The sequence below is a fragment of the Primulina tabacum genome, chromosome 2 (assembly GCF_025594145.1).
Source record: "Primulina tabacum isolate GXHZ01 chromosome 2, ASM2559414v2, whole genome shotgun sequence".
In the NCBI taxonomy this organism is placed as follows: Eukaryota; Viridiplantae; Streptophyta; class Magnoliopsida; order Lamiales; family Gesneriaceae; genus Primulina; species Primulina tabacum.
The window spans coordinates 51,111,134-51,355,203 of record NC_134551.1 but is presented as its reverse complement, the minus strand read 5'-3'; the positions used below and the strand labels follow the sequence as shown (position 1 = coordinate 51,355,203).

General features: G+C 35.0%; 28 protein-coding genes, 1 long non-coding RNA gene and 1 pseudogene across 57 annotated transcripts in view; 16 read left to right on the top strand and 14 right to left on the bottom strand.

The window, feature by feature from the left end:
- The first annotated feature begins 5,275 nt into the window (after window positions 1–5,275).
- On the top strand, window positions 5,276–8,785 carry LOC142536746 (BTB/POZ domain-containing protein At3g22104). 2 transcript variants are annotated; one of them, XM_075642053.1, is made up of 3 exons: window positions 5,276–5,752; window positions 6,741–7,850; window positions 8,081–8,785. In XM_075642053.1, exons 1-3 carry the CDS (start codon window positions 5,690–5,692, stop codon window positions 8,546–8,548), a joined length of 1,641 nt encoding a protein of 546 aa, XP_075498168.1. In that variant the 5' UTR covers window positions 5,276–5,689; the 3' UTR covers window positions 8,549–8,785. The 2 variants fall into 2 exon arrangements, with proteins under 2 accessions (XP_075498168.1, XP_075498169.1); XM_075642054.1 differs by having other exon boundaries at window positions 5,277–5,646.
- Window positions 8,786–14,044: 5,259 nt separating this feature from the next.
- LOC142536745 (xyloglucan endotransglucosylase protein 6-like) lies at window positions 14,045–16,012 on the top strand. The gene is made up of 4 exons (XM_075642052.1): window positions 14,045–14,295; window positions 14,490–14,590; window positions 15,048–15,241; window positions 15,452–16,012. The coding sequence occupies exons 1-4, from the start codon at window positions 14,139–14,141 to the stop codon at window positions 15,870–15,872; spliced, it is 873 nt and encodes a 290-aa protein (XP_075498167.1). The 5' UTR covers window positions 14,045–14,138; the 3' UTR covers window positions 15,873–16,012.
- A 7,043-nt stretch (window positions 16,013–23,055) lies between these two features.
- Window positions 23,056–27,147, bottom strand: LOC142536744 (protein SAWADEE HOMEODOMAIN HOMOLOG 2). Of its 2 annotated transcripts, none has more exons than XM_075642048.1 (10): window positions 26,947–27,147; window positions 26,037–26,122; window positions 25,916–25,961; window positions 25,685–25,841; window positions 25,525–25,575; window positions 24,944–25,022; window positions 24,756–24,807; window positions 24,049–24,192; window positions 23,811–23,930; window positions 23,056–23,587 (listed from the first exon to the last, which is right to left on the bottom strand). In XM_075642048.1, the coding sequence occupies exons 1-10, from the start codon at window positions 26,998–27,000 to the stop codon at window positions 23,228–23,230; spliced, it is 1,149 nt and encodes a 382-aa protein (XP_075498163.1). In that variant the 5' UTR covers window positions 27,001–27,147; the 3' UTR covers window positions 23,056–23,227. The 2 variants fall into 2 exon arrangements, with proteins under 2 accessions (XP_075498163.1, XP_075498164.1); XM_075642049.1 differs by having other exon boundaries at window positions 24,944–25,019.
- A 204-nt stretch (window positions 27,148–27,351) lies between these two features.
- LOC142536743 (transcription elongation factor 1 homolog) lies at window positions 27,352–29,392 on the bottom strand. 4 transcript variants are annotated; one of them, XM_075642044.1, is made up of 5 exons: window positions 29,255–29,392; window positions 28,487–28,632; window positions 28,028–28,098; window positions 27,731–27,752; window positions 27,352–27,645 (listed from the first exon to the last, which is right to left on the bottom strand). In XM_075642044.1, the coding sequence occupies exons 2-5, from the start codon at window positions 28,597–28,599 to the stop codon at window positions 27,555–27,557; spliced, it is 297 nt and encodes a 98-aa protein (XP_075498159.1). In that variant the 5' UTR covers window positions 28,600–28,632; window positions 29,255–29,392; the 3' UTR covers window positions 27,352–27,554. The 4 variants fall into 4 exon arrangements, with proteins under 4 accessions (XP_075498159.1, XP_075498161.1, XP_075498160.1 ...); XM_075642046.1 differs by having other exon boundaries at window positions 28,487–28,626; window positions 29,255–29,379; XM_075642045.1 differs by lacking the exon at window positions 29,255–29,392 and adding an exon at window positions 29,017–29,245.
- Window positions 29,393–36,538: 7,146 nt separating this feature from the next.
- On the bottom strand, window positions 36,539–38,304 carry LOC142537847 (uncharacterized). Its single transcript, XM_075643333.1, has 2 exons — window positions 36,904–38,304; window positions 36,539–36,574 (listed from the first exon to the last, which is right to left on the bottom strand). Exons 1-2 carry the CDS (start codon window positions 38,302–38,304, stop codon window positions 36,539–36,541), a joined length of 1,437 nt encoding a protein of 478 aa, XP_075499448.1.
- Window positions 38,305–42,684: 4,380 nt separating this feature from the next.
- On the top strand, window positions 42,685–48,120 carry LOC142536741 (putative E3 ubiquitin-protein ligase ZFP1). Of its 7 annotated transcripts, none has more exons than XM_075642037.1 (8): window positions 42,685–42,940; window positions 43,069–43,101; window positions 44,944–45,126; window positions 45,287–46,150; window positions 46,256–46,650; window positions 46,851–46,955; window positions 47,039–47,206; window positions 47,747–48,120. In XM_075642037.1, exons 4-8 carry the CDS (start codon window positions 45,301–45,303, stop codon window positions 47,891–47,893), a joined length of 1,665 nt encoding a protein of 554 aa, XP_075498152.1. In that variant the 5' UTR covers window positions 42,685–42,940; window positions 43,069–43,101; window positions 44,944–45,126; window positions 45,287–45,300; the 3' UTR covers window positions 47,894–48,120. The 7 variants fall into 7 exon arrangements, with proteins under 7 accessions (XP_075498152.1, XP_075498151.1, XP_075498150.1 ...); XM_075642036.1 differs by having other exon boundaries at window positions 44,939–45,126; XM_075642041.1 differs by having other exon boundaries at window positions 42,697–42,788.
- A 261-nt stretch (window positions 48,121–48,381) lies between these two features.
- LOC142536742 (ras-related protein Rab11B-like) lies at window positions 48,382–50,367 on the bottom strand. The gene is made up of 2 exons (XM_075642043.1): window positions 50,009–50,367; window positions 48,382–49,123 (listed from the first exon to the last, which is right to left on the bottom strand). The coding sequence occupies exons 1-2, from the start codon at window positions 50,230–50,232 to the stop codon at window positions 48,691–48,693; spliced, it is 657 nt and encodes a 218-aa protein (XP_075498158.1). The 5' UTR covers window positions 50,233–50,367; the 3' UTR covers window positions 48,382–48,690.
- Window positions 50,368–60,320: 9,953 nt separating this feature from the next.
- Window positions 60,321–64,522, top strand: LOC142536739 (sodium/calcium exchanger NCL2-like). The gene is made up of 9 exons (XM_075642033.1): window positions 60,321–60,744; window positions 61,752–61,964; window positions 62,060–62,244; window positions 62,420–62,565; window positions 62,726–62,990; window positions 63,074–63,219; window positions 63,315–63,570; window positions 63,651–63,938; window positions 64,069–64,522. The coding sequence occupies exons 1-9, from the start codon at window positions 60,339–60,341 to the stop codon at window positions 64,315–64,317; spliced, it is 2,154 nt and encodes a 717-aa protein (XP_075498148.1). The 5' UTR covers window positions 60,321–60,338; the 3' UTR covers window positions 64,318–64,522.
- Window positions 64,523–65,664: 1,142 nt separating this feature from the next.
- On the bottom strand, window positions 65,665–68,189 carry LOC142536740 (transcription factor TCP4-like). Its single transcript, XM_075642034.1, has 2 exons — window positions 66,089–68,189; window positions 65,665–65,987 (listed from the first exon to the last, which is right to left on the bottom strand). The coding sequence occupies exon 1, from the start codon at window positions 67,442–67,444 to the stop codon at window positions 66,134–66,136; it is 1,311 nt and encodes a 436-aa protein (XP_075498149.1). The 5' UTR covers window positions 67,445–68,189; the 3' UTR covers window positions 65,665–65,987; window positions 66,089–66,133.
- Window positions 68,190–80,424: 12,235 nt separating this feature from the next.
- On the top strand, window positions 80,425–83,110 carry LOC142536738 (putative late blight resistance protein homolog R1A-3). The gene has a single exon (XM_075642032.1). The coding sequence runs from the start codon at window positions 80,447–80,449 to the stop codon at window positions 83,039–83,041; it is 2,595 nt and encodes an 864-aa protein (XP_075498147.1). The 5' UTR covers window positions 80,425–80,446; the 3' UTR covers window positions 83,042–83,110.
- Window positions 83,111–88,534: 5,424 nt separating this feature from the next.
- LOC142536735 (uncharacterized) lies at window positions 88,535–94,376 on the top strand. Of its 3 annotated transcripts, none has more exons than XM_075642025.1 (5): window positions 88,535–91,246; window positions 91,363–91,408; window positions 91,520–91,627; window positions 93,306–93,382; window positions 93,859–94,376. In XM_075642025.1, exons 1-4 carry the CDS (start codon window positions 89,012–89,014, stop codon window positions 93,365–93,367), a joined length of 2,451 nt encoding a protein of 816 aa, XP_075498140.1. In that variant the 5' UTR covers window positions 88,535–89,011; the 3' UTR covers window positions 93,368–93,382; window positions 93,859–94,376. The 3 variants fall into 3 exon arrangements, with proteins under 3 accessions (XP_075498140.1, XP_075498139.1, XP_075498138.1); XM_075642024.1 differs by having other exon boundaries at window positions 88,536–91,246; window positions 91,514–91,627; window positions 93,877–94,376; XM_075642023.1 differs by having other exon boundaries at window positions 88,536–91,246; window positions 91,514–91,627.
- A 1,499-nt stretch (window positions 94,377–95,875) lies between these two features.
- LOC142536736 (UBP1-associated protein 2C) lies at window positions 95,876–120,426 on the bottom strand. 9 transcript variants are annotated; one of them, XR_012818442.1, is made up of 4 exons: window positions 118,834–120,426; window positions 96,458–96,596; window positions 96,232–96,378; window positions 95,876–96,101 (listed from the first exon to the last, which is right to left on the bottom strand). XR_012818442.1 is itself a non-coding variant. In XM_075642030.1 (2 exons), exon 1 carries the CDS (start codon window positions 120,278–120,280, stop codon window positions 118,835–118,837), a length of 1,446 nt encoding a protein of 481 aa, XP_075498145.1. In that variant the 5' UTR covers window positions 120,281–120,426; the 3' UTR covers window positions 106,163–106,186; window position 118,834. The 9 variants fall into 9 exon arrangements, 5 of the variants coding, with proteins under 5 accessions (XP_075498145.1, XP_075498144.1, XP_075498142.1 ...); XR_012818443.1 differs by having other exon boundaries at window positions 95,876–96,085; XR_012818444.1 differs by having other exon boundaries at window positions 95,876–96,013.
- A 584-nt stretch (window positions 120,427–121,010) lies between these two features.
- On the bottom strand, window positions 121,011–122,906 carry LOC142536734 (uncharacterized). Its single transcript, XM_075642022.1, has 2 exons — window positions 122,645–122,906; window positions 121,011–121,955 (listed from the first exon to the last, which is right to left on the bottom strand). Exon 2 carries the CDS (start codon window positions 121,951–121,953, stop codon window positions 121,120–121,122), a length of 834 nt encoding a protein of 277 aa, XP_075498137.1. The 5' UTR covers window positions 121,954–121,955; window positions 122,645–122,906; the 3' UTR covers window positions 121,011–121,119.
- A 4,323-nt stretch (window positions 122,907–127,229) lies between these two features.
- On the top strand, window positions 127,230–130,139 carry LOC142536718 (ABC transporter G family member 10-like). Its single transcript, XM_075642002.1, has one exon. The coding sequence runs from the start codon at window positions 127,382–127,384 to the stop codon at window positions 129,212–129,214; it is 1,833 nt and encodes a 610-aa protein (XP_075498117.1). The 5' UTR covers window positions 127,230–127,381; the 3' UTR covers window positions 129,215–130,139.
- A 315-nt stretch (window positions 130,140–130,454) lies between these two features.
- On the top strand, window positions 130,455–140,248 carry LOC142536725 (putative beta-1,3-galactosyltransferase 14). Of its 2 annotated transcripts, XM_075642015.1 has the most exons (8): window positions 130,455–130,673; window positions 130,840–131,205; window positions 138,044–138,196; window positions 138,274–138,356; window positions 138,471–138,570; window positions 138,770–138,883; window positions 139,424–139,566; window positions 139,897–140,248. In XM_075642015.1, exons 2-8 carry the CDS (start codon window positions 130,856–130,858, stop codon window positions 139,995–139,997), a joined length of 1,044 nt encoding a protein of 347 aa, XP_075498130.1. In that variant the 5' UTR covers window positions 130,455–130,673; window positions 130,840–130,855; the 3' UTR covers window positions 139,998–140,248. The 2 variants fall into 2 exon arrangements, with proteins under 2 accessions (XP_075498130.1, XP_075498129.1); XM_075642014.1 differs by having other exon boundaries at window positions 130,455–131,205.
- A 136-nt stretch (window positions 140,249–140,384) lies between these two features.
- Window positions 140,385–145,693, bottom strand: LOC142536732 (phosphoenolpyruvate carboxylase-like; annotated as a pseudogene).
- A 10,674-nt stretch (window positions 145,694–156,367) lies between these two features.
- On the top strand, window positions 156,368–157,540 carry LOC142536730 (protein LIGHT-DEPENDENT SHORT HYPOCOTYLS 10-like). Its single transcript, XM_075642019.1, has 2 exons — window positions 156,368–157,174; window positions 157,488–157,540. Exon 1 carries the CDS (start codon window positions 156,579–156,581, stop codon window positions 157,131–157,133), a length of 555 nt encoding a protein of 184 aa, XP_075498134.1. The 5' UTR covers window positions 156,368–156,578; the 3' UTR covers window positions 157,134–157,174; window positions 157,488–157,540.
- Window positions 157,541–160,995: 3,455 nt separating this feature from the next.
- Window positions 160,996–164,624, bottom strand: LOC142536723 (uroporphyrinogen decarboxylase 1, chloroplastic). Its single transcript, XM_075642012.1, has 6 exons — window positions 164,489–164,624; window positions 164,227–164,393; window positions 163,064–163,446; window positions 162,631–162,915; window positions 161,905–162,140; window positions 160,996–161,433 (listed from the first exon to the last, which is right to left on the bottom strand). The coding sequence occupies exons 1-6, from the start codon at window positions 164,509–164,511 to the stop codon at window positions 161,265–161,267; spliced, it is 1,263 nt and encodes a 420-aa protein (XP_075498127.1). The 5' UTR covers window positions 164,512–164,624; the 3' UTR covers window positions 160,996–161,264.
- A 498-nt stretch (window positions 164,625–165,122) lies between these two features.
- On the top strand, window positions 165,123–167,997 carry LOC142536719 (uncharacterized). Its single transcript, XM_075642003.1, is given in 3 exon segments — window positions 165,123–166,401; window positions 166,403–167,072; window positions 167,701–167,997. Coding segments are annotated over 2 exon segments (1,815 nt in total). The 5' UTR covers window positions 165,123–165,163; the 3' UTR covers window positions 166,980–167,072; window positions 167,701–167,997.
- Window positions 167,998–169,823: 1,826 nt separating this feature from the next.
- LOC142536729 (protein DOG1-like 3) lies at window positions 169,824–171,028 on the bottom strand. The gene is given in 4 exon segments (XM_075642018.1): window positions 169,824–170,188; window positions 170,454–170,480; window positions 170,482–170,592; window positions 170,594–171,028. Coding segments are annotated over 4 exon segments (684 nt in total). The 5' UTR covers window positions 170,909–171,028; the 3' UTR covers window positions 169,824–169,957.
- Window positions 171,029–177,921: 6,893 nt separating this feature from the next.
- Window positions 177,922–179,889, bottom strand: LOC142536726 (uncharacterized). Its single transcript, XM_075642016.1, has 2 exons — window positions 178,948–179,889; window positions 177,922–178,775 (listed from the first exon to the last, which is right to left on the bottom strand). Exons 1-2 carry the CDS (start codon window positions 179,162–179,164, stop codon window positions 177,994–177,996), a joined length of 999 nt encoding a protein of 332 aa, XP_075498131.1. The 5' UTR covers window positions 179,165–179,889; the 3' UTR covers window positions 177,922–177,993.
- A 3,949-nt stretch (window positions 179,890–183,838) lies between these two features.
- On the top strand, window positions 183,839–187,538 carry LOC142536724 (uncharacterized). The gene is made up of 8 exons (XM_075642013.1): window positions 183,839–184,006; window positions 185,018–185,134; window positions 185,268–185,461; window positions 185,547–185,652; window positions 185,743–185,890; window positions 186,109–186,248; window positions 186,764–186,930; window positions 187,009–187,538. Exons 1-8 carry the CDS (start codon window positions 183,946–183,948, stop codon window positions 187,300–187,302), a joined length of 1,227 nt encoding a protein of 408 aa, XP_075498128.1. The 5' UTR covers window positions 183,839–183,945; the 3' UTR covers window positions 187,303–187,538.
- A 1,739-nt stretch (window positions 187,539–189,277) lies between these two features.
- On the top strand, window positions 189,278–192,529 carry LOC142536727 (pathogen-related protein). The gene is made up of 4 exons (XM_075642017.1): window positions 189,278–189,612; window positions 189,791–189,923; window positions 191,723–192,021; window positions 192,162–192,529. The coding sequence occupies exons 1-4, from the start codon at window positions 189,460–189,462 to the stop codon at window positions 192,315–192,317; spliced, it is 741 nt and encodes a 246-aa protein (XP_075498132.1). The 5' UTR covers window positions 189,278–189,459; the 3' UTR covers window positions 192,318–192,529.
- A 325-nt stretch (window positions 192,530–192,854) lies between these two features.
- Window positions 192,855–201,891, bottom strand: LOC142536720 (protein GRAVITROPIC IN THE LIGHT 1-like). Of its 7 annotated transcripts, none has more exons than XM_075642005.1 (3): window positions 201,466–201,891; window positions 200,186–201,097; window positions 192,855–194,259 (listed from the first exon to the last, which is right to left on the bottom strand). In XM_075642005.1, exons 2-3 carry the CDS (start codon window positions 200,219–200,221, stop codon window positions 192,907–192,909), a joined length of 1,389 nt encoding a protein of 462 aa, XP_075498120.1. In that variant the 5' UTR covers window positions 200,222–201,097; window positions 201,466–201,891; the 3' UTR covers window positions 192,855–192,906. The 7 variants fall into 7 exon arrangements, with proteins under 7 accessions (XP_075498120.1, XP_075498121.1, XP_075498122.1 ...); XM_075642006.1 differs by having other exon boundaries at window positions 200,186–200,977; XM_075642007.1 differs by having other exon boundaries at window positions 200,916–201,017; window positions 201,466–201,889.
- A 2,456-nt stretch (window positions 201,892–204,347) lies between these two features.
- Window positions 204,348–205,625, top strand: LOC142537846 (uncharacterized). Its single transcript, XM_075643331.1, has one exon. The coding sequence runs from the start codon at window positions 204,348–204,350 to the stop codon at window positions 205,623–205,625; it is 1,278 nt and encodes a 425-aa protein (XP_075499446.1).
- A 1,409-nt stretch (window positions 205,626–207,034) lies between these two features.
- LOC142536733 (uncharacterized) lies at window positions 207,035–208,385 on the bottom strand. Its single transcript, XR_012818440.1, has 3 exons — window positions 208,267–208,385; window positions 207,298–208,190; window positions 207,035–207,213 (listed from the first exon to the last, which is right to left on the bottom strand). It is a non-coding gene; the product is annotated as an uncharacterized LOC142536733 (long non-coding RNA).
- A 4,276-nt stretch (window positions 208,386–212,661) lies between these two features.
- On the top strand, window positions 212,662–213,165 carry LOC142537845 (protein FAR-RED ELONGATED HYPOCOTYL 3-like). The gene has a single exon (XM_075643330.1). It carries the CDS (start codon window positions 212,662–212,664, stop codon window positions 213,163–213,165), a length of 504 nt encoding a protein of 167 aa, XP_075499445.1.
- A 6,097-nt stretch (window positions 213,166–219,262) lies between these two features.
- LOC142536731 (uncharacterized) lies at window positions 219,263–221,840 on the top strand. The gene is made up of 4 exons (XM_075642020.1): window positions 219,263–219,976; window positions 220,557–220,674; window positions 220,762–221,001; window positions 221,649–221,840. Exons 1-3 carry the CDS (start codon window positions 219,813–219,815, stop codon window positions 220,999–221,001), a joined length of 522 nt encoding a protein of 173 aa, XP_075498135.1. The 5' UTR covers window positions 219,263–219,812; the 3' UTR covers window positions 221,649–221,840.
- On the bottom strand, window positions 221,042–230,752 carry LOC142536717 (putative LRR receptor-like serine/threonine-protein kinase At1g53440). Its single transcript, XM_075642001.1, is given in 25 exon segments — window positions 221,042–221,931; window positions 222,337–222,487; window positions 222,750–222,987; window positions 223,077–223,287; window positions 223,471–223,589; window positions 223,718–223,852; window positions 223,936–224,131; window positions 224,654–225,018; window positions 225,098–225,147; window positions 225,237–225,275; window positions 225,930–225,989; window positions 226,247–226,312; window positions 226,448–226,519; window positions 226,688–226,759; window positions 226,872–226,943; window positions 227,051–227,122; window positions 227,231–227,302; window positions 227,565–227,636; window positions 227,784–227,855; window positions 227,949–228,020; window positions 228,625–228,693; window positions 228,788–228,831; window positions 228,833–228,860; window positions 229,193–229,370; window positions 230,341–230,752. Coding segments are annotated over 25 exon segments (3,057 nt in total). The 5' UTR covers window positions 230,462–230,752; the 3' UTR covers window positions 221,042–221,520.
- A 6,467-nt stretch (window positions 230,753–237,219) lies between these two features.
- LOC142536714 (putative leucine-rich repeat receptor-like serine/threonine-protein kinase At3g14840) overlaps window positions 237,220–244,070 on the top strand; it is an 8,039-nt gene continuing 1,188 nt past the window's right edge. Inside the window, exons 1-22 of the mRNA XM_075641995.1 lie at window positions 237,220–237,686; window positions 237,902–238,076; window positions 238,439–238,510; window positions 238,599–238,667; window positions 238,780–238,851; window positions 238,941–239,012; window positions 239,165–239,236; window positions 239,320–239,391; window positions 239,469–239,540; window positions 239,633–239,704; window positions 239,785–239,856; window positions 239,979–240,050; window positions 240,435–240,500; window positions 240,970–241,035; window positions 241,115–241,147; window positions 241,654–241,694; window positions 241,776–242,152; window positions 242,238–242,433; window positions 242,844–242,981; window positions 243,255–243,373; window positions 243,463–243,673; window positions 243,765–244,002. Of these exons, the coding sequence (XP_075498110.1) occupies window positions 237,608–237,686; window positions 237,902–238,076; window positions 238,439–238,510; window positions 238,599–238,667; window positions 238,780–238,851; window positions 238,941–239,012; window positions 239,165–239,236; window positions 239,320–239,391; window positions 239,469–239,540; window positions 239,633–239,704; window positions 239,785–239,856; window positions 239,979–240,050; window positions 240,435–240,500; window positions 240,970–241,035; window positions 241,115–241,147; window positions 241,654–241,694; window positions 241,776–242,152; window positions 242,238–242,433; window positions 242,844–242,981; window positions 243,255–243,373; window positions 243,463–243,673; window positions 243,765–244,002 (2,456 nt within the window). The 5' untranslated portion in view covers window positions 237,220–237,607. The remainder of the gene's footprint in view (window positions 237,687–237,901; window positions 238,077–238,438; window positions 238,511–238,598; window positions 238,668–238,779; window positions 238,852–238,940; window positions 239,013–239,164; window positions 239,237–239,319; window positions 239,392–239,468; window positions 239,541–239,632; window positions 239,705–239,784; window positions 239,857–239,978; window positions 240,051–240,434; window positions 240,501–240,969; window positions 241,036–241,114; window positions 241,148–241,653; window positions 241,695–241,775; window positions 242,153–242,237; window positions 242,434–242,843; window positions 242,982–243,254; window positions 243,374–243,462; window positions 243,674–243,764; window positions 244,003–244,070) is intronic.

The window sequence follows — 244,070 nt, the reverse complement described above, 5'->3', positions numbered from 1 at the left end:
CAATAGTTAAAACTCTCAAAATCATCAAACAAAACGATGACAATAACTATAAATGTAACTGTTTATCCTAAGAACAATTAATACTTGTAGATGAGAAATACACGAGACAAACCTCGGATCTCCAGCTACAAATACACGGGACATACCCGGTATTCTAGCCAACACACTGAAAAATCCACACTCAAGTGTCAATGCCGAATAAGAACAAATGCATCAACATATAACTAAGAATATAAAGCTAGGTAAAAATCTTAATTTTCTTAACAATGTCTTCAATATTGGCGTTTCATCCTCAAAATAGAGTATCCTAACCCTTGTAAAAAAAATCGCCTCCTTCGCACAGTGAACAGAATCCCCATCGAAGTCCCGAGGCTTTCCCATCCAATTTTGTTCCAAAATGTCAAACACATCTACTTTGTGAGTAGCCATAAAAGCAGAAGCACTCTTTTGTTTTAGAAGCATTTGAAAGCCTCTAATATTCCAACATGCAAGTCTCGTTGAGCAACCGAGGTACTTTTGGGATGTTGTCTACTATTATGCTCCACCCGTAAAATAATCACTTTGTTCTTGATTTTTTTCCATGAACATTATTATTATTCTTCTGCTTCTTTTTCGAGACAACCGTAAACTTATCATCATCAACCACCTCCTCAGTCATATATCGGCACTATCGGAATTTCAGCTTCAACAACTTCAGCTACCATGATACTTTTCCCCTTATCAACCGTTTTTCCGGAAGAAGCCTCATCCCCAAAACCCTTCTTCCCCGCTACTCTATTTTGTTCCTATTAGTCAATCCATTGTCTAGCGTACATTTAGAGAGCTAGATGGTGCATGATGATTAACATTATGCATGCTTGAGCGTTTTCTTGATCTCGTTGACCTACATACTTCAATCTATTTATCAGTGATTTAAATTCTCAAGAAAATCTTGAAAAGACCAACTCATACAAATCACCTGAATATTAATTTAAATGGTTTAAATTCAATGAAATGTCCAACTTTAAATTCATAAATTTTAATATTCAATTAAAATGCATAAAATTAATCATTTCTACTTTCATTTCTCGCAAAATATTTTTTTAACTTTAAATGGTGATAAACTAATATTCAAATGACTAACTTTCTTAATTTTTTAAACTTTGCATTTTATCTAAAAAATTCACAGTATTCGAATTACATTATTTTATTAACTCGAATTATTGCAATAAATTCTAATAATCATCAAACTATCATAATTTTATTAAATTATCGCATTATTAGTTCAATGATAAATTATAGTTTTGCTGGATTATACCTCAAACTCGCACAATTCTGGAACATATAACAATAACCTAATAATTTATCAAAATTAATACAATATTTGGACAAAAATCGAATTAATTCTAAAAGAGTAAATTCTACCCTCAGGCAACTTTCAAATTTGCCAAAACATGGCTGGAAATCAAACCTAAATACTAAGCTCGTCAATAACAGACGGTGAACTCGCCGGACAAGATGACCAAAATCACACAAAAAACAGACCGACTGAGTCGCAAGTTTTCTGCAAAATTTTGATATCAAAACAAAGCTTACGACACAGAGAACAAAACCCTTCAATCAATTTTGAGTTTTGAGCGGTGGAAGGCGGCGAAGTTGCGGCGACTTTGACAGGGTCGCGATAAAAGTAGGAAAAATTATTACCATTGTGATATGTCTAAACTCCGTAACATACACTCGGGTTTCATTCTCTCGGCTTTAACATGTTGGCATGTCAAACATCTCGCTACAAATTCATAAATATCTCTATTCATCGCATCCTACAAGAAATATAGCTTCAGTATGTGATACATTCTACGACTATCAAGATGAATACTATGATGGCTGCAACGTGTCTCTTGAACTTCTTAAAGGAATGCTTCTCTCAATCATGTGACATTTGTACCACTAACCTATTATTCATTTGCAAACAACCATATGATGAGATTTTATATTTATCTGGGTTACCAGACAAGACCAAGTCTTTTGATTTTTGAACTTTTGGATCGGTTTTTTGAGTTATCTTGATCTTCGAAATAATCTTCGGCTCAAATTACAAGGCAAAAACAATAAAATGATCGTCTTTCGACTGAAAAGTCCATCCAGAAGTACATAATTCATCATAATTCTGTCAGACATGGATAAATGCTATCATGAGATCCTGATAGTTCCGGATTAATGCATCTGTAACCTGATTCATATTTCCTAGTTGATATTGTATTTCATAGTCAAAATCCTTCAGTAAATATAATAATCGCCTCTGCATCATATTTAGTTCTAATTGGGTAAGCAAATATTTCAAACTTTTATTATCTGAGTAAACAATAAACTGTTCACCATATAAATAACGTCACCAAATTTTTAAAGAAAAAACAATGGATGTTAGTTTAAGATCATGAACATGATATTCGGATTCATGTATTTTTAATTGCATTGAAGCATAGACTATAACTTTTTCATGCTGCATTAAAAAACATCCCAAACCTCTTGATGAAGCATCAGTACAAACCGCAAATCCACCTGATCCAGATGGCAATGTCAACACTGTAGTTGTTGTCAACTTCTCTTTCAATCTAAGAAAACTCTTTTTCGCATTCATCTGACCAAATGGTTCTAGCATTTTTCTTGGTCAGTTGGGTAATAGGTCGGGCAATCTCCGAAATCTTTCAATGAATCGTCTATAATACTCAGTCAATCCACATATTGGCATTATGAATTTCTATAAATTACGTTTGGTTTGACAAATACACCAGCAGTGTTATGGATTTGATGAATAGAATATTCAAAAAAAATTTGAATAAGTTTGTGATTGTCTTTATTGATGATATAATGGTGTATTTGATATCAAAGCGAGAACATAAGAAGAATTTATGATTGGTTCTTCAAACACTTCGAGATTCTCAATTGTATATTAAATTGTCGAAGTGTGAATTACGGATGGATAATGTGATATTTTTGGGTCACGTGTTATAAACCCAAAGAGTATTTGTAGGTACAAGTAAAGTTGAAGCAATCATGAATTGAGCTAGACCAACCAATGTAACAGAGATTCAAATTCTTCTTCTTTAACTAGAAGTTTATGGTACCCTGATCAAATATCATTCTTTGAATAAACAGAATTTTCTTGAAGCTGATCAAACAAGTCATCAATTCTAGGAAAAATATATTTATTTTAACAGTGACTCGATTAAACTACCTATAATCAATGCACATTCTCATGAAACCATCTTTTTTCTTTACGAACAGTACAAGTGCTCCTCATGGTGACATACTATGACACATATAACCATTTTCGAGTAAGTCATGTAACTGCTCTTTCAATTCTTTTATTAGTGCATGAGCCGTTTTGTACGGTACTCTAAAGATCGGCACAGTACCCGACATCAATTCGATGTTGAAATCAATTTCTCTTTGTGGTGAAAAGTCAGGTATCTCATCAGGAAAGACATCGGAGATTTCTTTCACTACTAGATATTAGACAATTTAGGTTTTTTCTTTGTAGCATCCACAACATAAATCATATATATCTCATTTATTAAGGATAATAACCTAAACATTTCCATCACCGAGGCTATCTTGGCCTGCGATCCTCGACTATAAAAATGTCATTTGCTACCTAAATCATACTATACCATGAAAACAATCTATAATGGCTTGGTAACTTGACATTGTGTCCATGCCAATTATACAAAATCATGCATCAGCAATATAATAAAATCCGTGGTCATAATGTTATCATCAAAATGCAACATACAATCTAACATTATGTACCCAGATGGAATAAATCGACTAGCTCGCATAGATACATATACAGTTTCATGAAATTGTGTAGTAAAAAATTCATATTCATCAACATAATTGAACGCAACGAATGATTGAAATGCTCCGGTATCAAATAAAACTCATGCAGTATGTTTGTAAATAAGACAAATACTTGAGATAACCCCGCTTATAGCCTCTTTAGCCTGATCTTTAGTCAAAACATACACTCTGATTTGATGGTAACCCTAAAAAGACTGTGGCACATTACTCCTTACATGTGGGTAACTAGGCTGCTGCTATGATGATGCATGCACAAAATGGTCACTGATATTAGCAAACTGGAAAACTATATCTGGCATAAGGAAAATGTTATGGCTGCATCTGTCACTGTACACGGTTCGGACAAGCTCTGACATAATGCCTTGGTTGACCACAACCGTGACATGATCCATGTGCTCAACCATACTGTGCAGTAGGATGTCTGCCCCACATCGATACAGAAAATCACGGGGTATTATCCACAAATCACACTCTGTGAACTGCTAGAACTAGAAGAGCTAGACTAATATTTCTTTTCCAATTAATTTCCATTCGGTTTAAACTGTTTATGTTTCTGATGTTAGTCTGACTACTGAGGTGGAAATGACGGCGTACTTGCTAAAAAATATGAACCACCACAAGGTATCAGTGGAGCCTGTGGTTGTCTACCTCGTCTCAATACTGCTTTAATTCCTATCGCGATTTCTGCAATAGTGGTCGGCGATCCAACCATTTCCATAACATGTATATGATAGTCCGATCCTTCCCAAAATGTTTCATTTTTCACTTACAGCCACATTCGGTACATAAGTGAGGATTAAACTAGTAGATGTAGAGCCGTCAATACGGGTTGGACCTGTTAGATTGACTCTAATCCATCAACCAAATTAAGTGGGTTGGGTTGAGAAAATATTAACTCATTTAAAGGTGGGCCAGCCCACACGGGTCGCAGGTCAAGTTGAGCACATAAATGTAGATATATCAAGTTATTGTTTTAGAATTTTATTAAAAAAATTTGATCAAATTTTTTATGAAATGATTAAATTCAATTAATTATATGTATTTTTTAATTTTATTTATGGGTGATCCACGGGACTGACCCTTCTAACTCGCAACCTATATTAGATTGGGTTGGATTAAAGAATTCTCATGTCAAGCTTGACCTTTTTGACAGTTTACAAGGAGAAGTCGTTAAAGGGGATTAAAATACGCCAAAGTTTACTCCTAATTATTCATTGGTTTATGGCCCAACAAAAGATTTGTCCAAACAAAAGAAATAAGAATCCAAGCTTGCTCCAGGCTACTGGTAAAGTTTTGGATAACGCGGATTGATATTCACCGCATGATCCATTCAGTATTTGTTGTCTTTTCTATAAGATTTATGTCAAATTATCTTTTAGTTGGAGTTTGTCATGGAAAACCTTAAAAAAAATAAAAAAATAAAAAAAAAATCCACACTAAAACAGTACAGTTTGCAAGAATGTCAGAAATATGTTGTTGGATTTGGTTCTGCTAAGTCTTACTCTTTTTGTCATACCTCTGATCTCCATTTATTTTATCGTCGTAAACTCGATAATGTCAATTTCTGGGCGTTCCCACATTTTTGTTGCTTCGCATACACTCCTGTCGTCTCAGTCTAGAAACCGCCGCTTCTGCACTAACTGACCCACCATTTTGCAAAACCGAGGACGAGCCTTTTCTGTTTGTCTTTATTCACCTACTCGGAATATTGCGTTCGCCATTGCTATATTATTCCAACTGGGCTCTTTGAAAGTCTGTGCTTTTGCTATTTCTTTGATGAGTACCAAAACAGTTTCTTGATCTGAGGTGGGTCTCCCTTTTCTCTTTGTAGTTCTTTGGGGATGTGGGTATGGATAAATATTTTGAACTCCAAGTGGATGTTAATGGAGAAGAGATTTTCATTGTGGATGCGGTACAAAAATTCTTTTCTTTTACTGCTCATCTTTGTCTTTCTTGCATAGTTTCCCTTCTTTTTTTCTTAAGACTTTGGAAGGTATTTAATTTTGTGTAGCGGGAGATATATCTGGAATCATTGTCAGTTTATCTTCTATAAATTAAGGCAGAATGATTGGGATACATAGTTAATGCGATGTATCAATTCACAGTTATTGTTTGCCATTAACGTTGTTCTGTATTTATTGCACCATCTTGAAATGCGCTGCTAAAAGTTCTGGTTTGTAGCCCTGAGTTCCATTGAGTTATCGAGTAAAATTTAAGCCAATTATTGTATTCGTTTTATCACCTATTTTATACGGGCACTTAATGTCTCCACCTTCACTTTTGCGTCATTCACATATTTCAAAGGACTACAGAACTGATGTCATTTTAGATTGAAACTGTTCTTTCCCTTTTCCGCAAGGCTGTAGCCTCTTCGCCTTATTTCTTTCTCGCATTTATTGCTTCATAACGACTTCACATGTGCCCTATCAGCAAATTGTGTCGACTGCCCTATCAGCAAATTGTGTCGACTGCCCTTTGGTTGATACAATAATTTAGTCTGAGACGTGGGACTTAAGTAAATTTTTGGTTACAAAGCTCACGTTTTTACAGAATCATATATTAGACATGGTCTTTTTTAAAAGCTTTGCTCGAGTCCTGCTAGATCTCTGTGTTTGGCTTTTAGTTTCATTGATAGATTTGATTTGTTTCGTCATTACTCCATGATCATTTGGGAACTGACTTCCTTTATCTCCATTTGATGTGGATTATGTGCTCTTTTTAAGAGATATTGGAGTGGTTTTGAACTTCGTTATTTCTTACTTTTGTGGTGTTCCTTCTTAATGTCGGTTCATGTGTCGATGTTTTTTGCTAGCCCTTAATCCTTTCATCTTGTATTAGTTTCACCAACAATGCATGATTTTGCATCTGATGTTGTTTTTGTTGTGCAAAAAATCTTGTAGCGAGTTGTATCTTCGTATTCAGGAAGAATAAAAAAGCTTTTTGGCAAATCCAAAGGCTTGAGCTACCAACGGAAGGTGATATTCCACGACTTTCCCGGAGGAGCAGCTAATTTCGAGCTCATCACTCGGTTCTGCTACAACAATGGAAAAGTGAACATAAATCCTTTCAATCTTTCTAAACTCACATGTGCTGCATACTTCATGGAAATGAACAAATCTGTCACCGGAGCCGAAAATCTTTGCGAGCAAGTTGAGAACTCACTTGAAGAGATCAAGTACTGGACTTGGTCGGAGCTTCTCGTGTCTTTAAAACAGTGTCAGGGACTACTTCCTGAAATTTGTTCGTTCGGTACACTTGCTAAGTGCTTGGATTGTCTAGTTAAAAGGGTTACATCATCTTGCGAAACGAGCTCTTGTCCATCCACTTCTTCACCAGATAGTTTTGGGTTCAGATTTTCCTGTGATACAAGAAGCACTGATGGCCTAAAGAACAATTTGTCCCGGGATTCATGGTGGTTTGAAGATCTTGTGGCATTAGACACCCATTTGATTGAAATGATCGTAAAGTCGTTGGTCTCCAGGAATTTCGACAATGGAAACATTTGTAGGTTTCTCTTGTTCTATCAAAAATCAAGATTTCCTTCTGCTTCGGTGGATGACAAAATCATAATCATCGAGATGGTGGTTGAGATGCTTTATTCTTTAGGTACACAGTCCGTGTCATACAAGAGTTTATTTGGGATTCTTCGAGTTTCTCTGAAAATGAACGTAAGCCAATGCTGCAGGAATAAATTAGAGAGCATGATCGGCTCACGATTGGATGAGGCTACATTAGATAATTTGCTTCTTCGATCTCCAATCCAGAGAAACCACTTGTATGATGTGAATCTTGTTCTCAAGTTTTTGAAATATTTTCTTGGAAAAGGAGTGTGTTGCTTGCCATTGAGTAGACTGAAAAAAGTTGCAAGTTTGATGGATCTATATCTACTCGAAGTTGCCCCAGATCCATACTTGAAGCCTTTGAAGTTCTTGGCCCTAATCAATGCCCTACCAGACTATGCTCGAGATTCTTGCGATGAAATTTACCATGCTTTGAATTTGTATTTTGAGGTACACTCTAAATACTTTTAGATTGTGAAGACGTTGTATGGATTTTCCATACCATCCCACGTCAAATTGTCAAAATTTATTTAACAAAGGTTCCTAGAAGTAATGAGAAAGGGATTTTTCTAATGATTGGATTAATCTTTTTGTAAAATAAGAATACAAAGCAGTTGCTAGCAAAGTCCATCCAATTGTTTGTTGTTATGTCGAATGCCTAAAAGCTCTCGCTGATGCAGGTTCACTCTGGTTTGTCCGAAGAACAGAAGATGGAAGTCTGTTTTGGGCTAAACTACGAGAAGCTCTCATCAGAAGCATTCAACCACCTCTCTCAAAACACCAAATTTCCATCAAAATCTGCTATCCACGCCCTGTTTTCACAGCAGTGCAAGCTAAAGGGATTGCTTCAAGATCCGAGCCCTGCCACCTTCACAGATTCCCCTTGTACTTCTTTCGAAACATCACGAAAGGGAGTGAAAGATGAGTGCGCTGATCAGCAGATTGTGCTCTCTGCTAAGAAACTCGATAGTTCAGATGAAAACAAGAAGATAAAAGCACATTTACAAGGTATGCACTGGAGGGTGATGGAACTCGAAAAAGACTGCAGAAATATGCAAATTCAGATGGAACAGATGGTGAAATCGAGATTTCCAAGCCACGCTAAAGCTAAAGCTAAATGTGCACCTAAACTTTGTCCATATTATTGAAATTTACTATGTTCTACATAAGTGTGTACATATTTTGAAAACCATGTATTTTTGTTATCATAGTAAATATCAGACCCTATACCGGGAATGTGCATACGATGATACGAATCAAATCGAAATCAAGTGATTCTGAATCCAAACTCACTCAGTTAGCAATTATATCATAACAATTGTAGTCCAAGGATCCTTTGTGATATATCCAATAATTCATATTTATTCTAGGATATGATGAAACAATCCTGTCCTACTTGCATTTCCAATTCCAGCAACTACACTTCTTGCCATTTAAAGGCAACACTTTTAAATTAAAAAAGAAAAAAAAAAGAAAGTAAACATTGGGCAGTGGACAAAAGTGACGAGAAAAGGCCGTAGATTTCTTTAAAAAATGTTGATAAGTTTATATAAGTAATTAGCAGTGGGTTCAGGTCCCTCGTCACGTTACTGTCAGGTTCGGACAAAGTATGATGAAGGGTCTGCATCAGTTCGGTGGCTCGACATTCTGCACCAGGAACGTAAATAAGGGGGAGTCCTTGGTTAAATATCACTCTTTTTTCTTTTATTTTTTTAATCAAGCTTTAATTTTTTCTATTTCATTTGATTTGGATTTTATACTTGAGGGTCCATTCTTAAATCAAATTGATCACACAAAGTAATTTCATCATAGTGAATTTCTTGTGTTACGATATCACGAATCTATGTTTGTTACGGGTTGACCTGATTAATAAATAGAATAAAAAGTAATATTTTTATGAATTAAGTTTGATAAGAAATCTATCTCACAAATTGAATCAGTCGGAAGATTGTATAATAAGTTTTATATTTTCATCTATTAAAGTTTCGAGGACCCCAAATAATTGGGGCGAAATAAATTCACTTCAATGGGCTCACTTTCGGGCCCAACTCAATTGTGGATCTTATTATTTATTACGACATACTCATGGTTTACGAGTACTTCTACCATGAATTATATTTCAAACCCAAAAATAAAATTTATCTCAGAACGAACTACCCAAGAACCTCACATCAATTTAGTTGATGTGGTAATTTTCACAAATATATTTTACATTGATATTTACAATGATTATCTCACGAGATTTTATATGAAATTTATCATGAGATTATGATAATTGGAATGTTTGCATTGAATTTTTTGTGTTATGCGAATTCGTTGTACTTGTTGCATGACTCGATTCTAAACTCATCAACTCTCAATTAAAAGTTTTAATTAACAATATTAAATGTCTCACATCGACTAAATTAAATTATTAAAATATATATATATATATATATTTGAATAATTCTTTGTTTTAAACTAATTCTTGAAGTTTTTTTGAGTCAAGTCTCCATCTTAATAAATAATTACAATCGATTTTAAATAAGTAGGTTTCTTGTGAGACGATCTCACGAATATTTATCTATGAGACGGGTCAACCTTACCGATATTCACAATAAAAAATAAAACTTTTAGCATAAAAAGTAATATTTTTTCATGGATAATCCAAATAAGATATATGTCTCACAAAATACGATCCGTGAGATCGTCTCACAGCAAATTTTTATATACTATCTGACATTAGAGATTAGACATTTGATATGGCAGATTCAGGACATGTACATATAAAATTAAGCAAGGGACTAGAGGGAGGACCCTTATCTGACTTTGGGGAAGCTGGTGGCCAATGATTGCTGTGAAGCTGAGAAAAATTCATATAAATAAAATATAAATTAAATTTTCCAATTACAAAGTTCGCATCATGCACACCAATCGAAGTAGCAACTTAAGAGTAACTGTGGACAAAGACGTGAATTGATGTACGCAGATTTGAAAGATATCAATACCATAATCGTGTTGTCATGTGATTATTACTTTAGATAATGATTGGGTAAATCTTTACTTATTATGATCGGTTAGATATCTATCGCACATACGGTACAAATTTTAATTTATAAAATGCTGTTGTTCAAGAAACATAAATCAGTATGGTGTAAATTTCTATGAAATGGTTTTACGAATTTTTACATGTGAGATTAGTCGATTATATCGATATTCACAATAAAAAATAATACGCTTAGCATAAAAAATAATATTTTTTCATAGATGATCCAAATAAGATATCATTCTCACAAAACACGACTCATAAAACCGTCTCACATAAGTTTTTGCATTCAATAATTACATATAAAAACACTTAATTAAAAACAGTTAAAAATTTATATTTTTGTTAAAGAATGAAAGAAATAACTAGCCAAAATTTTAATCTCGTATATATCAAGTTTGATTTATTCCTTTTGTTTATTTTTTTTAAACAAATACACCCACATAAATAATTTAAAAGAAAATTATTGGACGAATTGATTTGATTTAGTAACTTTGTAAATACTTATTTTAGGAGTAAATTGTAATTTTGGTCTTGTGCATGTCATTAAAATTGAGTCTCATCTATTTCTCTGGCAAAAGTGATATTATGAAACTAAACATGGAACGTGCACTCTACTGTCACAACCATCACCAATCACGGTTCATTCCATCCTACATGTAGAGACACTACTCCCATGCTAGAATCAAGGGTCCAAATTTAGCCACACATACATGGGGTCCACTAATTTTTTAAAAATCACATATATGTGTGAATCTTGTCCATCCAAATCATGTGGGGACACTGCCTCCACATGTAGCATCGACCTAACCACCAAATCACTATACCATTTTGGGAAAGTAATCACAGCTATCCCTTCTAATTTTGAATTTTGATGTGCAGTATTTCAAACCATTTCTGACGTTTCATCCATTTTGTTTTCTTGAAAAATATTATCAAACGTAAAATAAAAATAATTTTTTTATAAAATAATTTTTTTAAAAAAAATTTTGCGAAAACTTTATGAGCTACTAAATATAATATATCTGTAAAAAAATGATAAAAAATTTTAAAATTTGACATAAGGCACTACATAGAAAATTCGCGCAAAGATGGAAAAGAAAAAAGTTTGTTAATGGACGAGAAAAAACTCTTGTGTAAATTAAGAGAAAATTGTAATTTTATTCATGTAAATCGACATATTTTATTTTTATTTATTTAACTCATTGTTTGGCTTATATCCAATGATTTGATTTTTTTAGTTTTGGTCTTTTTTTCGTTCAAAATAATTAAACAAAGACAAATTGATTATTTGATATAAATGTTCTCTTAAATGACTCAATGTAATGATAACAAAATCTATATTTTACAAATTTAAACAAAAAATTATCATTTTTAAATATATGATATTGTTTTGTTGATATAAAGAAGAAACTTAAATGAAATCGACGAGTCAAAAAAAACCAAGAATGTGGAAAAATGGATTCAGAGAAGGGAAGTTAAAGTGTTTAAGATTGAATTTTATCTATCCAAATGATATGGAGGTGTAATCGACATAAAATTTTGATATAATTTATCACATCAAAACGTCTTACATGCTCTATTTTTATAATATAAGAAATACATAAAAAAGCAAAAAAAAAAGATATATGCACTTGTGCATGTGAGCGTGGGATAAGAGTCTCATTCTTTCTTTGCCATATGGAGAAGGCAATAATAATTTAAAAAGTACCAAACGGAACAATCCATTTTTTTTTATTTGAAATTTTGGAACTTTTTTTAAAGTAAAATTTGAAAATTTAAATTTAATTAATGATGGATGGGCCCTTCTTTAATATCTAGTGGAGGGATCACTGTACAAAGTATCGTCCAGCTGGGTGTTCCACGTGTGAAGTTCCTATTGGCCGCGATCTGCCCTCCATTTTACCCTACAGCGACTGGTCCTTAGAAAGTGTGCCCCAAATCCCCACAAAAAAAAAAAAAAAAAAAGCACCACACTTCCAACAAATACTCGACGGGGCTGTTTGCATTTTCAATTCGGACGTTTCGTTTTGAACATACATACAAGCTCGACACATTCATGTTCATCCACATGAAAATATTTAATGTTTGTTTCTGTTTTTTAGACGCAAAATTAATATGAGATTGTTTCATAAGTTAATTTTGTGAAATGAATATTCGTCTCAATTCGATTCGTTTATTTTTATTTTGAAAATACTACTTTTCATTTTAAAATAAACTGAGTTGAATTTTTTCATTGAAATAAATCTGTGAGACCGTCTTACAAAAGACATACTCTTTTATTAATATATATAAAATGATGAATTCCAAATCCACTATTTCAATCTCTCTCGATTTATTAGGGCATCCACAACGGTGAATATTATGCAAGACATATCATCCAAATATCTTCTCCGTTCAAATATTCACCATTGCACACCATTGATTTGTGTGCCACAACAATACCCGGTTACAAATTTGTAACCGGATATTGTAATTTTTTTTTAATTTCTTAAAACAAGCATGATTAAGACGCGCTTGTGGGTCGAGTTTTTTTTTTTTAATCGAGATGGGTCGAGCTTTTTTTTTTTTTGGTCGAACTTTTTTTTTTTGGTCAGGCTGGGTTTCACCTCAACCCAAGCTCTTCACCCAAGCTCTTCGCGAGCTCTCGTGAAGATCTCGTGAAGAGCTTGCCGTTGTGAAGGCCGAGACCCAAGCTCTTCACAATTGTGAGGAGCTTGGGTGGGTCGAGATATTTATTTTATTACAAATTAGTTATTCAAAAATAATCATTATAAACTTTTTAGTTTTATATTTCAATAAAAATATAATACTAAATAATAGATAAAAGTAATTAAAGTGGTTAAAAGATTTTATTTAAATGAAAAAAATATTAATTAAAGCGACAGTAGGACCCATAAATATTTGGTTGGTGTGATATTTGTTTGTGAAATATGAGATATTTGAGTAGAGAAATATTTGATTGATGGTGTGGATTATGAGATCCACATATATTTGAAGAAAATATTTTTGTTATTGTGGATGGCCTTAGAATGGACTGAATCCAAATATACTTTAAATCTACGGCATATCAAGTTAAATATTTCAACAATAAAGACGATGAATTTTACTCAAAGTAGTTTTTATTTGAAATTATTATTCAAATCATTTCGAGATAATCAAATATTTTTGTTCAAATACAATGTCTATAATTCTTACAAAGAATATTATTATGTCATTTTTGTTTCTCATAAATATTACATTTTTTGAGAAGATGAGCACTTGAACAACGATTAGAAGTTCGATATTTTTCTTATTAATATTTTATCGAGTGATCTTGTCATACATAACTTGATATGATTATAAGTTTCTTCATTCTTGTGTATTTCTCACAATGTCTATACAAAATGTCATATGTTAAAATTCAATGAAAATATAGATAACATCTCCTCGACATAGAACGAAACACGGGGCAAAGAGCAATGGCTTCACCAGCCTTTGATTTGCAAATGGCGCATCGAAAAACGAGACTCTGAGATGAAGTGTGACATGTACGGCGAATGCGGCTGACGTGGCCGAGTGGCTTTCGAGTTAAGCCAAATGCCCAATAATCAATAATTCCTTCCCCTATATAAACGACCAGCCCCACCATCCCAAATCGTCCACTGCACTTGCCAAGCATTTCATTCGCAGAGGTGAAAAGATAGAGATTATCAAATTCACCGTCTGGCAAAATGTGGAAAGACTTCTTGGGTGTTTTTCTTGCGTTTGCGTTGGTGGGTTCTGTTGTTGGGTCGTCAAGATTTGATGATCTTTTTCAGCCAAGTTGGGCTCTGGATCATTTCAGCTATGAAGGGGAGCTTCTTAAAATGAAACTCGATAACCACTCTGGTACTACGTACATTCATTGATTTTTGTTATTTTAAGTTTTGGGATGTTGCTAAGTTTCATTTACATGTCATTTTGTTTTGTCTGAGTTAAATAAGAGGCCATTAACAGTATTTCGAGATCTTGCGTTTATTTCAGAATTTATTCTTGAGCTGTATATTGTTTTCTGGGTTTTACTGAATCTTGGAATGATATAGGCGCTGGATTTTCATCAAAGAGCAAGTATTTGTACGGGAAAGTTACAGTTCAGATTAAGCTCGTGGAGGGAGAATCCGCTGGGACTGTTACTGCCTTCTATGTATGTTTATGAAATTTTTGCTTTACTTTCTTGTTTACGGTCTCAGTTTATTTGTTAAATCATGCATCAATATTTCAAATAAGCAAAGAAAAAAAAATATGCGTGGTTCATAATTGATCGGGGCCTGGGGGTTCATTTACTGCTACTTTCATTTCACTCTGTCAGTGGTTGATAAAAATTTAATATTGACATGATATACGTACATGAATTCTGTATAAATCACAGCTGGCTTCCTCTTTAAGTAATAAGGAAGTGTATGATTTGCCATGTCCCCCTTCATGTACGAGTGCCTTTTTTATGCAAGAACTCGCAACTAGTGCTAGCAAGGATCCTCGTTCTCAATTTTGACTTGTGTCAGCTTATTTATCAGGAAAAACAAAATAGATCAATTATCTTTCTTTTATTTTTTAGCCATATAGAATCATTAAATAACGTTCTGTGTGCGTGTGTGGGGCAGATGTCATCAGATGGAGCTTATCACAATGAATTCGATTTTGAGTTCTTAGGCAACACTAGTGGTGAACCTTACCTGGTTCAAACCAATGTTTATGTGAATGGAGTTGGCAACAGAGAACAGAGACTCCAACTTTGGTTTGATCCCTCTGAGGATTTTCACTCCTACTCTATTTCATGGACCCAGCGCCAAGTTTTGTGAGACCTCTCTCTCTCTCTCTCTCTCTCTCTTTCGTGACACACACACACAAACACACACGTGTGCGTGTAATGCGCCAATATATGCCTGATGATCATATTGCAGTAGGAATCTTGTGTTCTGATAAGTGTTGGGCTTGATAATAAGAAATCTTTATCTTTTGTGCAGATATATGCATGGTTTGCTCACAAAATTTAAAATATTTGCAGATTCTCAGTGGATGAAACTCCAGTGCGTGTACACTCTAACTTAGAGCACAAAGGCATACCGTTTCCCAAAGACCAACCAGTGGGGGTATACAGTTCAATATGGAACGCTGATGATTGGGCTACACAAGGTGGAAGAGTCAAAACAGATTGGGCACACGCACCCTTTATAGCCTCCTACAAAGGATTTGAAATCAATGGATGCCAATGTCTCGAGGGTGAGTCGGTGACCGAGAACATAAAAAAGTGCAGCAGTGGTGGCGATAAACAGTATTGGTGGGACGAGCCAACCATGTCTGAGCTGAATCTACATCAATCCCACCAGCTCATATGGGTGAGGGCTAACCATATGGTCTACGACTATTGCTCGGACAAAGCTCGGTTCCCGTCTACCCCAGTGGAGTGCGAACACCACCACCATTAGTATTAGCATGAAGGATGTCCGTTAGACTTGTAAAGTGGGAAGTAATTTGACATAAACTCCATGTTCACTGATCATTATTATGTAAACCTCTTGGCTATGTAGATATTGCGTTAATAACCATTTCCTATGATTTGACAATTTCATACGTTAATCCAATGTGCCTAGCTAAAAATTGATGTGGACTCCGATGCATATTTCCAGAAAGATTTGATTATAAGCTCGAACATCCAGTCTAGTACAATTTACTCGTCTATATCACAATGAGTCGATTATCTTCTAAGATGAGACAATGAGGCATCGAGCTGATATGTTCTTCCATATTTTATATTTCACATCAAGATCTCATGGACTCAATGCCATGAAAACGACTTCAAACTAATCGAGATTTTTGTGTGGTTTAAATCTCTTGTTATAATAATTTGTGCCACAACTTTATACAAGCGGTTCGATTCCGGTTTCACTTTTCATTGGACCGGTCGGAATTATCGCTTTGGAACCTTGGTCAAACCCAAGTGAAGGTGGGTAATTTCATGCAATCCATTAAATTAGAAAAACAATATAAAATAAATATCTTAGTCTTCTTAATTGTGACTCTGGGTTCTCATTTTGGAATATGACTCTATTTTTTAGGTTCTAGACCTGATAAATCGTGACTGCATAGACCAAGCAGCGCATCTTACGTTCATACAGTCATCCGCGGTTTGTAGAGTATGGGCTTTTGTTTTGACTCTGTTATGTTTTACATTAATGCCGTCCACTTTTAAAGCTTAGTGGAATCTGATTCATCATGTGTTTTTCCTTATAATGTCGTCAAAATTTGCAAAAGTCCGAAGGAAAGTGATTCTGATGTAAATATCAACGATCCGATTTTGTTTTTTTATATCATACTAAATGTTATAACTTTATACAAGTTCGAATTTTACCCAAGTCTCTTGTGAGACGGTTTCACATTTATAACAACGAAATATGTTGATCTGATTCATAATTATCATAAATAGTAATATTTTTATCATATAAAATAATATTTTTTCATGGGTTATGTCGATCGATATCTTTATCACAAAACTGACCTTCTCACGAGAGTTTTTTTGTCGATTGTTTTATATTTAAAATTTTATATAATTAAATAGGCTCCTCTATGATTAGTTTAATTAACCCTTTTTCCCCTTCACTTTGTAAGGCCAGTACTAAATAAAATCATATTTATAGGTCACTCACTTTTGAAATTATTTTTTTGATTAATATATACATGTTTGTATGAAAGGACCAAATTTTTTTCCAGTTGAATCCATCAAAATATTCACACCTTACCCAATTTTATTTATTTCATCGTATTATTTAATAAAGAGCTCTCTCCATAAATTAATGTTGAAATTCCATGCTAATTAATTAATATTTTATTGATAATATAATACAATTATACATTCAATAAATATAACAAAATTTTTGAGTATTTATTTTCAGTCAATAACTCAGCAATATATTTGAATCTTTCAAACTAAACTCAAAAATTTAAGCTCTAATTCGAGCAAAAATTAAACCATTTGAGATAATTAGAATCCAATTCTAATATATATAATTCAAGTTGAGTAGAAGAGTTAACAATTTTTTTTTTAAATTGATTTGATTTGATTTGGATCTTTCAGTATCAAGTGCAGACAAGGGGGTGGGTCTTCCATTTAAGTATGCATAGATTTGGATCATCTGTTATATTTAAAGTACAACATTTGATGTTATGTATTTTTTACACGAAATGATCATATGATCATATTGTGGACATCAGTACACGATATGAAATAAATTTAAAAAATTATCAAAATAAATGAGATAATTATGTGATTATCTCGTATAAAAATTGCACAACATTTTGTGATATATCTTCAACACAGTATATTATCTAAATTCGTATGCACGTATGTATTTACAATCACAATTTATTATGGGGCGTGTGCACTATATTAAAAAAATCCACGTACTACTTAATTAATAGTCTAAATCATTGGCATCAAATCATGTGAAGATTTGGTCACGATGAAAAAAAAAAAGATATCCATTTCTAAGGGCACTCACATTGGTGCATTAATGAGTGATTATTAACACCCATTAATATTCATGTATCAATGTGGGTGCATGAATTATTAATCTTGGCTGTCATATCAGCCAAAAAATTCATCAGAATGAACGGCATTATTTCGCAAATAACGATGGTTTTTTGTAAACCGTCGCAAATTGAAAAACGTCGCTACTTGCGACGGTTTCTCAAAACCCGTCACTACTTGCGACGGTTTTTCACAAACCGTCGCTATGTGCAACATTTTTTTTACTTAATGTCATAATGCCAAACTATAATATAATGTCAAACTAACCGTTTAAATAAAAGAGTCCAACATTTTTTTCATTTTTTAATAATATTTTAATGAATATTGAAATTAAGTTATTTTTAAAATAATAATACTATTTATTTTTAATAATATTTGTTATAAAATTTTAACAAAATTAGAAAGATATTGAATTAATTAAAATTAAAAAAAATGAGTAAGTGGACATTGAGACCCATAAATAATGAAAGTTGATATTAAATGAATGTGAGTGTGTGTTAATAATGGGAAAATGTTAATGTAATGAATATGTGGCTCGTGGACCCCATAATTTTTGAGAAGATGGAAAGTTAATAACATAGATTAATGTGGACGGATGCGAATGCCCTAAGTAGTTGAGCAGAACTACTCACTCACGAGACGAAGAAAAATCAATATTTATTCTTTAAGTTCATCAAAAATAAATTTTAAAAAAATCAAAAAATTGATAATAGTTTACATTTATTTTTTTTAAAAGAGTAAACATAGCTTGATAATTTAGAAAAATGTTAGCATCACACATATAAATTTCAATATTATAAATTAGATCACATTTAAAATTAGAAAATTCACCCACCATATATATATTTTTGATAGATTAGCACGCATTTATTATGATTGATATATAATATATATGACTAAATGGTTACAGGCCGATATGATTAAGATCAGATGCTGGCCAGCCATGCATGCATGCAGTTGGAAATTGATGAAAGTAACATTCGTCCTACCACTTTGCATTCGTCGTTTTATCCTTTAGATAATATATATTATATTATTTTCAATATATTTGATATTTATCTCTCTCACAAATAATAAATATAATAAATATTATTTATCGTTTTACTAAAAATAAAAATAATAGCATGTAATAGAAGTAAATATTCAATATTTAGGAAGCAATGGGTCAAGTTCCCGCATTAAACCTGCTCCGGTCAATAGATTCAAACGCGGGTTTAATCGAGTCATTGTTTTTAATAAACATGTTCTGATACGGCGACGACATGTATATTAACAATATATTTATATTTAATATTAATATCAAGTTAATTTTCTTCTATGCATGATATAAATTGATAGTTTGCGACATGTAATAAATTTTTTTTTTTGTTAATTTATTGTTATTATGGATGAGGTGTAACTTTGATAAATGTATTAATTTTTGAACTTTGTCGTGGTTGTGTAGTTATTATGGTTGTAATATTATTTTCTCACGTCCAAAACGCGGTGGAAGTTTTAAAATTTTTATTTTGAAGTTCAAAATATTTTTGGTACTAGATTTTGAGTGGGTATATTCTTTCTTGTATTTTCATATTAATAATCAACTGGATCAAACACATTCTTCAATTCTCCGAATTATGTCCACGATTGAGTACGGTTTTTTCACTAATCCATTTTCAACCGATGTCAGTTTTGTGAATTCTTTCACTAAAACAGACAGTTTAACTATCCTCATTTAATTAACAGTTAAGCTAACTTCACAACTTCTAATAATGAAATCTACTTATAAAATATTTTATAAGCAATTTGTTTGATTTCCATCAAACTACATAAAATCCAATATTTGTGTGACAATGGTTCAGACATATAACTAGCTGTAGGTTCATAACCTTTTGTGGTTGGGAACAACATTTGTTCTTCTTCGGGCTTAACCTAATTACCCTCATTATTTTCATTAACCCCTTAATCAAAAACGTCAGAACTCAAGTCTGATTGCACCTATCAGGAAATTATGGTTACTGTACATTATGATCAATTCAACTCATATATTCCGATCGAATATGCAACTATTGATACATCAATCATTGCAAATGAATTCGATAACGACGTGATGTATCTTTAAGTAATAATAGTAACACCGTATGTGCAATCTCTGAAACACATGTCTTGTTCTGGCCAGAGACTATTTGCACATTAACTAATCAGATCACACATGAAATCTTCACCCGTAAGCGATCAGTGAATCCCTGACTATAATGCATTGACTTTTACATATTTTGAAACTACACTGAACCTCGTCTTATGACTCTCAATGAAATCGGCAAACGGATGAAAGCGAATGCTAGTACGTAAAACCCTCGTACTGTCTCGGGTTTGCGGGTCTTAACCAAATTGCACCTTGTGATTTTGGAGTGGGACGAATCGAGTCTAGGTCCAATTTCTTTTTGGACGGACGGTCATCCTATGCTCCACATACAAAACCCTGTATAATTTCACCATCTCCAAACTATTTTCGTTCTCTCTCTGCATGTATACAAAGCTAATAAATTTGATACATTGAATATATGTTATAACTGACTCAAACGCAATTAATTAGATGGGGTCACAACCTACGCAAGATGACAGCTGCAACGTTCGACTACTCACAAGCGACTCTCTTGTCCATTAATCACTTCTCTGTCATTCATTTATTTTTGTTTCTCCTTTTGTTTTTATTTTGACAACAGAGGATTGCTGGTCGGAATATAATAAGCTGTATAATTAAATTTAATTGAGTGAAATATATAAACGTACAGTTCTTTAGAGATACATGTATAAAATTGATAACTCCATTTATTCTTGACGTTCAACATTACAATAATATATTTCCAATGAAATCAGTAATCATGTAATAGAGAAAAATCAAAAATAAATGCATGTTATTAACAATTGAGTAGGTCTCTTGTGAGACGGTCTCACGAATCTTTATCTGTGAGACGAGTTAACCCTATCGATATTCACAATAAAAAGTAACACTCTTAGCATAAAAAATAATATTTTTTCATGGATGACCAGAGATCCGTCTAACAAAATACGACATGTGAGACCGTCTCACACAAATTTTTGCCTTAACGATTAAGCTCGATTAGACCGGGTCGATTAGCATGAAACTAGGGGCGGCTCATGAAAAAAACCAAGTCCCAACCGAGACGGTTTATTAACAAAAAACCTGTCCGATTAACCATCAATCTTATGGAGTGTCGGGGAGAAATTTTCCGATGGATATATGACACTCTTTTTTGTCCCAGCAAACAGATTCTCCCCAACTGCATTATATTTAAGATTTAATGGAGCACCGACTCCTTTCTAAGTAAATATTGGCAAAGATAGGGCCGTCTTAAATAATGTGCAATGTACAAACTCGATCCATTCTATATATAATTTCTACACCGACGCATGCGTTGCGTGCTTGTATAATAATTTTTTTAATAATTTATTTGGTTTTTATCTAAATGATGATCAGAATGTAATTATAAGAAATAGTAAGAGACTACATTATAATTTTGATATATAAATTTTAAAAAAAACTAACTAGAAAAAAGAAAGATAAAAAAAGACCAAAGTAGGAATTGAACCGACAATGAGTAGGTCTCTTGTGGGACGGTCTCACGAATCTTTATCTGTGACCCTACCGATTTTCACAATAAAAAGTAATACTCTTAGCATAAATATAATATTTTTTCACGGATGACCCAAATAAGATATCCGTCTCACAAAATACGATCCGTGAGACCGTCTCACACAAGTTTTTGTCACCAACAATTTACTACTTAAAAAACAAAAACTCTATCCGCTAAGTTATATGTGACTTACATTAAAGTTTTAATATTTTATTAATATATATAACTATTAAAAAAATACCAAAAATTAGTTATTCGAAACATCTCGAACGTAATAATATAATATAATATAAATATAGATTTTTTATTAATATAAATATAAATATAGATTTTTACCCTATCATTTCTAATAATAACATTATATAATAAATTTTAATATTAAAAAAATACAAAGCTAACTGTCGCAATCGCATAGAACTGATAGAAGCCATAAATTAACTACGCGTTTTGTCGAAAAATACACAGTACACAGGTAAAGGCTGACCACTGGTCATAGCAATATGTTAGGAAGGTACCTTGTTTTCATTGAACCAGCTAGCACATTCTTTAGACCACTCCACGCAATTTCTCTATAAATACACTAACAGGCCTCAGATTTCCACAGCACAGTTCTTTGCTGACAGATTTTTCACACCACCCGCCTGCCCGTTACTATAAACTAGAGCCAACCAAACACCTTTCGTCCAAAATAAAAGGGCCTGTTTTTGTTTCTATATGTGATCGGCAATTCATCAAACAAGTAATGGCCAAATTCTTACTCGTTCTGATCACCTTTTCAGTAGTATTTGTGATGCTGTATCAACCGGCAGACTCATCTCCAGTAAATTCGAAGCCCAACCAATCACTCCGAGGTGCCCGAAATCTGCTCCAAAACCCGGTTACCAAGGACAGTATAGCGGATCCACCAACGCAAGAAAAGAGACTGCCTTTATCGGAGGACGACGCGGATGATCACGAGACGGAAACGAGTGCGACAGCGGAAGCTCCAGAGAGCAGGAAAATCGGGCGGCATCACTCTTCGGATAGATCTGTGGCGGGTGGGGGTGTCATTATCGGGGGGCTAGTCACCGCCATTTTCGCTGCTGTTTACTGCTATATTAGAGTCACCAGAAGAAAGCATAATATTCAAACTTTGACTTAGTTAATTAGTGAAGGTGGTGTTTTTGGTGTATTATCTTTATTTTTTTACCATTCTGTGTATAGAGCAGTGGTTTAAGGATACGTAGGCATACAGAGCACAGTGGGGGAAGTAGTGGTCATGTTCACAAACTTGTTGGGATTAATGTTTCAATATATGTGTATAGTAGAGTGCATATATGTATGCATACAATCGAGTAGTTATATTTTTTGAGAAGTTCCTTTAATTTATAATCATGTTTACAAATTTGTTGGGACTAATGTTTCAGCATATGTATGGTAGAATATGCCCATATAAGCATACGTGCAAATTGCAATCAAGAAGTTATATTTCATAATCGTATTCTATTTGATAGCTTAGACAAATGCACTAAGTTATGCTTATACGAACACGTCCCTTCGTTGGTCATATAGAAATAAATCATTCCATAACCTAGAAGATAAACAAAGTGAAGTTAAGATTCAAACGGCAAGGGGCAATCTAGCCCTGCTCTAGGCTTAAATTGGAGCCACTAGGGACAGTAGCAGCATCTGAAGGATTTGAGTTCACAACAGCAGTTTCAGTTCTAGTCTCTGTAGTACTTGAAGGAACCAATGTCGAATCAACTGTTGCAGGAGCATGAGGAGGAGTAACAGGAGAAGCAACGACTCTTCCTCCATCTACGTGCTCAGTTTTTGGCTGCTTCTGGGTTCCATCTGGGACGCTGATTTTTGTAGGATTCGCAACATGAAGATCCAAACCGATTTTCTGTGGATTCACATTTGCAGAACCGGCATGAAGTTGCTGCAACCTGTAATCTGTCTCAGGTCGACGACAAACCTTTCTGAGAGGGACTATTTCCTACAAAGGGGCGGGAGAAGAAGTACCCACTCAGTACGGATTCTTGCCTTCCGATATTTTTTCTAGGGAAAATAAAAATCACTCATCCACTCGATACGATTCAGGATCCAAGAGCTAAACACCAACAGATTTATCACTGTCCTATTCTGATTGGTAGCAGTAAAAATATGACATCGTAATGGATTGCACGACTTATATATAATAGTTGGATACGATTAGACACCTCAGCTTGGTCGTGATCGTATCGGACTAGAAATCTACAACGACAGCCTCGTACATCATGCCTTCGTCTTTGAGCATCAAGAACATGTGCGTCGAAGTACAGGGCCTGCTCTTTCCCTTCCTAGAAAAAAGAAAGATCTTAAAAGACAATATCGAATATCTTGACAAGAACAACTTTTCATTAAAGTATTGTCTGCAAGATGTTTTCTCATCAGTTTGCACTACTGCTAAAGGTGCACCTGGAAGCATAGAGTCAGATCTCCCGGCAGGACAGCTACGCACTCTGAAGATTCACACGGGAGAGATCGTTGTCTCACATGCCTGTTGATATTGACCCATTCATCCTCTTCTGGACCGAATCCCGCAAAACGAACAAGAGCTTCCTGAGGTTGTCAACTAGATTCCATCATTATGAATTAATGCTGAAAGTACAATTACTCTGTTTAGGAACTACAAGGAGAAGCGGCACAATGAATCTTAACATATTTCATCGAGAAAAAGAAAAAACAGAACTCAGATTCTCTAAGGATAAAAGAATCGTGACAAGTAATCACCTATAAAGTGACAGACTGCTTAATGGAGAAAAGAAGACCAGCTAATGCTTACAAACAAGAACCTGCTGACACGCACAGAAATGAGAAAGCGACAAGGTTCACGTACAAAGAATTGACTACAGCCATGAAGATTCACGGTAGTACAATAGCCAAAAACTTTCCTCATAGTAAAAGGATAGATAACTTTTCTAAATTCTAGATAATTTCCCTATATGATAATACTCTTTTTATCTTGTATTTATCAGGTTGTTATTTCTTTAATTTTGTATTTATCAGGTTGTTACATATTCGCATTACATAAACTCTGTAATACATCTTTTATGTTCAATAGAAATAAATTATTTTTACACTCGTTAAAAGTAAAAAAAAAAGGTATAAGCTTCAAACATTACCGGATCTGCAGTCTCCAAGGATCTGTGCGATAAAAATGAGGCAACATCATACCTGACAAGAGGAATACGTTCACTCAGCATTGACATATTTCACAAATAGGAATGATAGTTACCTTGGATCATCCAATGAAATATCTCAAACAATTTTATTTTATTTTTTAAAAAAAGATAAGTCGAAACAAACTAACCATGCTCCATCTCTCGCAGATTTAGCTTCAAACTCCATCTGAGAATTATCCGAAGCATTCCTGTTTGCATTTTGTGCTGCTAAAAGATAATATTTAATCAATCCAATAGAATGTAAACATCAATCTCGAAGAAATAACAAAAGGAAAGGTTTAACTAAGATGAAATTAAACGAGATCAAACATATTATATGAGGAAAAAGGAAGATGAGATATATCATCACAACTCCTGTATCTTCAAAGAAAGAAAAACAATTGAAATGAAACAGAATATGGATGCCAGGTCTCAACCGAAAATCTTAGTTGGGAAAAACGAAAAGTGCTTTGAAGGCCAAACTTATATGCTTAGAAAATATATTTGAATTTTGCGACTTGTTCCTGCCCCTTTCGCAGCTGAATTCGCCCCTAATGGAAACTCGCCATTGAAAACTCAAATGCAAGACTAGCATAAAAAAATGTACAAATACATGGGAAGAGAAAGATGAGAAGTTAGATCAAAGGCAATGAGAACAATTCCATGTTAAAACATTGAGACCGAGAAGAACAAGAAAGAGAAAATAATACCATCATTTGAACGTCACTACCTGATGGAGCAGGCACAGAATGAGTGACTTGAGGCACACTTTTCACAGTAGCTGAATGAATTACAATACAAGTAATCGTCAACCAATTATATATTTAAGGACGCTGATTCAAGACAGAAAATGACAAAAATTCTGGAACATGAGAGGGACGTGGCAATACTTGAGTGGACAGGCTGGGGTTGAGGAGTCGGGGGCAAATTTCTGGCGACAGCTTGATCATCTTTAGGAATAGAAGGTACATATACCTGCTCAGGAACTGGAGCTTTAGTTGCTTTAGCTCGAAGGGCATATCGCCTGTTCTGAAACCAGTTCCAGACCTGTCCCATTTGATTAATATCATTGAGAAGTTTACAGATATTAGAAAAACTTAAACAAGGTACAGGTCAATTACTTGTTTAGCTGAAACTTCCACCTTCCCAGATCTCTCAGCTGTATTACTATATCAACACAAAGAACACAACTATTACACTTCAAAAATTTAAAAATTTAAGCAAGAAGCACTGAATTCCCACCTGAACCTTTGAGCAATAGCTTCGAGTATTTCACGTGAAGGCACGGTATAACCATGTGCTTGCAAAATTGAATCCATCTCCACAACCTTTGAATTTAAAAAAAATGAGTTGCAACAAAAAATTGTAATTCAGAAAAATCTTACCAATTCAGATACCGGAATATATGTTGAATTTTATCTTCAGGCATGGTATACAAATGGTGACAAATACAGAGATGTCGCATCGAAAATACAGAATTCAATTTAACGTGCAATGAATTTCATGCCATTCAGTGAGATAACCAAAATGTGATACACACAATCACATACTCACATACACTGTTCTTCATAGCATATGAAACAGAAGGTACGGATTCACAATCTTACAGAGGGTAAAATCTTCTTGATGCAGACATGTTAAAAATGTAACAATTGTGTAGCCTGAATTGGATTCCAAAATTCATTCAATTTGTGGATCAATGCGTGGTTGGGCCCAAATTTGAAATTTAGCAAAATAAAAATTTTCAAATTTTTATAATTGAGATAGGCGTCCTGGCATGTCCGCCCCTAATTGAAGATTATAAAGTCTGGATGGATTCTGAAACAAAGGAAATAGCATCGCGTACACCGAAAAGTAAATAAGCAATAAGTTTCATAAACCCACAAACAAAAAATCATTCGCAAACCCCATAGAAAAAAATTGCGAAAAATAGAGCTAGATTCCACAAATTCAATCAACCATGCCAAGTAATACTTCAAAAACGAGAATAAAATCAAGGAACTCACAACACAGCATGAGAAAAATTATAGTTTGGCAAAAGCCCTTCCCATCATAAAGGGAAAAAAAAAAACTAGCTCAAAATCAACAAGATGTTGCTCCATTAGTGCGTGAACCAGAGATGAGATGAGCAGACTAGGGTTTCGTGAATCACCTCGGCACCATTGAACCGGAAGGAGGGGCCTCCGTTGCTGGGCGGCCGACCCATAGGCGTCCACCGTCGAGTCTCCTCAAAGGAATTCAAATAAATACCGGCGGAACCAGTAAATCGGGTTTTGTTTAAACCCACCCTGTCTTCCCAAATTAATTTATTCGCATAGAATTGATTTTGAATTTATATTGTCATTTCTTAAAAAAATTGATATTGTTATATTTTTAATATAAAATGAAAGATATTAAAGGGGACAATTTTTTATTTTATTTATACTTTGTCTTACCCTTTTTTCCAATAAATTTATATCATGATCTATTTATTTGTGATTTTTTAAAGTAATTTTTTATGTAAAAAAAATAACCCTTTGAGTCAAATTATTATTTCATTTTTATTTGATAAAAAACATCGTAAAATTATATTTTATAAATGTCCAAATTTAAAATCCGTATAAATAGAAGATTCTTTAAAATTACTCAAACAGTAGCATGTTTAGTATCAACTCTGGAACAATTGATTCACACCGTAACACTTGAACACAACATATACAGGATTATGTATGTCTCGAGACACAGAATCATTGGGTTCTTGGGCTGAACCGAAACGCCATTTTACGGTGGAAGAACTTCTGAGTCCGTCTGCGAGCCCTCTACATCCTCTAGGTTATTGACGCGTTCACACTCGTCGATCCATTCGCTATATCTGTTGCGAGATAATTCTATTGCTTTAGTATGAAAACTAACGACTTGTAAAACTTCAAGAAGATGTTTTTTTCTATTTTACTTACATGTCAATTGGCTCTGTCAATGCTGCAAACAATTTAAAACAAACTGTTAGTTCACATCCCGAATACACTTGCTAAAGCAATAACTAAAAGTAATAAAATGGAGAATGGGAGGAGCAGGGATTGGAAATAGTGTGAGTGGATTTAACCAAATGTGTCACCATACATATAGCATCTTTTAGAATGCAAATATAAACGAATGTGTATTTTTATAACATAGTTCCACAAGTGGTTTAACACTAACAGTGTCAGAGTAAAATAATTTAATTTTTCAGTTACGAGGTGCGTAACGGCACAGACCTGTTACGGTGGTGCTAAAGCTCTCTTCGCAAATCCGGCATGAAGCTTCTCCGATCAAGTTCTTCATATCACTGGATAGAAAACAATGATGTTTCATCACACAGGTAAAAGGTAAAAAATTGCATGAAATACAAGCAAGAACAAACTAGTGCAAGGGACCAATTAATAACTTCCACCAGTCAGGCATACATATTCCATAAATGCAATAAACTTTTCAACCCATTTTCAACCTTTTTGAAGAAATCTACCACCTTGAATAACCGGATCAAATAAAAGAGTGGATTGAATTTGCAAACTAATGCATGGTTTGTGTTCCAAAAGGCATGATATAGCAATCAAACTATATGCCGACTAGCGCCGCGGTTCTTTGTTTAACCATAAATGAACCAAAAATCCATTCTTTGCAACTAGACTTTATAACCATCAAATGCAGCTGGAAATAGCTAGTAAACCACTTACATGCGGCACTCAACACTGGTGCCATGGCTGCAGAACGGACAGCTGAAAACAGTGTCAAGTTTGTCCATTCTCTTTTTTGGTGGTGGCTTCGCCCTCGACTTCCTCTTACCCATACTTAAGTTAAAATTCCGTATAGTCCTCTGGAACTAATGACATAGCCAAAATTCGATATTTAGCATCAAACAAGATACACCAACTATACAACTAATTCCTGGAAATATAGACTAAAAAAGTTAGCACCCAAAGGGTGTGTTAGCCGCAGAAGTTACCCATATGCATAATTAGCCGCGGAAATTGAATCTCACTAGATCTAATCTCTACAATTTCAAATTGATCGAGATAATTCATTAGATTAAATTAAAACAATAAAAAAAAATACCAGCATAAGGTTCCACGCAAGAAGTTCATAATTTTTGTATCCAAAAAAAAAAATCCAACTTTCATCCTATAATTATAATCCAGAAACCAATAGAAAACCATATAATCGTCCAATCCACGAAACTGTTTTTTTAAAAAGTAAGTTTGATAACCTAAAATCATTATCCAAATCCACGGCAAAAAGTGAGTCGCTGATCCTCAATACGCTCGATTATCAGAATTTCCAAGTAAAAGAAGTCATACAAACAAAACTTAATTCAGAACGACGAATCGGAACTAAATATTTCCCATATAAAAAAAAATCCAACGAGCACCATGATAAATCAAGATATTAAGAAGAAACAGAAGGAAAAATGCTAAAAACTTCATGTAAATTATATTGAACAGTACAAGGAAGAGAAATATCTTCGAATTTCTCGATCGCAGCTCGAGTCAGGATTTTCGCGAGCTGATAAACTCAGCGTGCGGTGACTTAAAACACAATTTTGCTATATAATTTCGTTGAATTTAAAATATAACACTCCGTACTTATACATAAATAAATAAACAGGAAGATGATCAATGAATCCTCGCTGTCGTGAAAAGTAAAAAATTTATGTTAAAAAGTAAAAATTTCAAACTCTCAAAATTTACCAAACTACACACTTTATAATTTTTTTCTCAGTACTCAATTGTGAATTTCTTCACAAATGAGATATCTATTTATAGGAAATCTTTACAAATAATCCAAAAATAAAATACATCATTACCTACATCATCACACACAAATTTCTAATTTTACAACTCTTATTTTCAATATTCAAATATTCAACTATTACTTTTTCAACATTCAAATATTATTTTCAACACTCTCCCTTGTGATGATGATCATGATACGATGATGTCTTCATTACGTGTTTTTGTACTGCCTCGTTAAAAACCTTACTAGGAAAAACCCATTGGGATAAAAACCATAGTAAGGGAAAAAGAGTGCAGTCACGTAAGCTCCCCCTCATGTTGACACGAACAATTCTTCACAAATTTCGTAGATTGCGCATCCCAATATTATATATGTGATTTCTGAATATTGACGTGGAAGTGCCTTTGTGAAGAGATCTGATGAGTTTTCACTTGATTGAATGTGACGAACATCAATACATTTATTCTTCTCTAGCTCTTTGGTGAATGCGAAGAACTTAGGAGGAATATGGTTAGTTCTGTCGCTTTTTATGTATCCCTCTTTCATTTGAGCAACACATGCAGCATTATCTTCATATAGTATCACAGGCTTCTCGTCGAATGATAATCCGCATGAGATTTGGATATGTTGGGTCATTGATTTTAACCACACACATTCACGGCTTGCTTCATGTAGTGCAATAATCTCGGCATGATTTGATGAAGTTGTTACGAGCGTTTGTTTCTGTGAACGCCAAGAAATTGCAGTGCCTCCACGAGTAAATACATAGTCCAGTTTGGGAACGTGCCTTGTGTGGATCAGATAAGTATCCAGCATCGGCATAACCAATTATACTTGGATTAGCATCTTTTGAATACAAAAGCCCCAAGTCTGTCATTTCTCGTAGATAACGGAATATATGTTTAATTCCGTTCCAGTGTCTCTTTGTTGGATGTGTGCTAAATTTTGCCAACAAATTTACGGCAAAAGATATATCAGGCCTTGTACAATTTGTAAGATACATAAGGGCACCGATAGCACTTAGATATGGTACTTCTGGACCAAGAATATCTTCATCATCTTCACATGGACGGAATGGATCCTTTTCTATGTTTAATGATCTAACAACCATTGGAGTACTTAAAGGATTTGATTTATCCATATTAAAACGTTTAAGGATCTTTTCTGTATAATTTGTCTGGTGAGCAAACATTCCACATTCTTTTTGTTCAATTTGTAAACCCAGACAATACTTGGTTTTTCCAAGATCCTTCATTTCAAATTCTTCCTTCAAGTATGACACAACTTCTTGAATTTTCTTATTTGTTCCAATGATGTTTAAATCATCAACATATACATCAATAATTACGCATCCGGATGTTGTTTTCTTAATGAAAACACAAGGGCATATTGAATTATTTACAATCCCTTTTTCGTCAAGTGATCACTTAGCCGATTATACCACATTCGGCCGGATTGCTTTAACCCATATAACGATCTTTGTAATTTCACAGAATAACATTCTCTGGGTTTTGAACTTTGCGCTTCAGGCATCTTAAATCCTTCAGGGATTTTCATATATATATTACTATCAAGTGATCCATATAAGTAAGCTGTAACAACATCCATAAGACGCATTTCTAAATTTTCAGATACCGCCAAGCTAATCAAATACCGAAACGTAATTGCATCCATCACGGGAGAATACGTTTCTTCATAATCAATTCCAGGCCTTTGAGAAAAACCTTGTGCAACAAGTCGAGCTTTATATCTTACTATTTCCATTTTCTCATTTCGCTTTCGAATAAAAACTCATTTGTATCCAACAGGTTTTACACCTTCAGGTGTAAGGACTATAGGTCCAAAAACATTACGTTTATTTAACGAATCCAATTCAACCTGGATGGTTTCTTTCCATTTTATCCAATCATGCCGATTTTTACATTCACCAAAAGATTTTGGTTCATAATCTTCATTATCATTTATGATGTCGATTGCCACATTATAAGAAAATATATCATCAATTTCTTCTATATCTTTTCGGTTCCATATTTTTCCAGTATTAATATAATTGATAGAGATTTCATGATTCTCGTCAGTTTGTGGTTCTGACAGAACATTTTCATCATCATGTGTTTCTTCAGGAACACCATTCTCTATTTTGTGATCATCAAGTGTTTCTTCAGGAACATCATTCTTTATTTTGTGATCATCGTGTTTCTCTATGAATTTCGAGGATTTTTATCCTTGGAACCGACTGGCCTTCCACGCTTCAGGCGTTTAATGACATCATGAGTACTTTCAATTTGTTTCTTCGGAATTTCAATTCGAGCAGGGGCATTTGCAAGCATGTATATATGATTTAGTTACCCCTTTTGTGTCAGCAAATGCATCTGGTATTTGATTTGCTATTCTTTGCAAGTGCAAAATTTGCTGTACATCTTTTTCACATTGTTTTGATCTTGGATCCAGATGTAACAATGATGATACATACCATGTAACTTTCTTTTCGGTATGTTTTTGTTCTCCCCCTAACATTGGGAAGATTTCCTCATTAAAATGACAATCAGCAAAACGTGCTGTGAACACGTCGCCTGTCTGAGGTTCAAGATGTCGAATGATTGATGGACTATCATAACCGATATAAATTCCAACCTTTCTTTGAGGTCCCATTTTCTTTCATTGCGGTGGTGCAATAGGCACATACACCATACATCCAAAAATTCTCAGATGAGAAATGTCTGGTTCTTTACCAAATGCAAGCTGCAATGGGGAGTATTTATGATATGTACTTGGTCTGATGCGAATTAATGAAGCAGCATGTAAAATTCCATGTCCCCATATAGAAATAGGGAGCTTTGTTTTCATAATCATTGGTCTAGCAATCATTTGCAGACGTTTAATCAATGATTCAGCCAATCCATTCTGTGAATGTACATGAGCAACATGATGCTCAACAATGATTCCCATAGACATACAATAATCATTGAAAGTCTGGGAAGTAAATTCACCAGCATTATCAAGTCTAATTTTCTTGATTGTATAATCGGGAAATTGATTCCTCAATTTTATTATTTGAGCAAGTAATCTTGCAAATGCAACATTTCGAGTTGACAATAAACATACATGTGACCATCTGCTGGAGGCATCAATCAATACCATAAAGTATCTGAATGGTCCACATGGTGGATGGATTGGTCCACAAATATCACCCTGAATACGTTCAAGAAACATTGGTGATTCAGTTTGGATTTTGGCTGGCGATGGTCTTATAATAAGTTTTCCAAGAGAACATACTTTACATTGAAACTTATTATTCTGAAAGATCTTCTGGTCTTTCAGTGGATGACCATGTGTATTTTCTATAATTCTTCGCATCATTATTGAACCAGGATGTCCTAATCGATCATGCCAATTGGTTAATATTGAAGAATTATCTACTACCATGTTTGATTCAATGAGACTTATATGTGTATAATGCAATCCAGTAGGGAGCATTGGTAGTTTTTCAATCACATATTTCTTTCGTGATTTATATGTGATAAGACACATATATTTCTCATTCCCTTCATTCATTGTTTGAGTATCATACTCATGGGAATATATATCATTAAAACTCAACAAATTTCTTTTCGATTGTGGTGAATATAAAGCATCATTGATCAAAAATTTTGTACCATTAGGTAACAAAAATTGTGCTTTACCACATCCTTCAATCAAGTCTACAGGACCTGATATTGTATTCACCGTTGTTTTTGTTGGTTTTAGTTCCAAGAAATATCTTTTATCTCGGAGGATAGTGTGCGTTGTACCACTATCGGGTATGCAAACTTCAGCTTTGCTCATAGCATTTTTCATATTTGAACTTCAAAAAAATATGCAATGAAATAAGATTACTGACAATACATATGTAAATATAACACATATCATAATTGTACAATAAAACATTATTATATGAATACATGAAAAATAAATTATTGTACATTTATATTCTACCATTATATTGTTCATTCGTAGAGAAATCATTGAGAAAATCAGTAGCATCAATATTGTTCATTTCTATCCCACCCACATATTGATCATTTTCAGAGAAATCATTCATAAAATTAGGAGCATCAAAATGAGTTGAATCACTCAAACGGTCACTGCGTTCAGTGAAGTTGGTCTCTTTTTCTTTCCCCTTTATCGATTCTTTATAGAGCTTGCAAAGGTGCTCAGGGGCTCGACAAATACGAGACCAATGTCCTGGAGTGCCGCATCTGAAACAAGAACTTTCAAATCTTTTCGAGTGATTTTCATTAACACTCATGTTCTCATGATGCCTTTTCTGTGGGTGGTTCGTGACGCCCTTTAGAGATGAGTTATAAAAATAACTATCTCTATTGTTTTCAAAACCACGGCCTCGACCACGACCACGGCCAATTCCACGTCCACGACCACGACCACGTCCTCGACCTCGACCTCGACCAAAACCTTGTCTTTGAATTTGATTTTGGTTTCCAGGTTTAAATTCATTTTTACTCACAGCATTTACTTCTGGAAATGCTGTTGATCCAGTGGGGTCGGGACTGATGATTTCTCATTAGTAGCTCATTGTTCTTTTCCGCCACAAGAAGACAGGCGATGAGTTCAGAATATCTCGCAAATCCACGCACTCTATATTGTTGCTGTAAAGTTATATTTGATGCGTCAAACGTGGAAAATGTTTTTTCAAGCATTTCCGATTCTGTAACCTCATGTCCACAAAATTTTAGCTGCGAGATTATTCGATACATTGCTGAATTATAATCACTGACTTTCTTAAAATCTTGGAATCTTAACATATTCCATTCATCACGGGCGGTCGGAAGTATAACTTCCCTTATATGTTCAAATCTTTCTTTCAATCCTTTCCACAGAGCCATGAGATCTTTTTCGATGAGATATTCACATTTTAAACCTTCATCGAGATGTCGACGCAAAAATATTATAGCTTTTGCTTTTTCTTGTGATGAAGATATACCATTTTCTTTAATGGTCTCGCTTAGACCCAATGACTCAAGATGCATTTCTACATCGATAGTCCATGGCATATAATTTTTTCCCGTGATGTCGAGCGCAACAAATTCGAGCTTTGTCAAATTTGACATGGTGGTACTAAAAAATTACGATGCATTTTATTAGTTAATGAATATTGCAATACAAAATAATGGATAAACAACAATTACAAGCATTTGTAAAAATAAAGAAAACACACGAGCAGGATATTCTCCGATAAATAAAAGACCCGTGAGTATGATAACCAAAATAATTAAAAATAACCTTGAGAAAGTCATCTTCTTTTTTCTTCGAAAAATTTTATGAAGAATAATTTTTAGAGAATAGAAGAAAGTTGGAGTGATTGAAAGAGTTTGTGGGATCATATTTATAGGGCAAAAACTAGCCGTTTTGTTACCGTTTATGACAGTTGGTGTACAAAAAAATAAATGTATGTATTTGTATAATTTTATGGTAATAATATGTTGTATATAATATTAGTCATGTTTAAATAATTATGTATATCATATCACATTATTATAATGATGTCTCATAAGTTATTTTGTTTAAAAATCTTATAGGCTTTTATACTTGTCGTATCCCTTACCGGGAGTGTGGGATGTCGTCTTAACATTCTCCCAAGATTTATAACAAGTTTTTGAAAAATTTATTTTTATTATTTCTAATAATAACATTATATTATATATTAAATATATACACAATAAATAAATAACAATAAAATAAATATTATTACTTTTGTTACCTTTTTCTTCTGTTTGGAGCTTGGAAAAGTATGGAGGACTTTTAGAGCTTCGTGCTGATAACGTGTTGTGAAAAGTAAAAGTTTATGGTAAAAAGTAAAAATCTTAAACTCTCAAAATTTACCAAACTACACACTTTATAATATTTTTCTCTCTACTCAATTGTGAATTTCTTCACAAATGAGAGATCTATTTATAGGAAATCTTTACAAATAATCCAAAAATAAAATACATCATTACCTACATCATCACACACAAATTTCTAATTTTACAACTCTTATTTTCAACATTCAAATATTCAACTATTACTTTTTCAACATTCAAATATTATTTTCAACACTCAGCATATTTTTATTTGCTGTCATTTATAGGAAGAAAAGTAAGTGTTTATATTCTCTGATTTACCAAAAAGATGTTTATGCAATTCTTACCTCACTTTATTTCTCGGATCAAAATTAATATAAAACATCATAAATATGATATTAATAAATAATATTTGAATACAATATAATATATATTTTCTAATATCCAAACATGTATACCAAATAATGCTACTATCAATTACTCATTTTTTCTCGGATGAAAATCGGTACAAAACATTGAAAATATGATATTAATATATGATATTTGAGTACCGGAGATTTCAAATTTGATGCTATGTATTATTTTGAGTACTCAAACATGTATAACAAATATTAGTATTAATGACTCGTCTTTTATCTAATGTAAATCGATACAAAAAATTGAAAATACAATAATAATATATGATATTTAAGCATCAACTCTTTCAGATCAGGTACTGATCCGTGATATTTGAGTACTCAAACAAGTGTAGTAAACGTTGATATTAATATAGTTGTTCCAATTTTATTACAAAATTTTATATTAGATCTAAAACTGTTGAAATATCATATATTAGTACTATATTTTCAAAATTTTGTCATGTCCTATTGCAGTGGATGGAAGGCTACTATCATTTCGTTCATCTAAGATCATTGCTCTCGTGCTTCGAACTGGGAGGTTTTATTTTATGTCCAAGATTGGCCAATCAAGTGGCTCATTCTCTTGTTGCTAATAGTTATTTCTATTGTGCTCCTCAAGTGTTTAGCACTTCAGCACATTATTTATCAACACTTTTGTAAACTATGACTTGGAAAACTTCTATTTGTTGATGAATGATAATTATGTGTACTCTGAAAAAAATTTGAATAATTTTTTTTCAAAATTTAACATAAAATATTAATATATATCAACGATCCTGATATCCGTAACCGCCTGTGCATATAAAAATAATGGTGAGATAGTTCATGGGTAATAACTTAAAAGCAAAAACTTGTGTGAGACGATCTCACGAGTAGTAGTTTTGTGAGACGATCTTTTATTCAGGTCATCAATGAAAAAGTAGTACTTTTTATGCTAAGATTATTACTTTTTATTGTGAATATCGGTAGGATCCAGGGACGGATCGAGGAATAAAAGTTGGGGGGGCTTGAAGTCAATATGATAAGTTATATATTATTAAAAAAAAATTTACATTATATCGTTCAACGAAGTTGTGCCCTACGAGATTTTAAAACATAAAATTCATCAATAATAGAATTTACATCAATATGTTTAGCTAAATCTCGTTCAATATAGAGTGTCAAACAATCGGCAAGAAAGTCATTCTCCATTTTATTGCGAAGTGCCGTCTTCACATGCTTCATTGCTGAAAAAGCCCGCTCAGCAGTGACAGTAGACACAGGTAATGTCAAAACAAGATGAATCAATCTAGTCAACATAACATAAACACTTGACCGTCCACTCTCGGTCAATTGCTGACACAACTCAACAAGTGTAGAAACCTTTAAATTCTGCATCACATCAAGTTTATAATGTATCAATTCATACTCCAAAGCAACAATTTCTTGATCTGTGAAATCTCCAGGATAAAACTTCTTCGCAAGCTTGCAAATATCATCACTGTTAAATGAGTCAAATGAATTTTTAGGATCTAAAGCTGTACTAAGAGAAAGAAGTTCCACCGATGACTCATTGAACCGAGTATTTAACTTCATCAAAATGAAATCTATTGCTGCATTAAAAACATCAAAGTGGTAATGATGTTCTATTGCAGTTTGCCGACAGGAACGTCCAATCTTATATAGACAATCAAGGTCAGGTACATCAATTTCATTTCTTGAGCAAAAAACTTTAACTTCCTGAAGAAATTCATTCCACCCACATTCTCTAAATTCTTGAAGGCAAGTTTTGGTAGTAGTGACAAATGTGATAGCAGTCAAAATGTCTTGAGATTTTCTTTGAAGAATTTGACAAAGAGTATCTGTTGTTCTCATAATTTTATGCATTAAGTGCAAAATAAACACAAATTCAAAGCTTGCCATGTTTCTATAAATCCCCCGAACTTCAGCCTTAACTCTTCCATTTGGAGAATAATCACTGAGAACTTCAAAAACTTTGCAAGTTGCAGTGTACATACCTATCAAGCTTTTTACCGAATCATAGTGAGAACTCCAACGAGTAGCTCCTGCTCGTTGCAAATTACCAATCTGGTTTGCACCACTTCCAGAATCACGTTCTCCAATTGACAACATATACTCAATTTCATTTCTCTGTGCAGTATGTAATTCAGCAATGCGCTTAGTAGAAGAAGTGACAATATTAACAATATTGTCCAAATGAGAAAAGAATTCCCAAATAACACTAACATCCTTAGCTGCAGAAACCAATGTCAGTTGTAAACGATGTGCAAAACAGTAGACATAGTATGCATAGGGACAATCTTTGAGAAATAATGCTTGAAGTCCATTCCACGCTCCACGCATATTGCTAGCACCATCATATCCTTGGCCTCTGATTTTCTTAACATGGAGATCATGATGAACAAGAACATTTGATATCTCATTTTTCAAATTCATTGAGGTAGTGTCACTAACACTTTTGATGGCAAAAAATCTTTCTGTCAAAATCCCATGATTGTTCACAAACCTCAATATAATGGCCATTTGCTCTCGTTTAGATATATCTCGGGACTTCATCAACAAGAATACAGAAGTATTTATCTCCAACTTCTTCACGAACCATCTGTCGTACTCTATTGGCCATAATATGTAAAATCTCTTTCTGAATTTCTGGAGCGATATATTGGGCATTTTTTGGAGCATTCTCAAGCACAACTTCATCAATTTCTATATTCATTTTTGCAAAAACCTTCACCAATTCAAGAAAATTTCCACGATTAGATGAAGATAGAGATTCATCGTTACCTCTAAAAGCACAACCTTGAAGTGCTAGCCAACGAACAGCTACAATTGAGGTGCTCAAACGCAGACGATTTTTCTCTTTTTCCTCTTTAGATTGTGCATGCATCACTTTATCAATATGTTGTGAGGGCCTCATCAAATTTTCAGCCCTTCTCTCACACATAGTATGAGGTGAAGAAGCTGCAGAACCAATATGGGCAAGAAAAGCACATGTTTTTCCTTGGTTTACCCTTTTCCAATTGTCAAATCCTTCATTGACCAATGCCGAGATATTAGATGAATTAACATCATTCAGGAAAAGAAAACAATAGAAACAATATGTCTTATTTGTTGAAGGCGAATACTCCAACCAATAAAATTTCTGAAACCATTTTTTCTGAAAACGACGATTCTGGCTTCCAAATTTTGTACCTGGATACTCCAACATATCTGGTTGATAAGGCCCCATATTTAGATATGAACGTCTTATCTCATCTCGTACATTAACATGATATTCACATATCTGTTTTCTTTTTCCTGGATCTCGTTCAATAAAAGTAGACGAAGACTGATGATCGTCTCTAGGAGAGGAACATGAAGGAATTTGGATTTTGGGAAATAGAAGACTTTCACTGGATTGATGTTGCATTGTAAGGACCGTAGGAATTGAAGTATCTTCACTAGCTTGACGATCTCTCTTCTTAAAGAAAGAGGATATCAATGTTTTTCCTTTCTTTGCAGCAGATTGATATTCCATTTTGAAATAGTTCAATTTATAATCCTAAACAAGAATAAAATTATTATTAACCAAATAAACAAGTAATAGTCACTCAACAACTCAACAACAAACAATCAAGAAACCACAAATCACACACAGAGAAGCTATAAAAAACAAAATAAAAAATGTAAAAGCCGATTCTTACCTGGATTGTTGCCTTGCCGATGAGCAATTCGATTTCTTCGGGAGTCCGCAATTCTATTATGTCGCTAAAGGGCTTGGGACTTGGGAGAGAAATTTTGTAGAATTGAGGTGGGGTGGATCAGAGGATAGATTTGGTCTCATCCTTGTAAATGGACGGGACTTGATTGGACTAAGACATTGATGTACGACGGTTTTGAAACAACCGTCGCTATTAGCGACGGTTTTTCAAAACACAATCGCTAATAGCGACTGTTTGAATAAACCGTCACTAGTAGCGACGGTGCAATTAAAACCGTTGCCGATCCAGATCGGCGGCGGTTTTACTAAAACCGTCGCTAAATTATTAAAAAAGTGGGCTGTGCTACAGCCCAGTACAACCCTAGAATACATCCGTCTCTGGTAGGATCGACCCGTCTCACGAAAAATCTACTCATGATTTAATATTAAAATCAAGCACTGTAGTATCATGATGACGTTTCATTTTTAAAAATTATTGCATTGGTAATAAAATGAATCTAAGTAGGATGAAATAATATTTATATGTTGAGTACATTTTCGTGAGATAATCTCATAAATTTTTATTTATGAGACAAGTTAATTATGAAAATAATATTTTTGACGTAAAAAACAATATTTTTTTATGAGGGACTCTAATAAAATATTTGTATTATAAAATTGGCCGTGTTATCGTTTTACACGAATTTTCGTGATGTTTATAGACACGTATCAAGAATTTTATGATAAAAGATAATTGTATATGCAACTAAAAAATATTCAACCCAAAACACAATATTCCTTATTATCATTTCAATATTTCAATACATGAACAAAGACCATCATCCTATCCGATGGAGAAAAAACACTGTTCTAGATGCATTGCTTGTAGTATACATGTATATCTTATGTCGTAAAAATCGAAAATACCATTTTAAATGAAAAAATATATATATATTTTTTAAAAAATAGTGTATTCTCGTCTCACGACATTGAAAGAGTTTCAAATATTTTTTCATATAAAATTTGTATTTGATTCAAGCAAGTAAAGGAAAATAATCACATGCCTAAATTGACCGATAACTTCGATTTCTGATCAATCCAAATGAATATCAGCATCATATGATATTATTTCAGCCATAAATTAAATATAAGTATATTAAATCCACATTATTTTAAAATACAATTGATTTGTTGTTTTTGAATAAAAAAACAATTTAATTTTAGTCCATCTATAACAAGTGAATATATGTGGTTGGTCTGCTCAAAATTTAGATTATTAGAATTATGAATCATGGCACATGCATAACGAAATTTGTAAAATAATTATTGCAACAAAATAAATTCAATACAAAAATTCAATTTATCAAAATCTCATTAAAAATTCAATACAAAATCTTATGGAGTAATAAAAACAAAACTTATTATATAATCGTTGTAAATATTGATATACAATATATATGTCGTATTTTAAGCATTATTTTAGAATTATATATATATCCATTATTTTTTATTTTTATTTTTTAATAATTAAATATTTCAAAATCACGGTTCAATTTCTAATTATTTTATATTATTATGAATTATTTTTATATAAATATAAATTAAATTAATTATTAAAAAGTTATAATTCAGTGGTATAAAAGAATGAGCTAGTGTATGGCAAACTTCATCGGGAGAATATTCTCCTCAGCTTAGCAAATGGGAACTGAGTAGCCATCGGCCATCAGGGAACGGGCCGGGCCCACTTGATTGATTCCTTTGGCATCTATTTAAATCCCTCGGTATCTATTATATTTATTTCAAAACATAATTATACTACAATTAATTAAAGTTTGCGCCACCTTTTATTGTAATTATCCGAGCCTTTGAGTCAAAGCAAACTTAACAAAGTTGTAAAAAGATAGGTATTATGTTATATAATCATCTTGCTATTATTTTTCTCAGTACAATTTAAATAATTTATATCTAATATGGATCTAAAATTATATATATAATTTTGATATATTATTTATCTGTTGTTCATCTACGTGCTCACCATTGAGGTAACAATTAACTATTAGATATATAATTTTGGTTTGCTTCATCGCTTACGATAAAATGAATGTCACTTCAATAATGAATTGACATGGTAGATGAACATCATGTTAAAACTATTGTCGATTTCAACGTGCCGAGATTACAATAATTTTTTAAACTCAGAATAGATTTAGGTTCAATGTCCATGTCACACGGCTACGACCTCAATTAGAACAATTCATTTCCTATGAGATGATAGTTGTGTCTTCATAGCAATTAGTTATTACATATTCAACTGTCCAATAAAAAAATATAAAATATTTGTTTATTTTGATCGAATATGAAGAGTAAATAATTTTAAAAAAAAAATAAAAAAAATTGTCATCCAAAACAAACCATTCTAAACACTAATTTTTTTAATGAACAATCATAAAACCAAACGTGAACGTGGATAATGGATGAAATGATCTTGATTGCATGCAACATACATACAAAATTTTATGAACAATCATAAAACCGAATCAAAGCAAACGATGAACACCCCTACTTGTTAGTAAATTGAATTTATATCAATACTTGGTTTAAAACCAAATGGTTTTACATCCTCTCCTTCATGTGCTTCTATATCTATATGTATTATCCATGCTCTATTATAAAACAACAAAGGTGGATATAAACTAATTTGTAAACTTTTATGTTCAACATTTGCCAAAATAAATGATATTTAAATTAAATGATTGGTTGATAATCTAAATTAATCTCCAAATTCTCCTAACCTCTATGTTATATTTTACAATAGTAACATTAACATCCATGCAAAATATCAATTTTATTTGTTTTTATATTTTATGTAACAAGTAGTATGCGAGAAATCGTAACCACTATCTTTCATCACAAAAATATCTGAGAGACGACCTGGTGAGTCAGTTTTATGAGACACATCTTCAATTATTTATTATTATAAATATGAAAATGATTGATTAATCTTGCAAAAAAAAGATATGTGATACCAGTCTCACAAAAATTTACTCATCTTTGATAATTTTTATTCTTTGCAGAGAAGATTTTTGTATTATTATCCAAGGAGGAGCCTCCAAGGCTCACACACGAAAAGACCCCTCGAATAAAATAGCCACGTAGTGAAAATTGTGCCTAATAATACTAAGTAAGAAATATTAGAGTGCCTGAAAGAATATCAACAGGTGATTTCCCATTGGAACTCCTCTGTCGCTCTCCAAATTGCAAGCAACTTATCTCTCTTCTTTTTATTCAGATCTCTCAATTTTTCTCTTTTTGATTATCCTTATACCTGGTTAGCGCTTGGATGATATAATAAATTGTCAGATTTTTTAAAAATCTAAAATCATCTTTTTCCCCTGAATTTTCAATTTTCTGACTCTATTGTTTGCCCAGAATTTCCTTTACCTGCAATGCATACATTTGTCTTTTTAGGGGAATTTGTTGGTGGGTTTTTCTTTGATTTGATCTTTAATGGTAATTGATGTCTTTTTCAGCGTATCTCAAATTTAGGGTTTTTTCACCAATTTTTTTGGTAATTTTATATCTGTTCATCCAGTTATTTTTTTTTGCAGGAGTTCCAAGTTAGATTGTGGAATCTATTAAAGGTGGGTGGAAACATGCGAAAGCTTGGAACTTTTTGATGATTCAAAGATTTTTTTTTAAAAAAAATTTGTTTTTAATGTTCTGCCTCATAAGTTTTCAATGACATGATTGACTGGGACTTCTTGATCACTTTTCGGTAGTCAATAATGCAACCGTTTTTTTGAAGGTAGGGAGAGGGGGGATGCTGGTTGTGATTCATATGTTTGCTTGATTGTTGGGTTATCAAAAAAAGAGAGAAACTTTGATGAAATTAAATGAAGAAATTTTTTCCATAAATGACTGTATTTAGCATAATCAAAGTTGAAAATATATATGATGTAACTTTTATGTCTGGAATCTTTGGAGATGCATTTATGTTCTTCTTACCAAAGTACGGGGTCTTTGATTATGAGGTATTTGTTTGATGCGTGTAAAGCTTTGTTATGCTGTTATCACTTAGCGCAAATTTATAATATTTTGTTTTCATGGGATTCGCTGTAACGGTATAGTTAAATGATACAACTGTTGGTGGAAATAGTTAATCACGAACACGTAAGCTTAGTCGTTTCCATTAATCATGGGCAATGGACTTTCCACCTGTTCCCAATTCCATGTTCTATTTTTAGTCATATGAAGAATGGATTTGGTCATCTATTCAATGCAATTCTACTGTTATTAGATTATTGTTACTTATTAAATACGAGGAGCATTTGGATATTGACCAAATTCCTGTTATGTTTTTCTCTCTCTCGCTGTTATAATATTTTTTTTAGACTTTTATAGTTCTTTTCCTTCCCAGTATACCAATTTGTTATGTTTCCATTTTCATAGAGAAGTTAAATGTTCAGAGTTGACATTCTGTCGGATATTCACTTGTCACACACATTTGATGAAAAGTCGCAAATTTTATATTCTTCATCTGCAACTGATATTTTTGGAAATTTTGACTTGATTTTCAAGTCTGCTGCCCTTCCATACTGTCACGTGTCTGTCCGTCTGTGAATAGCATAGCTCTGCGTTTGAAGTCTCAAGTTTGTTGAGGATTTTATTGTAGTGGTTTGTCAATTATAACTCCATAAACTGAATTTGCCACTGCTATTTATGTGGTAAGTATTTTTCTGTCTTCAATGGAACATATCTTATTTGATGTATGAATGCAGCTTAATTACTTAATGCTTTCATTTGACGAAATTACTAGTTTTTTTAAATTTGCTCTAGGCTTGTGCATTAATCTGTTTCCTGCTCAAATGTGAATTGCCATTATCATCATGAAGCTATTTAGGGTCAAGATTCAAATAAAAACTTAGGAGAACAACCATGTAATATGTTGTGCCGAAATTATTAAGGGCAGTTCCTAATTTTGTGACTTAAACTATCTTGTGGGGACAATGAATATTTTCCACTATCGACCATTTTCATCTGCTAATAAGACGTGTTTTAAACTCAATAGTCGGCATTTACAACTGCGCTTAACCATGTGCGTGGTTGATTGAATTAATTATGATTGCAATATAACAAAACAAATAATTTTGATGTCAAATTGCTAGAATAAGAGGGATTTCATAAAAGGGGGAAGAGAGAGGATTAGAACTTGTCTTAGGAGCATTTGAAGAATGTTTGTATTGGACAACGGAGAAATGATATTTTTTGTTGTGACTTCTACTATACAAAAACTCTTTTTATATCATATTCGTGTTTTTTTTATCTTTCATCCTAAGAGATCTTTTAGATCTTATGGTGCCCCCATTATGAACTTGCATTTTTATGTTTATTTGACTACCACAAGATGCAGCGTCTCATTTCCATAACTGTCATGCTCTCTATTTTCCCGCTGTTAATTGGAATTGTGTTCCTTTGCAGTGTAGATTGACTTTATTCCTCTGTCCCCTAATCCGAACATCATTTTCGGGCGCACCATTGTCTTGAGTGTGGGGGTGTAGGAGTGCGTGATTATTAGTGTGAATCAGTGGGAAAGCAAGTTGTTTTCGTAAATGGATTTATTGTACCAACATCGATGTTGAACTCGTGGGCCGTGACATCTTCTTAAGGTAGAGTTTGTGAATTTACTGTGCTTTGCTATATGCCCACTATTTGTTGATCCATGATGAATTGAGCCACTTTTTTGTTTGCCGAGTTTAATATTTACAATGAAATGAGTATTCTGATTCAATTACTGATTTCTAATTTAAGAGTGTGCGAGTGATGCAGGAAACTCATTCGATATGGGGCACTGGAACACTCAATTCAATGGTCATGTTAATGATTCGGTGTCAGATCCTCAAGGCTATAGTCATTTACATTCTGAACCTTGCATCTTTTATGGGAGTGTAGCAAACTATCCTCAAACCAGTATCCACTCAGTGGCTTCTACTCTGGAAAATCGTCGTAATTTAAATTTTCATCTCATCCCTGAACATCATGACAATGCTTTATTTTATGGGATGCCTCACTACAATAGTGTTCAGCCTCAGCATTCAACTTCTAATCTTGATTTAGCCGTTACTGCACCATCCAGCCACTTCAATCCTTACTTGGCACCTCCCTCTGGTGTTAGGGAGTTCCCTGTTCCAGTGAATCATGGGGCATATGATCAATTGTCCCTTTCAAGCTCTCAGAGAGACGGTGGTGTTCCTGCAGACGGCTATTTTAGAAACATACCATATGTGGATGGTGTCAGAGCATCATTTAAGAGAAACATTGTGGATCCGACAAATCACCAATATCACAACGCTTCAGCGGGCCCCAGTTCTTCTATTGCCGCTCCATCTGCTCAACCAGCTGAATCTGATGTTACTTCAATGGATGCTGCTTCTTTTCTGCCACCAGAATATGGTGGGAGTGAGCCGGCATCCATGGTCGAAAATAGATCTCATCGAATTGTGAGGAACAGACCTGGTTTGATTCGACCTGACTCTGCCCTTGCACATAATACTGGTCATTTGCTAAGAAATTATGTTGCGTCACCTTTCCAGATTCATGGCAATCCTTGGCTGGACATGCAGTTTGGTGCAAACAATAGTGATATTGGCACCTTTCCATGGACACAAGCTCCTGATTCACCTTATGTGCGTGGTAAAAATCTATCTTTGGATTTATAATTCGTTTCTCTGGCTATTTTGAATCGAATATGTCATCTATCTAATGAGGATCATTTGTTTCCATTTTTTGGCATGTCAGCTGGTGTAAATGGGGCTTGTGTTGATACGGGGAATATAGGCATACAAGGTTATCAAGTGGCGGGCAGTAACATAATTTCAAATGGTTTTTTAAATCCTCCCATTCCTCAAGGCCATCCAAATCCCTATCACCCAGCCCCTCCTTTGCAAGCTGTGAGAGGTTACAATGTTAACTTCCCATCACCAGTGGCTACCTCTTCTCGTAGAATCTCGACAATTAGGGCTTCAAATTCTTCCATCAATCCTTATCAAGGTGTCATAGATGCCGGGCCTGCATTTCTAGTTCCTGGTCTACCAACAGGTTTTCAGCTATACCAGCCTCATCAGAGGGATATCACGCTCGACTCCAACGCAAGACACCACAACCTTCCACACTTGAGAGTTCTGCCAGAAGATGTAAGTTTTTGACACCTGAGGGAGGTGGTGGAGGTGGATTAGTGGTTTCTACCAGCAACATTTTTTATTTTGTTGCTTGCGCCTCCCACCCCTCCATCCCCAAACCACAAGACACGCACACTAATAAAGTCCTAAGGTTCACCTTTATCTTTCTTCCTCCATATTTGACAACATTATTGCCGTGGACTGCCAATTTTCAGGAAGTTGCAGTACTCGACATTCCCGGATACCATGAAGATGAAGCAGGAGGCTTCGTTGATCAGCATATAGATATGCGCTTGGATATAGATCACATGTCTTATGAGGTAATCAGGAAGCAGTTCTTGGATGTTTGTTTTCTTGCTTAGGCAAACATGTGATGAAATGACACCGTTTTCTAATATAATAGGAGCTCCTTGCACTTGGAGAACAAATAGGGAGTGTTGGGACCGGATTGCCCAAAGAATTTATTCGAAACAATTTGAAAACGAGAACTTTTACCTGCTTAGCATCTTGTATCAACCTTGAAGAGGCAGCTTCCCTGGACGAGCAAATCAATTTCTGTGTTGTATGCCAGGTATTTTTATGAAACTATTTGCCGGGTGTTAGATCAAACTATCCAACAAGTGACAAGAACTTATTATCATTTTTTCTGTCAATAAACCAAGGTTGCGATTAATATCTACCCTATGAAAAACTACAAGTTATGTGTCAGGTTATTTACTAGTTATTATCACTCCATGTTTGGCATGCATGCGTCCCCAAATAAGGACATTTCTTCACCACAAAATATGGACAAATAGAAAGCAGGATCGGATGATACAGAACTCGGAGATTTCCTGTTTCTTTCCCTCTCTGCGATACAAAAATTTGTGCGTTTTGTTAGAACAAATTATTATCATGTACAAGCTGACTTAACTTGGAAAGAAGAGGATTTGCGCCATATTATTCTAAACAAGATATGTTTTTCGAGCTTGGATTACATTTTCGGTGAAAAAATTTGAAGTCTTTTACCAGCTCCGTGCTCCTTTCCTTGTTTTTTCGATAATGCTTTATAGTCCTGTTGCCAATGAAATCTGTTACTTATTATAGTGAAGTAACTGAGTAATTTTTGCAGACCGATTTCAAGAACGGAGAAACCATTGGAACTCTCGACTGTGGACATGAATACCACAGTGGATGCATAGAGAAGTGGTTGCCCGTGAAGAACACTTGTCCCGTATGCAAATCTACAGCCTTAAGCTGCAAGCCAAAAGGTTCATAGTAGAGGACCACCGTCTTTGAATTCGGGACTACTTGTGTTTGAATTGGGACTACATTTGTTGTATTTATGTATATACTTTCGGAGACACGACTGGGCCTTCAAACATTTTTGGCCTCGTGTCTCCGCCTTTAAACTGTACAAGCTCTCATTGTTTGTTGAATTGCATGAATGCTGCATCAACGTTAAGTTAAATTACAGACTACATATGAGATACACTATGATTTTTTAGCACGAGTACTGAACTTTGAACGTGGAGATTCTATAAGGTATTAAGTCTTCTTTACTTTGGTGATTCCCGTCCAGATAAATACGGTTTTTACAAGAATACAAGCTTTCCAAGTATTGAATTTGGCATCCAACATAATACCATGTATACATAGTTATCTAAATTAATAATTAATAACGAATTAAATATGATTTTTAAAATTAATCAATTCATGTCCATGTGCAAAACCTAGATTACATTCAAATCATCGACGGGATTTAAATTAATTTTAGTCTGAATGGTGTATAGACAAGCATGGTGACGAAAAGTAACAAAGCTAAAATATCAGAAGGATGAGACTAAATGGAAAATAATACAACACAAGCTCTCAAGAGTCGATGAGCAATACGATACAGATGGGTAAAGCTAAGTAATACACTAACGATGTCTGCATTTCTAGCTCCAAAATTGAAAGAAACCAGCCTCTCAAGAACCTGAGTGTTGAGAGAGTAGCGAGCACAAATGAAACCCTTGACGTCTCATTCCTGGATTATAAGGACAATCCAACGCCAAGTTATCGACAAGTTGGTGATCATACGGAACAGCATCCCATCCTTTTCACAGCTGACACATCATCCTTGTTGCCGACATTTATAGTTTGCCCTTTGGGCAAGGCTGCGGGATCATCTCCAATATCAAGTGCTTTACGACTAACCACATGGTATATTTGGGTGAGTACTTCAGTGAAAGCATTCTCAACATTCATCGACTCAAGCGCAGATGTCTCCATAAAATAGGTTTTCTCCCTCTCAGCAAAAGCTTTGCCATCCTCAGTGGAAACAGCACGTAGGTGACGTAAATCTGCCTTGTTGCCCACAAGCATGATTACAATGTTCTGGTCCGTGTGGTCTCGAAGTTCTTTTAACCATCTCTCAACATTCTCAAATGTGACATGTCTGGTGACATCAAAAACAAGTAATGCGCCAACAGCTCCTCTGTAGTAGGCACTTGTAATTGCACGGTATCTGATGGCAGAAAATAATCATAAGCCTTGTGTGCATATATGCAACAAATAAGCAGCAAAACTGAGAGAATAAATGTTAGTTCAACCAACACCATACAAGTTCCCACTGTTTGACGGTGACAAGGAAAATTTCAGTAGCATGGCCAAACTTGCACTAGAATCAATAGCCCAGTTCTGAGCACAAATTCCTGAGATCCTAGAAAATAACAAGAAGGCACAAAAAAGGGAATTTTCTATGATATGCGAGGTACATGTCTACACATTGGAATGGAAAGCTATTTCATACTTGACCAGCGAATTAATACTAAGTTGCTGACTTGATCTTATAACGACAAGGTAAAAATTGTTCGCCTTTCAGATGCAACAAAATGTACAGAGAACAATCAGCATTTTTTCCAAGTCACAGATATACAGTTCGTGTCAATAGAGCTCCGCATTCTATCGCACGAAAGCTCGGCCATTTTGTCAACTAGATCTCGGTTACCGCAAATAGAAACCATCTCCTTATTTCAACCCAAAATACACGTTCCATTTGATTTAAAACTGTATGTACATGTAAATGCGGCAGATTTAACTGCATTTTGAAATTCAATTTTCTATTCAGTCTCCATCCTCAAAAATCCAATCACATTTTGCTTCGACCCCCCACCAAACACAGATACAACTCCATTTTTTGGAAGTGCTAGAGCTAGTTTAACACCCAAAATATGAATAAAAAATAAATAGAACACAACATTTTCCAAACACTTCTAACTAAACCCCTCACTAAGTTCAATATAGAAACATCAATTACTTCCGAAACCAAAAAAAAAATTGAAGATGGCAGGAACAATAAATAAAACAATAATTACCGACAGTTAAAAAAAATCGAGGAGCACCGATGTACCTTTCTTGGCCAGCAGTGTCCCAAATCTGGGCCTTGACCACCTTATCGTCAACACGAATGCTGCGCGTGGCGAATTCCACTCCAATAGTTGATTTTGACTCCAAACTGAATTCATTCCTGGTAAACCTCGACAACAAATTCGATTTTCCGACACCGGAATCGCCGATCAAGACCAGCTTGAAGAGGTAATCGTAGTCATCTTCGGCCCTATATCCCCCCGCCATCTTAAACCAATCGATCGAACTCCGCAAGCACGTAAATCTTGGCGCAGAATAGAGAACTTTTACGTTAAGATATCATAATATATGCGGGGTTGGGGGGTTGGGTGACGCTAGCTGGAATGAAATGATTGTCACGATGAGAAATTAATTGCTCATTTTATCAAAAACATAAAATAAAAATTAATATGTCAAAACACCGCTTTTTCACCAAACATGCCTTCTTCTTTTTTTCTACTTTCAAAAATATATATTCTAAAACTTTTTTGATTAATTAATATTTATTTACCCCTTCGACTTTTTTTTAAATCAAGTATCATAGTAGATGTCTATACATATTTGGAGTTACCTTATATTTAGTTTTTAGAAAAAAATTGTGTGAAACAATCTCACCGGTCGTATTTTGTGAGACAGATATCTTATTTGGATCATTCATGAAAAAAATATTATTTTTTATGCTAAGATTATTATTTTTTATTGTGAATATCGGTAGGATTGACTCGTCTCACACATAAAGATTCGTAAGACCGTCTCACAAGAGACCTACCCTTACTTTTTATCAACGATAAGGATTTGAACTTGTGATGCTCATGTTATTCTTCACATGTTTTATCGTGGTCACCTTCATGGCCTCTTTGATCTATTTTATGTATAAAAATATAATTTCATATTGTCATTTTTGAAGTATATACAAAAAAATAAATTATTTTAATAAAATAATTACTTAAAAATCTGTAATAATAAATTGCCTAAACCTTTTTTATTTTTATTTTTTACAAAACACCAATATTTTAGTTCTAAATTGTTTATTTACCTTCCAATTGAATATTGTTAATAACTTTTTAGATTATCTCACCGTTATCTTTGTAATTATTTTAAGTTAATGGTATTATTAAATAAAGATTCTCTGCTAACAAAATATTTAGAGAATATAATAACCATATAAATGTTAGCCATCATCAAAGATTTTTAGAAAGAGAAAATTTTGTAAAAGAAATATTAGTAGATCTCTTATGGTACAGTTTCATAAATATTTATCCGTGAAACGTGTCAATTATGATTGTATTTACAATAATAAGTAATATATCTCTTATGTGATTGTCTCATAAATCTTTATCCGTGAAACGTGTCAATTATGATCGTATTTACAATAATAAGTAATATTTACAAAATTAACTTAATATTCTGAAGACGTGTTTGTTTGAATGTTTAGACATCGATTTGTCTTTTTTTAAAGTATTTTATAGAAATATGTCTGTAATTGTTATAATTAGAAGCATGAATTTTAAAAACGGTGTAACGGGTAATTTTACGATATATGAGACTTATCATAAAAATATACCTTGGAACAGTTGTTTTGTTTGCATGGCATCGACAAGCACAGAGCTATCATCATCTGATAATACATTTTTCATAGAATAAATAAAGAAAAATAAATTGTATGGTAGACATATATTATAGTATATAAAAACAACAATAGTAAAAAATGAAGAGATTTAAATGTTTCCCGACCCATGACAAACTTGCACATCCAAAATGGAACTTAATAGAAATGTTAATATAATTGTAATAATTTTTTTCCCTAAAGTGATTTTGGGAAACTAAAGTACGAAATTATAATAAGAAAATAAAGATAAGTGGCTATCATATTTTTTTAAAACATAACAATTTATCACCGAAGTTGTTAAATGCAAACATTTTTTATGATTTCATTGAAGTTGTTCAGCCCATGGCCAACTTTTCAGTTGACGAGAAAATTGGAAGTAATTGGTCAGGAAATTGGAGTTGCCAAAGAAATTCAAACAAATCAGTTACATTTTTAGAATAAAATAAAATATTAAGAGTATGTCTCTTGTGAGACATTTTACGAATCTTTATCTGTGAGATGAGTCAATCCTATGGATATTCACGATAAAAAGTAATATTTTTAGTATAAAAAATAATATTCACAAAATACGAGCCGTGAGACCATCTCACACAAGTTTTTACAAAATATTAATAGAAAAATATCGAAAATCGCACAGTTGTTTAAAACCTCTCAAATGGATGATTCATATTTATTAGCCAATTAAAACAAGCAATATCGCAAGGAGAAATAGAAAAATAAAAACATTCAACCAAATCATGAGAAAAAACAACAGAAACATTATATATTTGATTTCAAAATAGGAGCGGAGAAATGAAATCGCGTAGGCTTTCCAGAAGATTTAAGCAATAACGCAACAGAGAAATAGAAAAAATAAAAACATTCAACTAAATCAGGAGAAAAATCTACCTTCGCTTGATGCGCCGCAACATAAACACTATATATTTGATTTCAAAATATGAGCGGAGAATTAGCGTCGGCTTTCCAGAATTTTTTGCACGAGACGACCGAGTGATTTTGCACAAGATCTTTGATTTAAACAGAAGCTACGTGCACAGAAACAGAAGTTGGGAGATTGATTGAAGAGGCGTAAGAACAGAAGCAGCGTGAAGAGAAACAGAAGTTGGCGGAGCGATTGAAAAGGCGTAAGCGATGTGGTGTTTCAATTTGTGGTGACTAAGGGTGAAACTGTGAATTAACGATTGTTGTATAAATATTAATTCACAATTAAATAGAAAAAATAGCTAATTATTTAATAAAAGTATATCTGAAATACAATATGGTAATTTGTATTTAATTATTTTGATTGATGTGAAATATATAATTAATTATTTGATTAATCCATGGATGAAATTGGATTACCTTGGATTGGATTATTAAACCAACCTCATCTAAGAAACCAAACTTTACTTCAAGAAAAATAATATTAAATCGCAAGTAGCTTTTGGAGTTGGATTGCTTCGAGAAACATAAGCATTTTCTTGGTAAAAAAATATCACAACTTCGCATATGTTTCCAAGCCCGATAAAAATACCCTAAATTGGGGGGAAAATAGTATTTTAGACTGAGACGACTACATTGCTTGCCATGGATTCGAAATGGCAAATGGAACACGATGCCTTTGGTTTAAGGCAAAAACTTGTTAGACGTTCTCACGGGTCGTATTTTGTGAGACAGATTTTTATTTGGATCATCAATGAAAAAATATTATTTTTTATGCTAAGAGTATTATTTTTTATTGTGATTGGTAGGATTGACCCGTCTCACAGTTAAAAATTCGTGAGACCGTCTCACAAAAGATCTACTCTTGATTTAAACTGGTTATTTAGCATACTAAAATCAGGTTTGATGTTTAATTAATAATTTATTTGAATCTCTTACAAGGGCCATGATCAGAGCCGTACCTTTTATGAGGCCAACCAAGCGGTTGACTCAGGGTCCAGCCCAATAAGGGGCCCTTTATATACATAAATATATATATATGGTATATGTTATTTGTTCTTTAAATCATTCAAAATCTCAACCCTAATTTTTGTTCTCATTCAACAGAAAAGTTTATGGTCTCCTACTTCTATTAAGCTTGAAGGTAAGTAATTTTCTTCATGAATTATGCTTTATTTCCATCAAATCTTCTTTATAAATACAAATTTATATTTATATTTGTAGATTAATCTATCAAAGGATACTCATTGAAAATGAAATTTACTTGCGATATGGGCAGTGCAGTGTGCTTATAGATCATATTAATTAAATATATAACTGAAGCACAAATCGCATTATTTAAATTCTTTAATGATTTATAATTGAATTATGAGTTTTATATAAATTTAATGTGCGACTTATGTAATTAATAAGTGGATAGTCTAAAAAAATAAAATAAATTGTGAATAAGCTTGAATGTGTGGACCGTTGAAAGATGAAATTCATTGTTTTTTGGGATTTTTTTGTCTTTTCATTTTATGGTTTGTTATTTCGACTCAAAGAATTATTTGATTTTGTAATTTCTACATCATAGAGACTAAAAATATAGTTTCTACAAGAATTATCTTCAATCAACGATATCGTAAGATAGACTAAATGGGCCAACTATGTTGTCGATTGAGAAAGAAATAGTATGACAATTGGATTACACAGATTTGATAAATATTTTCGCATCTAGAAAACTACACGAGTAGTATTTATGTAGTTATTTTAAATATTTATTAAGTTTTTATTGATGTAATATATTGGTTTTGATATATTTATGTATTTATTAATATATTTGTTATATGCAAATTGAATTTTATATTTATTACTGCAACAAGATGGCTCATTTTTCAATTTTCATTTCAGACCCCATTCAACACAGGTACGACTCTGGCCATAATTAGGCTCATATAAAGTAAGTCGGTTTTATTACCAGTCAAGTGCTTTAGTTTTTTGAAACTTTTAGTGTGAGGACCCGGACGCTAATCAAGTTCTTAATCATCATTGAGACTAATTAATCAATTATAAAACATGGTCTAAAATTTTTTTCTTTTTAAAATGCGAACGTAGTGAAATCAACTAATATACAACTCAGTATAAAATAAAGTACATGTCCTGTACTGTCTACAAATCAGTAAAACTAAGGTTCAACATCTAAATATCAAGTGTCAAAACCCTATATACATCCAAGTCCGAAGTCTCCACTCTATCACGATCTCTCCTCATCTCCTGGACCCTGATCCTGTCCCACCTGTTGTCATGTACACATACAGACAAGACAACAGCCGGATAATTCCGGTGAGAATAAATCCCAGTATAAATCAACGAAACATGCAATCATATAAACAAATATAAAGCATGTAATCAGGTAACAGATATAGGTATCAAAATCTGAAACATAAACAATCGTAGACTGTCAAACATATACGTGACTCCACGTTTCAGACTAGACTCCATCCTAGTCTAGGGATCCCGGTTTCCAAATGTGGTATTCCTATATCGAATTCCGTAATAGAAGGAACTCTGTTCCTATTACTCGATATAACCAAATATGGTGTTCCTATATCGAATTCCGTAATAGAAGAATTCCAATCCTATTACTCGATATAACTAACATCCGGTGTCCTGACCTATCCGTCATGGACTGTAGCTCTATCGCTAATATCCCATCTTGAGACATCGTGCAATGTGTCCGTGGCGATCCCGCCACTGTCAGGCACTTCCGTCCCAAGATGTCTACACTATCCTGTAACATCGTGCAATGTGCCCGTGGCGATCCCACCACTATCAGGCACTTCTGTCACAAGATTCTCGTCTAATACCTGCTATCTATCAATCAAGAGAACAAGTATATCAATCAAATCAATACAATAAGGTAAAGTATGTGATTTAGGGAAACTCGAGCCAAACCTCACTCGAGTTGTGCAATCCCAACTCAACATTAATTTATACCTTTATCTTCTCGCTCTGACGAAGACGAAGTCCTGAATTCAACTGTGTCCATTCTCAATCTGGTAATAACAATACGGAACAGACACAATATCAATATGTAACTCAATTCAGAACCTATTTCTGATCAATACTCAAATCAACATACTATCTGATCAATGTCAATCGACATACAGTACAACAATACAATCTCAGTCAATCGTAAATCTGATCAATATCAATCTACTGCAGGTTTCGACGACATAACAATACAGTCTCGATAACCCCGTCAATTCCAACATCTCAGAAATAATACCAGAACTCATAATCAATACCGGTATAACTCATAATTTCAATGATAATACAAATCTGATATCGAATCTCAGTCAAATCGATTCCGAAAATCATAACAATTACAGAAGTAGTCTGTTCTTTAATCTGACTTCAATTATACGATGTCTACTGTATCAGAAACACCATATATGATTCATATTCAATTATGACAATATCATAATTTTAAATCATATATAAATGTAACAAAACTTACGTCCTGTAGAAGCCTGCGTCGATAGGAACACAGTACTGAAGTCGGATTCAAAATCAGACGGACGGATCGAAATATAAAGGCGTAAGGATTTCCGTAGCTTTCTCGTTTCCTTTCTTTTCTTATCTCTGAAGCATAGTATATATATATACATATACGTTGCATGTGAAGAAACGTGTCCCATTTCCATGAACTTCAGTTGGCGCTCGGGCGGTCACAATATACCGCTCGGGCGCCGAACATACTGTCTGGTCCTTATCTTGCTAACCACTGGCGCTCAAGCGGTTATAAACTACCGCTCGGGCGCCACATGTTCTGTTACTGAACACTGGCGCTCGGGCGGTCATTTTCTACCGCTCGGGCGCCAGACGTTCTGTCCAAAATCTTGGCTCACAATGCAACGACGCCCGGCTTCTTCATTCAAGTTCGTATAATCTCAATCATGTCAATTAATCACTTCTGATTTCAGTAATTAAATCTCGGGCCTTACATTTAGCAAGCAACTAGGAAATTGAACATCGGAGCATTTAAGTCAGACAATCTACTTAGAAGTTAACGACACATTTTGATGAATAATTAACACATGCTTTGAGTTAATAAAAAATAATTGTTAGTGATTATGTAAGTAATGTTGTTTTTTTTTATTCTTCCTTAAACTTCACATATAAATATTTATGCATTTTTCATTTCAAAATCACACAAAAGCCACAAAATCCTCTCATATACAATCACAAATGTAGAAGTGAAAAAACTGATATAGTATGAGATTTCTTAGAGTGTGTTTATTCTTGGAACAACTATAATTAGTGGAGAGAAAGTAAATGTTAAAATCAGAGTGAAAAACTCTGTATTCTCAATTTTTTTATCTATTTTGTTATTAATAAAAAATTCTTTGAAAAATTTAGAGTAGATGTAATGCAATTTTGGGACGAAACATTATAAATATTAATGTTCATTTTATTTAATTATTGATATTACTTGTAATATTCAATGTTACCTCAATTATTATATCATCTCCCACATAATCCTCGTTGTTTTCCCGTTTATTGTTTAGACATATAGATAAATTTCAGCTAGACTCGGAGTCGGAGATTTAAGAGTGTTAAAGATTTTGTACAACATGGTGAACACGTATCATTCCACATCCTTTTCTTTGAGTTATCTGGTCACGAATGGAAAGCAACCTTATCCTAATCCCTAATGCTCCCCTCGTACTAAGCTATAATATCTATATTATTATTTTATTAAATTTGACATACTCAGAGTAACTAACTTTGATGTCATGGTCTGTTTTAGTAATTATATATATTAATAAAATGTTAAACTTTTAATACAAGTTATATGTAGTTCAGCGGATATAATCATTATTTCTTGAGGTTTAGGTTATAGGCTCAATTCTCACCTGATGTCATTTTTTTATTTTTTATTTTTTGATTTATTTTTTAATTTATATATCAAAATTACAGTGTAGTCCCTCACTATTTCTTGTAATTATATTTTGATATTCATTTATATATAAATCAAATGCATTATAAAAAATATTATACAAACACGCAACGCGTGCATCAGTGCACTAGTATATATTATGAGCGCCGACCGACCAACGTGGCAAACAGTTGGCATTTTAAAATTTTATTTTTTATTTATTTTCCTCCTCAATAAATCAAATCCCAATTTTGTTTCAAATTGAAATTGGGTTTTTCCCGACAAGCCAAGGACGCCGCCGCTTGCCGCCGCTGCCGGAAAATGAGTTCTCATTTCATCACATATTTTGTCAATGACGTGACAAAAGTTGAAATTGATTTTCATCACAGGAATTCACTTAACTTCCAAGTCATGAACGACGAGTCCGAAGCTGGAAAACTCATTTTTCTTGTAACCAAAAAACCTGGATAGAATATTATTAATTCTGTGATTTATTGTAACGATTAGTTGTTAACCTGCAAAATAAGTTGGATTCATTAGACAAATTGGCATTAAGAAAAAGAAATGCACAACGTCTTGGTGGAGTAAGTAAGCATTTAGTCAACGATTATGAGTTCAATTCATCGTAACAACATTTTCTAGATGAGTTTGTCATAAATGATTTGCTTAGTATAGTTTACTTGACTAACATACTTTGTATGTTAAAGCGTCAACTCAAAATTTATTAAGTGCGTACCAAACAGTAACAACTACATTTTCCAATGTCACAAAAAACAATGCACAAGTTGCGAATCTAATAAAAAATGTAATTTGAGAATAGGACCTGACCTTATTAATGCAAGAACTAAGATATAATTGCTTCCATAATGAAACGAGAAATGGGAGTTGTTTATTACATAATAAAAAATTATTAATTATACAATGGTCATCCATCGAAACAATAAATAATATTCATGAAATATTTGTATACATATGAAATCCTTGCAGTGTCCTGTAAGATATCGATAAGAATATTATTATTCTTATTCAAAGTAAAAATAAATAAACTTTGACTCAGATTCGAAAATTCTTACTTACCTCCTAACTCCAGATTAACAAAAAAAAAATGTCAAAAAATTCTTTTTCACGGATGACTTAAATTGAATTTTCATCCCACAAAATTGACCATGAAACCGTCTCACAAGAGTTTTTTGAATGATTAATTAGGTCTGATTGTCAAGTCATTTTTTGTATATGAAAGTAAGTTAAAAAATACCACAAATTTTAGAATATTTTTTAAAACAATTGTTTTTATGGATTCGAAATTCTTTCTCTAATGTGAAAACTCTTGGTCTCCATTTTTAAATATATCTATTTTATATTTTAGTTCTTATAACGTCAAATCTGTTTACCAACTTGAAAATATTCAAATCTCATTTAATATATGATTTGTGAGATTTTGAGAGTATACATATATTTTAATGGCCATGGAATATGAAATCCACCATATGGTTAATTATTCAATTATGGCTATCTAAACTACCTCTTGCAAGACTGTGTCTTTTTTAAGGAAAAAATAAAAACATCACATTATCAAGGGCGAAGTCAACTTAGTGCACACCCGAGTTAAATTTTGAGTAGGATCTTGGTTACGATTTCATGCGATTCTGGATTCTTATTTTAGGTCTCTTGTAAGACGGTCTCATAGATTTTTATTCGTGAGACGAGTCAACCCTATCTATATTTACAATAAAAATTAATATTCAAGTTCTTGTCATCGTTTTTTTTTTAAAACCGTCACTACAAGAATAAATGCTTATGGTGACATTTATAAATGTCATCATATTCAATATTTAGTGATATTTAAGTTTTAGTGACACCTCCAACAAATGCCCTCTATTCCAATGTCGTCTTAAACTTCCTGACATTTTTTAATGTCATTATAAGATGTTAATGACAACTTCATACGTGTTACTAATTATTCATATAATGACAATTTTAAATGTCAGGAAAACTCATGTTTTAAATACATTTATACATGCTTTTTGTTATTATAGTAATAATGACAAATTTATATGTCAGTTAAAATCATTTATAATGACAATTAAAAGTGTCGTGTATGTTATTTATAATGACAATAACAAATGTGAGAATATTTGAGTTGGATAAATATAAGAGAAGGGGAAAATAGATAAAATAAATGTGGGAATAAAAAACATATTAGATTAGTTATCCTTAAATTTTTAATTGATATCATTTTTTATATGGAGGGAAACAATTATTTTCTCTCCTCTAATATTTATCCAACCCAAATATTCTCACATTTCTTTATAATGACAATTTTTAGTTTTTTAATGATTTTTTACGATGTGGAAAAAATAATTGTTTCCCTACATATAAAAAATGACATCAATTAAAAATGTCAGAATAACTAATCTAATATATTTTTTTATTTTACACATTATTAATTTTTTACAAGTGTCATTATTAAGTATTTGTAACAACATTTAATTAAAAGTGTATACAAAAAGTGTCACAATAGCCATGTATTGTTATAGTGCGTCCATTAATCATATCGAAAAATGGATTATTGTACCGATTTTATTCGCTCAAAATTGTCTTAAACCGGATGATTTGGCGCCGGGTTTCTGTACTATTTGACGAAACCAAGAACATGAATTTAGGCATGTGTGTAAAATAAAATTTGAAACGTTGATTGTTATCCTAGCTACCTCGCTAGTTGCCGCAAGGAACATGCATGAAAGTTCCATGGGCTGCTAAGCCCAACGACTCCAAATAAATATATTATAAGTCAACCAAAGTTTGCATGTATAAATAACAAATCCCATTTCAAATATAATCACAACTAAGCACAACTGTCCCCTTCCAAAGCTCAAATTCGCCATGAAAACACAGACTCTTTCACGTTTCATTCCTTTATTCATCGCGCTATTGACACTATTCTGCACCCGCGGGATCTCGAGACCGATTCCATCAGAGTTTCTTATCTCAGATGGGGTAGATGATGAATTTAAGAGAAATCCTTGTCATGTGATACAGATGAAAGGGTCAATACCGATAATGCATGCAAATGATGAAAAGTGCGAGCAGATGTATGGGTTTCTGCCATGTTCGACCACTGTTTGGGGGCATTTGTTCTTGATTCTGGTGTTCGAATACTTGCTGTTTGCGGCTGAATCTTACGTGGGATCGGGTGGGGAGAGGATTTTCAAGATTCTAGGACCTGGTGTGTTTGGTGCTTGTGTCTTTCAGATCATTGGATCACTCCCCGAAGCATTGATTCTTCTCGGTAACCCCATTATATATTACACACACTATATTTTCATTGTCCGTACGATCGGAGAACTAAAATGCATGATATATAAAGACTTTCATATATGTAGTAGAAGAAGTAAATTTATAATAAAATATTCAAAGATTATTATGGTCAATTTGTGAAATACACAAATTTTTATCATTAATATTATGAGTAGGTATTTTGAGAGACGGTCTCACAAATCTTTATCTGTGAGATGAGTCAACCCTACCGATATTCACAATAAAAAATAATATTTTTATCATAAAAAGTAATATTTTTTAACCAAATAAGAGATCCGTCTCACAAAATACGACACGTGATACCGTCTCATACAAATTTTTGCCTAATATTATATATAGTCAAACCAAACAACTTATATTTTATCACATAATATTAATAATCTACATTTCAATTATTTATCAATCTTTTAATTATTTTATCATATACGTAATGCCGAAAACAACTCATCAATTGTCTTTTTTCAATAGTTTTTTAAACACGTTTTTCATTTTCTCATTTCCGTACAACGATTTTATCTATTCTTTTCAGATAAAATCATTCTTAGAAAATGTGACATTACTAAAAAATTATTGAAATATAATTCGAAAGACAGAGCTTGAATTCACCGACCTCTTGAGAGAAAATCGCCTTATCCAACGATTAATTTTGTTATAAATGTGTAGGCGAGTTATCCTTTATCTAACATCAAAAGAGTAGGTCCCTTGTAAGACGGTCTCACGAATCTTTATCTGTGAGACGATAACGATATTCTCAATAAAAAGTAATACTCTTGACATAAAAAATAATATTTTTTAATGGATGACTCAAATAAAAGATCTATCTCACAAATACGCTCCGTGAGACTGTCGCATGCACATTTTTACCGTATCAAAATCTCAAATTTCGAAAGTATAGTATTATTTTATAAAATAAGTTAAATATAAAATAATATTACAATTAAATTAAGTCGTTTTTTTTTGTTTGTTTTATATTTTCAGCCTCTGGGTTGTCCAGCAGCGAAGAACTTGCTGGGGAGTTCGTGTTAACTGGAGTGGGATTACTGGCCGGATCCACCATCTTGCTCCTCACTGTCATCTGGGGAACCTGCATTCTACTCAGCAGTCAATATTTTCGCAAGCACTTGCAATCTCATCCTAATGATAGTAAATCTTACAACCCTTTTGAGAGATTGTTGATTTCCCAATGGCCAGGTTGATTTCAATTTCTTTATTTGATGTTTAATTAGTCACAACATTGAGCCAATAGCTTGTTTTTTGATCGTTGAAGTTCTCTCGTTGTATTCTAGGTTATGGCGTGATTACAGATTTGGGCACGAGTTTCACTGCCAGGATCATGCTTCTCTCTGTGATACCATTAGCGATCATTCTGATTCCAACAGCTTTTCATCTGCCTTTCTATGGGAAACAAGTGTTTGTGATTATTACTCTTGTTGTTTCCATCATGTTCCTGATTTCCTACTTCTTTTATCAGGTTGGTCTTCTGATCTTGACATTTTTAATTCCATGCTCAATTTTTTTGTCTGTTGGGATGTTCTAAAAATGCTTGAACATAAGAAAATTGGAATGTGAGGCATCTGGAGTTTGATTGACGGATAGAATTGTTCCAAGATCATCTAACTATACTGTTTGTTTCACAATTTGAGCAGTTCTTTCAACCTTGGATTCAAAGGAGGCGCTTACTATATATAAAACACGAGCATTTAGTGGTAGACATCCTAAAATATATGCAGAACCAGACGACGGGAAAACTCCTGACTGACGATGGTTCACCAAATGTGTCGACCATAAGAAGGTACCTTCGACAAAATAAATCAATAGATTTGAGTGCTTCTTTTTTCATTTAATTATTAGATACAGTAATCGTCTTAGCAACATCGGACCAGTGTTTGTGGTATTTTTGGTTGAGGTCGACTCGTGGATGCTACCTCTCCATTACACTCCGATTTTTGCAGGCTATTTGAGGAAAGAGATCAAGATGGAGACAAGGTTATCTCTTTCTCCGAGCTAAACGAATTTCTGCAAGAAATCAAGTTCCGAAGACTTGAGTCAAGCAAGGATGATACAACTGCAGAGATAATGCAGGAATTCGATATTGACAATGATCAGCAAATAACTATGGATGAATTTGTCAAGGGGATGACGAAATGGCTTGATGATACGAAGGATACAATGAATAAAAGATATCACTCTGTCAAATCACTGAAGGACTTGTACGAGGTAAATAGTTCTCTATGTTATTTGAATCTTTATTTTGTGTTAAGTGGAGTCATACCTTATTTGTTTGATTATATGGCTTTCAGGTTCTTAAGCCTTGGGTTCAAAAGAAAAGGGAAGAGCGTGAAATGATGAAACATTTGGTTCCAGATATATTGGAGCATCTCCAAAGCTCTGTGTATGGAAGCCTTTTAGAAGAAGATGGGTCACCAGACATCCCTGCTATAAAACAGTATATTTCAAAAAGAGTACAATTATTTATTCTAGTATTAGTGCATTCTGAATTAAATTCCAGTTTTCATTTATGTAGTCTTTCATAAATTTCAGGTTGTTCAAGGATGTCGATCTTGACCAAAGCAACAGCATATCTTACTCGGAATTGAAGAAGCTAGTGACCAATATCCAGGTCGAAATGTTTCCTGGCAATGCTGATATTGCCGCAGCCAAAATGATGGAAGAACTTGATATAAATGGAGATCAGTTAATTACCGAGGAAGAATTTGTTATAGGATTATCCAAATGGCTGAATCTAACTTATAACCAAAATCCCAACTCAGAAAAGAGTGAAGAGGAGAATTCTCAAGTACGTCTCAATAAGTCTTCTAATTTATGACTGTTATTCCATATCATTGTCGGATTTTGTCTTACAAAACAATTGTGCAGAAAACATGGGAACAGACAGATAAACTCATTGATGACAAGTTCGTTGACAAATCGCCAATAGCATGGATGAAAGCAATATTTCTTTTGGCACTGGGGATTGTGATGCTTGGGGTTCTAGCCGAGCCTCTTATACATAGCGTTCGGGATATCTCTAAAGCTACCAATTTGCCTTCATTTTATGTTGCATTTGTGCTCGTGCCAATTGCCACCAATGCTAGATTAGCTGTATCTGCTATCAGTGAAGCCCGAAGGAAGAAACTGCACACTATATCTTTGACACTGTCCGAGGTTCCTTTTCTTCCCTTCAACAACTAAAAATAGAACTAATCAAATAGAACTAATCAAAGACTCAGGTTTACTTTCTATAAGATAAAAGGTGTCATTTCTTGAAATTAATCCACTTATCTAAATAACGCAGATATATGGTACGGTGTTCATGAACAACATTCTGGGATTAGCAGTTCTTCTCGCCCTGATCTATTTTCGAGGCTTGGCATGGAATTTTTCTGCTGAATCTTCGATGGTTCTATTTGTATCTGTCATAGTTGGAGGCCTAGCCAGTTTCAGCACTATTTTCCCGGTGTGGACGTCACTCTTGGCTTATCTGCTTTACCCGCTGTCGTTGGTCATCGTCTATAGTCTGGGTGATTTTGATTTGTTTTCGTAGATCTATTAAACTATTCACAAAAAAATCTCCAGAAACCGTGTACTCAATTCTGGCGCATGAAAAATCATGCATCCATTGTTCCTGGTTGATTGACTAATCTCAGATCCTGCTTGTCAACTTTGGGCAATATTTTCCGCTCCCATTTGTTCGAATTATTCATTTATTCTTGTGAATATAAGCGGGAAATTTTAGTTAAAGATTTTTAGTTTCTCTGAATATTTACAAGACTTCATTCACCATTACTACCAGGCTATTTGTCTCGAGTACATGCCAATAATTCCCAAAATAAAAATATTTCAATTTAAGTGCAAAATAGGTTGTGGAATTGGAGTGATTCAAGAAACCAACGCAACTGCTTGCCACAATCTGAGAAACATGTAAGGTAACATAATTCTTAAGAACATATTTTCTTTATATATTATGCAAGAAATTACATAGGAAAATCTTGGGATTCGATTGCACGGCAAATTTTTTCATCCAAGCCGTAGAAATCAAATCAAAGTATTCTAAAATCCCAAAAATGTATTCTGCCTCGATCTTCGCATGGTACTCATCAATCATAAGGAAGTACCAACAACCATCAAACAATTGTCACCATCTCAATATAAGCCAATTGTTCCTCCGTTTCTTCTTTTGATATCGATATAAATTTCAACTAGACTTGGGGATTTCCAAGTGACAGAGACTTGCAGGGTAGGGGACCGTGAATTAATAATGCCCAAGAATAATTTTTTTGGTTGTATCCAAGATTATATGTTTTCTTTACCTTGGTTTTTCATTCATATATTAAAATTTTCTTTTCTAGACATCAAGTAAACCATATATTGACCTGCAGATTTCCCCAGAATCACAAGCACATTAAAGGTTGAACTATAAATACCCCTCGAGATAACGAAGGCAAGCTTACACAAAGAGCTATCAGTTCGAGGTTGTGCATTTTACTGTGTGTTTGATGCCAAACAGGGTCGAGTGATTTTTTAAAACTAATCTTCATGCATCCACTGTCTAAAACTCGAGCTCCATATATCATAAAAAACTAACAATTCTAAAAAAGGCCCCATTGAAACCAAGATTCACCTCCCAGTAACAGTAACTTACTAGCATTATACATCATGGTGAACCCTTCAAAGGTACCGTTCCATGTCCTTATCTTTGAGTCATCTCATTACGACTGGAAAACGACCCCTCTCCTTATGTTCCCCCGAAACCAGGCAGCGATGGAGATATACAGGACGAGTCAATTCAAGCGGGGCCGAGGAGATATGAATCAGAAGGCAGTAAAGCGAACAATCAAGAAACCACGATGAGGTATCTTTTTCATCGAAGATTTTTCTAAACGAAGTGACAAAAGTTGAAACTAATTATTTTATTAAAGCCAGGAAATTTATGAGATAGAAGCAGCAGAGGAATTCAATTAACTTGAAACCAAGTTGTGTCCACTTGCCATTCATTCAAAAACCACAAAACCAAAGCCGGAAACATGAGCAAACTAACATAAAATGACAAATCGTAACCACAAAAACAGAAACTAAACTTTTGATTCTTCACCTCACGGCAGCTTATATCGAGTAAAACCTACTCGATCTTCATATGTTCTTTCCGCATCACCACAAGCTGAAACATGGAAACTGTAACACATTCTTGATTTCTTGTAACAATAAGTAGCAAACCTGCAAAGCAAGTTCAATTGAATAGACAAATTGGCATCAAGGAAAAAAGCAATGCATAACTTGTGAATTTAATAAAACACAAATGGATTTGAGAATATGACCTGTTAATGGAAGAACGAAGACATTATCGCTTCCATGATTAGTACCTAGCGGTGAGAATCAGAATGAGCAGAGGATGGCTTGTCCGAACAGCCATCATGCTCCTCTAAGTCACCCCGAATTCGTGCGGGTATACCAAACCCAGAGAAGCCACCTACTCCGGAGGTAAATCCAATGCCCGGTATAGATGATGGATACATAGGCACAACTGCTGGATATTGGTGATGCTGCTGAATGTGTTCAGCAGGTGCCATTGAAATAGCTGATGGGTCCATCCATGCACGAATCGAAGGTGTGTTACTGGACTGAAGGGGTCCCCTCGGTGAAAAATTTTGACTTTGGCCTAGCAGCTGTTGCAGCAACGGCTGAGGCGCTGGTGGCGAGTTGAAGAAAGATCGAGTAGCAACGGCCGCTCCACCACTTGTACTCCTGGGATCTCCACAGGTGTTCCAAGCCGAAAGCCTCTGGAGGCGAATGAGTTCTGCCAGCTGTTGCTGGTGTTCTGGCCAATCGGTGGTTCCATCAAATCCCAATGGAATTCCACTCAGTAAAACTTGTGCTTGTTCTGCGTGGTTGTTGGGATCCTGATGCCGCTGCTGGTTATGGTGGTGGAGCAAAACTGGATCTTGAAACGACTGCAAAGAAAGCCTCAAATCTTGGTTCTGGCTACTGTTTCTAGGCAGAAAATTAGGAATTGGGAAGCTCTGAAACTCCACAGATAACGAACTAGATGGAGCAGAAGCACCCATGGGAAAGGAAGTGATGGAATCAGCAAAGGAACCGGTGTCCAAAGATGTCGACAAAAAGGTCAGATTTTGTTCATTCTGATTATTCATGTTGCCTCTCTGATGCAAGTCCTGCTGCTCATCTTCACTTCCCAGCACCGTCATCACCCTTTTACTCGAAGGACCAGAAACATTACTAATAACCAAATTAGCCTGATGGAGCTCATGGTGTTGCTCTTCTCCAAGCTTTACGCGCACTTCTCCAATCTTTTCCTGGGCTGCTTCTTGCTCAAAACTAGCATTAGGCTCAGAATAGGTGGCGGGATTCCAGGCAGGAAGCTCCTCGAGTTCATCAATGGCGCTTTGAGCCTTCTTGATGAGCCAATCCACAGCCTTGCTTGGACGGTCGTACCCAAGGCGGTCCTGCACATCATAAAATTGGATGGCCGTATGCGCCGCCAGCCGCACACGGCGATCTCTGGGACCTTTCGCGGTACACACTTTACTGTGGCGGTCTTTTCTGCCAATAGACTTCAGAATGCGGCCTACATGTACATCTACAATCTCGCCTCCATTGTTTCGCAAGCCTAATCTCGATGATGATGATTGGTGGTAATGGCTTCTCTCTCCCATTTTCTCCTGCAATCTTGCATGTTCGGCGGAGAGCTCCACCGGTAAAGAGCGTTTCTTTGGCGGGTGAGACGGCGCTGGTAACTTATCCAGACTCAGTCCCTTGACAGCAGTATTATGCTTTTCCTGTTCCAGTTTTTTTTTCCTGATCGAAACACTTAATTCTCACCGCTCTTCACTCCATTTCTCGACAATCTGCCTCTTCTTGTTCTTCAAAAAGTATATGTAAATCCCCCTTCGCATTTTCATCACATTACACCCACCATTTTTTCTGCTGGCTAACCCATCTTCTCTCCTCACTGCTTTTGAAGACGGGAATATAGTGTAATCTACACTATAACATAAAGAGAGAAAGAACTTGCTAGCTTACACCACTTCAGCAGCAGGGTTAATCAAGAACCTCGCACTAAATCTCCTGATTGAAAATGGAAATAAAGAAATAAAGGAATCATTTGGTTAACAGCTCAACCCCCTTTGTTTGGGTTTGCCTCTCTCTATGGTATAAGTGGAATTCATCACAGTGATGAGGGTGGCAGTGTTTGGGGAAGAATGGAGATAAAATATTACTGAGGAATCATCAATGGGACCTGCTAAGTGCTACTGCTGTTTTCCTTTCCATTCATTAACCACTGGACCTTCAGTCCTTGTTTTTTCTTTTTAGCAAGGTTGAGTTGAGATCTCATCTCAAGTTTATATTGGTGTAGGTTGAGCTATAATCGGACCTGCCAAGTGCAAATGTTGATTTCCTTCCCATTCATTTACCGTTGGACTTTCGGTCCATTCTTTTTCTTTTTATAATTATATACCTTGAGATGTTTGCAAGCATCCAATCTAAAATATCGTCATAAATTTAAGACGTCAAATGAGTTATAAATCATCGGATCTTTTTACCTCTTTCTGTATTTTTGGCTATGTTCAACGTGAAATTCTCCAATCTAGTGATTGATTTAATCTTTTGATCATTTCTAAATTTTTGTACAACTATAACTTCAATATCTTAATATGAATATCACGTGTTATTAATTATCATAATTTCATGAAGAATAATACGATAGGTTAAGGTTTAAACTAAGATAATTTGAAAAAATTAAATGTAGTTCAAAAAATATTCTCATCAAAAAATGAAAATAGATAGAAGTGATGGAATACAGCAAGTGAAAACCCAAGAGGGAGGAATATGTATTAATAATATTGGGAATAAAACATTCCCATGATAGAGCATCCCTACCTAAAGTATATCAATCAAACCTTTTGGAAGGGAATGTTCGTTTATCCTCCTCATCTCTATTTAGGTCTGATAAATATGGTTTTGCCTTGAAGGGACTATCAAATCAAAATATGAATTTAGGCCTAACGATAAATACACAAAAACTCTTACGAGACTGTCTCACAGATCAATTTTGTGAAACATATTTCCGACGACAACCGATCCATGAAAAAATATTAATTTTTTTATGTCAAAAGTATTATTTTTCACTTTAAATATGGATCGTGACGACCAGTCTTACGGATACCATCTCACAAAAGACCTAATCAAATAAATATTGCATAACTCGAAGGGATAAACCAAATGAATCGAAATAATTCAACACGTGTTTTTCCAAAAGATTTTTTTTTTTTTTGTTTGATCTTTTCGCTTAATAAGAACCCTAGCTGGGTTAACAAGTGTGTGTGGGAGGGGTAACTCATTCCTCCAGGATGCCACCAAATTCATCAATTCTTGAAAGTGATTTCTTCCGGCCCTTTTGGTTTCTACATTATATTTTTGACTAGGCGGCTTTTTAAATTTCCTTATCTGTCTTAATGCTTCACCCAAAATGCACTCTCTCCCACTTCTTCAAAATAACCTCTAACGAGTTATTCTTTAATTTTTACATGTTTCATTACTAATTTTGATGGTCCTCCCATCATTTCTCTCGTGTACAAAATCAACGCGACCAAAATTTTGAATTAGTATTCCAATTGTCATGATGCTGAATAGTGCAGGCTTACGAGTTCAACAAATTTAATCATACAATAATTTTAATATCTCACTTTTTTTTATTATTAATTCTTATGTTGATAAATAAAAAAAATTGAAATATGGCTGAATTTATACAAGGAATTATGATTTCTACGGGGGATTTACCTTATCATCAAATAGGATCTAATCATAATTTTTTTAAAAGTGATTTGGCTGTACCAATTAGCCTTCGATGACGACAATATCTTTCAGAGGTTCCCTGCCGGAAAATCGATCAAATTCGGGACTTTTCCTTTTGTCCAAAATCATTTTCATTCCTTGACGGATAACTGAGTTGATTGAATATGTAAAGCTTGAGGTCAAAGTCTCAAGTTTGAATTTTAAAAAATCAATTTCATTGCATTTTATTGTTTTTGTTTTGAAAATAAACAATGAAATGCACTTGAAATTGGGTAAATGCAATAAATATGGGGGAGTTGATTCCAGTATTAAAGCCACGACAGACTATCTATCCCGGTGCGATAGTTGGGGTGGCAGTGATAAATAAAGACCGATCCAACTATTTATGGTAATACGGGCCGAAATTACCTTTATATTGAAAATTATTAATTATGGTACTTAATTTTATTTTCATTTTGGCTATGTTTTTTATCGCCATTGTTCGTCCACTTGAGACATGACACGAGACGAGTAAAAATATTTGTCGTACTTCCATATAATTTCAAAAACCCCGAATGGGATTTCTCCGAAACAACTAAAGTTATCGGATTTTTTTAGGTTGTACTTAGTTGGAATGATATGATTTAGATGAATGAATTTGATCTGATAATAAATTTGAATAATGAATTTGAAATGAAACTACGGTCACAAATCCTTCCATCCAAGTTGTAATCTTGTATAATTTTTGGATCCTTTTTTCCCCAAAGTTTGTCGATGAATTTGGGCTCGATATGGTGTAAATGCATTCATAGTTGGTCAGATATTGGTAAATGTGACCAACTTAAATTAGCAAAAAGTTGAATTCTACAAACATTTCCCAATAAGCACGTGTCCACCGTTTTGTATTCGTCTATAATATAGCAAGGTTACATTAAATTTCGAAATTGGGAAACGGTCGTACACAAAATATTAATTCTAATTAGTCCATTTAGCCCATCTAGACAAATTAATTGAACACTACGTGTTGATATGCAAACCCTTGGTTGTGTAGATACCAAAATCAAATGAGCGCTATTATATGATGATACTCACTGAAAATTTAGGGTTCGATTTCAGCAGATGAAGCTAGTCCCAGCATAGGCTTCGAATGAGCTCTAAGCCTGAAATCACGAAGAAGACCGTCAGAAGGGGGCTGAGAGGATGTCCTGACGTAGTCCCTCCGATGCTCAAGTTAGAGACTGATGATATAAGAGGAGAGCAGCTAAGGATGCTGCTGAAAAACAATATATTGAATCCATAAATTAGACACCCTAAACCTGCATACTTGGGTTCGTGATGAGCCTCCCACCTTGGTTGGGGATGGGTTAGGTGTCCCAAATCTGGTTTGGACCTAATCCTAACGGGCCCATCCATGGAGTATCATATCATTTAAAATATTTGAGTCATAACGCTACCACAAATTATAAAATTTGGTTTGTGGCTCGGTCGAACGTACATATAAACAACTCATGGTCTGATATTAATTTTGAATATATAACCAATACACGATGCTTCAAATTCTATGAAATGACTGTATACAGATTAAATTATAAGGTGGTCGATGTTTTAAAGTAGAGAGAAAAAAATGATTATAAAACAACTGCTTTTAAAATATTTTTGAAATATAACATATTTTTTTAAAAAAATCAATAAATTAAAAATTCATAAATCTTGAATGAAGCAAAAATATTATAGTACTTATTTTGTGGCTTGTATCTCTATCGATGTTCGATGAATAGAAGAGAAAGGAACTGTCATACGAAAGCGATAGGTCTCATACATTGGGTTACAGTATAGACATCAAATTTTAATTCTTATAATCCAACTTTAATAATATTTATATTGTATGCATTGACAAAATAATTTTAAGACTCGACGCTTGTCGCTTTATCACAATCTATAGTTGATGGTAATTGTGCAATTCAAACCATTTAAACTGCACAATAACTTCAAGCGTCACGTTTCAATTGCACTACTCAACAAAAAAATTATTGCATCTAACATTATATCTCATGATAATTGCACTCTTTGAAATCAATATAAATCGAACTTGTGACTTTGACTCTGATATCAATTGTATGACTGAACTTATAGCTTTTGGTAATGCTGCAAATCAAATCATTTAAATCGTACAACAACTAAAGCTCTGCCGAAAAAATTATTGCAATCAACAACAATTTAGATATATACATCATAAAAATATATATTTTGTATTGACCCAATTATCCTGACATATGTTTGGTAGATGAGAATCATTCAATATTCTTCTACCCAACAATTTTCATTATTGGTAGCTACAATATTAATTTATTTTTATTTTTTTTGGAAAAAAAAAATAGAAATTCAAGAGACAATTGCTGTGCTTCTTGTTTACTAATTAGATGTATGGCTTTGCAAGTGGGGTTGGCTATAAGGTAAATGTGGATGTTGGTGGTGAGAATGAGTAGTCGTCCTAAAGCATGCATGCAATAAGTGTAGCTTTATGTGATGCGATGAGTGCTTGCATTAAAATGGGCATTTGAGTTGTCTTTTTCGACGCTACCTTTAATTGCATGCCCTAAGTTCCATGCAATTTCTTCTTACAAATTTGATTCAACCTCGTGCCACTCCAATTTATGTAATTCGACCAAGTTTCACACATTTTCTATAGGTAATTAGTTAGGGTTTTTTGTGTCATTTTCGTATGATAAACAATTTGAATATTTCGAAATATATAGTTGGATATATTTTTGTCATGTATCTTTCGATTTTGACAATTTTATTTCGTTTGCCTCACTAATGATAATGTGACGTTGTATACATCAATGCAATATCAATGTCCTATAAACATCACATCAAAAAATATTAAAATTGCAATAAGATTGCCTTAATTCAACTGAAACTTCATAGATTACTAAAATCATAAATGAATATGCAAGAAAAAAATGACACATATCAGAAGAAGAATAAACGTTTAGCAAATGACGACGACCATTGCCTAAAAGTTTTGACAAAACATGCATACGCAGTCTCAACTTTAGAAAATTGAGATGCATACACGTTTCTTCTTTTGACTCTCGGTTCCCGATACACTCATCGATGGTATGAAAAACGCCTGTAAATAGCGGCGATTGAGGTCCCTAGGCACACACCACATAAGAAAATTATACACCATCTATATAGTGTGTGAAATGCTTCGAAGACTTCAATCGGAGGAAAAGCAGAGAACATACAAATTTTCAATGGTCGGAGGTAACGCTCGATTTGCTTCCGCATATTATTTATCATGTTTATGTATACGTAAAAACATGATTTTTGAGAAAAATTCTGACTGAATAAGCATACAAAACTAAAATTATAATTTTTTTTTACTTCCATATTATATTTGTATGAAAATAATGTAAGCATCGAAACATTTCTACAGACATCGTGTCCCTTTTTTCCCTTCATCATCGGGTTAAATATTTCTACTTATGGTCTATGGAAAAATTAAATTAAATTATGTGTAAGTTGTTTGAAACTTAAAAATTCCGTTTCTATTAAAATTATTGGTTTATCCTCCTCAAATGAAAATTTTGTTGCTATCTGATTATTTACTACCCTTATTTTTTGAACTCCGGAGCATTTATTATAGGAGCAATTTTTTGACAGGAAATAATTTAACAGCTTACACTGGTTCACGTGGCTCCAGTTATTTGTAATAGCGACACTTAATGTCACCTGCGTCGTATGTTTATTTTGTTTGGAAAAACAAATCGAGCTCCTAACATAGAGTGGAGGTGTTACTCAATTCAAGGACCGTGCCTAGATAATTTACAAATCTACATATACATACATATATACGGTTTTGATATGTTACATATCTGTTGATGAACACTCTATTGGCACGACAAAATGTTCATGAGAACACCTTGTGGAACGTCACATTAGTTGTCCTTTTATTCAGTGTTTAATTACAGACAAATATAAGTTTCACTTACTTGAACCTAACGAAAACAATCTCCAATCAACTATTTTGTGAGAAAGATGAAATGGATTGGATATATTATAAATTGCGAATAATATTAATAATAATGGAAAGATATTATTTTAATCATGTATGTATGCTTTTTTAGATTTTAGTATGTTATCATATCTTAGTTTTAGTCGTCTAATTTTTCTTTTTAAATTTTAGTAAATTTTTCACATTATTCTAATATGATTCTGACATGACGTTGACATATATAATACCAATTAAGTTAGCATTGAAATTACAAAAAAATAAAATACACATGACTAAATCTAAAATTTTTCAATATAGTGAACCAAAATCGTAAAATGACAAACATATATGATCAAAATAATAATAATAATATAATTGAACAACTTAAATATGCGAGTATAGTTAATATTGTTATTGCCAAAACAAAATAAAGAGTATTGTAATCTAAGTGATTATTTAAAAGATTTGAGTCATGTCATATATTTGTACCGGTATATAACAATTAATTTATAAATTATAGTTTTAGTTTTAGTCTTTTTTAAGAAAAAACTTACATTCTATTCTAACTCATAAATGAACTTGACTTGAATTGTTCAACTATATGCTAAAATTTAAATTGATTGAACAATATACATACATAAATATACATACACATATATATATACACATATACACACACACACATATATATATATATATATGTATATATATATATATATATATATATATATATATATATATATATTAATTCATTTGGACTCACATAAGCTAGATGCATTATGAGAATCGAGGATCGAGAAAAGATGCCCAATATGCATTGGATGCGATCACTAGCCTCAACAAAGCCCAATATTATTGGTTAGAAATTCAGATTCTCTAGAGCAAAAAAAAAAAAAAATCGATATAATAATCCGGTAGTAAATATGAAAATGAATTTTTCTCAAATATAGTCTTAAAAATTACGTACTAGGGAAACAAAGAAGAAGCTTATCCTATTGTATTAATAATAAAAATCACGATTTTCATCTCATTTAATTTCTACTACTCTACTTAATTTTTTGTCTAAAAATAATTAATGGTATATAATAAAAATAAATTGAGATGAAATTTATAAAAACAAGTGGGGCCCACTGAAAAATCAAGGAGTCTCATATGTATTGATAATCGTTCACTTCACATTTAGATGAACATTTGGGGTAGTACCCCAAGGTATGTTGAAACTCTTGGACATTCTAAAAAAATGAGCATTCTTTTTAATAAGTTCAACATGAAAAAAAAAGGTAGAAAATATATTAGAATTATATTGTTATCACCAAGTATAGTTTTTAGTAAAACGCAAAACATTTGATCCTCCATCGAATTAGATAAATTGACGAAACGCCAAGCTATTGTTTTTTATAGAACGGAAGACGCTTGATATTATATCGAATTACATAAATCGAGGATGCCCGAGATTTCCCTATGAAACAAATATTTGATAAATTACTATCGACTTTGCGCAATGAATTCGTTGGATCGCAAAATTATTTGGATGAATTCTTTTCGCAAAATAATAGCCTCTGGTGTGTGTATTATATGTCAAAAACTTGTGTGAGACGGTCTCACGGGTCGTATTTTGTGAGACGGATTTCTTATTTGGGTCATCCATGAAAAAATATTACTTTTTATTGTGAATATCGGTAAGATTGACCCGTTTTACAGATAAAGATTCGTGAGACCGTCTCACAAGAGACCTTACTAGTAGAATTTTTGGTTTTTTACTTCGCCACTGCTTACTCGTATTATATTATATTTTTTGGAAAAAAAATTCAGTAAGGTAGGTTTTTGTTTATCTAATTTGTTCTTTTCTTGGAATACAACATAAGATTTGCATAGTGCTCGCTAAGCATTGGTTTTTTTTTTTTCAAGTATCCGTAAAATTTAATTGTACAATTAAGAACTAATTCTTTGTGCTAATTAATTAATTAATTACAAGAGCTGAAATTGGAGGGTCTTGGCCAATAGCATATAAATAATATGAAAGCATTAGAATATCTACAAGAAGTGGCCTTTGGATAATGTTAATTAATTACTCAAAAACCTAATTTTAACAAACTTAGTCTAGGTTAGGTTCTTCTCCGAAAGAGCAAAAATAAGTATATAATTCACTAAAGAAAGAGAGAAGTACGTGAATGATTCACTTTTTACATATATTTGATATCCAATCTCTATCCTTTAATTGAAGGTTTGTTTATTTTTATGCAAAAATTGATTGAAATTGCAATTTTGATAGTTTATCTCATTGTGGTTTTAGTTTTTATGTTGTCAATTTCTATTTTTAGTTTTATATTTTTTAATTTTTGACAATTTAAATTAATTTTTATAGGATAGTGCTAAAATGGAGATCTTACATGACATTATGTCAGCTGATTAGATAATGATGCGATAGTATGGAAAAACAATTTTAAAACAATATATTCAAAATGGCGTAGGTCGTGATTTGAAGTCTAACATATGGAAAAACATTTTTCAACTAGACTGCAAATATGATTAATCAAATCAAACATGTCGCACATGACTTGCCTAGTATGATTTATCAAGCCAACGTGGCATGCAAGAGTTAAGCCCAAAGGTTATCTAATGTATACCCAATAATAGCTGTCGTGGGAAATGCAGGTTTCCTAAAAAAATGAAATAAAATTTCCTCTTTTGTTTAGATAAGGGTTTGAGTGGAATTGTTCCATAATAATATATTATTTGACCTCTTGAAATAAAATAATTAAGCTTTTGTTTTGCCACCATTAAAACTCTATATATGCACACAGTTCCCACTGTACCAATTCTAGCTAGCTTTAACCTCTTCCCAGACTTCACTTGTAATTGTATGAGTTAATGTACGTATATCAGCATATGGCTAGCTTGAATGTGTGGATCTGCTTAATCTTGATCGCATTTTCTCTCCCGTTTTCTGAATCACGTTCCATTCATCGATCGATATTATATCCTACGAGGCAGGCAAGGCATTGCTTAAGACGGCAAACGAAATTATCGACGAAAGGCTAACGAGGAGACGGCATACATCGGAAAATTGGTTCAAGGCAGATAGGGTTACTCCCGGGGTACCTGATCCGAAACATCATTAGCAACGTCGTCCTTGGAGCAAGACAGGTTTCGAAAGGATTTGGAGAGATAAAAGTGATCCTTCTGGGAAGTTTTCTATAGTTTTTCATTTTTTTTAAAAAAAATTTGTTGAATATATTAAACGTATGAAAATTTTCCTTTTATTTGCACTCTTTCTGGTAAAATTAAGAACTTATTGCGATGTATTGGTGACACAAGAATGTTTAAAAATGGCTAGAGTGGGAATATTTTAGAATTGACAAAAACTTGTGTGAGACGGTCTCACGGGTCGTATTTTGTGAGACAGATATCTTATTTAGGTTATCCATGAAAAATATTACTTTTTATGCTAAGAGTGTTACTTTTTATTGTGAATATCGATATGATTGACCCGTCTCACAGATAAAAATTCGTGAGATCATCTTACAAAAGACCTGACTTTGCATTTAGAGCATGTTCAATGGTTAAAAGGAGGTTGGTGAGATGAAGTTCATGACGAAGTCAATGTCGATAAATTCATCTCGTGATTTTCCGAGAGTTAGATAATGTTAAAATATTAATTTTTACTTTGAAATATTAATTTTTTATTCTATTAAAAAATTAATTAAGAACAAATAAAAATCGACGTAATTAAAAAAAAAGTAATAGTGCACATAATTATAATTAAAATGTAAAAGCGGGTAGAAAGAATACATGAAATAAAATATTTTTTTTTAAAAAAAAATTACGGATCATCCCAAACACTCCTTTCCTTTTTTATTTTTTATAATTAGTTTTAATTTTTATTAAATATTTGAATTATTTAAATATTTTAAAAAAATAAAATAAAGGTGCAAGACACTTCTCCGCATGGAGAGAATCTGCGAGAGGCCACCTGCACCATCGTGCGAGGATTGCTTCCTCGCATGATTATCTCGCCCCTTGAATTGAAATGGGGCTTTGGTTATCCTAAAGACATATCATGGGGAACTCTGTCGACACTTCCTTCGTCATATACTTAGTAAAAACATCTCTTTTTAAAATGAGATCTCTTTGGAGAGAGAATTTCAATTTTATTGGATATCTTTTCTTTTTCCCAAGAACGTCATTCCCTTCCTTATGTTGTGTCCTAGGAGTAGCATGACCTCTAAAGTTGATAATTTTTTTGAAAATAGAGTCTAATCTTATCATGTCATATGGTTCAAATTTCTCTTATCTCTATATACTAGATATCAAGTACATGTGCGGAACAATCTATTTTGTCATCTCACTCTTGTTTTCCTATGATTCAACTTCTCTTTGTGAGCTAGCTCGGTGCTCCACAAAACAGTTCTTCTCAGAACCCGGGGTCAGTGAGAGGACTAACTATAAACAAAGGGCTCCTTTAAAAAAAAGGAATTATGAATATCGAATATAAAAAATGTTCCTTTCTCCTAGCACGGGACAAAAGAATAAACCACTTAGAAGGCATGTCCAAAACTATCAAATTCCCTGCAACTCAAAACTTAATATTTCAAGACAAACGGCAACATTACAAAAATTGGTCGCATTTCGTTCAATATATTTTTATTCACTTAGATACGTTAAGTATTGACTCTTTAACACTTATCGCCTTTTTTCTTAAAAAAAATTATTAGTATTATTATTATTATTATTATTGAGCATTAAGCATTTAATCTATACTAAACCAATTTGAATGTTACGGTATACCATTTTATTACTATCAGATATACTCTTATTTTATTTAACGTAATATTAAAAAAACGCGACAAAAAGTTATCTCAAACTTTTTTTAATTAACTTATATGTAAGTTTCCCTAAAACTTTGTTTAGCAAATATTTTTTTAGAGGTTATAAATTATCAGACATTTTATAAAATTATGTTAAAAAGTTTAGAAGTTCAGTCAAAGATTCTCTTTATATATCTTCAAATCTCACGAATCTCTAAGGATTTTTGTATTTCTAGTTGTCTCAAGTGTAACTCGGTTCAACTTGGAGAGAAATACATTTTTGGTACAGTCATTTTATATTTTTCATTTTAAGTCTTTACACAATAACTTGCAAGTTTTTTCGATTTAAGACTTTTTATGGCCGAAACCCTACTCGACCACCAAAAAATGTCCGGCTGTTGACTGGATGTGCTGAACTGCACATAAATATTAAAATTGAACCTACAAAAATCCACATCATTAAAGTTATAGCTCTAATAAAATTCAACAAAAATTATTTCCCCTAACAACCCCACAAAAAATTTTGGATCCCCTTTCATCTCAAGTCCCACAAATCCTAGTCAAACTGATTTCCTTCATTCAAGGAAATCAGTGAAGGAAATCGATGCAACATACTCCCCCAAAATTGAATGGTAGCAACTATGCTTTGTTTGAGTGATTATTGGAAGTCAGATCTTTATAATTTTGTGACTTATTGTATTGGATACTGTTTTTGCACTTTTTTTTGTTCGATTATGGTGCATGAAACGTTTGACTTTTCTACCTTGACAATATTTTTCAATGATTACACTATGCTATTTTATTTGTACGTAATCAATAAAAATTAAACGCGTGACTTTAGTTTTGATGTCATTTACAGGACCGACGGCAGAAAAATAATACAATCAATAAAAAACATTGAATCATTCGTCAGTCATCAGTGGAATCCTGAAAATATCTTAAACAAAATATAGCTGTCAAATAAAATTTCGAATTTGTGGCCGCTGTCAGAAGACAGTGACAATGTCATGCGCAACTTAAAATGGAAGAGACTCAGAAAGTATCAGAGTCAAAAAAGCAAATACTTGATTTTTATGGGGTCTTTGAGCAATATTGCAGTGCCAGTGCGTTCATTATCGTAGCAAGCTGCCGCGTGTCTAATATTAGTTGGCACTACATTGGCACAATTGTATTAGACTAACAAGTCCTTCGCATTCTAATAAACATTTTAATATTTTATAATATTAAAATAAAATTTTTGTGGCCAAAATATAACAAAAAATGATGACATAATTAAAGCATAATATTTTTATAAAAATTAACATATATATCGATGATCAAATGACTAATATTTTTATTATACTATAAAAAATATATTTCAGATGTAGATAAAATAATCTCTTATAAGTGATCATAATTGTTTTTCATTTAATAAAGTATTGAGATTCAATAATTAACTCTGCTAGGAAACAGTCTATATGTGATACTTGAATTGTTGTATGATTTAAATTATAGGAGTTGCACCACTTAATCCTACATATTTTGTAACAAAAAAAATAACACATTTTTTAAAATCTGTATCTTACATTTTAATATAATTTGAATTCTACCCCAAGATTTAATAAAAAACTTTGGTAAATCAAAATTTTTGCACATGCAAATATTTTTATGTAATTTGTGAAAAAAAGAGAACCGATATTCTGTGTATCGATGCTAAAAATCGGGAGGAAATGTGAATAGTATTAAAAGTTGAGATTTAAAAATTTATTTTTATTATTTCTATTTTAGCAGGAGCTGAGAGTTCGCATAAATTTTATTTTTGTCATAATGGCTTTATTTTTATTTTCGTAAAATATATAAATAAATAATAATATGTTAATTAAAAAATTAATAATAATATATGAATAAATAATACTAAAAAATTGATATTTATACTGTATTTGATTTTATATATAAAATCACGGATGGAGACAAATAATCAGAAATGGATAACATTGATATTAGCTTGACAGCTGTGATAGTTGACTAACTTTGATTAGTTAAATAAAGCGTTGGTAAACTATTACATAGATTCATGCAATCCATCTTTGTCTCCCATGGCCGCTGTTTATGCCGCGCTTCTTTCCCTTGCTCGATCGTTGCGACAGATTTTGGATCTTGAACAGTATATCGATCCTCTTCACAAAGAAAGAATTGTTTCCCTCCATGAAAATGTTAATTTTATCATCAACTTCCTCGAAGATTATTCAGACAAGTGCTGTGACGGAACACTTGATCTTGTGGGAAATGGAATCAGAAAAGCTTCATTTGAAGCGCAAGATTTCATGGATTCGTATATGTGTTCGATACCAAGAAACAACAGTCATTCGAGTTCATCAGAGGCTAATTGCGACAAAGTCGTGAACTTGGATCGAGACCTAAACATGGCGCTTGAAAGAATCAATTTTATCTTGGAAGAGTCGATAAAGATGAACAACGGCACGGCAGAAGATGTCCGGTCCAGAACTTATTCTTCTCGTGTTGACCATCCATCTACACTCAAAACAACTACCAGAAACATTATTGTAGGACTCGGGGATGATTTGAACAAAATCAAAGAACGGTTGTACGAATCTTCAGCTACGCTCCGAATTATCCCAATTGTTGGGATGGGAGGAATCGGGAAGACGACTCTAGCTAGAAGAGCTTATGAGGATTTGCTTCGTACTCAACACTTCGACTTTTGTTCATGGATTACAGTGTCTGCAGAGTATGAAAGAAGAGAGATGCTTTCAGTGTTACTTCAGAAATCCGAAAAGGAACTATCTGGTCAAAGTGATGAGAAATTGAAAACCCTAGTGTACCAACATCTTATGGGTAGGCGATATCTCGTTGTGATTGATGATATATGGAGTACCAAGGTTTGGGATGATTTGAGGGTGATATTTCCAGACGATGGTAGTGGAAGTCGAATCTTGTTAACTACTAGGCTATCAGATGTTGCTATTCATGCAGGATGTTCTAGTGATCTACTCCACCAAATGGATTTTTTGAACAAAGATCAAAGTTGGAAACTACTTCAAGAAATGATTTTTGGACAAGAATCTTGTCCTCTCCATCTGGAGGAAATCGGAAAGAAGATTGCAATAAATTGTGGGGGACTTCCGCTTACGATTGTAGTGGTTGCAGGGCTCATTTCTATAGGCAACATGAGAGAAAAAGTGTGGGAAAATATTTCGAAAAATATAAGTTCAATGGAACCGACAATTGAGTTGCAATGCTCAAAGGTAATATGTTTGAGTTATGATCGTTTACCTCTTTGGCTAAAGCCATGTTTTCTCTATATCACAGCTTTCCCAGAAGACTCGAAAGTCAATGTTTCCGAGCTTATCAATTTGTGGGTTGCAGAGGGATTTCTTAAACCAAGTGATCGCTTTAGCTACTTGGAAGACGTGGGAGAACGATACTTGGAGGATCTTGTGAATAAAAATCTGATCTTAGTCAAAAAAGGGAGGGATGGGAAACCTGAATCTGTTGGAATGCATGATCTGTTGAGGGAGATTTGTATAACAAAAGCTGAAGAAGAGGGTTTTTTTCACCACATCTCATCCAAAAAGAATGCCTGGAAAGATGTTGCAGAGAATCCAAATCGTCGGATAAGTATTCATTGCACACAGGATTTTCATGAATGGCAAATACAAGATTCAAGCATACGTTCAGTTCTACTTTTCTCCAAGAAAAACTCAGAATCAAGATTATATCTAAGTTGCAGGCAACTAAGTATCTTGAATGCATCCGACATAACTTGGCCGAATTTCTCAGATGTGATCTCAACATTTATCAATTTAAGGTACATTGCTTTTGCTCTAAATGATATATCTTGCCCCCATGGATTTCCGGCCTCAATATCCAAACTCCCCTATCTCGAGACTATAATTGCTTTTGTATCTTCCTTGGGACGATTGCAAGTACCCTACGAAATTTGGGAGATGCCAAAGTTAAGGCATTTGTTCATGAACGATCGATTTCACTTATCATACCCCTCTGACATAGGAATAGTTCACAAGACTGGTATACAATCACTTGGCACAGTGATCAATTTTAGATTTACTGAAGAAGTTATTGAAAAACTTGTGAATTTAAAAAGTTTGACAGTTTTTTTTGCTGTCTATGATGGTCGTTGGGATTATTTGAATCTTAACAATCTTTTCCGTCTACAAAACCTTGAAGTACTAAGAGTCACAGTGCAGAGCGTGCCTTACTTAAGGATTTGGAGTTATGCTTTTCCGATCAGCCTAAAGAAGTTAAGTCTAAGGTTGGTTAACTTTCCTTGGGAAAATATGGCCATAATTGGATCACTCCCTAATCTTCAAATGCTTGAGATGGTGGGTATTTTAGTCACCGACGATTCCGAGTGGACGCCAATGGAAGGCCAATTTCTTCGCCTCAAGCATTTTCAATCTACATTTGATTACTTGGTGAAGTGGGAAGTTGAAAAAGAGCACTTCCCATGCCTAGAAAGCTTGATTTTCTGTCATGCACGGTCGATTGATGAGATTCCTAGTGGCATAGGAGAAATAGATTCACTTCAGCTCATTGAGTTACGGTATTGTCAAGAATCCTTAGTGAATTCGGCAAAGAAAATCCAGGAGCAGCAACATGAAAATGGAAATGATTCTTTTGAAGTTCTTGTTATTCGTTCGAATAATTAAACATATTTGTTTGAACAATTGTGGTTGCACTTGAAAAAAGAAATTGAAAGAATGATGGTTTGGTACTAACTATGAGATTCAACGTTTTTCTAAAAAAAAATTAGGATTCACCGTCGTTATTTTTTTTATGCGCTCTGGGTAAACTCAAAGAAACTGAGCACTCTTTGAGATGCATTGCATTTGCTACCATGGCATACCAGGTATGGAGATTAAAAAACCGATTACTCTTTGAGAATGAGATTTCAGATCATGATACATATTTTTCATTGCTTTCTAGTGATGCACTTTATTGTAAGGATTTATGATTTTAATTACTACATTACGCTTGTTGTTCAATTTCTGTGGATGTCCAGTGTAGTTGTACTGTAAATATTTTTTTTACCTATTTAATGGAATATCATTTTCGTTAAGAAAAAAAAAAAAGAACCAAGCAATATCCTACAAACCATGTTTATTTTCTTATTTTTAACACTCAAAATATTGTAAAAATATCATTTTTTTAAGAAAAAATATTGTATAAATCAAATTTCGTACCATCTCACAACTATAAAAAGCCAATGATAGCATATAAAAAATATTAAAAAAAAGTGAAATTATTAACAATTCCACTCATAAACGGAAAATGAATTATTGTTCTGCATAGACCTGAATGTTAATGAACCAAACTGAAAATTTTGTTCTTTACATGCAATTGCTTTTCTTTAACTCAGATGTTTAAAATTTTAGATAATGTATTTTAAGAGAACAATTTTCACATATTTAAAAAGTTAAAATCATTTTGATACACAAACTATTGAAAAATAGCTAAATGATACATGAAATATTGTAATGACTTTATTAATATATGATCCGGCTAAAAAATCAATTTTACCATTAATTTAAATTACTTTTAAATCCAATTAGATACCTTTTTTTATTTCGATGTTATTTTGTCATAATATTTTTTTTAAAAAAATATTATGACAAATAAGTATCATACTCTTTGAACTAACCCATAATTATTAATTAATACAAATATAGCTTAATAGATACATTATATACTCAAATATTATAGATTTTAAATATATATTAAAAAATTGTTTCTCTCCATCTATATTATTATAATTATATATTAATAAAAATAAAACTCGAAAAATAAATCAAATATAAAACTAAAAATTATTTTAATATATTGATAAAAAATATAAGAAAATAAATATATATATCATCGGGCTTAGATCATGAAATGTTTTTGACGGTCCAAGCAAGCCTAATCAATAATCATCATTCTAGTTTTTAGATATCTTGTACTGATCATTTGAGTATTCAGAAAAATATTTGGCATTAAAGTTGTAGATCATGAAAATATAAATTTCTTCAAGAAAACCAACAAAGCGTGGCAGTCGGAACACAAATATGATGGCACATGAAAAATCGCACTTGTTTTATTGAAAGTTTCTGCGTTTAATTTTGTGGGGTCCCTTAGCTCCTAATCGTTATTACATTCACTTTGATTAGGGTTAACTAATTACAGCGAAAAACGAGTTTAAAATTTCTTTACAAGGAACCCAGAAATATCTCTTTTATAATTTGAATACTGAAAATAGTATTTAATCTCAAATCATAAAACACGCCCACACGTAATCAAAGCCAATCACATACAAACAACTCATATCCTCGGGACATGCCCCGGTATATAGATACATATATATATACTGGGAACAAAATATAAATCTCAACTCAAACTGTGACTCCCTCCAGAAGTACCCTCTCCGGTCTCCTGATATCCTGGAGTACCTGCCATTGTCCACACACAAAGATAACAACAGCCCCCCTTGGGGGGGGGGTGAGCAAAGCTCCGTATGGAACAACAAATCATATATACCACAAGTATCTAAACAATGATATATGGTATGCAATGCATGTATGTCGTGGAGGTATCAAGTCAAATGCTCATCCACTGAGCACATGTCAGAATCAATCGAATCGCTATCAAATCAATGTTTGAGCTGGCACACCGGCCAATATGGGATACTCGTATGATAGCGTCGGCAAAGCGCCATCAAATCCCAAATCTCATATCCAATCATACGGGGCTACAATTGTCTATGCTTTACGGATCATATAATACCGGCATAGCGATTGTGTTCACAAACCCCGTAATCCAATCCAATCATATCAAGGTATCCAAGGATCATAGCTCAACGTGCATGTCATGTATCGATGTATGCATAAAATGATGTGTGTTAACAAAACATTTACTTTATCTACATCAATAACATACTCATTTCAATCAATAACATACTCATTTCAATCAATAACATACTCCAAAATCATTAATATGAGTTTCAAATATCATTTGAAACTTCAAAAATCCATATCAAATCAAATTCATATCATAATTCAATTCCGACTTCGAATATAAGTTACTTGTCGGTTACTCTACTACATATAGGAAATTCAACTTCAAATACATGCTATTCCAGCACTTTGATATTTAGAGCTGCTGGAACTAGAAGAAAATTACCTCAGTCCGAAGCCCTCGACGCGAACATCACAAATATATTATTTGTTTCGCGTTTAGATAGCGTTTCGAAGTCGATTCGGACGAAAGAAATTTGATTTCTCTCGTTTTTTCGAAGTTGCTAAAAGATAGAATGAAGAAATCGAATAGCAAAATCGTTCTTATCCTTCCACCATTTCGGCGCTCGGGCGGTAGACTTCTCGTGCCCGAGCGCGAGAGGTTCTGCCCCCGAGTTTCAAATGCATCGCGCATCAAATACATAATCACATATCAAATTCATGAATTATCGATAATCACATAGGATTTACGATAATATGATACACGGTCCTTACAAATTTAGACATTTCTGATGTGTTTCGTGGTTTTCAACTTGTACTATAATTTTTAGACTATATTAAAATGCAAGAGAACTTATAGCAAAATCTTAAGTTTAACAACCAGAGAAAAAACCATATCACATGGCGGGTAATTACATCACATAAATAAACAGTTTTATTTCTTTGTTTTTATTAATTTCCAAATGATCTCATTCCCTTAAAAGCACAAACTAAATTTATCTATATCCCGCAACAATATAAAGTTCACGACCTTAACGTTCAGAGGAGTAGTTGTAACGGTGCATAAGATTTTATCCAATGTTTTGTGAGACGAGTCAATCCGATTTATTTTAGAGTGAAATGTAATATATTCATCATAAAATTAATATTTTTCATGAATCGAGTTTGATTGGATAACCGTCTTACAAAATTTACTCATAAGACGGTATCATAGGATTTTTTGTGAACTTAGATTATGATGCTTAAAATTTTAATTTATTTAGCGTTATACTAATTAGTTATCTATAAATTATTATATAGTTAAACATATGGCGATTAATAATATCTAAAATGATATTTTTCCAATCACAATTTGGACCAATTTTCTATATTAATTCATTCTCTTAATGCCAAAATTTAACAAGAAAAAAATTTCGATTTTTTTAATATAAATACGTGGTCCTATCAATATATTAAATTAATTATTCTCTAAAATTACTAACATAACTCGAATACTTTAGCAAAAATATGGCTGTATTGTTTTTTATTATTATTTCTTGAAGCTTAAATGTCATTGAATTTCATCCCTAACTTTTATCCTGGCATACAAAAGTATCAGGATTGCTTCCTTTCTTATAATTGGATTAGATATACTTGTAATCATATTATATAAAGAATTTTATTTGATTAATCAATTCAATGAATATTATGAAATATGATCAATATTATCAAAACACAATATTTTTTGCGCCTAAAAAAAGAACACGATGATTTTTATGTAATTAAATTTTTGTTTAAAGAATCGAAAAGTACTTTTAAATAAAATATATTAATATATTATTTATTAATATCTCTATGAATTATAAAATTTCATATCCCACTGTTAATGCATAAATCGCATACTTTAGTGCTAATAACTAAGATCAAAACATGCATGGCACATGATTTTTTAAGAATTTTTGTTAGGATCGAAACAGAGAGTTTAGAGAGGATAAATAAACTATTTTAAAATCTTTTGTTAAATTTGAGCTGATTTTAACAGTTTTTAGCTGTTAAAACTCTTTCTTGAACTGCTAGATTTAATTTGACCTAAAAAAAATTTTGTGCGCGGAAACGGTCTGACTAAACTAGTGATATATTATATGTATTACATGCAAACAATTGATTAGCACAACGGCTGGATAAAATACACAGAGAGACTGAAGTAAATGAGTAAGTAAAAGAGATAAGATTTTATAAATTTTCATATATAACAATTCCTATCTCACTCAATTTTTTACTTAAGTAGTAATTCACTAAAAGATTTTGATTTGTATAATTCTTGTACGAATCCAATTTGAATTAACTTATCACTGTCTAAATCGAAACTCTTAGTGATAACTCATCACAACAAACTCTGGTTATCAAATAAGCATATGTTCACCATAAGCAACAAACTTTCCAATATGTAGCTTTGAACTGCTATAATTGGTAAAGTAACACAAGATGATATTCTATGATCTGATATAAATAATTAAGTGGGTGCTAGGTGAACAATTTGATATTTGAACGAATAAGTGTGCTTGAGATCTTATATATTGCAAATTGTAAATACTTGAATCTTGTTATATTTGAAGTTTTGAATCTGTATATTTATAACTATAGTCTTTCAACGATCATAAAATTTTTCAACGATCATTTGTAATATCTCTCGACAGAATGATATGTCAACTTCCCTTCATCGTACATTGCATTAAATTCTCATTTTAATACTTCTTTACTTTTTACGACTTTGACTCTTTTAGTTTTTGAAAATCGACTCTTAACATTTTAAAAAATATTCATGTAAATCGAGAATTGACAAGATATTGTGCATGACATTTTATCTGATAATATCAAATAACTTGAGATTATAATATCCATCTTGATATGTTAACGTCTGATCGATTGAATTGCAGTTAAAGTTTGAACGATTCGACTCTGAACTCTTTCTTAAATGAAGTAGTACTACTAGAAACAAACAAAAGTGATGATTTAATGATAATGTACGTAGCTTGAAGTTCTGATAAACCAATGAGCGACTTTGAGTTATCCAATTACTAGAAACTTATAAATAAACAAGAGCGACAATTGAACCTAAAACAACTCATTTATTTTAGTCATTACCAAAACTTATTTCAACAATATTTTTTAACATGAAATTGTTTATTTATTTAATTGCTAAATATACGCCAATAAACAGTGTTTTGCTGTAAAGAAATATTCTGTACCCAAAAATGAAAATGAACCCACACGTGGTACCAGATCCCACTACGCGGCATAGCGCGTGAGTTTGCACGCGAACCAAACAGATTCCCGTTGGGCTCGTCAGCAAATCTGTCACTTGTTGATGACGTGGCAGCCCCTCGCCGCCTTTGGTTCAATTAGTCAACAAGCGCGTGAGATTAAAAGCACCAAGTATAAAAATACCTGGCATTTAGAGAGAGAAGCTAATGTTTTTTTTAGAGAGAGAAAGTTCGTAGTGTTTTCGGATCGAAGAACAGAAAACGCCCCCCGTCTCCTCTTCTTCTTTCGTATCCTCAAACCCTAATTTCTCGATTCATATATTCCTCTGTGTTTCTTTGCAATTTTACCTTAATTATTTACTAGTATCAATATACCCTCTTCGGATCTCATGTTCTTCTTTTTTCCTGGATTGGATTTTCGTTTTGTATTGTGAAAATCGGATTTGTGTTCGTCTGTTCAAATTCGTGTATTGAGGTGGGTGTTTTTTGTCTTTCTGAATTATATGTGTTGATACGCCTTCGTTTGGGTGCTTTACGTCTGTTTCTAGGGTTTTTAAACCGTAGGTTCTTCCAAATCGGGTTTTCCAGTTCTTAAGGTTGATTATAGTTAAATTAGGGTTTTTCAGTTCTTGAGGTTGATTATAGTTAAATTAGTTAAATTATATGTATGGCTTCGGGGAGTATTGGGGATGATTCTATTGATGATTTGAATTCGAGAGGGAGGATTCGATGGACGCCACACAGTAAAGTCTATACTCGAAGAATCCGCAAGAAAGTCCAGGAAACTGTTGACAATAGTGGTTCTGCCGCAACAACCTCTGTGCCCGCTGCCACAGGGAACGAGGCTTCCCCGGACCCATCTGCGGATCTCACTAACCCCGTCCCTGCCTCCCCTTGCCAAACCGAACCTGGCATTCCAGATTCATCAACTGTTCCCATTGAGAATCCGTCCTGTGATGATGTGCCAGTGCCAGTTGAAGCCCTAGTGACAGCTGAGGATGTGAATCCATCACAGCAAAGAGTGCAAGAAGGTGGTGCACGTCAAGATACTGAGCTTCAGAAGCTTGAAGATTCCCCACTTCCTTCAAGCGACGCGACCCAGAATTCTAAAAAACCATCTCCCATCCACATTACAGATGAGCTGCTCAAGAGAAATGGGAATGGAACTCTGAACTTGAGGGTAGCTTCACCATTGTCAAGTGAGAATGGTTTATCGAATGCCAGAGAAGTTGAGACATCCGAACTTCCTGTCAGGAATGATCTGCAGGGCGATGGAGGGTTAGTGCCAGTCCCAATTCAAGTTCCGAGTGGCAATTGGACTGCGGATGGCAATGGAAATGTTAAATCATTGGTGATATCCACTGTTGAGGATAGGATTAGATTTAATTTATCTAAAGTAACTCCAAAGAATGAAATTGAGGAGCTTAGGAAGAGGCTTGAGTGTGAGCTTGATCAGGTTAGGAGACTAATTAAAGAGCTTGAAACCAAGGAGATTCAGATTTCTTCTTTTAATACTCCGATCAGTGATAGTAATATTAGAAATATTAATAATTATGATAGTTCTGAGGTTGGTAGTGTTGGTGGGTTTGGTAATTTCCAATCTCAGCATGCCCGGAACAATTTGGTCGACAGGAGGGTGTTGTTGAGAGTCAATTCAAATTTAGGTTCAAACTTAAATTTGGAAACTAGACCTGCAGGATTAGCACGAATGAATTCTGAAGTGGGTGTAGCACGGAATTTAGAAGTGAGGCCTTATAGTAGGCAGCTCAGTGTTGCAGTGATGGAAAACAATCAGAGGCCTGGTGAATTTGTTGAGAAGGAGAAAAGAACTCCAAAGGCTAATCAGTTCTACAGAAAATCAGAGTTTCTTTTGGCAAAGGACAGACTGCCTCCTGAAAGTAATAGAAGGTTGAAGACAAATAAAGGGAGAAAACACAGAGGAGAATCAGAATATGCATTTGGCTTTGGATTTGGCTTCGATAAGAGAGCGATCAAGAGCTGTAGCAGCCTACTTCAGCGATTGATGAAGCACAATCATGGTTGGGTTTTTAATGTACCTGTGGATGCCAAGGCGCTGGGTTTGCATGATTACCATGATGTCATTAAGCATCCAATGGATTTGGGCACAATCAAAACTAGACTGTCACAAAAATGGTACAAGTCTCCTAGGGAGTTCGCAGAGGATGTGAGACTTGTTTTTCGCAATGCCATGACATATAATCCCAAGGGGCAGGATGTCCACTTTATGGCTGAGCAATTGTCTCAGATTTTTGAAGAGCGGTGGCAGATTTTAGAAACCGAGTATAATCCTTATTGGAAATATCAGATGTATCTGGATGCAGGGTTGCCCACTCCCACGTTTCGAAAGGTCGCCCCGCAGTCTCACTTTGCCCCAGCTTCAGCTCTGGGCTCTGCTGCTGCTCCTTTTCCTGCACTGGTTCCTTCCTACGCCCCAGCACCTGTTGCTACTCCTACTCCATATGCTCCTGATGGACACGTGAGAAGTTTGGATGGACCAGATTTGATCGCAACACCTATGGCTGTTGATCCCATAATTCAGAGACCGTTTATTGGCAGAACCCCTGCTCCAAAGAAACCTAAAGCTAAAGATCCCGATAAAAGGGACATGACTCATGATGAGAAGCAAAAACTAAGTACAAATCTTCAAAGCTTGCCTGCTGAAAAGCTTGATGCCATTGTTCAGATCATTAAGAGGAGGAGCACTGCTCTTTCTCAAAAAGATGATGAGATTGAGGTCGACATTGACCGAGTTGATACCGAAACACTATGGGAACTTGATAGGTTTGTGACTAATTACAAAAAGAGCTTGAGCAAATACAAAAGAAAAGCTGAACTAGCGCGGCAAGCTAGAATGGTGGCTAATCAAAGACTTGCACTGACGGTAGGAGCTGGGACTGTCTTGTACTTTTTTAGCTTATCAGGTCTTTGGAATTCAGTGCCATTTCTGTAATACTTTTCAAGATCCATAATGTAATGAATTTTTTCACCATGTTACAGAACACTGCACCAGCATCAGCAGATGTTCAAATTGGAAATGGAGCAGGTATGAATTGTATTCTTGGATTCTATGTTCCGTGTTGCTTTTTTTTAATGCGAACTGGGTTGTACTCAGCACTGTGATCTGACTTATGGATTCTGTTCTTTAAAGTTTTAAATAAGAGTTCAGCACCTCTGGCTGCTGAAGGTGAAACCAAGGAAAATAGTGCTAGTAGGTCCAGCAGTTCGAGTAGTTCCAGCAGTGATTCTGGATCATCTTCAAGCGGTAATTATTACACTATACATTGCTTCAGACCATTTAATCTTTCTCCAAGGTGCCAACTATAGCTCCTGTACTGGCGTGCAGAGTTTAAAAATTTGGCTGAGGTTTCGAGTATATCTAGTATGTGGTTGTGCAGTGAATAAAAATTTGTTCGACTGTCTTTTAGATGTTGAATGTATTTAAAGGCATCTTTGTTGTCGTATGCAGTTCTTTAGCAAATTCATGTTACTGAGTTTGTACCCATCCGGAAAAAAATATGGGTTGATGTTATCCGGGTAAATCGGGTGAGCGAAAGTCGGGGTAATCCACCGGATGATGATATAATATGATGTTTTAGGGAAACAAGCAAGGAAGATATATCTGTGAGGAAATTATATCTCGGGCTTCCACCGTAACCTGCAGACAATGAAATGAACTCGTGAATGGGCGCCGGCGGGGTGTGTGGCGTGCGTATCCACTCCGATGCTTAAGTCAGCAGGTGAAGGAGAAAAGTGAAATGACTGGTATATGTGGTGATATACGTGAATGCTTGAGAATTTAAAGTTTTAGAATCTGTAAATGAGAAATGTACCTGCTATTTATAGGAAGAAATCCCATGATTACCTTGTTTTCAGTGCCCACCTGCTAAGTATGGTAAGGCGGCTGCCCATACCCTACTTCTGATGACTTCTGTGACACGCCAAACCCATGTCGTTCTGACAGTAATGTTTGCTAAGCATGAGGTAGCACATATTGATGTACTTGAGTGTGGTACACTTCTCGAGGTAGCCCAGGTAGAAAGTTTCCGGGAGCTTGTATGAGAGCCCGGGTGATACCATCATAGGAGCCCGGGTCATAGATGACCCGAAAAACTAAATGGATAGCCCAAAACAAAATCAAATATCCAGATCACTTTCTTCATCAGCCGGGCATGAGATAATCCGGGATATTTTCTACCTGAGCGGTCGAGAGTCCGGGCTCTCATACAAGCTCCCGGGAACTTTCTACTCGGGATATCTCGAGAAGTGTGCCACACTCGAGCCCATCAATATGGGCTACCTCATGCTTGACAATCATTACTGTCAGAACGACATGGGTTTGGCGTGTCAGAGAAGTCACCAGAAGTAGGGTATGGGCAGCCGTCTTATCATACTTAGCAGGTGGACACTGAAAACAAGGTAATAATGGGATTTTCTCCTATAAATAGCAGGTACACTTCTCATTTACAGATTCTGAAACTTTGAATTCTCAAGCATTCACGTATATCACCACATATACCAGTCATTTCACTTTTCTCCTTCACCTGCTGACTTAAGCATCGGAGTGGATACGTCGGACACTCCTACGGCGCCCATTCACGAGTTCATTTCATTGTCTGCAGGTTGCGGTGGAAGCTCGAGATATAATTTCCTCACAGATATATCTTCCTTGTTCGTTTCCCTAAACATCATATTATATCATCATCCGGTGGATCGCCCCGACTTTCGCTAACTCGATTTACCTGGATAACATCATGGGTTCCACGAGTCAAAAGTGCACTTTATCTTGATATATATATTATTGAATTGACTTTACCACCTCAAAGCTATTGAAAAATTCTCACGCCTATTTTGAAGATTGCGCAGCCCTGTGTTGCAAGTTTAACTGTGTTTTATCCTAATAGTTCTGGTTTTGTCTTACCTTACCTTTGAATTTAACACAGATTCTGATAGCGATAGCTCCTCTTCAGATGGATCTGATGAAGGCAATTCACCTAAGACATGAATGGATTGGATAAAGGTATTGGATAGATCTTTCCACTGTTGATTGAACTTTCACATGCCACCTTTTTTGTTTTTGAAATAATCTTGTATGGTATCAGTTTTGGCTGATCCATTTTGCTACGTTTTCTCTTTTATTTGAATATTTATGACCAATTTTGTGGTTGTAGCTGCTGTGTTAATTCTGCATTTAGCTGAACAGCAATGAGTATTATTCACAATGTTTCCATGTTCGCAGTTGGTCTTGTTTCTGTCACTTAATTATATGAGAATTTGTTTTCTTGTTTAGGAGGAATTATCGCCCTGCCTTTTAGTTTCTATTTAAGGTATTCACTTATTTGTTAAGAAAATCTGAAACACGTCATTGCATCACTTCGAAAGATGTGCTGTGCTCCAGTTTCAAAACTTTTAGTTGGTAGCTTTTAATGGTTTTTGTTTAAATCTTGTATTGGCTTGGTCTCGCTAATATGATCAACACAATTCATTGTTTCACAGAACGTCATATTATCGCAGTGCATCAGCAGCGCATCTGTGTGCAATCAGTGGCTTCAGGACAGTGCAAGATGCTGCCTGGCTTAGACGCAAGTGTATACCTTTAAATTTGATGCTTTAGGCAGACGACTTGGATCTCTTTCTTACCAGTCACAGGTCCATTACGAAGGAGCTTTCTTTTTATCTTGTGTGTGATTTTGATCGGTGACAATGGTTGGTACACGGAGAAGGTCGTGGATGTGAGTTCTGCTGTAATCGACACCAATTCTAGATTATCAAAATCTCGTGGTAGGATATTTATCATCGTTTGCAGAAGGCTTTCATGTCGTTGGAGCCAGGACCTAATTGTTGAACGTGCCAATTAACTGGGTAGGTGTTAGAAAGTTGTATCCTTTGTTGAAGTAGGCATTGTATCATACTCTACCTGATGTCAGGATTGTAGCGTGTACAGAGCTTCTAATCCGTGCCATGTCACTAATATTTATTTGCGGTTGAATTTGGAATCGAGGAATTGGAAATTATGGCTGGACAGAAGAGTCAACTAGGAGAGCACGTATACCTAATTTGATCTTGTCAAAATACACACGGGTTGAACTTGAATATACGGTTGGCTACTCAACCCAACTGAGTTTAAGTGGTTAGGTAGCGTAGCTAATCAATCATACTTCAAGAACTAGCATTGCCCTCAGTTTGGATTGGTATGTAAGCTAGAAGTAGGCTCTGAATAACATAGGAGGCCGTTGAAGTGATGTCGAGTTTGCCACCACCTCTCAATTAGATTTTCAGCCTGCTCCTAGGCGTTAACAAACATTTTCACAAGTCAAGACTCATATTTAAATTTAAAATAAGAAACGTATTTTCTGGTATTCAACCAGATTTTACACCTGGCATTATTCAATGCCAAGCATATTGAGCTTAAACCAATTGAAGGCCTTAACCTCTTCTGAAGCAAAAGGGGATGGATAAGAGTTCGCCCATCGGCTCCAGCTTCAAGAGCTTTGGTCATAACTGACACCTTCACAATTGAGCTACTAAACTTGACACCCTTATCAAGCAAACATTTTAACACCAATTTTGGAGATTACAGTACTTGTTGCTCAAGTATATACCATGGACCTTCTCCCCGACCTGAATTCCCAGTTTCACTTGTGGATGCAAAATCATGAAATTAATAACCATGTATTCTGAACCAGTTCTCAATAGCACGCAAACTATCCGTCGTGCATGTGTGTGGAACGGTTTCGTTCCATTATGAGATTTGTTACGGCATACTAACTAAAAACATTCTCGTTAACAGAGGGGTAAAATTGCTTTTTTGCCCAACTCATGTTGGGTACAAAGAAAGGTAGCTCAACCATGGTCGATTGTACAAATGAAAATTCCACATCCAGTACTCCGCTAGCCACCTCTTCAAGCATCAGCCAGTGTGACCTCTGGATGGATTCTTTGCTACACCTAGTGAAAATCACCTAGACATATTTGTGTGTGGGTCCCCACACCCATGAATGCCCTAAATTCACCTGGTGTTGCATATTCTCTCTGTAGCTATTCGCAAATGATAGTATTGTCAGTAAACACCTTCCTCCAATCAATTTATCGTCTTCAAAAGACCATAGATGGCACTATTTAGCAATATAAAACAATTCCCACCAAAATATTTTCTGAAGATCAATAGGGCAGAGTAGACATCTCAAAATGAAGCAATTGAATTGCACCAAGTAATAAGAGCTCAAAGGGAACAATTATTTGTAAAATAAGAGGCAGAGATTCCTATATTCGACTGCTTCTTGTTGGTTTCAGATTATAAATGAGATTTTGAAGCTCAAGCCAACATAATGTCAATTAAAGACTTCAATATCATGCATCAAGATAGCAAAGGTCAAAAGTCTAACCACAATTGTAAAAGAAAAACTCACACCATTGAAGTGTGGCTGAACCCTTTCCAGCCTTGGCTTCAACAACTTGTGTCACACCATCTTGTGTTCGTTTTGTTTGAGCTTTCATGCTTCCATATGATGAATTTCTCTTGGACTTGCACCATATAAAGTGTAGATGAACCATTTCCAGCCTTGGTTTCAACAACTACTGTCCCACCATCTTGCTTTCCTTTCGTTAGAGCTTTGATGTCTTTATCTGATAAATTTGCTCTCGGTGTTTTCTATTGTCAAAACACATGTAATTTCTACCTTCATCAGATCTGCACTAATAGATTCCCATATCTGGATGTGTTCTGAAATGGGAAAAATCTAGTGGAAAGTATGATCACCAACTACAGGTACATTCACATCTTCCAGAAAGAAAACAAGCGCAGGGAAAAAACAAATCTGAAAAACGCATAATCACAATCAAATGAGAGCACAAACAGTTCTTCCACACTTGCCACACTGACTTTAGCTTGCCCCGACAACACATCAAGCCCTGACCATGTCTAGAGTGGTCACACCGACCAGTTTCTTCTCATCATATATTCCTTTGCTCTTGAACACCTCAACAGCAAGTGGGACTGTAAAGTTCACAGGGTTCCTGATTATGTTGACGCACTCGTTATTTTATGAACTTTCGGAAGTAAAGAAAATCCAAAGCAAAAAATGTCAGGAATTACTTTGGGGCAATGTCAATTCCAGCGTTAACCTAAGAGGCTAGCACCAGTCATGCTACGCTTTTGGGGTACACCAGCCGGAATTATGAATCTGCGTGAATCATCCGGAGCCTGCCTAGCTGCTCTTATGAAGCATGAGCAGCTACCAATATGTAAAACACACACCCACAACTCAAATGAATAAGTCTTATGTGAAAAGGTTTTATAGGAGTATTTGTGAAATCAAATATACATACAAAAAAACTAAAAACAATACCTAACATAGTTCAATTGCATGATGTTGGTCCCACGTGCGGAATTTGAGATAATAAACCCGAAAATAAAGATAAATTGGACACCGAGATTTACGTGAAAAACCCCTAAAAATTATTAGGGTAAAAACCACGGACAAGTTGAAAAAAAATTCCACTATAATATTTTGTGGTGTACAACCCACTCACTGTGTTTCCAAAGAGAACACACACTCTCTTAATACAGGAGAACAAAACACCTCACAAATATGATAGAACTAAGCACTCAAATGCTTATAAGATGAGAGAAAACTCGAAGAAGGGATAATTTCAGAATGAAGGGGGGAGCTCTATTTATAGAGCCTCTTGACCGTGTGAAAACGCGTTTTATACGCGCTTCCGTCTTCTGAATTATTCAATCAAATAGCCCACGTTTCTTTTGCCAATTCAATTCAATAGAGTCTGTCACTTTGGCCCTACCACCTATTGCCGACATTTCTCCCACTTGAAGATTTGATTGAGAATCAAACACATCTCCACACATCCTTTCAATCTTGCCATTCCCTGCTGCTTACGTTTTCGCTAGGCCATTTGAAGATCTACACCACTCAAACTTATCAGTGTTCACTGGTTTGGTTAAAAAATCAGCTATGTTTTCTTTCGTATGGTTCTTCTGCATATCCACACTTCCTTCCTCTACTACTTCTCGCACAAAATGAAATTGTACTCCAATGTGTTTCGTCCTGAAATGTAAAGCTGGATTCCTTGCGATACGCAAGGCACTCTGACTGTCACAAAACAAAGATACTTTCTCTTGTTTGTGCCCGATCTCCTCCAATAACCTTTTAATCCATATTGCCTCCTTGCAAGCTTGAGTAGCTGCCATGTATTCTGCCTCCGTTGTAGATAAGGCCACAACTGTCTGCAGTTTTGAAACCCAGCTTACAGCTCCTCCTGCAAGTGTAAACACATAACCAGTAGTAGATTTTCTTTTATCAGGATCACCTGCATAATCTGAATCGGCATAGCCCCTGAGTGTAAAATCTGATCCTCCATAACATAATGCAGCATTCGAGGTACCCTTAATGTATCTAAGGATCCTCTTAACAGTGTTCCAATGCTCTCGTCCAGGATTCGCCATATACCGACTAACTACTCCCACTCCTTGAGCAATGTCCGGTCTTGTACAGATCATAGTGAACATCAAACTTCCCACTGCTGATGCATATGGTACTCGAGACATCTCCATCTTCTCTGCTTCACTGCTAGGACACATCTCGGAGGATAACTTGAAGCTAACAGGAAGAGGGGTCGATATTGGTTTACTATCTTGCATGTTGAAGCGTTGCAAGACTTTCTTCAAATAATTTTTCTGGGAAAGCCAAATCTTTCTGTTACTTCTGTCTCAGTGAACTTGCATCCCTAGAATCTTGTTTGCTGGTCCCAAGTCCTTCATATCAAATTCCCTAGCCAACTGTGCCTTCAATCCTTGGACCTGATCTTTGTTGGGGCCTGTTACCAACATGTCGTCCACATACAACAGCAAAATGATATAATCATCACCGGACCTCTTGAAATATGTACAAGGGTCTGCACTAAGTCTGTTGTATCCAAGGCTCATGATATAGGAATCAAATCTCTTGTACCAACACCTCGGCGCTTGTTTGAGACCGTACAGAGATTTGTTCAACCTGTAAACCAAGTTCTCTTTGCCTATTTCCGCAAAACCTTCTGGCTGGAGCATATAGATTTCTTTTTCAAGATCTCCATGAAGAAATGCCGTTTTCACATCTAACTGTTCTAGATGTAGGTCAAACACCGCACAAAATGCCAACACTACTCTGACTGTTGTAAGCCGAACCACATGAGAAAATATCTCATTGAAGTCAATGCCTTCTTTCTGAGCATACCATTTTACCACCAATCTAGCACGATACCGCTCCACTTGGTTATTGCCATCAAGCTTGATCTCATAGATCCATATGTTTCCAATGGCTTTCCTCCCTCGTGGTAGTGTAACAAGATCTCAAGTTTTATTTCTGTCTAATGCCTCAAACTCTTCTTACATTGCTATCATCCACAAAGATACGTCCGAGCTTTGAGTAGCCTCGTGGAAACTCGATGGCTCACCATCCTCTGATACTAGACAATATGCAATGTTGCTTTCAGTGACATAATCTGAAAGCCAACCTGGTGGTCTTCTGTCTCGAGTTGACTGCCTCACATTGGAAACATCAGACTCAACATGTTCTTGTTCTTCGTGCTCTGGTAATGCTTCACAAGAAACTTGACATTCGTCTGTCTTATTTTCTACCTGAAAAATAGTAGTTTCTGAATTCGGTGTGCCTTTGTCTCCCTTTACTTTATCTTCCTCGAAGATAACATTCCTGCTGATGACAAGCTTGTGAACAGTAGGATCCCACAAGCGAAACCCCTTTACTCCATCAGCATAACCCAAGAAGATATATTTTCTGGATTTCGAATCCAACTTCGATCTTTCTTGCTCATTGTACAGAACGTACACCGGACTTCCAAATGTATGCAAATGAGAATAATCTGTCGGCTTTCCGGTCCACATCTCCATCGGAGTCTTCAGATCAATCGCCACTGAAGGAGAACGATTGATAATATAACAAGCCGTTTTGACTGCTTCCGCCCAAAATGACTTTTCTAGACCTGCAGTCCTCAACATAGCTCTTGTTCTGTCCAACAAAGTTCTGTTCATCCGCTCCGCTACTCCATTCTGTTGAGATGTGTAAGCCGTCGTAAACTGTCTTTTGATGCCCTCATGTTGACAATATGCATCAAATTCGTCACTGGTATATTCTCCTCCATTGTTAGTCCTCAGACACTTGATTTTCTTTTCAGAATCAAGTTCAACTCGCGCTTTGAAATCTTTGAAGATCTGGAAAACATCTGATTTCTTCTTGATTGGATACACCCAACATCTCCTAGAGAAATCATCAATGAACGAGACAAAGTATCTCGCTTCTCCTAGGGATACAACCGGTGCTTGCCAAACATCCGAATGAATCAGCTCCAATATGCTTTTGCTTTTGGCAGTAGAAGTGCCAAACTTTAATCTGTGTTGTTTACTGGTAACACAGTGCTCACAAAAGGGTAGTGACACTTTTGTAAGTCCCGGCAGCAGCTTCCGTTCTGAGAGAATTTTCAACCCCCGTTCTGACATATGCCCGAGCTTTCTATGCCATAACACTGTTAATTCTTCTCCTGAACCAATTGATGCAACAGCTAGTTCTGCCTCTTTGTGTGTTTCTCCCAAAAGTACATACAGATTTGCAGCAATCTTTTCCGCCTTCATAACAACAAGCGCGCCTTTCACAATTTTCATGATCCCTTTCTCGATACGAGTTTTGCACCCGATGTCATCCAATTGCCCTAAGGACAAAAGATTTTTCGTCAGTCCTTTCACATGTCGTACCTCCTGTATGGTGCGAATTGTGCCATCAAACATTTTAATTTTGACAGTACCAACCCCAGCGATTTCTAAGGCATGATCATTTCCCATGAATACAGATCCTCCTGAGACTGGTTCATAATGATCAAACCATTCTCTCCGAGACGTCATGTGCCACGTCGCTCCTGAATCCATAATCTATGTGTCACAAAATTTGTATCTGCCTTCTGCAACTGTTGCCGCTTCGCTGAATAATATTTCACCACTACCTGAAGTACTGGCCACATTTTCTTGAGAACTTTTATCGATACTCGTACACTCTTTCTTGAAGTGCCCTTTACCGCCACATTTAAGGCAGTAAATATTTTTCTTCTTACTTCTCGACTTTGATCTACCTCGCCTTTGGCTCCCACTGGAGTCACGCTCCATGAATCTTCCTCTTATCATCGGCAAAGCCTCTGCTTGCTTCGAAGTTACCAACCTGTCTTCCTTATTCTTGCGCCGGCTTTCTTCTCCGAGAACCGCAGTTAAGACATCGTCGAATCTTACAAAGCCCATAAGAATATTGTTGGTAATGTTGATGATAAGTTGATCATATGAATCTGGTAGACTTTGAAATAGAAGCTCCGCACGTTCATTTCCCCCTATTTTATGCCCTATGGAAGTGAATTAGGCAAATAAAGTATTGAGTGTGTTGATATGGTCGATCATCGACGAGGATTCCGCCATCCGAAGAGTATAAAGCCTTCATTTTTGGAAAATCATGTTGTGTAGCGACTTGACCTCGTACATCTTTGTCAGAGTATCCCAGATAACTTTTGCTGTTTTTATCTCAGAGATACTTGACGAAACTTCGTCAGCTATAGCTAAGTGTAAATTAGCAACAACATTATCATTCATCTCATTCCACTTTCCATCATCCGCAATCTCCACCGGTCTATCTCCAATAGCCGCCAAGCAATTTTTCTTTCTTAAAACTGCTTGTATCTTTATTTTCCACAGCATAAAATTGCTTCCGTTGAACTTTGTTATCTCATACCTTCCCGCCATTATGTATACAACAATTTAGTAGATTGGACAAAATAATCCCGCCTTAAATTAAAAATCTCAAAAAATCTTTTCTGATGTGGAAGATCAGTCTAGGCTGCAACCACAGAGCATACTCAGAATTTTAAGAAATTTTAAACCAAGGCTCTGATACCACTTGTTGGTCCCACGTGCGGAATTTGAGATAATAAACCCGAAAATAAAGAATAAACTGGAAACCGAGATTTACGTGGAAAACCTCTAAATATTATTAGGGCAAAAACCACGGACAAGATGAAAAAAAAATTTCACTATAATATTTTGTGGTGTACAACCCACTCACTGTGTTTTCAAAGAGAACACACACTCTCTTAATACAGAAGAACAAAACACCTCACAAATATATAGAACTAAGCACTCAAATGCTTATAAGATGAGAGAAAACTCGAAGAAGGGATAATTTCAGAATGAAGGGGGAGCTCTATTTATAGAGCCTCTTGACCGTGTGAAAACACGTTTTATACGCGCTTCCGTTTTCTGAATTATTCAATCAAACAGCCCATGTTTCTTTTGCCAATTCAATTCAGTAGAGTCTGCCACTTTGGCCCTACCACCTATTGCCGACACATGAAACACGTAATTACCAATTGACTAATAACTCGAGAAGCAAGAAAGACTAAACTATATGAAAGATACAACTGATATTGAAAATCTAGAAGATGCTGAATTTTCTCTCACAGTTTCCAGAAACAACATTGATCAGAGGTAACATGCACGGAATTTGAATTAAAAATAATGGGAGAGGCTTCAGGCTTCCTCAAAACATCTTTTGGCCTTAGTTTTGAAACCCAGCTTACAGCTCCTCATGCAAGTGTAAACACATAACCAGTAGTAGATTTCATCTTATCAGAATTACCTGCATAATCTGAATCGACATAGCCCCTGAGTGTAAAATCTGATCCTTCATAAAATAATGCAGCATTCGAGGTACCCTTAATGTATCTAATGATCCTCTTAACAGTGTTCCAATGCTCTCGTCCAGGATTCGCCATATACCGACTAACTGCTCCCACTCCTTGAGCAATGTCCGGTCTTGTACAGATCATAGTGAACATCAAACTTCCCACTGCTGATGCATATGATACTCGAGACATCTCTATCTTCTCTGCTTCACTGCTAGGACACATCTCGGAGGATAACTTGAAGCTAATAGGAAGAGGGGTCGATATTGGTTTACTATCTTGCATGTTGAAGCGTTGCAAGACTTTCTTCAAATAATTTTTCTGGGAAAGCCAAATCTTTCTGTTACTTCTGTCTCAGTGAACTTGCATCCCTAGAATCTTGTTTGCTGGTCCCAAGTCCTTCATATCAAATTCCCTAGCCAACATTGCCTTCAATCCTTGGACCTGATCTTTGTTGGGGCCTGTTACCAACATGTCGTCCACATACAACAGCAAAATGATATAATCATCACCGGACCTCTTGAAATATGTACAAGGGTCTGCACTAAGTCTGTTGTATCCAAGGCTCATGATATAGGAATCAAATCTCTTGTACCAACACCTCGGCGCCTGTTTGAGACCGTACAGAGATTTGTTCAACCTGTAAACCAAGTTCTCTTTGGCTATTTCCGCAAAACCTTCTGGCTGGAGCATATAGATTTCTTCTTCAAGATCTCCATGAAGAAATGCCGTTTTCACATCTAACTGTTCTAGATGTAGGTCAAACACCGCACAAAATGCCAACACTACTCTGACTGTTGTAAGCCGAACCACATGAGAAAATATCTCATTGAAGTCAATGCCTTCTTTCTGAGCATACTATTTTACCACCAATCTAGCACGATACCGCTCCACTTGGTTATTGCCATCACGCTTGATCTTATAGACCCATATGTTTCCAATGGCTTTCCTCCCTCGTGGTAGTGTAACAAGATCCCAAGTTTTATTCCTGTCTAATGCTTCCAACTCTTCTTGCATTGCTATCATCCACAAGGATACATCCGAGCTTTGAGTAGCCTCGTGAAAACTCGATGGCTTACCATCCTCTGATAATAGACAATATACAATTTTGCTTTCAGTGACATAATCTGAAAGCCAAACTGGTGGTCTTCTGTCTCGAGTTGACTGCCTCACATTGGAAATCTCAGATTCAACATGTTCTTGTTCTTCGTGCTCTGGTACTGCTTCACAAGAAACTTGACCTTCGTCCGTCTTATTTTCCACCTGAAATATAGTAGTTTCTGAATTAAAAGTGCCTTTGTCTCCCTTTACTTTATCTTCCTCGAAGATAACATCCCTGCTGATGACAAGCTTGTGAACAGTAGGATCCCATAAGTGAAACCCATTTACTCCATCAGCATAACCTAAGAAGATACATTTTCTGAATTTCGAATCCAACTTCAATCTTTCTTGCTCATTATACAGAACATACACTAGACTTTCAAATGTATACAAATGAGAATAATCTGTCGGCTTTCCAGTCCACATCTCCATCGGAGTCTTCAAATCAATCGCCACTGAAGGAGAACGATTGATAATATAACAAGCCGTTTTGACTGCTTCTGACCAAAATGACTTCTCTAGACCCGCAGTCCTCAACATAGCTCTTGTTCTGTCCAACAAGATTCTATTCATCCGCTCCGCCACTCCATTCTGTTGAGGTGTGTAAGCCGTCGTGAATTATCTTTTGATGCCTTCATGTTGACAATATGCATCAAATTCGTTACTGGTATATTCTCCTCCATTGTCAGTCCTCAGACACTTGATTTTCTTTTCTGAATCAAGTTCAACCCGCGCTTTGAAATCTTTGAAGACTTGGAAAACATTTGATTTCTTCTTGATTGGATACACCCAACATCTCCTAGAGAAATCATCAATGAACGAGACAAAGTATCTCGCTCCTCCTAGGGATACAACTGGTGCTTGCCAAACATCCGAATGAATCAGCTCCAATATGCTTTTGCTTTTGGCAGTAGAAGTGCCAAACTTTAATCTGTGTTGTTTACTGGTAACACAGTGCTCACAAAAGGGTAGTGACACTTTTGTAAGTCCCGACAGCAGCTTCTGTTCTGAGAGAATTTTTAACCATCGTTCTGACATATGCCCGAGCTTTCTATGCCATAACAATGTTAATTCTTCTCCTGAATCAATTGATGCAACAGCTAGTTCTGCCTCTTTGTGTGTTTTTTTCAAAAGTACATACAGATTTGCAGCAACTTTTTCCGCCTTCATAACAACAAGCGCACCCTTCATAATTTTCATGATCCCGTTCTCGATACGAGTTTTGCACCAGATGTCATCCAATTGCCCCAAGGACAAAAGATTCTTCGTCAGTCCTTTCACGTGTCGTACCTCCTGAATGGTGTGAATGGTGCCATCAAACATCTTTATTTTGATAGTACCGACCCCAGCGATTTCCAAGGCATGATCATTTCTCATGAATACAGATCCTCCTGAGACTGGTTCATAATCATCAAATCATTCTCTCCGAGATGTCATATGCCACGTCGCTCCTGAATCCATAATCCATGTGTCACAAAATTTGTGCCTGCCTTCTGCAACAGTTGCTGCTTCGCTGAATAATATTTCACCACTGCTTGAAGTACTGGCCACATTTCCTTGAGAACTTTTATCGATACTCGTACTCTCTCTCTTTAAGTGCCTTTTACCGCCACATTTAAAGCATTAAATATTTTTCTTCTTACTTCTTGACTTTGATCTACCTCGCCTTTGGCTCCCACTGGAGTCACGGTCCATGAATCTTCCTCTTATCATCGGTAAAGCCTCTGCCTGCTTCGAGGTTACCAACCTATCTTCCTTATTCTTGCGCCGGCTTTCTTCTCCGAGAACCTGCATTTAAGACATCGTCGAATCTTAGAAAGCCCATAAGAATATTGTCGGTTATGTTGATGATAAGTTGATCATATGAATCTGATAGACTTTGAAGTAAAGTTCTGCACATTCATTTTCCCCTATTTTATGCCCCATGGAAGTGAGTTGGGCAAATAGAGTATTTAATGTGTTGATATGGTCGGTCATTGATGAGGATTCCGCCATCCGAAGAGTATAAAGCCTTCTCTTTTTAGGAAAATCATGTTGTGTAGTGACTTGACCTCGTACATCTTCGTCAGAGTATCCCAGATAACTTTGGCTGTTTTTATCTCAGAGATACTTGACAAAACTTCGTCAGCTATAGCTAAGTGTAAATTAGCAATAACATTATCACTCATCTCGTTCCACTTTCCATCGTCCGTAATTTCCACCGGTCTATCTCCAATAACCGCCAAGCAATTCTCCTTTCTTAAAACTGCTTGTATCTTTATTTTCCACAGCATAAAATTGCTTCCATTGAACTTTGCTATCTCGTACCTTCCCGCCATTATGTCTACAACAATTTTAGTAGACCAAACAAAATAATCTCGCCTTAAATAAAAAATTTCAAAAAATCTTTTCTGATGTGGAAGATCAGTCTAGGCTGTAACCACAGAGCATACTTAGAATTTTAAGAAATTTTAAATCAAGGCTCTGATACCACTTGTTGGTCCCACGTGCGGAATTTGAGATAATAAAACCCGAAAATAAAGAATAAACTGGACACCGAGATTTACGTGGAAAACCTCTAAAAATTATTAGGGTAAAAACCACGGGCAAGATGAAAAGAATTCCACTATAATATTTTGTGGTGTACAACTCACTCACTGTGTTTCCGAAGAGAACACACACTCTCTTAATACAGGAGAACAAAACACCTCACAAATATTATAGAACTAAGCACTCAAATGCTTATAAGATGAGAGAAAACTCGAAGAAGCGATGATTTCAAAATGAAGGAGGGAGCTCTATTTATAGAGCCTCTGTCAGTGTGAATACGCGTTTTAACGCGTATTCTTATTCAACACGTTGTCCCTGCCAACCCATTTTGAAAACAGCATTTCTTGACTTAAATGATCACAGCATAAATGCATTTCCTGTTTGCCAACAAAAAGTTGTGTTAGTCGGTTGCATGGTTAGTCGCAAGCTCCATGAATTCAACTTTACCACCGCATACAGATTGGCGCTGGAAAAATGGGCAAATTGGATCGAAACCAATATTAATCCTGTAACTCAGAAGATCTTCTTTATGACAATGTCTCTGACACATTTGTGGTAAGTTTTTCGCCATCGTACAATAGGGATCATAACAAAGAATGTAGATTATAATTTTTGGCGATTAAGTACAGTAACATAACGGGAGCATGGCAATTATAAATAATTTAATTACATCAAACAAAAAAATGTTACAAATTAAATTCATGCTAAGGAGTTGGGAATGGAAGCCTGGAACAGACGGAAACTGCTTCAACGAGACACATCCCACAGAAAGATCATACCGGGGAACCGGATCAAGTCTCGACATTATGTGAACATTACAAGATTTTATAAGTCAGCTAAATGTTAAAGTAAGAGTGTTAAACAATACACAGTTGTCAGAATTTAGAAAGGTGGACATACTTCCGTTTTTTGCGAAAGGAAAGGGAAACTCTTGACCAGAGAACAGAGATCTGATCCAAAGAACTTTGCTGATTGCATTCACTGGTGCTTACCTGGGGTTCTTGATACATGGAATGAAATTTTGTATGCAATCCTTTTACAGGACTATTGTGCACAAAGATAGAGCACTGTTTCAAAGATTCAAAGTCGAGGCATCTGTTTCTTCTCTCTAACCCCAATTTTTATTTTTTATTTTTCAAATGCTGCCTTTTAGCATTTAAGAGCTGTAAAACAGAATCTACTCTCACAATGAATGTCATCACATTATCAAATGCAAATAAGACCTCTAGTTTTGACTTCTTGTAAGTACTTGAAGAGACAATCAGTAAATTCAAACTCAACTTGGCTTAGATTACTATATGAAAAGGTCAAAATAGCGATTCAAGGATCTTCTATTTCAGGGATTAACGATTTATGCCCTCCACAAAAAAAATAACCATCATCTATCTTATGCAACCGAAACCCTTCATGGTCAAGTAGGCGTTGCTGCCCAAAATTCACATATTCTTTTACTATTACTTTCACATTACTCAAGCAGAAGCTCAATGCCTTGAGAGAAAAAGAAAATGAAGGCAACTCCTTGTGCATCAATCTCCGGGCTAATGGATTCAAACTGGTGGCATATGTACCCAACCCGGGATTTACCTTTTATTCTTCAAATCCATAGGAAAAGACATGCTAAAAATAATTACAACAATTCCAACAAGAAGGCAGAACATGAACAACAACCGGAGCAACCATCTGAACAGAAAGCAGGAAACTTTTAGTTTCGCTCCTATCATCATACTCCCCAAATATAACGTCCAATAAATGATAATTAATTAAATCTAAGATCTTTTTTATTTATGAATTCTATATATTGATGGATATCCGCAAAACAATCATCAATGCGACGTTGACACATGAGTCAAGCCATCAAAAGTTCGAAAAATTCATAAGAATCAGATGATGTTATCTTTGCGGTAGACGTCTTGATAGAAATGACTGTCCCAAGTCAAAATGATGCAAGGTACTAAAAAACCCACATGAAAAATATCGTAAGAAAGCTAGCACACCACACCACAGGCGCCTCTTTGAATCAATTTGACAAGGAAAAATGAACTCTCCGATTATTATTATTCCATATATGAATTTTCACTAGCCCGGTGTGCATGCATGTTCGAACGATTTTTTTAAATAAGTACATTTGTTTAAAAACATTTGAAATTAAAATTCAAATATTAAAATTTTATGATTTTTATCAAGTTTTTTAGATTTTCAAAATAAAATAAACAAAGTCTCCAAAAAAATTAGAGATATTTTGGAGATTCTAAAGACAATAAAGACAATATTTGATCTAACTCGAATATTATATTATGTACATAAAATATAGAAATGACTATATCAATAAACAAAAATCCTCTCTCTTACGCATACTCATTCACATTGTTATCTTCTCAATTTTCAAATTACTAAAATACAAAACAAACGTATTTTATTTCATCAAGTTAACGATTAATAAAGTTTTAAATTTAATATATAATAAAATATTATTTTCGCAATTCAAAGAAAATAGAAGGCATATGTGACATTCAGATTCTTCCATATTATTGTAACTGAATGTGCAATAAAATCACCCTTTTGACATTCTTTCAAAAGTTTCGAAAAATATATATTATAGAATGTACCTCTTAGGAAAAAATATGATGTAAAAATCATTGTAGCTTAATGGTAGTACTTCACATATTAATTTGAAAAGAAAAGAAAAAGCAGATTTATTCCGATATTTTCATTACTATTCAATTTATTTACTATGTTTTTTTATTATCTGATTCACATATTTAATGCAAAATAATAGCTGCCATCGGAAATTATTACCATTTCACATTAATCCACTACGCACGTGTATAATAACATAGAGTAGATCTTTTATGAGACAGTCTCACAAATTTTTATCTGTGAGAACGATTCACAACAAAAATTAATACTCTTAGCATAAAAAATAATATTTTCTCATAAATGACCCAAATAAAAGATCCGTCTCACACATGTTTTTGCCAATAACGTATGCGTTGCTCGACTTGAACTTTGGTTCGAAAAATTTCTTTACTCGAAACCCATATGATCATTTTCATTTTCAAAATCAAATAATCAAAATCTTGGAAGGAGATTTTCCATCTTAAATGAAAAGTATGAGATATTTAATCATTGTTAAGTTGTAAGAGCACTGCACGAGATTAAATTTTCATGTCAACCAAATCACTACGTCACGTTTCAAAAAGCTGAAAGCAAGTACCAGGGAGAATTATCACTATAATTTCTTGTTCCAAAATCAAATACATTTTTGGTAATGTGGAGTATGTCTATATAAAACAATAATAAAAAAGCCTACAATCAATTGAACCTTCAAGATTTTACAAGGGAAGGTCTTTTTTCTCAACCTAACGAATAATAAACAATAGGCCAAAGGTTAGACATGACAATTTTCCAGCCTATGATAAAAACCAATAATACCAGTCACCATGATACTTAACTATCAAATTCAAATATTTTAAACTTGGCTAAATTCACTGATGCTAAAATTCAAATCTAATCTTTTAAGTCAAGAGTCTACATGAAATCAAAGAGCACAATTACACTATCCATGCTGTATTTATTGCCCATCACAAGCACTGATGGAACGCCATCAACTCCAAAAGTTGTAACCAATCATATCAAATCTTAGAACTCGAGTGACATGTTTACATTGTAACTATGACCTTTCATCAGTCAGTTCTTTAACCCCAAAAAAAAGTGTGACAAGAAACTTTCAAGGTTTGGCAAAGGAATCCTTACAGAACACAACACCTCAAGCTATAACTAAATATCTAAAACCGTTCCAAGGAATTCCAGACGTGCTTTAAACTGAGTGTTGCTCCAACTATGACCACCAGCCATTACACCACACAAATGCTACATCTCGAGAACGGTGGTTCATCGCTCAGTAAACAACCTAACAAAACCACGAGGTAACTTTCAGGGGTGACATAGCAACACAACCGTTCTACCCAGTAATCAAACTCAATCCTATCTGATAACCGGCTAGGCATGTTGGACTCTTCCCTCAAAATAAACCTTCCACAAATTTTGATTAACTCTCTCTTAAACGATAATCAGAAAGCCAAAACCTAGTAAATAGAACTTGGTGGTATCATCATGAAACTAGCAACATATTCGATGAGTCACCGAACCACTTCTGGGTTTGAGATTCGGAAAAAAAATAGACCAGAATTATAATCCGAGTTTTATAATCAATTACAACATTCTCCCACGTTCCAAATTTACCATAACATGAAATATCCACACTCAGCAGCAAGTAATTGGACAAGCTATCTGAATACAACCAAGTACTAAGATTATCCACTCTTTCGAACCTTCAGTTGGACCTAAAAATCAAGAATATGGACAAAATTTCACTCCACATAATTCAAGGACCTATAAGAGAGACGATTGGAATATGTGCCAAGCCAAATTTTATACGTAAAACATCTTTTTCCATTACCTTCAAGACTTTTGAGAACCCCCCTTTATACGTCAAACATCTTTCCCCATTACCTTCAAGACTTTTGAGAACCCCTCCCAATGTAAATAACAAAATTCCATTTTTTCCTTCTTGAACAGCAAAAGATGGGCGATAAAACATTATAACCAGTAGCCAATATACTGGAAATTAAAGTAAACAGTCAATTGTCACTTAAAATGGATGCAAAAAAATAAAACAAATTAGACATCATATTGTATATTATCAATCCTACAGTCTCAAATGACGAATGCCCTTTAAAATAGAGAGGCTATGGTCTCAGAAGCTACATGAATCTAATTGAACAAGTATCTATACATGAGAATCCTCATCATTTATTTCAACGGTGAAAGTTACAGGTACGAAAATATTAATTTAACTTCATCGCAGCTTTTTTAGAAACACCGTCTGTGTTACCACCAATTACCACTCGACATCATTACTTATTATTGTTAAATTAAGAACTTGTGCTTCTTGATAAAAACAAAATTCTTGTTATTATATATCTTCGCAATTATTTTAACAGTAAGTATGATGTCTAGCTGTTATTTAGAATAGCGAAGGCAAAGGCTTTTTCTAATGATTAATGGTTGTTGCAAGAGCATGAGACCATGTTAATTGAAAGCTCGTGCCTGTTTCACCATCGCGGTGCATGTGCCTTGGTCTTCCTGAGAAGCTCAAGACATTCTTCAGGCACATTCATGGTGAACGTGAATCTTAAGATCAAATAGTAGTTTGTTTTGGCTTACAAACTAATTAACATTTGTTTGTTGTTTAATAGTTCGTATATCACATACTACATAATTATAACATCTAACAAAATTTCCTTCAAATATCAAACTTCTAGCTTATCATGTCTAAAACCTTAATATGCCTATATTTTACTGGTGTATGCCTCGCCTTACACGGAGCTTAGGAGACCGTTGTGACTTAGTATACCTCGCGCTTTAATAGATAAGCATTTAATATAATTTACTACTAGTAACAAGTATAGCTTCTACACTAGGAATCGAAACATATTACAAAAGTACAAAACTTAAACAAGCATCGCATCACCTCATCTCCTTCCATATGGACAGGCTAGAGAGCATCATCACCACAAATGAGAACTAATAAAAACTCAAACACAACACATCGAAAAAATTTCACGTTGCAATTATAAAATGCGGAAAGCAACATGATCCATACATAAAAATGCAGTAATAAACACAAAATTACAGCTGCAAGATTGTTAAGGAAATAATAATAATAAATCCAAGGTATCAAACTTATCAAGAGAATTCTGGCATATAATTAAATGATACAACAATTTTCTAGTAAATAGGCTCCGCTTTACTAATATTTAATCAAGGACCACTTTCGACCCTAATCAAGGAGTTAAAAGTTCAATACTTGATAAACATCACAACTATTTATGATAAAAGCTTCAAAGAAGCAAATATCATATATACAACAATATTACATTAATAAACCAAAACCAAAAAGAAAAAATATTTCAACCCCCTAGCTAATAACCATTAATCCAAGGAATCAAAGCTGCAAGCAATTGAGTACAATGATCCCCACGTGTCAATCTTAGGCTATTTATGTACAGACTTCCAAGATCACTTTCAAATACCAAACATTGCTTCTTCCCATGATCTTTTTACCGAACATAATTGCGAAAACAACTTTCATAAACCACTTCAAAAATTTGAATAAATTTTTTTTAAAAGCACAACCACATGGCATCAATTTATTCTTTTGATTGAAAAACCAAAGTTACTCTCACCAATAGTATGAGATTCAACTGGCAAGCACATTGTTCTAAAGAGTATTCTGATCTACATGCTCAAATTTCCGAACGATTGGAAGTTGGAACCGACACTAAAGAAATTGAAGATAATAGCGGAATGACATTCTAACTAAAGCCAATTTTGGTACCATAATCATTTTCCATATTAAGAGCCTGCCAACCTAAAGCGCTCCTCACCCCTATAAGGGTGAAAAGCAGGTATCTACTGAGGAGAAAAACATAAATCAACAAAAAGTTAGAACCATATGGCTCTGTTGCATGTACAGAGAGACGATATAAAATGATGCAAAGAGAATACACATCATACTGCTTTATTTCAATTGAATCAATAGAATTTCCGAACAATTTGTCGGAATCAACTCAAAAAAAATTGAAAATGATAGCAGAATGACATTCTAACTAAAGCCAAATCTTGGATATCAAAATCATTTTCCATTTCATGATCCTGCCAGTCTAAAGTGATCCTCACCCCAAAAAGGGCGGAAAACAGGTGTATACTAAGGGGAAAAACATAAATCAGCAAAGAGTTAAAACAATATGGCTCTGTTTCATGTACAGAGAGACACTATAAAATGATGCAAAGAGAATACACATCATACTGCTTTATTTCAATTGAATCAATAGAAGGCCAAGTGCAGATATACAAGAATTATAAAACCTAATTGTAACAGCATTGGGTTTGCTAATCAGGTGCACAATTCACAATTAACTAAAACCCCTAAATCCCAAAACCTTTAGGTGGAAGTTAAAACAAAGACCTCAAAATTCTTGGTTTTGGAAGATTCAATTTTGCCTTTCAAGTTCTAAATATAAAAAATGTATGATTAACTGCATCATATCAAAAGCATAGACAACTGTAAATAACCATGAGAGAGAAGCAGAAGAGAAAACAACAAAGAAAAAGACGAACAAAGAGGATATTATTTTAATACATGAAAATGCTAAGGTGTTGTGGGCTCCTCGTAAAGATACACACCGCACACTATCTTTTTGTTATTTCTCCTTTTTTTGGTCTATTTTTGAAATTTCCAGATCAGTACACTAATTTAAAATAACTAGGAGAAATCAGAAAGGACCACATCAAAAGCGTAGATGAAGTGAAGAAGACACCAAATACACAGCAAATCAAAATCATCAAGCCAGAGTTCACATTGTCCGCATGAAATCACCAGAACCATTAAGGCAACTGCGCCAACAAGCCGGTCATTAACCTGAATCAAACATCCATCACAACTGAAAATCATTCCACATTTTACAAGGTAAAATAGCTTTCAGGCTAACAAAGAGAACATGTAAAACAATAAACAGCCAAATCACTTCCAAACCAAAAACAGGGAAACGAAAAAATGGCTTGTTTAATCAATTTCAAAATTAGATATGCACAAGAATTTTACAAAAAGTCATTTAGAAATGTACCAAAAGAAAAAGGCCAGCCAAAAATGGATGAAAGGTAAAACGATAATTGTTTCAGTCCTGGAAATAAACACTGAGAGGCTGAGACTATATTTTTGTTGAATAATTGGCATGATTTAGTTGTTACCTAGGAGATTGTGAATAAAAGTCCAAGTCACCAGATAAAAGGAACGAGATTCTCTAGCTGATATGAGCACATCTGATGTAAGAAAGACGGTGATATAAAATTATGCAACATTCTTTTTATGTTTTGGAAACTGCAGCCAAGTAGCTGTCCATATTAGTAACATCTTGTTGCTTTTCAGAAAGATAGTGATATAACACGATGGACCATTTTTTTATGTTTTGGAAACTGCAGCTAAGTAGCTGTCCAAAGTAGTAATATTTTGTTTGCATTTTTTTTCTGACACTACAAGAATTTTAATTAAACAAGGTATACCGAGTTTATGTTCGGATACAGCAAGTACACAAACATGCAGATGTCCATCCATAATCACTTGGATGATCGACAGTGTGTAATGACTGGACATTTCCGAGGAAGAGGAAAGTATTCCAAATACAAAAAGAATATCTGACGCATAATTTATCAAAGGCGAGTGCCTCTCGCCCAGGTGAGGCCCCTGCGCCTGGGGTCATCTCAAGCGCAGCGATTCACTAAGGCGAGCCCAGGCGCGCAAGTTCACTTAAGAGCGCTTAAAACACACCTAAGTGAATTTTTTTTAACTACTTGTTTAAAACAAAAGGACCAAACCCAAACCCTAGCAACCCAATGCAGAATCAGAAGAGAGGAACAAATAAGAAGCAGAAGACAGCGAGAAGAGAGCGCTGAACATGAACAAATAGGAAGCAGAAGAATGCAAGCAGTGAAGGCTCCAAATAATCAAGTAAGATATTTTTAGGTATTATTTTCTGCATATTAATTTATTTCAAGCACATGAAGTCATGAATATTCATATTTCATGGATGCAAATTTTACTCTAGTTTTACTTCAGTTTTAAATTTTAACCATGTAATGTTTTTTCTTTGGTTTCTGCATGGCTTATTAATTTATGTTATTATATATTCACAATTACTTATATAATATACATATTCATGGTTGCAATTATTTCTCCAGATTAATGTCGATTTCTGAAAATTTGGATAATCGAAAAGATCTTGCTTGGAACTATGGGAAATTAATCAATCCAAAAATCACTAATTCCGTGCAATGTGTTTTTTTGTGGCAAAACTCTCAAGGGAAGAATTTTTCGTCTCAAGCAACATCTTGCTTGAAGCCATCGAAATACCAAAGCACGCCCAAAATGCCCGAATACGTTAGAACTAAAATTCAAGATTACATGTAAAAAAAAGAAGTCGAGCAGCAAATGGACATGAATCCTAATTTTATGAATTTGCTAAGCAATTGGAAATTTTGGAAGATGATGATGCGTTTCCAATCTCTCGAAAAGGAAAACAATCAATGCCAAGTTCAATAGCGAGTTCCACCTCCATCCCCCATGTTGCTCAAGTCAAAAGACAAAAATACTGATGGTCCACTTGATTATTACTTTGTCAATAACATGGATCAAGTTGTGAATCAAGGAAAGCAAAAAAGAGCAAAAGATTCAAATAAATACGATGAAAGCAGGAAAAAAAAAGACTTTGTGGTGCAATATTTTGCCAAATGGATGGACGAAGCAGGTATTTCGTTCAACGCTGTAAAGTATGATAGCTTTAAGGAATTTTATAGAGATGCATCTTACTGTACTCATGATTGGAAGCCCCCAAATGACCATAAAGTTAGGGTAACTTATTTAAATAAAGAAATACAAAGTACAAAAAAAAACTGAAATAGTACGAGGCAAACTATAAAAAATATGGATGTTCATCAATGGCGGATGGAAAAAACAGAACTGTGATTAATTTTTTGGTGAACGGTACAAGAGGGATAGTATTTCTGGAATCTGTGGATACATCCTGCTTTTCTCATACAGGTATCAAGTTGTTTAACTGACTTGAAAAGCATGTGGAACAACTTGGTCCAAAGAATGTTGTTCTAGAGGTTATAGATGATGTCTCTGCATCAAGTATCAAATGTGAATTCAATTGGTTACTTTCTAATAAGTATTAGATTTATTACTCATAAATAATAACATAAATCTTTAATATGCAGAAAACATTTGATGTTAAGATTTCCACATATATTCCGGACTACATGTGAATTCCATTGTTTGGATTTAATGATTGAAGATTTATTCAAAATTTCAGTACTCAATAATGTTTATGAGATAGGCATGATGGCCATATATATATATATTTATTCAAAATTTCAGTACTCAATAATGTTTATGAGAGAGGCATGATGGTGAATGGCCATATATATATATATATATATATATAGACCACAAGTCTTGAAAATGGTGAAAGAATTCACAGGTTAAAAGAGAAATGGTCAGGGCTAGGAAAACTCGTTTTGCCACCGTTTTTTTGACATTGAAGAGGTTTCAAAAACATAAGGCGAATTTATGAAAGAAGTTCAATTTATAAAAGCGGAACACGAGTCGATTTGCGAATGAGGCAGAAGGCAAACGTGCAACATAGGTTACATAAATGCCTTCATTTTGGAATCATGTTGTTAATGACATTAAAGTTGGTGGCCCAAAACCTGAAATGAGGTATATATACGAGGCAATGGGTCGAGCTAATGAGGCTATTTCTTTGGCTTTCAACAACAACGAAGAGAAGTACCAAAGGATTTTTGAAAGCATTGATAAAAGATGGACGGATAAGCTTTACAAGCCTTTGCATGCAGCTGGTTACTTTTTGAACCCGAAATTGTTTTATGCGAATCTTGAGATAAAAAAGGATGTTGGAGCCTGAAGTTATGAAAGGGTTGTACGAGTATGTTGAAAAGATGCGTGAAGATATTGAATTTCAAGATAAAGTCTCGTATCAACTCTCAAAATATAAAAACGTTGATGGGCTTTTTGGCGGTTCTATGTCATTAGACATAGAAATAAATTATCACCAAGTAATTCTTGCTTTTTGTTTCAAGATCGTAACATATTGTTGAAAACTTAAAGTATTTGAATTTTGAAAATTTTGGATATCTCATTTGACAGCTCAATGCTGGTTGACTTATGATTCTACGACCCTACAATTGGAAGATTTTGCTGTGAGAACTCTCAACCTTACGTGCAGTGCTTCTGGTTGTGAGCGGAACTGGAGTATGTTTCAGCATGCAAGTATTTAAATTCTAACATTTAATAATTGAGTCTCGACATAGTAATTATTATTATTATTATTATGAACAATCCATAAGAATGAATTTATTTTAAAAATTTTGCAGCTTCATTTTTAAAATTTTAGCAGCTTCATTTGAATGATCTGGTCTTCGTTGAATATAACAGAGCACTGAAACGTCGATATGGTTTGCGTGACAAAATTGATCATATTTCATTGGATGATACTGATGATATCAATGAATGGTCGATGGGAGGATTGGACAATGAAGAAAATAATTTGGTCTTTGGGGATGATTTGACATGGAGTGATGTAGGTCGTGCGTCTGGGGTTGGCGAACAGATTTACAAATTTAGATCTCGTGCTTCATCTTCTTCAAATGAGATAAGGGCATCTACATCCAAAACAACAAAAAAAAACCGACTTTACATCTTTTGGATAAAGAGAAAGAAGAAATTGATGTTATCGAGAAAGTGATGAAGATCAAGAAGAATATAAGTCCGAAAGTTCTGGGACTCTGATGATTCGATGAAAGGAGATGAACTTAATTTAGATGATAGAATTATTTTAATCATGTTACTAATTACTGTTTGTGTCATTGTGATTTAATTATTTCATATTTTAATATATTTATTCTAAAATAAGTATATATTTTTTTTTAAAAAAATGAGCGCCTTGCCTTGTGCCTCAGGCTCCAGGGCCCTTATGCCGCCTTGGTGCACCTTGCGCCCTTGACAACCATGATCTCATACTTTATAGGGCATTCACTTTCAATCAGGTAAAGAATCAAGTATTGGACAACGGTATCGAAGCAGCAAGCCCCATATGTGCCAAGATGAAAAGAATAGACAAATAGATACAACTGCCTAACAGAAATGTATACATAGATACAATTCGCTGGGAAAATAACAGAAATGTATACATAGCTCAAAAGTGTAGCATCCTGTTAGTTCTAACTTCTATCCTCCTTGTTTAATGAAAAAGTCCAAAAAAAACTTTGCCAGGAATAAAACATTAGACCATACCTCTCAGCAGTTTGATATCTTCTTTTAAAGTTAACATTTAAAAACACTAGTCAATTGCTAAAACAGTTTCCATACGAAGAATGCTTATTTCACATTCTTCAAACAAAAATCAGACAACAGTACTTCCATGAGACAGCATGTAAGAAAGAGATACGGTCCACACTAATAGGATCAAAAGAAATGAACATGCCATGGGTACAAAGAAAGTGCGGCAACTCTATAGACAAACATCTAAATTAACAAAATATTATTCAGTTACCACCCATCTCTACATGGAAATTGCTTTACCACTGCTCAACGAGGCTACACACCAAACTAGGTGCTAAGGTATGAGTTTCTTCAATATATAAAAATTAAATACATGGCAAAAATTTAAAGATCTAAAGGCCAAGTTTTATTTTTAGCTTTTATCAGGTCATACAACTTCAAATTACTTAATAGCATTCTCCAGATTCATTTACTAGTATCGTTATGGTTCCATCCACTCATTCATAAATGTAAAAGAAAACGTTAATCTCAATCAGCCAACACCTAGAAAAATCAGACGTAGCTAAATAACACCATTGGAAAGGACAGAAGCAAGGAAAACAATGAATTTCATTTGATAAAATCAACAACTCTAGCACAACGTTGGTCTAGCAAATACGTTGCAATGATAAAGGAATTAAACCGCAGAAAAAATTGCATTGATATGCAGCAAGTTGAAAAAGCAGGCAACAAGAAACAAAAGCAAGCACTCAAATTTTCGTTTAGACATAAAATTGCAATTCTGAAGAAACACAACCACAAATAAAAAACCAGAATTAATATTGATGCCTTTCACTGCTCTACACAGCAAGATACATGACTTTTTAGATGCCAAAATCATATCTAGAGCGTTTAATGTAAAACAAAGTTAACTAATTGGGAACCCAGAAAATAAAAGGTCTCAAAGAAAAGAGTAGCACCCACATGCAGATAAAAAAATTACAGAACACAAAAAAATTGTTAAGGATTAATACAATCAGTCAGAAAACATTTCAATCATATAACTGCAAAGGCCCAAAAGCAACAAAACGTAATAAATTTAGAAGAGCAGCCAAACCGAAAGTCTATGAATCACATAGTCGCAGCATGCGCAGGCAGACAAGTCAGAAAAACTATATCAACTAAAACATGCAAAAATAAACAATGGCAATTACCTCAATAGTAAGGGTGCATCCCCTGGTAGACTCCTCCAGGAGGAGCTCTAGGTCCTGAAGATGCTCCTGCTGGTTGATTCTGTTGGCTTTGATATCCACTGGAAGACAAGCTGTAATGTGCACTCTGCAGATAATCTCCAGAACCCGTCCCACCAGAGCCAGGAGGCAAACCATACAAGGATGACCCTCGACCCGCACCACCCATTGCTCCGCCTGCACCAACAAATCCACCAGCAGATGCACCATTTCCGCCACCAGCACTTCCCAATCCGGAGCCTACACCACCCAATCTTGCTCCAGCACCACCATATCCACTTCCAGGCCCAACAAATGCAACACCAGTACCACTCAACCCCGCACCAGCACCTTCCAATCCACCATACCCAGCTCCAGCAGGTCCGCCAAAATGAGAACCACCAGGATAAGGCCCACCAAGCCCAGACCCAAACCCACCGCCCCCTCCCAAATTTGACCCTGCAGCTTGAGCTCCAACAGCCGAAGAACCTGGACCCACTGCACCTACGCTCAACCCACTAGAAAAACCACCATATTGTCCACCAACCCCACCTGCGCCACCATATTGGCCACCCGGAACAGTGGCCCCAATTCCGTTTCCATTCCCCTGATTAACTCCCTGCACTCCCATGGGCCCTGGAACGCCAACCCCAGAGGGCTTCCCTCTTTTCCCATCAATTGCCAGTTTACAATTTAACTGATGTCCATCAATATTCTTTATCGGATCCACCAAAGAGGCCTTAGCAGCATCAGCAGTTTTATAAACAAACAAAGCAAATCCCTTGGACTTCCCTGTCACCTTATCGTAACCCAAAGGGCCCTCCTCGATCTCCCCGTACATGGAAAAATGTTGAAGAAGTCTCTCAGCCATCATGTCATATGGCACATTGGCCACATAAATCTTCCTCGTAGATACATCTGCTGGACTAATCATTCCTCCAACACCGCCAGCCATTCCTGGACCTCCGCTGGCAGGATTTCCAGCAGCCGCAAGCTGCGTGACAGTCATCCTACCATCTATTTTCTTACTAGGTTCCTTCAAAGCCATCATGGCTCCATCAATGTGTTTAAAAGTGACAAAACCATATCCTTTTGACTTACCGGTGACCTTGTCGAGGATAACCACAGCCTCATCCAACTCTCCATAGGATGAGAAGAGGGAGCGGAGCTTTTCAGTGGTGGTTTCCCAGCCGAGGCCGCGGATGAAGAGCTTGCGCTGGGTGGTGTCGCGGTCAGCGATGCATCGCACGGCATCAAGAACGTCAGGGTGGCGGAGTACGGCTTTTTGGACAATTTCCAACAAAACCTCGTGTGTGAAGGGCTCAAGCATTTTGCGAGCATCGTCGAGGGTAAGCATGAGAGGGCTGAAGGAGTCGGCATCCGCCCCTACGACACCGTTGTCATCGATTTTGCGCTTCTTAATTGGGTCCATTTCGCACGAAGAAAACCCTAATCTTTGGTGAAGCTGTGCGGTGGCCCGAATATTTATGCGGTTGCGCCGCTGTGATTCACGCTGTGGGGATTTTAGGCTTTGCCTCTGTGGGCTCACTTATCGGTGTCCAACGGTTTCACACCGTTTAATAAATAAATAATGTACAAGAAATGTTATATTTTGTATATTATTAATAATTTTATATCAAGTATATTAAAGTATCTTTGGCTGAGAGGATGGAGTATATAAACTCGGGGATAATGACGAAGAATAGAGGGATAAAGTATCTATTATTTCGGGTTCTTAATTTGTACTATTATTTTTGTTAGGAGTACATATTCTGATATAATATTTTTTCTCGTGATGAGTTAATTCGATTCATATTTAAAGTAAAAATTTATATTAATTTTTCATAAATCGAATCGTATTGAAATTCGTCTCATAAAATTAAATCGTAAGATCGTCTAACAAAATTTTTTTATATTTTATCTATAATTATTCAACCTAAAATTATAAGCGTCAGGTGGAGTCATCATATAAGTGGAGTGACATGTCTCGTGCCAACAGATATTAACTCATCACGAAATTGAGTCAACTCAAAAACGAGACAAACATTAGATGCGTACAAAATTAACACATAGCATCAAATATTATCCAAATAAAATTGAGTTGCATGTATCAAAGTGTAAATAACATTGTTATTCTTTATGTTTAGACATAGTTTATGATAGTACATAATTAGGTACATAGATCAAATAAAATCGATAAACATTCACAATATCAGAGTCTTAACCTGTTTCGCATCTCTATTCCCCCGTACGGAGCTCGTCACAGCACCATCATTTATTAGAATTATATCGCAAGGGATGCCGACGATGCAACATCCTTTGCAGCCATCTTCTGCGTGGTTCAGGGGGCAAACAAACAAAGCACTCTCTTTCCTCTAAATCCTGTAAAATCTCAATAGCATCCAAATACATCTCACTAGACTGAGGGATATCTTCCATTTCATTCAAACACTTCAGGGCAGTAGATATTGAGTAATCGGGAGTGGCAACAGCCAATGCCTGAAGGGATACAGGAATTCTTCCATTCATGAGTTCGACGAGTTTAGTAACACATCTTCGGAGTTCTTTCATCCATGCCTCTCCATCAGGATGAGATTTTAATGCAGATTGAAGGGGAAGTTTTACTTGTGAAGTTAATGGTTCTTGACCATCATAATCATCTTCGACTGTTTTAAGAGACTGATATTCGGGACCAAACAGCCTTCCCGCTAATGGTTCAATTTCAACAGCCAGGCATCCTGGGATCGAGGATTGGCCAAGTCCTTGATCAAACTTCCAATGTAAATGGCTTGTTTTTTGCTCTATGCCACCTCTCAGATAACTAGATATCGGTAATGTTCTGCCCTTTTCTTTGTTTAAGACAGGGCATATTCCATCTGCTATGTGCCGGAGGAGATGGGTCGTCCCACTTCTGCTTGAACAAGAAAATATCTTCTGACAGTGATTGCACTGGCATTTATCACTTCTCCCATCCTCCTTGATAAGCTTCGTGAAATGTTCCCAAACTTTAGATCTTGACTTTCCTTCTCTTTTTTGTTTGTCACCCATGCTCGCTTCAGAATTATAGTTGATCTCCAGATCAGTTTCACTGTTTGCAACTTCCATCTCTACGGCCATAGCATCCAAGAAATTGACATTTAAATTTTATATCCAGAGCAAGATTGATAAAAGTCTAATCGGAAATGATACCACATAAAAATTTAAAAACATGCTAATTCAAAACAGATAGGTATCAGAATGAAAAACTCATTATCAGTTCTTTTTTTTTTGTGCGAACGAGTTAATTTCTCAGATAGATAAATCACCAAGTTCAATATTCAGCTATCCTCTATCACTCCCTTAGCACTGTAAATTTCAAATTGAATCAGGGCCCGGGGATAAATTTTTTCAAATCTACTCTAAAATATTAATTTTTAATGTTTTAAGTGGAGCCGGCGTTGGTCTAAATTCCGGGGGAACATAGCAAAAGTCCACAAAGTAAAAAGGTATCAATGTCTCCTTTTCCTCAACTCCGCATACTTGCTGCACTTCATCATCAATTTTCTGTCGGAAAAATTGCGAAAACTTCCGAGATTTCACAATAGTATCACCAAAGCAGAAACAATATTAAATAATCATAACAACAATACTAATTTTTTTTTACATAAAAAGGTACAAAACGTAAATCAAGCTACAACAAATCACCAGGCCTTCTGGATCCAACAACTCCACTTCCAAAATTCATCGATTAATATGTCACCATGTTTTGAGCACATTTTCAAAAGATTAAAACTGAAACATGTAAAAAGGTACTCACATGGAGCCTTTGCCGTCTGTTGGAGTTGAATGCCTAGCGAACGCTTGAACTTGTGATCGGTGAGGTATGAAAACCCTAGTCGATGGGAGCTGGATCTTCGCGTCGGGCCGATCTTGGTCGAGAATGGGCCTGAACAGCCCTTCGGGCTTGAAATTGGGTTGAAAACGGCCCGATTCGGCCCAACTTGCTTCTTCTCCTTCCCCATACTACCGTCGCTCTTACATTCGCTCCCCCTAATTTGTACTTTGTTTTTTCTTGTTAGTATCTCACCGTCTCGTTATTATGTAATTAATTATTAAAATTATTAATAAATATAAGTGTCTGAATAATTACTTAAAAAAATTAACTTTAAATTGATTAGATGAAAGTATTACTTTTTATCTTAAGAATATTACTTTGTATTGTGAACATCGATAGGATTGACTCGTTTCACAAATAAAGATTCGTGAGATCGTTTCACAAAAGACATACTTCAAATCCAAATAAACATGTAAACCAGAATCGATGTAAATATTTAAATATATTTTATATTTTCAAAATACTCATATTACAATTTGAATTTTAATAAGAATTCGAAAAGTTTGAAATTAATTTTTTAATGTAAATACATTAATATTGATAAGTATTTTCTTTTATAACACATAATTTTTGGTGTGAAATTACTAATTTTAGCAAAATAATTATATATTATATTAAATTTTAATTAAACTCGATAATTAAATAGACTAATATTTTGTATTGTCCGACTTTAAAAATAAAATTAAAAAATGAGTAGCTATCTTGTGAGACGGTTTTACGGATTTATATATGTGAGATGAGTCGTGCCGATTCATATCTAGAATGAAAAGTAATATCTTTCTTGAGTTTGGTCGAACATGAGATCCATCTGATAAAATTAAATCGTGAAAGGATCTCATATGAATTTTGGTATTTAAAAATAGCCAATAGTATCAAATTTAATTTATGAATTTAATCAAAATTTATTAATATGGAGTTTGCTCCGAAAAAAATTATTATTATGGAGTTTGTCTTATATTTGGGAAAAAAAATGCGTCTGTCGTGCAAACTATTATTGTTGATCACTGATGTTTTTTTTATTATAATTATTATGTGGCGTATTAAAATAAATTCTACAATAAACTAAATAACTCAAAATTTTGAAGGAGAATTTTTCTAGAGATGTTGTATTATGAGTCGTTCGCAGTATCAAAAAACATAAAAGCATTTATATAAGATTAAAGAAATTTTCAAACCTTATGTTTTAAACGTTAAGACACATTTACTCTATAATATGTAAAACTTTTTATGACTACTTTTTATAAACATATGATTTGAAGAGGTCATTAATTTCACATAAAAATAAATAAATTATTTTTTGACTTTTTTTACGAGGCTTACTTTCCCCTTTATGCGTGACATATTACGTATCCCATGAAACACATCGTGCAAAAATGGTGGGTAGGAAAACAGTTTTTTTTTTTTTTTTGAATGTTAGAAATGGTTGCTAAGCACACAAACCTATCAAAACGTAACAACCTTACGAACTACATTGAAACAGTCAACGTAACTTTAACAAATGCATGAATATATGTATATGCGTGTGTACATACAATACAACTATACATGGGATCACACATACACATTGACGATGTCCGGGTTAATTGGGTCTGAGTTTGGTGGGCAATTATATCGGGTCGGGTTGGTTTATGTCTTGATATGTCGGAACTCAGGTAAAAAGTGTTCGAACTTGAAGTATCTACACACTTAATAAAAATAGAGTAGTGGGGCCTCGGAAGATTCTCTGGGTAGCAATCTCGACGTTCAAATCAGTCAAATGTTTAATATCAAGAGAATGTATAGAAGGTATGAATATCTATTGCAAGAATATCTGAATGTATTAATATCAAGCAAACCTAGCTAGTATTTATAAGAGAAAATTCAACAATGATTTTGTTTTCAATACCCAGTTGCTACTCATGGCGAGATGGGCACTCATGCCCTGTTCTCTGACATTGCCAAATCCGATTGCTCCTACTACTTCTAGCCTAGCCACATCACTTTTACGTATGATGAAATACTTGCCAATGATTATCTAGACATGCGTCTCATACTTGTGAACTCAAAGATAACACATGTACATGGTTGCTTGGGTGGATAACCGTGACGTGGAACACTGTCTACTAATTATACTACCCGAGCTTTCACTGCTCTGGCTCAGCTGAGAGCCCGATTCCTCCTGAGCACTGATCAGTTTTCTCAATTTTCTTGGCTTCCTTACTACCTAAAACCCATGCTAAAGATGATCCGGGTACCTCTTGGATGACCCGAATATCTCCGGGAGTATCACAAATATTGATATATACATATATACAACGTTATAAGAGCTAGCCTAATAAAAACAAAATTTTGGTAAGTCTTGGTTAGGTACATAGCCAGAAAAATTTTGTCACTAGATTTATTGATTCGATAAGCCAAGAAATTTGTTTAAACCAACATTTTTGAAATCTTCGATATTGTTATTTTAATTTGGTTAGTAGATACTACATAACAAGTTGATTTGACTTTTTAAAGATATAAGATCGTTTGATTGTAACTTTTTCATTGACAAAACATTCATATATTAGAGTACATATGGTTGGATCTAGTTGAGCATAATTACTAATATCATTATTAACTCTTTGATACTTTATGGGATGTTGGTCATCATCATTTGAGATCTCCTTGTTTCTTTTAATTTCTATTATAAAAATCAACTTATTAGGTATTGAAAAAAGTTATTCTTGTGAATGACTAATTCACATAAAATCACATGCTTATATAATTTCTTTAAACCAAATTAAGAAACATTTCTTAAGATGTAGTACTTAGATTTACAAGCTTAAGCAATGTCATTTAGTCACATATAATGCAACGAAATATGTACAAGTGAAATGATTAAATAATAATTATATTTCATTTAACTTTCACATGATAACTACATTGTAATTTTAATCATTTTAATGTCAATCACTCAAAAGGTATGCGTGAGTTATATCAATGATAACAATGTCAAAGTTAAAAATATATTTTACAATGACATCATATAATAAATGTTTATTCAATAAATCCACCTTGACCCTCAATTTACATATTCTTGAAATATTCTTTTACTCAAAAAATCTCAACTAGTGATTAATATTCAGGCAAAAACTTGTGTAAGACGGTCTCACGGGTCGTATTTTGTGAGACAGTTATCTTATTTGAGTTATCAATGAAAAATAATACTTTTTATGCTAAAGAGTATTACTTTTTATTGTGAATATCGGTAGGGTTGACTCATCTCACAGTTAAAGAGATGTGAGACCGTCTCACAAGAGACCTACTCTAATATTCAAGAGTGACTAGACGACTAGCTCTAAATGGTTCCTTCAATTTCTTTATATGTTCTGCTATGACTGATGATTTTATAGATCCAAATAATTAGTTTGAAATTTAATTAAATCCCAATTTTCTTGCAGCACATTTGACTTATATTCTTCCCATTATAATGCTGAATAATTATGGAGAATATTCGGGGACGGATCTATGCTTGACCCGTCCTAAGCTGTAGCCCAGCCCAATTTTTTTTACAAAAAGTTGTAGAGATTCGAGCCAATTCTAATTTTTTTGGGTAAATATATATAGAGATTTAAGCGCAGTCTAATTTTTTTAAAAGATATCACGGTGCAAATAACTCATAAAAGTTAATATCTAGAATACCTATTTAACTTTCACAGTGAAAAAATGTAGATTTTCGATATTTCAAACGGGGTTTCATGCAACTAACTCATAAAAGTGATAAATTTATTTTATCAATTTTTTTATTTAATAGAATTTAATTTTGAAAGTACATTTAAAATATATTAAAAATAGTTTTAAAATGTAAATTTTGAATCTAAGTGAAACTTGTCTTATGTTACACGGGTTACATATTAATTTAAATAATATATAAATTTTGAAAAATGATATTGATTAAACTTTTTTTTTTGAAAAGTAACTCTCCTATTTCGAATACGTTAGGAACAATAAGTTTTTTTTAATAAAAAAATACCAAGGTCATTTTGCTAACTATTTTCATATTAATATCTCATATTTGATATACATATATGTGTGTGTGTATATATATATATATAAATTAACTTATTATATTAAGTTCAAGCCCACCTCAATTTTAATTTATGGATCCGTCCCTGAGAATATTGTATTATTAATTGTTGGTATGTGCTAATATAATTTTTTGAAATGGGCTGAATCAAATCTTGAAGTGAGCTAAATTAGTATGACTAAGTTCAGAAATTGCGGTAAGGTTTTAAAAAGTCGACTATACAATCACGCGTTGAGTTGGAACGCTAGCATATTGAAAGAGAGGGTAGGCAAACAGTAGGTTGGAAACATAATCATCTACTAACCCAACAATGACTCTGCATGGTCAGCATATGGTTCACCTGAACATGACTAAAACTCTCTTCCTTGACTCGTTTGCTTTCTTGAAACATCGTCAAAAAACTTTCTCCATTCCACAAGAAACAAACAACAAAGGAATCTGAAGTCAAGCCAATGTTAAACCTCTACATTAACTATGCGTTCTTATGTCTATCAATTGTTAATAACATTGGCGTGTGTCGAAATATAACACGGTTTACTGCGTTGGCTCACCACTTTTTGTCACCTTTTTCCTTGTGAGCTAAACTTTGCTTTCTTGAGTTCCTTGCCTGTATAATGGAATTGCCAATTAAGGCGCCTGTGCATGGTGATAAGCGAGAGTTATACAGAATCGAAACCAAGAAGTTATCCTACAGTTTTGAGAGCCCATCCGACAAGTTCAGTTGGTTTTTGTCCTGGAGGAGGACAAAGGTATCTCCAAGGTTCATCGTCAAGAATGCGAACCTCGATGCAAAGCCAGGGGAGATCACAGCAATTGCTGGTCCTAGTGGGGCAGGAAAAACGACCCTATTGGAAATTCTAGCTGGGAAGATTTCTACAAAGAAGGTATCCGGTCACGTCCTAATCAATGGCCGTTCCATAGATTGTGAAAGTTTTCAGAGATTATCAGGCTATGTCACTCAAGATAATGCCTTGTTTCCCCTTCTTACGGTGGAAGAAACACTTATCTTCAGCGCACTTCTGCGGTTTCCAGGTGGAAAACAATTGGTGTTTCGAAGAGTTGAAGTTCTGATGAAGGAGCTTGGACTTGATCACATAGCAGGTTCGCGGGTTGGTGAAGAATGTGGCGAGGGCATTTCAGGAGGAGAGAGGAGGAGATTGTCCATTGGGGTTGAATTAATCCACGATCCTGCTGTCTTGCTCGTAGATGAACCAACCTCAGGCTTGGATTCAGCATCAGCCCTTCATATCATTGCAATGCTGAAACTAATGGCGGTTAATCAACTCAAGACAATAGTCTTGACGATCCATCAACCAGGCTTCAGAATCCTCGAGCTATTTGACAGACTTGTCCTGCTTTCTAACGGACATGTCCTGCACAATGGTTCAGTAAAGTTACTCGAAGAGAGGCTTAAGTACGCCGGCCATTCCATACCTTCTCATATCAACATTCTTGAATTCGCCATTGAAGTCACAGACACCATAGCCATCGAAAGTTCAGAGACCGGTGCAGAAACTGAACAAACACAAATTAATGACGAAACTTGCGTTAGATATTCCAGCAACAATAGCTTTAAACCAAAATGTCCCGCCTTCACAAACAGCCCCTTCCAAGAAATTCTAGTACTGGGGCAAAGATTCAGCAAAAACATTTTAAGGACCAAAGAACTATTTGCAGCAAGAGTAATACAGGCTGTCCTAGTGGGGTCGATACTCGGAACAATATACATGAAAGTCGGCAAAGAAGAGGGCCAGGTTGCTCTACAAACCCGACTAGGATTCTTCGCATTTAGTCTCAGTTTTCTGCTATCATCCACTACCGAAGGCCTACCAATTTTCTTGAAAGAAAGAAGAATATTCATGAGAGAGACTTCGAGAGGAGCATACAGAGTTTCATCTTATGTGATAGCCAACACCATCGTGTTCTTTCCTTTTCTACTAATGGTTGGTTTTCTCTACAGTATACCAGTTTATTGGCTAGTTGGCCTGAGGCGTGATATTGATGGTTTCCTTTACTTTACACTGGTAGTTTGGATGGTTGTTTTGATGTCAAATTCTTTGACAGCATGTTGCAGTGCACTAGTGCCAAACTTTATCATGGGTACATCTGTTATTGCCGGGCTAATGGGATCTTTCTTTCTTTTTTCTGGGTATTTCATAGCTCGGGATGATATACCGGATTACTGGATCTTTATGCACTATTTGAGTCTTTTTAAGTATCCCTTTGAAAGTTTCATGGTCAACGAATATGGAGGGAAGGGAGGCGACAGGTGTTTAGAAAGACAAGGAGGTGAATGTGTGCTATTTGGAAATGGATACTTGAGACAGCATGGTTTGAAGGAATCACAGAGGTGGAGTAATTTGCTCGTGATGTTGGGTTTTATTTTGGCCTACAGAGGATTTTGTTTTGTCATCTTATGGTTCAGAAGTTATAGAACCAGAAGTTAAGTTATCAAGCACCATCAGCCAGAAACACCTCCTGACTTCTTTAGTACAGTGGAAATTGTATTATATATTCATGTAAGCATCTGAGAAAGAGTGAAAAAGGATTCATCTTATAGGTTCTTCTGATTTCTTTCTGCACATAATATAGTTCCTAAATTTGAGCATCGTCCAAGAACAAATTTATCAAATGGAGTGTAGATCATGTCTGGTATTTTACTACAATTTGATATTAATTTTGCTGCTTCAGTTGCTGCACAAAAGAACTTTCGATATCCACTAACCAAGCTTGCAAATAGGACATAATTCACCGACATAATACTCTCTATTTCGACTATTTGGTTCAAAACTGATAACTGCAGTCGACATACATATATAATCGGCTACCATTCCTTGTTCACTAATTGTAATTATGGCGTTTAAATACAAAACCTCACAAAGATATATAAAATAAGTATCATTAGCTCAACTGCGGTCATATATTGAAGTGAAAGTCATTGTGGCATACGATATGTTTGTGCTTTGAGACGATGAAGACTCGTCTTGTGTTCCGGATCCTGGTGACGATAGATTAGGTGCATCGCTCGAACTCTTTTGAGTAAATAGCTCTTTCACCACGCCAAGTTTTGATATAGTATTCTCATCCACATCCATCTCACCTTTCAGCATTTTGGTAACAGTAGACATGGTTGGTCTGTCTTTTGGAAAATATTGGGTACATAACAGCCCATTTTCAAAGTAGCTGCAGGCCTCGGTAGGATTCAATTCCCCAGCGCCGACGTACGCGAGAGAGCTCAGATCTTATTCTCTAAACTAAAATTTCCAGTAGCATCTTGCAATTCTTTGTAACTATACAATTTAACATTTTCAACAGTCCATTTCTGCATTTAGTTTTGAATACTCTCAGAGATGCTCTTGCAGATTTTAGCAAATTGAGATATGCCTCATATGTATATGTATTTAGTGTAAATTTCATATGGGACGGTTTTAGATTAATCGATCCGATATGAAGTGAATATTAATATTTTTGACTTAAAAAATAATATTTTTGATTAGAAGCTTGGTAAGATATCTGTTTCACGAAATTGACATGTAAAATTATATCATAAAAGTTTTTTGTATTTTTTTATTATAAATTCCAAATAAATCATTAGTTATATAATCACTTTAAATAAATAGAAATATATCATATAAAATTTATTATATGACAAATTTAAGTAGTTTTTTTTATCAGTTAAACGACTAAATTGTCGGGTCACCGGTCTGCTCCGACATCGGCTGTTGCCGACTTCCGGGGCTTCTTACAGCTAAACCAAAACATATTTATTGAGGATTTTGTGTTACTAATCAACTGATAATTATTCCGTACGAAAATCTTGTCTCCCTCTGCGAAAATTATCACCGAAAAATATTCGTTAAGTGTTTCTTCCATGCGTAGCTACTGATTTGCCGCTCGAGAACTGCTGTGAGTCCAAGCTCTTACTCCTCTTTTCGCATACCCACATTAGTTCCCTGACAGATAGGGGGAGGAAAGAACAAAATATCGATCCAAGATTCAAACTTGGAAACCTTTTTTTATTATATTTTACTTTTGGGTTTTGGGGTTTATTTTTGTTGATTCCATTTTCAAGACTTGTTTTGCGAGATATGCCATCGTCACAGAAAATCTTCTATGCACGCCCGTCTTCTTACAGCCGCGGATCGACGGCTCTGATCCTCTGTTTACTGATCGGGATTTCGGGTTTTATTTTCGGCTTTATCGCGATCTCGCGGCAGGGTCTGGGGTATAAATGTGAATTTGGTAAGCCTCTATCAGTGTACGTGAAATGGGATAAGCATTCCAGTGGTGGTAGAAATAATGGTGGCGTTTCGGAAGAAGGACAAAAGCGTCGTAAAGTGATGGGATTTGTGGGTATTCAAACCGGATTTGGATCTGCGGGCCGACGCCGGGCCTTGCGTCAAACTTGGTTTCCGTCTGATCATCAGTCGCTTAAGCGGTATTCATTACCATCCCTTTCCATTCATTCATTTGTTTACTTCACATTCTGTTGTGTCTGTACATTGCCTGCATATAAATTAATTGTTCATGCGATTTATATTATTCTATGTATGATTGAAAATGGAAAATATTTTTCCTCTTTATGCTTTTTCTTGTTAGTGGCATGTTTTTTATTGATTGCTGATAATCACGGGAAATTTAGGGTCCGATCCACGCAAGCGTCACTAATCCAGACACGGGCTTCAAAATTACACTGGGTCCTGAAATCACAAATAAGACCGTTAGGAGGGGGCCAGGAGAGTATCCTGGCGTAGCCCCTCCGACGCTCAAGTCAGAGACTGAGGATATATGGGGGGAGCAGCTAAGGGCGCTGCTGAAAACAATATATTGAATCCATAACTGAACAATCAAACCTGGTATTTATAGGAAGATACCTGGGCCCTTGATGGGCTTGTCTTCTATGTGGGCTAGGGATGGCCCAAGGGTAGTGGGCTCATCCATGTCTTCCATCTGGGCTAGGCCCATCCCTGGGGTATCACCAGTCTCCCCCTCCCGAGTCGAACTGAATCGTAGGTTCAAAGTTCGATTAGTTGTGTTGTCCTTGATTTATCGGCGACGAGGACGTGCCGTAATAGAAAAATTTATTTCGTTTGTCGTTAACGAACAATGTTTGTCGCTACGAAAATTACGGGGATCGACCTGCCCGGTCAGGTCGTGGGGGTGTGGGGGCAACACCCCCATAATTTTTTTTTCCTTCATTCTCATTTCTCCCTGCTCTGGTCACTAACTCTGCCTCTTACGCCTCATTCGCACGCTCCTCCTCCGCTCGACCGTCCGTGCGCCCGGCGCTCCCACTCGCACAGCAGCCGCGCCAAGCGTTCATCTGCACAGCACCGTCCTCGCCTGCTAACGCGTGCCTCACTACCCTCGCCAGCCCAGCACCCTCGCCCACATACGCAACCTCGCCCCAAGCACGCAGCCTCGCCCACATCCCCTCGCTAGCCCAGCACCCTCGCCCACATACGCAGCCTCGCCCCACACACGCAGCTTCGCCCACATCCCCTCGCTAGCCCTGCCGATCTCGCGCTATGCCCTCGCCTCGCCGCTCGCCCTCTCCTTTCACAGAGCGCCACGCCTCCGCCCATCATGCCCTCGCCTCGCCCTTCACGCTCGCCCAGCCTATCTCGCCCCACGCCCTCGCACATCACGCCTCGCCCTCTCACTTCACAGCGCGCCATGCCTCCGCTACGCTCGCCCAGCCCATCTCTGCCGCCCATATACATAGCCTCGCCCACTGCTCCCACGCTCACCCTCGCCCCCGCTTCGCCCCTGCCCCCACGCTCACACTCGCCCCCTGCCCAGCTCTCGCCTGCCTGCGCGCCCAGCCTTCACGAGTGCCCTCGCCCTCGCCCTCTGCCACGCCGAGCACTTGCCTCGCCCACAGCACGCCCTGTCGGGTGCCCCTTCCGAGCGCGAGCGCGCCACGCTCGCCTCGGGCTCAACACTTGTTCGTTCCTGCGGTCCTATCTTTCGAGTATTTTGCATTTCAATTTACTGCTTCTCACGAGTTTATCTTTGATGTTATTAAATCACCAGGGCTAATAAAATATCCAACTCTCCTTCTGTTATACTAGGCGATGTTCTAACAGAAAAATAAAGATTCAACGTCTTCATCCTCCAACTCCTCTGCTGGGTGATACCTTAGCCGGAAAATAAATATTCAACACCTCCACCCTCTAACTCCTCTGCTAGGTGACACCTTAGCAAAAAAATAAAGATTCAACGTCTCCACCCTCTAACTCCTCTGCTAGGTGACACCTTAGCAGGAAAATAAAGATTCAACACCTCCACCCTCTAACTACTCTGCTAGGTGATACCCTAGCATAAAAATAAAGTTTCAACACCTCCCCCCTCTAACTCCTCTGCTAGGTGAGACCTTAGCAGGAAAATAAATATTCAACACCTCCACCCTCTAACTCCTCTGCTAGGTGACACCTTAGCAGGAAAATAAAGATTCAACGTCTCCACCTCTAACTCCTCTGCTAGGTGATACCTTAGCAGGAAAATTAAAATTCATCACTCCCGCCCTCTAACTCCTTTGCTAGGTGATACTTTAGCAGGAAAATAAATATTCAACATCCTCACCCTCTAACTCCTCTGCTAGGTGATACCTTTGCAGGAAAATTAAAATTTTTCACGCTGCTCCTCTACTAGGCGATGCCTTAGTAGGAAAATGAAAATTTAACACCCCCACCCTCTAACTCCTCCGCTAGGTGACACCTTAGCAGGAAAATAAAAATTCTCCTCATCCCCAACTCCGCTCACCCACTAACTTCTCTGCTAGGCGACACCTTAGTAGGAAAATAAAATTCTCCTCATCCCCAACTCTGCTCATCTGCTAGGCGATGCCTTAGCAGGAAAATAAAGATTCTCCACCCTCACCCCCAACTTCTCTGCTAGGCGACACCTTAGCAGGAAAATAAAAATTCTCCTCATCCCCAACTCCGCTCACCCCCTAACTCCTCTGCTAGGCGACACCTTAGCAGGAAAATAAAGATTCTCCACCCTCACCCCTAACTCCTCAGCTAGGTGACGCCTTAGCAGGAAAATAAAATTCAACACCTCCACCCCCTTACTTCTTCGCTAGGTGATACCTTAGTCGGAAAATAAAATTCAACCCCTCCGCCCTCTAACTCCTCTGCTAGGTGATACCTTAGCAGGAAAATAAATATTCAACATCCTCACCCTCTAACTCATCTGCTAGGTGATACCTTTGCAGGAAAATTAAAATTCAACCCCTACGCCCTCTAACTTCTCTGCTAGGTGATACCTTAGCAGGAAAATAAATATTCAACATCCTCACCCTCTAACTCCTCTGCTAGGTGATACCTTTGCAGGAAAATTAAAATTTTTCACGCTGCTTCTCTACTAGGCGATGCCTTAGTAGGAAAATGAAAATTCAACACCCCCACCCTCTAACTCCTCCGCTAGGTGACACCTTAGCAGGAAAATAAAAATTCTCCTCATCCCCAACTCCGCTCACCCACTAACTTCTCTGCTAGGCGACACCTTAGCAGGAAAATAAAATTCTCCTCATCCCCAACTCTGCTCCTCTGCTAGGCGATGCCTTAGCAGGAAAATAAAGATTCTCCACCCTCACCCCCTAACTTCTCTGCTAGGCGACACCTTAGCAGGAAAATAAAAATTCTCCTCATCCCCAACTCCGTTCACCCCCTAACTCCTCTGCTAGGCGACACCTTAGCAGGAAAATAAAGATTCTCCACCCTCACCCCTAACTCCTCTGCTAGGTGACGCCATAGCAGGAAAATAAAATTCAACGCGCCCACCCTCTAACTCCTCTGCTAGGCAATGCCTTAGCAGGAAAACAAAATTCAACACCTCCACCCCCTTACTTCTTCGCTAGGTGATACCTTAGTCGGAAAATAAAATTCAACCCCTCCGCCCTCTAACTCCTCTGCTAGGTGATACCTTAGCAGGAAAATAAATTCTCCACCCTCACCCCCTAACTCCTTTGCTAGGCGATGCCTTAACAGGAAAATAAAATTTTTCTCATCCCCGACTCTGCTCCTTGCTAGGCGATGCCTTAGCAAGAAAATAAAAATCTTCTCCTACACTCTGCTCCTCTGCTAGGCGATGCCTTAGCAGAAAAATTTAATTCATTTCATCCCCACAATACAACAACATCCACGAACTTAATATAAGAACTTGGCTTTATTAACTTTCAACTGATAACATAAGATAAATTCAGAAACAAAATACAGCAAAATTCAAGTCAAGATTAATATTCTCTAAGATGATAAGTGCTTCTGGGCCTCTTTAGAGCATTAACCAGCGCATTCTCCAACTTTCTTCTCTGCTCCTCTTTTATCTCCACAGAACAAAGTTACCCACTTAGAAGCTTCTGCGAATGACTCTACAACTGTAAGACTGAGCTCAAGCTTCCATGCGAATGCTCGCAACCTTTCCTTTCTTCTTCCTTCACGATTCTTTCATAACAACGACGTGCGACTTTTTGGTCCCCGCACAAGACTCCAACTCCCTTTCCCACAGGAAACTTAAGCTTCTGATGATAAGTGGAAGCTACGACTCTAAAATCCTTTAAGGCTGGCTGCCCCAGGATTCCATTATACGATGAGGTAGTATTCACTACGGTAAATGTTACCATCTTTGTCACCCGCCGAGAGTCACGTCCCAAAGATAGGGGAAGAGTAATCTGACCCAGCGGCGGGATGGCATGTCCTGCAAACCCATACAGCGGGGTGGAAACCGGCTCAAACTCAAATTCTTCCACCTTCATTTGATCCAACGTGCTCTTGAACAAGACGTTCACGGAGCTTCCATTATCAATAAATATCCTTGCCACATCATAATTGGCAATGGTGGCCGTTACCACCAAGGCATCGTTATATGGAGTCACAACGCCTCGGAGGTCTTCCGGCCCAAAGCTGATGACGGGGTCTTGTGGTAAGTCTGCACCACTATATATCTCAAAGTTCTCCGATTTTCTCCCATGTGCTTTCCGAGCTCGCCCATAGCCTCCATCGGTAGCACCGCCCGAGATCATATGAATCATTCCTCTCGTAGGGTGATTATCCTCATTCGTTCCCCTCCTCGGTTCGACGGGCTCCTGAAGGACATCTTGACCTCGACCTTCCCCTCTCTGCTCCCCAACCCCCTGATTTATCCATGGAGGGCCTTGACCACGTCTAGGGGACGGGTGAGACCTCGGTCGACTCCCGGATGCAGATCCTTCTCGTCTGTCCCGCGAAGGAAATCTAGCACTGCACTCAACCCTTCGTGACTTCTCCCACCTCCTCGCGGGCTCCCTCACCTCCATCACCTCGTCACGACTCCTATCCAGGGGAACATGTGATGAGAATTGTCCTCTACTTCTAGTTCTGTCTTCCTCTCTTTCCCCCGCACCCCTCTTCCTTCCTCCTTTCTCCACTCCCTCAACTCTACTTCCTCCGTGCCGGTTCTCCATCCTTCTGTACCGTTGGGCATCTTCCAAGTTTACATATTTCTCAGCTCGAGCCAACAGTTCATCAAAGCTTGACGGGGGCTTCTTGACCAGCGACTTGAAAAACTCCCCTCCCCTCAATCCTTGTGTGAAGGCACTTATCATGATGTCAGGAGTAGCCGCTGGTATTTCCAGCGCTGCACTGTTGAAACGCTGGACAAATTCTCGTAAAGTTTCATTCTCTTGCTGCTTCATCACGAACAAGCTCAAATAATTTTTCTGGTGCCTCTTGCTGCTAGCAAATCGGTGCAAGAAGGCAGCTGAGAAGTCCTCAAAAGAACGTATAGAGTTGGGCTGCAAAGTGTTAAACCACTGCTGGGCTGACCTCACTAACGTGCCCAGAAAAACCCTACACCTGACTCCATCTGAATATTGGTGCAACAGAGCCGCATTCTCAAATCTCCCCAAATGCTCTTCGGGGTCGGTATGTCCATCATATTCTCCAACATTCGGTTGTCGGAAACTCGGGGGAAGTCCTTCTTTCAGAATGACAAGCGAAAAAGGACTTCCTTTCTTGGGGGCCGGCGCTCTACTTCTCACCTGTTGTCTCAACATCCGTATTTCCTTCCACATCTCTCCAATCTCTGCATTCCCTTCGCTTGGGAGGGGCTGGGTCTCTTCAATTCTGCTCTGCTGGCCCTCAACATTTTCCTCTCGCTCCTGGCGAGTGGCCTGCTCTTCAATGAACACAGCTTCTTGGTTCCTCTTCATAGCCTCATCCACTGTCCGAGTGATAAATTGACCCAACTGCTCCAGGGTCAAGTTCCCCACATTTTCATTAGGATGGGGTTGCTCGACCCTGGTCTCTTGACGAGGTTGTTCAGTTCTTGTCTCCTGATGGGGTTGTTCCTGCCTCGCCTCAGCATGAGACTGTTCGAGTCCCCTCTGAGGACGCGATGATGCTGAGTTAACTCTTCTACTCCCTCTTCTCCCTACCATCTCTACGTCTCAACTCAAATATTTCCCACAGACGGCGCCAAGTGATACTCACGGGAAATTTAGGGTCCGATCCACGCAAGCGTCACTAATCCAGACACGGGCTTCAAAATTACCCTGGGCCTGAAATCACAAATAAGACCGTTAGGAGGGGGCCAGGAGAGTATCCTGGCGTAGCCCCTCCGACGCTCAAGTCAGAGACTGAGGATATATGGGGGGAGCAGCTAAGGGCGCTGCTGAAAACAATATATTGAATCCATAACTGAACAATCAAACCTGGTATTTATAGGAAGATACCTGGGCCCTTGATGAGCTTGTCTTCTATGTGGGCTAGGGATGGCCCAAGGGTAGTGGGCTCATCCATGTCTTCCATCTGGGCTAGGCCCATCCCTGGGGTATCAATTGCTGTGTTTCTTGGAAAGCTTCTCTAGAGAAAGAATTACGATGTTGCTGGATGCCTCTATTAAGCATGTTCTGTGTTTTTCTATGGGGCTATGTTCTTGTCAATCAGTCCATATATTTTACACTGAATGGACGATTGCCACAATTCTTGTAGTAAATAGGTGGTGAACATTTAATTAAAGTTCAAGATATGTTGTTTAAACCGTCAATGTAGCATATAGAATGCAACAACAAGTGTCACATAAGATGTAAATTTCTGGTCGATGTTCATTGTTATTTAGAAAAGATGTTTGTGCTTTTTTTTCTGTTCCTAGTATTCCCATTGTTCCATGGGAGTCCTCAATTTTGAATTGGAACTGGCTTGTATCATTTGTTTTCTTTATCATCTTTTTTTTTCACGTTTTTCTCTGTTTTATGCATGGATATCGAAATTTTCTTATACTATATTATGCCGCAGGTTGGAAGAAAGTACTGGTTTGGCATTTAGATTCATAATCGGTAGAACCAGTGATAAATCAAAGATGGCAGAGCTTCAAAAGGAAATAACAGAATACGACGATTTCCTGCTTTTAGATACTGAAGAGGAGTACAGTAAGCTCCCATACAAAACGTTAGTTCTGACACATTGTATACGACTACCAGTGCAGCTTCTCTATGATTTACTCTAACTTTTGTTTATGTTTCCAGTTTAGCTTTCTTCAAAGCTGCCTATGCTCTTTATGATTCTGAGTTCTATGTCAAAGCTGATGATGACATATATTTACGACCAGGTGATTGGATTTAAGAAGTTGAAAGTTATTAGTTTTCATACATGTTTTTGTTTGTTTAGACAACGTTTTGACTTTGTTTACAAAAAAATTAGATTTTTTTTAATATGTGAGCAGATCGGCTTTCCTTGCTCTTGGCTAAAGAGCGTCCCCATTCGCAAACTTACCTTGGATGCATGAAGAAAGGTCCCGTGTTCACCGATCCAAAATTAAAATGGTTAGTTCTATGACATTATTACTACGTATATACAGTTATATGCAATCTGCTATTATTCACCATTCAGCTAGTTAAACTGAACTTGTTGTTATTATAGATATATGTACCAAAAACTAACTACTTCATTTATGTATTGACGTTGAAATAATTGCAAGTTTCTCATTAGTGTGAGGTGAATTGATATATTTGATTTGAACAGGTATGAACCTCTGTCACGTTTGCTAGGGACAGAGTATTTTCTTCATGCTTATGGCCCAATTTACGCCCTTTCTGCAGATGTGGTCTCAAGCTTGGTTGCCTTGAGAAATAACAGGCTAGTTCTTCCCATCTCCTTTTATGACACCTTCTTCAGATGTCTATTTAAGTTGGACCTGATAGTGCTGTTTCATTGTTTTTCTGACGTATTTTTATTGTAGCTCAACCAAATTTCTTTTTAGGATTCTAGTTCTTTTCGATGAAAAGAACAATGCGCTTGAAACTAATACTATTAGTGACGTATTCTCCAATCACCATTGATACAGTTCTTTAAATTTCTTCAGGATAGTAGCTCTCTTCATATACGCAGATCTACAGATGAAATTAAAATGTTTAAGTTTGGTGCTTGGTGAACTCATATCTTAAATATGATGTTATATTGGATGAATCTCTTCTACATAAAGATGTTATATTGGATGAATCTCTTCTACATAAAGAAATGCTAAATAAACCTTTGCAACTTCATAAAGAATATTTCTTAGAAAATCAGTCTGGTTACACCAAATATTTCGCGATGATAAGATATATTTTAGTTGTGTCCCTGTTACTTCAGTGCTGTAAAGTTCTGTTAAATTCATTTAGTGCTGTATGCTATTAGTTTCCGGATGTTTAGCAATGAGGATGTTACCATCGGTTCATGGATGCTTGCCATGAATGTCTATCACGAGGATAATAAGAAGCTATGTCAGGCGGAGTGTACTTCCTCTTCTATTGCTGTGTGGGATATTCCCAAGTGTTCGGGTATGTCTTTCTGGTATTTTGAGCCGGAATCTTTGTGCAAATCCCTTTTTCACATCAACTAACTAAATATTTACGAGACATGGTATAAGAAGATTTTTATGTCATTTATGCTACTAAAATTCAGTTTTCTACCCGAGTAGCTTTTAAGGGTCGTATTCTACATCCCAAAACTAGTCACTTGCGTTATATCAGCGTCCACACAATCAATTTTTTTATTTTCAGAACTTTAAAATTTCAGTTTCCCGTTATAGACTGTGTTGCCCATTTTTCATAAATTAATCATTTAGCATATGCTACTGGTTTTCATGATTTCAATGTTGTGATTTATAGGACTCTGTGATCCTGAGAAGAAGATGGTAGAACTTCACCGTAAAGATATGTGCTCGAAAAGCTCAACAATACCATCTGATGAAGATGAGTACCTCTCTTAACTGCCTCCAGCCAAATTCAAGAAAACTGTTAAATATTTTCTGGACAGAACTTCCAAATGGTGAAATAGTATTTGAGTATACAATCTGTCATACCTTGCGGTGTTTACACGACTTTAATTCACCATTTTCCTAGGTATGTAGGTTTTTTCACAGGAGTGGATTTTTTTATAGGAAGTAAAAACATAGATGGGAGGAGATGCTTAATTCTTGAGATGTATGCCGATTCTTATGGAGAGAATACATTAATACAAGCCAGTTTTTCAATATTGTAGTTCCCATGCAAAGCTCCGAAACAACCTTAAACATGAAACTGAAAATAAATAAAGATAAAATCCAACATTATTCATATATTTATGTTATGAATTACAAGGTTGCAGTTAACTAAAAACTGGAGAGAATCTTCTGCATTAAGACGTCAGAAGTCTGTGAATGGAAAAATCTAGAACATATATAAATCAAGTAAATAAAAAAAACGCGATATGTTGTTAATTAGCCAGTGTTCTGAAGTTCAGCAGCAACACTTTTCATCATGAAAAAGAGGGTATCCTCCAATCCAGGAGCATACTCACTAGTTGGATTCAGTTTCACGAGTTCATTGGCCGGTTTGGATTCCACGTACTCTTTGGAAATGTGAGGCCTCAACTTTACATGATAGCTTGGGTTTCGAATCCGTTTCAGAGTATAAGCTTGGCTGACATTCAATGTTGTAATGTAGGAATCACGTAAACGAAGGCGTTGCTTCAAGTATGGGTCGCCTTCCAAAAGATCCCCGTGTCCGACAATCTATGAACGAGATAAATAAGGATATGGTTGGATTGAATGACACAAAAATAAATAATTGCGAACTCATGGTCTAAAACTGTCTGCAATTTCACGGTGTCATTTGAAATTAATTTATCTAAGTTCTTTTTTCAGATTAAAAAACTATTCCATCCAAAAGCAGCCGAAGCTTATTCAACTCACATTTATACAGCTTTCATAATTCATCATCATCAATCTTTCTCCAAATACCAACAGAAAGACATAAAAAAAATTACCTGGAGCAGGATCTCAGTCTCCTCATAGTTGGACCTCAAACGCTCGCCAAACGACCACAAGTCTTTTGAAACCAGGAGTTGATCGTACAATGCAGCAATACCAGGTTCACCCCTGGCAAAAACCATCTCGACTAAATCGACTGTGACTCTAAAGAAAGGCCATTTGTTGCACATTTCTTGCAGCACTTTCAGGTTTTTGATGTCCTTTTGTATGGCGTATTTGAATGCCACCCCAAATCCTAGCCAAACTGGGAGATGAAATCTGGTATACGTCCATGCAAAAATCCATGGAATAGCTCTTAGAGATTCAATGCTTCCACTAGGTTTCTGTTTTGATGGACGACTGCCGATGTTCATTCTACCGTACTCTAGTTCTGGAGTGGCCTATTGTAGTTTACATATATATTCCAAAAAATATTAGCAATACAAATATTAAGGAAGAACAAAGGTAATTAAAAATGTTGAAACTCGCAAGGTGAAAATATTGGACAAAACGGGGTTCTTTGAAGACAATTGAACGATACTCTTCTGTGGCAACAATAGCGATTTCATCTAAAAGTGCTCGCTACTCTGGTTTGGGTGAGATTGGGGGATTCTGTGTTCGAGTGTGGCGGCAGTAAAGCGTTGGATTATTCTGAAGCACAAGTGCTCCTCCCCAAATGATTGCTCAATGACTTCTCCCCGAATCATGACACGAAGAGATCCATGTACCGTGTCTGGTGGTTGAGACAATATAGCAATGTGAGTGACCTCCTCCTCTTCCAAAAGTTCCTCCTCGACCATGGAACATCGTTAGTTCACGCCATATTTTTTGGCAACTTATATAAGCTCCTCTTGGGCCTCGTACAATTGCCATGCCGCAGATAGCCGACCGACTTCTTTGTCAGAGTCTGAATACCAATCCTGGCTTCCTGCTTACCATTGATCTCGTTTTTGTACCAATCAACTGAGAAAATACGTGCAACAGCAGCAGGAGCAGCTTCTAGATCAGCTAATCTCTCGAAAAGTGGAACAACTCTTAGTGGCTGCTTCACATGGCATTCACGTTGCAGAAGTTCGACAGCCGGCACATCAGATGGGGCTGTAGCCATTGAAATGATATATATACCAAAGCAGTCCGATGGGAGTTCCGCCAAGATATGGAACGTGTTCAAAACATCGGAAATATCTTCCGTCTTTTGAATATCTGGTCCAAATAGGGGTCGCTTGCCACTGAGTTCAGACAGAAGCCATTCGTGTCAACGTTCTTCCGACCACTCTTTATATGAACCCATATCCAAGTGCTTGGTAATGGCATCTAAAACATCGGTGTGCCTGTCCGACTCTTGCCTTATGTCGAGCCTCACAAGGGAGAGACCAAATGTTGAAACCCGCCTTAGAAAATCTAGCAGACTCCCATCAGCTATTGGACGGTCCCCACAAGCACAAAGCGATCTGTAACAGAGCTCGTGAGGCTCTAAGAACTGTGTAAAAATTAGAACTTTATTCAGTTAATATCTGAATAACCCCGTATAGAACATCTAATATTTCAATTATACCATCAGGAATTGGGGAGCACTAAGAAAACGTACAAAAGCAAGCAACTACTTGAAAGCTACACACACGGAGACTATTATTTACTTGTGACAGGAGGAAAATCATCAGTTATCATAGAATTTAGAGTGGCACCTGAGCTTTAAATGACGTCCATGAAAATGAAAGAAAACCAGCGCAACATTGGTGTATGAAGCATCGTCTGAGATGTCAAATGTTCCATGAGCTAATAAATGTCGGGATCGTTCACGTGTCTGATAGAACCTATCCCTCGCGTCACCAAGAATGACACAATAAGGTTCGTTCAGTGAGATTGTCTTCCAAAACTCTGCATAACAAGGAAGATTGATACTCTTAACATTTGGAAAGATTGGCTGACGGTTGCTCACGGTCATAAACACCGTAGATTATGTAATAGAATGCAAGTTGTTCATGTTTTGATTATAGAAATTTTAATGCTCTAAGCCTCTGATGAAATATTTCACAGAAAGAAGTCAGGTTGATAGAAGATAAAGAGAACATATTGGAAACTACATTATTGTAGCAGGGTACCTATAAAATATTTTGCACCTGTCCTCGAATATCTGTGGAGTTCATCTGCTCGAACACGAAGCTCATCATTGCAGCGCCACATTGACAACTAGGAAACATAACGGAGTTAAAAAAAATCACAATTCACAAACATGTGACAAGGCTTAAAACTCAAACAAGAAGAAATCCAAAAAACATAAAGATAATTGTTATGTGATTACTTCAAACATTAGATCCTCAATTCGAGAAAAGTACAGGTTAGCAGCCATCATTCTGGCCAATAAGCACATGTCCCTAGTGACCTCAGGAGTTACCCTCGGGTTGCCTGTCATTAATTAAGCAAATATAGAAGCGTTAATTTAAAGAGGACAGGTATAACCGTTTCTCAAGAACTCAAGAACATGGCAATCTTTTATAATGATGTAAGTTTCACAACTGCCGATGCCATCTAATCTCAGTAGTTTGAGAAACTATATAAATGGATATTCATTTTGTCAAGGAAAAGTGAAATACCATCACGGTCTCTACACATCCAAGAAGAAAATTGAATTAGAGGGGCATAACACGCTCTTTAATTCCTATATTCTAAAGTGCGGTATCAACACGGTGCAGAAACTTTGGTACACCTTCCCAGATTGTTTCATGGAATTAACTCATCCCTGCCCTCATTCCATCTTGGGGAGCAGGGGGAGTCCTTTGGATTTCATCAGTTCTGAAAGCAGCTTGAATCTGAAGACATGCAAGGTTTTTTATTAAAGAGAGAAACAAAAAAACAGAAAAAGAAAAGAGGCATTTACAAATGGGAAAAATAAAATAACTCTCAAACTTGATACGAAAATGAACGACTCTATTATACCAAACCATGCCCTTGTCTTTTCTAAGAATCAATCAACTCGAAAAGCTAGCAAAGAATCATCCATATTCGAGTTCAACAATGTGACTGAAATTTGATAAAAATAAAAGAGTAGTTCCATCAAGGTGATCTCTTATCTCATGTAAATGCATTACTATTGAAACCCGTAAGTCCATAATAGTTGTGAGTGTATAAGATGATGGGCATTAATATTCACCTCCCTCTGCAACGTCTCATCAAGCTCCTGTTTATCATCAGGTGTAATGTCTTTGTCATACAACTGGGCTAAGCAATTCCGAATCCTGAAAAGTGGTGATCAATTAGCGGGGGAGAATCAAAGAATTTATTAAGTAAGAGGCGCTTTGCTAGGAAATGTATACAACAAAACATCAAATATACGGTCTCCTTCTCGATGAAAATACATAATCCAAAAAAAAATGTTATAGTAAGAGAACCGACCTTCCATGCTTCTGAAGCAATGATCTTCGGATAGACGTGAGTGGGATGAGCAGTGAAGACTATATCCACAGGCTGATTCTTTAATGCATCAAAAACTTCATGGGGAGATTTTTTTAGATCGACCACAAGTCGCTTGAGAGCCTTTTCGATGTCCGATTCGGTAGTTGCGGAGCTCTCATCCGTATAATCTCCCTTTTTCAGTTTGTTCCGTCGATTGTAAGCAATCTATACCTCCTCAACCAAGTTGGCCAAGTTAAGCATGCGAAAGAAAGCCTTGGCAGTAATCATACAGTCCCCAGGACCCAATCTTGTCAACACATTCCCAAGCTCTTCCAGCTTTTTAGGATCACGCTTGTTTTCATACTCAGCAGAAAGTTCATATCATTCTTGAACCTACAACAAATGACTGAAATTAAAGATACCATACCACCCCATTCATTTTTTTCAAGAACCATAGCATACACATGTTACATCCAAACCTCAGACAGTGCTATAAAGCATGTACTAAAATCTTTACATAGTCAGGTCCACCGTAAAGATTCATTCTTAAAACAAATAACAAAACCCAAAATTCCAAAAATCGATTTGTTTTGATCATATTAATATCTTATTGATCAGAACCAAACCAAATGCCCATTCTTTACTAAAAAGCTATTCCAGAAGATTACATTTAGTTCTTGCACATTAATCTCAACTTGGATACACACCAAAATTCAGACTTTTGCAACAAATAACTCCTACAATTGCAATCATTGTTGAATCTTAGGGTTAGAACACTAATGAGAATCCATGATCGCTAGAAAATCAATGCTCTTGTTCTAAAACCAAGGATCAATTTTTTTTTACCATCGAAATAAGACAAAAATAGCGTAAAAATTAATTCATTTCGCGCCATTTCTCTAAGATCCAGTCCATGCAAATCCTGCAGAATGTCAAGAACCGATCCAAAAGCAATGCATCATACTCGACGAGCTTATCATCCTCAGACACTTTTACAGGAACCAAAAGCCTCAACTGGGCATCTATTAATGCCATCTTCTCCACATTTTTTTTTCCAGCCATGAATCCCTTAAATTACCTTATTTCTCAGCACAAAAATATAATATAGTCTGGACCTTGCAAAGAAGTGAGTGCAAAAATCAGTAAAGAAAAGCCCACAAAAATCTGATCAAGACCAAGGAAAGTAGGGACTACACATGATTACATTAATTTTAAAGGATCAGAGATTCATAGAAAACAGCGTATTCGTGTCCAAGGCTTTAAATTTACGTGCAAAGACGGCCTTTTTTTTTTTTTTTTTTACGATTTCGAAAAGTAATGTAAGATGATATAAAATCAGTTTTGTGAGATATATATTCATGAAAAAATATTAATTTTTATTCTGAAAGTATTATTTTTCACTTTAAATATTAATCTTACTGAAATAGATTCATGAAATCATCTCACGAAAAACCTATTATTTAATAAAATAAGAGTAATCACTTTAATATATCCAGAATACAATAAAAATTTAGATATAACAATTTGAATTTAATATAATTCAAAACATAATATCATCTTTATTGACAATAATATATCAAGATATGACATTTTTACTGCCTTATAATTCAAAAGCTTTGAAAATTAAACCTTTTTATCTATAATTTTTGATAAAATAAGTAATGAATATATAATATTATGAGCAAACAAACACAAACGCCCTTGTAAAAATATATTCTTTTTTAAAAAAAAGTTAATGAAAATATGTTTTTGCTAATGTTTTTCATATTTCAAACTACTTGCTCTAAAATCTAAAGTCCCCGTATAAGTTAGCAACTGGGTATTATTGGGCTGAAATAATTCAAGCCATTCGTTGGAATTTCCATAAGATAATTTACAAAGATTAATTCTTTATTTTTTTAAATATTCTTCAATGATTATATGGGTTTACGTTATGGGCTTTGTTTTGATTTTCTTTGCATGTCAAAACTTTGATTCATTTTCGTATCAACTGTTCGATATATTGTCTAAAGAAGAAAATATTTTTGTTACATAATAATCTCATCTCTTAGGGAGAGATTATGTTTTGAATTGTGTATATTATATATATGTTTTTGTTGGGAAGTCTAATTTACGGGAGATTACGTCAAAAAATTTGTAAATTATTATGCAATACATAATATAATATTTGTTGGAAAGTCCAATTTACAGGAAGATTATGTAAAAACAAATTAATATAAAATATTATGTTATACATTATATTATGTATTATACTGCACACATCGCATGTACGTCGGTCGCTAATATGTATAGACTACAATCGCCTGAGATCATAACCCAAACCTGGTATTTAAACTTACTAACATACTAGCGATCTTTTGTACGTATTGCATCTATATATATGTGTGTATGATTGATATAATAAATTAAAATTTCAAAAGTTTGGATAAAAATTAAAGAAAATATTTTAGTACTTTTAAATTGTTTTGAAAAGAACACGTAAATTTCTAAAATATTTTTTCTAAACTAGGGCTGCAAAGGATTGAGTCGAGTTTTTATATTTGGCAAAAACTTGTGTGAGACGCTCTCACGGGTCGTATTTTGTGAGACGAATCTTTTATTTGGGTCATCCATAAATAAATATTACTTTTTATGCTAAGAGTATTATTTTTTATTGTGAATATCGGTAGGGTTGACCCGTTTCATAGATAAAGATTCGTGAGACCGTCTCACAAGAGACCTACTCTATGTATTTTGTTTAAATAAACTCAAGCGTGTAACTTTAAAGGGAATCTGAACTGTATTGTTAATATGATCTATATATTAATTCATTTACCTATCATAGAAAATCTACTTGGTTGGTCAAATTTAATTTCTTTTCTCGTACAATAAAATTATTTATGCGAGCCAACAAATTGGTGTAATTGTTTGAAACTTAATGATCACGTTAATAAATTCCTAGGAAAATGTCCATTTCAGGAAAATAATAATAATAAAAAACTATCTTTGGAAAAGTTAACTGGGGAGAAATACAAGTAATAATCGGAAGTGGTGGGGGCAGTGAAGCATTATATGCTGATTAGGGCTTTTTAACAAATCTTTTCTCTAAATTTATTTGTACACCTACTATTGTCCTTGAAATTAATTTCGAGGAGACTTTGAAGACAATAAAAACAAAATTAACATGTTTTTTTTTTAATTTTTTGAGAAGATTGTAATTTGGTCTTATTTATTTATTTATTTTCAATTTTGATTATCAGTGTTGTCAAAATTCATCGTTAGTTATATATTATTCATTTTTTTTCCGCATTTTTGTCATTTTTCATTGAGAGTGTTGATATGTAACTATATATTTCAGCATCATATTTGCATCATATCAGTGTCACATCAGTGCCACACGAGAAAAATAACTAAAATTGTAAAAAAATGTAATAAACTAAAACTGAATTTTCACTACCTAAAAAACTAAAATATGTTTTTTTTCATCTTATGTATTACATAAATAAGCGTAGTTTTTCGTTTTCGCGATCATTTTAAATTTGATTATCAATAAGACATCTTGTATTCTGTAGCATTAATTAATTGAATTTTTTTAATCTAGTAAAATAAATAACTATGCAATAAAATATAATGATGATAAAATTCAAATTTATAAATATATAAATATATATTTTTATATATAATGTTTCATGATTGTTGCTCGCGCATGTGCTGTATTCGAGATATGACAAATTTTAAATATTTGAATTCAAAATTCTCTATGATGAAAATTTTGACAGATTATATAAAGTTAGGCGAGATTTTGACTAATTTATACTGAAATGTCGAAAAGATAATTTGTAAGTACAATTTATTTCAGGATATTTCTATAAAAATTTTGAACTCATTATTTCGAAGCGCAATCGACGGCCTCGTTGCTGTACCCATTTCAAGAACTGAGCCAATAACAAAGTGTATCATATCGTATATTCAAAAGAACTACATATATATATTTTTAATTATTTAATTAATAAACATATATGGTTATTACACATCTGTTACATATATACACACACATAAATATATTAAACATCTATTTTAAAATTTTTTACAATCTTGGTCTTTTTTTTTTAATCGAGAATGATGATTTGACATTTGATACATCATTACATCAATATTTCATCTATATCATATCAGCGTCACGTCATAAAAATAACCGAAATTACAAAAAAATAAAAATAGTAAATTAAAATTAAAATTTGACAATATAGATTAATAACTTAAAAAAACACATATGTCATGTTAGTAACGGATTATAAAAGATCTAATGCAATATATATACATCAATTCAAAATGTCCATTTTTATAAGTTAAATTTAAATTTATTGTTTTAAACAAAAACAAAAGTAATCAAAAACTGGAAAATAGAGGTGAGTTTCCTTCGTGGTTAGTAATATCTCAATAAAATTACAAGTTTTGCTGTAAAACAAAATTTATGATTGTTAATATAATCGGTTACGGTATCGTTAAATTTTTTATACGGCGAATGTATGATATAAATGATTTAGACAAAAACTTGTGTGAGACAGTATCATGAGCCGTATTTTGTGCGACGGATCTCTTATTTAGGTCATCCATAAAAAAATATTACTTTTTATGCTAAAATTATCACTTTTTATCGTGAATATCGGTAAGATTGACCCGTCTCACAGATAAAGATTCGTGAGACCGTCTCACAAGAGATCTACTCAATGATTTATTAGTAGCAATTAATGTGTTTTGAGCATTTTACGTTAAATAAATACAGCGAATCAGAAGTACTTATATTATCCATTTTATAATCATTAAATTTTTAAAATAAGACTCTCATTTTTTATTCCTAGCTCAATCTAAGAATTGAAATCGATACAATTAGCTCAAGCTAGTCTTAATTTCATTAGTTTAATTAGGGTCTCTCTCTCACACACACATATTATTAGTAACAGTTAATATGTCACCGCTCATGGAGATGTTGGCGACGAAAGATGAGATATACTGGAAGCAAAGAAGCAGGGTTAACTGGCTTAAGCATGGCGATAGAAATTCTAAATATTTTCATGCTTATGCGGCGGCAAGGAGATCTAGAAATCATATTACTGGTCTTGTCTCGGCCCATGGGGACTGGTGCACAGAGATGAGGAGCATGGTTGAGATTGTGGAGGACTACTTTGCTCACCTATTCCAATCTGATAATCCTACAGAAAATGATAGAAACCAGATCCTGGACTGTGTGAAGGAGACAATTGATGATCACACAAATTCAATCCTATGCAATCCATTCACTGTGGCTGAAGTGAAGAATGCGATGTTCGACTTGCATCCAGACAAAGCCCCAGGACCAGATGGCATGCCTGCTTTCTTCTTTCAAAAATTTTGGGATGTGATAGGTGAAGATGTCTCGGAAGCCATATTAAAAATACTAAATGAGGGGGAGGCTCTTGAGGACTGGAATGACACAATAATTACTCTTATACCGAAGATCCCGAGTCCAATGACTATGAAAGACTTCCGGCCTATTAGTCTTTGCAATGTCTGCTATAAAGTAGTTGCTCGGTGTTTGACAAATAGGTTCAGACCTATTCTAAAGAATACAGTGAATGAATTCCAGAGTGCATTCGTTCCTGGCAGATTGATATCTGATAACATCATACTCAGTTTTGAAACATTACACTGGATCAGAAGCAGAAAACAGGGCCAGAAAGGTTATGGTGCACTAAAGCTTGATATAAGTAAGGCCTGTGATAGAGTGGAATGGGGTTTTCTTGAAGGAATGATGATCCGGTTGGGATTTTCACCTATTTGGGTGGAGAAAATTATGCGGTGTGTGCGTACTGTCCGATACTCCTTCTCCTTAAATGGTGAAATCATTGGAAACGTCATACCAGACCGAGGTTTAAGACAGGGAGACCATCTTTCCCCATATTTATTTGTCTTGTGTGCTCATGGTTTATCTTCTGCCCTCATATCTCTTGAACAACGCAGGCTATTAACAAGAGTTCGTATTGCCTCATCTTGCCCAACCATTACTCACCTATTATTTGCTGATGATAGCCTCCTCTTTTTTAGAGCGACAATGGCAGACTGTGAGGCTATCCGGAACTGCTTATCTTCTTATGAGAAGGCCTCGGGACAACTGATCAACTTTGAGAAATCATCGCTCTCTTTTAGCCCGAATACCGATGCGCAATTGGCAGAAAATATCAAGTCAAGACTGGCCATTTCGTTAGTGCACGGACATGAGGTCTATCTTGAACTTCCAGTGTTTTCTACTAGAAGCAAGAGACTACAGTTCAGATATCTTGTGGAGAGAGTTGTGAAACGAATACAGGGTTGGGGCAACAAAAACTTTTCGGTGGGGGTTAAGGAGATTTTGATAAAATCAGTGTTGCAGGCAATACCCACCTATGCTATGTCCTGTTTTCGAATCCCGAAATCGGTTTGTGAAGAGATAGAGCGTGAATGCTCAAACTTTTGGTGGGGTGTTGGGGAGAGAAAGAGACGAATGCATTGGAGATCTTGGAAAGCACTATGCCAGCCAAAGTGTATGGGTGGGTTGGGTTTTCGACACCTTGAAACGTTTAATAAGGCACTGTTGGCAAAACAGATATGGCGTATACTAGTAGACCCGGAATCATTGGTTGGCCGTGTGCTTAAAGCTAGATATTTCAGGCACCAAGATATTATGGAGACCGGCCTTGGCAGCAACCCATCGTACCTCTGGAGGTCACTGTTATGGAGCCGCTCTTTACTGGATATTGGGCTGTGTTGGCATGTGGGCAACGGGGCAAAGATAAACCTGGTCGGGGATAGATGGATTCCGAGATCAAAAGGCAGAATTTCTCAGACTCCGAATCTAGACAACAGAAAGGTTCAGGACCTTATTGAAAATGGGAGTTGGAAGGTATCTGTCGTACAACAGCTCTTTTCCCCTCATTTGGTGCAGGATATATTGGTTATCCCTCTACCAGCGATGCCACATGAGGATTTCCGATTCTGGTTATTCGATGCTAAAGGCAAATATACAGTCCGAGAAGGGTATAAGGCAGCTTCAGGTTTCTATGATTCACCATTGTCTAGTTCGAGCACTACAATGAAAAGCTGGTGGAAATTCCTCTGAGCTCTGTCACTTCCGCCGAAAGTCAAGATATTCTGCTGGAGAGTGATACATAATATAATTCCTACTGAAAGAAACTTGCAGACTCATCATGTTCCAGTAGCAGACGTGTGTCCGTTGTGTCAGGCGAGTTGGGATTCTACGAGCCATGCTTTATTCCTATGTGCGGCCATAAAGTCTTGTTGGAAATAAACTTGTTTCCGGCCGCTCTTGAAACAGGTCTGCCATCTGGAAGTGTTTGATATCTTCTTGTGGATGAAGGATAAGCTTAGCAAGAAAGAGTTTGAAGTGTTTGCTATGCGCACTTGGGCGACGTGGAGTGAAAGATTGCAGTTGGTTCACAAGAGTCAGGGGAGATGGGAAATTACTAATACAGACTGGAGTGAATCCCTGCTGCATGATTTCCAGCTAGCTCAAGTAGCTCTATCGACATTGCCTGCTAATGTACAGTGCTCGTCCCCTGCCGCGTGGGTGCCGCCACCAGAATATAAGCTCCGATTGGATGTTGACGCGGCCTATAATGAGGACTCTAACAGCTGTGCTATTGGAGGAGTGGTGAGGAATCACGAGGGACAACCAGTAGTAGTTTTTGGACGGAAGATTGACATGCCCCAGTCGGTTTTATGCGCCGAGCTTATTGCTATTCACGGGGGTTTAAAATTGGCTCAACTGCATAACTTACAGATTCATCAAGTTGCCTCCGATTCTCTCCTTGCCGTGCAAGCAGTCACAAGGCCGGAAGAGAACCCTTAGCTATTCAGGTTCCATTGCTTCAGATATCAAATTACTATTGAATTCTAGAAATAGCATTTCACTTTTTCATGTTCGTCGATCGGCAAATGCGGTAGCCCATTCGATAGCTGCTTTTGTTATTTCCTCCAACTCTCAGTTTGTATGGGAGATTGGAGCTTTTCCCTTATGGTTGATTCATCTTGTAACTAAGGACATCTTGGCTATGAAATAATTACAAGTGTTAACCGTAAAAAAAAAAGTTAATATGTCATCGTCACTCATTGAATATCAATGAGATATTAATTGCAATTAATAATATATGTGTGTGCTAGAATGTAGTGGTTGAAAGAAATTATTTCCAGGGATCATATATTCTATAAGTGATATTCCATGCATTTGCTACGGTTCATGTTAATTAGACCAATTTACGACCCATAATCAATAGTGGTGCATGAGTATGAGTTGAGGCTTATGTTAAGTCATTCTATGGCTTATGATCGTTACCAAAAAAAAAAACGCTAGAGCAATTTGTACTAACTATTTAGAATTTAGGTACTTAAGTCTGGAAGTCCTATGTTCGATTCTTGATAGAGACGAAAGAAACAACTTTCGAGGGATAAAATATTTATAAGTGACGGTGCATGAATATATGTTATGAAGCATGGGTATAAGCTATGGTCATTCTGAGCCAACTTATGATTCATGACCAATAGTGATGCATGAACGTGAGCTAATATTCATATTAGGTCAACCTAGGTCCCATAATCATTACATTTTATTTCGATAATTTCTTCTTCCTTTGTTTCTTTTTCTCGAAGAAAAGGGATAAATGCCGGTAGAATTGGATTATTTCGACCTTACCATTAGGAGTTGGGATGATCAACCGATTAGTCAGTAAAATACCAATTTACTGGAAATCATTATTCTTTAATTACCTAATAAAGGATAGACTTACCTTAATTGAGATTAGACTTGGTCACGTAAAAGCCACAAAAGCAAAGAACAATCAAAGAAATTAAGCCGACTAATGACAACAAAAACATCACTGACAGCACTATAACCGCATACGATTATTATAATTAAGCATTATTAGCTGCCTTAATCATATTATACTTCAATTTTTATTTTTTTATTTTATCACAAAACAATTGTTACTTCAATTTTTTTATTTTTATTTTATCACAAAATGATTATCGAAATATCTTATTCTGTTGAAGTATAAAAAAATATATGAGAGTTAGTAGAATAATAATTCATATATAACTGTATTTTTTTTTTTTGAAGATGTGGCTTCACAGTGATTGGGTGATTAAAAATTAATCTTTAATTTGATACAACTTTTGGCAAATCTTTAAAAAGAGTCAACCTAAATCATGTAAATGAAAAATTACCTACTTTTCCTTGTTGGAGTCGAATTATGTGTGGAATGGTCCAAGCTTAGGCCAAATATTCTTACCTTTTTCCTATCCTAACCTTTCTATACATTTTTTTTGTTTGTCATAGAGTATTTATATCATGTAAGACAGTTTCAATATTTATATCCATATTTACAAAGAAAAATAATGATTGGGTCCATATTTAGCAAGAAAAATAATATTTTTTCTATGAATCGGTCGGATTTAGATCCTCCAATGTGTTGAAAACACAGCACTTTGTGCTGTGCACTTTTAACACGAGATGATCACATGAGATTATCTCGTTTAATCTAAAAACTTTTTAAATTTATCTCATATGGTGTGATGTCCACAAGATGATCATATGAATCATCTCTTATAAAAAGTGCACATCATGATCAATTTATTTATTAAAACTCGAACTCATTACACCGTATAAAATATGATTGAAGAATTGTTTCGAATTTAGGGACAATGAAACAAATCAAATATTAATTTATTGAAGGAGCAGCTTAAATTTGGAACATATTTATTGATTTGAGCACATTACAATAAATAGTGGTAGATTGAAATAGTAAATATGGAGTATTTATTAATTATAATTAGTACGACGAGCGAGTGTAATATTAAATGATAGATTAAATTTCACAAATTCAATAATAATAATAATAATAAATAAATAAATAAATAGTTGGAAGCAACTGTCCCAGCACACGGTAGAATAGGGTTGGGGGTCCACCATGCACATAATATTTCCGATTTGAGTGCCAACAATAAAAACAAACAAATTGTGCAATGGGAAAATGGAATAACAATAGATGCTAATCGCCATCGGTACTAGCATGAATGTGTAGCTAAAATATAGCCATTTATATTATATATATAATATATATATTTTACCATATAATATAATCAAATAGTTAAAATAATCGGATGATTCCCATTATTATAAATAATGTCAATTCCATGGATTTTTGGTATGTGAGTGAACCTTCTCAAATCAATTAATGTGTCAAGAAGACTTTCATACCCTTATCGAATTTTGAAAATTAATGAGAGTTGAAAATCAAGTGAGATTTTCCATGAGTAATAAGTTCCATATATAAATTCCATCATATATTACTAGGCAAGGAAGATTGCATCGAAAAAGGGATAGGTAGAATGCTTATTTTATGTTATATTTGGAGTATTTATTTCTATACTGTCAAATGTTAGTCTTTAGATCATGAGCATATATCTTAACTTTTATAAGATGTAATGTAAGAGACTCACGTGATCTAATGATGTTGAAATTGAGGGAGAATAGTCTTGTATTTTTTAATTTTGGCAAGTTAATGTTTTTCACTGGGAATGGTATTCTCGGCACAATGCGTACACATCAACGACAAATCATAAAATGACTATTTATATATATATATAATATATATAATAATCAAAATTACAAAAATATAATATTATAGGACAAAAAATTGGAATTTTTCCATCATCAAAATCGCATGTTTAATATTTGGAAAAAAAATTAACTTGTGAATATTTGAAGTGTTTTAATTAGGCGAATATGGAAAAAATGTTATATACAATCTACGATATATTAATATGATTATCATTATTTATTTATATTATAAAGCATGAGAGTATTCATGAGTAACAACTTTTGGTATTTTGGTGTCATATATTTTCTAGTACAAAAATACCACTATAACATTAAAAAAAATCAATTTTATTAATAAAAATATAAAAAATGATTTTCACTAAATTTGTAATTTATTAAATAACATATCTTATCCACTTTAAAAAATCTTGAAAATTTCTAAAAGTATTTGCACTAGAAAAATCATGATTTGTGTGCAAGCGTACGAGCGCACATTTGCATTGGAAAAAGCTTGACTTGTGCGCAAAAGCACGACCTATTTGAGTCGAATGTCGGACCAATCAAGGAAAAAAACGCCTAGCTAGGCTATGCCACCTTTTTCTATTTTTAAATTTTTTTCGGAAAAGACTTTTCACATGCCTGACTGCCCTACTGTTGGTGCTTGATCTGGTTGTTGTTGGTGCTTCGTATGGCTGTCTATGGATGACAACCTTTGGCATTTCATATTGATTCAACCAACTTATATAAATTGAAGATGTGCCAAGCTCGAAAACACACCATAAACGTCCACTTTGTCTCACATGCAAGCTGCTTGTGGTTTTGCGTGATCTGCTGGTAAAATTTAGATATTCATTTTTTTCGTCAGTGTAGCGACTTATGCTACATTGCTGCAGGTCTGTCCGTTGTGTCTTGGGAAACCGTCGCCCGACTTAATCCTCGAAGCACATACCGAAGGAGACGAATCTGTTTTAAAAAAACTATACTTGTTACATGTCTCGATTTGGTTTACTTTTTTTGTTGTTCTTGCTCCATGAATGAATAATAATACTAAATGAAATCAAAAGTTAACTTAAAATTATAAATCAAATCTTACTCCAAATCTCAGGGGAGACAGGTTTCATGATCACTCTAAACTCTAGGATAAAAGTAGGATTATATATATACCTCTTTAATCAACCTTAGCCACTTTACCTAGCGAACAAACACTGTGTTTAATTAAAAAAATCGCATTTAGAAGTACTCTAAAATTGAATTTTGACAGGGGCCAAAACGTAATTCTTTTTTTGTTAATACAGCACCTTTCGATGATGCTATGCTTATCCCAAATACACAAAAATAATTAAATAGAAGAGCAGCAGTACTACTGCACTTGGTACCATTAAAGGAAGAAAATAGTGTGGAAAATGAATAAAAAGAGAGGAACTAAAGCACTTTGATTGGAATATATCATGTCTCCTCCATTTGCCCATGATTTGATTACCCACTTGATCATGAAATTCTTGCTCAATATCTACTTGTTTGCAAGAAATAATTCTTGAGCCCAAATCAAGTGTATCGATATGATGCCAAATGCTCTAGTTGGAGGTCAGGGATCGTCTTCGTCCACGTCGTCGTCAGCATTAGCTTCAGCTTCAGCGTCAGCTTCGGCGCCTACCGATCATCAGCCGCCTCAGCTGAGCCGATACGAGTCTCAGAAACGTCGTGATTGGAACACCTTCGGGCAGTACCTGAGAAACCTTCGTCCCCCCTTGGCCCTGTCCCAGTGCAACTACAATCATGTCCTTGATTTCCTGAGATACCTCGATCAGTTCGGGAAGACTAAGGTTCACACACAAGGGTGCATGTTTTTCGGGCAGCCCGATCCTGCGGGGCCCTGTACTTGTCCCCTCAATCAGGCCTGGGGAAGCCTCGACGCTCTCATTGGTAGGCTACGCGCCGCCTATGAGGAGAACGGCGGCGCGTCGGAGACAAACCCTTTTGCGAATGGGGCTATACGTGTTTATCTTAGGGAAGTGAGGGATTCTCAAGCAAAGGCAAGAGGGATACCCTACAAGAAGAAGAAAAAGAAGAGGAAAGTTAGTGAAGGAATGAGCTCAAATTTTCATCAGATTTAATCGTCTTCAACATTTGAACATTATCATCACTAATTTCCGTGGTAAGTTTATTTAATTACGATACATATAATATAAATTAAGCTGCTTAATTAATCTTTAATTTCGATCATACGTATAACATGTAATTTTCCGACCTTGCAGATTAATCATATGTGCAGTATGTATGTATGTATGTATGCTCTCCGATCAATTATTGATTTCTCTTTTAGTACATAAAATAACATGGATATCAATCTCATTAATTGAATGGATGCATCTCGTGGAGAGCCCTAGATGATTCTATTTCATCAAGATTTAACCCTAAGCCAAGTTTTCTTGAACCCTAATCTGCATAGCCCTTTTTCTTCTTCACAGTGATCATATATACCGCCATTGTTTCAAAAGACGAAAACGATACAGGGACTATATACCATATGTGAACATCGGTTGAAGTGACATCCAACTATTGGAAGTTCACGACGTTATCACAGTTGTGGTTACAAAGATGTCCACATTGAATGTTCATTATATTAAATATTATATATATATATATAATTAAATCTCTGGTGTATATTTTTTTTTTATCTTTGTGGATTTTAACGATTTTGAGGAACTCAGATTATAGTGATTCGAGCACATGCAATCGCCCCATAAAATTTGTATATCTTCGAATTTTATTCATAATTGAAAAATAAATCTTGTGTACATGTATATATCTTGATTTAGCAGCAACACAATTCATGTCTGGTACATAGTTTTAATTTTTCTCATTTATTGAATATTTTCTTTCATTTTTCAATAAGGATTAATATAGTAATTGATGTCTTTTTCTTACCAAAAGTAACGTTATTTGTCATTTGGTCTCTTCTCTACAAGATCAGGATCAGATTTTGTGACGATTCCATTGGTGTGGACATGTTTATTATAAGCCATTAAAATCAAAATTATATGTTGGGTGCAATAATTGTATTCGCTTGGTAGAGCGATCGAACCGTTGTGCTTGAGCTGCTGTGCGGTTTAAAAGATTTGAGTTGCATCGTTACTACTAGCTATAGCTTTTGGTAAAGCGGCAAGCGCTCGGTCCTACAATTGGTATCAGAGCCAAGGTCACAGGTTCGATTCTCATTGATTGCAAGGAGTGCAATTATTGGGAGGGAGATTGTTGGGTGCAATAATTGTCCCTACTTGGTAGAGCGATCAAACCGTGGTGCTTGAGCTGTTGTGCGGTTTAAAAAATTTGAGTTGCACCATTACTACCTAGCTATAGCTTTTGGTAAAGCGTCAAGCGCTTCGGTCCTACATTATCATATCCGGTGCGAATTATCATTTAACTTATCGTTAAAAAAATTAACAAATCAAGTATTCCTCTGCATTTCTCCGTATAAAATGAATTTTCATCTTTTATAATTACTTATTAGTGTTTGTATAAATAAATCATTTTGAAATTAAATTAGTTTGAACTTATAATTTCTGCCTTGGTCTCGCTAGCTCCTTTAATTAATGCACCATATTTGGGAGTGAAGCCTGGGTTATTTGTCTTGTTGTCGGCCGAATTTGATTAGTACAAATGTTTTATTTCTGAAAATTTTTGTTTTTATTCTTCACGTGTATTTATATGTATCGAGTAGGGTTGTAAATGAAAATTTTAAAATAAGATTAAAATAAACATGATATTTCATCATATTTCAGCACAAATAAATTCGTGTTTCAGAATTAAATAAATTCGTGTAAGATGTCTAGATTTTATATTAAGATTAAGAACTTTTAAAATGATATTTAATCATTTTTAAAAAAATTAATTAGAATATTTATTTAAGTAGGATAATGTTAGTAACATTTCTTATTTATAGTGTTTGATGATAATTTTTTGAACTAGTATTTACACGATCATTTTAAACTTGGACAAGGTTTAAACATTTTCTTAAAAATTAAAGTTGAATAATATATATTAGTGAATTTACAATAATAATTTTTTTTTTTCGGATTTCAAATAGTGCATAAAATTATGAAGATTTCCTGATAACTTATCTTTGTCCACCAAAAATAACAACCCCGTGACCTCAAAATTCAAACCCTTTACGCCCACAATTAAGTCGGATATATAAAAAAATGTTTAACAAACTTTTAAGCTCCACAATTATGTGAGGGACATTGTTCTCAATTTCTATATTAGAGTAGTGAACTAAATTGAAGATCTATCTCATAAAATTGATATATGATACCGTCTCACAAGAGTTTTTGTATTAGTTGAATAGCTGGGTAACACACACATACAATATATATTAAAAGATTAACATTTTATTAAAAAAAAAAAGCACAAAAAACTCATATGAGACGGTCTTATGGATCAACGTTATGAGACGATTTATCAACCCGACCCAACTCATGAAAATATTATTATTTTTTATTCAAAAGTATTACTTTTCATTTATGTATGAGTCGTGTCACTCTGTCTCACGGATATAGAATCGTGAAATCGTCTAATAAGATACATAATAAAAAAATACACGGTCGTATATTCTAGTTGTTTGGATAATATGAAATTTATCCACCGTAATTTTAAGCTCTTGCATTATAAATTATAATGAGCTTTAAATAAATCTAATATCAATGCAATTTTAAACTTAAATTCCAAATTCTCAACCCTAATCGAATCGTTAGAATCAAATTCTCTCATTCAAACAGGGTAAAAGAAAAAAAGATCAATGGAAATTAAAGAATCAAATCAAGATGATGAAAAAAAAAGAAGGGAACTAGAAATTAAACAGTATTTCCCTCGAGCAATAATAATTAAAAAAAAATTAAATAAACAAGGAAGAAATTTGATAGTGGATTGTAAAATGAAAGATCATGGAGACCCCATTTGGAATTTTAGCTTTATGGATTCTGAAAACTTTAATTGCAATAATGATGGATCTACGCATTTAGTATAGTTGGAAATTTATTGTATAGCTCTTTTTGCATCTTTCCCGGCCAAAACATTGGATAAATAATCAATACAAATTATTTATTAGGCTGCTGGACATGACATCAATTGACACAAGCCAAATGTTACATCTGTATAATTAATTAATTATTTTATTTTATTTTTAAAAAGCTAATCATTACTATTGCCTGCAATTTTTATATTATAAAATATTAAATACTCGAATTTATGATTAGTAACAGACAAAAGACTGTTTCAGAGAAATTATTGATCTGAATATGACATTTCATCCTGTGATGGAAACTTGGATTAGATTATAGCCACAGTTAAAAAAAAACCTGTCTAATTATTATTAACTTTCAATTTCAAACTTGGTAATTATAATTGTCTAATAGACTATTATTTTTAGGACACCATGCTCTATGTTACTATTAGAAATGATATCCTTTTGACGAGTTGGTCTATTTTCCATCGGAAAAAATTCTTCTCAAATTCTAACATAAAAAGATCATGTGAAATCTTTATATTTTAACGAAAATTGAAATCATTTGTTGATGATTCAATAGCTAAGAATTCAATATATCATAAGGATAGAAATACTGGAAAAATCTAATTTTGATATTCATATGTGAGTTTTCCTAGCTTTGCAAGATCAATGATCAAGCAAAATTTAATGTCAACCTAGTCACTCTTTTTGTCCGATTCTTGAATGTGCTATTGTCTTTTGCCCAAAAGCAACCGGCACTTTGTAATCCAAGAAAAGTGTGGCGCACGAAATTGTATGAGTAGGAATTGTTTTTCATATTGGTAGAGCTTAAATAACCCCACATACATGCACCATTCGGATAAAATAAATTCAGATCTGGTATAAACATTTTTCAAACGTCGATGGGTCGGCGTAGTCGTGATTTTTAATAGAAGAAATGGGTTATCATTTTAAAATTATGTCTCCGGAGATGAACGAAATTAAATATGCTGAATTTCACAAGTGGTTATCATTTGCATTGGAAGGACTGAAATCATATCCCTCTGCAAAATAAATATGGCTATCAAGGCTTACAATTACTAAGAGTAGGGGGAAAATGACCAAATGAAACACCTTTGCTACATGGCAAAAATTAAACTATCTGCATCATGAATCGAGTTGAGTTCGTCACCTCGTACCTGGGAATGGACAGCCTGTACATACAACAAAACTCCATCTTGCGCGACAAATAATATCATTCTCAAGCTACCAAATTGGGTTCCCCAAATGCATGGCTCTCGACTTGGGCATCGAACTTCAAACTTTTTGCAACATCAAAGAAATGAGCTACTGCTTCCTCGGGGGTACCAACAAGAACACCGTGGCCAAGATTGAGAATATGGCCCCTCTTTCCTGCACACTTTACAACCCTGACATGCCATACAAATCTTATAAGCTTTGCATGGAGGCAAAGAAGTTTAATAAAATCGAGCTCAATTTTTGTTGCATAAACACCCTTCAGTCAATACAGATGCTGATGCATTTTTAGGTTGGGTTAAATGTCTCGGTAATGCTAAGTATGGGAGTTGATATATGAAAACATCAACTTTAAAAATTCTTCTTATTGAGTTGGGCCTTTTAAAGTGCTTTTAAAACAAAACTAGAAGCATTTTTATGTTTGAGTTTGTGAGTTAAAAAAAAACTACTTCTAATTTTAAAACAGCGCTTAAGCTGAAGCAGTCAAAATTACATTTTTTTGGCCGCAAGATTCAGTTTTTACAGTCGATATTTTGATCCCAAAAGGTCGAACCAAACATCAACATTCAATCAGAAAGTGATTTTAAAATAATAAAGTTTTTTTAAAAATGAATGCCAAATTAGCTGATGTTCTTTTGACAAACCTTTCAATTTCATCAGTCAAGGCAGGAAGAGGAGAAAATAGGTAGGCCGGGTCAACATTCCCTTGAATACTGATATCACTTCCTAGTCGTCTCCTTCCATCAGACATGTCTATGGTCCAGTCAAGCCCAATCACATCAACTCCAGTATTTTTCATTCGTTCAAGAAGCCCGCCATTTCCATTGATATAGAGCACAAGTGGGGTTTGTGGGCAGTTTTTCTTTACTATGCTTACGATCTGCACAAATAGAGGTATTCAGAAAGGGGACGGGGAAGAAATTTGGTGCATGCATCAAAAGCTGAAATGTGATCACACTAAACAAAAGAAACACCAGAAAAATGGCAGAGAGCTGAACTATTTTTAAGGAAGAGGTATACTACATCTTCAAAAAGTTTTGAAACCTTTTTTAACTTGTCTTGTTTTAACCTATGGCAGTAGATGAAGCAAATGTTACCAGACAAGAATCTACATGGTTTTACAGTTCTGTACAAATCTGATACCATTCTTTAAAATGAATAATAGGCATAAAAAACTTCAAAATGGGATAATAAGACCAAAATTCCAGCTAGCTGAGCCCTAAAACCAGGTAATTCTCAAACTCTGAAATACATTAATGCGAAGCTCAAGAAGATGAATCATTAGTCTCTTTGGGATCCCACATTCATGATATAAAAAGAAACAAAGAGAAAAAATAAAAAACATGGAAAAGACACGAAAAAGAAGCCACCTCATCAATATAAGGTTTAGACCATTTTTCCCACATATCAGGAGGTAGTTGGCCGCCCCAAGAATCAAATATCTGAATGCAATGAGCTCCAGATTTCACTTGGAAAATGATATATTCGGTTATCGCCTTTGCCAAATGAGATAGAAGAGCTCTTAGCAAATGTGGTGCCGTATGGCACATACTCTTTATAGTTGTATATGTGCGAGTTGTCCCTCCTTCTACTATATAAGTAGCAATTGTCCAGGGAGCTCCAACAAAACCCAACACTGCAGCTTGTTCCCCCACCTAGAATCCAAAATAATAACAATAGCGAGAATGATAATAACACGTAAAATTAACTTTTCAAAAAAAAAATAGGATCCATATTCTTTAGAACTAGTAAGAAGCTGTCAGCATAAACTAACAAGTAAACGGAGGATGATCACTATCACACCTGTTTACGTAGTATCCTAAGAGATTCTCCGACAAATTGTAGTTTCTCCAAGTCAATTGGGTGTAATGCTTTCAAACCCTCTTCAGAACGAATCGGACTGTGTATTACTGGACCCCGGACCTCTTCTATATCAAATGGAACTCCAAATGCTGGTAGAGGAGTAAGTATGTCAGAAAAAATAATAACTCCATCAGGCCGGAAAGCTTCCCAAGGCTGCAAAGAAATTTGCACAATGAGATCAGTTGTCTCCGATCTCTCTCTGAAGGATGGGTATTTCTCTGCTAGCTTTCTATAACCAGCCATATACCTTCCTGCTTGACGCATCATCCATGCAGGAGGTCGACTAACTAGATCTCCTCTTGCAGCCTTGACCAAAAGAGGATCTGCACTCCGTATGGAAAAATCTAAAGTAAGACCAGTGATTCCATGTATTACAACATTGAAAACAGAGGCAAGTTCCAAATAATTCTGACCCACAGAGGCAAGTTCCAAATAATGCTGACCCATAAACAAACTCGATCCTAAAAACCGATTCAGGCAGCTACTCAGCTACCATTTCCCAGAAAAAAACAGGTGCACAAGCAAGTACAAAAATCAGTCACAGAAAAATAAAGACCACCTGAAGAGGATGGATAAAAAAATATTATGCCACCACTCAAAAATCTTAAATATGAGATCATTCAAACATACTCAAATCTCAAGTCAATGAGATGGCAAACTAGTTTCAGGCTATCAGCGTCATTGCACCTCATTCGTTCGTAGCAACGTCAGTATTTTGAAAGGTGGGAAAGTTCCATCATTCACACTCAACAAAAATGCACGAGTCTAGGAGTTCATTCCACAACGGTAAAACATCGCCTTGCAATGAATATGTAAGTAATTTGAGTACAAATTTATCGCAATTACTCAGGCATATGCATACAACCAGATCATAAATGGCCAAACCATAGATCATAATTTCTTGGGGATCAAATTCTCAGCCTTTAGAAACAATTCATATTTGTGCATTCCATCTCAAACAATAAAACAGTGACATAATAATTCAGAGAGTCGACAAAAATTTATGCTCCGACAAACAAAGAAGGTCCGGCAAACAAAAAAGGCGTCGTAAATTGGAAGACACGAATAACTCGGGCTAAATGATAATTGGGAAAGAAAGACACCTGACGAAGTAACGGATGCGCGAGGGGAACTGAGTTTATGGGGTTCCTTGGCCTTCTTGTGGGAGAACACAACTGCACCGGCATTGTTACTGGGAACCAAATTCAAATCCGTAAACAAGGTCGAGGATTTCCAGCTCAGAGCCAGGTTGCAATAATTGCAGTGGGCACTGCACAATTACAAACAAACTCGTAAATTGGCCGAATTGTACCAATCGAAAATGAACCAAATCATTTGCTAGAGAGAGAGAGAGAGAGAGGTTGCCTGCTTAAAGTGGAGAAGCCCATGAAAATCGCTGATTCCTTGTGCTTCTCACTGTGTGTGTTTTTCCTTATCGCTTCCCTCCCTCCGTAACGCAACGAGTACTCTTTATTTTGATCCTCACGTTTGACCCCATCTATCAAAGTTACCCTCGGATTTTTTTTTATTGTTTTATTTTTATTTTCTTTATAATTACCATCGACAATTAGTTTTTGGTTTAATTTTAGCGATCCAATAATATTTGAGAGATGGGATGAATGTTTTGGATTTGGTTTTTGCTTTGTCGGAAAACATGCATGTGATTTTATTGATCATCTCATAATCTCACACATTTATCAGACTAAACGAGATCATCTCATATAAAAAGAGCATCGTTTTCAACTTAAACCGAAGATAAATTCGAATGCTTTAGATATGACGATAAATGATGAAATAATAAATAAAAAACCAAATAATATTTCATGAAATAGTGTTTTAAAGCAGTGTTACAAATTTTTTTGTTTAAACGGAAAATTGAAAACTTTTTAATCTTAAACTTGACATTGATTTTTTGCGTTTTAGAACATTGTTTTAAATTTAATTTTTGTGTATAAAACAACTAATAAACAATATTGTAAAAAGAATATACAATTTATCCCAGAATCCAGTTTGTCAGTGTAATCCGAATTCAGTTCGAGGATGCAACTTCAAACCCCGATGTTCCCTCAGACCTTAAACCCTCCTCTTCTCCCCTTTCACCTCTCTCTGTGTAGAATTATCAACCCTTTTTTCCAAACCATACACCCGATTCGATCGTACCCCAAGACCCCCAAACGCCATATAGTCTGCTTCCTGACGCCTAACCCACGATTTCACGGCATAAATGCCAGTGTTCGGCCGGACTTCCGCTCATTTGCTGGTCGGAGCAAAGGGAAGCAAGGAGGCTCCTCATCAGGACGTATAGAGGGAAACGCGGAGCTTCGTAGAGAAGCCAAACGCAATGCACGTCGAAAAAGCAAGAAGCTGGCGGAGAACCTATTCTACAGGTTGAAGAATCCCCACAAGAATTACCCTGATAATTTTTCGGAAGAGGAGCTACAAATGATTGGTCTAGGGTATGATAGAATGGTGAGGTTTATGGATAAGGATGACCCAAATTTGAAGCACCCGTATGACTGGTATAAATATGGTGAATTCGGACCCTACTCTTGGCGTGGGGTGGTATTAGGCGACCCAATTCGTGGGAGATTTTCGGATGAACGTGTGTCCATGATTGGCGAGGTTAGGGATCAAGAGGAGTGGGAAAAGATTGAGCAGTATGATATGGCCGTTGATTTTCAGAAAAGTTTGGATGCTATGGACAAGAACAAGAGATTTAGGTATTATTGGGTTTTTGTAAGGCATCCCAAATGGACGATCTCGGATTTGCCTTGGCAGCAATGGACATTGGTCTGTGAAGTAGTGCTTGAAGCCGGGGATCAGAGATTGGATAAGTGGACTTTGATGGGGAGGCTTGGGAACAATGCGAGGACCATGATCACTCAATGTGCAGCCTGGATGAGACCGGACATAATATATGTGAAAAGGCCAGTATACCAGTGTAGGTTTGAGCCTCAAGAGGAATTTTTCGGGGCATTACAACCGCTGCTTGATCCAGAAACTGAGGAGGATTTCATGTTCGAGCTGGAGAATGATGATGGAACGATGGAGCTGTGTACGTACTTTGGTGGTTTGTGCAAGATGGTGAAGGTGAACCCCAAGGCTTTCGTGGATGATGTGGTGAATGCATATCAGAAGTTGAGTGATGAGAAGAAGTCAAAATGTTTGGAATTTTTGTTGAGCAATCACCCTGTGTTGTTGTTACATCCATATACCAAGGAGTGGAAGGCAAAGTTGGAGGAACTTGAGTTGGGGTGTGATGCACCTGATGAAACTGAATGATCGTGGTGGCAACCTTGGTGAGAATGATTTCGTACTGGATTGGATTGAGGGTGATGATCGCGATGGAGATGAAGTGAGTGAGGATGAAGAGGAGCCAGATGATTTAATTCTAGACACGGAAGGAGATGGAAATGGAGATGGAGATGAGGAGGTATTGGGATTCCAGGAGGACGAGGATACTGGTCCAGAAGAGGATGCCTCGTATTGGGAAGAGGAGTTTAAGAAGGCCATGCGTAGCAATGAGGGTATGGAAAAACTTGTAAAGAGAAGTATAGAAACTTCTAACAAGTTTTATGAAGAGCAAATGAAGGCAATTGAGCAACGGAAGGAGAAGGTGGAAACCGTTGAGGATGGAGATGAAATAGAAATGAGAGGAAAGAGGGCTAAGGTCAGCCCCGTAGAATGGAAGCGTCTTGGCTATGGTCCATACAGAAGGAGGATCAAGAAGAGTAAGATTCCACCTAGCTTGTTCCTACGTGCAGCAGTTCGGCCATTCACTTACAGGAATCTTGTGAAGGAGATTGTTTTGACGAGGCATGCTATTTTGGAAGGTGATATTGCAACGAGGAAATGAACCCTTCCTTGCTGTGCTGGCACATTTTGATAGATTGTGAGCAAGCTACTCGGATTTGATCAGGATTTAGTTGATCTCAAGGAATTCTCACAGGTAACAAAGTGGAGCCTGTACAAATCAAGTTCTAATGGCTAATGCTGGATGATCTACTCAAACTCAAATAATATTTATTTATTTAAGTTGTGTAGAATTCCTTTTCGCGACTTGAAATATTTGGTTGATGTCTGGAAATAATGAAAATGATTGCAGGGAAGTGCAAAGTGATGATTAAGCATAGTAAATTCTAGTTATATAATCACTTATTTGGAGTCTAATTGTGAACCATTTTGAAACTGCTGAAGCTGGAAGTGAAAAACGGAATCTTGGAGTCATGGGTTTATTCTGTATTTTTCTGAGGTATTCATTTTGGTACTGCTTTTAGAATCAATGTCCTGAGTTTGTGGATCACAGCTAATTTGATGCTAATGAAGAATTTTTACTGCTTAATTAATGTTTATCTTATGCCAAGTGTTTCAGATGTTATTGCTGTGATTTCTGCTGTGGTATGCAACTTTATATTCATTTTTACTGTCAACTGGGCTAGTTTGTGTGACATTCTTCTTTTTCCTAAGTTGCAACTTTGTCCACACGATACTTTCTGAATCGTTTTAACAATCCAATATGATGCTGCGTCAATCTTATTTTGTTGTTCATACTTATATCCCTTCTGTCGTGGACACAGGGATAAATAAGGCCGTTCGGAGCAGCAGCACCTCGTCAGATGCCTGGGAAGCATGGTGAAGACTGAAATTATTTTCTTCTGTTAAAATTAGTCTGTGTTGTTGAAAAGATAATCATCTGCATTTGAACTTTCACCCTTTCTATAATTTGTGGTGGATAATCAAGTCGTCTGATTTTTCTCCCACATTGCTTGTAGCTGTGTCCCTGCATTTCATTTCCTGTAAAAATTCTATACACATGATACCTCTCGATTTTCTGCCTATTTTGAAGACGCTAATGGACTGGAATACTTTTTTTTCCTTAGCATTTCTGCAATATTATTCCATTGTTTGGTTAGAAGAAAATAAAAAATTCTATACATATTACAAATACACTAATAAACCAAGGAATAGATTCTAAATATTCCATTGTTTGGTTAGAAGAAAAGGCACCATTTGCTAATCATCTGTTCCAAAATGAAGAGGAGCAGAGTTTCCAAGTGCATCATTTTTTCAAATACTTCAGTATTGTTATACCATGATCGAGATATACACTCCAAATTATCTTAAATTAATTATTTTAAAAATATAAGAATGATAATGTTAATAATAAACTTTACTATATCTATCTAGCTAGCTAATCCTTATAATAACAAAATATAAAACAAAAACTTGTGTGAGACGGTCTAACGGGTAGTATTTTGTAAGACGGATCTCTTATTTGGGTCATCCATGAAAAAATATTACTTTTTATGCTAAGAGTATTACTTTTTATTATGAATATCAGTAGGGTTGATTCGTCTCACAGATAAAGATTTGTGAGATCATCTCACAAGAGACATACTCTAACATAAAAGACCTCTTTAGTAAATATCAGAATAAATTATCGATCTACAAAAGAAAAATAAATAAATTACTCAATTATTATATAACAAAATATATATTTATAAATCTATATATCTTGGTCCGACCGGTATATCACATATATATAAAATAAATATTTAGCTTATGATATTCTTCTACCCGCAGTCACAGGTACATGTGTCAAATCGGACTAATTTATATATAAATGAGAGCAGCGGCAATTTACGGGAGACGCGTATAAAATTATCGAAAACGTGTCCATGCAACCCATGCTTCCAACACATATGTTGTCATTTTAAAAGAAATTACAATTTTTGTTCGTTAATCTTGTAATTTGTGAAAGTTTATTTTATTTCATTTTTTTTTTGCTTTAATTTTTTTCGAAATAATTAAATTTAACGGATATTGTTTATTTGACATTGATATCATTTTATGTGACATATATGATAAGAATAAAACTTATATTACACATTAAAATATACATAAACAAAAATATAAATAAACGAAAAAAATTTTCCTTCCATTATGTGTTAGTTGTCTCATATCGGTTTGATAAAATACCTGAGAGTTGTATATATGATCTTGGACAATCCTCCCCTCTTGAGCTATCTTTTGGGGCTGAGTTAGGTCTAAATCTCAATCTTAACATGGTATCAGAGCTCAGGTTCCACCGTTATGTGTTGGACTGCCCATAGTTGGGTCACCCGTTCTGTCCATAATTGGATCATTTGTAAACTTCACGCTCCAGATGTTCATTCCTGGGCGTGAAGAGGGTGTGTTAGTTGTCTCACATCGGTTGAATAAAATACCTGAGAATTGTATATATGATATTGAACAATCATCCCCTCTTGAACTAGCTTTTGGGAGTTGTATATATTTTATCTACACGTGCCACGTAAGATAAAATAAGTATTAAATAAACAAATTCAATTGATTTAGTAATTTCAGACAAAAAAAACTAAAACAAAAAAAAACTGTAAGTAACGAAACCAAAACTTAACAAAGATTAAAATCCAACACAAACTAATTTATATTACTAAAATTACAAATTTTCCTTATTTTAACATATTTCATGCATTAACCATGCTGTAGGAGACCTAAAGATTATTTTTTCCCTTGAAAAAACACATCATAATTAATTCACACTTATGAATAAATCTTATTAAACGATCTCACGTATATAATAAAACACATCAACTTGTCTATATTTAAAATAAATATTTTTGACATAAAATATAATATTTTCTTGTATATCAAGTGATTCATTGAATCATCCTACGTAGATATTTGTGATCATGTAATGACTAGTAATATTCTCTCTTCGAGAACTTTGCTAGAACAATTTTTTCTCTATATTTAAAAAGAGCGTTGCACCATTACATGATAAGTACGATTAAGATATTAAGTTAAATAATGTTATTGCCTAATATATGATCGCCGATCTTGTTCTAATCCCCACCCACGAATCCCAAAGTGGAGTTCGGCGGCGCCAATAAAGAACTCCGCCGCCTGCTTCGGCGTCAGCATCTCCACCAAGTTCTTGATAGTCTTCAGCCGCAGCTCATCCGCTTTTACCAAGATTCCGGCCAGCCTTTCAATTTTCCTGTCGATGTCGTCGTAGGTTCCGGCCAGATAATTCGCACCCTCCTAATCAATTGAAGAATACAAGTTAAGAAACTCATGACACTTCAAGAAACTATACATATAACGAAAATATTCTACATGAACACAATCGAAAGGTAGGGGCTAAAAGGTTTGAAATTTTTAAGAGAGCAGCAACAATTGTATTTCGACATCCAAAATTGAAACTCGAACTATTTGTACTTTAAAAAAGAGTAGAGATTACATTAGAAGCAATTTTGCATGATAAAGACTGAAACTCGTGAGTTTAATGAATTAATATCTTGCATGCCTGCCACTCGGAGAGCTCGTCAGTTATGTTCATTCTCTTCTTGCACAGTCTCACATTGAAGCTCACTGACACGGCGGAATTGTCCCGGAGAAAGATCACCTAGGTCACCGGTACCGCGGCCACGGAGAATATCCACCACAGTGGGACTCAAAAAGAATACTAGACTCGGAGTAGATGAGGTGGAATGCGGTGGTGGGCCGCCACCCACCTATCCAATGGAGCGACCTTTCTAGGACGGAGGTCCACGGCGCAGAAAAGAGTGATAAAACGTCGTTCTTGGCGGATGATGACTTGACTCGGTAGTATTCTTCGTAGTGAAACATTAATTTTTGAACCTGATTCCGTAGCTGGTGGTGGTGTTCCTCTGCGGTGAGCGTCGGCGGCGCTTGGCGAAGCTGCAGCTGTAGCTGCCAAAGCTGCTCGATCCATGTGTTGTAGAAGCTGTGGAAACTCATCGTGCCCGACTCTAGCCACCGGCTTGTTCGTGAGTAATATAGAGTCGGGAATGGTCGTGGCGGCGGGAGGGGTGGATCTAAACGGATGGAGAGGGCTAAGTTTGGTGACTCAGTGGCGCGTGCCTCCTCATTTACAATTATATGTGTTGTTTTTTTATTACAAATTTACAATCGAGGCGGTCTCTTGTTTAACGTGAAATCGAACCTGTCTTCTAAAAGGTAGTATATATAGATTTTTTTAAAAATATTTTTTAAAAAATATTCATAATATTTTCAATTATTTTGTATTAGATAAAAAAAAGTAAATTTTGAGTTTAATCTAATATATAAGAATTATTTAAAAAATCTGAAGATAAAAAAGAAAAATTAGATATTTTGATTAAAAAAATCGTCTAAACGCTAAATGATGGATGATCTTCCTCTACTGCCTACTGTTTTCGTAGAACACTGATTTCAACTCACATATTTAGTGGAAGAAAGGTTTTTGTCAATCTATTTTTTATCTGGCTAGAGAAGTTTATGCTCTTGTATGATCACCAAGACTGTTGCCAATTATAAAAAAGAAAAACTTTTTGGGCATATTTATTTTGTTTTGTTTATTTATTTATTTTATTTTCAAAGTTGAATGATGTAATATATAGTTAATGTTGGTAATCTTACTAGAGTAGATCTCTTGTGAGACGGTCTCACGAATCTTTATCTGTGAGACGGGTCAACACTACCGATATTCACAATAAAAAATAATACTTTTAGCATAAAAAGTCATACTTTTTCATGGATGACTCAAATAAGATATATGTCTCACAAAATACGATCCGTGAGACCGTCTCACACAAGTTTTTGACATCTTACGATATCACGTATGTAAATCTATAGTTTTAATAAAATTAGGTTAAAATAGATCCTTTGGGGAATAGAAAACATAGTTTGGTAAGCTTCGTGTTGAAATTTAGAGGTTCAGGGGTAAAATGTTCATATTGGGTTTTCAGGGGCAAAATAATCATTTTACACCTGAGGTGAGTTTTTGGTCCTGACAGCTCCCCGAGCACAAAATTTGTCATGCTTTTAAATGTATATGCATCATGATTATTATTTTTTTATGAAATTATGAAAAATACATTGCATGCTTGATTTTAAGAAAAATTTACGCATGTGCAAGCTTTTGATAAGTGATGAAAATGATGATAATGTTTTGAAGGAATGTGAATTAGTTGTGACTAACGATATATATGTAAATGTTTAAGATGTATATATAAATGTTGATGATGAGGCCTAGACACAGTAGATGGGTAATACTGTCACTGATGTCTGACGGCCGCCGGGTACCGTGTACGTGGTTTATGTAGATGGATCCATCATATAATGATGAATGATGTTACGAAGGTCACAACTATACTGAATTCATTAAAGGAAATGATGTATAAGTATATGATGATAATGATGAGCTGTTTTGACATGTTATGATTTCGTATGAAACGGTTACATTACGCTTTTAAAGTTCATGAAAGGTATGTTGATTACAATATATTTTCACTTATATGTGCTATGTATATGTACTTGTTACTTCGGTACAGGTGTGCTAGTCTCTAGATTCATTAGGCGTGTGTGATGCAGGTGAGCATGTTTATGAGGGGATTGGAGGTGCCGAACTCTGAGTAGGCATAACTGGATGTGCGTGCACGACCCGAGGACCACGTTTTTATTGGTTTCGAGAGGACATGAGCATTTTTATGCATTGGTTTTGATACAATGATGGTTACTAGGATTTTGACTTGTTATGTTTAAGCACTTTATGCTGGTCGAGTTTGGCCATTTTAAACTACACTGTTTTAAGTTATTAAATATTTACGCTTATCTTTAAATAATATATTTTTCAGTAGGGTTGCATTCATGCAAAATATTTAAATGGCATTTACGAAAATGTGAGATTTTAAAAAATAAATAATTAAATAAATATCTAAAACTATTATAAATATATGAGTTTGAATTGTGAGCTTACCTTTTTACTTTTTTATTTACTTTATAATTTGTCATGTTCCTTTGGTTTTTTAATTAATTTCTTATGTTATTTTAATATGTTAATTAATAGTGTACTTAACTTTCATTTGTGAGTTTTTTTTTACACTTTCATTTGTTTTATATTTGTCATGCTCATGGGGTTCTTTAAGTCATTTTCCATGTTCGTTTAATATGATAATTAATAATGTACTTAACTCAATCAAATTAATTATTATTTTGATTTTACTTATAAATTTATCATAATGTTATACATTTAAAATCTAACTAATAATATTATAAATATATGAGTTTGAATTGCGAGCTTACCTTTTTACCCTTCTATTTACTTCATAATTTGTCATGTTCCTTTGATTTTTTAAGTAATTTCTTATGTTAGTTTGATACGTTAATTAATAGTGTACTTAACTTTCATTTGTGAGTTTTTTTTACCATTTCATTTGTTTTATATTTGTCATGCTCATGGGGTTTTTTAAGTCATTTTTCATGTTCGTTTAATATGATAATTAATAATGTACTTAACTCAATCAAATTAATTATTATTTTGATTTTACTTATAAATTTATCATAATGTTATACATTTAAAACAATTGATAATATTACTAACATCTATTTTATTTTATTTTTAATATGATAATTAATAGTGTACTTAACTCAATCAAATTAATTATTATTTTGATTTTACTTTGTAAACTTGCTATTTTACCCTTTTTTGTTTTATAATTTGTATAATGTTCATAATGTTCTTTAAGTTATTTTCTATGTTAGTTTAATAGGATTATTAATAGGTCACTTAACTCAATCAAGCTATTTATTATTTTAATTTTACTTTTATTTTTAAATTTAAATTTAATTATTTTAATTTATACAATGACATCAAATTAATAGAAAATCACTCTCATAATGTTATACATTAAAAAATTTATTAATATTACGAACATTAAAGCAATAATAGGAAGACAAATGGAGATTAGTGACATTGAAAAAAATTAAATAATTAAAAAATATTAAGGTCATATAAAACATCTTATTCTCATTTACAGTAGAGATATTTTAACACTACTTATGTATCAACAAATATATGTGATTGAGAGAAAATATTTGTATGTATGTGATTTCAATATAAACATTTAAGATATTTAGTCAATTTTCGATATATGATGTTAAATAAATATTATTATCTATTAAATATATGATTTTCATTTGTAACCTTACAATTTTTTGTTTTACAATTTATCATGTTCATGATGTTATTTAAGCCATTTTTTATGTTAGTTTAATAAGATCATTAATAGTGTATTTAACTCAATCAAACTAATTATTGTTTTAATTTACTTTTAAATTTAATTTTATTTACTAAATTTATACATTTCCGTCAAATTCATGAAAAATATCTATCATATTGATGATAGGTAATAATGGGCAGATGAATGGTTATGACTCGGATTGAATAAAAATAATTTATTAATAAATATTAAGGTTATATAAATTTTTTTTCTCCTATTTAGAATAAAGATATTTTCAAACTCTTTATGTGTCAATAGAGATACATGATTGAGAGAAATGTTTGTATGTAAGTTATTCCAAACACTGTTTTTAAGCTATTTAGTCTATTTTTTATATATGCTGCTAAATAAATATTACTAAATAATATGCTTCATTTGATCATTTTGTGTTATTGCAATGAGATGAGTTTTTTAACATAGCATTACATGTTTTGGTGTTATATGTTGTTTGTATTGATAATGTTGTGTTTGGATGTCTTATGTGATTTGTTTGTTCACCGAAAAAAAATATAAAACAAGACCATAAATTTCACAAAAATGATTATTTTTATTTTTTGTTACTTGAGATATTTTGTTAATTCTTAAACACATAATGCATGTTTTTTTCAGTTTGCTTAGATTACTTAGTTTGAAGTGAATTAGAAAATATTAAAAATGATGAAATGTTTCTTCAGTTTTTAGCTTATGTCTCAGAATATAAAGAGATAATTTTTTTATTGGGACAAATGTATTTCCAAACTTCTGTCTATAAATCAGTATTCAAAATTTTTACAACATTATTATATTCTCTATTCAAACTTTTTATTTAAATTGATTGAATGTATTTGAATTTGAGTTATTATGTGCTTGATTATATTATTTTTATAATATTATTTATTGTGAAATTAATAGGTGGACTAAAAAAATTAGTGGATCTATGAGTCCTCTGGTGGACGACAAACATGGATAAATTGTTACAAGAGATAATATCAAGTAGATTTTTGGCATACGATTTTGTTCTAATTAAATGATTATGCATGATTCTAAATTATAATTGTACCACAAGTTAACGTATGTTTTGTCGTTGACATATATATTTTGTCAATGGTCTATTATTTTTCTTTGATTTAAGGAAAATTGTGTGACTTCGTATTATATTTTTATTTCTTAAGGTTTTATTAAAGGATTTTTCATGATGATTTTGAGGCACTATTTTTTCCTTTGTGTGTTTTTTTAAAAAGTAAAATATTTATGAAACCATGACGTTAATAAGACGTCTTCTCTTTATTTGAAAAAAATATTGAAAAATTTATAAATTTTTTGAAAAATATGAGTTAGTATTTAATTTGAAAGTGATTTATGCTTTTTGTTGCTCGTATATACTTCAACTTCTTTGTTATTGTACTAAATAAATTATTTTTGAACTTTGAGTTATCATTTTTTTATGAAGGTTGTTTGTGTCATGAATTTTTAAATTCATTTTGTTTAGTATTGTTGGCGGCAATTGATTTTTTCTGATATTCTATTATTTGTTTTGTTGTTTATATGAAAATATGTATGAGAGTACACCAATCAAAGCCACATATTTTGGGTCTGATGTTCTACGAAGAGGGTAATATATGATTTCTGTGAATTATATGATTTATTGGTTCTACATACATATAGTTAAGAAATGAATCAAATTTTGAACAAAAATTTCATGACAAACATAGTGGATGAAAAAAAACATGTTAAAAAAAATAATGTTGCGTATTACTATGTCCCTATTTCTGTATGATATATTTCAAACACATTTTTTAGATATTTGAAATTAGGTATAACTAAGTGACATGCAACATATGCATATATATTTGAAGGCGTATTTAAAGCAAAATATTAGAATAAAAAATGATTCATATTTAAATTTCAACGCAGCACAATGAAGAAGAAATTGGAAAATTGTATGTGTAAACCTTTAAGGTTTATATAGTGATAATGTTGATACTTCATGGTTTGCAACATATTGATGCCATATACAATATCAATATTTCTCAAAGAATAAATAAAAAGGAAAAATTCTTCATTCAGAAAAAGAAATACATGAAAAAAATTGTGTAAAATTCTCATTCTATTTTTAATGGTATGAGAACAATTCTAAAGCTTTGTGGACACAATAGATCAATTTTGTGCATTTTTAGTAAACTGGGACATTGAGCTGGTTGCACTTTATTTCTTCCAAAATTATCTCGATAGATATCGAAGTGGCCAAGAGTTTGTTTTTGTCTATTTTTTTAGTTAAAGTGGCTAACAAACTAATTCATGAGATATATGATGGTAACATAGAGAACTACTCGCCAAATAAATTCAGTTACCCGAATAGTGAAATTCAAATTGAATTATACAATATTTCATCAAATTATTTTTGTCTATTATAAGATGCTCATGAGATTTAAACAGTTGTATTATTAGATGATATATTGAATAAGACAAATACTTTGATATATATATTTGAATGATAACTCATATACATATCTTAATTATGTTATCCGTGTCCTTCTCAAGATTTTTAAAATACAATAATTAATTTTGTATATCGTTCCACTATATATAAAATATTATAAAATAAAATGTAAACTCAATAGAATAAAATTTGTTTTGTTTATGATATTGAAACTATATCATCCCCATGACATGATGCACGCAATCATTGTTCCAAATCTTCTAAAAAATGACGAACGAAATGACTTTCCTGAATTGCGTCAAATTAAACGATGACACAGTTCTAAGATATAGTCATTTGAAAAGATTTTCAAGTTTTTTTCTCACACTGATTGAGAAATAATTGTTAAAAATTTATTAAACTTATAGCTATATCTTGATAATATCGATACTAAATATATAAAAATGATACTACAAATATCACGATGTTTGAAGAAATTACAGCACCATTCATTGGTTATGTTGTTGAAGAATATATAGGTTATACATACTTTTAGTCACAAGTAAAACCAATCACGACTAAAAATAACATTTATTCTTATGAGTTATAGTTCATGATTGTCAAAAACTGAAAAATCATTCAACAATAAAATAAATATTTGGAAAATAAGATTACTGGATAAAAACAATGTAGAAAACCGAAAAAACGTCCTGATAGAAAAGTAAACTACGAGCATGTCAGATCCCAAATGAGGGTTTTAAATAACATAATAGATGTTAAAGACAATCATATACTTGCTGAGTATACCAAAATTGTTATATGTATATTATAACAAACTACGACAAAGAGTTGTTGAGTTATCAAAATCAACCAAGAAGTATATTGAAAAGTATGTCATGTGCAAAAGATAACTTCTCCAATTCATATACCGTCTATGGTCATGATTTTTGATTTTGTGGTTTGGTTTATTTTAATTAATAAATGTCATTAGCCATATTTTAATTCATTTAAATATTATCAAAATTTCGTACTTATATTTCCAGCAATTTAGTTGCTCACGTGCAACGCACGTGCACTTTTACTAGTATATATATATATATATATATATATATATATATCCGCATTTTAAATTAGTAGACGTTTCAGTTGGTATCCAAAAATTCATGCATTTTATTTATTTATTTTACTTTACATGATTTCTTATGTCTCTATCATATATAAATATGAATATTGTTTCACGTGCTTATACCATCAGTAATCAGTTCATGGAGTATGAGTATTTTTGTAATTTGTCGTGGAACGTGATTATATCGACATTGAACAATATTATATAGTATTTAATAATTGACCATGACAATATGATAATTGTTGATAGATGTAATATTCTAGCGTTTACAAACCAGCCCCTTCCCTTCTCTTCCACCATTGCACTTGAATTCCTCTAAGGTCAGTTTCCGACCAACATTTTCCATTAGAACGGGAGAACTGTGAAATCTTGATACGGCACAGTTGGGGTCAAAAATACTAGAGGTCTTGTACTTGTAAGTTCCTCCCATTACAGGCATTACTGCACTGAGTTTGATTTTGCTTTCATAAGTGCTGCTATGTGTCTGTCCCAGAACACCATCGACCACGTCGCTCAGGTTGTAGAACTTGAAGGAAACTTCCAAATGTGCAAAACAATCATCATCATTTATGTCATAGCCATACACTTTAGATTCTTGAGATGTAATTGGGACAACATGTGTTGTAATTCTTAGCTTATCGACTACTTCAATAACAACGCCATTTGTGTCGGACGTACGAGAGATGGAGAGTTCGTTCACCGTGTTGTTGGAATCCCATTTGGAATCCGCGACTGTTGGGAGAGAGACTGGCTTGTCATCAACGGATATGACCAGATGGTCGACCTTTTGGTCCCATGTCGATGTTTTCTGCGCAGCTACGAGAATTTTATGGCTATCGAACATCACGCCAATGGATTGTACCCAAGTGAAGTCTCTCTTTAAGTTAGGATTCCTTTTGCCGATGAAATGAACATTGATGTGAAGATTGGAATCAGAGACTAAGCAGAAATCTTCATCTTTCCGGCCATGGAAATAGAAAGTGATGCCATCTCCACCAATGAACCGGGGATCTTCGCATACGGCACTAGGTACATTGCAGTCTACGTTTGTTAAAGCACAACAAATTAAATGGATGACTTATGATCACAAAATCTAAACACAAATATATTTAGTCAAACGTTCTTGAATTATAAATTTTGCTATGATTTGAGCACAGTACGAAAACAACTAGTGAGAAAACAAAACATATACAGGTTACTACTGGTGACTTACTGCACACAGGCCTGCAAAGAGCACAGTCCATCAAACAAGTTCGAGGACATGCTAATGGACAAAGCAAGGGGAGGCGACACAGCGGAAAAAGTGGAGATCGGCATTTGACCAATCGTGGTAAGACGCCCGCTGTTGCATAAGCCCACACACATACAATCACTATCAATCGACCCCAGAAACCTACTTTCATTTTCTTGACAAATGAACGATCTTCCATTGCACTTGTTAACAAAGAAGATGTTTACTAATTAATACATGTATGATCAGCATTACAACATTGGACACCTTGCCTATTCTCTCATATAGACGAGAGGGACTTTCGATTAAACCGTTCATTCAACGCTTGTTCGAGTGTTTTACTTGTGAGATTTGAAGTGCAGGCATGCATCATTCGTTTCTGATCATAACTCTGATGATTGATTTTCTTCGTGTCCCTCAATTTCTTAATGAAATTTGAGGTATAATTCATGCGTACAGAGTTCAGGAATGCACATCCCTTAGGTATTAATTAATCTTCTCCGACAAACATAATCCATGCCCATGACAAGCATGAATATTTTTGTTGAAACTGCAACCGAGGTATGAACTAATAAAACCTATGTAAGCATGCAGCTCATGTTCACGTCCGTAACTAGAAAAAATTAGTTACTAAATGGAACTAATCCAACGTTCTCAGATTATGACAATCATTAACAAGACATAATTAAGACTTAGAACATGCGTGTTATAAGCCCATGCCGGATTCAATAGTATGCACGAATCACGCTAATTGTATTCCTTGATTTTTGTTGATTTCTCAAGAAACTACTGATGATGATTGATAAACTCACGTAAATTCCTTAAAATAATTTATTTAAACCAACGTTAAATGAATTGAAACCATACTGATCCGGATTCATCTTTGTATCCTAAATTCACACTCTTCTTGGGTTTTTAATACTCTCTTGATTTTTTGATGACTACTTGTTTTATCTGAGCGTCTAAGACAGTTATTTAAAAATAAAATTTATAAACTTTCTTAAAATTATCCAAACAACTCCAATGATAGTCCGATATCCAAATTATTCTGTTCTATTTCATCGATATTTTTCTTTTCATTTGATTTGTTCATATTCCTATCCATATGTTTTAATGGCTTGGTTTTAACATAAGATAGTAAAGTTTATACAAGTTACTAGAATAAATTTACGGGTTATTAATTATATTTATATATATTCCTAATTTATTTTTTATTAAAAGTATTCTACCATTTTACTTATTGAATTCATTAATGATTATTATTATTTTTCATTATGACATTTGGATGCATGGAGGTGCGTAGATTTTTTCGCTTTAACGTTGGTTCGAATCTATAGCTTCCTTTTTGATAGGAGAGACTTATGTCACTGAAAGTAATGTACGTAAAACAATCATTAATAAGTAACGAGCTTTCTGTTCACTACAAAAACTAGTATCATGAACTTTAAAACTCCCAAACATACACATTTTACTTATAAAATAAAAACGAGTAAGGACGTAAAACTCATTTTACACCGAGACCTAATTGTAACGAACATCTCCCTCAACTCGACAAAAAACTAATTGCTCTCGAATAAAGTGAACCGATAAAAAGTCATTGAAAGTTCAGTTTAACTCATTGTCGGTAAGGAACCAAGCAACTTCAGTTTGTTGAGCAATTAGACACTACAATCAGGGAGGAGGGAGGACTTGAAAATTTAGCCAGGGAGATGATTTGAGGTTTCGGGAGTGATTGCACATGTTTGTGGGCGAAACATGACTGATAAAAAACCAAAACTCAGTTATACTTATCGATCATCTCCCTCTTAAATCAAGGAAGGTTCTTGCTTTTTCAGAACGAAAGTCCCAGCGATATACTACATAACAAAGCAGTCCACAGCAGATCACCGTTTTAAGCATATACAAATCCAACACTATTAGTGTGATAGGTTGGAGTTATGAGCGCATGTCTGGTGATTCAGACCTTATCATGCAATTGATTCAGTTTTCTTAGCCAACTTCAAATTTTTATGCTGGAACTATATCCTACTTTTGTTTAGTTATTCAACCCACCCACACAGTGAGTTGATTCATGAGTATACAGACCAGAGTAAATAATTTAACATCCCTATATTGTCTCAACCACCTTCTTTCTTCTTGACACTCCCTTCTTCACCATACTTAAACAATCAAAATAAGGAAAAACGAAGACATCGCGGCAAGGGTCAAGAAAGTATGCAGAAGATGGTGGCTATGTATGATAGAAAATACGGCAAAGTCGGGATAAAACCCACAGAAACTATTGCCAACTGGTATCTGGTCGAACATTTCAAGAAGCCCTACTATTCGTCGAAGGGTTATTAAGACATGGCACAAGTTGCCAGTGAGCATGATGACCGGCCGGTTATGGTAGTCCTTGAATGGTATAAAGGAGAGTTGGAAAAAACAAGAGAAAGTGGGTGGGAACTGGTAAGCATGTAGTTAGATTTGGTATCGATGATGGATTCATAATTTACTGTACAATTAACTGAAACACAAATTTAGATAAGAAAGAATCGTTATTGCTAGTAATCTCAAAGTTTAACCTTTCACTCATACACAATAAGTAGATGAAATACCATCCATATCACATCGAATTCATGACAGAGTGATGATCGGATCATCCTGTATTCGGAAGCATAAAACGAACATTATTACTCAATCCCTAAACCATAAAGAATCAAAGCTGCTTGTAAGACACATAACCCAATTGCATAAATTAACACCCTAATTCAACATCCCTATAGTCCGGAGCAAAACAAAAAACAAAAAACAAAAGCATCATTATTCAGCGACTTCTTGTACCACATTAGACGGATTCTGCAGAGGCGATCCACCGTTAACATTTTGCTGCTTCTGAATCATTGACTTTCTTTCTAGATCTTTCCATTTGTTAATCCCCGCAGTGCACAGAACTTCAAACCGAAAAACACAATAGAACTCTTCGATTAACACAAAATTGAAGCAGAAAAATGAAGTTGCCAAAGATTATTGTCCGCGTACCTCCAGCTCCGACGAAGTAGAGCAGTCGAACTAGCTTCGGGCCGACCTCTTCGCCGACCGGTACAGGTATCATCTCTAACTCCGACTCACGCGTGTTTGGTGAAGAAACGGGCTTTGAGTTTTTATTTGGGCCGCTGGGTTGCTGGAAGATCCATTTATATACCCACAAGCATAACATCTCTAGTTCGAATATGCGAGTTTATTTATTTATAATTTTTTTTTTTAACGATTATAAGTAATTATTATTATTGGATAGGCTGGAGGGTTTTCGCCATTATTTGATTTCAAACTCAAGTCTCTTCTCGTGACAAAGTTTTATGTTTTTGCACTACAAGTAAGCAACATATAGTTCGAATGTTTTCATGATCATTATTTATTATTCAATATTGTAGTTTTCGAAAGAGCAATAAAGTGTAGTAAACTTTTAAAATACAGAAAACTGAACAAAAATCATTGAAAGCTGTCGTGAGAAATTATAGTAGATAAAACTGAAACAATAAAGCAAATTGAGGTATGTACGAATTACATTATCCTCGAAACTGATTCGTTCCCTCCGGTATGTGTTTCGAGGATAAAACTAGGCGACTGATTCCCATCATACAACGAGACAACTAATAATAACTTAGCGCGAATATACTATGTCGGCCACTGAAGAAGTAGTTGAACTTTGTCATGAAATGGAGCAGAGTAGCAAGAGGCACGGAAAAGAAGAGAGTCGAAAGTAATACGTGATTGTGAGATGTGGTTGAAAGACTTGCGGTTGTTTCTATATATATGCACCTGAGTCCATATGGGCATCATAGATTGGCCATCCGAAAGGCCAAATGTTTCTCAGCTGGAGCACCAACAGTCAATCATATGGAACACCAATAGTCAGGCAGGTGGAAGGTCACATTCGGAAAAAACTTGAGTGAATTTTTGAAAATAAAAATTTTAAAAATAGCGAAAGCCAAGTGAACCTTTGGTGGGCAATTTTGTTTTGATCGGTATGAATTCGATATGCTCAGATCGTGTTCGTATGCTTGCATACAATGTCAAGCCTTTCCCATTGCAAATCAGACCCTTGATTTGCACCCTTGTCATTCTTACACATTCACAAAAATATAACTCAATATAAACTTATGTATGCTAAGATTAATTTCTTATATGAGATATTTTTTATTTCACACTTATCATTCGTTTAAAAAACACATAAGATATTCAATTTTCATTGAAAATTGAAAAAAACCAATAGATCAAAATACAAAGTCCAACATTATTGTCTTAACTAGTTTTGTTTGCTCGTATATCCACTAATGTGTTGATCTGATGCTTGATATTTATTAAGTTGGAGAATTTTTTTTCCCCATTTTTGAATCGAGCTCAAGTCAAATGTGCCAAAGTGCAAATTGGGTTCAAACTCAATTCAAATTTTGAAACCATTCGACTTGATTCCATTTGTTTGCGTCATGATTTGTTTGTGTAGTATTTTTTTTTTTAAATCTCTCTCTCCCATCTATGAAAGGTTTTATACAATTTGAATTTGTGTGTGGGTGTGATCGATCATATTTAGGTTAGCTGACTAGAACACAAAATATCTAAATATTTAAGCTTCAAATCCAGTTTGAACAATTTCAAAACAAATCAAATCCACTCCAACTTGCATTTGGTATCAATATTTGACTTGTTTGGATAAATTTACATTTTTTTTAAAAGGTGAATTTACATTTTTTATTTCATTAAAAAAATATTACTTTAAAGTATATAAATACAAAATATTAAGTCTCTCTGACATGGCATCTTCTCATTGGCTGTACCACTTTTCCTAGACCAATGAAAACTTTCTGTCCTAAAAACTCTTTCTATTCTTTTTTCCTTTTTTTTTCTGTCGTCAGGTTCTTGTATATTTCCATTACTGAAACCCCAAATGAAATTGGTCGACAGATTCATCTTTGAGTAAAGTAATAAGAAGAATTAGACATGGGCAGAGAGGAAAACTCGATGTTGAATATCGCAATCGTCCACCCTGATCTTGGAATAGGTGAATTTATTCCTTGCATCCGGCATTGATAAATTATACTTTTTTATGTTCTTGTACACTTTTTCTTTTTCTTTTACTTTTAGTGTTCAAGATTTTCGACCTTGTGGGATTGATCTATACATATTTATTGGAACTTTTATGGGCTTATGTGTCTTCGATGTTGTGAGCACAAATTTTCGATTTTTAAGAGATTAATCGCCGCGCGAGAGATTATTTTTCGGTGTTATATTGTTGGGACCCTGTAGCATTTAGTGTACATTTTTTGAGCGAGATTTATTTTTCGGTGTTTGGGATAATGATTAAGGCTTTGAAATCTCTGGCGCTTGGTATCGAAAACCTTTTTTCTGTGTGCTGAAGTATATAAACAAAGTATTGTGCAATACATTTAAAAAACACGCACACAAAATTTTTTGTCTTGATGGATAGCTTCAAGAAAGCCTTTTTTTTAAATGAAACCTTGTTCAGGGAATGCATGAATAGTGAGGGTGGACCTAGTTGGTATGAGAACGGCAGTTGTTCATTTAGATGATTTCTTTTGTAAAAAGGTTACCAAGTTTCAAGATTTATTAAAAGCAAGTGCTATTCGTGAGGTAAGAAGTCGTTATTGTATGGTTTAGTGTGCAGTTTTTTGAGGATGAAGCTCTAATATCACATTTTCATTCCTGTTTAGATGATAACTATCTTCATACTTTATTTCAATAAGAATGTGCCACGTGTATTCGGTGAATTTGTAGATATAACTACAACCTTGACACTGCATTCTTAAGATTTATACATATCTATATTTTTGGATTCTAATGTAGTTTATTTATATTTTTGCATCTTTTACACATGAATTTTTGCTGAAGGAATTAATATGGAATAATGGTACAAATGACTTATATGTTTTGCGTTGATCCCATGATGATATTCCATGAATTTAAGGCTTTAAGCAAATATTGAATTTCTCAAAATTGGCAATATATCATACTATCTTGCTGAATTTTAACTCTCCGTGCTTCACATGCCTAGGTGGAGCAGAAAGATTAGTTGTCGATGCTGCTGTTGAACTCACATCTTATGGGCACAATGTTCATATTTTTACCTCACACCATGACAAAAATCGATGTTTTGAGGAGACAGTTTCTGGTGTGCTACAACTTGATTTTCCTTTCCCTTTTTATCTGTTTCACTTGAAATTTGTATTCCTTTTCTAGGTAGTTCGTAACTAGATTTTTAATAGATAATAAGCATTCTGATCATGGACATTTAAATTGAACAGGCATCTTTCCAGTAACTGTGTATGGTGCTTTCCTACCGCGCCATATCTTCTATCGTCTTCATGCAGTATGCGCATACTTGCGGTGTATTTTCGTCGCTCTATGTGTGTTTTTCATGTATCCTACGTTCGACATCATCCTTGTGGATCAGGTCTCCGTTGTCGTTCCATTGATGAAGCTAAAGAAGGAATCAAAGGTTTGAAATATTTAAAACAACATTTGAATTGGATTTTATCTATGCTCGATTAAACATATATATTTATGGAATTTTTGTTATCTAGGTTGTATTTTATTGCCATTTTCCAGATTTATTACTGGCTCAACACACGTCCATTCTTAGAAGAATATATCGGAAACCTATAGATTATTTAGAAGAAATAACAACAGGTTGCGTCCAACATTGGGTTTCTACTTTAAATATTTTATGCTTCCTTCTGTGCAGACTTTGAATTTTCTTGAACTGTCTATTGATTGTAGGTATGGCGGATTTAATTCTCGTCAACAGCAAATTTACCGCATCTACCTTTGCAAAAACTTTCAAGACTCTCAATGCGAGTGGAATCAAACCTGCTGTGCTCTATCCTGCTGTAAACGTGGATCAGTTTGATGAAGTCAATGCTACCAAGTAACATACATGATTCTAATTCTCAGTATCTTATAGTTCTAGGATAAGACACGCCGTTTCCCATATCAAATTTTGATTATGTTTGTTTTTCCCATATAAATGCTCTTTGTATTCAAATGATGTCTATCAACAAAATGACAGGGAAAAAAAAAGAAACAATAGATGAATAAATGTACTATCAGGGCAAGGTGGTCTTATTATACTACACACTGTTTTAGGTTGAGTTTTCTATCCATCAATCGGTTTGAAAGGAAAAAGAATATAGACCTGGCTATATCCGCCTTTGCAAGGCTCTGCAATAATGAGTCCGATGTCCTTCAAGGTGGCAACAATGAAGGATTTACGTTAACTATTGCAGGTAATTTAGTTTCAAAGTAGTCAACAACAATTTGACCATATGCATATGTTTCGGTTTATGTGTTTACTGCTACATTTGGAAGTTAGTTTTGACTGGTTATGTCAGACCTGGAGGATGTTTTTGATGACTGTATTGACAAGGATTGCCATTTTTAGAGGTCATAGCCCTATGAAACACCAAATTAAATGCCTTTCTTTCAGTAACACTTTGTATTTGCCTATCTATTGCAATTGCAACAAAGTTGCATTGCATGTTATTTTCTAAAGAAGACAAAATTCCTGTTGAAGAAATGTTTTAATCTATTTTGTTAGCGTGAAAATGTGAAAAGTTGTTTTGTCATTCCATTTGATATCTAAACGTCAATAATTCCATCTTAAGAGTGCTCCTTTAGGCAGTTATATCCTTGAGTTTTTTTCTTGGCAAATGTTCTCCTCCCCCCTACTCTCTCCTTTCAGTTGTGCCGTTCTTCTTCTTTTATGCTTGGGGCAGCCTGATGCAACTATATTGAATGACAGGTGGGTTTGATAAACGCCTCAGAGAGAATGTTGAGTACCTGGAAGATTTGAAAAACTTGGCAGAAAGCAAAGGTGTGCTGGATCGAGTTCATTTCATCACATCTTGTCCTACGTCTGAGAGAAACACCCTTCTTTCCCAATGCCTGTGCGTTCTTTACACGCCAAAGGTCTGTTACTCTCATAAATATTCAACGTCTCAACTGAATCAATCCAGCATTTTCTGATATCATATATAATTGTTGTAGGACGAACATTTTGGTATCGTTCCATTAGAAGCAATGGCAGCCCATAAGCCCGTAATAGCTTGTAACAGTGGGGGTCCAGTAGAGACAATCAAGAACGGTGTGACAGGCTTCCTCTGTGACCCTACCCCCCAAGAATTCTCTTTGGCCATGGCAAATTTTATTCAGAATCCTCAGTTGTCAGAAACAATGGGGAAAGAAGCTCGAAAGCACGTGGTGCAGTCATTCTCTACAAAGATTTTCGGCCAACATCTGAATGCATATCTGGTCGACACAGCCCGGAGAAAGAGTGAATAGGCTACAGTGCACCGAAGTTGATGATCTTCAGGAGTCAACAGCGTCTTTGATAGTTATTGAAACATATCTTTTTTGTCATGAGAGTTGCTGCTTAGGTAGATAATAGGACAATTTTTATTCTCTTTTGGACGAGAAGAGTTTTTGGAATACATCTTGGAGAAATATTTTAGGAAAATAAATTGCAAGTTTGATTTTGTCATGTGAAATAAAATGATAAATCTAGAAGTCAAATCATATCATAAATTGTTGGACAAAAACTTTATTAAAATTTAAATATATTCTCTTTCAGTTATAATTTATTGTCTTAGGTCCAAAATTTAGCTTGAATTGTCTAAGAATATATATATATATTTCAAGAACCTAATACATGAAATATTTACACACTTCTCACGTTCAAGAATGAGAGTAGGTTTCTGTGAGACGATTTTACGAATATTTATCTGTGAGATGAGTCAATCCTACCGATATTCACAATAAAAAGTGATAATTTTAGCATAAAAAGGAATATTTTTTCATGGATGACCCAAATAAGAGATTAGTCTCACAAAATACGACTTGTGAGATCGTCTCACACATGTTTTTACCCAAAAATGAACAGCTGGAACGTGAAATTTACAATACATTATCAGGTTATCTATATGACAATCCAACATATGAAGATTACAATACATTATCGAGTGGTATATAGGCCGTACAACACATAATATTATATCTGAGTTCTGACAATCTTAAGATTAAGACTTAAACATAACTCATTTTAAAAATTAAATTAATGATTATCCAACTACATTTAATTTAATTCAATCGATATAGACATCTAACATAATATAACAATGAAATTAATTTTGGAAGGGATGAGAAGTTTAGTTTGAAGTCATACTCATATTAGAAGACGTAAAAAATAAGATAAATACGTTTTTTTTGGGGATATGAAAACGAATATTCTCGTTTGCTTTCATATTTCTACGAAATCAAATCATTTTCTTCATTCACAATCAAAATAAAACAATAAATTATTATCATGATACGATTTTGAAGCCAACACTAATATTTAATGTTGAGTACATAACAATAATTATTATAGACTGTTCATCATACGGTCAAAATATATAGGTTTCACTTGCAAATTATTATCCGTACCATATCATACGGTCAAAATATATAGGTTACCTTGTCGAATATTATTAATTTTCAAAATACTCCATAATTTTTTTTATTTCGAAGATATCACATTTTATATAAATATTTAATGTACTTTTATACTATGCTAATTAATAGAAATACCGACGTACATTAATTAAAGAAAATTTATGAGTTTTTAATATTATATACACAATTTAAGAATATTTTAAATTATTTCTATCTATTTTCAGTTTCATTATTTAGTAGGATTAAATAATGAGTTTTCTGTTTTTTTATTTTTTTAAAAAAACTGAGAATATTATACAGGAGCCGAGCGGTCTCACCATGCATTCAATCAAACTATTTGCCACCGCCAAGAAACCCTAAATATATTAGTGGATGATGCTCCAAAACCCAAAAAAATCTCGAATATAAACAAATAAAGAAAAATCCATATCTACCACCAACAAGTACAAAAAATCTAGAATGAAGACAAAGTCAGACATGTAATGTCGATACTATGTTATGATATACACTTATTAAGATATCAGATTTAATTCCTCTCTGTTTTCTCAGTTTGAATATGTTTAATATGGTTTACTTGATCGACGAGATTTGTAGATTACTACGTTGTATTCTGGATTTATCGACGACACACCAAAAAATACCAGTCATGGGTTCCCTTGATTTTTTTTAAAAAAATCAAATATGAGACACGTTTAAATTGTCGGAGTCAACTACCTAGCTAGGCCGCTACATTTAATTTATTTACATAGATTTATATTAAAAATTTTGTTTTATCTTTGATTCATCTCTTGAAAACCAGTGGAATTACCCTATTATCCTATCCAATCTCACAAGTTTGCATCATATATGGTATTTTACTGCAACTTGAGCTACTCCATCCCTTTAAAAATACATGGCTTTGTATACACGTAGCCTGGCTAGGCATGTATTTATTTATACATATATACAAAATTTTCAAACTCCCAATTTAGTAAGAAAAGAAACCACCAAAAACAAAAGCAAGCAGGCATGGATGAAGAAGGAATTAGGGGTTTGGAAATTGCAGCAGACAAATACAGATCTTTCTTGCATGATGAAGCACAGAAAACCACAGAGTGGAGGCATGGCGGCCCTCCCATATATGATGCTGTGAACAAGCTATTCGAAGAGGGCCGGACTAAGGTACTATGTATACACGTACATAATGAACTACTACTTATCTACCTACAGTACTCATGTTTGATTCAAGAACATATTATTTTGGTTTCTTTTTCCACAAAAATTTAAGATGAGATACGATCGAGGTTCTTGTCCGATCCGAAGTTACTACATGTTTTTTGGTTACTTTTGTTTCATTTAGGAATGGGCAAAAGGATCTTTAGAAGAGGTGGTTCAGAATGCTATCAAGTCGTGGGAGATGGAGCTATCCCACAAAACAAGAATCGGAGACTTCAAGACTATAAACCCACACAAATTCAAGCTCATCGTTAATGGTAAATTTCATCCATCGTCTTCATCCATGGAGATAAGAACCATGAAATATAGTTAAGATTTCGTGTTGCTGGATGGATAAGTTAATATCTTTAATTTTAGGCTGACTTATCTGCGTTTGCATTAAGTTCTTGGCTGACTTTTAGGGGAACTTACTAAATATAACTATGACACTTCGTTCAACATGTGTACTGTTGCATACGGATCCTCTACCGTGGATATCTCCTAAGTAGAGGATGTTGTGGTAAAAAAAAAAAACTTAAAAATATTTTTTATCTTTATTTTAATTCTTTTTAGTTTTAATTTTTTTTTGAGCTTTTTGTTTTAATATTCTTTTATTCACTCTCAAACTTTCATTTTTAATCTTGTTTAAAATATATTATAATATTTTCTTTTGCTATTTTTGGACTTTTTGTTTCCCTCTTTTTCTTTTTCACATTTTGTTTATCTCATTTGTTTTGAAAATAAAACATATTTATGTTTCAATTTTAGTTCTTTTCACATGTTTGATTCGTCTATTTTCTTTTTTTTTTCTAATTAATTTTTTTTAATAAAGTTAGAATAAAGGAGGAGAGGACTTCAATATAAAAATTTATATTTTCTTCCATTTACATGTTCAATTCTTTTCTAATTTTTTGACTACCAAATTTATTTATTTTGAGAATAAAATATATAATTTTTTTCCTATATTGACATATTTAATCAGTTGGTACATTAGTATATAGTATATAAGCTTAGTATATAGTATATAAGCTAAGTATAAATTATAACAAGAAAAAATGAGACAATAAAAATTGACAAGATAAAAAGAGAATAGAAAATACTTTTAAAAAAATTAGAATGTATACACAAAAAGGTCAAAAAAGAAAACAAAAAAATTTAAAAAGAAAGTATTAATTAAAATATATAAAAAGACAGAAAAAAAAAAGAATAGAAAATTGTGATTGTGACTGTAAGACGACATCACAGTCTCTCTTGTGAAGATGCATACAATAAAGACAATTTTGAAATTAATTTTTTTTTTTGCCACATCATCCTCTACTGTGGGGATGTCCAAAGTAGAGGATCCGATCCATTCCCAAAAAATAGAGTGCACAAATTTTTTTATATATATAGATACTATTGTTATAAAAATTTAAATTTTAATTTTAAAAATAAAAAAAGTCGAATGTTAATTTATATGATTTTTAATAAGTTTGTTCAAACAATTAAATAAATTTAATTTTTTTTAAAACATTAAATGTGTACAAAATAAATTTTGAATCTAAAAATTAATTAAAGTAAAAAAAAAAAAAAGGTATTTTGAGGTATGTCAAAAATGGTCTCTATCCCTTTAAAAGTAATATTTACCATACTACGACGAACAAGTATCTCTTTTGAAAATAAGTTTGGTCTATTTGTGTTTTGAAAAAAATTATTAGAAAAATAAATTTCAGAAAACAAAATTCTCAAAATTACTTTTATTTTATGAATATTTTAATAGGATATAAAAGAATTTACATTTGAGATAAGATAAAAAAAATTGTTGTTTTTTTTTTTAAATATTTGAGACGGACAAAAATAGTATAATTTAAGCTAAATTGAAATTTTTGGGCCGAAATCTATCGAGAGCGAATATATTTACGTTCAGGTTTATGAAATTTCAACTCAATAAATTGAGCTCGGTCCCGCCCCTCGTGTCTGGCGGGTCCGCCCTTCAATTTATCCTTGTTTGTTATAGTTGAGAATATTTTCCAAAGAAAATGTGATCACGAAAGTTATCTATCTGTGTTAATTAACTTTGTTTCATGTAAGAAAATAGGGAGAGAGGGCCTATCTGCCGAAGAAACACTTAAGCTGGGTAGCTACAATGCTTTGTTGAAGAGTTCAATGCCGGAAGAATTCAAGTACTACAAAGCAGATGAGGAGAGCTTCGAGTCGTCCCACGACATTTTCCGGACAGCGCTTCCACGTGGTTTCGCCTGGGAAGTGATCGCTGTGTACTCGGGGCCACCGGTAATCACTTTCAAGTTCAGGCATTGGGGTTACTTCGAAGGCCCATTCAAAGGGCATTCTCCCACTGGTGAACTGGTCCAGTTTTTTGGAGTCGGAATACTCAAAGTAAGTGTCTGCCCGCATAGGATCACGTATTTGAACCTGAGCTCGATTCAATAACTCCCAAAGCAATCAACTTTGAACTCGAATTCAGCTCACATGGGGATCATGAAATCTGATGTCTTTCGTGCGTTGAATATTTACAGGTCGACGAGTCTCTCAGGGCAGAAGATGTAGAGATTTACTACGACCCGGCAGAGCTTTTTGCGGGGCTACTAAATGGACCAGTTCCAGGATCCAACACAGAACATGAAGAAACAGATTCATCTGCTGCTATGCATAAATGTCCCTTACACAAATAGATCCGCCCAGAGCACGTCTCTTCCTTACTGAAACTTCATCAAGCTGAGTAATTTGCATCTGGTTTGCCTCCCTGGTATTAGCTTGAACTTCGTGGCAAAAATCTACAACGATTAAATATGTCGTTCCGATGTTTATAATCTATTTCTTGAATGTGTTTGTCAAATGGATCATGAAGCAGTGAATCTATTCAGATCGAAAGTCGCCTCATTAATTGTTATTTCACACATCCTTGATCCATGACAAGTATTAGCTAAAACTTAAATACCAAAATAGGGTACTGGAAAAACCGAAGGTTGCTATTTGTACAAACCATCTATACGAATCACCAAATTTCGGAGCATGAAATGACACACGAGATCTAGAGAGGGGTTGGTTTTAGTCCATAAACTTCCTATTCAGAAAAAACCAAACATAAATTCAAGGACAACCATGGATCGTTTTTCCCAATGAATAATTAATTGTTGCTCTTTTTTTTCGGACGGAAAAAAGATGATCGAGTCACCTCCAGCGTGATATTTGATGCTACGAGCAAATAATCAAGCCTTGCAGCATCTAACACAGCATGGTGTATCAACCCCGAGCTCACGATCAACAAAGATAGACATGACATTGAATGATAGTCTTGCTTATCTTGAATCCTGGAAAAACTGTGAAACCAACTCGTGGATCAGTTTCCAGGAGGCCATCAGGCAACAAGAAAACCTCGTCGTTCAAGCTTTCCATGTAAACTTCAGAATAACGACATCCCTTTTTGGCCTGAAAGATCGAAACCTTGGGATCAAAAGATAATGCCAGGTAATGTAGGAGCCAGATGTGTTTCAACATTTCACTAAACGCCAATAAGAAAGGCGTTTCTGGTATTTTAGCGGAATTAACCAAATTTCCCTGATCCATATCACCAAAAAGATGCTCTTCCATCTTCGGATTTATGAGTTTTAAGTATTTTATGCGGAAAAATGTCGCAAAATTTGATCTAGGCTTCCAAGCTAAGCAATCTACCAGTTTCACAGACCTCATCTTTATAAATCTGTCAAGATGTCGGGTGGGGCAATCTTTATGCTCAAGCAAGGACTCTGGGGTGCAAAAATCTAGGTAGTTGAAACCATCAAACATTTCTCTACATACAAAGGACTCAAATGCAAAACTTTTATGATTCGGTGTCCAAAAGGAAATTCCCGGTTCAACTAAACTAGCTGCAGCATCCAAGTCCCAGCTTGCACATTCCATCTCATTAATTAACAAACGAGTAAATGCTTGGACAGATTTTAAAGCTTGCCGAGAATAAGAGATGAAATGGCTAGGATTTAAGCTAGATGGTGAAATACTTTTGGGTATCACTGACTGTTCCACTGAGATTAGTCTCTTCTCTAGCAACTTGTTATTCTTAATGGCTTCAGCCAATTTGTGTTTGAGAAAGGTTAGCACAGAGTCTTTAGATTTAAGCTGAGACTTCAACTTCTTGCTTGAAATTTCGTAAGTTTTCAGCTGACTTGTCTGCTCCTGAATCTCAGTTAATGGCAAATTGATATCTGGGTACATCATGTTTAACTGCTTCTTCGAGTAAGATTGCTTCAATTGAGACAAATTATTTAGCTCTGATACAACTGTTTGATCTGCAGATTGAATCCCATCAGCATCATAAGGATACTGAGCAAATTGTAACTGAGCATATGCAGCTTTGACAGAAGATATGCCAGCAAATAGCTTCGCAAGAAAAGCTTCTTTAACTACCCTGTCCTTCAGTTCCTCAAGTTCATAATTGAAGGATGTTATTAGGGAACTTTTCATCTGATCTTTCTCTATCTTTCCATGGTATTTAGTATTGAGGATTCCATCATCAGGAGCTTTTCCTGTCACAGCTCGAATGTGTAAAACTTTGGCTAAAGTGTGTGACATCTGATTCTCACTTGGGGCAACTGCAGAACGTTTAACTGAATCCATCTGAATAAAGAAATGGCGAATGACCAACTCTTCCCGAACAAAATATACAAAATGGCTTTAACATTCAAGTTAATATAACCCGTGATGAAAGAGAGTGCACAGATTTAACGGGCCATTAAGAAATAAAATGATTACCACTATTAAGATGCATATTATCGTGTTTCAACAAAAAAGAAAGGATGTAAACTTTAAGTCTTAAGCGGGCAACTAAAAGAAAATGGAAATTCTTATAATTTTACCTTCAATGTAGACAAAGCAGAAAGACAAACAGAAGTTCATGGGAAGAAAAAAAACATACATAAAATTAACAATCAAAGCAAATGGCAAACTGAAATGAGAACAGATGTTTGATATCTGATTGCTCAGTATTCACTTACCATGAAAGATCGTGCATTTTAGTACAAGCGCTTTGCTAATATATAAAACTATAGCAAGCCTTTATCCCACTAAGTGAGTCGGCTACATGGACTTCTAACCCACTGTCCTCTATCTCCTACTACATCTTTACCTATATTTAAATAAATTTTATCCTGTTTTATTGTTACTAACAAAGTCTTCTTGGGCCTCCCTCTTAGTTGGTTAATGTGTATATCAATTTGTCATCGTTTCAGATCGCATATGTACTGGTACCGGTGTGGTACAAAGACATCCGCAATTAATACCCAAAATGGCCACAGCTTAAAATTTGACCGAACCAGTTCATGACAGCGGTGGGCAGTAGCAAAAAATAAAAAAAAATGTGAGCACACATCCCACAATAACAGTAGATAAAGAACGACGAGCCATGACTTGAAAATGGTGTGAGAGCCACAGGTCTCAATGTTAGTATATGGTTGGCCCATCGTCGGCCCATGTAATGTAGTGCATCCAGCCCACATCAATCCATGTATGAAAGTCGCATTCCAGGATTCTAAGCTTTAGGGATTTCACATACTTGAGTACACGTTTCTTTCTCTATAAATAGGATCTTGTACGAACCTTTTTTGGAAGCTGAATCAAGCAAATATAGTTTCCTTCATTCTTTCTACAGATAACGGTAATTTGTTTAACATGGTATCAGAGCCACTGGATCTGTGTTTGCGAGATTCTTAGCTCTTTCGGTCAAGGATCTTAGCTCGCAGCTGATTCTGGATTCAATCGATTGAGATAGTTGAATATTGCGTTTCGTTTTTTTTTTGCCTCAAGCGGATAGATCCATGGCGAACACAACTTCAACGATCCTCTCTTCTTACACCCATCGGATGCTCCAGGTATGACTATTGTTAGTAAACAGCTGACAGGAGATGAGAATTATAGCATTTGGAGTCGTGCTATGTTAATCGCACTTCGTGCAAAGAATAAGATTGCATTCATTTACGGAACTTGTGTGAGACCAGCGATAAGCAATGCTACCTTTAATCAATGGGAGAGATGCAATGCGTTGGTATTGTCTTGGATTATGAATTCTGTTTCAAAAGATATTTTTAGTGGAATTGTATACTCAAGCGATGCTTCCACAGTTTGGTCAGACTTGAAAGATCAGTTCGATAAAGTGAATGGATCGAGAATTTTCTCTATCCACCGAGAACTTGGGCGACTGACTCAAGGAAATGACACAATTTCAGTGTATTTTTGTAAGCTAAAACAGCTGTGGGATGAATATAGTTCCTTAGTCACATTGCCGTCGTGTGAATGTGCTGCAGCAAGAAAATATGTTGAACATAATCAACAACATCGTTTGTTGCAGTTTATGATGGGACTTAATGATGGCTATATGCATATTCGAAGCCAGATATTGATGATGACTCCCCTGCCAACAGTTAGTCAGGCTTTTTCATTGCTTTCTCAAGAGGAATCTCATCGCGCGTTGTCCTCGGTTGATCAACCTGCTACAATCTTCTATGTAAAACAAGGGCGAGGTGATGAGCGAAGAAGGGAGGTACTTACATGTGAACATTGTGGATGGAATGGACATATCAAGGCTCATTGTTTTAAGTTGATAGGATATCCTCCAGGCCACAGGTTGCACAAACCACAACAGGGCAGAGGAAACTCTACACGATTTAGTCGAGAGTTTGACAAACCTAAGATGAAGGCTGTAGCTCATAATGTTGCTGGGTTAGACAGTGAGATGTCATTGAAGACCACTTCTGGAGCCAGCTCTAGTTTCACCCCAGCTCAATATGCTGAAATACTGCAACTAATGGGAGATAATACTCTACACACATCAAATATTAATGGTGCTAAACCTTTGCAGGCGTCAAACACAAATGTTGTTAACATGGCTGGACAGTTTGATGGATATGCTCCTACAGATTGGATTATTGACACTGGGGCGAATGAACATATGACTGGTAACTATTCATTGCTGCGTAGTCCTAAATCCTTGTGTTCTTCTCCAAGTTCCGTGAGATTGCCAAATGGTCATCAACTCTTAGTTAGTGCCACAGGATCCGTGGCGCTTTTAGGAGACACTGTCATAGCATGATGTGTTATATGTTCCCAACTTTCATTTCAACCTCCTTTCCATTTCTAAATTCACTAAATCCCATGACTGCTATGTCACATTCTACCCTCATTGTTGTACATTTCAGGACCACAAAAGAGGGAGGATAATTTGGACTGGTAAAACTCAACATGGCCTTTACTACTTATCATCAACATCATTCCAGCCTTCTCAAGCTGCACACCCTAAGATACCTCAATGTAATACTTTCATTTCTTGTACCTCCGTTACTCATGACTTGTGGCACCAAAGATTGGGGCATATGTCTCTTACTAGAATGCAATTGTTACCTTTTCTTGCAAAGAACATAGATTTGTTTCATTGTGCGATTTGTCCCAAATCAAAACAAACAAGATTGAGTTTTCCTAAAGTTAGTTTATCCAAAACATCCTCTTTGTTTGAACTCGTGCATATGGATATTTGGGGCTCATTTCGAACTCCTACATATAATGGAGAAAAATATTTCTTGACAATCGTAGATGATTTTTCTAGAGGAACGTGGACATATCTTATGCAATCAAAGTTGGACATCCTTAGACTTCTAAACCAGTTTTTTGTCATGGTTGCCACACAATTCTTCCTGAAAGTCAAAATTATTCGAACCGATAATGCTTCTGATTTCTTTAAGCTTGAATGTAGTTCCTTGTTTATATCACTTGGGATTATACATCAAAGCTCCTGCTCATACACTCCTCAACAAAACGGAGTGGTTGAAAGGAAGCATCGCCACATCCTTGACTTGGCTCGAGCTCTATACTTCCATTCGTCTATTCCCCTCCATTTTTGGGGAGATTGTGTTCTCACTGCCGTATACCTCATAAACCGCACCCCCAGCCCTCTTCTTGCCAACAAAACCCCTTTTGAAGTCATTTTTGGCAAGACCCCTTCATACGCACATTTGAAGGTCTTTGGTTGCCTTTGTTATGCCTCATCTCTTCATGTCACTCATAAATTCTCACCTAGAGCTAAGGCTTGTGCGTTCTTGGGTTATTCCACTGTACAAAAAGGATACAAATTGGTGGATCTTGAAACCAAGAGAATCTTTGTCTCAAGAGATGTGGTTTTTCATGAATCTCATTTCCCATTTGCTGTCAAGTCTCGGCCAGATCCAATATTTCCTGACTCCAACTCTTTCTTGGATTCTTCCACATTAGAAAATCAAAATTTGTCAGTTGAACCCGATTTTTCACCCACTCCTGTGACAGATACCGATGACACCTCTTCCATTCCCTTAAGGAAATCATCTCGAATTGTCAAACCACCCATATGGACGAAAGATTTTTCTTGTCCCACATTGTCTCACGCCTGCATTACTCCCTGCAGCTACCATATTTCTAACCATATCCACTACTCCAAATTTTCTCCGTCCTATCGAAGTTTTCTAGCTGCTATTTCCTCCATTACTGAGCCACGTTTTTACCATAAGGCCATCACGGATCCTAGATGGAAGCATGCTATGGATTTGGAACTAGCAGCTCTGGAATCTAACCATACATGGGATGTAGTTGACTTACCACCCTATGTTAAGCCAATAGGGTGCCGATGGGTGTATAAGCTGAAAGTTTTGCCCAACGGAAGTGTTGATAAATTTAAGGCACGGTTGGTAGCTAAGGGCTACACACAACAAGCCGGCGTGGATTTCCATGATACGTTTTCTCCCACTGCCAAAATTACCACTATCCGCTGTCTTTTTAGCATCGCAGCCATCCGGGGTTGGAGTTTATTTCAGATGGATGTTGCCAATGCTTTTCTCCAAGGTGACTTAGATGAGGAGATATTCATGCAACTACCCCTCGGCTATCATATTCAGGAACAAAATAAAGTTTGTCGCCTCCGGAAATCCTTGTATGGGCTCAAACAAGCCTCTCGACAGTGGAATCAAAAGTTTGTAGCCGTAATGATTGAAGCTGGCTTTGCACAATCTCATCATGATCATTCTTTATTCACTCGTCATGAAGCTCATGCCACCTACTCTTTTAAGTGGTTTATGTTGATGATATCGTCATCACCGGCAATGATATAGATGCTATTGCCACCTTGAAGAAATTCTTACACTCTAAACTCGAGCTTCGAGATCTTGGTCTTCTAAAGTATTTTTTGGGGATTGAAATAGCACGTTCTACCGATGGCATCATTCTGAATCAACGAAAATATACCCTGGATCTTCTTGTGGATGCTGGGATTCTTGGAGCCAAACCCTTTGATACTCCAGCAGAACAACATCAGAAACTCATCTCCCATGAATTTGATCTCTTGCTTCCATCTACATCCTCCAGTGCCGAGGATAATCTGCTCACTGATCCGGACTCCTATAAAAGATTAGTTGGACGATTGATATATCTCACTATTACTAGACTCGATATATGTTATGCTGTTCAACGTTTAAGTCAATTTATGCAGTCCCCTAAACGCACTCACATGGATGCTGCCATGCGAGTTGTCAAGTATCTCAAGGGATCTCCAAGCATGGGCATTTTTCTATCAGCTCAAAGCACCTTACAATTATCTGCCTACTGTGACTCGGATTGGGCATCATGTCCTATGACTCGTCGATCCCTAACGGGTTTTTGCATTAAATTGGGTGACTCGCTGGTGTCATGGCGCACTAAAAAGCAAAGCACCGTATCACGATCTTCCGCAGAAGCTGAATATAGAGCAATGGCTATCACTTCATGTGAGATCATTTGGATTCAAGGATTGCTGTCAGATATGGGAGTGTTGTTTCAGGAACCTACCAAGCTGTATTGTGATAATCATGCAGCTTTGCACATTGCTGCAAATCCCATGTTTCACGAACGTACGAAGCACATTGATATAGATTGTCACATTGTTCGTGAAAAGATTAAAGAGGGTTGTTTCCAGACTGCTTATGTGACTTCTTCACATCAGTTGGCTGACCTCTTCACCAAAGGGCTGGGTACTGCTCACCATCAGTTTCTATTGTCCAAGCTTGGTGTCCGAAATATGTTTCCAAGCTTGAAGGGGGCGTGTTAGTATATGGTTGGCCCATCGTCGGCCCATGTAATGTAGTGCATCCAGCCCACATCAGTCCATGTATGAAAGTCGCATTCCAGGATTCTAAGCTTTAGGGATTTCACATACTTGAGTACACGTTTCTTTCTCTATAAATAGGATCTTGTACGAACCTTTTTTGGAAGCTGAATCAAGCAAATATAGTTTCCTTCATTCTTTCTACAGATAACGGTAATTTGTTTAACACATGTCATTTTGGGGGTAAAATAGGTCTCATGGGCAAAATTCAATCGAAAAATGGCATATAAATATTTAGAAACTTCAATTATTTAAGAGGACGAACAATGACGCCGTCTGTCGGTCCACCCTAGCCCTTTGCATAAACTAAATGCAAGCACAACTGCCAAATTATTCTAGTTCAAAGACGATAAAGAACAAGGGCATAATTAGACAAAACAAGGTCACAACCATCGATAATTGACCAGCACAATCAGGTCTTAACATATTTCATTGCATTCCAAGGGCAGAATGTTCAAAGCCCATGGGAGTGGGAGCACACCGAGCATGAATGATCTCATGAACAACCTCCTATTACATCTGCACATCATATTTAGAACTTCAAGTTTTATTTCTCCCAGAAACAAATGTCAGGTTTGCTAGTGTAGCTCTCCAAATCATTTTTTACCATTTGATAATGTGGACAACGAATACTTTACACGAGACATGCACACATTTGAGGAATCTCGGTGTAGGCTGTAGCGTAGAAAAAACCCCTAAGCTCAGGGCAGTAAAAAGTTACTTCAAATGCAGTAGAATATAATATATGGAGAAAATAAATGTTCGATAAGCATTTATCTCATGTCAGAGATCACCCCCACAGAAAGAAAATCTGAAGGGGCCCCCAGTGATTATCATTTCGAAGACACAGTCCACTGTTCTTGACCTGCACTGAAAAGACGCGAAATGTATAACTCCATCCACGCCGCACAGAGATCCGACGGACATAACCCAAATTGCCAGAAGTATATTCCAGAAATATATTTAACATGCAAATCTCTTGATCCCACATTCACTATTCACTCCTCGAATCATGCGATAATGAACAGCATTTGATTGTAATAATATATTAAATTTCTAATCTTTTACCCTCCAGAAAACCCTCTGAGAATCGAGACGATAAGATGACGATAAAGGTTACCGTTCACAGCAGCCTGAATCCAAAGTAAGAATCCATCTTCATCCACTGATTGCTATTATCACCTGAACCCCAGTAAGCTTAGTCCAGTATTGACAATATCATCTACACTCACATATACTAATATACACAGAGGAAGAATGTGTGATGTGTGTTTATGACATTATGTATCGTACCCGAATACTCTAAATAGAAGAACAAATAAAGTTAGAATCTTCACGGGGTATTACATAAGTTTCAACTAAGCCAAAGAGAAAGGGACTCTGTTTGAACCTCAGAATGCAAACAAGAACCCAAAATCCCCAAGTCTTGTCTATGTAAAATCAATTATAGTATTTTACCATTTCATGGTGTGAGGTTTTGATTAAATAATGTAATAATGGTACGACATGGGAAATAAAGAAAATCCAAAAAAGGATGCAACTGCTTAACGGGAAGTTCCCTAACAACGACTTCTTAAAATTCTATAATACTTCCAAGTTAAAGAATTAACTCCTCGTTTGGGATCAGCGAGTAAAAAGTCAGGTAACAAAAGAACAAGAAGTCTACGTACCTTTCTTATGGTTCAGATTTTTGAACTGCGACGAACTTTCTTGATAGTTTTGAAGAGAGAACAGCAACTATTTGTTTCAGAAGTGGCCCGTCGAGTTAGATTGAATGTGCTTGGGTCCTTGCAAGTTTCAAGGAAAAAATGATGTTGTTTTCTTGATAGAGTACCTATTTATGAATTATCAGACATGATTAATCTTGAGCCAAAAAAATTCTGTTGCGACTCGTGAGAAGGAGGGGAAAAAGAAAACAAGACAAAATGAGAAACCCAAGGGGAAACAGTGTCGCTGTCCGGGAAATTGAGAACGATATATGTAGAGGACACCAAATTCTTATTTATTATTGTTTGAACACTTTTGTCTTGTTGGGTACTGAAAGTCTGAGATGGTACAAGGGGAAAATAGAGTAATTGTTTGAGGGTGATTCAATAAGTTCGCTAACGCTGTCTGAAAAGATAAAATTTCTTAAATTTGCAACTTTTCTACTTGATTGAATCTTTGACTGTATATTAAGATAATTTTGGTTGGAAAATAAAATTATGAAATGATTAAGAGAGGAATGATAAAAAAATTTATTTAAGTAGAAATATAATATATAATGATAAAATAATATTATGTTTGGTATGATTGTTAAGAAGAGATAATTAAGAATCGTTTGATGAATTGACAAAATTGTCCATCCATCTCGGCGGCGGTGTGGCTGTGGGCCGACGGCGGCGATTGTCGGCCGGCAGTTGGCGGTGGTCGGCGGCGGCGGCGGTTGGTGGTGGAAAATGGTAGTGAGTTTGGATATAGGAGAATGGTAAAATTGGAAAAATATGATTGATTAAAAGTTGAATAAATAATCCTAAAGAGTGAGAAGTGATTATTTTATCCCAATTAATATAACATAATCAATTGACTTTGTTAAATAAAAATCTTAACAAACATTGGATTAGGTGAGTTAAAAAACTATAAACCCACCTAATCCTTGGTAGCAAATGTAGCTCGAAGAATTTGGAGTGCCTAAATAAACAGTGTTCCAGTTTTGAGAAAGTGTGTTTATATTTTTTGTTGACAAAAATTGAGAGAGAGTCCAAAATACATTAAGCAATCTGAAATATTATTAATAGACCAATATAACTCTTCAAAAAAACAGGGACAATAAAAAATATATGACTCATTTTAAATTTAATTAAATAAAATGGATTTTGACTTTTTTAAATCGAGAAAAGGGAGTTGACTGCTGTTAGTTAGGTGAGTTCATTAATAAATGATTAGTTAGTTATTTAGATTTTACTTTTTTTAAAAAATATTTTTTTAATTGATATATCGGAACCTTCCCTGTCTGAGGTTTCATTTATTCATGTTATTTTTGTGTTTTTCACGATAAACTAATCAAAAATCATTTGAAAATTTGAAGATTCCTATAGAAGTAAGCATATACTCGACTGTTTTCCTTACTCGAATGTTGTTCAGTTTAGTTCTGGTTGTATTTTGTTAGAATTTTTGTTAGTAGAGTTCGGATGAGTATTTACAGTGTAGCAACGTGTTGATTGTGTGGTTCGAGTAGGTGAATGGAGTGTTACTATGATAGTATGGGATAATGATGGATCGGGGTTCACGTGTGGGTGGAGGTGTGTGGGTGGAGGTCTGCACAGATTGGTCGAGTTGCACCCACCTCGAACCACACGTGGGTCGAGGACTGCCTCGACCCACAGGTCGAGATGCCTCTACCCTCGACCCCAGTGGGTCGCGGTGGGTTGAGGTCACCTCGACCAACCGCGACCCATGTCGAGGTTGTAAATATGTTGGATGTTGTAATTCATTAATATATTTTTTTAAATAAATAATATTGTCTATAATTTAATATTCTTATTTATGTTTTTGTAGGTTATGCCAACAGTTATTCTCTTTGAGTACAACGACGAATGGGAAATTAATGAAGATAATATATTTAAATGGCGTTCATGGTCGAGTGATAAGTGGGCAGCTATTCCTTTGGATTCTGATATTTGTTCAATGGAATATATAGAAAGTGAGATATACAGAATTATGAATCTAGGTGGTACAGAAAAATTGAAATTAAGTTATCTTCCTGACGTGAAGCATTGCAATATTCGTCCAATTTATATCGAGGATGATAATGATTTGAAAGCATACTTATATTTTGGATGTGCAAAAGAAAGACCAGTACTTCACGTAGAATTTGAACTAAGTGTTGTTTTTCTTGATATTGTTGAAAGTGAAAATATCATGTCACCGGATTTAAATTTGACTCATTTGGATGATGAGTATGTTGACGATGAAACAAATATGTACGATCACTATTTTGATAGAACTTTTGTATCAAATGACCATGATACCAATAATGATGTATTAGAAGATATAAATACATCAACTGAAAATATGCAAGAGAATGATGTGAGGAGTACAGAAAATGATGTGGAGGATATATATGATATACATGTCGATGATAATGATGTTAACATCCACCACATTGGTGTAGCTCATGATACTGAGACTAATGTTCAAGCTGATACATATTCATTTACCGATGGTTCAAGCTTATTTATTGGTCAAAGATTTTCAAGCAAGACCGAAGTGAAGAAAGTGTTATCAAAAATTGCTTTGAACTCGTCTTTTGAGTTTGAAAGTGTCAAATCTTCTCGAAATATCTATTCGGTTCGTTGTGTGAATAAAGGTTGCAGCTGGAGAATTTGGGCTTCAAAACACGATAACTCAACAGATTTTGTGATTCGTACATATTGCAACACACACAATTGTGACATGACTAGGAATGCGTAAAAAGCATCGACAAGCCACCTCATCTATCGTTTGTGATATGTTGGTAGAGAACTTTTGAGGACAACAGAAAACACCTCAACCAAAATCTATTATGAGAATGATGCGGAATAAGGGGGTTGACATTGCCTATTACAAAGCCTTGAAAGGCAAACAAGTTGCTTGTGATATATTCACAGGTGATCCTGAAAGAAGTTTTGGTCTTCTACCTTCGTATTTGAAAATGGTCGAGAAAATGAATCCTGGTAGTATAATAGATTTAGCACTAGATGAGCATAATAGATTCAAGTATTTGTTTTTAGCATATGGTGCATGTGCAAGAGGATATAGATGCATGAGAAAAGTCGTATCTATTGATGGTACATGGTTGAAAGGAAAGTACGACGGTACTTTACTTGTGGCCTCAGCACAAGATGGAGATTTTCATCAATATCCTTTGACTTGGGCTGTTGTTGATGTAGAATCCATTGCTTCGTGGAGTTGGCTTTTGACGAAGCTCTTGGAAGTAGTGGTTGATGAGGAAGAGTCGATGATTATCTCAGACAGACATCTGGGCATCATTGCCGCAGTTGCCAACGTTTACAGAAATGCACATCATGGTCATTGTATATGGCACTTGTCACAAAATATGAAAATTCGTTGCAAAAAGAAGGGTTGTACCGAAATGTTTATGCGGTTAGCAAAAATTTACAATCAACTCGACTTTGACTTGGAGTACGAGAAATTTAAGAAAATATATCCCGATGCTGCAAAGTTTTTGAGTGAAAGTGATTCATTGGATCGATGGACTCGAGCATATAGCCCAAGATCTCGGTATAATATTATGACAACTAATGGTGTTGAATCAATAAATGCAAGATTGCATGAAGAAAGACAACTTCCAATCATTGCATTATTAAATTCTTTGCAGACTTTGACTATATCTTGGTTTTCAAGGTATCGAAATGCATCCAGCGCATCAACAACAAATTTCACTCCAACTGTTGAGTCAATTCTACGTGAAAGGTTTAATATTGCTCGGGCATATCAAGTTTATGAGCTGGGCCGTCTTGAGTTTGATGTTCGAAGTGCTACTAATAGTGACATTGTGGATTTGGAATCAAAGAGATGTACCTGTAGAGAATTTGATATTGACAAGATTTCATGTTCACATGCAATTGCAGCGAGTTATTTTCGTGATGTTAATTTATATTCCTTCTGCTCAGAGTATTATTCTGTTATGATATGGTCTTTAGCCTATTCTGAGCCAATTTATCATGTTCTGAATCAGAACGAGTGGCCTCTTGATGATATGTTAGTACTGCCACCTGTGATCAAGAGAAGACGTAGAATGAAGAAACAAAACAGATTTCCATCCGTAGGAGAATTTGGTAGAAGATAGGATTGAATGATTTGTAATTTGTTTGAATTTAAAGACAATCGATTTGATTTTATTAATATGTAATGTGTTTGTGGCGAATTTTTAATTTTGTTCGAGGGTGGTCAATAGGTCGAGTAATCGGCAGATTTTTAAGTTTGGGTCACGTAGGCTTGTCAATTGTTTAAATTTTGGGTCGCGTGGGTCGAGTAAAAATGTTAGGGGTTTGGTTTAGGGTTTGGTTTAGGGTTTGGTCTAGGGTTTGGTCTAGGTTTAGGGTTTGGGTCGAGTTTGGGTCTCCATGGGTCGAGTAGGTAAGAGATTTTGATTTTTGATCATTTTATAATATATAATTCACTTTTATATGATTATAATGTAAATATATATAAAAAATTATTTGTGAAAATTTTAATATGAGTTATATATTATAATTTAAGTATGTTAGTTAAAAAATTAACTGTAAGTATAACAATGTATCTCTTATTCTAACAATATGTGGGTTGAATTTATACTAGAATTAAATTTTTTACAAATTTTATAATTCTACTAAAATTCTTAACAAATTTTTTATAATAACATAACAGAACTAAAAAATTCATTACATATTCACTTTAATGAATTATATCTAAGGATATGAAATTTATATCTAAGGATATGAAATTAACTTTAATGAATGTATATATAAGTATATGAAATTAATATTTATTGAATATAAACATTAACTAATATTTTAATTTACTAAAATTATTTAGTAATAAATTTCATTACATATTAACTTTAATATAGAAGTATATGAAATTAACGTTTATTGTTCATTTATATGTTTCTCGACCTAAACTCGACCCACTCGACCCAACAAATTTTGGTCTCGTGGGTCGAGTGTAATCACGACCCATAATATGGTCCAATCATTGGATAATTTGAAAAAAATACGTGAACTGTATCCGCTCACCTACGCGCACACCGTCCGTGCAGGTGCGCGTGCCTGCCAGTAGCAGGCGCGCACCTGCGCGCGGATCGGCGCGCAGGTGCGCGCGCGCGCAGGTGCGCGCACCTGCCAAGAGCTCTCGGCAGGCGCCGCCGAGCGCGCTCGGCAGCGCGGGCGCGGCACGTGTCCCTGCGCGCTCGGCAGCGCGGGCGCTGCACGTGTCCCTTCACGTTTTTTCGTTTCTCTTCGGATTTATCTGGTATTTTTTACTTCCTTAATATTGTTTGATGATTTCATTTTGCATACACATTATATCATGCGTTAGTATTTTTTCATTTCCTTAGTGATTTCATTTTGCATATACATTTTAAACAATGAAAATTGGTTTCATATTTCATTGTTTAAAATAGATACCTACACGACCCAATGAATAGAATCAATTTTCATTGTTTGAAATAGATTGAGTATATGGATCACATACATTAACTAAAATGAATATAATGTAACTAAAAATCAATATAATGTATCACATAAATGTTTTAATCCAATGACCAGAATTTATCCCAAATACAACAACAACAATAATGCCTAAATTCCTCAATCTTCTCATCGTTGAGTTGATAGGCATTTTCTCTTAACATGGTATAAACTGCTGCCGCTAAACAATATACTCCACATTCACCGCTGCAATGAAAAAACAAACATTAAATACATTGATATACATTAAACAATAATGAAATAATAATTTTTAAAATAAAAAAATTTAACCTGGTCTTTTGAGTAGGAAAATTTTCTGGCCTAACTATACTCCATCTTTATGAAGCATCAACACCGAACATATGTGGAAGCATAAGAGACAAAGGGTTAATAAATTTAAGCAATGTCTTGCCCGACCTATCTACGCTATGGTCTGAATCCATGATTGTGATATTCTTACGGTTAGGCAAAACTTTTAACAAAACCCAATGTCTAGGAAGATGAAAGTGTATCAAAATTATTTTGGCTTTGTTCCATGGAATAGCCGGCCACTCACTAATTTCTGCTCTCACATAGGGCATCAAACATTCTATATTATTCTCTCCGCCCTCATTGAAAACACTCGAAACCAGCTGATGAAAATCGACATCCATCAATGACACCTCTTGTGACATTAAATGTGAGTATGTCCTTTGTAGTTGGAGCAACCCTCGACAACATTCTTGAATATGCTGAAAGTGATAAAGTGAAATATGTTAATTACTAACTCAACGTAAAAAACAAAAAACAAAAAAAGAACAAACTTATGGTCTCAGTCAGCCAAGAAGCAGGTGTCCCCAATACACGAAACCACGAGCTATCATAGGACGAACACATCCCACATATCCTCGTATTTTCCATATAAGAATTAATCTCAGTACTTACTCGTGGCCACGATCTATTAGCGAACATTCTAGCTCTTTTCTCAAAAGTCAAAGACATCATATCATTCATAACAAGATGACGCAGTTCCTCGTCTGTTATAGGCTCTTCCTCAACTGTGAACAATCTTAACTTATCGCCCGAAGTTTTTTCAAAAGCTCGAGTCAAAGACGGATCGCTCACAAGCCGAATATTTGGATCCACCTCATCTACTCTCATAAATGGAATATCTTCAAATCTATGCCTTGATGTCTCGCCTTGATCTGAGAGAATAATACATACAATTTGTCATTTTTCATACTCAAAATTAAAAATCATATAAATATTGATAAAACTTACAAACATTGACATTCATCAAAGATAATCTCCCAATTATATCCTTCAAACTCGATATATCGTCATGCATATTTTTCAATTGATTTTTGATATCGGCTTGGTCATTTTTCAATTGATTTTTGATATCGGCTTGGTACTTTAGTATCGTCTCAACTTTATCCTCCAAACTTATGAAACACATGTCTGCAAAAGATGTATGATCTCTCATGTGAGTCAATGAAGGAGACAATGGAGGAGACGGCGGATTCATGTGTGAAGGACTACGAGATGGCCGAGAAGATTTTCTGACTTTATCTCGAGATGATATGGAGTATGTATATGTGAATGGCTGGAGAAACGGTCGATCCTCAGTCTCAGTCTGTACACCCACTACATCCTCTAGATCACCCAATGGATCTTGAGTACAAACTACTTTGATACCTTGGCAAATTAACTCCGTAATGCGATTGATTATCACATTATTAGAATCAACAAAATTTTCAGTTATATAATGTACAGACCCCAGCTCCTCCGAGGTGGGAATGAGCATCCCCAAAATATCCTATATTAATCATTAACAATAAACATGAAATTAGTTAACGGTTAACAAAAAATACATTAGATAATAAGAAAAATAAATAAAATGAATTTTTTGTATTTACCTTGTTATATACATTTTTAAATGCTTTGTTCACATCATCCATGGAAGGTGAATGGTTTTTACTCTATTTTATAGTCAACCAATGACACATCCGAGGTATCGGTACGTTGGGACCTTTTCGATGTCTGGCGAACACTTGAGCAATTGCTGGAAAATATTCATAGGCCAAAATCTAGCACCGGAAAATAAACACATTATTAGTATGATATAAAATAACAAGGATATTTCATTTAATAAACAATATTTAGTTATCTGTAAAGGATGAATAAATCCACTTATATGGAAGCTGCCGAACCCGCTGAAATCTTGATCATTCCTACGGCGTGCTACCAAATTTTTGTAGCTTCTGAACTTAGTTTCAAGATCTTTTCTAAGTCCATAAACTACTTCTTCAAAAGCTATTCTACCCCAGGGATAGTTTATAAAACTATCAAAATTATTTACTAATCTAATCCATTCTAAATCCACTGTATCATTTTTATTTTTTCTTTGTCTCCCTAATACACCTACCACAAACAAAAGACAGGCCAATTTCACTTTTTCAATGTCTATTTCTTCTCCAAAATCATTATCATATTCATCAATTTTATCTATCAAATCCCCCAAACGTATAGAGTAACTCCCACAAAAATGTCTCTCCCTAAATTCATCTTCTTCGGGTATCATAGGATAAACATTTGAACAATTTAAGTCAGTTAACAAACAATACTCTAATAATGAAAATCGTAAAGGTCGTTTACGATATATCATCCAAAATTCATCACTTCCACTGTCATAACTTTGCCTACTAATCAAAAACCATAACAATTGATTGGAATTGTTATAATCCTTAGCACATAAAATTAAATAACCAAATTGAGTATACTGCACCAAATATTCCATCTCTTTCTCATTTAAAAATACTACAATTTTCTTACAGATTTCAGTGTATCTTGATCTTAAAGTTATTTTGCATTTAAAGAATTGATTCCTTCCAAGTTTAGCTGGAAATGTTATTTAGTAAAAATTTAAAATTAGACAGTTGTGCTCATGGGTCGCGAAGCTTCGCGACCCACAAGACTGAGTCGCGAAGCTTTGCGACCCACACGTCGCGACCCACTTCGCGACCCATCACGACCCCTGGGTCGCGAAGCGTGGGTAAGCGCGACAAAACAAACACAAAAGTAAAAATAAACACAAAACAAAACAAACAAAAAAGTTTATTTAGTAAAAATTTAAAATTAGACGGTTGTGTTCATGGGTCGCGCTGAGTCGTGAAGCTTTGCGACCCACACGTCGCGACCCGTCTTGTGGGTCGCGTCGCGAAGCTTCGCGACCCATCATGACCCCTGGGTCGTGAAGCGTGGGTAAGTACGACCCCTGGTCTCGCGAAAGCTTCGCGACCATCACGACCCCTGGGTCGCGAAGCGTGGGTCTCGCGAAGCTTCGCGACCCCTTCGCGACCTACACGCTTCGCGAAGGGGTCTCGATGATAGGTCGCGAAGCGTGGGTCTCGCGAAGCTTCGCGACCCCTTCGCGACCGATCATCGAGACCCACCTGCGTGGGTCGCGAAGCTTCCCCCTGAAGCGCGACCCCTTCGCGACCGATCACGACACAGGGGTCGCGAAGCCGCGACCCTTTCGGTCGTGAAGCGTGAAGTGGTTTCACCACCCTTCACCCACCCTGGGTCCTCGCGAGATCCAGTAAATTTCCTATCTCAAAATAAATTTCTTACCAATACATGGTTTTTTCGTGGGATTTGTTGCAGAGGAATTCCTTCTAGACTCATGATTAATTGTTAGCAATGTACGCAGGAGAAGATTTTTTGTGAAGAAGAAATGAAACCAGGGTTGAGTTGAGTCGGGAAAGAGGATTGATGTAAGCTTTTTTTATTTAATTACATTACAAATTTTATTATATATAAAATTAAAATAAAAATTTAAATACACTAAATGAAAAATTAATTTTTAAACAAATTTAAAACAAAGGATAAAAAAGTAAATTTACATTCACTCTCTTTTTTTTAAATAAACACTTCCGTGACTCCCGTTTTCCTCATTTCCCAAAAAAAAAAAAACCCCTAAATCTATCTTGCTGATGACATTAGCGTTAACTAGGTTGAACTCAACTGAAAATCTCTATGGGGCGATGGACAACCGGGGCAATTAAAAAAATAGGATTAATACATGAAGAATTTAAAAAACAAGGAGTCTGACTTTTTTTTAAAAAAAGAAGGAGTTGACTCTTGATTAGTACATTTAACCTTAATTAACATTATAACTTTTGTTATCTTCTCTTTCTTCTCGTTTCACGCACATTTTCCCCACATTTTCCCCCATTATCGGCTTCCCAAATTTAAATAACTCATCTATCGCATCTGCTGCTTCCGCGTTACATTAAATCGAAATTGACCACATTTCCCTGTAGTTGTGCTCAGGTGGTGTTGTGCTCATTCCTCAGATCCAGATCTTGCCTCATTCTTCTGTATTTGAAGACCAATTTGTCTGTAGTCTGTATTTGAAGACAAATCACAGTAAGTTTTCTCCATTTTCTTTGAATCCATCGACCAAAATTAAGATCAATAATACTTGTCGTTTATTGTTTTCTTCATCGACCAAAATAAAAATCAAGAATTTTGTTCTACCAAAATTAAGATGGTCGATCAAGAAGAATTTTTCGTTTTCTTGGTCGACCATAAAATTGTTGGTCGACCATGTGCTGCCTTTTTTTTGTTATTAAAAAAATTTGCTCATTCTAATTATCATATTTGTTGGTGCATTTTGTAGATATGCCAACAGTTATTGTTGTTCATTTCGACGGGAAATGGGAAGTGACGGAGGGGCTAGTATATAAATGGAATCCAGGGCCCAATGCAAAGTTTGTCGCTATTCCGGTGGATGATGATATTTGTTATTTTGAAAATTTAAAAAGTGAACTATATAGAACTGGGAAAGTAGAAGACACTGTCAACTTGAGGATTGAGTTATCTTCTAGATTTGCCGTGCAACATTCAACCAATTTATATAGAGAATGACCATGATTTGAAAGCATATTTGTATCTTGGTTGTCCGAGAAGTAGGCCAGTGCTTCAAGTTGAAATTGAACGTGTTGCTTCTTTTGATTCTTTTGATAATGTGCACGGATATGGTATTGATGAAAACAATTGCAATACTAACGAACAGAGGCATTTTGATGAATATTTTAACTTGAATATTGTTTCTGTAGATCGTAATAGTAGCAGTGACTTTTTTGACGAAGCACATAATGTGGATGCCATGCATGTGGATCGTAGTAACACAGTCGAGTTATGTGATGAAGCACGTAATGACGCAAATGAGGTCGAGGCAAATGTGGTTGCAATTAATGATGCAAATTTGGTTGCGGATGTGGATATTGATAATGACACATTTTCATTCACGGATAGTTCAAACTTGTTTGTTGGTCAAGAGTTTCCAAACCGAGAAGCGGTGAAAAAAGAGCTAATTAGAATAAGTTTGGAAGCTTGCTTTGAATTTGAGACGGTTAAAAATAGACAAAAAGTGTACGCCGTAAAATGTGTAGTGTCTGATTGTAAGTGGAGAATCTGGACCTCAAGGATTAAAAATGATTCACATGCATTCTCTGTCCGGACATATTGCAACACACACACATGTGGTTTGACAGGGAGACGAAAGAGAATCCGTGGAGCGAGTTCTGCTGTTGTTGGTGGATAATTTCCAAGGTCATCCAGTGCCAATTGTACCGAAAGCAGTGATGTCGATAATGCGCAATAGTATGAATGCTGATATATTACAAGGCTTGGAAAGGGAAAGAACTAGCAGACAATATGTTGAAAGGTAATCCTACGCAGAGTTTTACTAAATTGACTTGTTATTTGCACATGGTTGAGCAGATGAATCGAGGAAGCATAACAGACATATTTGTCGACGAGAAAAATCGATTCAAGTATATGTTTCTTGCTTTTGGTGCATGCGTTAGAGGATATCGAAGTATGCGAAAAGTTGTATCAATTGATGGTACATGGTTGAAGGGCAAGTATAATGGTGTTTTACTGGTGGCATCGGCACAAGATGGAAATTATCACCAATATTCTTTGGCGTGGGGAATCATAGATGTCGAGTGTACTTCTTCCTGGAGTTGGTTTTTAACGAAGTTGTTAGAAGTAGTACCAGACGAGGATGAATTGGTGATAATTTCAGACAGGCATCAAGGAATCATTAATGCGGTTTCTACTGTATATAGGAATGCACATCATGGTCATTGTACGTGGCATTTATCTTAAAACATGAAAACTAGATGCAAAAAAAAAAGGGTGCAACCGAAATGTTTTTGCGCATTGCAAAAATTTATAAGGGTATCGAGTTTGATATTGCATACAATGAATTTAGGAATAGATATCCTGAGGCAGCGCAATATTTGGACGAGAGAAACTCACTTGATAGATGGACTCGAGCATATTGTCCAAAGACCCGTTACAATATCATGACGACAAACGGGGTTGAGTCGATCAATGCTAGACTACTTGAAGAAAGAAAGCTGCCAATCATTGCACTCTTAGATTCTTTGCAGAAACTAACCTCATCTTGGTTTGCCTGATATCGCCACGCATCAATTGCAAGTAACAGTAATATGACCCCTACGATCGAGGGAATTCTTCGTAGCAGGTTCACAGATGCCCAGGGAATGCAAGTTTTTGAATTAGGACGTTTAGAGTTTGATGTTAGGAGTCGTGGACATTCGGCCATAGTGGACCTGGAATCAAAATTATGCACATGTCGAGTTTTTGATATTGATAGAATCTCATGTGCTCATGCCATCGCAGCCAGTGGGTTAGCCAAGATTGATTTATATGATATGTGTTCAGAGTACTATTCTACAATGTCATGGTGCATGGATTACTCAGAGACTGTGTATCCCTGTTCCGGAAGAAAATGAATGGCCACGCAACATTAATTTTCCTTTCGTGTTGCCTCCTTTGTTAGAAAAGAGAGTTGGCAGAAGAAAACAAAACAGAATTCCTTCAATCGGTGAATTCAGCAAGAGATATCCTGAGGGTGGACCAAAATTGTACTAATGGTCGACCAAAAAAAACTAATGGTCGACCATTAGCTTGATGGTCGACCGTTAGCTTGATGGTCGACCGTCAGCTTGGTGGTCGACCAAAAGGCTAATGATGGTCGACCATCAAGCTAATGGTCGACCATTAGTTTTTTGGTCGACCACGAAGCTAGAGTGGTCGACCAAAAAAAACTAATGGTCGACCATTACTTTTTTTGTATATATATTAATAATTGTCGAAATTAGGAAATTTGTAAGATTATGATTCCGTGATTTATATGTAATTACGATTCATATTTATATTTTTGTTGTTATTTTGTTATTAACATGTAATTTAAAACATATAATATAATCCTGAAATTACGGTTCATTTGGTTTTTTAAATGTAACATGTTTGGAAGATCGTGACACATTTCAATTATTACATATAACGTGAAATTGCGATTCATATTTTTAAAAATATAACAAAATAGTTCGATTGTGATTCCACGGTTCATATAACATAATCATATTTAACAAAATACTGAGATTGTGATTCTGTGATTCATATGTAATTTAAAACATATAACATAATCCTGAAATTACAGTTCATTTGGTTTTTTAAATGTAACATGTTTGTGAGATCGTGACACATTTCAATTATTACATATAATGTGAAATTGCAATTCATATTTTTAAAAATATAACAAAATAGTTCGATTGTGATTCCACGGTTCATATAACATAATCATATTTAACAAAATACTGAGATTGTGATTCTGTTATTCATATTTAATTTAAAACATATAACATAATCCTGAAATTACGATTCATTTGGTTTTTTAAATTAAATGTAACATGTTTGTGAGATCGTGACAAATTTCAATTATTACATATAACATAATCGTAAAATTGCGATTCATATTTTTTAAATTATAACAAAATACTGAGATTGTAATTTAAAACACATAATTTAAATCGTGAATTAACAGGTCTAAACCCTAAACCGTAAACCCTAAATCATAAACCCTTAAAACCCTAAACCCTAAACCCTTAAGCACATTGGTCGACCAAAAGGACAGTGGTGGTCGACCAAAAAACCTAATGGTCGACCAAAAAGCTAGAGTGGTCGACCAAAAAAGTAGTGATCGACCAAAATGCTAGAGTGGTCGACCAAAAAGTTATTTGTCGACCAAAAAATGAGAGTGGTCGACCACAAAGGAGAGTGGTCGACCAAAAAACTATCAGATTGTGATTCCACGATTCAACGATTCACATTTAACTGAAAACATATAACATAATCGTGTATTTTATAATGTAACAAAATACTGAGATTGTGATTAAGTGATTCAAATAATGACATAAAATTGTCGATACATCACAATAATCACCAATCATTAAGGAACATATTACAAGCTAAAAAATATCTAAACTCAGATACTAATCTATCATCTAAAGTTAGTACTACTTGCGCACTCTTCCTAGACAAAGAGTATCCAACGACAGCTAACACAAATGCTCCCGAATCTTCACTGTGAAAAAGAAAAAAATGAGAAGTTAATATTTATTGTAACATTAAAAATAATAAAAATGAAATTATTATATTTTAAATAGAAATTTGACAACGTACTGTATGATCTTGGCACGGAATTCATCATGTAGTTTTATATTCCATGGTCTCTCGGGGTGTGGGTTGTTCCCAACAATGGATAGCAGACGAACAGCGTTTATAAGTATAGGCTCTATTTCTTCATTCAGATCTTTGAATTTGGGATCGTGCCTTCGCAGCAAGTTTAGCAAGTCGCATCTAAGCGTTATTATAAGTGCATTATAACATTATATAATGCACTTATTCACCCCTGTCACTGAGTTTTAGCAAAAACCAGCGCCGATCTGTGTAGACAGGGTTGAGAATTCTTCGTGTCTTTTCTCACGAGAGACACGGCCATTCTGAATCACTACCTTTGACTTTGCTCACAATCCGTGCCAGATTTATTTTGAAATCGATATCTTTATCTTCGGCCAAAACTGAGATCGCACCGTAGAAATGTCATTCTATCAACGAATCATCTGCCGACATCATTTCAGGATGTCGGATCTGCATCTCAAGCAATCCACGGAGAGCTTCGCCTGAAGTGCAGAATTCAACATAACAAAAGGTTTTCAATGTTTTAAAAGAAATTCTCTACAAATTTAAACTTTATAAAAGATTTATTTAAAAGCTTACAGAGGCAGTGACACGCGAGTTTGCGATCGCCATGGGTCCGTAGAAAGACTTCTCATATTCGGCGTAAAAACCTCGAATCCTACTAGGCGAACGGTCGAGCATCGATGCCCTAACTCGCGCAAGCGAGTTGTTTACCTTCAGTGTCACGGTCTTCGCAAGTGGCCTCACACCGTCATCTATAAAATGATCAATTGTAACAACTTTAATGCAAATATGAACAATAAACAAGGTATAATTTAATAACCTCTCGACGTGGTCGCCTCGCCTCCTGACATACGCGCATCTGGAGTCACTTGAATATCTAAAAACATAAGTATATTGTTTAATATACTATACATAAATATAAGAATAAAAAATGTGCATTACCTCACCTCCTGCGGACTCCTCTGGAATGCCTTGAAGGTTAGGCTCAAATATCTGTTGGGTTTGTCTACTACTGCCAATTTCCATACCTATATTATCAGCCACACCTAACAGCGTACATTCAACAAATTAAAATAATAAGAACTTTAATACAAATATGAATAGACAAGGTTTAGTGTAATAACCTCTCGACGTGGTCGCCTCGCCACCTGACTTACGCGAATCCGGAGTCACTTGAATATCTAAAAATAAAAAATTTATTGTGTAATATACTATACATAAATATCAAATCAAAAAAATGCATTAACTCACCTTCTGAGGACTCCTCTATAATGACCGGAAGGTTAGGCTCAAATATATGTAGTGTTTGGCTAGTACGGCCAATTTCCCTGGCCATATTATCTATCATCCAACCCTAAAACAAATTAAAATAATTATGAGAATTGTACTAAATCATTATATTACATAAACATAAATATAATTAATAAAATTAACTAACCAAAATCTGCCTCGGATGCTTTCCTCTTCCGCCCTCTAGTATAGGCTATGCTATAATCTCTGTCCTGCTGCACTGGCATGTTAGACCTCATCTCAGCAAAATCAGCTCTAATCTGTTCAGTCAAACTCAATTTCAACTCATCGAGTCCAAGATTGAAACTCGATTTCAAGTCAACTAGAGCTTGATTTATATTCCTGATAGACGCTCTGGTCTCAAGAAATTCTGCTGACATCTTAACATGCATGGACGTAACGAAATCCTCCAACGCAGTCCATCGCCGCTCGAAACGATGCTCCAAGGGTGATGGGCGGCGGGAAGGATTGAGTCCAAAGTGGACTCTAGGACCCGTACGCATAGAAGAACTGGTGCTAGAGCTGGATCTATTGAGATCACCAGGACGGCTGCCGGAAACGTCAGGAGATCCATGTGCAGGAGGCGTGTGCTGGACAGATGGAGTTGAATGTGCGGAATGCATGTGCTGGACTGAGGGAGACTCCAGAGGGTGCTCGCTACATATGACTGTCTGACCCTGCCTCAGAAGCTCGAGTACCCGAGTGATCACCGCATCAGGCGCAGAATCAACAAAAAGTCCGGTCGTATAATACGGTGCAACTAGCTCCTCAGGAGTAGGAGTCAAAAATCCAAGACAATCCTGCATATAATTAATAAAAGATCAAATTAATTAAAATTAATGTCCACATTTATTTTATCAAACCAATTCATATTACTTACATCTATAGCACAATCACCAAAGGCTGCAGCGATTGCAGCACCAGTTGGGGCACAGTTTGACGGCCATGTGTTAGTAACCCACTGAAACATCCTGGGCAACATCAAACCGTCCACATCTCTTCTCCTTGCAATCTTCTGTGCCACGCTCGGATAACATTCATAAGCGAGGATCTGTAACATAAATTTCAAACAGTGTTACTGGTACAAATAAAGATAACAAATTCACTTTAACATTCAAAAAATAATATACCTGCAGAGGGAGAACAAAACCACCGACAAAGAAACTGCCCTCAACTTCTTTCCGGTCCTGTGCCTCGGTGAGGTTATTATATCGTCCTGAAAGGTTCTTCTTCAAACATCGGACCGCATCCCGATAGACTACTCTACCCCAGGGATAATGGTTGAACCTATCCAAATCATCGACAAGCCTCAAGTATTTAGGGTCGATCTTTGTCGTCTTTTTCCTAGTTGCCTCACCGAATACGGCACAACAAAAGTATAGACTAGCCATCTTTATCTTCTCCACGTCTATACCCGTCTCATTCTGCTCTTGGACAATAATCTTTCCCTCCAAATCACTCAAAACAATATCAGACTTACCGGGAAAGTGTGTAGTGCCAAATACACCTCTATCTGGTAAATCTTCGGGCTCTAGAGCGCAATCCAGACCAGTTGTTAAACAATACTCTAACAAAGAAAATCTAACTGGCCTTTTGCACACCATCATCCACAAATCATCACTACTACTATCATCTATCTGATTACACATTAAATACCATATAATTTGACTGAAAATGTTAAAATCTCTATAATACCTAACCAAATTACCAAAAGGTGATTACTCGAAAAAATGGGTTCTCTCTTCGTTGTTCAAATAGCGATGAATCTTCTCAGCAATCTCTTTGTATCTCGATTGAATTGTCAATTTGCATCTCTACCTAGTTTCATCGGCAAATAGACCTGTGACAAAAAATAAATACGTTAGTAAAGTTACGGAAAAAATAACCTTACTATAAATATTGTGGTCGACCAATGTTTATGGTCGACCAGACCAATGTTAATGTGGTCGACCAAAAACATTGGTCGACCAGATGTGGTCGACCAATGTTTTTGGTCGACCACAAAAAGGTGGTCGACCATAAACAAATTTGGTCGACCAACTTTATGGTCGACCAATATTTGGTCGACCACCTTCGCACAAAATCAGTACGCACACACATCAACAAAAAAACACAAAAATTCGACATAAACACTGAAGAAACAATTCGAAATAAACGCTAACATTATCATATTTTCGTTTGCCATTTAATCGAATGAGTTTGAGTGTCGCCTTTGAGAGAAATGTTTTTCTTCTGGAACGGAGGGTTTACGGTGAGGGAGAAGAAAATTTTAACGCAACGGACTGTTTAATCGATTGTTTAAAGAATTTAAACTTAAAACCTAAGGACAGAAATGTAAATATACATGTGGATCATTTTTTAAAAAAAATCAAGTTAGAGTCCCTTTCCCTAATTTTCCATGGACAACCTGTGATTTCCGGCAGAAAGATGCAAGAAGACAGTGATGATTTTGCTCAAAAGAATCATCAGCAATTGCCGTTGCAGATCGTCTATCAAGCTCCCACACCCTCTAAATTACCTCGAGCACCTTCCGCAAAACTATGCCCTTCTCTTCTCCTCTTCGAAACTTTCCAATTCCAACTCGCCCTTTTTTATTTCTTCAATTTCATGGGGGGCCTTCACGATTTTGACTCAGTATGTGTCCACAAAATCGGGAAATCCCTTGGAAAGGAGCCTGGAAAGTGACAAAGCATCGCGGGTTTTCTTTAAAGAAAAGACTGAATTTTTAGAAATTGAGGATGAAAGGGACTGTGAAAAAACCTCTGAAATGAATGGGGAACTTGGAAATTTGGAGGAAGAAGCGGGGAGTTTGGATATGGGAAGACATGAAAACGAGGCTAGTGTGAATTCTGCAGCTAAAAGAAACTTGTGGGCATTGTTTCGTGATAAGAAGATGAAAATATGCTCGGGGAACTAAGGATCAGATTGTTCATAAGGAGCTATCTTCTGATATGCAAATGTTCGCACACCATTTGTATAGGGAAGGATACTTCAATGGCGCGAATTTAATGCCAGAAAATAAGTTTGATTCCACTTGTTTTCGGGTCGGTTTTGCCCGTCAGTTCTTGAAGTTTGTGGCTGTAGAGTTTGGAAAAGATCACCAGGAGATTGCCAAGTAAGGACCAAGATACTTACTTTTACGTTCAATCAAGGCTTTTTACTCAAAGTTGTCAGACTAAATTCTTGTCTGTCCTTCTATCCCAATTTTTAATAGTTCTCATGGCGCTTTAATTAAGAATTGAACTTGGTGGTCCAATGCTATTCACTGGTGAATGTTTATAGAGAGATTTAATAGTTTTTTTTTATCACGTATTATAGACGAGGAACCATAAAATCCGGCTAAGTTTGGTGAGGTAAATCGGATTAAGGATTAGCCCAGAGGATTTTTTAAATCTTGAATCTCAAAGCTCATTGTTTGCTACTTGTAAGATAGATCATTGTATGCAATATGCCAATATCCGAATGCATTTTTAGGTCGACAAATTACCCGTGTGTGGTTTCTCGCTTCATTACTACGACCTATCACAACGATTAATTTTCTTTTCCTGTTTTTCGCGTAGAAAGATATAATTCAAGGAATTGAGTTTCTTTGCTGACAAGTCTAGCTCCTTGAAAAAAAGATGTGTCATTATTTTCTTGCAGGGATAGCACATTCGTAGTAAATTCTTGTAATGCATATTGAATTCGTATGCCAGATGGTTGTCTGCAGGTGATCTGAAAACGATAGCCCTTTTCGGGTGCCCGTCCTTTGGGCATAATAGCATTAATGCAGCCAAGAATTTGCGCAGATTCTTCGAAATTGAAGAACATGAGGCGAGTCTCCTTGAATGCTTTAACAGTTGCATTTTTGCTTATGATGTGTACCATAAAAAGCTTAACAGCACAAGGTGTTCGTTTCAGGTTTGCCATAAGTGCAGAATGAGACAATGGTGCAAGCGAGCTGATAAAAGAGCTTGGAATGGTGCTACCAAGTTAAGTTTGTCTGACGTGATCAGGGTCCTTGTTTTGTATGCAATGGCATCAGTACCTCGGCAGCTGGTAATTTCAAAGGAAATTAAGGATTCTGTTAGTCGATTACTGAAGGAGATCATAAATCTCAGTAAAACTGTGACCCGGAGCTTTCCCAGAACCCCATTGTAGGTAATTCAGTTTATTCTAATCTATTATGTTTGATGAACAGATCGACTTTAAGCTTCTTCAATTCTGTCCATAACTTATTCCTGAGCTATTTCTGTTGCAACATAATAGTGATGAAAATTAGAAGTTTAATTTTCTCAAACGAATTTTAAAAAAATTAATTTCGTCACGAAAAGGTTGTATGTCAGATGGATCATTGTATAACAAGAAATCATAAATTATGATATAAAGTAAAGAAAAACACAAGAATTCAGATTCCCAGTTGTTTTTTTTTATCTCGGCCATAGAATCCAAATCCCACGGGGCCTAAGTCCTAATATCTATGTTTCAAAGTTATTATTGATGCATTTGTATCGACCCAAAAACTCTTACTAATCAATATTACAACTTGATAAAAAATTAATGTCGTATAATGTCAAGTACAACACAAGTAACATGACATGAAAAAATGGAAAGATTTCTCATTTAGATGACCCCATAATTTGGGGCGCCAACCAATCACGCGTCCGAAAAATATGCTTCTCAAAATTCAGAAATAAGCTTAGCAGAAGAATGATCTTTGCTATCAAAATCTTTACTAGACAATGAGTTTGTGGAATCAATCCATGGCCCGTCCATTGAAACACCTCTCTGTTCTCTACCATCCACAGATATAGTTGACGCCCTCGTCTGGCTATCCTGCGACAATATCTCTAATGCTTTGAATCTGATCTCCGAATCCATCGGTCCACGCTTCACTAATGGTGCTTGAACCGGGATTTGGCCTTCGAGCATGCTCACCACTGAGGACATGGTTGGTCTCAGTGTTGGAGAAGGGTTGGCACACAAAAGTGACAAGTTTAACATCCTCAGTGCTTCTACTTTGGAGTAGTTTGATTCGAGACTTGGGTCCACTAGTTCTAAGAGATTCCCTTGCTCTTGTTGGACATAAGCCTAACATTTGAACAAATAGATATATGAAAGAGAGAAATAAAAGGATTGTTGTTTATTTTGAACTTTGAAGGTGATCTTGCGTTATTGATGTAGAACCAAATGATTGTCGCTGAGATACAACTCTAAGTTAAAGTTTTTCAAATGTCATATTATCGGATGCTTAACTAATACCTCTAATACCTATCCATGTATGAGATAAGCAGAGCCGCTAACTCTTGTTCCTTCACCTAGTCTCTCTAAAATGTAATTGTGTTACTTTTCTTATTTATCGGTACGGAAACTATACGTAACTTACAAGACCTATATTTCGATTGTTGGCACGAATACCTACAAGATTAATTGTACTGCAAACTCAGTTTCAGGCTGACATAAGAATAAGAAATTGAACAAATGAACGAATCTTACCCAATCTAGAAGATACACAAACTCCTCTTTTGGCCTGTAATTAGTGTTGCTCTTGCCACTGACAATTTCTAGTGCAACTATCCCAAAACTGTAGACATCTGCTTTTTCTGTCAAATAGCCTCTCATTGCATACTCAGGAGCCATATAACCTCTGAAAACATAACAAAAAAAAGTTGCGACTCTTCATCTGATACAAAGATAATTAGAAATCCATGAGTTAAGGTTTTCATGTCGCAGGATCCAAGGGCACAGCTAATTCTTCTTCAAAATATTCACAAGAATCCCAGCTTTCCTAGTAATTTGAGATTTTAATGCTCGCGTTTTACATACAAGAAGTAACACCACCCACAAAAACTAACACACATCTTTAGAAGAATTGTAAATCAAGAAAAGAATGAAGGGAAATGACATACACTGTTCCAGCAATTCTTGTGCTGATATGTGTGTTCTCTTCTTCATCGAGTTTAGCCAAACCAAAGTCGGAAATCTTAGCATTTAGATCCTTATCCAGAAGAACATTTGTAGCCTTAATATCTCTATGGACGATTTTCAGCCTTGATTCTTCGTGAAGATATGCTAGACCTCTAGCTATTCCTATGCATATCTTTTGTCTAGTGGTCCAGTTCAGGTTTAATCGTTGCTTCTCACTACCTAAATGAGGAAGCCAGGAGTAATAAGCCCAGCATGAGAAAAATTGTGGCAGATTTTAGAACGGTCAAGGTATAGGGAAGAATATTTACCAAAAAGTGCTCGAGCAAGACAGTTGTTTTCGAGGTACTCATATATTAGTAGCAGTTGGTTTCCTTCTATGCAGCACCCAAAGAGCCTGACAAGGTTGGGGTGTTGAAGAGCAGAAATCATTCCTATTTCATTCACAAATTCCCGGTTTCCTTGCTTCGACTTGGAGGAGAGCTGCTTAACTGCGATGACCGTACCATCGGACAGTACGCCCTAAAATAGACAGAAAGATTTCATAAAAACTTACATGCCATATTGCCTGAAAATCTAACAGGAAAATAAGCTTTATGCTTTACCATAATCATATGTTCCATAAATTTGTTTAAATAAACTTCAGGAATAAATAGAGCTTTGGATTGAGGGAGTGAGAGAAGGTAGAAGTTTATGCCAACATACTTTGTATACAGGACCAAATCCTCCTTCCCCTATCTTGTTAGCATTATCAAAATTGTTTGTAGCAGCTTTTATCTGCCTGAGTGAAAAATATCCCGTCTGTAGATCGAGTGCTCTAAGTTCTGTACCGAGAAAATTATATTAAATTTTATCAGTCATCAAGGTCTAAGTTTCTTTCACAACTAATCAAACAAAAACCATTGAAACCAATTTGAAGTACGATAAATTCCCAGAAGCTGGAAAATTTTACCGTTTTCTTGAGCATCTTTTCCTCCGAAACACCCTTTCTTCCAGAGAACAAATAAAACCAACAACACAGCAGCACAAGAGGAAACGACAATCCCAATAATAGCTCCCACTGAAAGGCCTGTACTGACATCAAAATCTGAAGAACAAAAAAATGGCTTGTCATGAGGCAGTCGAGAAGAATGTCAATTTGGGAAGCAATGATTATGGATAAGATCTTACTTGGTGTCACCGCAATTGCAGATATTAAGGGTCCATATACACCTCTGTCGGGGATGGCAGTGGTTCCCTTCCCAGTCCAGTACAAGTGGATCTCTAGAGTGCTACCATTAACCAGGGCATTGAAATCCCTGTATATTTCTTTTCTAACACCATTAGCTTCTTTTGCAACATCAAAGTCCGTCAAAACCACTTTCCCCTGCAAAGGAATTGCGGTTGATATAGAATGATAATCAAATATCAATATATCTAATCCAGATAAAGTGCTCTAATTGTCTTCTCTGCTAATTATACACGACATGCTCATTGTAGCTCGAGTAAAAAGAGAAGAAATAAAATTATAGCATCAAGTGTCTACTGTTATACCAAAATCTACAGCTCATGGTAATAGTACAAGCGCCACATTCTACCAATGTGTCATGCAGGCAAACACACAGGGTAAGTGGGATCAATTGATGCAACCCACAACCCTCATTTGAATGTTTGTACTAATTGAGATTGAACGCATAAGTTTAGCTTTGACATTAATATAAGGATTGAGCAGTTTACTATTTTACCGAAGCATTTGACTAATGGTAACAATATGACAAAAACTGTTAAACCTTACAACCACCAGACATCGCATTTCTGTTACTAGCACAGAAGTGAGGAAAGTTGATATTATCAATCCAAAAATGTAAAGAAGAATCATATGTTAAGTATCCTTCATGGATCCACTTACTTGGATAGCTACATCAAATACCCTTCTTCCGAGGCTGCTAAAAGTGTTGTCATCAGAATACATTATTTCAGCAAAATGAAGACGCACTTTGTAGCTACCTTGGCGCAAGCAAAGTCCATAAAATTTGAGCGAAGAAGGTGAAAGACGAGCTGTCTGGTAAAATTCTGCATCTGTAGCTGCCATGGGAGAATAATTCGCTGCAATAAAACCAGCACGATCATTATTCATGTACGCCCCTGTGCTGCTGTAAGCCCATCTGTAATTGGATTCAAAGTGTGAAGGGCCATTAGGGCTCGTGTTCTCGTCGTATTCATCGCCTTGATAGCTGGTCCTTCCTCCTCCACAATTTATGAATAATGAATGACCTGCAGGTTTAGACAAGGGTGATTACACATGTTTATAGCCACATATTAATCAAAGATCTCAAGTAGAAGAAGACGTTACGATTGGCGTTTCTAGAGCAAGGGAGGTCTGGCCTCAAACACCAAGATATTCTGTCAAAATAGAATTGCCGAGATAAGGAAGATTTAAACAAGAAAATCTAAACTAAATGTAACACTTGAAGGTGGATACAAGAACTCACGTTTCGCTAGCTGAATTCGAATGACTTGCAACTAAGTTCCTGTGAGAGTGCAAGTATTGAAGTAGCAATCATCAAAAGATTCAACTTAATGGATTAATTTAGAGAAATTTCACATCATTTTTATCATCAATATCATATCTATATCTATATACAAGTATGGATACTTCAAATGTTTTCCAATTGTGAATGGACGTCATTACCCTTCACATTTTTTACTTATTTCAATTATCAATCAAGTAACCTATGAAGTAAATTCACGTTTAGCATATTAATTAATAATTAATACTAATTAAACATGTTTTATGGTTATTACCTTCACATTTTTTAAAGTCCATAAGTTGATTGGTTTTTAGTTTATTATGCCTTATACTTGATGTTTGGAAATATATTTTTTAAAAATTTGTTTCATTTAATTTGATTCTATATATTGTGCTAATGATAATTTATTAGATAACATAAAATTATCAACTTGAATTTTAATTTGACAAAAAATTCGAAAGTAAATTACATAAGTTCTTAATTAATTTATTCGTCCAATATAACAAAGAGATTAAACTCAAATTTATAACAAAATGATTCAAATTATTTTTTTAGAAAATCAAATTTTTTATTTTTATCATATAATTTGTATTTACGTGCATCGCACGTGCTTCATACTAGTCCCATAAAAAGCATCTATAGAGAAAAACTTACACATTGGAGAACTGGCAGCCACCTGAACGTGCTTGTGTGAAGTTGTTGTATGATACATCCCTGCAATAAGTTAGGACACATTGGTCATAAATACATTGGGTTAGTTCATTTTTTCCTTCTTTTTATTTCTTGAGGTGTAAAAGCAAGTGTGTACATATGATAGTCTAAAAAGCATCACATGATAAACAGAACTCAAGATATTGCCCGATTTAGTGAACAAGGGAGCGGGAGGGCAATAATAATTTCATGGTAATAAATAATGGTACACTAGCATCAAATATAATAATATCATAGGCAAAGCAGGAATAGATGCTTACATGTTCTGTTTGCTGTCCAAAATCCAACTATGTATCTCTCCAGTGAGCGAGTTATGACCCAAAAACCTATGAATATAATTTAAAATCTTAATTTGTTGACGAAACTATGAACGAAATTTTTAACATGGTTATCATTTATCAAGAAAAGAGATTCAAGAGAACCATGCACGCTAATCCATATTTAATGAACACGATACTTACAGGTTAACCAGACTTCTAAGCCCCCCGAGTCCATTCGGTACTTGACCATTTAACATGTTGAAAGTCAGATCTCTGCAAAGAAATATACCAAATATAAGCATAGTAAAGTATCTCCAGAAAAAGAAGAAAAACATAACAAGATAATCTTTTTAAAAAACATTAAAGAATAAAAGGTGCTACATTTCGACAAGTTCCTGCGCCAGTTCCACACGGAAACATAAGAGAAAATATGCGACTTACAATGTTTTTAGATTACTCAAGTTTGCCAAGTATTCTGGAATAGGACCAGTAATCGAGCAATTTCTTAATATCCTGCGTCAAGTGATTTCATAAATTACTACATCCACAGAAGATTCTCTCTAAATGGACATAGGACACTACATTTCTTGAAAAAATAAAGAAAATAAAAGAATAAGATACTTACAATTCCGACATGGGTTGTATGTCTTGCAAATTGGGGAAAGTCGTGCTCATTCCCTTAAGATCAGTTATCCTCCTGACAAAAGGAATAACAAAAGGAATAGCGACAGCAGCAACTTATGTGAGCACCGAGAAATTATACGAAATCGTACAGGTTTTTGGTAAATGACTATTGTAACTTACAACTCCTTCAAGTTTTTCAATTGAGATATTGTAGCAGGTATAGGACCCTCCATTCCCGTACCTTGAAAATCTCTACAAGAAATAAATATGACTTGTAATTAAGATATGATAACAAATGTTACCGTTCACAATAATTAAGGAAGAAAGACAAACAGTGGTATAACTCAGATAGATACTCACAGTCTTTCAAGTTTGGTCCAGTTTCCTATAAAATCAGGTATCTTTCCAGATAAACTGCTCCCATCGATCCTACTGAAAACCATGTAATGAAAGTTTCAGATACAAGTAGTTTGGAAGAAAAGTTTGGTGCAATCCTAGCTGACGTCGTGATGGATCATGGAAAAAAAGAAATCTAAAATTTGAGGATCATGTCCACGAAGTGTCTGGCTTCGAGTAAAAGATGAAACACGTATTCTTATGGTTTCTATGCAAATGGCCATATAACTGCATAATTCAATGCCTCATGGCCAATGTCTAGTGGCTGAAGACAGTGCACTTCAAAATCAGGACTTACAAATTTGTCAAGTTCCTTAGATTTGCATATGTTTCTGGTATAGTGCCCGTGAAGTTGTTTGCAGAAAACAAGCTGCAATAGAAATTTTCAACATAAGATACCAATTTATATTCAAAACAAGCATAGGATTCAAGAAAGATGCAAAAAGAATAAAAAGCAGACCCAAGACATAACGGATTAAATAACAAAATCAATCTTAATTATGACAAAAACTTTTACATTCTCTTCAAATTGCTTAAATTTCCAAGGTTTATGGGAAGATTTCCTCCGAGCAGATTGTCCTCCAAAACCCTGGAGTGAAGGTAAACAATATGCAATCAAATACAAATCTATTTTCTTTTTACTTAAACTACTATGCCAAACTATTCATTACTTATAACTTACAGCTCTTCAAGTGAGGTAATGTTGCCAATTTCCTCCGGAATTGAACCACTTATGCGGTTTCCAAGCATCGACCTATAATTATGGATAGATACTTTAAATTAATAGGTACGTACAATCTACTCTCTAGGCTAACAATGTTTTTTGCTCCAGCCATTTCCAGAATCTTTTATTGTGAATCTTTTAGGATTTTGCAACGAAAGGAACAGAAGAGCTTTAGTCTATGAATTTATGCCCAACAAATCTTTAGACAAATTCATCAACACCAATGGATCACTCGGTACGACTTGCCTATTGGATTGGGAAACATTGTATAAGATTGTGGTTGGTGTTGCTTATGGTTTAGAATATCTTCACAAAGGTTGTAACACGAGGATTGTTCATTTTGACGTCAAGCCTTAAAATATTCTAAAATCTCCAATTTTGGGCTTGCTAAACTATGCAAAAAGAAGCAGAGTATTTTATCTATGGCTGGGACGAGAGGGTCCATTGCATACATTGCTCCCGAAGTATTCACCAGGAATTTTGGAGGAGTTTCTGACAAATCTGACATTTACAGCTAATGGAATGATGGTTCTGGAAATGGCTGGAGCAAGAACATTGTTGGCCTTGGATCAGCTTCCACTATTTTGTGTTTTTTTTTCTTTTCTGCAATTAAGGAGGAGCAGATGGAACTTACAATATAGTTAAACGAAGTTGCCCAAAACTAGTTGGAATTGTTCCATTGATGTAATTTCGAGTGAGATCTCTGGGACGATAAAGAAGTGAAATATAAGTCTTCTTTCACAATGCATTTGCATTACAGGCAATGGAATTACCTGAAAATAGAAGTTTTTCCTTACATTTCTCGGAGATAAGTTAGATTTGCAAATTCCGCTGGCAAAGCTTCCGGTCAAGTTGAGACCCTTCAACTGGCTGTACGTGCAAAACAAAAATTTGATTTAAAATTCAAATAATGAGAATTTTGTCAGAGGATTCCAGAACTTGAAATTCAGGTATGCATGCTACACGATTATCTAACGACATCGAGGATTATTTTAATTATATGTTTATGATGCGCTTTGATTCAACAGACATGCAATCTGCAAACCTTGAGCTCTAGAATGCCTGAGGCCCTGAGTCATTTTCACGACAACATTCACTAGCTCATGGACTCAACATCACTTCTTAACAGAAAAAGCTGACCTATTATCTGATATGTTATAACATTATGCAAATGTCGATCAGGTATGAAATCGAAAGCTTACATGTTAGTGACATGGCACGTAGTGTTACTATCGAAAGAACAGTCACAAGCCACACCGCTGTATTTCTCCCCAGTCACAAATGTCACGTTGAATCCATTACTAGCCTCAGTACAAGAGCTTCCACTAACATTCCAGTATGTGTTTTGTAGTTTTGAAGATATTGTTTGAAGAATTTGCACTGTAAATAACAGAGTTTTAAAAATTTAGCCACGAAGTCATGAATTAATGAATGAACATGTCAAGCAAAACTCATTTGCAAAAGTATACTTGCACGTGAATGAATATACAACTGGAAATTTATCATCTAATGAAATGGCATCTTGGAGATCGCAAAAAGGAAGGCACAAACTGGATGGTGACAAGAATCATAAAAAATCACAAGCATCACCTAAAGTAATGTATCAATAATCCATCAAGCATTTTACTCATTATTAAAACGTGCATTTTTTTTATAAAAAGCCGGAAATTTCCGCTCTATACTCACTAATTTTCTCTTGGCTTGCCTGAGTCTAAACGTTTTCATTAAACCAATAATTTAATAAATAATCCCTTTTGGCTATAATTGCTGTGTGTACAATCTTTTCATCCTTATGATGCTCTGAAATTCAGAAAAACAAGAAACGCCTCCATTATAATATAAACTAGCTGTGGATGTACATCAGTCATGTACCTTGTTAAGATTAGAACTTGGACATAACTCAACTTTAAAAGCTAGTTCATTCCAGGCATTTTATCCAACCGATTAGGGACAAATAACACGCCTCATCACGCCGACGAATGAACATCTGGAGCGTGAAGTTTACAAATGACCCAACTATGAGCAATCCAACACATAATGGTGGAACCTGAGCCCAGGTATTTTATCCAACCGATATGGGAGAACTAACATACCTTCCTATTATTGCTAAGAATTAACTGTATGCATATACTTATCAATCCTATACACAATCTTCTTAAAAAAAAAAAAAGACACGCACGCACAAGAATGAAAACTACAAATTTCGTGAATCAATTAAAGTCCTAAGAAACCATTAACACCCACGTTTCATCCGTCGGGAACAGTACCAGTACCCTAGATTAAAATATGTAACAAAGTCATGCACAGCTTCGCTAAAAGATTATTTCTGTAAGTAATTTAAACAGCGTACCTTCATCTTCAGGCAGAAGTTGAGCAACAGATGTAAAAACAAACGATGCACAAAAACTGACAAAAAAGATTTTCAAGAAATCTGCCCTCTTACAGACCCTTTTTCTAAGGAAAAAAGCCATAAAAGGAAGTATCAAATGGGATATGTTCAGACACTGGAAATTCTGTCTTCGACCACCTTAAATTGCCTTTTATGTGTATGTATATGTATTTCCGCTTGTATATTTATAAATTCCTGCTTCCAAACGTGCTTTCGGATTATATGCAAGCAAACCCGCATCCAACTGAATATAGAATAATGAAGAATAGGCAGTTAAAATTGAAGGCTGGCGGGAGAATATAATATTGAAGCAGTTGAAAAATCGATAACGATCTTTGTGAAAGAAGAACTTACGGTGTTTGAAGGGGTCGAAATTCAATTGTGAGCGCTACAAAAAGCAATCATTAAAATATCGGGGGAAAGGATCGAAAAACAAACAAATTTAGTAAAGAATGTCTGATATACATATAATTTTTTAGTCTGAAATTCAAATTTAAATATTTTCAAGAAAAAATAATTTTGATATAATATGTTACACAATAATTATTCATATTAGTATAGCAACAGAAATGTGGCATTTGGGTTGTTTGGACTGTTGTGCGGTTTAAAATATCAAGGTTAAACGATTACAACTATCAGTTCAACCATTCATATCCAAATCAATTTCTGATGTTCGAATCACATGGATTGAAAGAATTATAATAATTTAAAAGGCGGTTTATTGGGATACAGTAATTATTTGAACTGTTGTACAGTTCAAATAATTGGCCATGAGTTATAAATTTTGATTAAAAGATTCACACACTCGTTATATATAATAATTTATTTATAATTAAATTAGAGTTTAAAAAAAAATGTCATGGGAGTCACTTTTGACAACTTGGACGGTTCTACCCGAATGGTAATAAGATAAATCGCTTATAAGTATAAAATAAAGAATTATAAAGTAGTGGATTTTATATTTTAATTAATTAATCAATAATAATAATAATAATAATAATAATAATAATAATAATAATAATATGAAAAGTATTACTCAAACCAAAGACTTATCAATATTTATATTCAGACCTAAATCTCTTCTCTTATCCAATCGTTGGCATACACTTATTACTTAATTATTGATAATTCCACGAATTTCTCTTAGTCCCCATTTAGATTTCTGACAAGAAAAAATTGTCAAGGAAATGAAAGCGGTCAGGAATTGCATGATATTTAATTTTGATTGGTTTATTTTTTATAATTAAATAATAGATCAAATATTAAATTTATATTTTTTATATTTTGATATTAATTTTTTATATTAATAAATATAAATAGAATAAATTTCAAATTACACTTAAACTAAAATATAACTGAATATCCATTATATTGTAATTAACTACTGAATATTAGTGTCTTTGGTGTATGTATATATATATATATATTGGTGTATGTATATATATATATATATATATATATATTTTTTTTTAAAATTTATATAAGATTATAAAAAAACACATGAAAAAATTCGTATAAATGCACAGAAATATGTATTAAAAAAATTCTAAAAATGAAAACTAAAAAAAAATTGCAAAATATTTTGTTAAAAATAAATAGATATATAAATAAAATTAACATTTTACAAAATCTCAAAAAATATTTATACAAATTAAGAGCAATGTGATAAATTTTCTAAAGATACAAATGTGAAATTATAACTTTAAATCATCAACGAAAAAATAGAAGCAAAAAAGAAAACATATCAATCTGGTTTTTAGATTCTTGTTAAAAATTATAGAAGTTGAAATAGACTTAATTAGAATATAAGAAGTAATTCATAAAAATTACTCCAAACACTCTCTAAAGAACACTTTTCATTTGAGAAGCACTCTTTATCCTTTTTTATTTTATATTAAATTTTGAGTTTTTTTACCGTTGGACTCATTTTTTTAACTTTATTTTTTTTATCTGTTGCTTTTTTTATTTATTTTTTCTTATATACATATTATATATATATATATAATTATTTGAACTAACCATTTTAAAATATAATTTTTATTTAAATCAGCTGTTTTTTTTTCTATAAATAACATGAAATCTTTCATTTTTTTCATCCATCCTTCAATTTTTTTTCTGAATATCACCAAGTCACAACAATTTTATTGTCTGGGTGATAAGCAAAGATAGTACATGACTATCTATGATGATAAACATTAAACATTGATGAATTAACGTTGAAGAATTTAACTATATGATATTTAATGTTATGAACTATTTGTAATAATTAGTCACACATGCATAAATGTTGTATTTTTTCTTTTTAAATCTATATATTTCAATAATGATATTTAAAAAAAATCATAATCTTCACTTAATAAAAACTATATTCATCCTTTTTATAAAATATAAATAATGAATAGTAAAAATACATCATATATAAATTTTATATATATATATGATGTAGTTGAGATATTTAAATTAAATGTGAGATTACAAAAAAATTGCTTGAGATTTTTTATAATATGAATGAGATTTTTTATTTTTTATATGATATTGATATATCGCAACGAAGACCTAAAAAATGTGATTGTAAAGTTTTTAAGGTTGAAAATTCCCTAACAGAGGTCATAAAAATTATTAAGAAAACTCAATGAATACATGTGAATCGATATCTAAATTGGACAATGACGAGGTTCTTTGATTCCCTGTCCAAATCAACTCAAAATGTAAGAATTTCTCCCCGTCAATAAAGAAATAAATATATGCAAGGAAAACATCAAAAAATGATGCACGCAAGTGGGCTCTGAATTCTCAAGCACGTCGAGTTTGACTGCACAGTACGCATGCATGCACGCACACACCATTCACATCAGATAACAAGACTGATATCTTACGTGATCTATATCTATACACATTATAAAATTCCAAAATGGTTTCAATATAGAATAATAAAAATATGTTCATATTTTCAATTATAAGTAGGTAAAAAATGGTTTCTATATAGAATAATAAAAATATGTTCATATTTTCAATTATAAGTAGGTCTTTTTTAGACGGTCTCATAATATCTGTATACATGAGACCGTGAGACATGTCAAATATTCTCATATTTACAATTATAAGTAATATTTTTTGTATAAAAAATAATATTTTTTATGAGTGACTGAATAAAATATTCGTATCATAAAATTGACTCATGAGATCATCTAACAAAAAATATTTATGTTATGTGACGGAAAATCAACCGTTGGGTTCTAAGATATATACAACATGTGATATTTTTAGATAGTTGCTATCCTAGTCTCTTTTTTTCTCTCGAGATTCTCCAAAAAATCGACAACAACACAAATAAATCTACATAAAATTAAATTTACATGTAGGAAAAGATGTTCCAAATTTACTGAAATATCGCACTCTCAAGTTTGTTGACTATTGTTTAGTTATGTAGTTTGTACCTATAATTTCATGAATTTATTTTGTCATAGTAGCCATTGGTTTCATGACAGCAATCAAGAAAAAGCTAATTGCGCTTGAGAGGGTAAAAACAATGTATAATGACGATAGCGTAGGTCTCTTGTGAGACGGTCTTCACGAATCTTTATCTGTGAGACGGGTCAACCCTACCGATATTAACAATAAAAAGTAATACTCTTAATATAAAAAATAATATTTTTTTATGGATGACCCAAATAAGATATATGTCTCACAAAATACGACCCGTGAGACCGTCTCACACAAGTTTTTGTCATGACAATAAATGTCATGAATAAATAAAACAGTTTAACCAATAATTAATTGTGTCGATTAACTACTTTAAAATAGAATTAGATTACAAGTTGTTTATTTTTATATAACTAGTATTTCATTCATGTGATGTACAGAGTATTAAAATCAGTAAGTATGAGGGTTTAAGTAATTACTTAAAATTATTGATATAATGAATATATTTAATTATTATATAAATTTTTTATGTCGTTTGATATCATATTCAAATAAGGATAATAATTCTGCCATCAAATTGAATTATTTATCATTGTATTATTTATTGAGTTGAAATGTTACTAATAAAAATAATAGAAAAATATATTAAAAATCATATATTATTAGTCTATCAAAATTTTCAAGAACAAATAAATACTTTTTAAAAAATAAAAAAACATATGTTAGATGAAAATTTTTATTAAAAATTTTAATTATTTTTTGAAAAGTTTAAAAATATTTATATAAAATTTAATTAAATAATTATAATAATATCGATGTATGGATAGTCAATATAACAAAAATTAATGATGATATTATTCACTAAAAACTTGAAAAGTGTAATATTATATATAAAAAGGTTTATAGTTTATTTAATATTTTAGATAGAAAGAAGAACTAAATATATAAAAACTCAAACTTGTAACCGAAATTAAATAAAATGATATGAAACATTTAAGAGAGTGTTATTTACGCTCCACTTTTTTAAACCTTCGTAGACTTTAACTCTGTGGGCTTTACTACTGTGGCCTACTCGTTAACATCTAAGTGGGAGCTCTTATAGGTATGAGCGCGCCTAAATTATGGATCCAGTGAGAGCTTGGCTGAAATATTCATAATCAACACAATACCAGTATATGAGAGGTCGGCCTGGGAGGTCGGCCATCTGAGCTCTGATTAACGAGATTACGTTCATCCGGGAGGTCGGACCTCCCGGATGACTTCCCACAAGTTTCGTATGAATGAGGTAACCTTCCGGACGAGCTCTATCACGAAGATGACCTTTTAGGATTTTTTCGAATTCTGAGCCCAAATCCATCTGGGCTATCGAGAGTGGGCCAAACCGACCTCCGAGAGTATCAATTACATACATACATGTATGTATTTTCATTGGGTAAGCATAACTTTGGGCATAAATTGCAAAAAAAGGGGAGAAGAAAATGAAACAAAATTCAGATACTCACACGACACTTTGCAAATATTAGTCATAACTCTGCTCCAAACATAATAATTGAAATCAAAGATCCAATCAAGACTAACGTTTCCAGGCCGAACGAGTAGTGCAAATTGTGACACCGACTGATGCAAATTACTTAAATCAAAAAGCTGCTGAGTGGTTTGGAGTTTGATTGATAGACAAATTTGTATGTTTTTTTATACAGGAGTAAAAACAAACTAATTGCGTTAGAGAGGGTAAAAACGACGGTAAGTATCTTGAATCAATAACTTTTAAATTGTCTTTAATAATTGTATAATCTATACTATCTATACTATTTTATACTATATTATTAAGTGTGAGGACATGATAATAACTACCTAAAGAGGACCCTAACTTTTTTTTTCCAGTTTTACCCTTATATGATACTAATATTACACTTTTTTTTGTTTTTTTTTTAAATTTCAACACACATTTTTATTTTTATTTTTTTATTTCAACCATTCAAATATCAATTTAGTCCCTCCATAATTTGTCAACTTTCATTTTAGTTCAGCGATAATGATAAAAAAGATTGTACACACACGCAAACGCGTGTGCAGAGTAACTAGTATTAAATTAAGCAAAAACTCCTTACAATAACTGAATTTGATGTGATTTATGACGTAATTTGATTTTTATGAAAATAATTCTATCAATAAATTCAAATATCAACATATTGTCTCCTATAAATGAATATACACCTTCGTTAAATTCAAATGTTCACACATATATTTTACATATTACATATTTATTATAATCATATTATTACGATACATATAATAACTAAAATATTAAGAAATAATCAAAGAATTTAAATAATAATTTAAAAAATTATACAAACGACAATGCAAGCATAAAAACATAGTTTTAAATTATGGATATAAATTTTTTTTTAAAATTGTGAATTGTACCATGACGTCGATATGGATATGACGGCGATCGATGAGAGCTAAGTCAAATAAATTTCTTTTTTAAAAAAGAAAGATAAAGTTGGCCCACTCTATAGTAATGCATGATATTTTGAAAATTCATAAATAATTTATTTGAATGGTTCATTATTACATTAATTATGGTACAAATATAATTGAATGGAGACATATAAGTTTTTAAATTTGACTGGATGACATTTTAATATAATATATAATAATACAATTAGTTTATTTTTATCAACAATTTGACAACGAATGAAATTTACTCGCGCTTCTAGTTTTAAGATTTGCTGATATCTAAACTTTAATGCTCTACTTTTGCTGACATCTACTATTGGCACAACTCATTTTTTTTAGCATAAAGTTCACAAAAAGGGTTATCTCCCATTAAGTGGTGCGATAATAACACGAAAAATGAGATCGGATTTGTAGTTTAGTGGTCTCACCCGTCAGATTAGTTGGCTCCTCTTTTTGGGTTCGATCTTTCTCCCCGTGTGTTGTAATAAAAATAATAATAATAAAAAATAACACGAAAAGTAATTTCTTCTTTGCCTATTCATTTGTCAAAGTTGAGATGATAAAGGCAAAAAGATATTGAACCATTCATTTGTCAAAGTTGAGATGATAAAGGCAAAAAGATATTGAACCATAATTTTTGATAGAAACTCACCATGCTCAACCATTAAAACTATATCAGAGAGACGAAGATTTCTTCGTCTAATGTACATACAATGCATGCAATTAATTTCCATCCACTCCCTTCACATCCCCAACCACTTTGAAAAGTCCATGTTGGTTGCTAAGTTTCTCAAGTTTTTTTTTTCTCTGACAAGTTGAAAGGCCGCATGTGCTGAATGTCTTGTTTGTGTATAAATATATAGTTGTATATTTTTTAATTTCAGAAAGATTTTAATAAATTAATTAATCTATATGTTTGATCAATGTAAAACTTGAACAACTAGTCTACAAATATCATATAAACGGAAAATGACATGTATGTATGAGTATTTCGAATTTTTGAGTGAAAAAAGAGTGTCGAATTTCATAAATTTGAGTTGAATTAGAGTACGGTAAATGAAAATTTTCTGGGCTTGGTTGGCTTCTAGTAGCCCTCTCTTTCCGAGTGAAGCTTTTACCGTGTGCATTCGGAGTAAGCAAGAACAAAACGACAAAGTCTTTGGTTGTCCCAAATCTACACACGGTTTTGCTCATTAATTTTCAGATTGCTGCATTTTCAGCTCAGCAATATATGGGGTCAAAATCCAATCTTTCTTGGTTCTGGAGTTTCGAGTTTCTCTGCATCTGTGTTTAGTGTGTACAGTTATATAGGGTCGGATCAATTATCGGTTTCACATCAAGCATGCTGATTCGACGGTTTCTTGCATTCATTTGTATGTTTGTTCTAGCCTCGGAAGCAGCCGTTTTGCCAGCTGATGAAGGTTCGTACTTTATAGTTTATGGGTTTAATGTGCCCGTGGATTTAGAAACTTTGAGGAGCTTATGCAGAAAAGGAAAAGAAAATTGAAAATCTGAGCTTGAATATTTGAGCTTTGAAAAATTATCTATTTTGGGTGTACACCAAGCTGCCTTCTTTCTTGTTTTGATTTTCGACATTCGGTAAAAAGAAAATGCGTGTATGCGTTTGTATTTGCAGTGGAGTCTCTCAAGCTTATAGCAAGGACTTTGGGGAAGACAGATTGGAACTTTGAGGTTGATCCATGCAGCGGTGAATCAGGTTGGAGGACACCAAATCCGATTAGTGGGAGTGAGAATGCAGTCAACTGCAGCTGCACATACGAGAATAACTCCGTTTGCCATATTGTTAGCATGTCAGTATACATTTGCAGCACTCATATATATGTACAGTATAAATATCTCGACTTTAGCTGGGAAGATTCTTCGCAAAAACGGGTTTAAGGTGCTTTGGGATTGATGGAGTTGGAATTAGTAAGCACTCTGCTTGAAAATTTGGTTAAAAAGCACTTCCGTGAAAAGTCACCATCATAAACTTTGTTTGTTGAATGTTTTCTGGTTGAAACCATAACTTCTGACTGAATCATGGTGTATTTCGAGGGATATGGGAATTGAGTCTTAAGAAAGGAGATGTTTATGGGTATATGAAAGCATGAGTGTGAATGGTTTGATCCCTTCCTCCTGTCTTAATGTAATGGAGTTCTCTTCGCAAATGCAGTGTTTTGAAATCCCAAAATCTTGATGGAAGGCTCCCTCCAGAACTTGTGAGACTCCCTTTCCTCCAAGAAATGTAAGTTTGAAGCACATTTTCAGGCATACGTCCCAACAACTAATTTAACCGTCAATGCCTTAGAAGTTTCCAATTACTTTTATTGCAGCGATCTGAGTCGTAACTACCTCAATGGTAGTATTCCTCGAGAATGGGGTTCCACGAAACTCGTACACATGTATGTATATCATTATATCAACTTTGTTTTTTTTCCCTGGTATGAATTTAATTGAAGCAATAGTTTTAGGTTGCCCTCTTCCTACTAAGCACATAATCTTGATTTACTGCAGTTCTCTCCTTGGAAACCGTTTAACGGGTCCGATACCAGAAGAACTAGCCAACATCAGCACGCTTACGGATTTGTAAACCTTTTTTGTTACCCCTCTTGAATTTATCACTTTTTTTAGTTTCCAAGTCTAAATATTTTCCTACCTGTTTAATAACTCTGCAGAGTTTTGGAAGCCAATCAGTTTTCTGGAGCTATACCCCCACAGTTTGGGAATTTGAGTCTCATAGACAGATTGTAAGACCCTTAGATCAGTAAAATTATGAAATTTGGTTCTGTCCCCTCACATTCTTTTTCAGTTTAGGTTGTGGTCTATATGTTTTATTTCTCCTTTTTTGCTTAGTTTGATGATTGATAGCCTGCTGTTATTATTATTATTTTTTTTTAAGGCTACTTTCATCTAACAATTTAACCGGCGAATTACCAAATACTCTGGCAAATTTGACCACATTGACAGATTTGTAAGTTTTTTCCCTGTTTTATTCAATTTCAATTAGTCGTGTTCTCCTCCTTGATAGCAATTCTGAACTTCATATTAATGCAGCCGTATTAGTGATAACAACTTCAGAGGAAGCATACCCGATTTCATAGAAAAGTGGATTAACATTGATAATATGTAAGGCTTGATTGACTCTCGTTTATGTGTTCTTCCTGTATATAAGTTAATATTTACTTTAAATTTGATAATGGCAGAGCGATACAGGCTAGTGGTCTATCTGGACCGATACCTTCCGGTATTTCTTTGCTTACCAAGTTAACTGACTTGTGAGTATAACATATGATCATTTTATTGATCCTATGCATGCACTATTGTTGAAATTACGATAACATCGAGTTTTTGCATCCTGAATATGCAGGAGAATTAGCGACTTGAATGGGGATGAATCGACAATTCCACATCTTAATAACGCAATAGCGCTCGACACGCTGTTAGTGTTATGCTTATACATTGCTCTCTAGCCAAAATATATCTTTGCTTGTGTGTGACTCATTGAATCTTGTGATGCAGAATTTTGAGGAGTTGCAACATCGTGGGTGAATTGCCGATATATCTAGGGGACTTGAAAGCCCTGAAAGTCTTGTCAGTAGAATCCTTTCTTCATTCTTGATGTTTCTGTTTGCTTGATTTCTCTCCTGAAATTATTGATAGTTCTAACTTGTAGCACATCATCTTGAAATTCACATTTTGCACTTCTTATGCAGAGACTTGAGTTTCAACAAGTTAAGTGGACCAATTCCTGATAATTTTTTTGGTCTGGCAGAAACGGATTATGTGTAAGAGTTTTTAGTGCCAAACTTTCTTCTGTTATTTATTTATAAACGAACTGCTATCTGCTATCTGCTGTCTGCTGTAATAGAGTTAACTCCCATATCTGACTTTGAGATGATCTGCCTTTGTAGTTTTAGTGAAAGACTCAATAGTTATAATAAATTCCAGGGATCTTCACTTAGCTTAGTTTCTTCTTAGCTGATCTGCTAACCTCGCAAGGTTTATTGGTGTGATTTCATCGTATCAAATTCGAGCCCAACTTCCTACATAATTAACAAATTTTCTTTCCGGAAATTAGAATAGAAATAATCCTACTTTACCATGAAAAAATTGCTAAAGTATTTCATAGATAGCTTGAGATTTGCTTATGTGTTTTTTTGTTTTGCCAGCTATCTTACTGGGAATTCTTTAAATGGGCCATTGCCTCCTTGGATGCTGAGAACTGGGGATAGCATGTATGTTTTGTTTCCTTGTTAACCAGGAGTAAACTAGCTTACCCCTCGCCCCCTAAATGAATTTTTTTTTTATTTTCTTGTTTATGTTTTCATAAAGGTAAATTCCCACCTAAATCGATCAAACCACCCTCCTTCATCTGGTCTCATCTCCCTTCCCCAAATTATTAGTCTGCCCTGTTAACTTGCCGTTTTCGTTGTTTCCATTTATGTATGTTGTATCCTTGTCCCTTCTTTATATTATTTTTGTCAATGGACGTAACCACATACTGTAGTTTATGTGATCATTTTTAGTTAATACATGTATTTTAGCCATGTTAAATTTGGTAAAGCTAGGAGTTTTTACATTTTCAAGTTCGTTATTGGTCCCAGTCCTCTTTTTTGAAAGGTAGGTTTAATGGGATAAAAAGCCTGTCTGAATGCTCAAAGTCAAGAAACCTTGCAGTTTAACATTTGTTCAATTTGTATGCAGTGACCTATCTTACAACAATCTAACATCTGAAAGTTCAGCTTCAAGTTGTCAGCCACGTGGTGCCCTGTGAGATTCTGATCACTCGACTTACCATATCACTCTCTTTGAATTCCCACATTTCATTGACATTTAACCAAATTTACAGGAATTTGTTTGCAAGCTCGAAGGGGAATACCTCGTGAGTTTTCTGGGGATAGTTAAATTCTTTGTCCTTATTCTTATTATTCAAATGTATTTATCTGATTAGCTGTAGCATGGACTAATCAAAATCAAACATCTTTCGTCCCTACCATCACACAAAACTTATTGAACACTCAGCACTTGTCCACCTTTCGTCCCAAAATTTGAGTATTTTATTTAATCCATTACATTCCAGGTCGAGCATGCTTTTTGGACAAAAATTAGAATTAGGGGTTCTAGAACTGAGTTTAAAACACTCAACTTAGGCAAGTAGGGTGGACACATGCAGCACATATTAGGTTTCCCATTAGTTTTTAATGTGCTTGTGATTGCAAGGACAAGAGATGTTAGAATTTGATGAGTAAGAGACGAACACGAAAGAGAGATTGTAACTGTTTTAGTGAAAAACAATAGGAACTAAAATATTCTTATCCTGTATTACACAAATCATTTTTCTCTGTATCATGATGCTGAATCGTGGTGAATGTCTCTTTGTCTTTCCAGCGGTATTGTTTCCTGTTTAAGAAGCGACAATTGTGAATTAAGTAAGTTTTAATGTAAATTCTTTTTTAACATCACCAACATTCGAGTATCCTTTTTATAATTTTAAAGTTTTTCTCTCTCAGAATATCGCTCTCTGCGCATTAACTGTGGCGGAAGACAAGTGGATGATGATAATGGTGCTACCTATGAAGATGATTCGAATGGTGGTGGACCTTCAAGTTTGTATCGAAGTACTAACTGGGTGAGTAGCAGCACTGGCCATTTCTTGGATGATCAAATCTCTACCGACTCATACATCTCACAAAATGCCTCGAGCATTTCTGGGAACAATTCACAGCTGTATATGGATGCACGGATTTCCCCTCTGTCATTGACTTATTATGGTTTTTGTCTGCTAAACGGAAACTACACAGTAGACCTTCACTTCGCAGAAATCCAGATAACTGATGACAGAACATACAGTAGCCTGGGAAGGCGTATATTTGATGTTTATATTCAGGTACCTGAGTACATATTCGTCAAATTTTACATATTCTGAAACTGCTTGTAGTTTCCAGGTTCTTATTTTGGTCAAATTGTTACAGGGAAATAGGGTGTTGAAAGATTTCAACATTGAAGATGAAGCAGGAGGAGCTAACAAGGGAATCAAAAAAAACTTCACTGCAATCGTGATGGATAACACCTTGGACATCCGATTCCATTGGGCTGGAAAAGGAACAACTGCTCTTCCTCGTAGAGGAGTATACGGCCCTCTCATTTCTGCGATTTCTGTGAATCCTGGTTAGTTGTGTATTATTTCTCTGATTCTCGTGATTTGGACAGTAACAGAATTTGTTTGCTTTGTCAACATGACTTCCAAATCATGGAGACTGCTTCATATCGTAGAAATCAAAATGCAACAATAGTTGTAACTCTAACTTTATAGCAATATATCCTCCACTTTTACACAATCATTCGCCGTTGGATATGGGAAGCGGAAAACAATGTCGAGGATTAACAATTGTCCTTTTTCTATCATGTGTGGTTGTCCGCATGGTATTGTGATAAAAAAAACAGTGTTTAGACATATGTAAAATTTAAATACTGAGTTACACAATTACAATCGTTTATGGTTTTCTGTACATAATTTGTTTTTTGTTTTTGAATTTTTATCACCTTTAAATATCAGTTAACTTTCTCCATATATTCAGATTTTGGACCACCTTCGAATGGCATCTCGGCAGGAGCTATAGTTGGGATAGTTATCGCAGTTCTTTTTATGGCCTCGCTAATTTTTGGTATTCTTTGGTGGAAGGACTGCTTTGTGCGGAAAGACACTTTGGAATATGGTATTGAAATTACTGATTCATTCCTACCTCTTTGCCTAATTTTCTAAGTTTTGGTTTTCGAGTCCATGAATACATTGCACATGCATCATTTCATGCATGTGGTACAAATTAACAACAACGATACAACACGAGTCTTTATCCCATTAAGTGAGGTCGGCTATACGGATCCTCCTATGCCATTGCGCTTTATCAATATTAGCCTATCCATTGTTGTATGTAGTACAAATTAATGGTTGTCTAAATTTGTTTTTGTCTTACAAACTCATTTTGTAGAACTAAGGGGTGTAGACCTGAACACTGGGTCATTTACCCTACGGCAAATTAGAGCTGCCACAAATAATTTTGACCCTGCTAATAAGATTGGAGAAGGTGGTTTTGGTCCTGTATATAAGGTAGCATAAAATAGATTATTTTCCGAGTTTGTTCTCCTTAAATTGCCATCATTACCTTCTCATTCAGTTTGGTATCTGTTTTTCTGAAGGGTTCTCTTTCAGATGGTACCATCATAGCTGTGAAGCAACTTTCTTCCAAATCGAAGCAAGGGAATCGTGAGTTTGTGAATGAAATAGGCATGATTTCTGCTCTTCAACATCCTCATCTGGTAAAGCTATATGGATGTTGTATCGAAGGCAACCAATTGTTGCTTGTTTATGAATTCATGGAAAATAACAGCCTTGCTCGTGCATTATTCGGTATGTTTGATTGATTGCTTGACTCTTTTTTTCCCAAATCCGTGTCACAATTCTTGAACGCGTATCCTTATACTGAGCATGATGTTTGTAGGTCGAGAAGAACATCAGTTGCACTTAGATTGGCCAACAAGGCACAGGATCTGCATTGGTATAGCACGAGGTTTGGCTTATCTCCATGAAGAGTCGAGATTGAAAATCGTCCATCGTGACATAAAGGCTACCAATGTGCTTCTTGATAAAAATTTAAACCCAAAAATATCTGATTTTGGTCTTGCCAAGCTTGATGAAGAGGACAACACGCATATAAGCACCCGCATTGCTGGAACTTTGTAAGTATTGTAAAACTCTGCTACTTTTTGTGTTTGGGAAAGTAATATTTGGCACCTCTCTGTACTAC

Coding starts and splice junctions, on each gene's coding strand:
- LOC142536746 (XM_075642053.1), top strand. CDS start 5,690: ATGGATAAATATTTTGAACTCCAAGTGGATGTTAATGGAGAAGAGATT. Junction 5,753..6,740: donor AGATTTTCATTGTGGATGCG/GTACAAAAATTC, acceptor AAAATCTTGTAG/CGAGTTGTATCTTCGTATTC. Junction 7,851..8,080: donor CTTTGAATTTGTATTTTGAG/GTACACTCTAAA, acceptor TCGCTGATGCAG/GTTCACTCTGGTTTGTCCGA.
- LOC142536745 (XM_075642052.1), top strand. CDS start 14,139: ATGTGGAAAGACTTCTTGGGTGTTTTTCTTGCGTTTGCGTTGGTGGGT. Junction 14,591..15,047: donor GGACTGTTACTGCCTTCTAT/GTATGTTTATGA, acceptor TGTGTGGGGCAG/ATGTCATCAGATGGAGCTTA. Junction 15,242..15,451: donor TGGACCCAGCGCCAAGTTTT/GTGAGACCTCTC, acceptor AAATATTTGCAG/ATTCTCAGTGGATGAAACTC.
- LOC142536744 (XM_075642048.1), bottom strand. CDS start 27,000: ATGGGTCGGCCGCCCAGCAACGGAGGCCCCTCCTTCCGGTTCAATGGT. Junction 25,576..25,684: donor ACCCCAGCCTGTCCACTCAA/GTATTGCCACGT, acceptor TAATTCATTCAG/CTACTGTGAAAAGTGTGCCT. Junction 25,023..25,524: donor TTCTGTGCCTGCTCCATCAG/GTAGTGACGTTC, acceptor ATTATCTTTTAG/CAGCACAAAATGCAAACAGG.
- LOC142536743 (XM_075642044.1), bottom strand. CDS start 28,599: ATGGGTAAGAGGAAGTCGAGGGCGAAGCCACCACCAAAAAAGAGAATG. Junction 27,753..28,027: donor CTTTAGCACCACCGTAACAG/GTCTGTGCCGTT, acceptor AATTGTTTGCAG/CATTGACAGAGCCAATTGAC. Junction 27,646..27,730: donor TTGACAGAGCCAATTGACAT/GTAAGTAAAATA, acceptor ATCTCGCAACAG/ATATAGCGAATGGATCGACG.
- LOC142537847 (XM_075643333.1), bottom strand. CDS start 38,304: ATGGCCATTATATTGAGGTTTGTGAACAATCATGGGATTTTGACAGAA. Junction 36,575..36,903: donor ATTTAGCTAAACATATTGAT/GTAAATTCTATT, acceptor TTATATGCACAG/GCGGTTACGGATATCAGGAT.
- LOC142536741 (XM_075642037.1), top strand. CDS start 45,301: ATGGGGCACTGGAACACTCAATTCAATGGTCATGTTAATGATTCGGTG. Junction 46,651..46,850: donor TGAGAGTTCTGCCAGAAGAT/GTAAGTTTTTGA, acceptor GCCAATTTTCAG/GAAGTTGCAGTACTCGACAT. Junction 46,956..47,038: donor TAGATCACATGTCTTATGAG/GTAATCAGGAAG, acceptor CTAATATAATAG/GAGCTCCTTGCACTTGGAGA.
- LOC142536742 (XM_075642043.1), bottom strand. CDS start 50,232: ATGGCGGGGGGATATAGGGCCGAAGATGACTACGATTACCTCTTCAAG. Junction 49,124..50,008: donor GACACTGCTGGCCAAGAAAG/GTACATCGGTGC, acceptor TTCTGCCATCAG/ATACCGTGCAATTACAAGTG.
- LOC142536739 (XM_075642033.1), top strand. CDS start 60,339: ATGAAAACACAGACTCTTTCACGTTTCATTCCTTTATTCATCGCGCTA. Junction 62,566..62,725: donor AATGTGTCGACCATAAGAAG/GTACCTTCGACA, acceptor CGATTTTTGCAG/GCTATTTGAGGAAAGAGATC. Junction 63,571..63,650: donor GTGAAGAGGAGAATTCTCAA/GTACGTCTCAAT, acceptor ACAATTGTGCAG/AAAACATGGGAACAGACAGA.
- LOC142536740 (XM_075642034.1), bottom strand. CDS start 67,444: ATGGGAGAGAGAAGCCATTACCACCAATCATCATCATCGAGATTAGGC.
- LOC142536738 (XM_075642032.1), top strand. CDS start 80,447: ATGGCCGCTGTTTATGCCGCGCTTCTTTCCCTTGCTCGATCGTTGCGA.
- LOC142536735 (XM_075642024.1), top strand. CDS start 89,012: ATGGCTTCGGGGAGTATTGGGGATGATTCTATTGATGATTTGAATTCG. Junction 91,247..91,362: donor ATCAAAGACTTGCACTGACG/GTAGGAGCTGGG, acceptor ACCATGTTACAG/AACACTGCACCAGCATCAGC. Junction 91,409..91,513: donor TCAAATTGGAAATGGAGCAG/GTATGAATTGTA, acceptor TGTTCTTTAAAG/TTTTAAATAAGAGTTCAGCA.
- LOC142536736 (XM_075642030.1), bottom strand. CDS start 120,280: ATGGACCCAATTAAGAAGCGCAAAATCGATGACAACGGTGTCGTAGGG.
- LOC142536734 (XM_075642022.1), bottom strand. CDS start 121,953: ATGGAAGTTGCAAACAGTGAAACTGATCTGGAGATCAACTATAATTCT.
- LOC142536718 (XM_075642002.1), top strand. CDS start 127,382: ATGGAATTGCCAATTAAGGCGCCTGTGCATGGTGATAAGCGAGAGTTA.
- LOC142536725 (XM_075642015.1), top strand. CDS start 130,856: ATGCCATCGTCACAGAAAATCTTCTATGCACGCCCGTCTTCTTACAGC. Junction 138,571..138,769: donor ACCGATCCAAAATTAAAATG/GTTAGTTCTATG, acceptor TGATTTGAACAG/GTATGAACCTCTGTCACGTT. Junction 138,884..139,423: donor GTTGCCTTGAGAAATAACAG/GCTAGTTCTTCC, acceptor GTATGCTATTAG/TTTCCGGATGTTTAGCAATG.
- LOC142536730 (XM_075642019.1), top strand. CDS start 156,579: ATGATGCCAAATGCTCTAGTTGGAGGTCAGGGATCGTCTTCGTCCACG.
- LOC142536723 (XM_075642012.1), bottom strand. CDS start 164,511: ATGGGCTTCTCCACTTTAAGCAG. Junction 162,916..163,063: donor TTAGGATACTACGTAAACAG/GTGTGATAGTGA, acceptor TTTGGATTCTAG/GTGGGGGAACAAGCTGCAGT. Junction 161,434..161,904: donor TTGACTGATGAAATTGAAAG/GTTTGTCAAAAG, acceptor ATGGCATGTCAG/GGTTGTAAAGTGTGCAGGAA.
- LOC142536726 (XM_075642016.1), bottom strand. CDS start 179,164: ATGGAAGATCGTTCATTTGTCAAGAAAATGAAAGTAGGTTTCTGGGGT. Junction 178,776..178,947: donor TCTTTGCAGGCCTGTGTGCA/GTAAGTCACCAG, acceptor TAACAAACGTAG/ACTGCAATGTACCTAGTGCC.
- LOC142536724 (XM_075642013.1), top strand. CDS start 183,946: ATGGGCAGAGAGGAAAACTCGATGTTGAATATCGCAATCGTCCACCCT. Junction 186,249..186,763: donor ATTTACGTTAACTATTGCAG/GTAATTTAGTTT, acceptor ATTGAATGACAG/GTGGGTTTGATAAACGCCTC. Junction 186,931..187,008: donor GCGTTCTTTACACGCCAAAG/GTCTGTTACTCT, acceptor TAATTGTTGTAG/GACGAACATTTTGGTATCGT.
- LOC142536727 (XM_075642017.1), top strand. CDS start 189,460: ATGGATGAAGAAGGAATTAGGGGTTTGGAAATTGCAGCAGACAAATAC. Junction 189,613..189,790: donor TCGAAGAGGGCCGGACTAAG/GTACTATGTATA, acceptor TGTTTCATTTAG/GAATGGGCAAAAGGATCTTT. Junction 189,924..191,722: donor ATTCAAGCTCATCGTTAATG/GTAAATTTCATC, acceptor GTAAGAAAATAG/GGAGAGAGGGCCTATCTGCC.
- LOC142536720 (XM_075642005.1), bottom strand. CDS start 200,221: ATGTTAAGACCTGATTGTGCTGGTCAATTATCGATG. Junction 194,260..200,185: donor GTGCTGGTCAATTATCGATG/GTTGTGACCTTG, acceptor TTCTTTATTCAG/ATGGATTCAGTTAAACGTTC.
- LOC142537846 (XM_075643331.1), top strand. CDS start 204,348: ATGCGGAATAAGGGGGTTGACATTGCCTATTACAAAGCCTTGAAAGGC.
- LOC142537845 (XM_075643330.1), top strand. CDS start 212,662: ATGCTGATATATTACAAGGCTTGGAAAGGGAAAGAACTAGCAGACAAT.
- LOC142536731 (XM_075642020.1), top strand. CDS start 219,813: ATGCAAATGTTCGCACACCATTTGTATAGGGAAGGATACTTCAATGGC. Junction 219,977..220,556: donor GATCACCAGGAGATTGCCAA/GTAAGGACCAAG, acceptor TTCGTATGCCAG/ATGGTTGTCTGCAGGTGATC. Junction 220,675..220,761: donor TCGAAATTGAAGAACATGAG/GCGAGTCTCCTT, acceptor TGTTCGTTTCAG/GTTTGCCATAAGTGCAGAAT.